General features: G+C 40.7%; 2 protein-coding genes across 7 annotated transcripts in view; one reads left to right on the top strand and one right to left on the bottom strand.

Annotated features, from left to right (window-relative positions):
* The window catches only part of suclg2 (succinate-CoA ligase GDP-forming subunit beta), a 111,452-nt gene extending 87,666 nt beyond the window's left edge, over window positions 1–23,786 (bottom strand). Inside the window, exons 1-2 of the mRNA XM_034212240.1 lie at window positions 23,664–23,786; window positions 1,178–1,319 (exon numbers count right to left, since the gene is read on the bottom strand). Of these exons, the coding sequence (XP_034068131.1) occupies window positions 1,178–1,319; window positions 23,664–23,747 (226 nt within the window). The 5' untranslated portion in view covers window positions 23,748–23,786. The remainder of the gene's footprint in view (window positions 1–1,177; window positions 1,320–23,663) is intronic.
* A 108,939-nt stretch (window positions 23,787–132,725) lies between these two features.
* LOC117543804 (chemokine-like protein TAFA-1) lies at window positions 132,726–258,251 on the top strand. Of its 6 annotated transcripts, XM_034212377.1 has the most exons (7): window positions 132,726–133,312; window positions 135,587–135,723; window positions 181,710–181,787; window positions 233,479–233,619; window positions 245,135–245,259; window positions 246,850–246,941; window positions 256,956–258,251. In XM_034212377.1, the coding sequence occupies exons 2-6, from the start codon at window positions 135,600–135,602 to the stop codon at window positions 246,874–246,876; spliced, it is 495 nt and encodes a 164-aa protein (XP_034068268.1). In that variant the 5' UTR covers window positions 132,726–133,312; window positions 135,587–135,599; the 3' UTR covers window positions 246,877–246,941; window positions 256,956–258,251. The 6 variants fall into 6 exon arrangements, with proteins under 6 accessions (XP_034068268.1, XP_034068271.1, XP_034068270.1 ...); XM_034212380.1 differs by lacking the exon at window positions 181,710–181,787; XM_034212379.1 differs by lacking the exon at window positions 246,850–246,941.
* Window positions 258,252–288,358: the final 30,107 nt, after the last annotated feature.

The following is a 288,358-nucleotide window of genomic DNA, read 5'->3' as shown; positions in this document are numbered from 1 at the left end:
AAGAATAACATTAAGAGTTTCAGTCACCTCCCTGCGTGGCTTTGTGTGAGCATGTGGGGGCAATAATCCAAAATGTAACTAAGGATTAAAAATAATACGTGAAAAAAATGAAATAAAACAAGAGAAAATGCAACATAACACGAGAGGTTGTGAAACAAATTAGTGCGGAGGAGTGTGTGATGAAAAGCCGAGCAGGCAAAGCCACTAAGCTCAGAAGACACCGCCTCCCGCACATAAGCAAACAGCATTAAGACGAGATTAAACTTGATCAAACTTCAACCCTGATTAACCACGGCCATTTGCACCTCATGTAGCAGGTCTGCAGAGCCAAGCAGCACAAATAGGACGGTTAAGGTTCCACAGTGTGCATTAGTACAATTACACAGTAATAGCAACCAGACCACAGTTTGGTAACCCTTAAACTAACTCATTATCAACACTTTAGGAATATCTTGTGTTAGAAACTATACCTAACATTGAAATACTTCAGGGAAGGCTTATTGTGTGCCTAAATCAAGTAGGACTTCCTTTTCAAAAAACGTTGTGTTGCTGGAACAAAGAGCACCAGAAAATAATGAGGATGTGTCTACACTTCTCCTTTGAGTCATCTTTTGGGCAGTTTTACAATATTTTGTATTTTCCTTACTGCTTGTCGACATCAAACACTGCTGTTACACAAAAAGCATTAAAAGAAAACAGGATATCCTCGAATATGCCTCAAAGTATATGTTCCCTAACTCCGATGTCACATAAATAACCTTTTCATACGAGATGTACAGCCTCGCGGTTGTATGCCTCCGCCAACTCGTCAAGTTGCAGTTTACATCGACGAGTGTCCAAGGTGTCAGCGCTTACTCATTTAAAGTAACATCTCCCTAATTAGGGTCTGAATTCTTGATTTATGGACAAGTATGTTTTTGATTTCACGCTGACTTTTTGACCTTTGTCAACCAAATTCAAATCAGATCATCCTTGAGCAGACGAAGAAGAAATTCCCTCCAGGCGATTCAAAGATATCACGTAATGAGAAGGGAACGGCATCCTGAAAACACCCTGGCAGGATGCTCTTTTCTCTGTGGTTGATGGACATTGGTGACATGCATGGTGTGTGTGTGTGTGTGTGTGTGTGTGTGTGTGTGTGTGTGTGTGTGCGTGCGTGCGTGTCCCCTCTACTCACTGAGTCTCTTTGCAGCCTCCAGGGCTTTGGAAGCTGTGTCGGCCACGTAGAAGCGCTGGACTGCCACGCCATTCTCTTGCATCAGCTTCTTGCTCTGGTACTCCTGAAGATTCAGCCATCTCCTGGGACTCAACCAGGTGCACTGGAGGGGAGGGAGAGGAGGGGGGGGCAGAATGAGGAAGTGTGACTTGGAAGTGAGAGAAAGGTAACATAGTTCTATAAAAGGTACACATCTCAAGTGTTCCATCATCTCTAATATGAACTATATGTCCCTTCGGCTCCACATGTCTCCAACAACGCCAACACATGTCTCGGAGTGCACATCCTTTCTCCTTCTTCTTCTTTCCAGCTCTTTTTCCTTTCCCCTGTAATAAGGCAAGCACCCGGGCCTAAGCTACGGGACAGCTCTGGAGCTGTTCGCCCCATCAGCAGACACAGGCCGTGTCAGCTCCAGCTGTTGTTGCTATTAAAAAAGGAAATTGGCTTTTTTTAATGTGACGGAGAGACACAGGCTGCATTAGAGTTGCAATCCTTCCACAGCAGCACACACTACAAAGTCTAGGAGTGTGAGAATAGAGTGCACGTGTGAGCTTGTGTGCGTGCATGCAAATGTTTTCACAGGGAAATCTTCGGGGAGTCGTTAAGGAGAGAAAGGCCATTAAAGTAAAGGGGAAACAAGGATTGCGAGGTAAATAATGGCTCGGCGTGTAAATGATTCTTCAGCGCGAGCATTTTCGCACCCAGCGCAGATTAACATGATAATAACATCAGCGCTGCACTACAGGATGTTGCTTAAGTCAATTTGAACTGACCTACTGTAAGTCTGTTTGAGCTACACATTAGTTATTTGAGGACACAGGCATGAGGAGAACATGTGGACATTATAATACAGACAATGATGATTGTAAAGCTGTTATTTAGTTTTATTACCCACTGTTTGACCATGCTACATCAATACAGGAAGATCCAATGTACCATCACACACTGTGCTTAAGTCTTCACGGTCGATATTCTGCTCTTAATAACAAGCATTAGTTATTTTTTAAAAGAAGTAGCCAACTGCCCCAGGTGGGTTTTGTGCTTAACAGTGGGAAAAATACATTTATGTGGAGACAAACACAAAACCTAAAATATGGCAATAGCATCAAGTGGCGCACCACACCTTGAAATTTATTCTGCTTCCTTTGAAACGGACTCAGGAAAATCATGGCAGTGAATGAGACTATTTTTGAAAGAGCAGACAAAGATGGACCACCTGTACCAACATAAATCCATTTTACAACTAATATAGTGCTACTGTGAATTATTAAATAACCTTAGATTTAGTCTCCAAGAGTATGGTGTTGCGAAAGTAGTTTGATCAAATAATCATATTTAAGGAACTTTCACACCGAAGCAAAATACTTTCTAAAGTCGGAAATTGGACAATGGTTGGACAAACAGACCCTTTGTGTTAAAAGCAGAATTGTCAACCATTTTGAAAAAGGAAACAAATAAAACTTCATACAAACACAATATGAAATATCTTTCAGATCTTCATCATACCAACTTTAAATGTAGGGTAGGTAATTCACTTCAGAAACACGAATGCTCATAACATCCCGATAGCAATGAATATATTAAATGCTTTGACAATAAATACATTACAAAATGTAATCTGTGTAAAAAGCACGACTAATCATCTGAGCCGGGCCGGCTAAAATAACTGGATGGTCTACCTGCCTGTCAGCCTTCCATCTGTGCACAAACTTATCTCGTGCCCTCATTGGTCATGTGCGCGTTCGTGTGTGTTGGAGGAGGGGCTCTGTGAGGAAGTCTGAAGGAAGAGGCAGATTTTTTCCGGCTACGTACTTTCAAATTCTAGCGCACTCGAGCTGGTTTCTCCATTCTTACCTACCCTACCTTTAAATGAGCACAAATTATTCTAAATAGTTTTTACAAAAGCCTCATTTGTATTGTTTGCTCCGACAGCTGCAGACTGAATCAGCGGCGCCACTTCAGCCCAGGCTTTGAAGTTAGAAAACATTTCTCCAAGGGAAGTGATCAGAAGTCGGCAAGAACAAGGACATTCACCGATACTTTAAAAAAAACTGCTACACCGGGAGAAAATCCTGCAGCATACACTAGACTACTGGGGTTTTCTATTTTTCCAAGTGAAAAGAAAGAAACGAAAATCAGGTCTTATGCAAATTAATGTATTCGAATTTAAGTGAGCAAACCCCAAGATTACCTTGCGTGTGTTTGCATTTGTGCACAACAAAGACATCTACGAACATGTATATAATCCACTGTATTTACAATGAAACAACAAAGAAGGATGTCAAGACTGGAGAAACAAATACAGAGGAGCTGATCAACAAATGTCATGTTTGTCTCTACATGCAGCAGGAATGAAAAGGAGAAACCAAGATGCTTTTATGGACGAGAGTCTGCATGTACATGTAATGAGTAGGGTTGGGAACCGAAACTCGGTTCCAGATGAGAACCGATAAGAAAATGCCGGGTACCGGCGGGTACCCATACAAAATACACAATTTCGGTTCTGCTTAACGGTTCCTAAACGCGGTAGACCCTGTATTCCAGCGGGTCCCGCTGCACCGCGGTGCTGCGGTGACCCGGTGGAATACAGGGCGGACCTGGAGAATCACAGAACGCCGGTCGTCAGCGGACCGTTGACGGCCGGCTCGGTACGCTGACGGCCGGCACCGCCCTTCATTTTTTTAAACGGCATCATATAAATTGCGCTGACAGGCGACAGAGGTCCACAGTTGCCCCGCAGCGATGCTCCCCCGCCCTCCCGTAGACATTTCACGAGCTCAGTCACTTCATAACACCAAAGATAGGTCGCGGTAAACACTCTGAAGTGAGGCTCCACTACACTAAAAAAGAAAAAGAAAAGGCAAAGTGTAATGCCTGTTAATAGCTTGCCACAGGCATAGCTCAGTTAAAATAAAGCACAGCTATTGTGCAATACATTTGTATTGCATGTATATTTTTTAGTAACAATTTCAGTTAAAGCTTTTAAGAATAAATATATTTTTGTTATCTAAACGTTTGACCTCTTTATTTTACAATTTTGGAATCGAAACGGGGAATCGATAAGAACCGGAATCGATAAGCAGAACCGGAATCGATAAATTTCAAACGATACCCATCCCTAGTAATGAGTGTGTGTTTTCCGCTGCGATTGGGATATAACAAGACTACTCTGTGCCTTTAAAAGTCGTCCATCACGCTATTATTCAGGAGTGGAAAATAATCGGAACAGAAGGTTAGAAGTAGAACGGGGGGTGTATTTGTCAACATCTCTCAACCATTTAGAGAAATGTAACCCTGACAAACCCTTAATGGTTATAAGTGATTAAAGGCTAAGAGTTTCACATGGCCACTGCCAAACCCTTTATCAATATAGAACTGAGCACAATGATCAACGAGGCTCCACGGTAAACCAAACCACATTACAGGTATTCACAATTCATGGCAGAACCAACGCGCTCAGTGCCACCGCAGCACACTGTATTAGCATGCTTTTTTTCCCATTTCTGCTCTCCGGGGGGGGGGGGGGGTCAGTAGACTTCATTAGAGTGAAAATGGGTTGTTTTCTAGGAGAACAGTGCATGTTGATCCATATTGGCCTCTTCTCTCGCATAACTGAATACAGAAATGAGGGGCATCCGCGGGTCACCTCTGCAGTCTCGTCTGCGTACTATTCATACGTTTCAGTTATAGCAGTCTATATGTATGCAGGGGAGACTATGCTTTAAAGTCTATTACTCGTAGCGCTCTATAGCAGCTGATACTGATGATGGGACTCTTGACGGAGTCTCGAGGGGTTCACAGGCAGGGCAAAAGGGATTGCATTAAGGTCTGCATGCATGGCGATAAGAAGAATAGAGGAATACAACAAAATACGAAGAAAATGTAAACTGAATTTGGGAAAACCAAAACAGATTTGGACATAGTGGATATGTATCGGCCTGGCTTCCTGATGTTCCGGAGTGTGTGTGTGTGTGTGTCTTTGAGAGAGACTTCAAGCCAATTGCTCCTACCTCTATGTCCACTTTAGCACAACATATCCCACAACCTTACCAAGCGAAGCTGCCAAACACGTTTTCTCTCATTTGACTGCTGTCAGGTACCTGCAAGGCCTTCCCTCTGAAAACACCCACTTCCCTTGCCATTCAACCTGCCTAGGGAGGATCAGCTCTGCTGCCTGGCTGCATGCTCCCACTGTCAGTGTATCTTTTGGTCTGTATTTGACAAAAGAACATGGCAGCTGACAGCCTGACACAGGACCAGGTAACACCTTCTTTCAACAGGAAGTATCATTAGAACATACGAAGACGTATTAACTACTGACACGGCTAACTATTAGGATTACATTTTCAATGTGTACAATATTACATAATCTACTATGCTAACATTATCCAATTGTTATTTATATAATATTATGATATTATTAAGAAAACGTGTTGCCATGTAATGTGCAGGAAGAAGAAAACCGTGTAATTGTCCCTATGCTTGGTTCATTTTGTAGTTAAATGCATCATTGTGGAATCTTAGGAGGGTAGATGAACCATGTACCATATAAGCTCAAGGAAACAATATAATAATGAACTAACTCTTTGCATAGATATGAATGGTGTTGACAGAAAAAAGTCACACCCATATAGCATGGTTAAAGAGACCCTGTATACCCCTCGCACTGAGGACACTCCCCTCTGAAGAGCAGGAGAGAGGGCGCAGTGAACTGAAGTAAACACGTAGAGAAGTGTAAGAAATATATACAGGCAGTATGAAATTGGCAGGCCAACCTATTTAAAGGTAAAAGAGACTCATTTGATAATCATAACAACTCCACTGCTAACAGAAGCAAGAAGAAGTGAAACCATGCGAGGTCAATACAGAAAAAGTAATAGTTAAAGAAGAATACAGAAAACATGACCTGCCGCTCAGATAAAGAGATCGATGTGTTATAAACAGCAGTACACAAACTACTGGTGGGTGACAACATGTGACCTGAAAGCCACTGCCATAGTCTAAATAGGTCAAGAAAGTCTTCCCTTTTTTTTCTAAATCCCAATTCCTACCTAGATTAGCACACATTGTAGATAAAGATGCAGGAATCACATTCCCAAACCTGTCAACTAGGACAAACCAATACACATCAGTTAAAATGGCTCCCCTATCTAACAGAACAATGAAAAAAGGGAGGTTGAAGACGAAAAGAGCTATGCAGAATTCCTAAAATAGCAGCTGCTGCTTACTGGAGAAGTCAAGTGGGGCTTGGGGTGTCCCTTCAGGCCCTGACAGTTACCTAGGGCCAAACACCAGCAAATGGAAAGGAACCTAGGGCACGTTTTAGTATGCACCATAGACAATTTGTTTCAAAGATGGCTCGCTAACAACAACATAGCATCATATGCAGCCTGCACGTAACCAGCCATCCTATGAGCTATTTTTACTTTACAGCTGTCTGCTCGTGACCTATAATGGTGCTGTAAAACATCATGATAATATATTGATAATCATAGGTTTTGATAGCTCTTTTTTAAATACAGTAACTGCTTTACACTAAAAGAAAGTTAGAGAGAGACTGTCAAGGTTGCCACAAAGAGCTAACATGAAGAACTCTGGCTTTATGTAACCTATGTGTCAGCTGATGTAGTCTTTGTAACCTAGTTATTTAGTTGCTATAAAACTGCTTTTGTTTCTTTTGTTGCCTTCATCTCCTATCTACCACTTCAAGTTTAACATGGGTAGACAAATACAGATATATGGATAAGCAACAAAGCAGCTGAGCAATAGCTGACTGTGTGCCAAAGTCAACTTGTAGTCTTATATTAATGGCAAAGAAATAAAGTGTAACTGTAGTCTTCTATGAGTGAACTGTTCACTTAGATTTGTCCACTAAAAGTCTGTATACAAGCACGTTCCATGCATTCTGACATATATTTCCAATTTGTTTGAAATGTTTATTGTGAGTAATGAACCCAAAGAAAGTGTTCCACAGTGTGGAGAACTGAGCTCTCAAACTAACAAACCAAAGCTAATTTGCCAACCTAGGCTAGCAGCTGCCATGAGAATGCTTTTGGGATTCAGCCGTAAAATCTAATCGGAAACAAATTGCAATGCTTTGATGCGCCATGATAACTCCTGAATCTAAATGTTTTTGTCAACATTTTTCAGGCATGTAATTGTTGTTTTTTTAACTATGTGCAAAGTGCATTAAATAGCAATAAGAAAAGTGAGGGTCATATCACAACATGAGGAGCAAGAACGAACATATGAAGTGATAATGGGAATGAAATAGTGTGTAAGTGTTGATATTAGAGATTGAAAATGATGTTGACTATTTTAATTGTTCTGCCATTTGTAATGATCTGACAGATGACAGAAATGTTTGTTATTGAACATTTCCAACTTCACCTGCGTAGAAATCACACCGTATTTTGTATTCGATTATGCTCCGATTGTGGCAAGATGCCAAACCACAGTTATTACTGAGCAGTGAATTGCAACAGTAAGTCTTTCTCTCTATTGTGTACTTCTCCTCGTGCTTTGACTTTTTGACATTGCAGGTATTACTTGAATTCATAATTAAAAAGATGGAGTGAGGCTTGGTATTACCGCAGCTGTTTGTGGAATCTGTCATTACAAAGTCAAGCAGTAGTGTAGTACAACCTGCATACAGGCACATCTGGCCCGACACCATTCACAGGTCAACTATAGGTGAGAAAACACAGAGTAAGGAAACAGTAGGCAATCTGTTGCTAACACGTTCTTTAGGAGACATTCTCGTTATTTATACAAATAGATCCTTATAGTAAAACAAAATGCTTATATCTTAGAATCAAATGACTTCAAATATAATTGAAAGAACAGAATGTTTTATAATAAGGTGTGAGGAGATATATAAGCGTCCAGTGAAAGACAGCATCTTACTCTTTAAATGTAAAGATCATTCGTCAGCCTCCCATTAAATAGGTGTTAGTAAAAGCATCACGAAGCATGCAAAGTAGGGCTGCTCGATGACAAAAATCATAATCTCGATTATTAAAAACGATTATCCATTTACTTTGAAAACATCAATTTATTGAAAAAGAAAGGTGTAGTATGTTTTTAACAGTTGATTACCCTGAACTTTAAGTATCATTTACGGAGCCCCCTAGGGGACAATGGAGAAGAAACATTTTGTTTTGAAAAAAAATAAAAATTAAATGTTTTGCGAGATATCGCAAAACCTTTGCGATATCTCGCAAAACCCCGTTGCAGTTTGTAGACGGTCCCTAAGCACTCCTCTCCCTCCTCAAGCTGCGGATTGTGACAAATTATTGATGTTTAGCTCGGATGACGGCGCGTATCGAACTGTTCTGATAAAAACGACTCTGTAGCTCGTTGTCTACCTTGCTATGATTGTAAAGTCATGTTGTTTGTATTTTTACAACGTTATGTTCATGAGTTATTGATCCGCGAAATTCGAATCTGTCAATAACTCAGCTCAGAGGAACGTGCATGTCCCCTCGCTCTGAGTGTTTTCTTGAGGTGTCTTCACTTATGTGAAACCCTTTATATATACAGTCTATGTGTGAAACCCGTGCCTATTGCCAAGCACTGATGTTATATCTTTATATTTAAGGCCAAGCTCAAAGTAAAATCGATGAACCACTCCATTGTTGTGGTTTCTGTGTTGCCGTAGCAGCCGAACTGACCAGGAAGTACTAAATGAAAAGTATTGCGAGATCTCGCAAAGTGGACTTTTTTGGGCAAAATCATGTATTATGTACATATTAAGGTTAGGTTTTATCTGCATGGTGTATGGTAAATGCAGCACTAGGAGGTGATCAGATCTTTCCATTTAATTTAAATGAGTTCCTGCTAATTCCCTTAAAATCATGATCATTTCCATGAAATGTTTCCACGTTGAGAAAGCCTTTCTTCAACCCTATTTTGCCTTTTTCCCAATCATCTCTAGAGCCCACTTTCAAATAAAACGCTTGAAAATCCCCCAAATTCGTACAAAAAAAGGAAAACTTCTCGTATTCATAAAAATATTAGGAGAAAAATCACAAGGATTTTTTTTTACAAGACAAAGAGTTCTAAAACAGACAATTATTCCACCTTGGAAAATTGATAAATCATCAATAGATCCCCTTACTCCCCATATAACTCACCTTTTCCAAATTCCATAAAGACTCAATCGTAACCAAAATGATATCCTCCACTCGCAGCAATGCTTAGTGTTAGCAGATATTAAACTGCTGAGGTCTCAACAGGAAAGGTATAATAATAGGGGAGTGTTGCCGTGGAAGAAAGCAGTTGAGTTAGCGGTGAATGGCAGCAAGGCTCCGTCCGCTGAGACCCTCTGTCTACAGTAATTATCATCAGCAGCACTCTAGAGACAATCTACCCTGTCCTTCCACCTATATACTGTTCTAATGTAAAGGTCCCATGACATGGCCATTTCTACTGATCATAATTCCATTGTTGGGTTATACTAAAATACATTTACATTCCAAACTCACATTGGTTCCTCATACAGCATCTCTGTATAGTATGTGTATTCACTCTCTGTCCTAAACGGCTTGTTGGAGCTCCTTCCCCCCCCTCCCTATGAGCCCAGTGTACATCGCGAATGGACGCGGGGAAGGGGGGGGGGGGGTGCTGAGGGGGCTGCGAGGCTCCACTCGCACCCCCCCCCCCCCGCGGCGCACCTACAGTGTAAGCGTGCCACAGTTTCGCCACGCTGCGAGGCTCCACTATCACGCGCCCCCCCCCCCCCCCAGCGCATCACATTTTCACCGCTAAAAGAGTGTGTGTGTGAGGAGCTCCACGGATTGGTCCATTTGCGTCGTCGTTACGTCACTTAGTACCAGGAAGAAAAAGAGAAATCTCCAACGAGGCGTTCTGGGGCAGCATAGGCAGGTCTTTTGTGTGTTAGAGATTTACTCGCTACAGGGTGTACTTTGAGGGTTTGTGACTTTGCAGACCATTTATATGCAGAAAAAGCTACATAACACACAAGGGGACGGGTAACAACCGGAAAAGCATGACATGGGACCTTTAATACACCCACACAGACGCACAAAGACAACAATAGACACACGGGATGTACTGTGCACACTGGTGAAGACGCACTATGGCACAAACAAATACGTAAACTCTGACATAGATGGCCCTGGATGTCATAAATATTATAAGCAAGCTCCCCTACACACAAAAGCACTCAAGAACTTTCTCCTGAGTTCATCCAAGTGACGAGAATTGGGGCATAGTAGCAAGAGCGAGTTGGAGCCAGGGCAATGATAAACAGCTGCATTATTGTTTGGAGATGATGAAAGCAAGGGAAACAAAGACTTTTAAGGAACAGGTTTGATTTATTGTGCAAATCTAAATTGACAGGATCTCTCTGGAGCACTAATGGCATAAAAAACTAATAGAAAAAAATAAGAGCGAGCTGGAACATGGAAATGAAAGCATTCACGTTATTAATGAATCAATAAGCAAAGCCCCTTTCACTTTCGTTCAAATCAGTCTTTCTGACAAAGTGTCAAAACACCAGAGGCAGGTTCCAGAAAGGTCCACAAAACACGTACCTGACTTTCCTTTTAGCTCGGGAACACATGCACTTTAAGTAGGTTAAAACATGCCATCACTGAAGAAATATAATGTGACACCACTCTAATAACAGTCCGTGATCATCTCCATTATGGTTTACTCCCTTGAAACTGCATTTCGCATTAGATTAAAAGCGATAAAGTACAATTAAGTAGATGAGAAGGAAGCTGAGGTCACATCAAGGAAACACTTCTTCCTTGAAAGAATGTTGCTGTCAGCGGGCTTGCAGCAAGAGTCTTGACATTCAGCGAGTGATTTCAAAATGTCACACACCGTAGATGAGGTGGACGCTAACCTTTTGTTTCTCTCTTTAAAAAAGTTCTCTTTTAAACATACATTAAATATTATAAATATATATATTGCAAATTAAAGTGCACCTATCATGCTATTTTTAGGCAATAGCATAGGTCTCAGATATATACAAAACATGTCCATTAAGTGTTTTGCTCAAAATACCAAACAGATCACCCATTCTAGCCATGCTACATATCCCTCTATTTCACTTCCTGTTTCAAAAGTGCTGATTTGGGGTATAAAGCTTTAAAAATAAAAATAATAATAAGAACATTTTTAAAAAGGAGGGGGCTGAGTTCATGCGGGACACGGCAGCTACTGTCTAAACTAAATACGGCGGTGATGAAACGCCGTATCATGGATTATCAAGGATTAAAACAGTTTGGAGCTCAAAGGCTTTCTCTCTTGCCGGTTATACCACAAGGTGAGTTCCTTTTTATTTCCTGCTTCTTCACACACATGCTCTCCAGTACAGGTTAGCTCTGAGTGTTAGCGATGCTAATGTAAACACCGACTAATTACGTCCAAAACAGTCGGGCATTGTTTCTGATAGCAACGTTTCTGATAGGCCCGTGGGTGTAAAGCCAGCCTACATTTCCGATATTACGTCATATCGGATGCAAATCTGGATCAGCTCCGTTGTAGCTCCGTTTTTAGAGATTTGGGTACGGAGGAAAAGAGAGAGGGTTTTATTTTCTGACGCTGCGTGAGTTCCCCGACGCACTGTGGACACATATTTATGTATAAAAGACATCAAAACATGCATTTTGCATGATAGGTCCCCTTTAAGATGTATGCAATTCGTGAGTTTTGCAGTTTGCTTAGGGGGAGAGAAATTGCACAAATAACTCTTAACTACTGCATTCACGTAAAATAAAAGTCGAGTTTGAGAAGATAATCATAGCAGAGGCGGTTTGCTTGAAAAATGTGAAGAAATAAGTCATAAGAAGGCATTTGTTGTCTGATTAAATATGTATACCTCTTGTGGTTATGTCTCCCATTTGGCAATACAATTATTTTAAGCCTCTGGTATGATAATTAAAAACAGTAGGATAAATAAATGTAATTAAAAGATGTGGTGATATGATCCTTGATACAATTAAACAATTAATATTTAGGTTTAAAATAATATTTTAGAAAAAACAAAATAATTGTGTCCCTTGTGCCAGATCCTTCTGAAGAAAAGGTTATATTTAAAACGATGCAAAGTGAGTAAACACATTTAAATACAAAATATGTGTTGGCCAATTGTTGAGGAAATATTAAAAAATGTGTTGACTTGATCCTTGATACAATAATATTCTGGACAAAAAGGAAAAACATTTGGGTTTCTTTGTGCAGCAGTTTTGTTTTTTACCAACCATAATTAAACAATTAAAACGAAGCAGTGAAGTAAACACAATTTAAATACCAACTGTGCTGGCAAAAAAAATGTAGAAAGAAAAAAGCAAAAACAACCTTGAGACAACAACTCGCAAAGACAAATTCTAAAACTAAAGTGTTGACATAAGTTAAAAAAAGTAAAAACAAAGGACTTGAAATGTGCTGAATAAACCATGTCACCATACGGCAGCTCTCTTACAGAGCACTGAGTGGGCTGTGCCCTCACAAAGTCAGAGAACGTCTGTGCAGCAGCTGCATCAGATTGCAGAGTCCTCGTCGCAGCTGTACTGATCCACCAGTGACTTTGAAGGACAAAATCATAGTTTAGTCATCGCCACTCCTCCAAAAACACTTCTTTGGCTGGCCCGTGTGGTAATCGGCACAGCATCACGCAACATCAGGACTTCTCCGGAGAGGCCCAGAATTGTGCAGTCTCATGTTTGCTGGAGAGCAGCATGCACAAAGTCAAATCGCACTTGTGGTGAGAAGTGTCATCGCAGAGAGGGGATGTCTAATCGTGGCACTTTCCAAAGTCATTTCAAGACATGCCACTACTCGGTCGTTTGCCCTTCTGTAACATGGAAGGAGTCAATATCCTAGGGCTCATTTAAAGCAGTTGTCTTTATCACTATGAGAGAGAGGGACAATGTCAAAAAGTCGCCATCTGACAGACTAGTTCTGGCTCCAATGGACATGTATTGCAGCCATAAACCCTAATTTACAGGGGAAGGTTACAAAGCAGGCGATCCCCTTTGATCAGGCCCATAAACAGCAGCCAGTCAATGCTGCGCCGCTCGCTAATCTGTCACTCAAAAATTCAAAGGGTTGACACGGCAGGTCAAAAAACGCATTTGTTTCATGATTGGATGAGAAGAGAGATAGGATATAGAGAGTGAAGATGTGATTTTGCTGTGGCAGGTGGTAACACTAAGGGAACATTATCTCTGAACACAGGCTATTTATCTACGGGTGTCAGCAATGTGGTTTCAACACGGCAGCCCATGCTATCTTTTAGTGAGTCCATAAATTCATACATGCTGATGCTAATTTCAATGATTCATTCGATTACTCAGCATGTGGTTATGCATATGGAAGGTGTTGTGTGATGTACATGCATTGACATGGAAATAAAGCCTTGAGGTAGTGTGAAAACAGAGGTTAGACACACCATCACAAAATCCTACATACAGAGCTAAAATGAAGGGGAAAAAAATTGTATTTTGCACTTTGTGTTTCCTTCTACGAAGTGAACAGAATATTGTCATGGCTTGGACTGTGGGTCTGATAAAACAATATCACAATTTGAATAGTCAGCATGGGCTCTTGACATTTTTCACTATTTTCTCTCATTTTGTATATGCACAAAAGTATATATATATATTGAAACATATGGGTTGGGTTTTGAATGTTGGTCTGATTACACTATCAAACATTTGATATCACCATGCGCTCCAGACATTTATTTTTTTTCTCACTTTATGTATATATATTTTATTAGAAAATAAGTTGTTCATAATTATTGAAAATAATCATTTGTTGCAGCTCAAACAACATGTATGCAAAAACAAAGACGTTTGTATTAATTATAATAAATAACAAAACGTTTGTTGTATAGCTTTGTAGTTAAATGCAGTGTACCAAATATTTTAAAATCCATATTTAAAGGTCCCATGTCATGCTTTTCTGGTTGTTACCCGTCCCCTTGTGTGTTATGAAGCTTTTTCTGCATGTAAACGGTAAACGAGTCACAAACCCTCAAAGTACACCCTTAGCGAGTAAAACTCTAACACAGAAAATACCTGTCTGTGCTGCCCCAGAACGCCTCCACACACACACACACACACACACACACACGCTATTGTAACATATAAACAACACACATCAGAGCACACTGGGCTCATAAGGGGGGGGGGGGGGCAGGAGCTCCAACAAGCCGTTTAGGACAGAGAGGGAATACACATACTATACAGAGATGCTGTATGAGGAAAAACAATGTGATTTTGGAACATTGAACAATGTAAATCTATTCTAGAAGACCTCAACAATGGAATTATGATCAGTAGACATGGCCATGATATGGGACCTTTAAATATGTTCATGACATTATGTTTTGTTTTTGTTGGAGAATGCATGTCCTACTTTGATTTTTCAGTCCGTGTTTTCCTTGTTCAAAGCAGTATGAAAACCTGCGGCACCCGGTGCTCTGTCATGAAGAACATCAGCGGACATATTGAAGAAAAGCTCTGATTGATGATGTGGAGGACACATGCAAAGTGGTTGCTGCTGCATGAGCCAATCAATATCTTATAGGACACCTGAAAAAGAGCCTTCATCACTCACCAGCCCTCAGAAGTCAATAAAAAAGTAACAAATTGCTTCATGGAGTTTTTTCCCCAAGTTTATAAATTATGAATATAGATAAAGCAGTATGAAGAGCCGCATTAAAGGCAGTAAAGACAAGTGGGGACTCAGAATAGGCCATGAGCCACTCACACAGAGGCTATCATCATTAACAAGTCTCGATGGCCAGACAAAGTGCAGCTCCATTAGGGGAAACTCTCAATATGTCAATCCACGATCGATTCCTCAGAGACTACATGCAAAACATAAAAAAAGACCATTGCTTTAATAGCTACTGAGGCTAAGGCATCATTTTAAGCAGACATATTCATGAGGCAATTGCAAATCTGTATTGATGTGGCCCCACATGACTCCACTTTAAGATCAGGAAGAGAAGCTTACAGACTCAAATCCTCAAGGGGTTCAAAGGGGCCTTTGAGATCATTCAAAGATTCAACATACTCCTAGTGATTGTCCTTAGAATTACCACAGGGTTAACCTATCCAATCAAAACCTGAGATGGCTTGCCAAAGTGGGTTTTTATTCAATTGCCAGGGAAACATTTGAGAACAAAATCAAAGAACAGCAAACAAAATTAAAAAAAACGAGACCAAACAGACCTTTAACTGAAAACATGATTTTCTTTAGGTCATTTTAACAGTAAAGACTCTCAATTATTGGATGGATTGCCATGCTCTTAAGTAAATGTTGGTACAAACATTCAGGTTTCCAAAGCATTGAATTATTTCATTTGGTGACTTTTTCATCCACCATGTGTGGTTGCCGAGTGACGAATTTCGGTGGAAATGATCATGTACTACTGAGGATTAATCTTAATACTTATTCACCTTCTGACTTTGCCATCAACATGTCGTTTTTTTATCCATCCAATACTTTGGTTTATGACATTATGGCTGCATCATAGCCTCAACTTTTCTTTGTGTTGTGATAGTGATAATTACCAACTGTTAGCATTCCTACAGGCTTAATAGCTTAAACAGCATTGGAGCATTTTCTCCTATAGTGTTTTGTTGTATGTTTTCATGTGTTGGGTTTGTTGTGCACTGTTGTGTAGCAGTAACGTATTGCTTCATCAGCACACATTAAACTCTTAAATGTATAACCTGTGGTTCATTTATGAAAAATAAGCAATAATGGAAGCACTTGTACTGAGTAGATAAGGCACAAAACAGCATTTTGTGTTTAACTGCTAACCACAGCGAGTGGACCACTGGAGCTTTTAAAAAAGGCACTGAACATTTCATATTATAGAGTAGTATCCCCGGATGTCTGCTGAGGTTAAATTCCTCATTACTTGTCATGGCCAGGCCATAACCCCTTTCAAATGACACTTATCCTTATTAGTGACGACAAATGACTGCAGAGCTAATTAACCAGAATCCTCAAGGGGCATTATCAAATGTTTAAGAAATTAACTGATTGCCAGTTCACCAATTCTATGCAATTGATTTGTTCCCATTCAGGTTATGAACTTGTCTCTTTTCCCCATCCATTTAGCTAACCATCCGGGAATATTTTAAAAGGGGGAACTTTATAGTGTCCACCTCAATGAGCACAGGCTGAATCAGGGAGAGCAGCTCTGTACTCAGAGCGACGATCAAAATCATTGCCGTACTGATGGCGGTGGAATGTTTTTCCGCTAATGAGGTGGCAGTTTGCTACTTAGCGGCAACTCATAAATACAGGCTGTCTTGCAATTAGACAAGCACTATGTAGAAAGCCATGGGAGAGGCAACACGCAAAGAAGCAGAGCTGAGCGGAGGCAAAGAAGCAGAGCTGATGTGGATTTTCTGCATAAACAGGCCAGTGTGAATCACAGGCAGATTTCCACTTAGAGCCAGCCATGTAACAAGAGCATGCCTCATGAAGCATTTGTGGGCTAATTCAGAAAGCCATCTAGCCTGGTCTCTTTAAATGACTAAAGTACTCGTGGCAGAAGTTCCTCTCCTTGTCCTCAGCTTGCGTTCCTCCTCCATAGATTTGAAAAAGGAGTAATGGCAAAGATAGCAGGGATGTTATAATTGTAAAAATGTAGGGCCACTGAGATTTGGCTTAACAAAAGCCCAATGACTCATCCTCAAACATATTAATCAGCAGCATTTACAATAATTAGCCTTTACTTTTCCTTCAAGCCGCTCTTGAGGTGAACCATAGCTTTTTCCTTTGATGATGTAAGGTCGCATGCATGGCACAAAAGAGGAAGGCCACTTTCTGCCGTCATTACTGCCATCACACAACTTGTAGCTTTCCATGTCCTTGCCTCTTTAGAGCTACGGTTGTGCTCAGACCATCAGAGTATGGAGAGAAAAATGACATCTGTCTGTTAGAGAGCAGGACTGTGGAGCAGAGACAGAGGTGAGAGCAGTAGAGCGTGGCTCCAGGATTTAGATCAGGGGGATTTCCATCATTGACAGGTCTTTAGACAGGGTAGGGTCTAATCTTTCACAGACAGGCTTAAGAAAGGAAAACCTGACTGTTGTGTCTCGACAGATAGGGATTTAAGTAATTAGCATCATTAATAAGAGGGTGTAAGTCGGAGTCATATTCAAGGGTGTTGAGTTGAAGGGAAGATAACGCTGTCATGAGGAGAAAGCAATACAAGGATGCGCAACTATGTCAAAGTTCATCTCCAACATACAAGTCAAAATGTTAACAGCAATGAAGTTAATAAACTGTGTTTATCCGACTTTTACACAGTTGTCAGGAAAATGGTATCTATGATGAACAAGCTTTGAGAATTTTGATTTTAAACCAAAGTGTCTGAGGCTGTGTCAGCAGAATATGATTGCCAGCGGTTTGGAAACAATGTATCACTTTTAGGGGTGTAAGGGTATCCGTATTCGTCCCGTACCGTCACGGTTCGGCACATGCAGTCACACGACGAATACGTCTTTTTTTTACGAGTGGGAAAAAAGTCTGTCATTCAGGGCAGTATCCATTACACTATTTATAATCCAGGGGGCGGTATTGCGCCTAAAAGCTGTTTGCCAGCCGCCCTTAAACAACAAATGAAGAACAAGAAGAAACACAACTGTCACTACCCGATCTGCAGCTCTGCCCGATCTGCAGTGCGCATGTGCGAGATGGTCCGCCATATTGGACAACTCCGTACGGCAACCCAATAAGGACACTTGACACAGTGGCTTTTGGCAAAGCTCTAAAAGAAAACTCGAGAGGGATGAGTTATTGTTATTACAACGTGACTTCAGTATTATTTAACAACTCCTTTTATTGGGTTCTTTTATTTGCGGTTAAGTACATTGTCAGAATAAGTGAGAAAAGAATTTAACTTCTGTTAAACAGCTATCATACTGAATACATATTTACTGTGAATGTATGCAAAAATGTATGGCATATAGCTGTCTAACAGAAGTTAAATCAATTTCTCACTTATTCTGACAATGTACTTAACCCCAAATAAAAGAACCCAATAAAAAGAGTTGTTAAATAATAGTGAAGTCACGTTGTAATAACAATAACTCATCTCTCTCTCGAGTTTTATTTTTGGGCTTTGCCAAAAGCCACTGTGTCAATTGTCCTACTTGAGTTGCCGTCCGGAGTTGTCCAATATGGCGGACCATCTCGCACATGCGCACTGCAGATCGGGCAGAGCTGCAGATCGGGTAGTGACAACAACAACAAAACCAACAAAATACAAGAAGAAGAAAAGTTAGTATGGCGATTTCAGATAACACACAGAAGCTAGAACCCACCTGCTTCTTTTAAATCAGCTGTGTGGGAACATTTCGGGTTCCCTGCGGACTAAATAACGATGAAGTGTGCGAGTGGTGGATCGGACGAGGACGGTGTGTCGGCGTTGTTCGATAGCAGTGCGGTATGCTAATGGTAACACACGCCAAACATGCTAAATCATATCAGGAGGCATCACCCAGATTTGCCAATCACCGAAACCGGCAAAAGACAACAGCAGTACAACAGCTGATCCCCGCTGTTTTTAAGAAGCCAATAGACGTGAGAGCCGAGAGACCAAAATAAATAACGGAAGCTTTTGGCATATGTTTTTCAACGACTTTGCGCTCTTGAAACACTTTCTTAATATTTATGATGTAATATTTTCAAGACATTCTTTTTAGTTTTACAGCTTGATGAAACCTTTTTGTTTGACATCAGCCATTATAGATAATATGGCCATCTGAGTGTGTGTGGTACTGTTTGTGGTTTGTTTAATACAGTTAATTATTCAAAATGTCAGAGTTCTTTATTTTTAAACTGAATTGCACTACTGTTCAAAAATAAATAACAACAAACCTGGAATTATGCATTTGGGACTTTGTTTTGCTTTTTCTTGTTGTACCGAACCCGTACCGAACCGTGACCCCGAAACCGAGGTACAAACCGAACCGTGACCTCTGTGAACCGTTACACCCCTAATCACTTTGGAAGCTTCTCTATTGGTTGTGGTATATTGGCAATAGTGTTGTGTTTACAGAGCCTTGTTGATCTGTAAACACAACACAATTATGCAGTCGGATTGACATGGTTGAAATGTTTTTACACTGATGAAGGCAACTCAGGTTTCCATGTCTTGAACAAAATATTCGTATGGAGCGGCCCCAGGCAAACTGAATTATGAAATCCAAATCATACTTACAATATGTTTGAAGGCCTCATTTCAGAGATGATGGATGAGCTTTGGCGGCTGAACGTTATCTTCAACATACTGCACTTTTAATGAATTACATCTGTCAGCAATCACTGACATTGTTTTCTCAACATCACTCCCACTTCTCCCTCGTTATCTACACTTGAAAAACAGCAGAAGTTTAGCTAATAGGAGTGCATTCCCTCATTGCATTCCCCATTTCCGTGGCTGCCAACATTTCCTAATGACTGCAGCCCTTCTAAATTATTGAAAAAGCCTAAGCACCTCACCAGCTACAGAAATGGCTATTAACTTTGGTGAAGCGATATTCAAATCCTGTTAGAGCTAGCTTCGTCCTCCGGTATTCCTTGCGGGGAGGAAATGTAAATGTGTTCTTGCTGAGACAGATGGGGAAGCCGCCCGTCGTTTGAAGTTCCAGCGAAAGAAGTCGTTGCAAGCAGAGGGCTCTCCAACCCCCTCCGTAAAATATTCAGGACCGAGTCTCATTGAGCCAACTCGCTTCCCAGTGCTCCCTTCAAACCATGCTGGGCTTCGACACTGTTGGGTTATTGCTAAGCAGGAACACCTTGCAAAAAATAAAAAACTTTAGCAAACGTTTACAAATTCACCACTGTGCAGAGACAGTGAAAAACAGAGGATTATCTCGCTGTACAGACAAGAATTCAGGAGATTTGATTTATGAGACAAAGACGGGAGGAGAGAGAGAAAGAGCATGAGAGGGAAACATCCCACTCCCCCCTTTAAGAGCATCCTGGGGCCTAACCATCTGAATATTGTGACGCTTCCTTTGGATTGACGAATTATCGCAAATTGAATTCCTGGGCTTAGCTGACGTACTGCCAAAGCTGATTTGATTCTATTGTAGAGATACCTGACTGTCAATCAGTGCAGACTCTGATACTGTGCTACAGACCAGAGAGAATCCCTGATCATTACTCTTATCACCTGGGCCGATAGAGAGACACAGAGAGAGGGGAATAAAGAGGAGAGAGAGAGACATGTGGAGGCAGTGGAAGAGAAGCGGGTTCAACGGCCAAAAGAGGTGAGATCAGAATTGTTGCAACAGAAATGTACTCTCTGAGGACATGACACTTCATACACCGCTGAGTAAAACAATATTTGTTGGGAATACTGGCAGCCTCACAGAGTGTTGCAGATTGAATTTACAAACAGTACAGAGTAGGTGAGAAAAGCCAGAAAAAACATTGTAGACGAAGAGTAACAATATTATAGTCAATATGAAGTATTTTCATTTATTTAGGTTATATTTATTATATACATAACATTGTATATTTTGTGATATACATGTTGTTTATTGTAGTACAATGTGGACATTTTTAAATACGTTACTGTACCTTTATATCAATGTTATATATAAAACTAAACATTGGGTTATTTAACTATTTTTATTTTATGTTTAATCTGACATTGTTACGCTATTGCCTATGTTCATATAATTATCTATATTATTTGTTTTATTCCAGTCTTTACTTCAACATAACCTCTAACCTGTTGACACTATGTAACATCTGCTGAAAACTGTTCATTTGAATTATAGCAAATATATAATATAATTGTATTAATCACATACCTAAATACCTCAATACATCAAATTCGGTCACCCGTTGCCTTCAGACAAGCTTTCGCTGTTATACATATTTTTGATCAATTAATTTGGGGATTTAGTATTGTGTCATTCTTAAGGGAATATTGCAAATAGAGCAAAAAGTGCTATAGCGCCCCCTACGAAGTTGCCAAAAGGCAGCCCCTTGCTCAGGTTTCACCCAAAAATGTGGTAGGTATATGTAACAAGGTGAGATGCACAACAAAAAGTCTTAAAACCAACAGGGAGTCGGACATTTTTGTTGTTTACCCATTCGATAAGCAAAGACAGTTTCTAAATATTTCAAACAAACTTAATTATGAAAAACAAGTAATAGTGGTCTTTGCATGCATCCTTAGGATATTGTCTTTGTTAGGGAATAATTTGCTTAGGTATTCAACCTTGGACACAGTTCATCATGTTCTCCTCTCACCGTCTCTTTTCTCATGGCATATTTCTACGGCCTTGGATATTGCTGCTCTCTCTCTTAAGGAGAGGCAGCTTGGGCGCATTGTTGTTTCCAGTCTATGACAGAGCACAAGCTGCCATGAGGTAATTACTGTTCAGGGACGTAGGTTCTCTGGCGCACATTCTTTCCTATGGACGAGAGCTCTAGTTAGATTCAGGGTCCATATTTGTTCAGTCTCACTGATGAAGAATGTTGATTATTACACTACGAACTAGTTAAAACCTAGAGCTACAGAAGAGTTCTTCATAATTGGTTTGGCAACCGCTGTGTCAACTCGTGACGCACCACCTGTCTTGTGAATTATCCGGCCGTAACTCCAAATAAACCGTCAGTGTTTGCCATCAAAGCTCCAGCTCTCCTCGTGTCTCTCTGAGTCCTGTTTCCAATTGCTTCAGAAGTTTCCCCCACAGTCTTCACAGGCATCTTAGGCTCATTACTTTAAATAAAAACAGTATTAGTGTTTCACCAGAGCAATGGATTATAAAGACAACATAAGCCTCCTTCACCATATGTTTAAATAACAGCAAGATTAACACTAGTCCCAGGTAAGATGGCTGCCATATGGTTGCATCGCGGAGCTGAAAGTCATTAAAGCATTACACATCCTTTGTCAAACACAGTGTGCCTACAGGACTGGACCAGTGTTTACACTATCAACTTGTTACATTACATGTTACTTGTTAGACGCGTTTATCCAAAGCGACTTACATGCTCAATACCGTGGGCAATCCCCACAGGAGCAATTTGGGGTGAAGAGTCTTGCCCAGGGACACAACGACATGCTGACTGCAGTGGGGGTTTGAACCTGTGCTCCCCTGATCCGAACACCAACGCACTAGTCCACTGCCCCACACGCCTCCCACTTACTGTTACTGCTCTCAACTTTCAGGCAGGACATTTGCACTACATGGACACAATTCTATAAGACAGATCCCTGATGCCGACTGAGAAGAAAAAAATCGAATTGGACTTGAAGCAGAGCAAACTGATATATCTATCCTGTTCTCCAAAAAAATGTAATGCTTTACAAAAAATCTACATTCTCAGAAAGTGTGCATTTATTTGTTAGTCAATACATGTCAGACAGGGGGTTGTATTTCTAAACCTTTCTTGGGGCTTTGGCAGCCTTTTGAAACATTCTGCTTGTAATCATAACGTCTAATGCTTTGTTTGCAAAACAGATGAAGATGTCACTGTAATAATTTGCCATTGTGAAAGTAGACAAACATAATCAGTGAAATCCTTCAAGCTGTTGTTCAAAGCTCGGAAAAAGACACTGGAGGATCAAAGTACACAAGTTGACCTTTTCACTGTGGGCTTATCTGAGATAGGGCTCAGGTTAGCTATGTCTCTAAGTTTGCTTCAACAGTGTGTGCTTAACCAAAGCTCACTGAAAATATACTAAACAAAAAATTATGTCGTCACGAAAATCTGACCTTCAAAATAAATGTGCTTATTCAATTGAAATTGCATATAAACACCCACAATTACACAGGGATATACATGCGGAGACTAATTTCAAGGGTAACGGATACATGCTGTTAGGGGGGAAATAAAGGTAAATATATGACTTAGCAACCAACCCTCTATTTTCTGCACCTCTTAGTGTTGTAAAAGCATGTAAGACATTTTTATAAAGCTTTAGCACTGTCTGAACCCTACTTTAAAATGTGTAAAAACTTTGAGAATCTGCAAGGAGAGATTGCACCATCTTCTTCACATCTACACCATATTGGGCCAGTTTGAGAATGAAAAAACACTATATAAGGACATTTACTCTTGCCAAATCTGGACTAGACTATCCCAGAAAAGACAGATACTATTTAAAACAGAGTTACAGATTTGTGAAAACTTTACTCTATTTCACCCACTGCAAATGCATTACATGTCCAGCATTTCTACAACTACTTTAGCGCTATTATAGGTTGCATTGAGGAGAGCGTGGTTACATCACCAGCTGACTGTCAGTTAAACTTTGATCTGGCAGACCTCTCTGTGCTCACACATGCTAACCTGCTAGCCACGTAGCTCCACTAACAGCCTCCCTGAGACGATGACAACCAACAAAACGACGGCAAAACAAACCCGTGTGAGGTGAAAAACACATTGTCAGTCATGTAAGCTGTGAGAGTACCTTGACTTTGTTCAGAAGAATGTGCTTTGAGGTAGTTGTCCTCAGTCCTCTTGATGCAGCCTGGGATGCCATGGAAGCCGCCATGTTGACATGGAAGACCAGAGGAAAAGTGATGACGTTGTGAGCATGTGCGAGTTTATCAGAGCCGTTCATAGGTCAACTGGCAGACAGGGGCGGGGCTTAAGAGGAGGCACACACAAGTCCCAATGTTCAATTTGCACAATGTACTCAAACTAAGGAGAGGACAAACGTAATACAATCAGAAATTAATATATCTGAAATCCAGGCTGCAGATTTGTATATGAATTTAAGATAATAATATGACTCAAATGAATAAACACAAAAAAGTAAACTTCTTAGGAAGAATAATTACTCATATGTATTCTTTATTGCATACGTTTTTATTTTTAGAATAAATAGTTTATTTGACTTTGAATTATGTGTTATTATCGTTCCTACTCTTATGATGATTATTAGTATTATAAGTATTACTATTATTAGTAATTATTAGTAATTAGTAGTAGTAGTAGTAGTAGTAGTAGTAGTAGTAGTAGTAGTAGTAGTAGTAGTAGTAGTAGTAGTAGTAGTAGTAGTAGTAGTAGTAGTAGTAGTAGTAGTAGTAGTAGTAGTAGTAGTAGTAGTAGTAGTAGTAGTAGTAGTAGTAGTGGGGGAAACTTCTGAAGCAATTGGATTAGGACTCAAAGAGAGACACGAGGAGAGCTGGAGCTTTGATGGCAAACACTGACGGTTTATTTGGAGCTTCGGCCGGAGAATTCACAAGACATGTCACGGGCCACGGGTTGACCACACGGTTGAGATGCCACAATCAATTCTGAAGAACAGTGGCGGTTCTAGACCAATTTGACTGGGGGGGCCAGGCTGGGGCCAGTTATTTTCTGAGGGGGGCACAATAAATGCAGGATGAAAAAGACAGTATGAAGTAATTTTGCGCATAAGAAAACAATGCAATACAGTTATTGGTATTTGTTTCATTACACATATTTATTTCAGATACTTATAGTTACAGTTTTTACGCTCTAATGGGTCCGACTAGAATGACAAATATCGTTAGTTCCGTCTATTCTGTCAGCCAAGAAATCGTTTAATCATAAACTTTTTTTTATGATTAAAACTAGAACCGCCCCTGCTGAAGAACCCTCCTGTAGTTACAGGTTTGAACTAGTTCAGAGTGTAATAATCAACATTCTTCAATAGATAGACTAAACAGCTGAGGACACTGAAACACATTTTTTGTCGCCTATGGCTCGGGGTCATCTACACCAGGAGGAGGATGTGTTCCAGGTGTTCCACATCAATAACCGAAGTTGCCCGGTCACAAACTGGTAACAACAAAATGCTAGGGCAGCCCCTCCTTAAGAGAGGTAGCAGCTGCCCAAGGTTGGGCATCTGCGTCAGAGGGCAAAAGGTAAACATGTATGCATAATTATTCCCTGACAGTAGTAGTAATAGTATATTTTTTATTTAAATTAAGGTGTATTCTTGTTTCTCCATTATGTATAGCACCTATCTGCGACGTTTATATATTTGAATGTTTTTTGTCCAATAATATTTAGAATATAAGTAAATAAACTCCATGGTCCAAAGCTGATAATTAAAATTAAAAAATGACAATATGTATGAAAAAAAGTTGACAGTGTAGCCTACTTACATTTGACAACCGAACACAAGTGTATTCTTCGAGAAACAATCTATTGGAGAGACAGGATTATATAATATATATTTTTAGACTACAGTAACTGCTTTGAAGCTTGGAATCCGGAGGATAAACTAAATTAGGACAAATAAACAACTTGTATTTAAATATGTTAGAACGTGATTTTGTGTGACATAAGTGATGCTTATATATCTGAGATTACCCAGTGAGCTTTGCTTTGTGTATGTTTCGGTTAGCTTTGTTGTGGATTCATGTCAGGATGTGTGTGTATTTATTCAAATACCAATGTTGGAAATCTAATGGGATATTATATAAATAGAAAATGTGCATATGTTTAAACATTCATGAGGCCAATATGTATTTATTTATAAGATATTTTGCTGTAAATTGTCAACGGGTATAGAATCATTGTTGGTGTTTTGCTGATTAAAGTGTCTAAATGCGTTTTTGCCCCTCATTGTGTTGTGGCTTTTCGAGCCAGTCGTAACAAATCCCATAAGTGATGGAGAACATTATGTGTGCCTCAAGCTCACGCACACATTTATTTGTTCATATTTAGGGCAGTATGCTGTAGTGGTTTAAAAACTAATGGAAATAAAAATGTATTTATAAATCTAAAATGAAGGCTGCACTGAGAGGGCATGAATTATGTGATGTTGTGTTATCAGTTTATTGTAACAAACCTAAACAAATGTATATACCAAACACAGCTGTTATAACTGTCTGCTACTTCATCACTTTAATACATTCACTTACATTTATAATGCTTTTACTTGTCTTTTCAATCTTGGATGTGCACTGATTTGATTCACATTTTATTAAGGTGTGCTTGCCTTTTTATTCAATATATTAGTGTACTCTTTTGTTTTGTCTTTTATCTGCCCTGTACCCTTTGCTGAAACACTACAGCAATACATACAAATGTGTAAATGTACATTTATAAACGAATAAAGGATTTCCTATTCCGATTCTGATTTCTGACCTGAAACAGAAAGGTCATTAATTACTTATTCATTAATTTGACAGTGAAGTCTGCACATTGTTTCTGATTGAAAACATATGTTTGTTTTTCATTGTGATTTATTGTAATTTAGGAAAACTGATACTTATTACTGTAACTAACTACTAATATTCCCAGTACAAAAAGTATTCTTACTTTGCTCCACACTGAAAATGTATAACAAAAGAAAACTCTTATATGTATGTCTAATTAATATAATTAGATTTTTGTATGTTTTTTCTACTATTTGCTGATTGTTTTGTTGACTTTTACTAGCAGTGTTTTTATAGTATTAGTTCTAACACTTTAAATAAAAAAGTTTTTTTGCACCACTTGAATAATCAAACTCCTCATTTTAATAACACAGTATAATGCAGATGAGTTTACACTAAAAGGCGCAGCATTGATTTTAAATGTCTGCACCGCTTCATCCATGGTGTGACCTTGTGAGCGGGACAAAAACAATCACTGTGCTCAGCTGAGAGCTATTGGTCGGGAGTGGAGTTAGAGAGCGTGGGATGTGTGAGCTGATCTTGTCTGAATAGCTAAATAGCCCACTCACACAACAAGCCTCCAGAGCCCTCATTACATGCCGCATCTTGAAAGGGCAGAGAGGGCAAACCGATCATAAAGAGCAGTGATTATGACAAGGGGGGAGAGAGAGGGATGAGATACTCACTTAGAAACCATGAGTGTCAGCAGGCTAGGGAGGACAAGACAGAGAGGAGACGATGATGAACTGCTACATCCAAGAGTTCTCTTCTTTCTTTTTTTAAGTGCGGTTATAGTCCAAAAATCTACATTGTAAAACCTTGAAAAACTTTTAAAATGTGTAAATGTAAACCACTTTAATGACAACTGGGAAGGAATCTCTCATGTTTATTTGATATTTTGGCTCTTAACCCTTCTTTTGGGTGAGGGCTTTTGATAGTCAGTGATCCATATTGCTCACAGGGAAATGTTCTTTGACGGTTAAGAGCACAAATGAGGTGAAAAGTGCTGCACTGGCATAATGTTTTTGGTATGTCAACAAATTATTCTGAATGTGTAAAAATGTGTCCCTTTGTGTCAGTGAAGTGTGGCGCTCAACTTAAGTCTAAGGCTTGACTTTGAATCAAAGAGAAGCAGAATGACTAAAAGATGATTCACGTGAACATTTCCAGGCTTATGTTTCTTTAGACTTTGTCTCACCAGGGACGTTTTCTCCTCTCAAGAGAATTGGTATTCAGACAGGGCCGTCAGAATATCAATGACCCTTACTAATGCAATTCAACTTTTCTCATTTTAGATGTTGTCCTGTCTCGTAGAACAAAAACTGCTTTTGTCCGCCGAGATGGAAATTGTCTCATTGTCCTCCTAAAATACAAAACATAACAATAGTGCTGCTATTTTCTTGTTTACAAACCGTCTTAAATTTAAGACACAATTTGAATTTCAATGGGCACTTGAAAACAGCACATTTCTCCCTCATTTGCACATTTTTAGAATATGCAAGTTGTGGAAAAAAAAGACATTATCAAGACCGTATCACTTAGTAAAACATGCCACTGCAAAAGTAGGGTATATAGCTTGTGGGCTGCCATTAAAGGTAGCATTAACATCAAATTAAAAGCTTACAGATAGAACAACAACATTGTAAGGATGTTGGCTAAAATATCAAGCCATTGCCAAACAATAGCTGTGATATTATAATATCATATACATGAGTTAAGTTGATGTGTAACCTGCATTTTTACTGAAAATGCATTATTCAAAGAACCATTTCCTTCAAAAACAATCATTCACCAACCAAGCCTTTTGTTATAACTATCATGAAATACTGAATTTGGTTAAAAAAATGCATGAAATACAAATACAGTATACAGTGTGATTTTTAAGATGTTTATAATTATACATTGTATTACAAGAGACTAAAATTGAAAGAATACTGCGGCATGTGTGGATGGTGTGGAAAATAACAGGATGTTTATTTTCCGCCACCAACACATTTAATAAGTTAGAATGCATTCAAAAAACCTAGTAACTCTTACTCCTATCTTTATTTTGTCTTCAGTGGCAAAGGTTACAATCTTTATTACAGTAATTTTGAAGGAGTCACTTGTACTCTAACTACAATCGGCAGCGATGGAAGCTGAAGGACAGAATGACGAGAAAATGCTAGGTGGCGTGCATTGAAGGAAATATCTTTTTATGAACTATTATAAAATAAAAGTACGAACCATCAAATTGTTATGTTTTGACAGAACTAGTCATTTTACCTTGCTGATCATCGAGAAAAAAACATCCCTTTCTTTCCATTACGTTTGTGACGTGACCATGACCAGCAGAAAAGAATTGAAAAGCATACTCGTCTACCAGCAATGTGGAAGGAGTCTATTTCCTAAGCAGAGTAAAAAGAAAACCTGCTAATTCAGATGGAAAAGGTTATTAGTGACCGTGTGGCAAATTACAATGTTGCATGTCACATTTTTTCTTCCATCTGCCTGTCTGCCCTGAGGAAATTGAGCGAATGTGCAGGAAGAGCAACTAATTTGAGGTTTTTCCCAATAATCTATTGTCTGCTTGCATCCAGTGAGCTGCGAGCTGTCAGAAAACCAGAAACGGCGAGCCACAGATCCCAACAGGAAGAGCCTTGTGGTCAGCTCTGACCCCTCCCTCACTTAAAAAGCCTTAATGCTTGGCTAACAACCCACAGGCCTCACAGCTAAGCTGACACCCTAAGATAGCCCAGAGTCTGGACCACACGCCTCTGTCGATCCCTGTTTGTCTGCCTACACCCTCCCTCTCTTTTTCCTTTCTGCCTCAAGCCTCTCTCTCTTTCTCTGTTTCCCCTCGCTGTGTTCCTTTCACTCTCTTCCTCTCTGCATGTCTTCTTCTCCCTGACCTGCCTGTTAACCAGAGTTCCCAGATGCAGGGTTCAAAAGCAAATTCTGCACCGTCTTCCTCCTGACTGCAGGGAATTCTTCAAAAGTCAATGAGACAATGACAGCAAGGCTCTGCCCATCTCATTAATGAGACTAGCCAGACAGCAGATCACCAGAGAGAGAAATAAGAATCCACAAGCATCTGAAAAGGTTTTTCTTCTCCATCTGTCTGTCGGTTTCACATGCAGAGTCTGGACAATTTAATGACCCTTTCTCTGACTGAATGCTGATAGCTCCAATTCATTTTATTCAACGTGCACTCACACTCTCTGTCTCTCAGCCGTTAAGGAAAGCGGACATGGCCGAGCACCAACTTACTCGGTCTGACCTCTGTGAATATATGTATATAATGCGCTGAGGCCAAAAGTACAAGCAGTGCATACAAGAATAAGTTCACATCAGTGCATAGAAGTTCTGAAAGTAGCTATTCAGCTTTGCAACAGTGTTGTTATTCTGTTAAAGCTAGAGGTTTAAACTCTTAAAGCTAGAGGTTTAAACTCTGACATGTTTACATATAGATTTGTGTGGCATTAGCTAGCCAGGAAACAGTTTTGTTTTCCATCCGACAGAATAACAAATCAGTGAGAGATAGATGGGGAATTAATGCACTTAACTGCTGAGTCAACAGGCAAGGAATCTAGCGGCTTAGTCACAAAGACAGTGAGCAGACTGCGGACAGGGAAATTAAAATAGACAAGAAAAGACGCTGCGGAGACCTGAGATCGGACGGAGAGAGAAAGTGAAAGAGATGAGCAGGGAAGGGGACGGTCATTGCCCCCTGCGCTCAACACATCTTTTGATATGACAGACGGCAAACATAATTAGTCATCATTTTCTCCGCTAACCCTTGGAGTTCACAATGTCACAGCTATGCATATGTATGAGCCTGAGCCTTTTCTTTCATCCTTCTATTTTTTTTTCAAAGAGTTTGGACGGATTATGACCTAGTAAACACTTTTTTCTCCAGAAGAAGAAAAACAGGGCATTTCTCCCAGTTTGTGGACTACCTTAGCTCACCCAAGATAACTTTCACTTTTCCTCCATAAAATGCCCAAGAGCATAAGATTTTCGGCACTTCACTTGCATCTGCTCTGAATGTCAGTGAATCAATACAGTGACAGGAGCTGCCACATCTTACCTAGCCTCCGCTTCGGATGTCTGTCAGCCACACTCAGCTGGACGCCCTCCATTAATGTGCTGTGCAATAACATAGTCGGTGGGTCCCCATGCTTGGAGACAGATGCATCAAACAGAGCTTGTGAAGTGTTGGGTCTATGGCTGTGTGATGTTCCTGCAGGTTTCTCTTCAGCAGATCCCTCGATGGAAATAACCAGCCTGGATCAAAGCAGGGGGGACACCATATCATAATATGACAGAGAGATACCCTGATGGAGGTGACTGATTTGTTAATCATGTGGGCATATGAGCCGATGCATTGAAGAACATTGGTGGGCTTCTCAGAACATTTACTCATAGATACAGATACTATTCATTAAAAGGGTTTGGCTGCGCACCAGAGGTAGGCGGTTTTGGGGACTTTCTTGTATTCCCAAAATGGAAAACGAATGCTGACAAACTCTCAAATTCAACAGCATAAACAGGTGACATCTAAAATACTGACTTCAAAAGATTGCCCTGTTTTATCCTAGGCTCCAGAATCACTCGCAGCATGGATCATTGCACTGGGGAGAATGGAAATCATAAACAAACCCTTAAACACTGCATCTGATAAACACACAAACACTCACGGACATGCGCATCCCCCTCACACACATACAGTGGGTATCAAGACCAGCAGAGTTTTTGGAAAGTGCTTAGATGTGCATATGAGAGAATAAGAGGAGCCAGATTCCTTCAGAAGCCTCTCAGCACAGCACTGCTCCTCTCCTGCTTTTCATTCCCCTCACAAACCTCCAACATATCAGCACTGTGACCCCAAAGAAGCAGCAGGTTGCCTCTCATCCTCTTCCCTGTGAAGGTGATATCTTCACATGGACAAGAAGATGTATAGAGAGAGACAGAACTCATGGAACATAAAGCAAACATGATTGTGCCACATAAATCTCCAGGCAGGCTCGGAGAGATAAGGTGTCTTTATTTGATCGTTTTCAAGACTATCATCTGTGGATGCATGGGAGGCGTTCCAGTTCGAGCATGAAAAATGCATGCAGGTGAGAATGGTCGGAAATGTCAATAGAGAAATCAAAGCAACCATGGTGGCGCCGAAGGGGATGTTGGTGTGATAAATCATCTTGTTGCTGACGGAGGTCGCGGAGGTGGAAAGAGGGGGAAGGTGTGGCAGCAGGGTGGGAAGAGGGTTGCGCTTGGCAAAGTCAAGTGTGCTCAACCATATGCCCCAGGGAACAGCTCGAAGACACACTTTATTCAGAGGTGCGATTCAGAGTGTGACTTTTGATGCAAAGTCATTTGTGACACAGTGACCTTTGCAGGGCTCCCGCTCTCGCTGTGAGTTATTTCTTTGATTTAAACCTTGTGTTACAGCCTCTCTCTCTGGGGAAATGATGACGGATTCACCCATGAGCTCGAGATTAGCTCAATGGGACATTATTGCCTACATCAGAAAAGCTGCTACACAGCAAGATCATTGATGGATGATAGTTCCTAAAAATGGTTTTCCGGGCGAAATGATATCCAAATGCATTTTTTAGTAGCGAAAATGTTTTTCTGTTATTGCTGTTTCTGCACACTGACACATGATGATCAAAGTTCTTTGTTTTCTTCACATAATATAGCTGGAAATGGCAATTGGTTGTTTACCATACTGCCATTTCCCATTGCCAACTGGAGCATTACTTAAATAATGCAATGACCGCGAGCAGATGTGAATGTCATCTCAATGGCTAATACCTACAGTTCAAACTCCCAAGGCAGCCAGCCCCCCTACCTTAAAGTCTGATGAATAACTAAGGCACAGTAACACTCTGTGTGTGGATGCATATGGACGAGGCACAGAGAAGGAGGGAGTTATCTGAGGCTCCATTAACCTTGTTTGTGTAGAGGCACCTCCACTATACTAAGCCCACATCGCGTGGGGGACCTCAGGGGACCCTCCACTAATTAACCTTGTGGAGACACCCTCAGTATAGAGGGAGGCTGGGGCCAGAATAATAAGGAGGCCTTGCAGGCCATTAGCAGGAAGATTAACACATCTACCTTTCAAGTAGCTTTTTGACACAAAACCAATATTAGTCTGCACAGGCTTGGTCCGGGCTGTGACACAGCTGAATTCAAAGTTCCACGTGTGTTTCAGCCTTGCGTCCTCACACAGTCTTTTCCTTTTCATCTCTGCTATGAAAAGGTATGGTGTTCACATGAACATCTGTAAATGGACAACCCTGTAGCATCCATTGTATACAGTTTAAATGCATTTTTTATTAGTTTAGAGTGAAATCTAAAAGTTGTTTGAATTGGTTTCATAACAGATCAAATATTGTCTTAAAATAAGTTTACTACGTTATTCCAGTAATACACATGAATTAAGAAAAGTTAATGTTGAGTTTCAGGTTTTAAACTGGATACATGCCAACCTCCTCGAAACGCAGACTTCTTCTGACTTGAACAAGAAACATATTTGTACATCAAAATTCTAATGTAATATGGGAATACATTTGCTTCCCCATTAAAAACAATATCTATTTTATAGGACACCGGGCTGAAATAGAACATGTATTATAAAGCTGAATTTGTATGGCATATTCATTCTGTAACAGTTCTTTTAGCGTGAAGAGGCTCCTTTGGTGTCAAATGTATGACAGCAATGTGGTGCACGTTTTATGTACCAAACCACAGGTGCAGAGTTCACTTTTGCACTCACAGAGAGAGGCAGAGAACATCCTTCATCGATTACAGACCAACACCGAGGGGGGAAAAACATCCCCACCTTCAGGCAATTTAGATTCATTAATTCTCCTGACCTGCATGTCTGCACTGTAGGAGGAAACCACTGGAAATCACACCGCAATGAGTGGACATGGTACCAAGCACGATAGGACACAGGGTTTCTTATCCATAATTAATGACTGCATCTTTTACTTGCACATATTCCAGTTTGCTGTTATGTATTTCTTAAGTAGGGTTTATTGGGAACATGACAATCATATTATTGTGATTCAGTGTCCTCTGAAGCCCTGAGTCCTGGTCTATGTTCATTAGGCGCTTTCACACCAAGTACTTTGCCGTACTTAGTTCATCAGAACTTAGCTCATCAGAACTCTTTAGTCCTGATGAACTAAAGGGAAGATCGCGTTCACACCGGAATAAGTCCCAGAGGGAGGATTAGTCAAATGAAGCCGCTGACGTCACTTCTTCTTCTTCTGCTTTGGGTTTACTGGCAGGCCGCAAACAACTTTACGGCGTATAAAGCCACCCGAAGTCCCCGGCCGGAAGTCCCCGGAGTTATGGACTGGCTTCAGTAGAAGCTGCTACTGAAGCCTTCTGAGTAAATCACCAGAACGCCGACATCTCCTCATCACTCCACTGCTCCCACGTTTTATTTTGTGTTGCCATAAGTTAGTCTCTCTGCGTTTGTGCGCTGGGATGCTAATGCTAATAATGCTAATGTGAGGATAATAAAATGGCGGCTTCACAAAACTTTTTGGGAGTTTTACGGGGCGTGGTTTGCAATCCGCCGCCCAGCCAATCAGAAATGGGAACCTTGTTCTCCCGTGAAAGTACCTGAACTGAAAAGGGCGTGGAAAGGTTCTCATGAACTAAATTCTAGTTCCGGATTTTTTTGGGGTGAACGCAAATGTTCGGAACTATATCGGAACTATACTGGGAAAAGTACTCCGGTGTGAAAGTGCCTAATTTGAAGCCCATCTGCTGTTCATTTGAAGCATGGTATATATTTAACTCCACAAGGACCACGTAGAAATATTTGGGGTGAGAATTTGAACTTTGGCAAATGATCATGTTCTCGAGTGGTAAGTTTGTAGTCTATATTATATACAATTAGGTTCTCCCCCTTTCTTAGTTACAAAGTTAAGCATTTAGAAAGATAATATTGATCAACAACAAATACCAGTGTCCAAAATCTTTGATCACCAACTAATTGTCGAAGTCATTTTTCATTCAAAGAGAAAGAAAATGCAGTTTCCAGCCTCCCAAAAATGAATATTTCCTAATTTTCCCTGTTTAATTTAATGTTTAACGGAATATCTTTGGTCAGATGGTCAGATGGACATTTTACCAACTTTTTAAGTTAATCATCCTTTTTTCTTTATAATTACTGAGTATATCTTTCCTGAATCATTTATTGAAGGAAAAACATTAAAGTATTTGTCATGAAGTGAATAAAATTTAAAAAAACATTATGTTATGTATACTCGCTTAGATGAATGCAGGAAAAAGAGACAAAATATATTCCTCGAAGATTTAAAAACTGTCAGCATAAACACGTATTCCTGCGAGCAGTAGAAGTTAAGATCTTTGACTGTTTTTTATCTCCGTCTGCTTGACATTCTGGGAATTGTGCCAGCAGTAGTGTTATAAAAAATGCATGCAAAAGTGAATGTGGCTCTTTCTCACCTGCCTTTTATCAGGACATGCCATTATATAGCTTGTTTTGTGCATGATCTGATTCAGCCTTTATCTGTTTCCTTTATTTCCCCTCCCTACAGTGTGTTTTACTCTGACTTTATCTGCAGAACACACCTGTCAATTGTTTGGGTGGTTGCCACATCCCTAACTTGCTTTCCTTTCCTAAACTTTACAGCCGAAGAAGAAAGTGTTGCAGTTCTACCCAAGAGAAAATCCACAGATATCAGAAAAATCCAAGACAGCACTTTGAGACTTCAAAAGAAAAGGACACAAGGCATTTGAATATATTTTAAAACTCTCCCTTGGCATTTTATATTCAACCTCCACCCACGAGGAAAAGAGATGTCTTATCTGAAAGATGACGGGATGTTAGTTAGACTTCAATAACAGAACAGAGGAGGTGGTCAAGGCAAAAAGTGTAAGAATTATCACCTCCTAACCCCTCATTGATTTGGACGTTTTTTATTGTGTCATGCAGCATTGTGAATTCTGAGAGCCTTGGTATCGGAGTGACTTTGTACACTGGAGCCGGGCGACAGCATGGAGTGCGCTCAGAGACCTTCTGGGCTTCATGCATAATGCTCTTTGTGTTTCCTGAGAAAGGATGGACGAGTGACAGCGAGGACTGAGTCCCTTCCAGAATCTCAAATGGATTACGCTCAGTCTCTCCCTCGTCTCTCCCAGCTCTCTCCATCTCCCTTTTATGCTATTTGCTATCATTGATGTGGCCTTTCCCTGTGTGTGGCATAAGAACAAAGGCATTGTGGTTCCTTAGCATGCTACTGCCGTCCCTATCTCCCACTCCTTCTCTGTTTATTCTCCTCTATCTCTCCAAGCTGTTCTCCTACCTTGCTTTTATCTCTCAGTTTTATCTTTGCAAGAATGTCTGACCCGTGCTCGAACATAGTCTAAAGTGTCACTTCAAAAGAGTTATTCATTTGGATTATTTCCATTTTAGACGTTGACAGCGATAAGAAAAGATTAGATAAGGATAGTTGAGTGTGGCTAATACAGTAAAGCCACTTATTTCCTTTCTAGCGGCCAGCTGGAAATACATTCTCCATAGGCTCAAATTGAAAATGGGTAACCTTGCATTAAATAACATTACCTTGAGATATATAGCCAGAACTTCCAAATTAATTAGGAAAACCTGGTTTCTATTACATGGGGTCATAAAAAAATTCTGTAAATGTCATTACGCCGTGGTTTATTACATAACAGCACATCGCCCATTAGCCTGTTGCACCCACATTTACAACACCATGAATTATGAATCAGTTTCCTTTCATCACAGCTGGAATGCTCTCCCTGATGTGCAAATTACGCTCTGGAAAACAACATCGGAGTTAGTCTGTAAAAACACAACCTCAAAGCCAGACTGTATGGACCCCAGGCAGGGTCACCACCTAGATAAAATAAAACTTTAAAATCACATGGTTGGTAAATGCAATGAGGCATGCCATGTGAGGTTAGATATGATTCATTGTCTATAACAGCATTACAATCACTCCATTGGAAACATTGATTAAACCCTCCCTCCTATATGTACGTAGAATGCAGCCAGGGTTGATTCATTTCATTTTTTGAAGTTACCCTAACTTCAAAAAATAAAATTAATCAATATTAAATGCAATGCAAATAAATAACAAGAGAAAATAAATATCCATATTTAGTTGTATCTATCTATCTGTCTATCTAACAGAAGAATGTACACTTTAGAAAGTATCAAAATTAAACTGTGTCCTCTGCTCAGCATACAGTAAGCCCCGAGCCTGTTTTTCCAGGTCTTAGGCTCGAAAATGACATTCCCAGAACAAATGACCATATCTTCGCTTCTAAAAGGGTTAAATTCCATCCATCCATCCATCCATCTTCTCCCGCTTATCCGTGGTCGGGTCGCGGGGGTAGCAGTTCCAGCAGAGAGCCCCAAACTTTCTTTTCCCTGGCGACATCAACCAGCTCTGACTGGGGGATCCCAAGGCGCTCCCAGGCCAGCGAAGAGATATAATCCCTCCACCTGGTCCTAGGTCTACCCCTTGGTCTCTTCCCAGCTGGACGTGCCTGGAACACCTCCCTAGGGAGGCGCCCAGGTGGCATCCTAACTAGGTGCCCGAACCACCTCAACTGGCTCCTTTCGACGCGAAGGAGGAGCGGCTCAACTCCGAGTCCCTCCCTGATGACCGAACTTCTCACCTTATCCCTAAGGGAGACACCAGCCACCCTGCGGAGAAAACCCATCTCGGCCGCTTGTATCCGCGATCTCGTTCTTTCGGTCATGACCCATCCTTCATGACCATAGGTGAGGGTAGGAACGAAAATGGCCCGGAAGACCGAGAGCTTTGCCTTAAATTAATAATCTTTTTTCTCAAAGCAAGGGTATACCTGTGAGTTGGATGTAGAAGTGTCAGAATCAATATAGATATTTTTATTTTAAAGTAAATTCAGATTGAACACAGTAAAAAAATGTAAATTATTGTGTCCGTCCAAAAAGAAAAATTACTTATAGTGAAAACCACCCTTGAGTGATGGGATGGTAGACTAAAAGCTTTAGGAATCCAAACTACAACATATAATAAGTACCCTGTATCAAGATTGATGCAAAACAAGTGAAATTTGACCTTTTTAGAGAGATTTAGCAACAAAAAAACCCACTTCTGGGGTCATTTGGGTGGATTTGACCTATCTCTGGCCCGCCTTGCTCGATTTTGCTGATTGACATCTCTTTCTAACAGTCAGAGCCAATGGAATCGAGGGGAACTCCCACATACTCCTTATTTGGGAATGTGTGTGCATGAGACTGACGCATAGCCAAAACCGGAAGCTGCGATAACTCTGGTGGCTACCATTAGCAGCTAACTTTTACTCTCCGATTTTTACATTAAAATGGAATTATGGATTATACATTTAAAAAAAATTATTCCACAGAAACATTATCAACCTATGGATTAACCGATGACGATCTCCCGTAAAAGCTACGTAAAGGTACGTGTTGTGATGCCTGTGTTTGCTTCCCCTGTCGCGAGTTCGGATCACTCAGTGATGATATATATACCTAAATAATCTGTGGAACCTCAGCTTTAATTGAATATCTTGTATGTGCAGCTACGATAAGTAATAAGGGTATTATATATTTTATCTTGAGTTCTGTGCCAAAGTGCGTTAGCATTTTTCGCTCAGGGGTCATTTAGATGCTTCTTATGAGACTTGTGTTTTGTTTTGGTAAAAATGGTTTATATCATCAGTTAGCTGAGATTCTTCCCGTTAATCTGGTATAACACATTAATAGGTTCTTAAATATTAAGATGCCCTGAGACACAGTGTCAGTGTTAAGCCCCCACAGATGGGGGCTTAACAGGTTAAAAATAAAATAAAACCTGCCTTTTATTAATCATATTCAAGCAGTAGTCAATAGACCAACATTAAAATTAGCCCATACTACAGTTTTAAAAAACTAGTTATCTTTAAAAAAAAAAAAAAACATCATCACCAGCCTCAACGACTACCGTCCGGTAGCACTCACACCGCTCATCATGAAGTGTTTCGAGAGGCTGGTCCTGCGGCACATCAAAACCATTCTCCCACCCACCTTCGACCCAAATCAGTTTGCGTATAGAGCAAATAGGTCTACAGAGGATGCCATTGCCACTGTTCTTCACAGTGCACTGTCCCACCTTGAACACCAGGGGAGCTATGTGAGGATGCTCTTTGTTGATTACAGTTCTGCCTTTAATATCCCGGGAAGATTGGTTTCCAAGCTATCTGACCTAGGATTTTCCCCAAACATCTGCCAATGGATTAAGGACTTCCTAACTAACCGCGCCCAGACAGTGAGAATAGGCCCTCACCTCTCCTCCACCCTCACATTCAGCACCGGTTCACCACAAGGCTGTGTGCTGAGCCCCATGCTCTACTCCCTGTACACCTATGACTGTGCCCCCACTCACCCCACCAACACCATCGTCAAGTTCGCGGATGACACAACCGTGGTTGGACTGATCACAAGAGGAGATGAGTCAGCCTACAGGGATGAAATCCAGAGACTGGCGGTGTGGTGTTCAGATAATAACCTTGTTCTGAACTCCATAAAAACAAAATAACTCATTATAGACTTCAGGAAAAACAGCACAGCACCAGATCCACTGTACATCAATGGCAACTGTGTGGAAAGGGTTCCCGCCTTCAGGTTCCTCGGCACACACATTGCTGAAGATCTATCCTGGTCTATCAACACCACAACATCTGTGAAAAAGGCCCAGCAGCGACTCCACTTCCTGAGGATCCTCAGAAAAAACAACCTGGAGGAGAAGCTTCTGGTGTCTTTCTACCGCTGCTCCATAGAGAGTGTGCTGGCATATTGCCTAACCACGTGGTGTGCCAGCTGCTCAGAAAAGGACAGGAAAGCCCTTCAGAGGGTCATCAACACAGCCCAGAAGGTCATCGGCTGCTCACTGCCTTCTCTGGAGGAACTCTTCAGCCAACGTTGCCTCAACAGAGCAGGCAAAATAATTGCAGACTCTTCACACCCTGGACACTTCCTGTTTGCTCTTCTGCCATCCGGTAGACGCTACAGGTCAATTCAATAAAGGACAAACCGACTGAAAAACAGTTTTTACCCCAGAGCCATACGAGAACTGAACACCGTCAAACGCTGAACTGAACAGTTACAACTTCCAACTACACTACTTTTTAATAGTTGTATTAACTTATTAACTGATCGACATCAGAGATGCAAAATATCATCCCTGTGTTTTTTATATTGTAAACTGTATTTAAATAATGTGCGGGCATGTATGCATGTTGGTATGGATGTGTGAGCATATGTTTAATGTGTATATGTTTATATAGATATATATTTATTCGTTTTATGTGGAAATGTACTGCGAGGATTGCTTTTTTAAATTTCGTTGTACCTGGTGCGATGACAATTAAGGAATTCTATTCTATTCTATCTTTAAAGCCAGCTCAAATAAATCAGAGCTAACAGAAAAGGCTTCATTTGAGTTAAATACATATAGTTCAGATCACCCACACTATTTCATGAACATATGCAACCCAGTCTCATGGCATTTCGTGTTCACCAACACAAATTTTAATCTATTGATTCGTGTTCACCAACACGATTTTCCCCTTTTTTTCGTGTTGCACAGCACGATTTTAAAAGCAATGTATTTCTACTGGTAATGTGTTTCGTGCCTGCAGCACGTCTTTTTCTCCGGTCGGGTCGTGGAAGACCGGAAGCTGTGTGGTTCATAAAAACATGTTCTTACATAATATCAAGCCACAATTATTATTGCTTTTATTTTAAATCGTATAATTTCGGACTTTTGTTGCCGTCTGTGAGGAAAATAAATGGGGCTCAGAGCCTCAGAATACTGAAATCTGTATTTTTTAAATCTTTTTTTCCTTCTAATTTGTTATTATTTTCAAAATAACACACTGTTATTTACTCACCAATAACACACAGTTATCCTTGCTTTTATTGATTGGTTTAATTCCATAATCTCGGGCTTTTTTGGCGTCCGTCAGGAACTGAATTTCAAAATAAAAATAACCGGAAACAGACGTAGGAGTTTAGGATGGCCAAAGACACTACACTACCCATAATCCCCAGCTATCGTTTAGGACTACAGTCCCGTGATTAATCTTCAAGGTCTGGGATTGGATGTTGGAGTGGCAGTGCGCCAAGGTTACGCCGAGCGTCAAACAGCTGTTTGAAATGGAACGAAACCACGCCAGACTATCCAAAACTGGAATGAACGCCCCCCCAGAACTACACATGCTGGCTATTGTGTTTCGCAAAATGTTCTATGGGACGTCTCTACTGAACTTCTCGTTTATCCCACAATTAGAAGTTGCAAGTATTAAACACATTGGTGTTATCAAATGTAAAACATATAATTAATAAATGGGTGAAAATCGCTTGTGTCCATAATGCACAGCATTAATATATAGGCTACCCACATGACAGCTCATTGTTACTTTGTAATTCTACTCCACTACAATTCAGAGGTTAACCTGGTATTTTTACTCCACTACACTTATTTGAGTTACTTTGCAGATTCTGATTAATGATGTGAAATATAAACAACCCTTAAATCAGACTTTAGTTACACCTGAGTAAAATTCAGGGAAGGTGATTATCAAGTGCCAACAATCAGGAGAGATATTTGTTAGTTGATGCTTGAGAAGACTAAACATGTATCTGCAATTGACATGAATGGAAACGAGTAATAAAGTATATTCATTACTGGTTATTCTCTACTAATAGTTCATTAAAGACTGTATTATGGCTATTTTGCACATGTATCCCTTTCAAGATTTGAAGATTTTCAAAGGTTTATTGACATATCATATACACAACTACGGTGTAGTTATGCAATGAATGAAAATCTTGGGTCACAGGTTCCTCAACAGCGCATTACAAGACATCTATCAATATGTGTGTACCTCCACCATTAAACTGTCATATTCTGCACATTTCTTATACTATCTACATACATCTTATAAGAGTATAATACATATGTATAATATCAGTTAAAATAAGTGCTTCAACATAGTTAACATTGCAGGAAAGCAATATATTAGACGTTAAGTACTTTGTCAGGCTTAATATTCATCTGTAGATAGATACCCCCAAAGTTTTTTTCTTATTTAAAAGAAGACCTTAATCTAAAGTATGATTTAATGTTTAAATATCTTCTTGATTTTTTATATTCTATATTTCTATCATTGACCTTCTACTTTCCCCCTATGAAAGTATGTACTCTTAATATTTTTTTAATCAAATATAACACATAAAAACAATAATTCAATAACGTGCTTTAACCACTAGGCGGTGCACACAAGATACACACAGCCATAATAACTTTGTATTATTAGTGTAGGACACTTATGTATGTACAACATCTGAAGATGTGTAGTTGTATTCATGCTTTCACATAATTTTACAGCATATTGCTATACTATTTCAGACTCAGTATTTACATTCTTATATTCAAAGAAAATCAGTAATATCTTTAAAAACTACAAGTCCTTTTATATCAGCTGTGCACCGTTATGGTGTAAATATAACCTATCTATGAATTAGATCAAATGTAAAAGTCAGCCGAATTAGTGTTGATACTGCAAGGAGACGTATTGTGTGAAGAGAAATTGAAGATATTGTTTAATTGTTGATATATTTATGATCCACGTCAAGTATTCTGTTTCGGCTGCATTTCTTCAGTTTTTCCAAAGGTCTTCTCATCAGGGCTCTATAAATAAAGAACTACGGCAGATCTGTAATATGTAATGCAGCCGAACCGTGTATTACAATGCCGTTATGTGATGACTTTCAAAGTTGAAAAGCAAGAACACTCGGAATTAAGTATTATTTTATTCTTTTAAAATGTTTTCCGGATTTCACATCATATAAACACCAAATCCCAGCATGCATTGCGGCTAAAACATCCAATCAGCGAGCTTAAACCATAGCTGAGGATCTTGGGTAATCGCTCGAAATGCCTACGTCTGTTTCCGGTTATTTTTATTTTGAAATTCAGTTCCTGACGGATGCCAAAAAAGCCCAAGATTATGGAATTAAACCAATAAATAAAAGCAAGGATAATTGTGTGTTATTGGTGAGTAAATAACAGTGTGTTATTTTGAAAAGAATAACAAATTAGAAGGAAAGAAAAGATTTACAAAATACAGATTTCAGTATCCTGAGGCTCTGAGCCCCATTTATTTTCCTCACAGACAGCAACAAAAGTCCAAAATTATACGATTTAAAATAAAAGCAATAATTGTGGCTTGATATTGAGTAAGAACATGTTTTTATGAACCACACAGCTTCCGGTCTTCCACGACCCGACCGGAGAAAAAGACGTGCTGCAGCCTGCAGGCACGAAACACATGACCAGTAGAAATACATTGCTTTTAAAATCGTGCTGTGCAACACGAAAAAAAGGGGGAAATCGTGTTGGTGAACACAAATCAATAGATTAAAAATCGTGTTGGTGAACATGAGACTGGGTTGACATATGGGTTCAGCTCGGTTCAGCTACTGAACAAAAAAAAAAAAGAACTAACAAACTAAAGAAATTCGCAAATTCAGGCAGAAGGCAGAAATGATCTTCGTTTTTTATGTAACTCGAAGGGAATACATTTTCTTGTTACCTGTTTCCGTAATCCTTTTACATGTTATCCGTTACTCCCCCCCAAGCCTGTATGCAGCAGATTGATAATTAAAGGTGTCTGATTTTAACATCTTGTGGTTTTTCACTTACAATACATGGGATCTAATAGATAAAGGCAGCCCCTAACGTGCCCCTGGAGGTGGCCCTCGGGGCGGAGGATGTATTAACAACAGACGTATACTCACAGCACTGCCCCGGCCACACGATTTCTCAAAGGCATGGACTCCCTGTAGTGCTTTATAATGCTCTCAGATATCCAGGTCAGCCACTAGCTACATCCAAACTCCATACAAGCCCACAAGCAGAGATAAGTGAAACATAAATCAGGGAGGCGAGAGAGGAATGAGCCCCTGGCGTAATGCAAAGGTGATTATGAACTCAAATGTGCACTCTTTTCAATAAAAACATGAAATATGATCGGGCTTCAGGAGAGTTGAAAGACACTTACAAGAACATTAACAAGAGCTGTTCTCTGAGGTGAGGGCAGGGTTGCTCTGATTTAACCCAGTGCTGTGTCAAGTTCAAATTAATAAGAGCAGCATGGAAGTGCTATGAAGAATACAGCAGCATCATATTTCTATGAACTTGTTGCAACAATACAAATATATGTGGAATATTTCTTTTAAAAAGCCCATTTTACAGCACTTAAGCAATATTTTGTATTGATTTTAGGCATTACAGAAGCACCATTCCTGCTCTCAGCTAATGGACCTTAGATTAATTACACCTTATGTGTGCAGGGAGCTGGCTTTTTTATTGATGGACTCTGGCCTAAGAATGAACCTATATGAGAATATTTATAGGGTTTTACTGTACTGTATATGTTCAACCTATAGCCACACGAACACGCAGCCCCTGAAGTTAAAACAAGATGGTACACACACAAAAATAGAAAGGCAGAAGAGAACATTCGGTCCTGAAAAGTACATTTGTGAAAGATGCACCTTAAGACACACATAATGGGTCTTCTTCAGAGCTAGACCCTTTTATCCACTGTACAGGTACAAAAGAGCTTGGATATGTCAAAGTACATCTTTCCAGCATTTCAGCATGAACTAAGGGTACAGTTACTATAGGCAGTAAGAAAGCACATTGATCAGAGAGCTTGGATGGCGCGGGGGAAGAAAGCACTCATCTATCATCAGAGAAAACTGAGGGTCAGCCCTAGGCAGCAGTGCTTATGGGTTGGCACAATAAACCCAAGCTGTTGGAGGGAAGTCATTGAGGGTTCATGACCTAGAAGTCACTGCAGAAGCAACTCCTGATTGCTGTTCACAATGTCGTCACCTTGCTCAGGCCAAGAGTTAATCGTCATTGGATGATTCTGCAAAGGGCTATGGATTCTAAAACTGGAAATGTTAAAAGCAATGTTTGATTCCAAACTATGTTGGGGACAATTTTCACCTCCTTTAGACAGATGACAGTGTTTAGGTTTTCATGAAAGAAAGAAGAGAAAGAGGGGAATGAAATGCAACAATCTCTCAAGGCTTGAATGGAACCTGGGATGTTATTGTTACATGGCATGCGCTGGTCCATTGGGCAACCATTGCATATTCATTATAGTTTTGTTATGAAGGAATCAAACTCAAAGTCACCATGAGACACATACAAAAACTATTTAGCCCTTCATAAGCACTCATGGTTTACTTTGACTTAAAATGGTTGTTGTTCAAGTTTCCAGAACTGAAGGGATATAGACAAAAATGGCTCACATATTTTTAGTTTTGCCTATTGTGTGTTCTGTTGGAACATATTTCCCCTGAAGTACATGATTTGTAGTTTTGAATGTACAAATAATAGAGTTACAAATTTGACTTGCATGAAGGACTACTCAAGGTGGCTCCAGCATCCAGCTTTTGTAATTCAAAAAGGTAACATTAGGCTGCACTTTCTCTAACACTGTATAAACCAATCCCTGATTCATATCAATGGACCCTTTTGTGTTAAATAACTATGTCAGATTTGCTCCCATTCAGAGATGTTCTCAGCCAAGCGTACAATCTTATCCATGACGCAGGGCGACATGGATAAGATGCTGATGTGTGCTCACAGAATCTCATCAGACACGCCGTTCCACCTCTGCTCGGCTACTCTCTCCTTCAGCTTTGCTCTGATTAGCCTCTAAATTGGATTGCAGTGGGGTTCTATCATTTTCGTGTTGTTTTGTGTGTGTGCTCCCTCCCCTGCCCCTAATGCCCCACATCTAACTCCATCCTCCTCCATTTTTCAGCTTTCTGTATTTGTGCCAACTCAGCTTTTGTTACACCGAAGGGCTGACACTTCAGTAGAATGTGTTTTTGTAATATTATGCCGTGCAGTTCAGAAGGTGAGACAACATAACACAATTTCTCCCACTGTGTTAGATATTGTAGAGAACATATTGTTCTTACTGTTGTAGTTGCAGTTTATCTGGGAGGTCCCAGTCCACAATTCTTACCCCACAATATGAAATCATCAAAGTTTGCCCCAAGTTACTTAACTATCTAATATTAAACAGCATCGCACCACTAATGTTATATTATATCTACTGTAATAAATACACAACATGAAATGAATCTAAGGCTATAGTATTAAAACCTTTTAGAGTATACAGAGCCTAGGGTAATATCAAATTAAAAGCAGCGCAGCTAAGTAGCTCTCTGTTTTTATTTCTATTTCTGCTTTCATAGGCCACTTGTCTCAGAGTGCAACTAATGTGTTCCTCAAATTCATGATTCATAAGTGTGTAGTTGTTTGATGATTCTATTAAGGGCAAGATTTAAAAATATTCTATAAAACACTGCCAACACCACCTCAAATATTAATGTAAATATTGTCCAAACTGCCATACACATATCTGTTCCTTGTAGTTGAGAGTATTATCTCATTGCTGTCTTTCAAAAAATGGTTAAAGGACTGGGAAAATGGCATAATCCCTTCAATATACAATTACCTACCTAAGTAACGATCCCCTTCCATGTTCAAACCCCCTCACCAATACAAAGCTCGTAATGTTACAAATCCTTTGATGATGCTAAATCCAGTCTTAATGTCTTGATTTTGTGCGCCAAGTCTCCCACGTACAGATACTTTATTAAACTTGGATATTTTTTGGGCAGCTGCCAGTCCACAGCCCACTGCTTGGAGAGGCAGAGATAAAGATTCTGCTGGGTTTTTTTCGAGGAGGAAGAGCCTGAAGGTAGGTGATGAGCGGGGTCACCAGCTGAACAAGCCAAGCGTGTTGTCTTGTTGCCCTCGCCTCACCACTCTGCTTTCAATGCACGTTTCTCCCTCTTCCAGTACAAACCGCACACACGCACATACAGAGGCACACATTCCTAAAAATATGAATCCACGTGCAGCACATACAAACTGTTATTGATAACTGTTAGGAAATAATTGTCCTAGACTCCTAGATATGACGTACATGACCAACCCTGACATCTGTTTATCTCCTTTAAGGACATAGGCTGCTTCAGCCATAATGTTATTGTTCCCATTCTGTGACCGGGCAACACTAGGTCACAGATGGTCTGTTGTTGTGGGTGCACTGGGACACTTCCTTCTTTGTTGTTTGTGGACTCCAAGGTATGACATCTTCGAGGCCATAAGTGACGGATGCAAGTGACTCAGTGTGCCCAACTGTCTAAGCTATCTTATCAAAATATGTTGATTACTCTCTGTGAAACCAGTTAAATGGGCTAACGAGAGAGAGGCGCTCCAGAATTGACGTGGCAACCCACCCGTGCAGTCTCACCGTGACTGCTGTGACTTGTGATGTGAATCCTCCGGCCGAAACTCCAAATAAATCATCAGTGTTTGACATCGAAGCTCCTGCTCTACCGTGTCTCTTTCCTGAGTCGGTGACTCCCACTGCATTGCTACACAGAAGTTTCCCTTACAATAACCACATCCAAGACATATGTAAGGCATTCACTCATATCTAACAGTAACAGTAAGAAGAGCTATCTAAAGATGTCTAAACCAAGTATCTTTAAATCGTTGTTCAAATACTTTGATACTGGTTTGGTTTCAATTTCCTCTATGTGAGGGCACTTGATTTAATATATAGCATTGCTGCTGTTTTTTTAAATGTGGGTGAAATTTATGAAGCTCTTATTATATGTTGTGGTAGTACAAATATGTCGACAGTGAATGGAAATATTAAAATGGATGAGAACAGTTTAAGAGATTCGCTCTGGCAGCACAAAATGAGGGAGAAGACTTCAGACAGTATCATTTTTAGCTGCTTGTTTTAAGGACCTCTTTCACCGTCTGGACCCGCAAGGTGTTTCCATAAATGTACTGATGTGAGGGAAAGATCTTCAGCCTGAAGATGTTATGGATAACAGCCACGATGCTGTGCTTCCTGTTTCCGACCACCTTGATCACAGATATTGTCTGGCTGTATCGTATCCTGCAGCAGTGTGGTAAATAGATAGATGAAATATGTGAATACAAATATATTCTCACGCAGCAGCATCAGTTGGCAGCAACATTACTCCACTGGTGTGCCTGTTAACAGGTATGTCCTACATCCTAGGAGAAAAACATGTTGTAGTTGAAAAGTGTTTGGTCCAACCTTTGGGAAGCTTCTTGTCTTAGACCGATACCTGTTTATGACATGGTTGAACATTTTGCAATCACCAGACTGTTTAAAAGAAGTGGCTGTACTCAGGGCCGTATCCAGGATTTCCTAAATACCGAGGTCCAAACATGCTAGGGGGGTTCGGGGGATACCCCCCGAGATTTGTTGGGATTTTCATGATCTAGTGAGGTGCTTTTTAAGTCCTGTGGGGGGTCACACATTGGATAATATATTATCAGTACCACAAGTCAGTGGCTGCAGCATAAATTATTTTTGAAAGTGTAATGCATAAGAATCAGTTGATTGTTACCATTAATGATCTGGACATGCAGAAGAGGCTAAAATGATCACACACAAGGTTTCTCTTTTTTTCTCTCTCTCTCGTCTCTCTCTCTCTCTCTCCTCTTCGTCGCTTTTCTCCCTCTCTCTCTCTCTCTCCCTCTCTCTCTATCTCTACTCTCTCTCTCTCTACCTCTCCCTCTCTCTCTATCTATCTCTCTCTCTCTCTCTCTCTCTCCTCTCTCTCTCTCTCTCTCTCTCTCTCTCTCTCTCTCTCTCTCTCTCTCACCAAAGCTGAGCTTCGACTGACGTAGTCTTTTCATTATTTCTGAGTCAGTGTAAAAAGACATGTCGTCTTCTTCTGTTTGCTTTAACAGAGGCTACGTAGTTATGCAGCGCCCCCATCAGAAGTAAATGGAAGTACTACAAAGAACCCCGTTTAGTGCAATTATTTCACAAGTTTTGTTATACACAGCTCGGAAAATATTACCGAGGTCCGGACCTCGGTGACCTCAATTGTGGATACGGCCATGGCTCACTCACTGTGACATCTTCCTTTGGTTTGTGGAGAACCATTTTGAAGCCTTGAGTTAAGTGTTATGGATGTAGACATCTTACAATTTAAGAATTATAATTATTTATCTCATCTTAAATACAGTTACAATGTGCTTTCCAAAAAGAATAAGCCAGAAACTAAAAGATGAATTTGGACCGAATAGCATTTTCTCAAATCCCACACAGAGGGAGATGTAAGCAAGAATTATCTGTCCGTCTACAGAAAAGTAATGTTCAACCATGTCATAAACAGGTATCGGTCTAAGACAAGAAGCTTCCCAAAGGTTGGACCAAACACTTTTCAACTACAAAATGTTTTTCTCCTAGGATGTAGGACATACCTGTTACAACAAGTCCTCCAACTCATACGACCAAATGGGCCGATTGTTCAGGCCCTTATTATGACCAAATATGTCGTTTGTTCAAGCGCTTAATACGTCCTATAATTACGTTTTAAAGTGTTCTCCCTCTAGTGCTCCCGTTGAATGCTAACGTTACAGATGGTCGTTTATTCACAAATAACCCTCTTTGTAAAATCCTAAATTGTAGGATAGTTTGGCCATTAAAACGCTTTGTGATTAGATTTCTAGCGAGAAGTGTATATTGTAGTTTTAGAATCCACATCCAGTCAATATGTATGATCTATAGTTTGATCGATATTACGAAGATGATTTGAGGTATGCGGCAGCCTCCATGTGAAGTTACGGGTTGAAAACAGTATTTCCGGTCTCGACGTTTTCATAATAAAACCAATGATCAAATGATTTAACAGTGATATCTGCAGTACTCATCAACTAAAAAACATCAGTTTGTCCTTGTTAATTATACGAAATGTATTGGTTTAAATTGTGTACAATGCTTTTGTGTTTTTCCCATAGGTTTTTCTCTTTCGATTCTGAGAGACACCTTTCTTTTTTCAGAGGTTTTGATAGGCTAAAACATCGATAGTTTTAGCCGCAATGCATTTCGGGATATGGTGTTTATATGATAGACTTTTTTTAAATAAAATAATACTTTATTCCGAGTGTTCTTGCTTTTCTCTTTGGAAGTCATCACATAACGGCATTGTAATACACGGTTTGGCTGCATTAAATATTACATATCTGCCGTAGATATTTATTTATAGAGCCCTGTTCAGAAGACCTTTTGACAAACTGTAAAAAATGCCGCCAAAACTGAATTGCAATTAAACAACATCTTCCATTTTGTTCACACAATACGTCTCCTTGCAGTATCAACACTAATTCGGCTGACTTTTATATTTGATCCAATTGGTAGATCGGCTATATTTACACCATAACGGTGCACAGCTGATAGAAAGGGATTTTTTTGTAGTTTTTAAAGATATTATTTACTACCTTTCCAACTCCTCATGCAGTTGACTGTTACAGGTTCATGGTACAATGCATAAGCTTCAAATCGAGAGACTGAAACTGTATTTTCCTTTACCGCTCTGTTTTAATTTCACAATAAAGTTAATAGTCATATTATGTTTGATATTATTATGTTTTATTAACTACACCACTGGTTTTTTAACCCGCACCGCCTAGTGGTTAAAGCACGTTATTGAATTTTGTTGTTGAATACGTTTTATTTGATGAAAACATTTAAATATTAAGAGTAGCCACATACAAAATTGGGGGAAAGTAATGATAGAAATATAGAATAGAAAATATCAAGAAGATACTTTAGTCATCTCTACAATAAAACAGCTTAGTGCAGGACGTCCAAAGATATTAACAGGAGGATGTGCAAAACAGACAAACTAATAAGGCTTTATTTAAACATTAAAGAATACTTTAAGTTAAGGTCTTCTTTTGAATAAGAAAAAAACGTTGGGGTTATCCACAGATAAATATTAAGTCTGACAAAGTACTTAACGTCCAATATATTGCATAGTTTATTTTGGCACTTGACAATCACCTTCCCTGAATTTGACTCAGGTGTAACTAAAGTCTGATTTAAGGGTTGTTTATATTTCACATCATTAATCAGAATCTGCAAAGCAACTAAAATAAATGTAGTGGAGTAAAAATACCAGGTTAACCTCTGAATTGTAGTGGAGTAGAACAAAGTAGTATGCTGCTGTAACAAAAACATTTCCCAACTTGGGATCAATAAAGTATATCTTATCTTATCTTATCTTAAGATTGATGGCTACTGCCATATTTGCAAAATGTGCCTTTGAACCTTGACAAGTGCATGTTTCAGGCTTATCAATGAACAACAGGCGGGGTCACATACATAAGACCAGCTGTTAAATAAAGCTCTTCTGACCTTAGGTGTCATATGGGTATATTAATTCACCCATTTATTAATTATATGTTTTACATTTGATAACACCACTGTGTTTCGTATCCCCTAAACCTCCAGGGTGTACACAGTTTAATACTGGCAACTTCTAATTGTGGGAAATACGAAAACGTGCCATAGAACATGTTGCGAAACACACAATAGCCAGCATGTGTAGTTCTGGGGGGGGGGGGGCTGGAACCAGGGGCTCGACCAATTCAATTGATCAATTGATCGTCCAATTGATCATCAAATCAAAGGGGCGTTGGGGAACACCAGTTCGAAACCCGCCGCCGCTGCGTCTGTAAAGCCGTTGTGTCCTTGGGCAAGACACTTCACCTGAATTTGCTTCTGTGGGTATTGACCACAGTGCATGACCGTTACATGTGTGTAATGTGTATTTGTAAAGCGCTTTGAGCATCTGGAAAGGCGCTATAATAAATGTAAGGAATTATTATTAATTCCAGTTTTAGAAAGTCTGCCGTGGTTCCATTCCATTTCATAGAGCTGTGACACTCAGCGTAACCTTGTCGCACTGCCACTCCAACATCCAATCACAGGGCTTGATGACTAATCACAGGGTTTGTAAACCAAGGCGGATGTTGTAGTCCCAAACGATAGCTGGGGATTCTGGGTAGTGTAGTGTCTTCGGAAACTATAGTGTCTTAACTCCGAAAAAACTATTTGTTTCTCTGAATTGAAGGTTAAAAAGACAAAAGCATTGTACACAATTTAAACCAATAAATATTGTGTAATTAACAAGGATAAACTGATGTTTTTTAGTGGATGAGTAATGCAGATATCACTGTGTAATCATTTGAAAAACTGTTTTCACCCACGCTAACTTTACATGGAAGCTGCATACACGTTATCCTGGCGAGACCTCAAATCATCTTCGTAATATCTATCAAACTATAGATCCTACACATCCACTGGACGTGGATTCTAAAAGTACAATAAACTTCTCGCTAGAAATCTAATCAAAAAGCATTTTAATGGCCAAACTATTCCACAATTTAAGATTTTCCAGAGAGGGTTATTTGTGAATAAACGTCCCTCCGGAGCGTTTGCAATGAACGGGCCGGGAGCATGTTGTTTCTTACACGACCACTAGAGCACCTCTAGTGGTCGTGGTTTTAGATTAAATAAAACGAATAATGTACATCTATAACTTTTTTTGAAGTGCTGTGTTCACCAAATAAATGGCAATCGTGTCACGTCACTGCCGTTAAGACGGCGGTTGTTGAGTGCGAGAAATGTCAATTATGCGTTGTCATTAAACTTTTTGACTGTGATGAGTGCACCAACAGGGACTCATAGTGCACTGAATGTACTGTTCATTTCACCGAGCTTTATAGTCTATTTTTCTGTAAATGGGACCATATTTTAATGATATAATTATGTTAAATGAGAGAATAATGGAGCACCAAAGGGGAAGTTAGCATGACTCATCTTTTGACAGGAAATCCCCCAAAATACCCAAGCCCTCTGGCCATCAGCATGCCTTCTCTTGATGTCTCCAGCCTTCTGAGGAGAAATCTTTACCAGAAGAAAAGGGGGCGACCTGAGAAGCATGGCCCCACCATGGCCTCATATTGTTCAAACACACTATTGAGTGTAAACCCTCAACAGGCTTTGAAGCCATTACTTTTTCACAGGAACTGCTAAAAAAACACTCCTTCCCCACCTGGAGGGTGTGAGTGAGTGACAACAGATCACAGCTATTTCTGTCCATGACCACATGCACCTGCTATGATGTCTCCAAGCAACAGCAACATAGTTTGCTATTGTTTGTAAGGTATACTGTTTCTCATCCTATATGCCACCATGTATTCATCTTCTGCTGCAAACACTTATGCTAGTTCTATTATCTGAGTTAAAGGGGCAGTCAACAGATGTTGTAATTGACGATACAGTATCTTTATAGTGCTTTCTAGCATTTAAAAGAAAATGTTTAATCAATTTCAGTTAAAGAGGGATCTTGCAAATGTTCAGGAGAACAACCCTGATGTGTTTTGGGGTTGACCTGCATGGGGCTTGAGAGTTTTTTTGAATATTTTTGCAGAAAAGTAAGCTCCCATTTAATATACATTGATTAGATATACGTTTATGATGTATTGATCCTAGTTTGGGAAATACTTTAAAGTTTGACCCATTATCATATCCTGCAGCAGTATCACATATAAATGTATTAATATGTGATATCTGGGAATATTTTGCATTGTCAGTGATCGATTACAGTAGACTGTCGTTAAAAATGTACTCTTGAGAAATAATTTCTATGCAAAATGTCATGCTTTTGACCTAACAAACATGTGGCCGTCAGCTATTCGTTGGACAACATAAATAATGTGACACGCAGAATATATAGGCCAAATATTATCTTAACCCTTATGTTGTGTTCAGGGTCTCCCGTGACCCGTTTCAAGTTAAAATGATATAATAACTACGCTCTAGTTTTTTTTTTTTATCGGAACAAGGTTTCATGATATCCTCCACAACAGCTATATAAACACTACAAAACAGATATTGACAATTGTTGCTAAGTCTGAAGGTCTCTAAAAAAAAAAGTGTATAATTTGGTGTTCGGGTCTGGGGAGACCCAGCAGAATTGTTTTGGGTGACTCGAGGTCAAATTTGGTCCAATCAAGATTCATCTTTGACTTTAGCCACCCCAACCCCACCCCCTTCATACACTGTAACAATAATTTTTCGCAACATGCACCTGGTCTCCCCTCCCTCTGCCCCCCTCCCTCACGGGAACTCAACCTTTCTCAAAGAATATGTACACTAACACTTGAACCAGAACACACATATGCACGTATGCAATATGTGGTGTAATGTGTTGTGGGCCATAACATTAAATTACAACAGGATTGTACGGTTATGGATGCATTATAAGTTAGTTATGATGTAGTTAAAACAATATTGGATGATAGTAATTTTTTGTGTATGTTTTGGACTGAGATAAATCATGGGTCAAAATTGACCCGGAACACCGAACGGTAACAGCTTTTGAACACAACACAAAAACAGAATCTGAAATGATGAGCTCATCAATTTATTCCCAAAATTGGAAATGTTACTTGGAACACTAAAAGATAGAAATACAACACATTGCACCACAGTACCCCTTCTGAAATTAGGATTCATGGGAGACCACCTCATATTTAATGTTTTTTAATCATGTTTACTGATTGCCGGAGCAGAATTCTCCAGGTGTGTAATTGTAATTCTGTGGCTCTTCCATGTCCTGATGGAGGGAGTGTTCAACTCTGAACAGAATGTATTTCATGTCTAATAAACACCTGCCGCGAGGTTTGATAAAAAGCTGAACTTTTCTTATTACGAGGCATTGCCTTTTGGCTTCTCTAATTCTCGCTCACATTCACTTCTTCTCAGTTATGTGTGTCCGCCGTTGGTCCTAAAGCTGAGCCCTCTTCCGCTCAGAGCACATTTCCTGCCTGTGACAGCTCCTCTCTGGGGAGTGACACTCATTCTAGTGTGGTGGAGTGAGAGGGGAGCCCACAATTCACTTCTCACACTGTAGTAAAACGGACTACACACCAGGGCCGAAGAGACTAGTGCCTCACATTTACTTGACCTTGTATGGACTAAGTTTTTCTCAGCAGGCAGAGGCCGGGTGCTGCTCTGAAATACTGAGTAAGAGCCGGAAGAACATCCCCTTAAGGCGACTGAATTATATTTCATGTTGGGTTCAGATACAGGTGGCGGTCTTTGAACAAATAACTAAATAACTATAATAAAAGGGCTGTTAAAACATAGAGCTGTGGAGAGAAATACCAAAGTCCTTTTTTCACATACTTATACCTTGTATATCTATCTTATGCTACTTAATTCTTCTACCTCACTGTATTTCAGAGGCAAATATCTTACATTTACTTCTCTTCATTTATCAAACACTCATAACTAGTTACTTTTTACATTTATTGTAAAAACACATGATATGCGTGTATGCTTTCATGTAGTACTGTACTAATCAACCCAGTATTTTAAAAAGTGTCTACTTCAACATCAAAATGCTCTTATATGATGTGTGTGTTGCTCATGAAAACAGGGTAATATAAAAGTAGTGTAGTAGTAAGGCAAGGCAAGGAAAGGCAAGTTTATTTATGTAGCACCTTTCAACAGGCAATTCAAAGTGCTTTACAAAAGTAACAAGAGTTGCAGCGGACCTGCAGGTTTCTGGGAGTTTGTTCCAGATATTTGGAGCATAATAACTGAACTCCATGTTTAATTCTGACTCTGTGGACAGAAAGCGTTAATGTTGGGCTTAAATGCTTTAGAAACCAGCAGCAGTATTTTAAAATGAGTTCTTTGACAAACAGCAAGCAAGTGTAAATATCTCAGAACTAGTATAATACTTTAAGATGATAATACCTTCACCTAAGTAAAGGAACATACATGTAATGTTGTAAGAGTATGTGAAGTCAAGGATACCAGATATCCCCAACATGAAACTGTAACCAGCACAATATATCCATCGATGATTTGCCCAAAGCTCAAAGGCTTTTATACTTGATTTTACAATAGAAATGTAATTCTGTTGAAGAGTTTCTGCACGCCACATGAATGCCCTTTTTGACTTTCAAAAGAGAGGGCTTCAGGCAAAGGTAATTCATGCCAGGCAAGAAAAGAAAGAAACCTTTGTGCAGCAGGCAGGAGAAAGTATTCCGTGACTCACAGCCTACTTCTCCCCTCTTGTCACACACAGAGGCTTTTACTGGGGCACAAATCACTCGTGAACAATTCTATATTCCGTAATTGCATCATAACACGCTTCGCATTCATTCAGTCTCAGCGCATTCACCTATTCAGGATAATCAGAGCCCTTTATCAGCGGGCTGTGTGCCAAAGGCAGATTGAGAGGTTGCCAGTCCATCTCAGTGCACAGATTCATAATGAAGTTCACACCTGTGGAGGAACAAGCGAACTTCAGAAGCCCGCAGCATTATGGCTGTGCTGCCCACTCAGCCTCTGCAAAACTTTAACTGCTCTCCGTTGTCAGAGACATACATTAATATTGGCAGCTCACGAAGATGCAGATTGTTGCTTGGTTACATCTGCAGATATGTCTCGGATTGTATACAGTGTTGACACTACCAGGCTTTGTCTGGAGAATTAACGTGGAATAGTATGTGACAACATTAGAAGCAATGTCACTGTGACAGAATGCAGATAGGATTGCCGTGTTTACATGAAACATTTATCATGTGTCTTTGTGCAGTGATGTGAGATTGTATGTTATACTTTGAGTGGTAGAGAGTTTCTCCAAAGCTTGGCCTTTTTAAAAGTTTAAATCTCCTCTTCTTGAGCCTCAGGGGCTGAACAGTGAATTTAAATGTTCAGCAAAAACGGAGGTGAAACTTTGCTCAAGGTTGTGGAAAAAGAGCTGGATCCTCCAGGCGCTTGGTAATGTTCTGACCCCGATGTAAATCCATCAGTGCCATTTTGCTAATGAACTGATCTATGATTTACACTGTCAGTGGAGCTCGTTTCCGCCTCCTCTCGCAAAGTGCTGACAGCACCGCTCTGTATTCGCAAGACCTTTTGTGTTATTGTGAGTAAGCTGATTTGTGATATTCATCTTAAATCCCTGATCCAGCCTGGTTGTCAGTTGATAACTATGGGTCACTGCATACACAAGGAGAAGAAAATACTTTAGGGGAAAAGTTTTATAACATAAAACCAATTACTGAGCTACGCTGGGTGCGTGGTGTTTGCATACAGATCTACGCTTATGTAATTCATGATGCATAATCCAGATGCAGCACATCTTTGCAACAATAACAAAAATGTGTTTGAAGCACTTTTTTCATCTTTTACATTAGTGATGATAAAGATGATTGAGTGGCCAAAAAATAAAAGATTGCATCTGTACAAAAAGTGTTTTTTCCACATCTAAGTGATCACAAGGTGCGCTGGGAAAAGGTATGAGCTGCGGGACATCTGCGACATTAAGGGAACATCCTGAGGTTTAATGAGGCTTAATGTTGCAGATGCGTGTCTCCTGCAGAGTGAACCCCACTTCACACAACCTGGCACTTTGCGTGAGAAGGGATTACAGTGTGAAAAAAGGGAAGCAGAAAGCGTTCACGATGTGTCTTTCTTTTTGCAAAACTCAGAGAAATTTCACAATGCTCAGCAACAACAGTCATTACATTAAATGAGTGCATCTCAGTCCATAAGATAATATAAGGCCTATATCATTTTAATATTGATTATATTACATTGATAGTCAATTTTCACCCAAGGTCATTCAAGCTAATTTGAACACTTGAGGTTATATAAAGTCAACTAACGTAAATAAAAACTCCTTTTTTAACAAGATGTGTTAAAGCTCTGGCATGAATAGTAAAAGAACATAAACTTGAACAAATTGGTAAACGTTTATGTAGTCTGTTGTGAATTGAGTAGAGATTGGCCTGGGATGACGTTAGATCCTGGTAAACCCTAAACAAGTTATTAAAAAGCAGAGATTACACGTATACATTTGTGAAATGACTTTAAAAGAACGTGTTATGGAATTGTATTAAAATGGACAAAACGAAATTATAATAACGTAACTTCTGCTTGGGATGAAGTTTCCTTAGTTTTTTAAGTCACAAAAGGTTTACATTTCTTCAAAGAATTCTGCACAAGTGAACTCCTGGAACACACTTCAGTTTTCTTAAAGAGAAGCTTAATGAGAAATTGCATTGAGTTGCAGAAGATAGTACAGAGACTATCCTGAACATAATGTCAAGATTTAAGCTCAGGAACAATTGACAAAACTATAAAAATAATAATAATCTGGAATAACCCTTTAAGTTTAAATACAAGAGGACATGTGTTTGCTAGCAGCCAACAAGCCTCTTGCATGTTTTTTTATATAACTATTTTGAAATATACAATATGCTTTATAAATTAACTTCAATATATGTTTGAATGGCAATTACAAGCTCAGGGCCAATATCAATAGTTACAATTCCTCTAGGCAGAGGCGGAGAGAGATGTGTGTGTTTCACATGTTATTGTCCTCAGGTCATGAGGCATATTTCATTTATTGTTTAGTGGTAATTCACAGAACCGCTGCGATGGTGATCTGCCTGGTGTCCCTAGAACGTTATTAATTATTTTTAGAGCGTGGGGGACGGGGTCATGGTGTGAAATGGCACTGCTCCAGTTTATATGAGTGATTTCCCTAATAGTCAGACAGGCAGCAATTTGATTTGTAATATATGTGTATTACTGTGTGGCCATGGTGTAACCTATAGAGATGAATCACTGAGGAACATAGGAATCCTAACTACATTTGCAGATAATAGCAGATGCTCTGCTTTCCGCGGAGCTTCTCTACAGAGACTTGTCTGGGTGAGTGCTGAGATATGGGCCCTATTCCAAACCGACTCCTACACCCTCCTTCTTCGTGAGTGAATTACATATGTAGTCACTTACAGCTGAACAGGACTCGTTTGATCAAGAGGCTCTATTATGTTTTGGGGGGATTTCCCTTTTACTGTAGTGTTGTATAGGTTTGTGTGCATGTACATGGTTTGTAAAAGGGTAAAACCCCAAATGTCACGCCAGAGGGAGAAAAAGAGCATAATATGTCCTCTTTAAGATGTAGGGTGAAAATATAGTGGCAAACTTCAGGATGAAATTCCCTCTCCGGCAGAAACAGGAGCTGTCATAACATTTAACTTCTTCTTAAATTTAAATGATGTTTATGAGCCTCTTGGTTTTTGCAACATTCTCTGTAAATATACAAAACATTACAATCAAATATACATGCAATGTTTTAGATAAAATAGTTGTTAACATCTGTATGACAATATCAAATGAAATCTCTCTCTTATTTTGCGCAGTATACACGTAAGTCTTTGCATAGAGCTCTCTCTACTCATTGGTGCCATAGCCTCAGGGTTAGAGTTAGGGTTAAAAGCATTGCACATGGTCAGGTAGCGCAGCTGGTTAAGTCAGGACAGATGCAGACTTGCTGTGGTTTAATAACTTCTACAGTTGGCTTGGAACGGCATTTAATCAAGGGGGCGGGGGCCGGATTGGAACTGAGCCATTGTGTCTTCTTCCTGTTGTGATAGAGATTCAGCTGGCTACTCTCACCTGTTCTGAGCCCTGCTGTCCTCACTCTTCCAGCCTCAGTGCACCTCCATGTGCAACCAGCCAGACGCAGTCAGACACGGCTCCACGCTGCTCGTCGAAGAGCCTCAGGGATAAACGATCCTGAGTGTTGACAATGGCTGTTATTTTATGAAGAGTGTGAGGGGCTGTGTCTCTTTATTCGGCTAACCTGATTACAGTCCTTCTCTTCCTGCGCGAGCACACAGTGTAATCTAAAAGCAACACCTGGGCCACTAGGCGATTCAAAATAGACGGCGTGCCAAAGTACTGGCACGTCCCCAAAATGAATTAAGGTGGGCTATTCAGGTCTGTCCTGACCTTGGGGAGGTGTGCATGCTGGTTTCTGATCTCAGAGAAACAAGTCTTTCATCACAGAGCCACTGTGAAATGTATGTTAATCCGTCTGGGGTTGGGAGGAGGAGAGAGGTTCTGAGGGGACACAATGATGAGAGAGAAGGAGATGAGGAAGAGAGGGCAGAGAAGGAGAGAAAATTGGTTCAAACGGGACGTTTAAGTGGACCAGACGGGGGAGAAAGAGACATTGAGAAAAATGATAGAGAGGTGACAGGCACAGGAAGCCAGCAGAGGGAACAGATAGAGGATCCAGGGTAGACAGATGGAAAGACAAGGGCACATTCACAGTGTAGCTGAACAGCTCCCTGATTCTGATTTTTGTCACACGTCAAGTAAAACACAGATTTGATATTTTCAATGCGATGCAAAGAGCAGCGTGACATCTATTTATTTCACTGGTCTGAACCTGTGGACCACAGACAATTGGGATCCGAAGAATGTGACAGGCATGCGACTTGACAGCGCTGCCATGGCGATAAGGAAAAGGATATTTCACCTGAGACAGCTGACATTGTGTTGTTGTCCATGCCTGCTTGGCTGAACTCTAAAGCAAGATATGCAACTTTGCAAAAATGAAATAACATATTCATTTAAATACAAACAATCTTTACTGATCAGCAACACCACACACTCTTACTGGATTCTGTACTCTGAGGGGTTTTACTTCATACCAGTGGAATAAATCAATCAGTGCTGCTGAACTTTGACATGCAAACCTGGCTGTTGTGTTGACCATTAGCAAGTTGTCTTGACAGTGCTGACCTTTGAGAAAACAGAGGGCCAGAGAGTTCAACATGACAGCTGCTGTTGTAGCACAATAGCTGTAGAGCAGCCATTTCTCATGTTTCAGAATATGAATTGCTTTAATAAAAAAACAATGTTTCTGAGACAGTTACACAAGCCGATGGGACAAATGAACGTATGATGCGTTTACGGTGGAGAGAGTCAGCAGCTTCAGGTTCCTCGGTGTCCACATCACTGAGGACCTGACATGGACTCTTCACTACCACCACCATCACCAAAAAAGCTCGACAGCGGCTCTTCTTCCTCCGCAGGCTGAGGAGGTTCAACATGGACTCCAGGATACTCTGCAACTTCAACAGGTGCACCATAGAGAGGATCCTGACTGGCTGCATCACGGCCTGGTACTGTAAGGCTTTACAGAGGGGGGTGAAAACTGCACAGCACATCACCAGGACGGAGTTGCCATCCATGGAGGACCTTTACTCCCAGCAGCTCAGGAAGAAATCTCTCCGGATTATAAAAGACCCCCATCACCCCAGCCACAAACTGTTCTGTCTGCTGGCGTCTGGCAGGCGTTACCGCAGTATCCGGACTAAAACCACCAGACTCAGGGACAGTTTCATCCCACAGGCAATAAGACTCTTAAACACCTGAACTGTTGAAACAACATCCACATTATTCATCTGGCTGCTACTTAGAAATTATTTATCTAATATATCATATTTCAATGACTTGCATATAGACTATTATTGCACTATTTCACTATTTCACTTTTTTAAACTATTTTCTTCTTGTATTTACTATTTACTTGTATTATATTTTTCTGTTTATCTGTGTTTTGTGTTGCAATGTTGGAGAAGCCTGTGACACAAGATTTTCATCGACATAACTATACTGTAGCTATGTTCGTATGACAAATAAAGAACCTTGAACCTTTAGCGTCCGAGCTAACTACCATGCTCCTGTTTGCCTATTGTGTTAGGATCTTATCAGATCTGAATCAATTTGAACAAAGTCATATTTAATCTAAATGCTTAGTATTCAAATACTGAAATTGACTAAAATTATGGATTGGTAAAACTCAAAAGAGCCAGTTAAAATCTCAAAGCTGTAGCAGCAATCTGGTAAATACATACAATTATTTAGTTCAATTCAAATTACATTCATAATCATGCATTAAATATGTGCACCGCACCGCACCGCACTTTGGGAATTAAGGTGAGATTTATTGAAGGGGATCACAAATTAACACTTTGACACAAGAGCTGTTTTGCAGAGAGCACCTGATATTAATACAGTTTCATTTTGTTTTGAGATGAAGATTTTATAGTGAATACATCTTGTTTAGTGACATATGACAGTATTTTTAATATTTACATGGTGAATGTGATGATCAGCCCTGCCAAAAAAAACAAGGTCCTATACTCGGCATGTTTGGTAAACTAAACATATCTAATGACTATGGATCGATTAAATTAAAAATGTGTATATGGCCTGGTTATTGTTATATTCAGTCATTACATAAGCGTAATACTTAAAGTTTAAACAGTGCCTCTGCTGTGGAGATATCCTACAGTATCCCTGGACATAAATCTAAATAAAAAATGTTCTGAACCTGTTTTGACATTAAAGATGAAGTGAAGTTCAAAATGAATAAAGAACATAACACTCAATATTATTCATCCTGTTCTGACACATTCGCTCTCACTGTAGATGCAATCTCAGGGCAAATGGCTTGAAAACATGTTATGTACACATAAAGAGCTATAGTTGTTTTATGGATGTTTTGATATGGATGTTTGTGTGTGTTTGTGTTCGTATGTGTGGAGGAGTTCAGCACAGCCCTCAGGCCAACACCAACACAGAGAGAGAAGAGAGGAGGCAGACAGAGGAGAGGATGCATGTGTGATCATAAATTACAACAAAAGCATAGTTTTCAATCCTCTAATCTCACTCACTGCTTCTCATACTACTGATAAAATGCCTCAGGTTTTTATTAATTTAGAACCGTATTTTGGAGGACATCCACCCGAACTCTCATTATTTTGCACCACTGTACCCACGTATGTTTTCTCATTGCACAATCTGGCACTGTAGAGCTGACATTTTGTCTGCTTTGATCACATCTGGTGTATAATTTAAGCAAGATAGAGAGCCGAAGTCCAAGAAAAATTATGTATTGAAGTCAATGGCGAGAGAAGAATTATCTTTCGATCCTTTTTTAATTGTGCCATGAATTACACATGTTTGTCAATTTAAAAGATAATTTTGCAAGTAAAAAAAACACTTTCTGGTCTCGCACAACACACGTCACCAACACCAAGCTGGCCGTCACGTTAGCACATTTCACCTCTTTCTTTCAGAATGAGGCGAAAAGTATTAAACGAGGAAAAAATCACTACAAGTCTAGGCATGAGAGCTGTATACACAAAAGGGCAGTTAGTCGGCTGCGTAAGAGCCGAGGTGAGTGTTAAACGAGTGTAATGTGTATTGTTAATGTCAGCTAGCTTACATTAGCTAACAAGGTACACTCCCGTGTTTTGTTTGAGTAACAAGTTTTCTCGTTAAGAACTGCGTGATCGCTGTGTACTGTATGCTGTGGATAACATTAGTGTTGGCAAGGACAAGGTACACAGAAAACTAGTTGCTAAAACAAAACACGAGAGTGTACCTTGTTAGCTAACTGACATTAACGTTACATATTACACTCGTTTAACACTCACAGAAACCTTGTAGGCCTACAGCCGATCCCGCATGTTGGCTCTTACGGAACCGACTAACTCCCCTTTTGTGTAATAGCAGCTCTCAACATGCCCAGACGTGTCATGATTTCAACCTCCTTTAATTGAATACCTTTCACCTCATTTTGGTGTTGGTGACGTGTAGTGTGCGAGACCAGAGATGTAGTTCATTGAGCGGTTTCACACACTAATAAGCGTTACGACAAACTGTGACTTTTTTTTTTTACTTGTAAATTATTTTTGAAGATTGACAAACATGTTTAATTCGTGGCAAAATTCAAACGGGATCGAAAGATAAATGTTCTCTCGCCATTGACTTCAATACATACTTTTTCCGAAATAAGGTCCCATGGAGTTCCACCAGAAAGGGCGCGACTTCGGCTCTCTATACAGCCTGATCACATAGCTTAATATTTAGCTCAAATCAAAACCTATCCTGCCGATGTAGTGGGGCTCTCTAAATCCTGCTTTTGTTCCACTTTGACCGGTAGAATATATGATGAGGCCGGAACTGGGGCCGGAACCACAGCGGCTGGAGCCAGAACTGGGGCCGGAACCATGGCTGCTGGGGCCAGCACTGGGGCCGGAAACATGGCTGCTGGGGCCAGCACTGGGGCCGGAACCATGGCTGCTGGGGCCAGCACTGGGGCCGGAACCATGGCTGCTGGGGCCAGAACTGGGTCTGGGACCATGGCTGCTGGGGCCAGAACTGGGTCTGGGACCATGGCTGCTGGGGCCAGAACTGGGTCTGGGACCATGGCTGCTGGGGCCAGAACAGGGGCCAGAACTGGGGCTGGAACCATGGCTGCTGGGGCCAGAACAGGGGCCGGAACCATGGCTGCTGGGGCCAGAACAGGGGCTGGAACCATGGCTGCTGGGGCCAGAACTGGGGCTGGAACCATGGCTGCTGGGGCCAGAACAGGGGCCGGAACCATGGGTGCTGGGGCTAGAACTGGGGCTGGAACCATGGCTGCTGGGGCCTGTACTGGAGCCCAAAGCATGGCCTCCGGGGCTAGAGCTGCTAGCCTGGACCTGCGACTCCTTCTCTTAAGAGCCTTTTGGAGGCTCCGTGGACCTCCAAAAGCCAGACGAGTTCCAGAGAATGACAGGAGCAGGAACTGGGGAAGAAGCAGAGGCCGACTCCAGACGGAACACACCGAGACGTATTGCGCCAGGTTGGGAGTTGGGAGGCAGGGTGCTAGCACCCTAGCAGGCCGGGAATCACACACCGAGAGGAAGTCCAAAAATCCAGCCAGGTAAGAACTTCACTACCCCTGGCTTCTCCATAGCCATCTGGTGTGCCTCAGCCATAGCAGCCTCTCGCTGCTGAACCCTGACCGCTCCTATCCATCGATGAGCGCAGACAGACAAAGAAAAGGTCAAATCCAATAGTTCCTGCTCAAACGGATCTGCTGGGCCCATATCTCAGGTCGGTTCGTAATGTTACGGTGTGTGCAGGAACCAGGACCCAAATGCAGATTTTAGTGTAAAAAATATCTCCTTTATTTCAAGGCTATACTATAAACAAAGACAGAACAGAACACTCACCGAAGACCAGGTCATAACACAAGACGAACCGACAAAGACAGACAGAAAAACCAGAACTTAAATACACACAAGACTAATTATACAAACAAGACACAGGTGAGGAGGGAGGAGAAAGCACAGGGACACCAGGTGCACACAATCGGGTAATAAGACACACCAGGGAAACTAACGACAGGGAACCACAGACAGATCTAAAGACAAAACACAACGCAGACAGAAAACCAAAGACAGATCTAGACAAGACACAACGCAGACAGAAAACCAAAAACAGATCTAGACAAGACAAAACACAACACAGACAGAAACAGGCAAGACAGGAGGTGAAGACCTTTCAAAATAAAACATGAAACAAAAGACAGAAAAATAAAATAAAGACAGATCTTGACAGACACAGGTAACATACATAACTGACTTGGGCTTTGACTGAAATCAAAAGTATTCATTTTACGTTGATATAGACTAGCTAAACGGACAGCTTTTGAAAGTGCCTTAAGTGCCAATTTCGACAAAAGTGACTGCTTTTGAGCAAGGACTACCAGTACTAAAAGGAATATGAGAACAAAATAAAGTTACATGCCTAACCCGAAAGCTAGTACTAAGCCTTTGTCAAATCAAATAGCAAAGACACATACGACAGATTGTGTATTGACTTTGAAGAGAAGTAGGATAAGTACAGCTGATGCTATGACTTTTGACAGTGAGGAGATTTTTGCAGAACAGACAGATGTGAGCAGCCTAGGTGTGAAAGTGGACACAAAGAGCTGCTGGTACACAGCGAAGACTCCAGTCAAATCACTCAGCTCATGGCAGCCTTTCCTGTCTCCATCTATTGAGTGGAGAGTGAGAGGCGCCTGGGCTGCCTCAGTAACTGTGGGATCAGGTGGCTGTTCCTCCCCGGGCCATTCGATCCTGTCCTGCCATCCTTCCTCCTTCTCCTAGAACTGATCAGCATGCACGCTGTCGCACGCTCTTCCCCTGCCAAGAAGAGTGAGGGCGAGGATACTCTGTAATCTATGGCTGCCATGATGACTTTGAGGAGTGCAGTTGTCACCTCCCATTCCCTCTCAGCTCTCACCTCACCCTCTTCCCCACTGCCGTAATCCTGGAGCTGTCACTGGGCAGAGAGTTATGCTCGGACTGGCGAGAGGGTATTTTGTCATAGAGATGAAAAGGGTGAGAAAAGAATGTGGGCAGCGGGAGGCCTATAAATTTGTTTTATTGCATAGCAGGGAGGCGCTTCTGTGCAGCACATGCTTTTAATTAATGATACCCCCACATGACCCAGCGCTACTCTGCGCTGTACGTCCAACAGCAGGAGTGCCCTCAGTGTCAGAGAGCCGCCCGCGCACTGCATGGTGCATCCATCCTTAAAGTGAGCACAATTTACAGCTGCAATATTAGCCCATAATTCTCAGTAGGATCATCCCTTTAGTTTTTACAAGTTTATACAAAAGCATCACCATGCTGAGAAAATTACTTTTGTTTCTAAGAGGCAAGTTCTGTAAAATTGGGGCTTTGACCGAGATTTCAGTCAGATTCGACTTGTTATAATAATAATTACCGGTACATTTCCTTGAATGTAATTATCGAAGACCCACGTGGCAATGTACGTCCAATATTTACTCTTTTTCTAACACTTGGGACAACACTTGGGAGTATTGAACCAAAGACTGACAACTTTCCCAAAATAGGGACAATCTAGGACGTCTGTTCAAGCAGTTTATTGCAAAACACATTTGTGTTAAGCTGCATCCTCTAGAAGCAGAGTAATATGATAGGACTGAACGCAGGACTTTCACCTAGGTGACCAGTATTCATTTCCAATGTGAAACCAGAAAGTCAATGTCATTTCTTTTAAATAATGCACTTAGGTTACCTTAATTAACTCACTTAACTTGCGTCAAAAAAGTAAAGGTCCCATGACATGGCCATTTCTACCGATCTTAATTCCATTGTTGAGGTCTACTAGAATAGATTTACATTGTTCAATGTTCCAAAATCACATTGGTTTCTCATACAGCATCTCTGTATGGTATGTGTATTCACTCTCTGTCCTAAACGGCTTGTTGGAGCTCCTGAACCCCCCCCCCCCCCCCTCCCTATGAGCCCACTGTGCTCTGATTGGTCAGCTCGCCCACTCTGTTCTGATGAGTCCACCACCGTTACAGCGGAACATCAGTGATTATGTGTTACAATGGCGTTAGCAACCAGGAAATGACACCAGTAATGACAAACAGATGAGAATGCTGCGTGGGGTCTGGGTGCTGTGTTGGCGGGACGTTGCGGGGCTCGCTGCTCCGCCCTTTGAGGCTTGAGGAGCGGACAGTGTGAGGTGGATTACTGGTGTCGTTTCCTGGTTGCAGCCAGGCTGAGTGAGTGAGTGTGTGTGTGTGTGTGTGTGTGTGTGTGTGTGTGTGTGTGTGTGTGTGTGTGTGTGTGTGTGTGTGTGTGTGTGTGTGTGTGTGTGTGTGTGTGTGTGTGTGTGTGTGTGTGTGTGAGGAGCTCCGCGGATTGGTCCAACGTCACGATGACCATTACGTCACTATGACCGTTACGTCACTATGACCGTTACGTCACTATGACCGTTACGTCACTATGACCAGGAAGAAAAAATGGAAAAAGAAAAATCTACAACGAGGCGTTCTGGGGCAGCATGGACAGGTATTTTCTGTGTTAGAGTTTTACTCGCTACAGGGTGTACTTTGAGGGTTTGTGACTTTGCAGACCGTTCACATGCAGAAAAAGCTACATAACACACAAGGAGACGGGTAACAACCGGAAAAGCATGACATGGGACCTTTAACATAAAATGTAAACAACGGTACTTATTTAGAACAAAATCGTCTTTTATTTCTTCTACTAAGTTATTTAGCCTCAACCAACAAAAACTTGGACATGTTGACACCGTGGGCCTTTCGTACACTCCTATGACTTTGAGAATAATTGGCAAACGCCCTGTTCTGTCGTTCAGCTACGTTGATGACATGTTGCTTTATCTTCAGAACTGTGTTATCATAAAACTATACTTTTGACCATACAATGTGGAATGCATTGTGAATTCATAGCTGCTTGTCAGAAAGGATATGAAAAATACATGGGACTCAGGTAGGAAAAGTGCAGGCTAACATCAAAGCCATCACACAAAAGACAGGAAGAGCGGCCGCATGAAACATTGATGAGGCACTTAAAACCAAGATTAAAAAGGTAGAGAGGAAAACAAAAAGGAATCTTTTATAACTCATCATAAACAATAGAGGGGCTCCGCTTTCACAAGAGAACTCCTGAAATATAGATAACTGGCTTTGCGACCTAGAATGACCGGCTAGCTGAACCAAGTCTGTCTTTGTCCGCTGTGATGGGCCTTGATAGTGGGTCATGTATTATGGATGCGATAGTTGGAAGTTGGAAGAGTTTCCTGCCCTTCACTGTTTTATTAATCCCTTAACATTTGATTTTAGATCTTTGAGCTGGGATCTTTTTGTGTTTTGGAGAGGTTGCATTGGTAAAAATGTGTGACAATTAAGGAGGATGTTTTTGCTGTGAATCGATGTCAGAAGAAGTATATCTGCGCCTTGCAGAGCAGCAAAAGCTTTTCAAACAATTACAAAAGTCGGCCATTGATTGATCTCGTTGGCATAAGACAGAGGCTATATTGCTGCAAGGGGCTTCTTTTAAAGTGTTCAGACAGTTTGGTGCCTGGAGTGTGAAATCTGTGATATCAATACTGAAATCGGAGTCTCTCTCTCTCTCTCCTCTCTCTCTCCTCTCTCCTCTCTCCTCTCTCTCTCCTCTCTCTCCTCTCTCTCTCTCTCTCTCTCTCTCTCTCTCTCTCTCTCTCTCTCTCTCTCTCTCTCTCTCTCCTCTCTCATGAAGGAGACAGCCCCAGATCTGTGCCTTGACTTCAATTGCTTGCTTATCAGTCTCACTATTCATAGTCTGTTTGAATTGCTTCAACAGTGAAACACAGAAGCAACTATTTCCCGATCAAAATGACGAGGTTATTGAGAGTTTTATCACGCTCCCAAATGTTTCTGGGATTGCAAAGTGGGTCCATCATTTAAATACAGACATACTGTCACGATCTGTCTGTGTTGTGTTTTGTCTTGTCTTTTTCTGTCTTTGGTTTCATGTTTTATTTTGAAAATTGTTCACCCCCTGTTTTGCCGGTTGCTTTCTGTCTGTTTTCCCTCCTACCTGATTACCCGATTGTGTTCACGTGGTGCCCCTGTGTTTTCTCCTCCCTCCTCACCTGTGTCTTGTTTGTGTGATTAGTCTTGTGTGTATTTCAGTTTTGGGTTTTCTGTCTGTCATTGTTGGTTCCTTGTTTGTCTTTGACTGTGTCACGGGGTAGTGTTCTGTTTTTTCCTGCTTCACTCAACCCTGACACATACAGAAATGTAGCAACAACAACAGGAACGTTTGAGATGAAATTTGGTACAGTTGGTCTTTTGGTTTAGTGCCAAAAACATGTTGATACTTTTTATAATGTTTAAATACAAGTAAGCTAATTGATGAAACTTGACCGTTCAAGTCAGCTTTTTTTAAAGGATTAGCTACACCTTCACATTACAGTGCATACATGTATATTTATTATAAGCATTTTTACAATAGTAATTACATTTTTTTAAATAATGTTTCTGTGTGTACTCTTATTTATAAATCTCACTTTCTCATACTTTGAGGATGTATCACACCAAGCCAAATCCTTATACTGCGAAATGGGAAATCCTTATTAGCAATAAACCTGCTTCTGATTCTGAATGATATGAAATTTGGTTCAGATATCTTCTGTGCTCAGAGAATGGACCACAATGATTCAGTGATCCTGTCACCTTTACTGTAATCTAGCACCAACAGCAGGTCAAACTCTTCACCAATACACCAAAATATCGTAACATCTATATGTATTCTTATAAAGATCTGTAAATACATTTTTGGTTACCAGACAACGAATTATCAAGATTTTGGTCATCCCCTGACGTTTACTCTTAAGTGCCAATTTATCTCAAAAGTACCGCTGTGCTAAATCACGGCTTGTTTATTTGTACCCCCAATGTATCCCTCACCGTCAGGTCCTTTCCATCTATTGCCACATAAAAGTATATTTATAAAAGAGTACTTTTGAATCCCCACTATTAACACAATTGCTTTATATTTTGTGTATTTAACTTTGTAAGCTCTCTTCCTTTTTATTTGAATGGTGCAAATGTATATTTAATTCCTCTGTGACGCACATTAAACACACTTTGGATGCTAAAAAGTGATTCATGAATAAATAAAATGAACTTGACTGTTCAAGTCAGCTTAAAAAAATATTAGCTGCAATGGATTCATGCTACTGTAAGAAGCAAAGACTCTCTCACATCACAGATCTATACTAGCTATTTATATGCATGGCATTGACGAAATTGTAATTCTTAATGTCCTGATTTAACTTCATGGTACATTTCACATGATATCACACTGCTGGAAACACATCACTGTACATTTATAAGCAGCGGCCACTGATAAGTGCGTCCTGACAAGTAAGTTGCCATCATACTGCGGGCGTGTAAATCCCCTTAAGGGTGGAATTAGTCATGTTAATAACAACTTTTTAATTACATTAGAGGAGAGGAGCCGATATAGAAAAGTGGTTATCCAACAGCCAAAGCTGGGATGCAGATCATGTATTTTTTATGAGCTCGTGGTAAGATCAGACATCGTAAAGGGCCAAACATCTGTGGGATATTTAGTTCCTCTAAAAGCCACAAATGAAACAAACACATTTTTTTGGATATGAAGTAAACAGCAGCGGCAGGGACATCGGCCCACAGTGGCGACTCTGGAGGGAGGGAGGCTTGGCTGGCGATGACCTTTTAGATGGTTTTCATACCGTCCAACAGGGGTTCTGCTCATACTGGGCCTATTTCCCAAGACTGTGTTTTACAGAGCAACAGAAAGTGTTTTAAAAGCATAGAAAACACAACACATATGTTTTTAATCTTGTTTTTCACACAGAATCAAATCACACCCTCCAGGCCCTGAGGGAATTAAAGGGGATTTCATTCAGTTTTCAGTATAGATTTTGTTTGTTTGAGAACCTTATAAAGAAAGGAAATCCATTGCTCTGTTGTGCTGTCGCTTGAAGGTTGTGAGTGGAGAGAAAGAAATACGCCCATGAATAATAAGGAATTCTGAATGGAACTGTACAGCAATTTCCTTTCACTCTTGTTCTTTTAAATGTCAACTGTGTGTGTGTGTGTGTGTGTGTGTGTGTGTGTGTGGTCATAAACAATGTCCTCAACAATAAATGTGAAATTGTATATGTTTAATATTGAAATGAATGAAAACTATGCCTCACAATTGTTTTTTTTTTCTTCTTTAATCATTTTCTTGTCTGATAGCTGTGAATATATTAATGCTGAAGCTATTAACATTAAGTAGGTGTAATTTCAATACCAAGATCTACCTATTGAAACGCTGAACTTCTGTAAGTTTGAAAGGTTATATAAAACGTAATTTTTTCAATATGCCTCTTCATAGAAAAACCGAGGTCAGCTTGAGGTCAAGTCAGTTAAGACAAAATGAATGAATTCCAACAGTGAACCATTTTAATTGCACAGAAAGCCAAACAACCCACATATATTCTAGTATCACCAGCGTCATCCTCCTCTCCTCTGCTCATCCAATCTGATGAAGGTATTCATTTAAGGAAATGTTTTAAATCATAACATGTAAAAACAAGGATTTTTTTGCTATAGTAAAACATAAATTTAACTGCAGTTCAAACCGGAGAGACGTGATGTAAGAATTACATATTTATTGTTTACACGTCATATGAATGAAATGATTGCCACGATAATACAACAGGAGAATGTAATGGTGTTTGGCGATTAGGCCCCGGTTTGCAGGATAATCATTCAGGAGGGAAAGAACCGCTCCGATGAAATCCCCGGGGTCTAGACACTGGTGGTGGTGATAAGTAGGTGAGACCGGTCTGAAGGAGGAAGGTTTAGCTTTGTCCTGAAGGAGACGGGAGGCGAGAGGAGTGGAGGCGGTTTGCGTGTGATCATCTGCAATGACAACTGACAGGGAGGAAGAGCAGGTATTTAAGGCATTTAGCATGTGCAGCGATTGGCTGCTGAGGGGTGACGCCCTCGTATTTGATGAGGGGGGAAGGGAGCCATAGAGTGACGTGTAAGTGACTCGTGTTAGGTCTTCCTTATTGAACTTGCGCTAAAGCTTTCATTTCAAACCGGAGAGACGTCATGTAAGAATTACATATTTATTGTTTACACGTCATATGAATGAAATGATTGCCACGATAATACAACAGGAGAATGTAATGGTGTTTGGCGATTAGGCCCCGGTTTGCAGGATAATCATTCAGGAGGGAAAGAACCGCTCCGATGAAATCCCCAAAACCAGTGAAGTATGAAATACTGAGATGAACTGAGTTGCTTACCTTGTGGTGTGACTGTGGTGATCTGGGAATGAAAGATAATAGATTAACATATGTAAGCGGCATTGGGCCGAAATCACTGCCGGAGCTTACGGGTCATGCTGAGACTCTGACTGCCGAAATCAGTGCCGGTCTTATCTGAAAACGACCTGCGGGTCGCCTGCCTGGCTAGCAGGGCTTGACTACGCCGCCCGAAGGTCGAACGGTTTTGTTTTGTAACTGACACCGAAGTGTACGGTGGCCCGAAGCCACGACACCGAAGTGTACGGTGGCCCGAAGCCACGACACCGAAGTGTACGGTGGCCCGAGTCCACGCCTGACTTCGCAGGATATATCTTTTTCTTTTCCTTCTTTAGTAACTGACACTGAAGTGTACGGTGGCCCGGAGCCACGACACCGAAGTGTACGGTGGCCCGAGTCCACGCCTGACTTCGCAGGATATACATTTTACACTGACACATTTGAGCAAGGGCCTGGGATTTGGATACCTGCGTGCAGGAGATGAAGCCCGTTACAGGTAAGTGTAGCGTGAGACGAGACATTGTTCCCTGTGGGCGGGGGCCCACGGACTAGGACAGGAATGCAGTTTGAAATCCGATACCATGATGAGACATGTATACGTGTAGACGTGTTATGAACCACCACCAGTTATATGCATAGATACCATAGTTAGGGTCTGAGAGATCTTTGGGAAGCCCGTACGGCGCTGATGTCTGGACGAATGAAGGTTGTGAAAGCGGAGGAGGACCACCGTCCTAGTTGTTGTAGGGATGAGGTAGAGAGACCTTGATTAGCAGCAGAGGTGGCTGCACCTATCCTGAAGGAATGTCCCGGGTATGATATGGGTGATAGGCCGGATTTAATGAGAACTTCCTTGAGGTAGAAATTGATGGGGCCATGACCCTGCGAACCACTCTCCCTGGAAGAAACCCCCAAAACCCATGGATGGGCGGCATCCGTGAAGAACCTCATTGAGTCAGAGGAACGCACAAGGCCATCGTAAAAGAAAGTTCCAGTGGGCGAGCAGGAGGGACCAGAACCGTAGGTCTGAGCGGCAGCCTTCGTCTAAGAAAACGCAGTCATGGAGGTTGTCGACCGCTGACGCTGCGTCCAGGAGGGGGGAGATGAACGAGCGCCCCTGGGGGATGACGTGCATGGCGAAGTTGAGGTGTCCGAGAAGGGAGAGCAACTGTTGTTTTGTGATAACTTGTTGCTCGCAGTATGACTTGGTGATGTCCCGGATGCGCTGCAATTTGTCGGAGGGGAGAGACGCCTTCATGTCTATGGAGTCGAGGATGATGCCTAAGAACTCTAAGCGTGTGTCGGGACCTAATGTTTTCTCTTTGGAGAGAGGGACACCTCACTCCTGAAGCAGTGTTTAAGCTTGGCCAGTGATATCCCTGAGCTGTCCTGTGGCGAGTCTATGGGGAGGAAGTCGTCCGGTAGGTGAAGGACGGAGGGGATTCTGACGATGTTCAGCAGGATCCAATAGAGCGCTTCCGAGAAGGAATTGAAGATGCGGGGGCTGCTTCTGCACCCGAAGGTCAGGCGAACGGCGAAAGTAGAGTTTGGACTCCCACTTAATACCAAACAAATTCCACTGAGACGGATGAATGGGGATGATTTGAAGGCATCGGTAATGTCCGCTTTGGAGAGCCGAGCTCCGTGCCCTGTGAACTTGATCATCTTTATTGCATTATCCACTGAGGCATGGTGAAGGGATAACTGATCTGGAGGGATGATGCTATTGACGCTGCAGAATGGGCCGGAGCAGGGAGCGGACAGATCGAAAATCAGCCTTTTATTTACGTGTGGCTATTCCGATGGGATTTGAACGGAACACTGAGAAGGGGGAGGAGCTAAAAGGACCGATTATATATCCTTTGAGAAGTTCTTTGTCGATGAGCTGGGAAACTATGTTGGGTTCTTTAGCGGCTGACTGTAAGTTTCTTGCTACGAAAGTCACTGTGGGAGATGGGAGGACCCCTACCCTGAAGCCTTGGGAGAGCCCTGACAGGAGATAGTCAACAAACACGGAATCTGGGTGAGTAGATAGCGCAGCTGCTAGCTGAGGAATGTTAATGGGAGTGGAGGGGTGATATTCCAGAATGTTTTTTTTTTAATGTTTCTGGCGCAGAGCCACTGTGACGGCCCGTCCACACGGTGGCGTGCGTTACAGCTTCCAAACGCTTCTGCCCATTCACTTTGAATGGGGTGACGTCACTTTTAGCAGAACTGTATTTTGGGAAGCGACGTGGAGCGTTTGCTGGCGTTGCTCGCTTCAAAAAGTTGAGCAATGTTCAACTTTTGGCGCCTCGGCAGAAGCGTCAGCCAATGAAATCCCGTTTATGCAAATCTGCCAGTACAAGCGCTAGCCAATCAGACCGCGTGTATGCTCGGAGAGACTACGCAGGTAATTCCTCATATTCCAAAAATTTGAGGGAAAATTCATTATGGCGGTAGTGAATCACCCGGTGCTGTATGATCAGTCTCTGTTCATCTACCGGGATACGAACCAGAGGAGCGAGGCATGGAGGGAGGTGGCAGAGACAGTGGATGAAACTGGTAGGTTTTCGCCTGTTGGGGATTTTTTTTTCTTTTTTTCTTCCAGTTTACTTCGTTTTAACATTGCTATTGCTTTGTGTGTCGGGGGCAAGAGATTCATGTGATTGGTTGTTGCTGCTGTGCGGACCAGTAGCGTAGGCAGAAATGTACTTTAGGGTGGGCCTGTAAAAATATAGGGTGGGCCAGATTTTTCTTCTGCACATCGGAAACTAACCACGATCCCGCCGGTACCGGTGGCAGATTACTTTTAGAATACTTCCTTTTCTTCTCTTTTTTTTTCTTCTTTCTTGCCTCTTCTTTTTTTAATCTTTTCTTCTTTTTCTTTAGAATACTTTCTTTTCCATAACAGATGGGTATGTTTTGGTGAACGGGAGACACGTATTTTACTGTTTTAATGGCTTATGAAGAGCACAAACACAACATTTTAGTGTCATTCTGGACAGCTCTCTCATCTGCACCGCACATAAAAAGAAAAACTCACCCAGACTGCATTCTTTGTCCTGTCTTAAAACCTTTCCTTGGAATAGTTTATGCATTGTAAGGTGTCCTTGGGTGCTTTGAAAGGCGCCCCTAAATAGAATGCATTATCATTATTATCTGAAACGATGTAATCACTTTTAACTTTTCCCAGTTACTTGCCCCATGCATTCGGCAGCAGCAGGCCATTCAGTTAGATTTGATCCCGTTATAAATGTCATCATTTCGACAATAAATAAATGCTACATAAACGTTATCTTCCACGTTTTATCTAAACATCTCCGTTTCTAAATTTCTACCTAATATATTTTTGAAAGATAACTCTGTCTCTCTCATCTGCGTGCGGGGCGGGGCCTCACGGACACGCTGCATCTCTCGCTCACAGATACGCTGCAGCGCTGTGCAGTGTGCACACGGTTCTGCCGGTAATGAATATTACATATTGTGAGGAAACTTTCCACCAATAATTCCAATAAGTATTCACTTCAGGTTTACGAAAGTAACTGCACTCAGATTACTCGTTTTTCAAATGTAACCCCAGCTGAATATACTGATTTTTTTCTGATTACGTAACACCGTTACATGTATTCCGTTACAACCCAACCCTGTGTAAGGGTGAGTGCAAACATTTCGTTAAAACTAGTACCTGAGTGCAACGGAAGTTGAAGCTCCTGTGGCGGAGTCTTCCAGAGCCTGGAGGCGAGCATCGATAGCTATCATGGAGCTAGCCAGGGATTGCAGGGAGCCGGCCGCGCTACTCTCCATAAGGGGTGTGACACTCCCTGCCTGGTAGTGATGGCGAGATGAAGCCTTATGAAGCTTTCCAGCCAATTGGTTCGCAAAAGGGTTCATCTCATGAGGCTTCATCATGGGCTTCATTTGAACACAAACCCCCCTGTTGGTCAAAGTGTGTAAAACAGGCAGACTGGACATCTCAACAGTGTGCTCTATCTCATACCGAGTTCCCATTGAGTAAAGCCTTAGAATAACTCTAAACAACGAACATTAAATCATATTTTCATGTTAACAATATTGTATTTATTCCAGTTGAATGATTGTGATTGAAAAGCCTAAGGAGGCTGGTAAACATTGCAAAGAGGGATTTGTATTTCTTAATAATATTCGTAAATGTAACCATGTTGTAGCCTGAGAAAGGCTAAACCATATCAAAGAATACATTTATTAACTACATTATCTCATTTAGCTGTAGCTTTTATAAACAACAAAAAATACGTGTTGTTCAGTCGTTGAACCAGGGACCCTGCGGTCATGAGTCGACTGCTTTCCAGCTGAGCCACAGCACACACACTGAATCTCCCTGAAAACACTGCAAGATATGTATTCCTGTATTTATTGATGTTTTTATTCCTACATTTATTTATGCTTGTATCTATTTATACTTATGACATGTTCCGACCTCTATAAGTGAGGGTCTGAGCTCTCTTGATTCCATCGTGTCACCGGGCCCGGGTACAGGAGGGGTAATATGGTTCTTATTATACATTGTGTGCCTCTACTGAAACATGTCTCCATGCTTTAATGTTCAAAAAGCTCTTTAGTTTCCTCATACTGCCTGGCTATGCTGCAGCACCTCTTTTCACCCTCTGTCTGAAATAGGGTGACCAGGTCCCAACAAACCAAATGTGGGACAAGGAGTAGCCTATGTTTGTGTGGGACACCAATAAACAATGACAGAAAGTGAGGTCAAAATGCAGTAATAATTTAGTAGCCTATCTTAATAAAGAATAGTAAACTAAGGCTAACCAAGGCAGCAGGCATTATTCACTTCAAGTGTTTAGAAATGCATCTTCCTAATTCAACTAGTGTATTACCTGTAAAAGTAGGCACAACATAAATTAATAGATAAAATAAAACCATAAGTACAAATGAAAACTGTCCAGGAGGGAACAAAAACATAATAATACATAAAATAAAATAGCTTTCAGTTTTGTCCATCACAGCAACAACAGGTGGGCCCCAAATGTTTACGTCGTATTCACCGCCATGTGAAATTGAAAAATTACTCTTGCAAAGATTGCAAAAAATTCTCTAAGAGTCGCCCTGCATGGCTTCACCCACGGGTAAGTGTATTCCCAGTCTTTGTTGTATGTGCATCTTCTTTTCTCCTTAGTTGTAGTTTCAGTTTCCTCCATTTTCCATAACCTGCTGCTTCGCCTGCGTTATTGACTGACTTTCGTTGTTGTTGTTGTTTGGCGGGGGGGTGTGTGTGAGTGAGTTACTCTCATTGGTTAACACTTGACCAGCACCCGTCGTGTGTTACAGTTTGATTGACAGCAAACACACCCCCGTGATGATAGCCTTCCCTGCTTTCTCAACAGCCATTGGATACATCTGATTTGAAAGAAAAGCGTTTTAGCCAATCAAAATGAAATATGCGGGACATCGTCTCGACGCACCAAAAGTCGGGAAAATGCTGTGCAGTCCCGCGCAAAGCGGGACATCTGGTCACCCTAGTCTGAAACCAGAGCCCAGTCTGCCCTGATTGGTTAGCTGGCCAGCTCTGTTTTGATTGGTCAACCGCTTAGAGATGTCCATTGTCCGCCTTTCAGTTTATCATGTAAAATGTATGGGAGTGCTAGCCAATAGAAGCACGAGTGTTATGTAATGATGTCACACAGTGAACAAAGTACTCCAATGGAGACGATTCAGGAAGAAAACCTATAGAACACACTAGAGGAAAAGGAAACTCCATACAGCATAATAGGGCCCCTCTTGTATGAATGTGTGCCTGCATGGCTATGTGTGTTTACAGTACTCTGCAGTTATTTTGCAATTGTGGTTACTCTTGTGAAACCTTCTTCAATTGATATAATGTTGTTGATAATTATTCTATATACGACAACAACAATGACCACCTCCTGACTGAAATGAACTGCTGTATTTGTCATATTCACATGCATTATGTAATCACTTTGTCTCGGATGAAACGCTTTCCAACATTGCTAAGCTGGGCCTGTAGATTCTCTATCAGCATGAGCACAATGGTATAACCTTTTAAACAAAGGCTCACTTGCTCTGCCTCAGGCCACACTTGCCAGTTTGCTTTCTTGTCAAGGCTGAAAGGAGACGTACATGAAAGAGAAGTGCACAAAGATGAAGGATGGAGAACATTGGTGACAAGTCAAAACTCTGACAGACAGACGCGGAGAAGCTGATAGCTCTCTATTTACATGTCTGGAATGCACATTTACACATCAAACACTTGCTCGGCTTATTTAAAAGCCATGTGCTTCCAGAAGATGAGCAGAAAGGGAAATCAAAACAGGGAAATTGTTTTGTAAGCATATATGCACACTGATGTGCACGCAAAAACACAATAAATCTATCTGAATAAACAGGAAACAAAATGCACCCAGGAATATGCATGGAAAGATATGCACACAAACACAATGAGCAAGACGTGACAACAACACACAAACAAACATTTAGCTTTGATATCAGATATTCACACCAATATCAAGCGTTCATATCCACCAGCTGCTGTTAGGGTAAAGAGCCAATTTCATTTCATTTCAAACCTTTATTTAGACAGATAAATCCCATTGAGATCATTGGTCTCTTTTTCAAGGGAGACCTGCTCAAGTAGTTCCACATGAAACATAAAAACATAAATAGAACAACAAAAGGACATCATACAGCATCATTTACATAATTATCCACATAAACAGGTACCTATAGCTTCCGATTGAGTAGCATCCAACCGAGCTTTAAAAACATTTAGTGGCACCAGATTGTTCAGTTTCCATTTAATTTGCAGACTATTCCAAGACAGAGGAGCTGCGCATCTAAAAGCTGTCTTCCCTAAGACAGTCCTAGCAGTTGGCACATTTAATAAAACCACAGCATTCGATCTCAGGCAGTAGCCACTTACAATTTTCCGTGAGATCAGGGAGCAGATATAAGATGGAAGTTTCCCTAACATGGCTTTGTATATAAAAATGTACCAGTGACTGAGCCTCCGTACAGTTAGTGAAAGTAAACCAGCCCTTGCATACAGGGTACAGTGATGGGTTAATGCTTTACAGTTTGTCACAAATCTTAGTGCACTGTGATACGCAGCATCTAACTTGACCAGGCAATTGGCAGGTGCATTCATATACATCAAATCACGATAGTCCAGCACAGGTAAAAAGGTCACAGTGACTAGCCTTTTCCTGGCCTCAAGCGAGAAACAGGACTTGTTCCTGTAGAAGAAACCTAGCCTAACCCTCAGCTTTTTAAGCAGGTTATTGACATGAAGTTTAAAAGTGAGACAATCATCAAGCCAGATCCCAAGGTATTTGTAAAAGGTAACCACTTCAAGTTTTATTCCTTGCGTAGTTACAATATCTAAAACAGGCTCTGGTGTCTTTTTAGCTTTAGAAAAGAGCATTACCTTGGTTTTCTCAACATTTAAAAGAAGCTTTAATTCAGAGAGCTGAGTCTGAATAATGTTAAAAACAGCCTGTAATTTAACACCAGCCTCCTTAATGGAGGGACCTGCACAGTACATCACGGTATCATCCGCATAAAAATGTAAAGTAGCTTCATCCACATTTTCACCTAAACTGTTGATGTAGATGGAGAATAAAAGTGGACCTAAAACAGAACCTTGGGGAACACCATTTGCAATGTTCAACCTCTCAGAAGACAGCCCATCAAAGTGAACACATTGGGACCTTTCAGAGAGGTAGTTTACAAACCACCCTACTGCATGGCTGGACATGCCTATACTGGCTAGCCTCTGCTTTAAAATGCAATGATCGACGGTGTCAAACGCTTTTGAAATGTCAATAAATAGAGCTGCACAACTCTGCTTATTATCTAAATACTCGCCACATCATTCACCACTTTCATTGTGGCAGTGATGGTGCTGTGTTGCTTTCTGAAACCTGACTGATGTTTAGACAGGATGTCATTCGTACATAAAAGCGTCCTTTACCTGTTCACTCACTAAGCGTTCAAGAACCTTAGCCAGAACTGACAACTTAGAGATTGGCCTATAGTTATTTAATCATCATCATCTTTTATTTAAAGAGACTCTTGGTCCATTATTACAAAAAACATACAACATTCAAATATAAATTAAAAAAGGCAGTTATACCAATGTTTCCACAGAGGTGACTGGTATCGTACAGCACTGAAACACGGATTTGAAAGCAGCATAATGACAGAGTTATGAGAAACATTCAATCGACAGATGAATTTGTACAGGTATAGTATAAGGTATTTGTATAAGGTGGCCTCCCCTCCTTTTAGCAAAGGCAGGACATACGCTGACTTCCACAATTTTGGAATTGTGTTAGTGCTGAGGGAGAGGTTAAAAAGAGTAGTGAGAGGTGGAGCAATAAAATCTGCAGCTATCTTTAAAAAGAAAGGTTCTACGTTGTCCGGGCCAGCCGGTTTCTTAGGATCTAACTTGGTTAAAGCTTCACGAACAACATCAACAGTAAAAGGGGTCAAACTAAAAGGGTTTTCCAACACACGTTTTTCAGAGTCACATACTGTAGTGTTCACAGAAGCAGAGTTAGTGACAGAATCAAATAGAGAGCCACAGGACACAAACTGCTCATTAAAGCAATTTAGCATTGTAGCCCTGTCCGATATAAGTGCCAGATGCTGTGGTAATGCACGGTGGTAGCTCATTACGGATATCGTCGGTGGATAACGATTGAATTGCTTTCCAACATTTTCCAGGATTATTCAGATTCTTTGTGGTTACTGACAGATAGTACTTTGATTTAGCACTTTTGATTTGCGATGTGAAGCTATTCCTTAGCTGCCTAAAACGCAGCCATTCTACCTCTGAGCCTGATTTCCTAGCCTTTGCCCAGGCCTTGTTTCTCTCATGAAGGAGACTGGACAGATTAGCAGAAAACCAAGGATTGTCTCGTCCCTTTACTCTAAATTTACACAGGGGTGCATGTCTATCAATGATCTCCATAAAACCAAGATAAAAATAAGACCATGCAGTTTCTACATCAGCACACAGATCGATTTTACCCCAATCAAAATCAAACAGATCATGCACAAAACCCTGCTCCACAAAATGTTTTTTGTCTCTCTTAATGATAATGCGAGGTTTAACCTTTTGGACATTAGTGTCCCTAATTGTGGCTACAACACAGTGATCACTCAGATCATTTGCAAATACTCCCACAGATGAATATTTATGGGGAACATTAGTTAAAATGAGATCAATTAGGGAGGATTTATTAGGGGACTTAATGTTAGGGCGAGTAGGACTGTCAACAATCTGAGTAACATTTAAAGAGATACTAAGGTTCCTCTGACACTGCAGTTAACCAGTCCCAGTTAAAATCTCCAAGTAGCACTATTTCCCTGTAGTCTAGTTGTGATAAAAGATTTGCTAGTGAAGACAAGGAGTCTTTGACAGCTGAGGGGGGTCTGTAACAACTCACTACCATGACCTGTTGACCCTTTGCCACTTCTATATTTATGGCTAAAAATTCAAATTGCTTACTGATCGATTTGGAAACTAATGTGGTTACACTGAACTTATTCTTAACATAAATGGCAACGCCACCATCTTTATTAGGCCGGTCGGTACGATACACATTAAAACCATTTAAGGCAATGTCAGAGGCCAAAATAGATTTGTTTAGCCATGTTTCTGATAAAACAATGACGTCAGCATCAGTTGAGCTCGCCCAGATACGGACAAAATCTAGTTTACCTAACAGACTGCGCACATTCAAGTGGATGAAACCCAACCCAGACCTAGCTTTAAAATCAGCAGGAGTAGCGATCTGACTACTACTACTGGGTTAGGTTGTACATTTCCTGACAGTAATAACAACAAAAAAACCAGGCATCTTTTCCTCTTAAGCGACACACATACATTGTCATCTAATTTAGAAACACCGGAAAAGTCTGCGAGAGTGTGATTTGAGCTTAAGAAGCAGTCCTGAAGAACCATCATCGCAGGAAAACAAAAAAGACAAACATATTTTGTCGAGCAGATTGTCTGTGACAAGGCAACCGGTAATTGTTTGAGCAACACATCCGAACCTTTGCAGGGGATGCCCACTGCGGGTGGCAGAACAGACCTGAATCCAGTAGGCTTCTCAGAATGACTAGAGATCTTCTCATAGTCCAAAACAGTTAACAGGCACAGCAGAATCCCGATATGGGCCATTTTCCCAGACCAGCACACAGTATCCGCGATGTTCCTGGAGCAAAATCAGCACAGCAGCAAAGGACAGGCGAAAACAGCAGCGTGGAAGCGCTCCGGTCCCTCCGTGGTATCCCCGGGGTGAAAGCAGGCCTCTGCAACAGCAGAACCAGGACAGGTGGAATGCAGGCCCCAGCGGTGGTAAAATCCTCCTCCGCTCAGCAGCACACGCCCGGTGAAAGCAGGCCAAGCCGAAGCGTGGATCCAATAGACTTAACATACTGCTGCATGACACACTTAGATCAGAGTTCACCTTTTTCTTTCAGTGTTGTGAATGAACACATCGTAAAGACAAGAGGTTATACTCACTCAAATGGATATAAACATGTCTGTTAAGCAGATTGAGCGTTTAAATTAAACTACAGATGACTAAATGTCAAGCAACAGATTCTTGGTTAACACAGATTTTCTAAAAAATATCTGTTGTGAGTCTTCTGTAATTGCAGCCTTCCTGAGTTCAGTATTAAATGATACAAATCATAAATTCCTGTACATGTCCAGTTTAAAGAGGACATATTATTCATATTTTTACGTTCAATCTTGTGATTTGGCTTTCACCTCGAATATATTTACATACATTACTGTTGAAATAACACATTTGCCATCACACTGTCTCTCTGAATGTACCTGTAATCAGCTTCTGTCTTAAACGCTACATTTTAGCGCCTGTCTCTTTAAGACCAATCCCTGAGGAAAAGTCATTCTGCTGTATGTCTTATTTCCCAGTTTGTGTTTTAGTAAGCACTCCAGTTACCCATACATTTATACCAATAAGCCTTGGAAAGTAGTTTTCATAATATGTCCACTATTTTCCAAGACATTTGATGTTTAAGCAAGCGCTTCACATTAAAACATTTGACCATCCACCTATCTGTCTTTGCCTTTTAAAACTGTCCCTGTCCAATATTTTCATTATGCAATGGTTAATGTTTAGGCACAAAATGACTTGGTAACAGTTAAAATAATTGGTTATGGTTGGAAAACTTCGTGTTTTGGATTAAACTGTTAACATGGTAAAGGTTTGGAGCCCTTTGTTTTCATTCTTATTCCTTCACACTTCCAACCCGAGAGTGTAGTAAAGACTGGATATTAGTAACTTTTGTAATGCATTGTTAAATACTGCAGTTTGCATGAGGACATTCATTCTTTTATTATTATATTACATGTCACTTGTTAGACGCTTTTATCCAAAGCGACTTACATACTCAATACTGTGGGCAATCCCCACAGGAGCAATTTGGGGTGAAGTGTCTTGCCCAGGGACACAACGACATGCTGACTGCAGTGGGGTTTGAACCTGTGACCTCCTGATCCGAATACCAACTCACAACCCACTGCACCGCACGCCTCCATTCTTGCCCCGTTTGTTCAATTAATGTGTTTTATGATGTTAATTAATACAAACATTCAAAGTGTTTCTAAAAGACCCCGCTATGAATTTAAGCAAATTTAAAATGAACTACACGGTGGGGTAGATTTTTACACATTATTTGGTGGATAAGTCTTGGTTCTTTTACAGCTATCTCTGGAGCTGGAGAACATTTAATGCTTCATTAACAATTACAAAAAAAAACTACGGTCTGGTCTGTTAAACAAAATGCTTATTCTATAACACTAAGGATTTGTAAAAACACATTCTTTACATTATGTTTAATCTGAGAATAAATTTCTGAGGCAACAGGTTTTGAAGGTTTGTGACTCTGCCCTCCTCTCTGATATTGATTTCACGCCTGAGGCCAAATTGTTTTCAGCCCTGGACCTGAGTGGAGATGTGTGAAAGCTTGTTTTGTAGCATGGAGTTTGTTTTTTATTTTAACCCTAGTTATGCTTGACAGTGTAATGTGGTCAGAATTTCCGGTATCCAGAAGAAACTAAAAACCTGTATAACGGATTTAGTCAGATCTATTGTGTGTGTGTGTGTGTGTGTGTGTGTGTGTGTGTGTGTGTGTGTGTGTGTGTGTGTGTGTGTGTGTGTGTGAGCTTTTATTTAATTTGTTATATATGGATCAATATTATTTTTTATGAAACTGAGCTGTGTATATCATTGCATTGGCTCCTATTGCAAAGAAAAACAATCTACTTTTATGCGCGTCTCATAACCGTAAGCAGCACAATAAAGCAAGATGAAGTTCTCCTCATGCATGGCTTGACTCAAATCATGGGAGAAAAATCTATGTGACGGTACGGATCCATCTTTTAATGTTATTCATGTATGTTAGTTACTGGAAAACATGACTGGCGGCCATCGATCCTGAGCCGTTGGGCCTGGAGGCAGAAATGTCTTTATTGTATTTCACCTAAACCGCCCTTTCATACTTACAGTATCGACAGCTCATAAGGAGAGAGGATGAGACACAGAACAGAGAGACAGAAGACCGCTTACTCTGGGCTAATTTGTTCCTGATCAGTCCATCCATTGTCTTCAGGCACATAAAGAGGCAACCCAGTCTCACGGCATTTCGTGTTCACCAACACGATTTTTAATCTATTGATTCGTGTTCACCAACACGATTTGCCCCTTTTTTTCGTGTTGCACAGCACGATTTTAAAAGCAATGTATTTCTACTGCCTGCAGCACGTCTTTTTCTCCGGTCGGGTCGAGGAAGACCGGAAGCTGTGTGGTTCATAAAAACATGTTCTTACTCAATATCAAGCCACAGTTATTGCTTTTATTTGAAATCGTATAATTTTGGACTTTTGTTGCCGTCTGTGAGGAAAATAAATGGGGCTCAGAGCCTCAGGATACTGAAATCTGTATTTTTTAAATCTTTTTTTCCTTCTAATTTGTTATTCTTTTCAAAATAACACACTGTTATTTACTCACCAATAACACACAATTATCCTTGCTTTTATTTATTGGTTTAATTCCATAATCTCGGGCTTTTTTGGCGTCCGTCAGGAACTGAATTTCAAAATAAAAATAACCGGAAACAGACGTAGGCCTATAAGGGACATTTCGAGCATCATTCGATTGTCAACATTTCTGAGTTTAGGATGGCCGAAGACCCTACACTACCCATAATCCCCAGCTATCGTTTAGGACTACAGTCCCTGTAAGGTTACGCAGAGCGTCAAACAGCTGTGTGAAATGGAACGAAACCACGCCAGACTATCCAAAACTGGAATCGAACGCCCCACCAGAACTACACATGCTGGTTTTATTGTGTTTCGCAAAATGTTCTTTGGGACGTCTCTACTGAACGTTTTCGTTTTTCCCACAATTAGAAGTTGCCAGTATTAAACACATTGGTGTTATCAAATGTAAAACATATAATTAATAAATGGGTGAAAATCGCTTGTGTCCATAATGCGCAGCATTAATACCCACATGACAGCTCATTGTTACTTTGTAATTCTACTCCACTACAATTCAGAGGTTAACCTGGTATTTTTACTCCACTGCATTTATTTGAGTTACTTTGCAGATTCTGATTAATTATGTGAAATAGAAACAACCCTTAAATCAGACTTTAGTTACACCTGAGTAAAATTCAGGTAAGGTGATTATCAAGTGCCAACAATCAGGAGAGATATTTGATAGTTGGTGCTTGAGAAGACTAAACATGTATCTGCAATTGACATGAATGGAAACGAGACATAAAGTATATTCATTACTCGTTATTCTCTACTAATAGTTAATTAAAGACTGTATATTATGGCTATTTTGCACATCCCTTTCAAGATTTTCAAAGGTGTATTGACATATCATATACACAACTACGGTGTAGTTATGCAATGAATGAAACACTTGGGTCACAGGTTCCTCAACAGTGTATTACAAGACATCTATCAATATGTGTGTACCTCCACCATTAAACTGTCATATTCTGCACATTTCTTATTCTATCTACATACATAAGAGTATAATTAATACGTATAATATCAGTTAAAATAAGTGCTTCAACATAGTTAACATTGCAGGAAAGCAATATATTAGACGTTAAGTACTTTGTCAGGCTTAATATTTATCTGTAGATAGATACCCCCAAAGTTTTTTTCTTATTTAAAAGAAGACCTTAATCTGTTATTTCATGTTTAAATAAAGGTTAATTCGTTTTTCTGTTTTGCACATCCTCCTATTAATATCTTTGTACATTCTGCACTAAACTGTTTTATTGTAGAGATCACTTATAGTATCTTCTTGAATTAAGTATTATTTTATTCTTTTAAAATGTTTTCCGGATTTCATATCATATATACACCAAATCCCAGCATGCATTGCGGCTAAAACATCCAATAAACGAGCTTAAAACCATAGCTGAGGATCTTGGGTAATCGCTCGAAATGCCTACGTCTGTTTCCCGTTATTTTTATTTTGAAATTCAGTTCCTGACGGACGCCAAAAAAGCCAGAGATTATGGAATTAAACCAATAAATAAAAGCAAGGATAATTGTGTGTTATTGGTGAGTAAATAACAGTGTGTTATTTTGAAAAGAATAACAAATTAGAAGGAAAAAAAGATTTAAAAAATACAGATTTCAGTATCCTGAGGCTCTGAGCCCCATTTATTTTCCTCACAGACGGTCCAACAAAAGTCCGAAATTATACGATTTCAAATAAAAGCAATAACTGTGGCTTGATATTGAGTAAGAACATGTTTTTATGAACCACACAGCTTCCGGTCTTCCTCGACCCGACCGGAGAAAAAGACGTGCTGCAGGCAGTAGAAATACATTGCTTTGCAACACGAAAAAAAGGGGCAAATCGTGTTGGTGAACACGAATCAATAGATTAAAAATCGTGTTGGTGAACACGAAATGCCGTGAGACTGGGTTGAAAGAGGACATTACATAAGAAGTCCTGCACGAGTGATGGAAATATCAAGAGGTGGTACAATTCATTTGCACAGAGATAAAACATTTGTATAACACACAGAGAGAAGGAGAGACAGTTTTTACTGCAACGCATCCAAATATATCTAGGCGATGTGTTACCAAATATGCAGGACCTATTTATGTCAGTGAGCATCAGTGCATCCCACTTACAGACACAGAGCACTGCTTCCACTCTTCAGTACAGCGGGGCATACAGTTTGTGTCACACACATGGAGACAGTCTTATTGTTTAGGGAGTCACCTTTGTTTTAACCCAGATTAAGTGGCTAGATTACACCCCTAAACAGGATGTGGACTCCCAAGGCCGGAAGACGCTAATGTTTAATAACCAACTCAAATAACCGTGACTAAGTGAGGAGGAAAAGAGCCTCAGAGGCAGACAAGAATCTATTGAACAGTCCTTATAGTTTTAATTATATTCTACTTAGTAAAGTGATGACTAAAGCAAAGTCTTCTAACTTCTATAGCCTGTTTTAAAAGTGTGTTATCACATTGAGCTTAAAGATAGTGAGGTGTTTGCAAAGAAAGAGAGGCGGGCGCACCGGAGCGATGGGGAGATGGAGGATTGGGAGGAGGGAGATGGCGAAGCATGCAAACTCTGAATAGTTTCTCACAGCAGAAGGAGCGCTGCGCCGAGACGTCAGGCTGCACAGCTCGATGCTAACCACACTTGGCAATGAGGGGGCTCGACTCCTCCCACCCATGCAGGCCCACCGCCTCCCAGGAGGCTTCCTGGTGATTGAAATGGAAATTCAGGAAGTAATGCTTCAGAGGGAGGAAGTGTCTCGCTCCCCCTGCCAGTCAGTCTGTCTGTTCATCCTGCGGTGCTTTATTACTGTCACTCTCTGTTCACATTAACCAATAATCATTCATGGCACATAATCACTTACAGTATGTCCAGCCTCCAAATCCACCTGCAGCCTCCAAAGTTTTAAAGTTTAGGAAAATTGTCCATAGATTTAGTTTTTTCTATCAAATGGAGACTTTGAAGGACTGACACTTTTGTATTGTTTTAAAGGGGCCATATTATGCTCATTTTCAGGTTTCATAACTGCATGTTGTGCCTCTATTGTGGACATGTTTTGTCACAGTACATGCTTTAATGATCAAAAAGGCAGCTGAAGAAATTCAACCTGCCAAAGACAATGATGGTGAACTTCTACACCTCCATCATCGAGTCCATCCTCACCTCCTCCATCACCATCTGGTACGCTGCAGCCACAGCCAAGGATAAGGGCAGGCTGCAGCGTGTCACCCGCTCTGCAGAGATGGTGATCGGCTGCAATCTGCCATCCCTCCACGACCTGCACGCCTCCAGAACCCTGAGGCGGGCAGGGAAGATAGTGGCCGACCCCTCCCACCCTGGACACAAACTGTTCACCCCCTTCCCCTCTCGCAGGAGGCTGCGCTCCGTCAGGAACAAAACCTCTCGCCACCTGAACAGTTCCTTCCCCTCCGCTACCGGCCTCTTAAACAAGGCCCGGCCCCCCCACTGACACTTACCTCAGCCACAACGTAGACTCGCATTACATTAATGCACACAATGTTCAAAATGTCTTATTTTATATTCTATAATTCACTGCATTCTATTTCGCTGTAAATTACTGCTTTATTTTATTGCTATTTAACTATATTTTATAACTGTCCTTAAAGATTTTTTTTTTATATATGGAGATGTTTTGTTTTATATTTGATGTATGCACCACGACATCAAGTCAAATCCTCGTATGTGTGAACCTACCTGGCAATAAACCCGTTTCTGATTCTCATTCTGAAAGTACTTAATTTTTCTCACACTGCCTGTGCTGCAGCACCTCTTTTCACCCTCTGTCTGAAAACAGAGTATACTCTGATTGGTCAGCTGGCCGGCTCTGTTGTGACTGCCAACATAAATGTAAAAAATCTGTTTCATTGAAGAGTAGAGTTTCCTGTTGATCCAAAGTGCATATGACTGTCTATTGGCCTCATAAGAAGCCTTTTAATCATTACAACAGCTATTAAGTCATTTATTGAGGTCTATAAACTTGTAAATATTTTGTAAATGGAATGAAGCTACAAATAAATAAGGACTCACTTGACAAGCTACTCAAGAACAATCTGTTTATATAATTATCTTTATGTCTGTTTATTGCTGCTGGCATATTACACTTGTTAAATATAACAAACGGAACAGCAGCTTGTCTCATTTCTGTTTTAGAAAAGAAGATATCAAAATCTTTAAATATTTGATTTATGCAGCGCTAACACTTTAGAGGAACAAAGCAGCCCTAGGCAAGCAAGAGATTTGACAGCAGCTGTAATGCAATGTATTCAGTCTGTGTGTTTGGAAAGGTCAATAATGACGGCCACGGACCCCTATAATCAAAAAGCCGATACCTCTTTATAGGGCAAACAGGTCGGAGCCGGTCCCCGCTGCGCCTCTCTGTCCAACCCCGGTGTGTGTTTCTCCGAACAATACCAAACAAAACCACACACGTCATTCCCCATCTATCATGTAATAAAAGATTGCACAATGGAAGAAGAAGAATTATATGCAAAGTGAGTACAGAGTGGTGGGTTCAGTAGGCTGCAACCTTGTTTCCATGGTGAAGAATATCTATCCCTGTTTGCAGCGAGGCTGTGGACAAAGAGAGGAGATGAAGTGAGGAGGCCAGGGTTCACGGAGAGCAGTTTTATTAATTTAGACTAGGGGTGTCAAACTCAAATACACAGTGGGCCAAAATAAAAAAATGGGTACTAGTCGAGCGCCGGACTGGTTCAATGTTTATTGCAAAACGTATTGAAATGAACTTATTGCACATATTAAACCTGGAACTAACAAAGCTTCAATTATTGCCTATAAAAACAACATTAAACATTAAATAATCAGTTGCATTCATTTCTTATGGCTCTATCTGCAGCTTTTCCAGAGTCATTTCTTATGATTACATTTTCCCACAGGCCAACAACAGCTTCAAAAAAACAATTCCCCTCAAAGAGAAAACCAAACATGCCCTGCTGTCGTGAGAGAAAAAGTGCAGAAGGAAACATCCATCAAACTCAGTATGCTGCTCTGTGATGCTAGTTCAAGCCAGATACTTGGCATCTCATCTTGGGTGCAAGTTCATCAATGTTTGGGCTCAGGCTCTGAGCCGAGGAAACCCTCAGGATGGAGTGAAGGTGTGCGTGCAATATACCGGCGGGCCAGATCTAATAGTAATTAGAATTTATCCTGCGCAGCGAAATTAAATCCACCACAGGCCTGATTTGGCCCCCGGGCCTTGAGTTTGACACATGTGCTTTAGAGGTTACAGCCATGACATGGGCTCTTTGTTGCTGAACTGCTTATTAATATGCCAACATCCTGACAGTAATACATTTTATTTATAGAGCAATTTTCCAAACAAAATAACAGAGCTTTACAATGTAGAAATGACAGGCAAGCAATTATACAACTATTTAAAATGTCAATCTGTTTTAATTAAGAACGTGAATGCTCACATATTGCTAAGCAGAATAACATGTTTACTCTGTTCATCGGCATGCTAACATATGCTAATTTGCTCAAAACCCAAAGTATAGCTAGGGTTAATGTTAATGTGGGTGTAAATGTGTAAATATGGATAGAAAACATATCTTAGAAAAAGTTAATAATCAAATTGCAACTTCTGGTAGATTAATATTATAATTCAAAGGTTACTACCTGCAACAAAAACCTTTTAGACCCATTATCCATCTACTGCAGCTAAATCTTCCCCAAACCCATGCTGCTGGGTTAAATGCAGAGAAGAAGCAACAGATTGAGAAAATAATTTTGGAAAGAGTGAACAAACATATGGAGGAACTCTAAAAAAGCAGATATGAGAGGAGAATAAAGAATGTGCTTTGTAGCCTATCAATGAATATGCTTTAATGTGAAGTCAGTGAAACTCTTTTTCAACTTGAAAAAGAGCGGGGGTTGTTTTCAGTGGCCTTCAGTAGCTCTATTGATATTAGCTCAGTCAACTAGCACTTTTTCAGGCGTGTGTTTTAAAGTCCCAAGCACTCAACTCGTGCTTTCACATTGGTCCTTTTAGACTGTCTGGATTTCCTCTTGAATGAAAAGTGACATTTCATTATAAAGAAAGCAGCTGTTAACATAAGCATCATGTCCTTCCTGTTGCCTCTGTGCATGCTGAAACTTTTACAGCTGTCAGTTATGGAGATGATAATGACAATGATGCTTTGTTAGCGATGGAGTTGCTAGCTGGATACTGATGATTGGGGTATCAGTGACACTTGATCGTACATGATCTAATAGGAAGACAAACAATCTGACATTTTCATACCGGTAAATGTCTTGTTGATCTGTTGTTGATTAATAAACACAAATGATGATCGGACATTAAACAGTGATAGATGGATAAAAACACTCCATTCACACTAAAGCTGGTTGAGTGATAGGAGGCTCTCTAGAGAGCTAAGCAAAGACACAAGATTAACATTTTAATTTAATATAGTAAAAGGAAAGTCAGACGACCAGCTTATATTTATTTTATGTCAGCAGCAGGGTGCAACGCAAGTTGTTTTATGAAGTGCACTGGCCGTTAAGGGCCGTTTTTCCCAAATGTGTACCTTATACTGTGAGTTTATTTGCACAAATTGCAACTAATGATAGTGTTCATTGGCATATACACTGTTGACTATTCGGACCATTAAAATGTGTTACTGTATTTGATCCATCAAATGGCAGAAAATGGTAAAAACTAAAATCCTCAAAAGCACATTTTGTCCACAAGTTAAATAACAAGATATTTTGTTTCCTGTCATTAAAGAAACCACATTTAGTCCCATTTTATGAAGCATTTATTTTTCTGAAAGACTCAATCCAATTAATGGTTAATCCAAAGGGTTGGCGATCAATTCAAAAGCTGGCAATTAATCATTGCTGTTTAGGAATCACTAGCACACAGTGTTCTTGTTGAAGCTCATCAAAAGGAATATGATACCCTCAAATAAAGTACTCAAACACTGGGTAATTTTCATAAGGGCTAACACTGCTGATTAAGTGTCAGTGTAAAACAACAATAATAATTAGCAGAAGAGGCTCAGAGAGGGGTGATGGTGAGATGAACCTGAAGAACAGAGGCTGAGATGGGGGGTGCGGTGCAGATAAAGCATCCAGCAGAGAAGAGACGAGGCAGTGGTGAGGGCAGAGCTGAGGGATAGGAAAATCAGCATTTCAATTACATGGAAGCAATTGTTTTTTATCTTGAGTGCAAGTTAATGAAACTAATTAGTCTTTGCAGCGTGAACCCTCTGGCACGTCAGATAAACGCCAGAGGCTCAGATAGTGCCAGTCAATTTTTAGCTTACTGCAGTGGAGGGGAAAACAAACGGGGCCTTATCTCTGCAGCAGGCATTACACCTGGGGTCTACATCGACTTCAAGGCCTCCTTTCACCTCTCCAGGTTACTTACTGGCCATTTACATGAGGCATCCAACAACACAAGACTTCTCTCAACTACACGCCTTAAGAACAACTTCATTAGCATTTGATGGAGAGCTCCACCTGGGAATTTAAATATTTATCTGGAATAGTATGTGGCAGCTCTTAAGAAGCCGAAGCCTTTTCTGCTTTACAAAGGGGTTCATTTGATGCATTGCTATGCACCACAGGTACAAAGACCTGCACATTGCCACAGTACGTGTATAAGGAATTCACTAAAAAGCATGAGCTACCCAGGATGAGGACACCTGCAGAGGGCTGTGTGTGACTCATGGTGTCTACGAGGGGAGACGGTGAATCAGAACCAGACAGAGTTGTAAGGCCGTGAAGGAGACATGCAGCATACACAAGGAAAGCTATATTTGTCATGCTTTTTGAATGCTCCTGAATATTTCAGGAGACGATGCATGACAACAATATTTAAAAAAAAAAAAAAAAAAAGTAATAATCATACTAATAACTTTTATTGTTATTTTGTATATATTGATTGTTGTGTTTTATCTTAATGAGTGCATATGTGTAAATGTGTCTGTTGATTGCATATATATAGGATATACATATTTTATACATATTTGTATTATTGTATTTTGTATGGGAGGCTGTGGTTCAGTGGATGGTGCACTGAACTTCGAATCAGGGGGTAGCAAGTTCGAGTCCCACTGCAGTCAGCATGTCGTTGTGTCCCTGAGACTCTTCACCCCAAATTGCGCCTCTGGGGATTGTCCACAGTATTGAGTATGTAAGTCGCTTTGGATAAAAGCGTCTAACAAGTGACATGTAATGTAATATAATCGGGATTGTTGGAAACGTTATTTCAATCTCTCTGTCTGTACAAACACACAGAAAAGTTGACTTTGAATTATTTATATAGGACCTTTCAAGACAAAGTTGCTTGCCAGTAAAAAAAAAAGTTAAAACAGATAAAATCATTTAAAATAAAACATTGAATAGCAGAAAAGGGATGTTTTTGGAAATCCACTACAATCATCTGTATGTCAAACAATTACAGCTTTGTAGTTTTCAATGATATATCAAAATTGATATTGACTATCTGAGGTGACATTTCTTTGTAATTCCTAATTATTCTAAAGCATGTCAGGTACAATATCAAACCATTGGCTGCCAGTATACCACCATTTCAAATGGTCCTCCAATAAATACCAGTCCAACTTTTCACATTTGAAAAAAACTAAATGTCCCTGTTTGACTATGGGGTGATTCAGCAATATACATGTTTTATTACTGATAATGTTAAAATATCAAGTATGATATTCTCACAGGAAGGTACTTCAAAGGTTGTAGATGATGGTACAATGATGGTTCATTATAAATAAAGGGTACATTTCCCTGAATCATGTGATCTAGACACTGACTAAGCTCGCAATTAAAACATAAAAACTATAAGGGGTTATGAAAAAGCCACAATATACTGTAAATGTGAGTTTTATGGATTGAGAGCGCAGTTCTAAATTTAACAAAGGCCACGTTGAGTTTTTGGGAGCCGTTAACGAAAGCAGCAATAAGTCTGATAGAGAGTTAGCGGATCATAGAAATAAGCCAGAGCCGGGTCATTCAAGCCTTTAAACCCATCAGCAAAATCTTCAAATCAATTTTGAAAAGACAGAGAGGGTTGTTGTGAGATGTAATGGTCATAAAGAGCAACACTGTCTTCTATCACACAGAATGAGCAGTGAGAGCTGGCGCTGAACTATCATGCATGGAAACCATCTCATTGGCAGCAAAAACACAGACGACTGACACAATCCGTGACATCGAACATGAACTTTAGTTTAAAGAATATTCATTAAAAGGCTCTAACAGCTACATGGAGGATTTATGAATAATACAACTCCTTTGTAGTAACATAAGTTCATCTCGTTTTTTATCCTGGAGTTTCAATGTGAATGTTTAAGCAAGTTGAATATGCTTCTGGCAAATATTTTATGTGTTTAGTTTAATTTTTAAATTGATGCTTGCAGAGAGCTTATTCAAAGCTCAGAATAGGACAAAAAGGCACTGAGTGATGGAGAATTTAACCGAAAAGGTCAGAACTTTGTGGAGTAACAGCGATAGATTGCCCCCACATTGATCCGACAAAGCATCACCTTGTGTTTCTTGTTTTAATACCAACTATTGATTGGCTGACCTTCATGTATATAAATGGACAAACCCCTCAATGTGGCCAGCATGGATTATTTCCACTTATATCTGCTTGTCAAAGCTCTTAGGAACCACGGCTTGTCAATCCATAGTCAGAACTTCATGGGGATATTTCGATCCACATCAGAAAGTAATGAAAAACAGTATTAGGTGTATTGGCCTCAGTCATATTGGAGTTCACGGGGGGGGTATTACAAACCCTGTAATAAATTAACAATTGAATGACTTACTCAAGAAACCATTGCAAGAAACCAGTATTTGACAGCAGTGCAATGGCTTAAAAATATCCTGCTTTGATCAGCTATATTTATTTTATATTAAACTGCAGCCAGTTATTAAAGATTACCGAATACAAAAACAGTAAAGTCAGTGGACATATTTAGTTCTTGTTGTAACCAATACACAGAAAACCCAGAATGTGGAGGGAGATAGAAGTTTGATGGGAAGTGCAGAAGCTTCAACTAGGACAGAATTGTTTTCTGGTCTCCCACCCGACTGCTAAAAGCTGCTCTATGTAGTGAGAGGAAAACATCAGCATGGCAGGATGCTCATCAGTCGGCACTATGGGTATTCAAACGTTGGCAGTGTCCAGCAGCTGGTCAGCCATCCAGATCTATAACACTGGGCCTGCCTCAAAAGCCAATCTCACCAAAAAAGAGAGATGTTCTCAGCATGAATATCTTTGAAAGTACTATTAAACTACAAGGTGCCAGCTGAGTCTGAGCGTATCTCAAGTCAATACCTAAGGGGGAAAAGTATCAGAAACATGTCCTAAAATCTCAGAAATCTAAAAGCGATGTTCTATCTCTTGACTCGATTCATGTTTAAATCTGACATTAACCTAAACCCCCTGCTGCTCTATCTCTCCTAGCCCTCAGCTTATAAACACACACAAAAACAGATTGGATAAACTGGTTCAGTACAATCTCAATCCAAGGGCCACAAGATGAGCAACAGATGGCTCATGCATTTGTATGTTCATGTACATGTTGCATCTGTGTAGGTACAACTCATACATTGTGGTTTTCTACAGTGTTATGTCTGAGGGCTGAAAAGCAATCACAGTATAAGAAGTACTGTATGAAAGAAAAGGAAAAGTTTGAATATTTTTGGAAATACGCTTATTCCCTTTCTTGCTGAGAGTTAAATTAAACACTCGTGTGACACAAAGTCGGAAGCGACCACCTGCAGTCAGCTCATTTAGCCCAGGATAAAAACTGGAAACAGAAAGACAGCCTGGACACAATGGTTACAAAATCGGCCCACAACCTGTTGCCCAGCAACCAGCAGTAACTCATAGGATACTTTTCCTGACCAGAAAATAGTTTGACATAAACGTATAAAATGTTGATGGGACCGCGGCCGTCTATTCAGCCTAAAGTTAACTGTTCTACTGATCAAAATGTGCCCTTTTACTCAAACTCCAATTAATCAAACGGGAAAAAACCCTCAGAGTCAATTAAAAACGATACAGTTGGCAGTCAACAAAAATGATCAATATAAGGATTTACTCCCAAGAGTATGATATATATTTATAAAAATCTGAACAATTTAATGAACAGCAAACTGACAAGAAAAGTGATGAGTTAAGAAACGTGCAAAAATGACTAAACACACACACACACACACACACACTTTAACACCGCTGAATCCCAACTCCCAAGACGGCCGTACACACGTCAGGGGTGCTGGATCCCTCGTAAAAACACAAAAACACAACAGTATTTCAGTTCATTGACTTCTTTATACAGATAATAATAACACTCATACTTTTGGGAGATTGGAAGCTTAGCCAAACAACAATGTAAACAAAAGTAACACAAACAAACCACAAAACTATAAAACAAAAATAATTTTAACAAAAACAACTTGTGGCGGACAATCTATAAAAGAACAGAAACATTAACTTTTGTAAAAACTGATCGCTCGTATCTCGGACAGCGCAGCCCCTCACACACCGCTGGTTTGGTCACAGTCACGGACAAGTAATGTATAAAAGTCAAACAACCAGAGCCTAACATGCCGCTACCTCGATAAAAAGTAGATTAATGACTTCTCGTCTCCGTCAAACGTGGGAAGAGCTATCAGGTATCAGCTGTTATATTGTTTACAAAGTGTATAATGCGGAAGTTGGCGGTATCACCATAGTGCAAGGGGCTGAAAGGTGGTTTGCTTTTATGGTTGGCTACATTCAACTTTCAATTTAGTTGCTGGTGCTGTGTGCAGAGCCAGGCTAACTGTTTCCAGACTAAGTGCTAAGCAAGCCTAGCCTAGCAGTTTTGACAGTGGTATTTTTTCATTGAACTCTCACCGAGGAAGTGAATAAGTGTTTTTTACTCTTATGACATTACATTTTAGGCTATTTTCCATTTAGCTGAGGTTAATATTTAAAGGGACAATAACTGCATTGCTACCGTGAAACTAATTTGGTACAATTGCTTAAAATGAGCCAAACGAGTGTATAAAAAAATGGGTGGTGCATCAGGCTAAACCCTTTTTTGTGATTTTATTCAACCCAGTCTTACGGCATTTCGTAATATAGTCACAAAATTAATTTAATCTATTGATTCGTGTTCACCAACACCATTTTTGTATTTTTTTCGTGTCACACAGAACGATTTTAAAATGCAATGTATTTTCTATTGGTCACTTATTTTTGTCCGGTCGGGTCTTGGAATACCAGAAGCTGTGTGGTTCATAAAAACATTTTCTTACTCAATATCTTACCCTAAGCCTAACTATTTTATTTTAAATTGTATAATGTCGGAGTTTTTTTGCCAGGAGGAAAATAAATGGGGCTCAGAGCCGCAGAATACTGAAATCTGTATTTTTTCCTTCAAATTTGTTATTATCTACAATGCTTTTAAAATCATTCTGTGTGACAAGAAAAAAATGCAAAAATAGTATTGGTGAACACGAATCAATAGGTTAATTTTGTGTCTATAACACGAAATGCCGTGAGACTGTGTTGTTTTATTGTGAGATACAGTACAGTTGTGAAACAGACGCGAGGACATTGTCTGAAAGTTTGGTGGGTTGGATTCAAAACTGTGTACAGGGCTGCCAGCTCAAACCACTGAGCTATCCGATAGCCCAACAAGCTAAACCTGGAAGGTACTACAATCTTTAGATGCAGTCAAAACAGGCTTTTTTAAAACCCTGCAATGAAACTGGTGTAGACTTTCAGCAGTCCTTAAATCAACTGGGAGATTGATCCGCCATTTTGGAGTGATACATTTAAGACTCATAGAGAATTGTGTGTCTCTCTGACATTATAAGTGACACAGCAGTAGATTATTATCAATGTCAATGTTACCTTTACCATAACATGCTGCCTTCAAAGAAACCTAAACATCCCTGTCATCCTTTTTGTTTTTTGTTTTCTCTATATCTCAGAGCTGTGTCCAGCATCTTTAATTAAGTGTACAGTGTCAGGAGGGGATGTCCATATTACTCCTCTGACATTTCAGCTTCACAGATATGGAAACCAGAAGTGCCCAGATTCCATTAAGTGTACAGGGTGCATGGCAGCTGAACACGGGGCCCCCGGGGGAATCCTAAAGTGGCAGTTCCTCGGCCTGTCGTACCCTCTCTGCGAGTAATGAAATCCGTTTGGCTCCTTCACTCCCAACTCAGCACTGTCCGAGGTTTAGTTTCACTGTTTTAGTGAAATAAATGAGTGGAAAAACGTGCTGCAGGTAGGTCAAAAAAGTCGAAATTTAGATTTTCATAGCTGTCTGTGAATAAAACAGCCTTCATTGCAATGGTAGAGAGACTGTAATTCGATGGGATATATTTTCTTAATGAATGCAGTGATTCCATTAAAGAAATGTGTCTCACACCTGAATGCGCTTTCCATCATCCACTTATTAAGTAAATGTCTCATTAATACTTTTCCTCACAGCTTCTTTTAAAGAATAATTTTGTCGATTTTAGCTCGATTTAGAAATCGTTAGATCCTCACTGCCAGGGTTTTAATGTTGCCAGAAGAAAATTATTATACAGTTCTAAATTGCCTAAAAGTAGGAAAAATGTGCTGCTGTATACAATGGGATCCCAGGACTTCATAAAGCCTTCGTAAGGAGCGTTGACTTTGTGTATAAAGTCCCGACCAATAAATGAACCCTAACAACACCATCCTGTGTGTCAGCCCAGCTGTCAGAGGAGCAGCTGGATTCCTTCTCAGCTGAATCTCTTGAAGACAATTGAACCCTTTGTGTGCTACCTCACCGGAATGAAGCTTGAAGTGGGATTATCTGGTTATCTTATGCCTCTTATGATATCTGCCGTGACTGACTCTGCAGCCGAAAAAGGAACAGTGAAAAAAAGTCAGAGCTGATGATATCACAGAAAAATACAGAAGAAAGATCTCTGGGATGCCACTGAGGCAAAGGCTAAAGAGAGGGAGCTTCAGGGCACATAAAGATGAATTCCTTTAAATCTTTCTCCTGGAAATAAAAGAAATCATCTGGTGTTACACCCACAGGCAGAAATAAATCCTGTAAAATTGTAGACAAGAGGATTTTATGGCTTTTATATGTCTATGCTATGTTTACATGTAAAGACCTCACACAGCAGGTCAATGAAGAAGATCAATCCCATGAACTCGCCTGAAATATTCTCTACAACCTGAATCCATCACTGCGTCTTTGTAAAAATGTGCTACCCGCTCAGCGTCCTAAATTTCACTGGGGCCCTGACAGGTTGATGCCATATTTACTGTGTGAAATATAATGCAATGAGATGTGGCTATTAGAATGGCTGTAGCTCTTTTTGATCAGAGCCCTCTGCTGCACAGAGCTGTCAGCGGGGCAGCCTGGCTTTTTTATAGGGTCGGAGATGCACAGCTCATCGGGGAGCGGGAGGAACGGAGAGATGGATCCTGGGGGGCTGCTGAACGAGAGTGCGAAACACAGACGAGCTCACTAGTTCTGGATGTTTCTGCAATGTTGCTTCACTTGTTGTGTAACAAGCCTTTTCAGCGTGAAGACGGTGACAAACTCACTCTAAACTTCCGACCCTCCCGGCAAATATTTCAGAGTGTGAGATTACAAGGTGTTATTTGTAAATATTTTTGGGAATTCTAACGTTTATCTGCATTCTCAGCAAGCAAAGCTGACACAGAAATATATCTTCTATCTATCTTTCAGCATAACAGGATCCTTGAAGGAACTTCAAATAGCAATTTTTTAAATCATTTTTGTTTATCAGTTATAACAAGTGTTTGGGGCTGCATAAATAAACTTGAATTTAATCAACTAATGCTGAGAGCTCATTTTCACTCAATACTACAGTATAAGGGAGGCAAGGAGGCACAAATAATTAAGGGTTTTTCTTGAAAATAATTGGTATAATCTTACTTTGTTTTAGTACACAGCTCAATGTAATGATTACTGAATGATATTATAAAACAAGAAGTTGGAACAGGCAGAAATGTAGCTGTTGTTGAATGTTTTGAATTTGACAAATATTATTCGAATAACTGACAAATCTTAACTGAATGTATTATTTATAAGTGAAGTTTTACTATTAAAAAACGATTATCTTTCTGTTTGCTGTTGTTTCTCTGCTCTCTGTATCTCTTTTCTCTTCCCACATTTGCCCTCAGCATCAGCTCAGTACTCACCAGCAGTTTATAATATCACCTTTACACAAAGAATCCAGTTAATGTAAGAGCATAATAGAGTTAGTTTCGACAGCTCGTAAAAAGAAAAAAGTTCATCTCATAATATCGTCGGCCATAAACATCTTTTATCACAGTAATTGACGATAACATTGCTCTTTCTAACAAACAGTAGCATGAGCAGTGTAATTAACTTTAGCAAGATATCTATCAAGCATGATAGCCAATGTTAAAAAGCAAGTTTTAAAATTCAAACAAGATTTAAAAAATGACTCAACTAAGTTGGCATCCGTTATACCGTTGTTTACAATGTCTGTGATTTAATCAGAAGAGGCTTAATTGAAAGAGGTTAAAGAGAGTATCATTTAATATATTGACAAAGTGTGCAATGAATAGGATGTCGGAAGATAAATGATGAGTCCTCTGTAATTAGACTCCAGAGTGATATTCAGGATTGTCTGAGGTGTGATTGTATGAGATAGTTATTAGTAATCAATGTATTAACTTCAGTACATAGTGGTTGGTAGCCTCCAGTCTGGAGAAGTACAGGAGTTATGGCAAAGCGATGCTATGGACAGGGTACCCTAAAAAAAATCAATATCAGTTTAGTGTGTAAACTGTAATTAGAGTATTTTTTACCGCTTTACCCTGCTCTCTGACAGCCCTTTCCAATGTAAACTGAAGCCATTATCAAAGCTACCAGACTCCACTGACAAAAACAGTAATTGTACCCCGCAGAACCCAGAAGACGCTGGTCTACTGCCTGAATCGGTTCGATTATTTGTTAAATTGTGTGACTTTGGTTAGTCGGATTCACCAAAGTGTTGCCTCAATGCTACACCAACACTCTTCTGTTCTGCTAAGTAAAATGATTACCTATTTTAATGGAGACTGGTGGTTTGGCCAGAGCATACTGAAAGTCGATACAGTGGCTTCAGTTCCCTGCCAAAAAGGGCTGTCTGAAGGCAGGGTAGAGCAGTACAAATGTTTTAAATATGGCATGATACAAGTGAACTAATATAGATTTTTTTTTTCGGTGGTCAAAATAGATTTTGATGCTGCCTCTGCACACAGCAGTATATTTCTTTGATCCTGTGTCGATATTCTGCCAACTGGGGTCGTGCCAACCGCCATCGACAGTATGTAACCCACTGACTGTAAAAACGACCTTGTATAAAAACCCAATTCTAAAGATCTCCAATAGAGACTAGACACTGCTGGAGGTGGCTGATGGATGAGATGTGGGGCGGGACTTCCGAAGAGCTCATTGGAAGAACCAACTGGGAAGACTGGTTGGTATGGAAACCAAGGAGAGGAGGGTTGCATTGACCTTAACACTGAAATGATGGCTTACACCAGCAGAAGAAGCAACAGTATCTGACTTAGACAGTGGCGAGATGATTGGCTCACAGAAGTCATTGCTCAATCCGATTGGTTTAATCATTGAAGGAGTGAACGCCCTCCTTCAAAGCACTTTGAATTGCCTTGTGTCGAAAAGTGCTATATAAATAAACTTGCCTTGCCTTGCCTTGCCCTCAATCCAGAAATCGAATTGGAGGTGGGAACAGACAGAGAGAGAAAGAGTAACAAATAGCATTAGCATGAAGAAATTACGCCTTTGTGATCTGTCAGCTTAATGAAATGTATCAGTAGTGAGGTTTCAAAATGTCAGAGTTCACACAATTGTATAGATCATTCATAAACATACAATGACCCCACGCGCCCATCGTCCAATCCTGACTGTTATTCGTTCTTCCTTCAGGCCCGGGTCCTCTACTACCAGAGGCCTGGGAGTAGTGAGACCGGTCTCAAGACCACTTTCTAAATGTCTTGGTCTCGGAATCGACTGCATTTGTACTTGGTCTTGTCTCGCTCGGTCTCTTATCTGTAGGACTCGAGGTTGTATGTCAAGACCGGTCAAGACCATGGCTGTGGCTGGGGATGCGATTAGATTTTAAACACCCTGTATCAAATGCAACCAATAACGCAACTTCACTGACCTACTATTAGGCACTCACAAGACTCAGAATCTTTGCGCTGATTGATTCGACCTTGCCCTGCCTTGGTCTTGGTCTTGACCTCTTAAAGTCTGTTTCTCGTCTTTGTCTTGGTACACTTCGGTCTTGGTCATGACTTGGTCTCGGGTTAAGGAGGTCTTGACTACAACGCTACCTGGGAGTCTGAGCGTTCTGCAAAGTCCTTTAAAAAAAAGCAGAAGTGTAAACACACCTATATAGGCACATCCTGTATTTCTTAGGAGGTCACCACACAACAGAAATGCTCGTGATACGTTCCATTTCTTGGGGGAAAACAGATCAGAACATAGGCTGAACCAAATAACAAAGAAATAATGGGCGAGTTCTACAGCCGGGCTCCGGCTCCATTGTGCCGGCTGACATTGACGGAAGCCCTGAGCCTTCCTATATGAGGAACGTCTAATATCTGGCGGGCTGCTGATGACTGTGCCCTTTCTTCCCCTTTTCCCCATTGTGTCCAATCCACAGATTCGATTTACAGGCCTTTAAAAATGATTCAAACTTGTATTGCCCTGCTCACTGAGCAGAACACCACCAAAATGAAATATAGGAGGAACAAGGCAGACATATTTTACTTTAAAGTTTTACTCACTTAGAATGTCACAGCTGGTACACAGTGTGGGGTCAGGCTTTCAATGTTTTAGCTTTTAAGCTCCATTTTGCTATAGCTGTTACAGATGATTTTACAATTGTCACAGTGGAAATGGACAGCCGTTTTAAAAAGACACCGATAGATATAGTAGATTGTGATGAAAAATGTTAAAGGAAAAAGGTGTTTTGATAATTTCCCCACATTATGCCCTTGTCTCATCCGTCTTCCTTCCCCGGATGAATTGGATAACAAAATCCAAGGCCTCAGCAGGATATAGAGTAACGCCATACATATATTAATATCAGACAAGATGCCAATAACCCAGAGTCATGATGCATTAACTTACTTTACTTAAGGTGATGGAAGTGGATGACAATTGTTTAAAAGCTACCTCTCATCGCATGCTACATTATGTATAAAATATAATTATGTATACCTCAAATTGCTTGAATATGGAGAAATTATTGTGAGCAGCACACGATCCAGCCTTGCCCAGGGGGCTTTACATTATACACAGTGCAGTAAGTCAGTATTGCATACATTTATGGGGAGTAATAGGTGTGAGTTGGTTGGTAAACTCCAGGTAGTGAGCGGTAAACCCATCTCATCGCCTCTTATGGCGACGTTTTCGTGAACTCATCGATCTGCAGTACTAGAGGAGGGGCAGCTAAATCACACAGGGGAAATCATCTTTGACCTAAAATGTCACCAGTGGATTTTTCTCCTTCGTAAAATGGGCAGGGGGAAATGAATGTTAAGGGAAGAGGACAGCCTTGAGATGATTGTCAACATGGATTTCCTGGATTAGTGTTTAGGGGTAGCGGTGCGGAGTGACTGGAGCTGCGTTCGTGGCTACGGGAAGGTAGCCTAATTAATAAAAAATGTTTGTAACGCACACTGCCCCGTCTGATCATGCCAGGGCTGATGTAGTGAGGGAGGTTATCTGAGCGGCCGTGCTCAGAAACTAATTTCATTAGGGCCCGCATTATCAATGCCTGCATCTTTTCTCCACATTTGTTATTATCTGCCTCTACTGAAAATGCAAGACCATGTTTCTTAACAATCTCCTCCACCACGTAAGTTTCATCTTATTAACGTCCAGAGCAGTCAATTTACCAGCATGCTTTAATAGATGAGTCGGACTTAGCGGGAGATTGGAGTTGATTGCGCCCTTGTTCTGTTCATTTGCACAGGCCGCGGTTAATTGACTCCTGAGCAGCGATCCATTGGACACACACTATCTGCTGCCAGCCTCTTCCTGACCCCGCTCACCGCAGGACACAAAAGAGCGGGGATTGTTTAAACTAATTGTTTGATTTTCTCCGTAGCATGTGTGCAGTTACTTGTTTGTTGGTGTGGAACAGCATGGAGAGAAAGACATATGTTTGTATCTGCTGCAGAGATAATGAACAGGAAGATGAGATTGGCAGTAGAAAAGTAAGAGGCAATATTGATGTGGATAGCAGAATGCTTTGTAAGTCAGCAAGTGATTCATAGCACTATAAAAGGAGAAAGTATGCAATGAATGTCTAATGTGAGTCTAATTCTGGAATGATGCATGGACAGAGCAGCTTCTTATCTCACCAGTTGTTGCACAAGAGGCATGGACATGCAGATAAAACGGAAAAATGATTGCATCTTACTTTTCAAAAAAGTTACCTAGACTATCAGCCCTGAAAGGATTTAACAAACAAACATAGATGAGCACACATAAAGTCATTTGGACTCTCAGGCAACTCGTGATGACAGTTTTGTTGACTGTGATCGTACATCAGTGTTGCTTGGACAACCCGGTATCACGGCAAGACGTGAACATGTGACGATTTACCATGCTGGGAGACGTGAAGATGTCACGATTTCGTCCCCTTCAAACGTGACAGCTACACGGTATTGTTAACCCATGTTAACCAGTGGAGAAATAACTGGAAATACCAAGCAAATGCTACCCCAACGTAATGATTTATTTTGTAATAGTCACACTCGATTACGGCGATTTTCTTGTTGCCCCAGCTGGTCGACACCTCTTTTAGCAGAAACAAAGGCTACATTAATGTATTAAATCGATGTTAATCCGTGCGTGTGGATGTGGAATTAACGGACGTGACGTAGTGCGATTGAGTTGCCAAGCAACAGCTTCGGTTCATGTTAATTTACAAACTATTCAACTACAACCGTAGTTATATTTAAAAACATGTTAGAAGGCCTCACGAAATACTTTAATGCACATTAAAATGTAAATGTGAAGGAATGTGTGTATAACAAAATACATCGGTCATTAAACGAAACCGGAAACAGACGTAGGCAAGATCCTCAGCTCGATGATTGGATGGTTATCCACAATGCATGCTGGGATTTGGTGTTTATGTGATGTGAAATCTGAAAACGTTTTTTAAAAATACAATAATACTTTATTCCGAGTGTGCTTGCTTTTCTCTTTGAAAGTCATCACATAACGGCATTGTAATACGCGGTTCGGCTGCATTAAATATTACATATCTGCCGTAATTCTCTATTTATAGAGCCCTGCTGAGAAGACTTCTATACAAACAGGAGAACTGCCGCCAAAACTGAAGATGTGACGTGGATCATAAATATATAAGCCATTAAACAACATCTTACATTTCTTTTCACACATTGCGTCTCCTTGCAGTATCAACACTGATTCGGCTGACTTTTATATTTGATCCAATTGGTAGATAGGCTGTATTTACACCATAACGGTGCAGAGCTGATAGAAAGGCACATCTGGTGGTTAAAGCACGTTATTGCATTTTATTATTTTATTATTAGATATTAATAGGATCCCTATAAAGTATATTCATTACTCATTATTCTCTACTAATAGTTCATTAAAGACTGTATATAATGACTAGTTTGCACATCCCTTTCAAGATTTTATAAGCTAAGGTTTATTGACATATCATATTATACACAACTACTGTGTAGTTATGCAATGAATGAAAAACTTGGGTCGCAGGTTCCTCAACAGTGACAAGACATCTATCAATATGTGTGTATACTCCACCATTAAACTGTCATTCTGCACATTTATTATACTATCTACATCTTATAAGAGTATAATACATATGTATAATATCAGTTTAATAATAAACAAATAATAAACAAATAAGTGCTTAAACATAGTTAACATTGCAGGAAAGCAATATATTAGACGTTAAGTAGGCTACTTTGTCAGGCTTAATATGTATCTGTAGATACAAATGTCACTGTGTGTGCTGTGTGCTCTGCATGTGTGACCATTAAAGAATCAGAATCAGAATACCTTTATTAGTTCCACAGAGGGGAAATGTGCAGCGTTACAGCAGGAAAGAGCCACAGACAGCTTAGTGTTGCATATTTTACATGCGTTAAAAAAAGTACTAAGTTAGAATAAAAATAAACAATATGCTAAAAAAGTACTAAGTTATAATATAATAAACAATATGCTAAAAAAAAGATAAAAAGTTACATAATTTTCAAAAATACAGATCAAAAACAAAACGGCATATATATTGATTTAGTGGCCAGGTATAAATTACACAGTTATTAATGGCATATATATATTGCACATATAGCACATATTGCACAAAGTTGGTTTGTATTTAGCAGCAAGGGGTGTTATAGTCTGTGTTGTGGTGTGTGTAGGAGGGTCTACTAGGGGCAGTGCTGGTTGTAAAGTCTGACCGCTGCAGGAAGGAAGGACCTGCGGTTTCAAGAGGGTTTCATCCCTCCATATTCTTCTTAAAGCTGTTTTCTTATTCAAAATAAGACCTTAACCTAAAGTACTCTTTAATGTTTAAAGTAAGCCTTATTAGTTTGTCTGTTTTGCACATCCTCCTATTAATATCTAATAATAAAATAATACAATTCAATAACGTGCTTTGACCACCAGGTGTCCCTTTCTATCAGCTCTGCACCGTTATGGTGTAAATACAGCCTATCTACCTATTGGATCAAATATATTTATGATCCACGTCACATCTTCAGTTTTGGCGGCAGTTCTCCTGTTTGTCCAGAAGTCTTCTCAGCATGGCTCTATAAATGGAGAATTACGGCAGATATGTAATATTTAATGCAGCCGAACCGTGTATTACAAAGCCGTTATGTGATGACTTTCAAAGAGAAAAGCAAGCACACTCGGAATAAAGTATTATTGTATTTTTAAAAAACGTTTTCAGATTTCACATCACATAAACACCAAATCCCAGCATGCATTGCGGATAACCATCCAATCATCGAGCTGAGGATCTTGACCAACGTCTGTTTCCGGTTTCGTTTAATGACCGATGTATTTTGTTATACACACATTCCTTCACATTTACATTTTAATGTGCATTAAAGTATTTCGTGAGGCCTTCTAACATGTTTTTAAATATAACTACGGTTGTAGTTGAATAGTTTGTAAAGGCGAGACACCCCAGGTGAATAGGGTAATTGTATTAACTTAAAGGTATCAGCTAGAAATTTCTCCAGTTAATTACTTACAATAAGGCAATTGTCTTTTGTATTACAAGTTTTCTGAAATAGCATGTTTAAATATGCAAATTATCCATTATCTCATTAAATATGCACATATTTTAACACATTTCAGGAATCGAAATCTGAACTTTGGATATAGCCAGATTCAAAATTCTTGTTTAATTTTGTAGTCATATTAGTATCTAAGGCTTTTACAGAAGGGATATTGGATATCTCTTTTTATCACTCCATAAATCAGAAAATACTGTCAACAGCCCTAAAATATCAATTTTCGCCATGTTTTTAGGTATACAATGTTGTATAATTCAGGCTATGAATTATATATGAACAAACCATTCTGTAAAAGCCTTCATAATATTGATAGGAATATAACTGGAAGGTTTGGTGTATGTACGTGCTACTGAAGTTGAAATTTCGAACTCAGAGTAGGAGAAAAAACTCATTTTGAGAAAACGACCTTTAAAGATTGCAGTGAGGCGCTAGCTAAACCCTCCTGTTCTTTGGATGACAGCTTGCGCACAGCTTGCGCACTCCGTGAAGTTATTTCATGTCCAGCGTCATTTTTTTTTTTATAACCTTGCTTCGTGCAAGTGACAATTGTTGTCGTCTTCTCTGTGAACGTTTTTTTCGCCGTTCTTTTGGCATTTTGAGATTTCAATTTCTAGCGGAAAGCTAACCAGGAAGTGTTTTAGCACACCACGTGACGCATCTGAACGAATCATGTTGTCATAAATTGACACCAGCCAATGAGATTTCGTTTCTTGGTTGAAGACCCCTTTGTGCTTTCACGATTGGTTGCTGATACAAAGGAAATGACCATATTTGGATCCGATGAGATTGTGCAGGAGAGACACAGCTTTCCAGCAATACCTCTGTTGACATGGTGCACACAGCGGTCGCGGTACTTTATGTTACGTTAGAATGCTAACTTTTGGTGAATTTAGGAGAAATCTACAGACGCAAATAGACAAACTATAATAAAATAAACACTTAAATGTGTATTTTGTACGTTTTCCTTCCAAAAGCCTGAAAGAAAACATGTTATGGAATCAAAATAGCACAAAATCTCAAAATTGACCAGTACTTGAAAAACGATGTTTTTGCCTGCCGTGTCTCGCCAACATGAACCGAACCTGTCGCTTGGCAACTCAATCACACAACGTCACGTCCGTTAATTCCACATCCACACCAAGCAGCAAACTGTGGGGTAGAGCCGGGAAGCCAATACGGAAGTGCCACACACTGCAGTTCATATATTGGCCGTTAGGCGATGGCTGCAGAAAGGAGCAATTTCCATTGACCCCCATGTTAAAATGCCCAATTTTACAGCAGAAAAAAACATGTTTCTACCCCTGGCTCCATACATTTTTATTATCGATATAGTTAGATTCCACCTTCATGATTATGGATCTGTGAGTGAATTGTTTTCTAACGCGACCCTTTTATTTATATTAGGTCTTAAAGTTTGTGCATAAATTAGGGCGTGGTCACATTGAGTGACGGCTCTGTCAAGTGCCTGCCGCTGTTAGCTTCTTGTCTCTCTGCTAGCTGCTCCGTGAAGCTAGCTACAGGGACTCTGCCTGCTCAGCTCATCCAGGAAACACAACTTGTAGCCGGCCGTGGTTGTTTGTTCTTCATGCTTATATATCGGACTATTGTGACTCGCTCTGCGGTTAAAACAGACGGTGCATGAATGCGGTAAGTGAAATTCGAGTGCTTTATTTATCTGTTTATGATTTTAATCAGCTACGTAATGAATCGTAAGGCTTGGGTTAGCATGTAAGCTAGTGGTAGCTACATCGGTGCTAACGATTGTAATCGTAGCCTCCAAGTTAAAATCATGTATATATAAAGGTTAAAACGAAATAGACAAGTGTTAAGTGGGATAATACTGTTGAACAAACGGCTTCTGTTTGAGGTTGATAAAATAAGGTTACATCCTTGTAACTTAGAGATATTTTATTATGTAGGTAGAACTGTATGCATCTAAGGTTCATTTAAATTGGCTATGCTCAAGTATGTAGACAAGCTAATGTCGAAGTAGTGTATGTGAAATCAACCTCACAATAAGATGTGTGTATATTACAATTATTAATGTCATATTTCAAGATGATTACTTAGATATTACAATATGGTTGGTTGAGCTGGAGTTCATTATTGAGCTTACACGTTAACGTCACAGTCATCTGAAGAACGAACCCAAACCTTGTTGTTTTTATTAATTGCATTACCAAATGGGTATCAAATAAACAGTAAGCATTGGTAACACAACTTCCAAAGTTACAGTAAAATAAAAAGGCCCCTGACTCGGACAATACACAATCCAACATGTTCAACAGAAGATAATCAGTTATATTGTTTGTACACATGGTTCTTTACATATATATCTGTTTGTTTAAGGTGTCCAGGTGATGCAGACAGGCTGGACCAGAGAGTGAGAGACAGAACTGGACTCCTCACAGCAGTGAACTTCAGCACAGGTACAAAGCCTCTTTTTTCATACTGTACAAAGAATCAAGAAAGATATTGGTTTAAATTAATGAAGTATTGACTTGAATACACTGATATACATTCCATTAAACAATACTAAATACTAGATCACCTACACATCAGTTAAGTTGAGGGTTTTTTCCATCCAAAAAGTTACATTTAGATGATAACAAGCAATATGACTGTCAGCTTTCTAATGTAATGTATTGAAGGCAAAGATATTTAACGCATAGTGAGAACTGCTACTATTTATCTCTCAATATTGTCTGTAAAAAACGTGGTAAAAGTTATTCTTTCAGTGAGACAACAGAGCAAGCTTCTACAGTTGCACTACGTTTTGATAACAGTTAAATATTATTTTGATAATAACATATATTTCAATGTTGATGAACTTCATACTGTTCATTCATAATCTGATTGTCTTTGTAGCTCATTGTTGAAATAAAAAAAAAACATTACAATTACAAAATAATTATATCTACAGCCCCTAAACACACAAACACACCGCTTTCATAAATAACACACTTGTTCTGCAATAATATGTTTTATGTTTTTTTGTCATTTTTGTTAGGAAAGGACATGCCTGAAAGACAGGACATGTTCTCCTTCTCTGAGGGTCAAGAAGAACATCCAAGAGGAACATTAAAAGCTGATGTTATGAGATTTTAAGACCAGTACAGGACATTCACTAAGAAACTACTTTTATTGTGAAAACACAGTCAGCTGATCGAATGCAGCTATTTCCACATCTACACTCCATCAGCTGATTATTTCTATTTACCTCACTTTATGAGCTTCACAACATGTACCTTGTTTTGCAACGTCACAAATAAATGGGGCCAATCTTCAGTCAGATGTGAATGTGTAATCTAACATTTTCAGTAAGAATAATGGACAAAAGGAGAGCAAATACAAATACAATTTATTGAAATGTGAACCAAAAGTTAATCAAATGTTTTAAAATAAAAAGCACATATGGACAGAAGGTGTAAACCTATTAAATGTATTAAACACATTTAGTCAAATAAAGTGACCGACTAGGTGCAGTTGGTATCAGCTTTGCCCAGCATGGGCTCCTCCATCAGGCCTGGTCCCCCTCGCAGAGGAAAGACCCTCAGTCCTCTCCAAACCAACAGACAGGACGTCCATCACATGGAGGTTTCTCCCTGAAGTCTCTGCAGCTCTCTGGACACCAGGCTGTCTCAATCCGTCCACACTGAATATGAGAGGGGGAAAATGAAAATAATAAATGCTTTAGACAATAAGAAACATAAAGTTGACTGTTGAGTTGCTCAGTTTTTTTAGATTGTCAATACTATTACTGTATAACTAATATCTCAGGTTAAGAGACACATTCAAATAAAGATTGGTCTTTAAATACATTTTGTCTTTTGAATTGTTTGTCTAAAGTCAAGGATCTATAACTGGTACTTAGTTTTAATGATACAGTCTGGTTATTATGCTGTTTGGAGGAGGCCTCACAGGTAAGAGCACTAACTAGCTACCATCACATGTACCTTAGCTTGACTTAAATGTATTAAACGTATAGTTAAGTGATATCAAAATATAAATAACTAATGTCATGCAAACATATTAATATTTGCTTGATTCCAGTGTTGAATTTAGCACAATTGCATACAAACGTTAAGGGGTTTTAAGATTCTGAAGTATTATGTTAAAACTCAATAACTTAGATTATTATTTATAGTTTTGCTGAATAGTTTCATGTCCGCTTACCTTAGAAACGTAAAATGCGACGGCAGCGTGCAGATGGGGAGCATGTTAGCTTAGCTTGGTAGCTTCAGCTAGCTCTGGAACTTCCAGCTCGGTGGCAGGAGGCTCCGCCTCTTTGCCCTTATTTGGAGAATGCGGGAGTTGAACTCTGACGTCACTGTCGAGCCGTTAGTGGCCGACTCCGCCTACTAAGGGCTTCACGGCAACTCTGCAGAATCCTATGGGTGACGTCACGGACCCTACGTCCATTTATATATACAGTCTATGATCCACACGCACAGATTAACATCGATTACATACATTCATGTAGCCTTTGTTTCTGCTAAAAGAGGTGTCGACCAGCTGGGGCAACAAGAAAATCGCAGTAATCGAGTGTGACTTTAAAAAATAAATCATTACGTCGGGGTAGCATTTGCTTGGTATTTCCGGTTATGTCTCCACTGGTTAACATGGGTTAACAATACCGTGTAGCTGTCACGTTTGAAGGGGACGAAATCGTGACATCTTCACGTCTCCCAGCATGGTAAATCGTCACATGTTCACGTCTTGCCGTGATACCGGGTTGTGCTTGGACCAAAGTGGGGAAATCAAAATAAAATAAAAAAAGGATATCATGCAGCACATTACTGTGCCTTATAATAAGTATATAGCTCCACAAAAGTGACTAATTATGATAATTATTTGCCAAGACTTGAACTGCAACAGTATATTATAAGAAATGACGAACAAACAAAAATAGGCTTTTGTACAGTAATATTACAGGGGGATGGTGTGGTTGCTACGTATCACTTGTTTTACTCACATTTGATTGGGCAACTGCTGAAAGATATCTAGGAGTCAGTTCCACACAATTAATTTAATTGCTACATACGTGTTGCCATGGTTACAAAATGACCCCATTTAAATATGCTTCACATTGCTATACAGAGACCAGTGATCACCATATCAAGGGGGTTCACATTCATTTTGAGTTAATGCTGGATTAACAAATGTACAATAATAAAATGATATGCTTTCTTTCAAGAAACAAACGAGAAGGAAGGAATTTGCACCAGATTCAGGTTGAAATTGGTTTAATACAGCTGTAGTTTTCACCAGAGTTTAACAGATGGTTTTTAACCAACCAAATGGAAATGAGAAAAAACGCGTTTCTGATGTTGAAGGGGAAAGATTGTAGTCAGTGACTGTAGGTTTTTTCCCAATTTAAGAGGCTGCATAACCCATTAAATCTACTGACACAGTGCTCTGTATAAGGCTGAGGAGTGACTTCAGCTCATTTCATTTTCTTGCTAGTTGCTGTAACATTCAGTTCAGTACAGGACTGTCTTGTACGAGCACTGTACATGAGGTTAATGGCTGAGCAGCCTATTATTTACATCTGAGTGGGCAGTTTATTATTTTTTCCCCTGTGGCTTTTATAGTCTTTTAATAAGACTTTAAATAGATAGCTTCTGTTACTGCATTACAGTCACCACGAGAAGAGGTCTACTGCTAAAAGATACACATTTGCATCATAACAATGGTTCAGTATAGTCACTTCAATTTAAAAATGTATTCGTTCGCACCTTTACAGCCCAAATGAACTGTACTAAAGACAGGCACCAGAGTTAGTTTTTGACAGAATCAAGGAGAGGTGTGAAAGCTCCTTTCCTTACATTTTACAAAAACTGTTCACTGCAACTCTGCCATGTACTGTAGGTTTCTCTCTTGCTTTAATAAAGCCATCATTTACAGCAATCAGAGATTCTGGGAACTCACAGATGGAGCTGTGCATACCCTTAACTAAAGGGGACATAATATGCTCAATTCAGGTTAATATATGTATTTAGTGCCTTTACTGTGACATTTTTACATGCTTTAAAGTGTTATTTTTCTCATACTACCTGTGCTGCAGCACTTCTTTTCACCCTCTGTCTGAAACCAGAGCCCAGTCTGCTCTGATTGGTTAGCTGGCCAGCTCTGTTGTGATTGCTGAACCTCTTAGAGATGTCCCGCCCCTTATCACGTATAATGTGATGGAGCGGTAACCAATAGAAGCGTGAGTGTTACATAGTGTTGTCACTATGTTACGGAAGTAAACAAAGGAGTCCAATGGATGTGTTTCAGGCAGTGAGTGTGTAGCTTTGAAGATCATTTACATGCACACAAACGTATATATAACACACTACAGGCAACAGAAAACTCAAAATGCAGGGGACAAAGTTGACAGATGAGCGGACAGGTGAAGCAGGCACTTGTGGGCAGCTGTGCCAAGGAAACAGAAGTAACCATGGCAATGCAGCACGAACACACAGCTCCAAAAGCCTGAAGACTCACATTTCCTCCTCCATCATTATTCTGCTGTGGATATGCCAGCTGGAGAAAGAGCCACGCAGTAGACTTCAAAACAGTAACACATCTCGTAGAGTAGAACTGAATGATGCTGGAATCGATGTATTTGTGCTGAGTCCAAACACTCCCCACTTATATTCGAACACAAAGCATATATCTGGATCCAACGCCGCTTAGTGACTCGCAATTTTGGAAGCACGGCATTGGATTTCACTCATAAATGTTTTAAAATCCAGCAATATTTATGATCATCCACTTTTATGGCTAATCTATAGCAGAACCATTAGGCATGCATTAGTGAGTGAAGTATATTTGACCTAATCCTGGTCCTCATTGTGAAGTCAATAGCCTGCATTAAGCCTGCCTAAATAAAAACTATGGCCTGGCAATGTTTTTGCGCCAGTCATTTAAGTACCTCTTTCAAGACCCTCTCCATCCACTCCCTGCTAATTGGGACATTTATAACTGGAACATGATCCCTCTGTGACTTTTGTATACCTCAGAATCCCAGAGGATGAGGCTGGAGATGGGGAAGGGTACAGTTGAAGAAAGAGAAATGCAGAAAGGCAAATTAGGAGCAGATGCTACGTTTACAGTAAAGGGACTAGTCCCAAGAGAATGAGTGTCCATCGAATTACCTCTCCTTCAAATGACCCTTATATTTATGAGTTTCAACATTATTTGAGCTGTAGTTGGATTTCAAAAATGCTCCGAATCGAATTTGTGATTTTTATAATTACATCAAAGCAAGAAGCAAAACTGGATTAGTGGCGCCATGGCAGCTTCTATGAACACAGCCTAATAGGCAATTTGGCATCCAACTGAGTGCACTTCTAAGGTACAGTCTCAAATGTGAATATTACTCTTTTCAAATGCCAGTGTTCCTTCTTTTTTGCTTGCTTCTGAGTCACGCTGCAGATAACAACAGGCCCAATCCAAGTATTCACGAAGAAAGGATGAGATTTCTAAGAACTCCTGGTTTTACTCTTGAGTAGAAGAAGTCTGCCGGCGTGGTTCCACCTTCTCCATTTTGACAGCTGGCTGGTACAAACCAAGACTTCTGCAGCACTCTAGCTTTGGGCGTACATGCTGTGTTTCTGAGATAAATGGGGATGTGTGGAAGAGTCTCCAGAACCCTCCACCCCCTTTGTCACCTAGTCAAACTCTCAGGCGCTGTTCTGGATCAACTGTCTGGCTGAAGTGAATGAAAACATGAGGGGTGGGACGGATGTCAGGGAAACTGTTCCCAGCAGCCTTGAGCCACTGCGGCTTCTCACATCATGTGTAGTACATCTCTGCTGCTCCCATCACACCTGGGAATTACTTAGAAGAACCAAGAAAACCTGGTGCAATTGCCTCAGTTCAACCAATATGTTTCACATGGCTGTCTCCTAAGAAAACACACCTTCTGTTAAAGCAACATTGTAAAGGCAGGCTAATGAAAGGAGACACATTTAACAGATTAAAATGCAAATCACATTTGCATTTTCCCAAGAGCTTTTAAATATATGTTTGCGAAGTGGTTTGAGATGTTACATGTCTACAATTTGCATCCAATTTATAGACATATTGACTCATGAAAATCACATGCAAATGGGATCAGTCGCGCCAAGGTTAAGTGAGCGATCTTGGCAGTGGGTAAGAACTTTACGGCTCACAAATAGCAAACGGATGGCTGGACGTGGCCCGCTTGAGTCCCTCTTTTTCTCTCTCTCTCACTCCTCTTCCTCAATAACTCAGCTTTGGCATGAATATAAATGGAGACCGGTGAAGAGCAGGGACCGGGTGCCGGTGAATAGCTTTCTGCTCGGCCTCCGACAGCAGCGCTCCCCTAATGGGTTCAGCCTGACTGGATTCAATCATGTCCCCTGATACCCTCTGAAGAGGATGCAAATTGTCAATCAGACCGCTCCCCCCTCCGCTCACGCTGCCTCCATCTTCTCCCGCTGTCTTCACCTCGTTCACTGTGATCATCTTACCATCATTCACCTTGCTCTTACTACATATTAGCCACACCCCCCGCTTTCCTGTCAGGCCTGTCTCCATCTGCCTTGAAGATATTGACATGAACTGCATCCAGAAATAATGAGTGTGGAGAAGGTCATGAACATGCAAAATTCATCAATTCACAGCGATTCCAGCTATAAAGAGAACGTCCCTTGTCTAGGATGCATTTTTCAGTGTTTGTGCTGCTCATAAAGGTCTCTGGCATTTTTAACTAATAAAAATATCCCTTTTTTCTGATAATGGGGAGATAAAAAGGAGATAACAGGTCCATTTACTCAACAAACACCAAATATGAAAGAGGATAATTGTGTTTTTGTTTAATCCAGCCAATTTTAGGCAAACAGCAACAGCTAAGAAGGGTTGACGTGTTTTGATTTGTAAAGGTTAATGTATTTATTGGATTGCTTCATAATGCAGTCATATTTCATTAGCCTCATGTAAAAGCAATCAGACTGTGAAAGCTCTTGCTCGGGGGCAGAAACAATGAGTAGAAAATTAAACATATTTCCACAGCGGATGACAACTTACTACACCCTGTGGGCTACAGGTGCACACAGCTTTCCTGGAAATAAAGGGACTTTTTCATGAGGCTCATTAGTTTCTGCCACACAATAGGAACACACATGTGGTGGTTACCTGTGGCCTAATGTCCGAGACAAATCCTTTTTCTATGTCTTTTGTGAGATAAAACGCTCTTTAAATGTGTGTATGATTTTCGTAATTTAAGCATGGGGCAGAGTGACATGCCAGTTTAGTGTGAGCGAAGAACTGATAACTCTTAAGCCGCATGAAGAGTGCCGGGTGTTGAAGTAAAGTTCTCATAGTGGCCAAACGCTGGCCCTACAACTTCTACGTCGGTCACATGTTACCGTGGGTCCCACCATTCTTTTTGCCAATGACTTACAATGGGAAAGACACGTCTGTAAATCACGTCAAATCCGGAGTTATTCTCCCTCTCCATTCATCTGACTAGTCCAAGACCAGACGTGCTGGAGCAGATATGAGGCGAGGCCTGTAGAGAACATAAGTGCACATGCTCTACAGATAAAGTTAGGTCTAGACCCAATACATCAGGAAGATCGCTGGAAGATCCTTGGAAGTTCTCGAGAGTCAGGCCATTTTGGCTTCATGTGCCACCCAGCAACTCTCACAGGAAAGCAGAAGGCCCCTCAATGCTCTTCATACATCCACGATAACTGCAGATAACATGCAGTCATTTTCTCTTGCTGTTTGCTATGAATGATAAACTTACCCTAACGGCCCGTCCACACTACAGCTTCGACAGCTTCAAAAACGGTTTCCAACGTGTCTGCCCATTCACTTTGAATGGGGTGACGTCACTTTTCGCCGAACTGCATTGTGGGAAGCAGAGCGGAGCTTTCCTGGCGTTTCAGGCTACAAAAGTTGAGCAATGTTCAACTTTTGAAGCTTCTGAAGCTTTCGGTGGAAGTGTCAGCCAATCAAATCATATGCCAGTACAAGCTCTAGCCAATCAAACCGCTGCTTGTGTGTCAGGGGCGGGAGATTCATGTGATTGGTTGTTGGTCGAGCTTCAGACACGCCCAGCTCCAAGCTTTTTTTGAAGCTGTAGTGTGGACGGGCCGTAAGTGATTTTGTTTCCATCATTTCACAGCTCACACTGTAAGTCACCACAGGTCTATTCACCGGTTTTCCTCCAATCCACACAACAAAGTTGAACTAGAACAAGATGGTGCCGCCATGATCGATTACAGGGGGTGATGCACTGCAATTAGCAGTGATGAATTGCAAGGCTCTTTAGATACTCTGTAAATAATTGATTTAAAAACGAAACATCAGATGTAGGCATTCCAAAACTACAAGCATCAGTGTCAGGAGGTGATATATGGAAACCCAGTTAAGAGCCCATTTCCCTCCCATCCACCGGGGAGTAGAGGCCGCAGTAAATAACAGCTACCTCGCCACAGGGAGAAAAGGAGTGAGTGAAGAAAATCCCCGGCCCTCCCACCACCTTTCTTCCTTTCTTTGCTTCATACTGTTTTACTACTTTTCTGCATTTTCGCCTGCTTCCCTCTCCCCATCTTTCCTCTGGACGTCTCAATCGCTTTTGCTTTCTTGCCCTCTCAATCCTGCTCCTTTCATTCCCGCGTGCCTGGCGGAAGATTGCTGAAAGGAAGGTGGAATTGGATGCCTCCTTCACAGAGCTTTCCTTTGAGACTTGTAGGAGATTTTGTTTTGGCTGGAGTGAGTTGTTACAGCTCACTGGCTCATCGTCATCCAAAACATCAACTGTCTGTCATGGTCAGCCGTGGTCCTTAAGAGTTCAAAGCATTCAGGACAACAAACATGCTTCTCTCACACAGCATACATTTTAGTTTAAACACACTTTATTCCTCTAACACAAAGGCTTTCTCTTGATGATTTTAATTTCCTGTTGCATGATCCTTTTGTCCTGTCCTGGATTCAATTGCAGTCGCTATTATCTAGATCTGGTGAGTCACTCTAGCAGATGTGTGTTCCATAATGCTGCTTTCAAGTATAGCTGAGTCATCCCTACCACTCAATGAAGAGCTCTGAGTCGCGATCCAACTCCAGTGAATCGTATTGGAAAAAGTAATCCTTCGTGGGTGGAACTCTGGGTCTTTGGCATTCTGCAGCGGCAACATTTTTTTCCCCTCAGGGCTTCACTGCCACTTTTAACATCATAATTGTCGGTAGAGGGAAAATGCTGAACACCATTGTCTCATTGGCTGACGTAAAAGGTTATTCCAGACCCTCTATTATACCGTGACCTGCTGATCCACTTGTACACATGGAGGCGGCGGCTGACAACTCCCCCGTTTCCTCCCAATCTCCCCACTCTAAAGCAACATAGGGTTTAATCCATTTCCAGAGTTTGAAGCCATCTCTTTTCTTATCTCCTTCTTTTTCTGCTTCTCTGTGAGTGTGAGTGATGGACAGGAGGCTTGAGCAGGTCAAAGGTGAGCGAGCAGAATAAGCCCTTTATGAAACCCTCCTCCCTCACTGAAGTAAAGCTGGCGTAAGGAAGGTCAGTGTGTAGGCCCTGTCCCTCCTCAGCATCAGCAACATATTGTACTGCTCTATTCACTCTCTTACCTTGAGAAGCACACAACCGGCTTATCGCCCTGGAATTGGCTGTGCAGCATGAATGCAGCGGAGGAAGGGAGCCAGACGAATGTTTGAATGGGGATCGAGTGTGAATGCCTTACCTGGTTCACTTTATCTGTTAGCCAGTTCTCTCTTTCCTCTATCTCTTGTGTCTCTCTTACTTTTATCAAAACGTTTTCTTCAGCACATTCTGTAACTGTATTATGAAGGGAATTGATTCTGTCTGTGTTTTTAAAGTGAAAACTGACTCTTACTGAAAGGGATCATGGCCTTTTGTATGGGTCAGCTTAGGATCAAACCTGTTCCACTGCACTGCTTCGAGGTCTATGCTGCAAAAATCCTCAGAGAAAAACATTTCAGTGACTCTCAACTTGCCCAAGGCTAGGTTCACATTGAAAGGCCTCAACACTCCGTTCAGTCTGTGATTATTCGCTTGCTCTGATGTGTGTTTTTTCCCCTTTTTTCCAGTTGAAATCCTCACGTGTAACCGAGTTGGAAAAACAACAAGAAAGGCTGCATTTGCAAGACAGGTATTTGGAAAAATAATGACAGCAGTGCAAGGCTTTCATCTTTCAATTTGGACAAAGTCAGCAGGCCCCAATGTGGAGGGTTTAACGGAGGAACAGTCCCACTAAACGTTAGGATGTCCATGTTCAATATCTCGGTCAGATGTTTTGCCTCTATTTTGTTGTACTGTAAAGCCTGAAATTAGTTATTTTGTTTCTTTGAGGTTATTTTGTATCTCTTTGTTTTCATTTTGTGTCTGTTCACTTTTTGGTCTATTTATACCTTGTGTGTTTGAGTGACATTTTGTAGGTGAATGCCTGACACATTGGGCCCCTGGGCCTGTGCCCAAGCATCCATGCTTGAAGGTAAAAACAAAAACTTTTGGTTCACTTTCATGGCTCTCATCAGCATCATCTCCACACAGCAGGCGAGTTAGTGCCTGGCTAGTGAACACAGGAGAGCTTTCAGAGGCTGATATTTCCCTCAGGAAATATAGGAGACATAAACAGAGCTCAACGGAGAGTCTTTAAATGAGAAGGAATGCTGGTCCATGTCGCCTGGATGCGTAAATAAGCAAACTGTTAGTGAAGAGACAGTGTCATCTTGTTATTATGTTGACGTCTTGTTTACAGCGTGTTGCAATCCAAAGGTGACCAAAAAAATCAATTAATGCAGGTTTAAAAATCAACACCAATTTGAAGAGAAAATAATGTAAATGCAGTTTTCGCTGGGTAGCTTACTATCGATGTTTTCAACGTAAATCAATTTCTACCAAAAAGGTTTAAAGACTGAGGATCTGCATGTAAGTCACATTTTTATTGTAAAGGTTTAAAATTAGATTCACATGGTAGCTGTAAACCAGTCTTATCATCAACAAATCCCAATATTCATAAATCAAGCAGTCAGATAAATCACTCACTCTGTCTAACTCTGACTCCTTGTGTACATTGTGATCAGTAGAAATCGTGTCGAGGAACATTGACAGCTGTCATTCTGTCGAAGCTTTGATCAATTACACATCTGCTCCTTTTCCAATTGAAAAGTGAAATGCAGTGGGTGCAGGGGGGTTTTGTCTCCTTGTTTTAATCATCATTATTCTCTTTATCACGCTTTTTCTTCTCTCAGTGAGTCCCCTGTCTCATCAGTTTAATAGTAGTGTATTGAGCAAAGCATTTCTACAGGTGGTCTCCTCGGGCAAGAACCCAACCCCACTGTCCCTGGTCCAATTACAGCAAAGAAGGAGAGGACATTTGTATTGGTCTGTGAGGGGACATTTCCATGGCTGCCATCATCTCCAAGAGTATAGTCGTCTAGTGCTCAATTACTCCTCCATCCTGAACTGGCAAGGGAAAGGAAACGTCCCCTGCCGAGACCTGGTGAGTCCCAGCGCATTACGAAGCACAGAATTTCTGACCTACTTCAAACACAAAAAACCCACAACTTATTTTCACTGCTACCTACAGTATATGATTGAATGTGTTGCAATATTCCCTTGGAGTTAGGGGGAGAAAGTCACCGGCACACAGATCTTTAATAATATGCTTTTTCCACACAACACAAAAAAAAGCATTGAAAGCTATTTCAATACGCTTGAGTGCAAATATGCCGTAAGTAATACATTATCTCAAAGGTGAGGTAGTGAAAGCCAATTTAATAACAATAATAACTATGATTTGTATAGCATTTTTCAAGAGGACAAAAAAAGCGTTTTATATTCAAACAACGAAAGTAAATGAATCTGCAAGACTGGAATTGTTTGTATGCAGATGATTTGATTTTCTCCCTGCAGTGCTGGTTTAGTGCACTATACAATCCATAGACACTCACATATACTCTGACTACAAATGCATCATTTCAGAAACAATATAAGATTATTTGAATAGTTACCATTTGATGTGAGAGCCTGGCTTCTGATGGATTATTAGATGTTGCTTGTTATGAAAGGGTAGCATGCAGAGAGTGACAGCGTCTTATTTGTTTGCCAAGATTTAAAATGTTTGTAGTATGTTCATCACCATAAATATGCCCACATCTCGGGCAGCATATGCAGATGATATTGATATTTAAGTAGTGGAAGGAAACTTGATTATAGATAATTTGTCCAAAAAAGTATGAAACAATCACAAAATGGACCTAAATCCGCACTCAGAGGAACGCCACAATTCGCAGAGTTAGTTAAGTTCTCTCAACATCAACAGTAAACCAACCACTTGAGAGAAGTATGAGACTCCTCAAAGTCCACTCAAGCACAAACATCAGTAGCAAGAAGGAGATTAATAACGAAATTGCCCAGAAACCAAACAAGGTCATGTTTAACTTCGACTTTCAGTTTTAACAGGGGAAACGTACTCTGATCAAATCCTGTGCCTGCTTGGCCCATCCATGCTTACTAACTCTCCCCCACCCTAAGTAAGTCATCAGACTTCCTCCTCTCTTCCAGTCTAAGGTTGATAAAGGTTACCCCTTGTTGTATTTGTATCAGTGAGCAACCATGTGAATAGATGATAATGGCATTCTCAACCTCCAGGCTTAGCAACAGCCTTCCAACTATTATTTAGGACGGTGATAATGGCCATTCAATAGGTCGATTCGAAGCGGGTCCACAGTAGAACCACAGTCCAGAGTGCAAAACAATATACTATTTCAAGCTACCTACTGGCTGCTGCATGTGGTCTTCAGCAGGCAGCTCAGGTTGCCTGACACCATTGCATCAATGTCACTGAGGCCTGACGCCATCTCACTGTTAGAAGTCTCCAAACACAGGTTTGTGTTTAAACTGACAGTACAACAGCTGATCACAAAGCTGGAAACAAAGAGCAAACTCCAGAGACAATGCAGCCACAGTGAAAACAGTCCTTACCTTGTGTAGAGGCATTCTTATGGTCGGCAGTGTGAAGGCAGGCAGGACAAGCAAACAAATTGAAAGGGCTATAACAAGCAAGCAGGTCATAACAACAGGCACAGGCAAAACACAATTTAAGGCTGCAATGCCAAGACAACATACACAATATGGCAGAGAAGGACCACAGGTTACTATCTACTCGCCCTGCACTAATAGGACTAAGGGGCAGCTGTACCAACAGATGACAGTTGAAGGCTAGGAAAAGGACAACAAAAGCAACTTACCACAGACACACATATAGTATGCCCAACCATCTAACCCAACCTCCTCCCTAAAGCTTTATACAGTGATATGCCACACTACTTCTGAACAAAATAAAATAATAAATACTAGTAAATTAAAAATGGCCCAATTATAGAAGAGTGTAGTGTGTAAGTGATGAACTGACTTGAATTTCCCTCTTGATGAAAATGAGAAAGACAATTAGGGACACAACAGCAAAAATCATTTATCTTTTTGGCTATAAAATAACAATTTGTTTTTGTGTTTTCCTCGTAGGGTTTGTACTGACTATCAGTGTTTGTTCTCCCAGGATCTGCTGATGGTAGAGAAAAGCTGAAGGTAAAGCCAGAGAGGTTTATGTGTGGAGAACTGTAAACCCACTAACCTTAGAGTACCTTATACACGTAAAAGTCCACTGTTAAACATCTACAATATCCTTGAAGCCCCTCAGTAGTGCACCTGTGAGCAATTCCTAAAAAAGGATATTCAGATAAATGTGAAATAAATTATTTCTACAGATCATGTTCCTCCATTGCATTAATCATCTTCTTCCCTTCACCATCCACCGATGAGCAAGAGTTGCCGCTGCATACTTCTTCGAAATGAATTTTCTCTATCTGCCTGCCTTAATCTTTCTTGGCAATTTCTTTCTTTCCCTCTATCTCCACCTTCCTGTGCCACTCTACCTTTCTCTCTGATAGAATGGCTTATGGAGCAAGTGTCTACGGAGAGTAGGTTTACTCAGTGCTTGAATTGGAATGAAAAAGGTGCCAGTACTCTAAAATCAGCAACTTTTTCAAGTCAATTTTATATATACAGCCCACAAACAAGAATTTGGCTACTATAATGCTGGTGGGTTTGTCTCTTTACTACTGTATATTTTAGAAAGGTTCACTGTACTTAACATTTTTTATGATAGGCAGCGGATATGGCTAAAGCTCAGTAAGGTCAATATTAACTGAAAATATAGCAATCAAAGTCTAGATCTTCTGCTGAAGACACATGAAGCAGAGACCTTTCAGGTGAGAGCCCCTCTGGTGGTGTTCAACATTAATGACAAGGAAACAAAGCTCTGGTCAGAAGCATTTTTTATAAAAAGCTTTAACAAAATTAAGTATTTCTGTACATTTTGAATGCAATCTAACTTTCCAACTCAGAAAACGAAAAACGAAAAAGTGCCAAAAGTCTTCTCACATGGCTGAGCTGCTTTGCAATATACTTCACCACTGAAGAATACAAATATGTATAAAGTAAACTATGATGCAATCTAACTTTCCAACTCAGAAAAATGATAAAGAGCATGAACAAAGAACATGTAAAAACAAATGCAAAATTTGCACAATCTAAAATGAGAAACTGTAACTGCAAGTAACAAAGTCTGAGCCATGGTAAAGAGTTACATTGAACACCAAGCTGATCAGATAACTCCCTGGTTGGTCTGAAGTCCTTCTATCTCCAGGATCTGTACAAATCGGCACATTATGCCAAAAGTCTTCTCACTGGGTGAGCTGCTTTGCAATATACTTCACATTGTTAGAAAAGGCTCCAGAAGGCCTTGGGGACATCAGTATCAGGGGCTGGAGCTGGACAGGCTCTTTCATCAGCACTTCTCCTTCCCTTTGCCAGCCAGGACCTCACATACTGTTCCGGATTGAACTGTCCTAGTGATGGTCCATTACATTTAATGAAAACCAGGCTGGACAGTCGGCTGACAGAGAGAGCATTCCTTTTTGCAGTAAGGATATCGTTCATGCAGCTGAATGCCCGCTCACACTCACTAGTGGAGACAGCGATGGTTCGGACTGCTTTCAGTAGAGGCTCCATGGCAGCAGGTGTACGGGATGCCCTGGTTTCCTTGTATTCGCGAAAGCCCTGAACAGTCTCTCTTCTGTCCACTTTCAGCACTTCGCACAAACGTAGCACCTCTACGTCCCCATACTGTACGTCTAACTCCTCTTCAGGCCAACTTCCAGGATGGATAACTTTCATGTCCTGGATTAGCTGATTGTCCCGGGTCTCCCGGCCATGTAATGGGATTTCTCTTGTGCTGACATGAGAGGAGGTTGTGGAAGTCATTCTGTGTCTCAGATTCTCTACCATACTGCGGAAAAACTGACCTGCATGAATCTGTACAAGCCTGCCATTCTCACGCAGGGCAACACCCTTGAAGGACTTCTCAGCTAGAGCTGTATGAACTGTAGTCATGTGTGGGCCAGGCATGGTGACCATGGATTCAAAAACTCGTATTTCTCGAGTTAAGAGCCTATCTGCTGTAGGCAGTGTCATCTCTCTTTTTTGGAGTTGCCGAGAGAGGTCGCTGAGCTCTGTGAGCGCATCGTACATCAGTCCCAGATTGCTGACAAACGTTGCAGATGTGAGCACATCATCCAGGCCCTTGTACTTTGCTCTGTCTCTGGAATCCCTGCTCGTGTCGTTTGCAGCATTTGTGAAGTGATCATGAAGCACTCGGTAGTTTTCCCAGACTGCTCTGACGCTCCTTTCACTTGAAGCCACCCAGCGGATGGACAAAACACGCCCTATCACCAGGAGACACTGTCCGACTGCTTGCGCACACTGCGCTAACTGCCTCAGATTTTTGGGGGAGGCATGGAACAAGGAATAGAGTTTGTCAAAAAAGATCTGGAAATGATTGAGCCCTGAGACCTCCTTGACCACATCCCCAACTGCCAGCTCTAGACGATGATTGGAGCAGTGCCACACAAACAGGCTTGGGAATTTACTACACAACTGGGTAGCAACGCCTGTTCTCTTCCCTAGCATGACTGAAGCCCCATCACATGCAAAAGAAACGAAACACTGACCTAAAAAGTCCTCGTTAAAATCTCTTCCAAGACACTCCATTAACGCCTTTGTGATGTCATCAGCCGTTGTTCCATCCAACTCGATCAGCTCCCAAAAAAACGTTTCGGGCTCAGCATCAGCTAATGCTGAGCGTAGACACACAACAAGCACCGTTTTACCACTAATAGTGGTAGATTCATCGACCAAAACACAGAGTTTTCTTTGGTTTTCTGTAATGTCTTTTGCCATTTTTTTCTTCAGCTCATGAGCTATGTGGTCGATGATTTCGCCACAGGTTTTATTGGAGTGCAAAACCCTGCCCACGTTCAGCCCATTCAGTTTCTGTACATTCAAATCAATTGGCATGTCTGTGAATGGCCGGCTATGTTTGCCAATTTTATATGCCGTTCGAAAAACTCTGATAGTGGTGTCTGTGAGGTAAAAACTTCTTTGCAGCAATGTTGAGCGCATCATCAAATGAGGGAAACTGGATTCGCCTGTCAATACACTGATATTTATTGAGAGACAGACAATTACATACGGCAGGGAGATCATCCTAGTTTCACACTGTCCTTGTGCTCCACCAAGGTAATCTCTGAACCAAAAGACACAAAACATCTAACCAACACGCGGGCTTTCTATTCCCAGAAAGCCCGCGTATAATCAATAGCCGATGCGAGACAATGGTCTGCTTGTCTCAAAGAGATGCTGCCAGGTCAACCCCCCACGGACATAGGAGAAGCGTTTGACCTGTGACCTCAACCCACAGAGGAGTCTCTGACTGACTACAAGCAGATGTTTGCAGTATCACAGATTCTATAAAACAATAAGAAACTCTATAAACAGATCAGATGAAAATATTCTCTTACAGTGTCTAATTCAGATTTATGCATAGACTGCACTTGATGTTGAATAGTTTCACGTGAAGCAGATGTAAGGATGTCAGCAGCTTTTACATGGGCTTGTGATTCTTTATGTTCTTTGATTTTTTTTCTCAGGCTAGCTTGTTGTTTGCCCTTGTCAACACCGAAATGAGACACTGCACACTCACCCCATTCAGTTGACAGTTTCAGTCCTTGTCCAGTGTGTATTCCCAAAGATTTGACATCTCTGCATATCCGACACCCTAGCTTCTTATCTTTAAGAAGGAGCCATGCATTGGTCTTGCAAAAATATTGCACCTGGTCCGTTGTCCAGCAGTCAGGTGCATCGCTTTGCCCGGTGTTGGTGGTGGCAGTTGCGCCAGCAGCAGCTAACGTTAGAGGTTCTGGAGGAGGCGGCGGAGCTAGTGCTAATGCTAATGCACTAGAACTTGGAGCAGGAGGATCAACCAAAGAAAGCTCCCCATCAGACACAATTTCCAACACAGGCACAGCATTCTCTGTATTTGAAGTTTCTTCCGGCGACAACCGCTGTCTTTTTGCACTTTTATTAATCCACGCTAACATTTTAGAAATGCTAATTTTTGACGTGACTTGCTTTCCTTCTCTCGGGGGCGTGCCTGCTCTGTTCTATCACTCTACATAGCCACCCACTGGGTGGGAGTTGCACTGCATAAACACAACACACGTGCATCTAGGTATGTACATTGTAAAGCATTAAAACATGGGTTTACTAACAGTTTTCAGTATGTTGTTACTTCGGCATTATTATTATTATTATTTTGAAACGTGTATTACTATTAAATCACGGTCAAATAGGTTAATTTTGACATAGTCGTTTCCACCACAGTATTTACATGGAGAAGATAAGCCCCGCCCCCTCTCCAGCACGTTCTGTTTGAATGACAGGAGTAAACAGCTGACAGCCGCTGTGAAACTCCAGCGGTTAGAGCAATGAGAATGTCCGTTCGGCACCTCATGACGCATCTACTGAGTACCGGGCGGCTGTATATATATATATGGATGTATAATAAGAACGGCGGGAGAGTGTTGAGTACTGGCACGGTGCATGAGTACCGGAGTACCGCCAGCATGCCGGTACTGAGCAAGAAGTGCCGGTACTCCATGGGTCAGAACCAGAAGTGCCGGTACTGCGTACCGGTGAGTACCGGCCCAATTCCAGCGCTGGAAATTGGGCCGGTAAACGGTTTACTAACTAAACGGTTAGTAAACCGTTTACTAACAAAACCAACCCGGTATCACGGTGAGACGTGAACATGTGACGCTTTACCATTGCTGGGAGACGTGAAGATGTCACGGTTTCGTCTTTTCAAAACGTGAAAAGCGTGACAGCTACACGGTATTGTTAACCCATGTTAACCAGTGGAGAAATAACCGGAAATACCAAGCAAATGCTACCCCTACGTAATGATTTATTTTGTAATAGTCACACTCGATTACAGCGATTTTCTTGTTGCCCCAGCAAAGGCTACATTAATGTATTAAATCGATGTTAATCCATGCGTGTGGATGTGGAATTAACGGACGTGACGTTGTGCGATTGAGTTGCCAAGCAACAGCTTCGGTTCATGTTAATTTACAAACTATTCAACTACAACCGTAGTTATATGTAAAAACATGTTAGAAGGCCTCACGAAATACTTTAATGCACATTAAAATGTAAATGTGAAGGAATGTGTGTATAACAAAATACATCGGTCATTAAACGAAACCGGAAACAGACGTAGGCAAGATCCTCAGCTCGATGATTGGATGGTTATCCGCAATGCATGCTGGGATTTGGTGTTTATGTGAATGTGAAATCTGAAAACGTTTTTAAAAAATACAATAATACTTTATTCCGAGTGTGCTTGCTTTTCTCTTTGAAAGTCATCACATAACGGCTTTGTAATACACGGTTTGGCTGCATTAAATATTACATATCTGCCGTAATTCTCCATTTATAGAGCCGTGCTGAGAAGACTTCTGGACAAACAGGAGAACTGCTGCCAAAACTGAAGATGTGACGTGGATCATAAATATATAAGCAATTAAACAGCATCTTACATTTCTGTTCACACAATACGTCTCCTTGCAGTATCAACACTAATTCGGATGACTTTTATATTTGATCCAATAGGCTGTATTTACACCATAACGGTGCAGAGCTGATAGAAAGGGACACCTGGTGGTCAAAGCACGTTATTGAATTGTATTATTTTATTATTAGATATTAATAGGAGGATGTTTAAAACAGACAAACTAATAAGGCTTACTTTAAACATTAAAGAGTACTTTAGGTTAAGGTCTTATTTTGAATAAGAAAACAGCTTTAAGAAGAATATGGAGGGATGAAACCCTCTTGAAACCGCAGGTCCTTCCTTCCTGCAGCGGTCAGACTTTACAACCAGCACTGCCCCTAGTAGACCCTCCTACACACACCACAACACAGACTATAACACCCCTTGCTGCTAAATACAAACCAACTTTGTGCAATATGTGCTATATGTGCAATATATATATGCCATTAATAACTGTGTAATTTATACCTGGCCACTAAATCAATATATATGCCGTTTTGTTTTTGATCTGTGTTTTTGAAAATTATGTAACTTTTTATCTTTTTTTAGCATATTGTTTATTATATTATAACTTAGTACTTTTTTAGCATATTGTTTATTTTTATTCTAACTTAGTACTTTTTTAACGCATGTAAGATATGCAACACTAAGCTGTCTGTGGCTCTTTCCTGCTGTAACGCTGCACATTTCCCCTCTGTGGAACTAATAAAGGTATTCTGATTCTGATTCTTTAATGGTCACACATGCAGAGCACACAGCACACACAGTGACATTTGTATCTACAGATACATATTAAGCCTGACAAAGTACTTAACGTCTAATATATTGCTTTCCTGCAATGTTAACTATGTTTAAGCACTTATTTGTTTATTATTAAACTGATATTATACATATGTATTATACTCTTATAAGATGTATGTAGATAGTATAAGAAATGTGCAGAATGACAGTTTAATGGTGGAGTATAAACACATATTGATAGATGTCTTGTAATGCACTGTTGAGGAACCTGCGACCCAAGTTTTTCATTCATTGCATAACTACACAGTAATTGTGTATAATATGATATGTCAATAAACCTTAGCTTATAAAATCTTGAAATCTTGAAAGGGATGTTCAAACTAGTCATTATATACAGTCTTTAATGAACTATTAGTAGAGAATAACGAGTAATGAATATACTTTATAGAGATCCTATTAATATCTAATAATAAAATACAATAACGTGCTTTGACCACCAGGTGTCCCTTTCTATCAGCTCTGCACGGTTATGGTTTAAATACAGCCTATCTACCAATTGGATCAAATATAAAAGTCAGCCGAATTAGTGTTGATACTGCAAGGAGACGCATTGTGTGAAAAGAAATGTAAGATGTTGTATAATTGCTTATATATTTATGATCAACGTCACGTATTCAGTTTTGGCAGCAGTACTCCTGTTTGTATATAAGTCTTCTCAGCAGGGCTCTATAAATAGAGAACTACGGCAGATATGTAATATTTAATGCAGCCGAACCGTGTATTACAATGCCGTTATGTGATGACTTTCAAAGAGTAAAGCAAGCACACTAGGAATAAAGTATTATTGTATTTTTAAAAAACGTTTTCAGATTTCACATCACATAAACACCAAATCCCAGCATGCATTACGGATAACCATCCAATCATCGAGCTGAGGATCTTGCCTACGTCTGTTTCCGGTTTCGTTTAATGACCGATGTATTTTGTTATACACACATTCCTTCACATTTACATTTTAATGTGCATTAAAGTATTTCGTGAGGCCTTCTAACATGTTTTTAAATATAACTACGGTTGTAGTTGAATAGTTTGTAAATTAACATGAACCGAAGCTGTTGCTTGGCAACTCAATCGCACAACGTCACGTCCGTTAATTCCACATCCACACGCATGGATTAACATCGATTTAATACATTAATGTAGCCTTTGTTTCTGGCTAAAAGAGGTGTCGACCAGCTGGGGGCAACAAGAAAATCGTTGTAATCGAGTGTGACTATTACAAATAAATCATTACGTCGGGGTAGCATTTGCTTGGTATTTCCGGTTATTTCTCCACTGGTTAACATGGGTTAACAATACCGTGTAGCTGTCACGCTTTTCACGTTTTGAAAAGACGAAACCGTGACATCTTCACGTCTCCCAGCAATGGTAAAGCGTCACATGTTCACGTCTCACCGTGATACCGGGTTGAACAAAACAGCTCCCCTCGACAAATGAAGAAATGCTTGGTTTGCTTCAGTGAGAGATGTTGAGGCGTAGAAATATTAGTGAACGAGGGCTCATATTTTTCAGGAGACCAGCGACGGCTGGGGTTTTGAAATGGTTTTGGTACAGCTACCGGGTGCATATTAAAGCTTGTTGGCTCCACTGGAAGGAAGAGTTTTATTAGCCCGAGGGAGAAATGGAAAATAAAGGGAATGACAGAATGGGAAAGAAAGATGGAGAACAAGCGAGCGATGTTGGCAAACCTCTCTGTTTAACAGGGCTGCCCAGATCCAAACACAGAGTTGGCCAGTGATTGGTCGGTTGTGGTTAGGACTTGGCACGGGCTGTAGCGACAGCTGTTTGGAAATGATGGAAGCCCCTGAGAAGGGAGACGCAGAGAGGGACCAGGACAACAATCCAGAATTACTGTGAAATGCTGTTGTCTCTGTCCATTCTCCCAACACAGCTCCGCCTGACGCAGAATGAAAAGTAACAGACCACAACAAATCAACAAACGGAAAAAGATTAAGATACAAATGGGAGACTTTTGTTGGTACAGCACATCGGAACTGAAAGGAACATGTAGTAATTGGATTCCTTCAATCTTAAATTCTCCTCTGAGGCTTGTTTGGGGCCCTGTTTCATTTCATGCTTTCATCTCAGTCCAATGGGACTGATCATAGAGACATTAAGACAAAATGAATTTCAACCGTGCATGCAATTAATGCTCCCAACAAAAGGGAACATCAACAAATGTGCACGAACACAAATAAGCCAATTTATTGGTAATCAAGCCATTGTGTGCTAATAAAGCTTGACAGTGTAGAAGCAGTCATCAATGTGTTAATTACTCTGCGGCTCCTGTTTAATGTGAAACTGGTCACTTAACATGTGGCGTGCTTTAACCCAACAGACATCCAGATGGCAGCTTCACTATTCATATCTGCATTCACATTAGATTATTGCAGATCTATTTGAACACAAAGGACGCAGTCTGAAAAAACACATCACATGGATTCAAACAGGAATAACTGCTGCAAAACTCGTATGATTCCCCCCAATGTATCACCACAAAAGGAGGTCTCGGTTTACAGCTACTACATTATCCACTCGGGTATTCACATTACACTTTGAATAACTAAACAGAAGTATGATAGGTGGTGATAGCAGCACCAGGCTCTTTTACTAAACCTAACCAAGACCAAGTTATGTTCTGTAAAGCTCAAAGTTAACTTTTGAAAGTATGAAGCAGAAGTTCATTTGTATTGTTGAACATACGAAATAATTAGCAATAACATTGGATATCATACACACCGAGTCACAAGGATATGTTGCACTGCAAGGCATACACAAACTGTATTGACACAACCATACAAATAAATCAGGACGCAGTTCCAGCTCCAGGACAAAGTGTTTCCAGATATTCATCATCAAGTTCATCTGTCTGCACTCCCCCACAATACCAGCACCATCCTCACTGTCTGCCAGCTTATTTAGCCCCTCAGCTGTGTATTGTTTTGAGTAGCATAGGGTTCATTTTCAGTGAAATGTCAGACTGTGAGTGAGTCAACTGTGGCAGGTGCGTGGGATTGTCATATACTGTACATCTCCGGTTAACAGTGCAATAAGTTGAAGTGGAGCTCCTCAACATGGAAGGAAATGTGTTGGAAAAAAGGATTAATCAACACAAACAACACTTGGTTCCTCTCACCCATGGCTCAGCGGAAACACACGCATGCAACCACCCACGCTAACACATACACAAAATACAGGCTGTCTTTCCTTCAGAGCCAACAGGTTCAGTTTGTGAGGAATTTGACAGAAAGATGCTCACAGGCTCTTTCAGGCTGCCGCTGCAGGTGCAAGTTGAGCGGTGGGAAAACCTCCAACAAGAACAGGCCGTAAAAAAAATCCAGGTTCCTCACCACAAAAAGCATGTAGAAGGAGTAATAGATAATATGGTGATTGCAGTGCCGTGATGAGGCACGCTGCCTTCTATTCAAAGTGCTGTGCTTGGAGCATATTTCACTCTCACCCCTTAAACGCTGCCGGGTAATGACTAAAGAAAAGGCACATTCAGTCATCTTCCCCCCACACCCTCTCAGACTCACACACATGTGCCGATGGAGAACACATTCAACGTCTCGGAGGCTGGGATCTAAAGATGGGTGGGTTAATAAAGCATTCCTCATTTGCTGATGAAGTCTTGATGCAGAAGTGGGCAGTCTTGCTTTAAGACATGTGATCTCTCTCATCGCTCTCTCTCTCTCTTTCCAGCTGGGCTACATTGTAAAACACACACACACTCACACGCACGCTCACACACACACACTCTCTCGCTCTGCCTCTCTGACACAGACTCTCTACTTAGTGCGTTGGAGAGAGGACTGAGGCTCACACTATCAGCACAGCTTCTCAATGGGGGGACGCAGCCAAGAGCAGACAGAGCAGTCATTCCACTGGAGCCTTCCGCCGCACGCGTGAGAAGGAGCCGACAAGTGAAGGGGGGGTAAATTAGCTCCCTGTCATCACAACGTTGGACTTCTACTGACGGGGGATAGACACAGACTGAAGGAAGAAGAGGACAGGAGATGTTGCACGCATGTGGCTGATACAGCAGTGACATGATCAGCCTGCCATCAACTCAGATGCTGGTCAGTTTGTGACACTGGGTGCTTTTGGTGATTGTGTTGCCCAAGGATTTCCAAAAGGAGCTGAACTGAGAATATTGCGGAGGTAAAAAAAAGAGAAAAAAAACTGCGTTATAGCTCCTTTTTCTGCCGTGTTTTGGCTTATCTGCTACTGGAATTTGGTGCGGGAATCACTGGCTTCAAACTATGGATGGATTTAAGACTGAGAAGTGAGACTGCTTGGCAGGGAGGCAGTGATTTCGACTGAGCTCCTTTCCCCCTGAACACACTGCTCAGGTAAGGGTGTGAGACTTTCAAGGAATACCTCTGGTGTTTGGGGACAGCGAGGGTTTTAGGAATGAAGAAAAATGTGTCTGATTAAATAACGACTTCTATGCATAGTGAAATATAAAAAAGAGCTTCCACTAAAAACACTCCAAATATCACAAACCAATATTGCATTTGAGCAGTTATACAAGTAGGCTATTACATGTAAAACAAACATTCTAATGATACTCCAAAATGCTTAAAGACGTTTTATAAATGCAGTTAATCTAAGGAAATGCAAACAAGTTAAAAGCATCGATAAAATGGCAGCCTAAATAATACTGTGGCACCTCGATCTCCCTGCTGTATGAGGATCAGTCACATGTGTTTTTAGGGAATCGTCACGAAAGTTGTTTCTGCAGTAGAAACAAAAAAATCAAGACTCTTTTTGTTAGATCCATGTTTAACGCAGGTGTTTTGTGCGCCTGCAGGTGTGTCTGCTGCTTTCACTCCTCGACTGCATTTACTATCCAGGCTGCGAGACTTACCAATTACGCATAAAGAAGCTTTACTTTATGACTTTACGCAACATTCCAAAACTGAGAGTAAACTGCTTTTACTGTGATTTTTATCCGAGTGGAAAACAAGATGGATATTTGTTTGAAAGCTCTTTCAAACGCTGTTAACACGAGGCTGCAGCGGGGACAGGAAGAGTTCTGTTTTCCTGAAAGCTGCTTCCCTTACCCGAAGTTCCTTTAAAATGATGGCAATGTTTGTTCGTGTTTATTTCAAGTCTGCCGTGCGTCTTCACCTCTGGTAAAAACGCCTCTGGTAAGAACTGCATTTTATTTTCGGCACGAATGCCTCCGATCACCGGGAGGAGATCAGTCATATCATGCAATATGCAGATATCCATGCAAGCGCAACGATGTTTATGAATATGAAGCCGGATTGCTGAACAGAAAATAGTGTGGATACAAAAATAAATGGAAAACATACCCACGAGACCCGCTCACATTTCCACAAAACCGCGGATTATGTTGGATTTAGCGCAGGGGTGGGGATTTACAATGTGCTGTTCATAATTGTATGTTTAATTTTCTCTGATTATTAAGCAGTCTCAATGTCACTGAGGGCACTGAACACATGGACCAACATTTAGCCTAATGGCTTTAATCTCATATTCAGATTAACACACAAAGTGGTCTAGTTGGAGGCACACGGCAAGCAGTGGCTTTAATGCTTTGTGGAAACAACACAGTGGATCAGGCCTGACTTCATTCTGCAGACATTTGAAACATTTCTGCTCCGAATAATTTTATTTAAATGTGAAATATCCATGGTTTGAAGCTTATATTGAAGAGAGTCCCTGAGGCTCATGTGTCTGCTTAATATTCTCCTGTGTTTTGAGATATGGTAGAATCAAACATTAAAGGGGTGAACGATTGAAACTGTCACATAAGAACAGCAGAGTCACTGAAGTGTTTGAAAACTGACAAAAGTAAAAACATTTAGACAGTCCCTGTGATATCTGATATAGTGAGTGATTTGGGTGGAATAGAATCTTCTTAAAATCAGACAGAGGATTATAAATGTGTCCAATCAGTAGTCAGTAGGGAGCCTACACACACCAAGCAGGAGTTTAGTTTAAAGGAGGTGGGTTGATGCTTTTACATTTCCCACTGCGGGACCTGAATAGAGAGAAGCGCTGATAACACCTGGAAAGGAGGAGAGCCTCATTATTCAATGAGGGCTAAGGCGTGTCTCCATATGATGGCCCTCAGCAGCCATCAGGCAGGCGCTAAACAAATCTGAAAAAGGCAATTCGTGCTTAGAAATTCAATATTTTACAAACATTTGGAATAGCGCTGCTGCTGTTGTCAATTAAACTGTAAATTCCATAACAGATGATTACAGAAATAATGCCGTCTGTAAAAGATTATTTCCTTTTTTTGTACTTTAATTTCATATTTGTCCTTTTCAGGCTAAAACAGGTTTGAAGCAGACATTGTCAAGATTGAGTGTTTGAGTCTGCAGGGGTTTTATTGAAGCCTCTTTATCTTATTTCTCTTTTCATTCCCACCGTTATCGTAAGAAAATACCTGCACAAACCTTTTAAATACATCTAGTAGAGATACTGTAGTGGACAAAACATTTATTGGTTATATCCGACAATGCAGCAGAATACTAATGTTTCTTTTGTTTGACACATTAAAGCATGTGTCTGCTGTAAATATGTATGAAGACACGCTGTAATACAAATGTCTCCCTGTGGTTTCCCCCCCTGCTGTGCGCCTCCTGCAGACTCGGCTTTACCATGTCCTGGTTGTTGGCCATGTGGATTAGCCTGGGCTTCCTGCTATTGTGCCAGGCCACTCTCTACCAGACCATCCAGCAGCACCATGTGGCCCGGCCCGGCCGCACCGACATCCTCACCCTGGGTACGTGAACCTTTTTGTACAGATTTCGGCTTTACTGCGCAGTGTTTAACTGCGAGATGTTGCCTTTGATGGGGAGAGCAGTTCTCATCGTTGGCTGTTGAAAAAAAGCAACAACATGGCTGCTGCATTATGTCAGAATGATTTGCCACAGTATGGTACTCTAACATGATGATTCACCGTGCGCACAGTTTAGCAAAAGCGAATGCTAATTGTGCTTCAAATTGCCAGTTATGTGCTCTTGTTTAGTCATAATTTATTTATTTAACCATAAACATGTGGCTCTATTTACATATGTGTACTTTCACAGTGATACACTTTGGTTCTGTGGCTGAGTTGCACACTTCTGTTGAAATTTGAACATGGAAATCCTCTGAGACAAAGAGTGTATTTAAACATTGCGTTTGCAGCAATGAAATCTTGACTACACCCTGAAATTAGCTGGAAGACTTGTTACGAGTAGGACGAGCTGTAGGCAAAACATTCTTATACTGTGCTGGTAGCCAAGGGAGCTTTGATCACTGTGGCTTAGAAGGAAATGACAATTATGTTTCCCCCTTTTTGCACTTTGAACGTTTGGCAATTAAGCCTGACGCCTCCTGCACCGTAGGGGCAAAAGTGGAGGGTAGACGGCGAGGCGGATCTAATTCTTTGATTATGGAAAAGCTTACCAGCTGTTTGTATGTGGGGTTGTTATAGGGAACTAAGGTTTTCTTGAGCAAAGCAAAGGCTTTCTTTAAGCTTCTAACAATGAGTGTGACTCCATGCCGAACACAGAGTGGCTCTCTCTCCAGAAGCCAAGCTAGCTGTTAAACATTGATGCTATCTTCAGCTTGGTTCCCCTTTGTGTGTGTCGCATTGCCGAGCAAAAAGACAAGTAATTGAAGCACAGCAAGAGGGGGGGGGGGAAGAAAAAGTCCAGCAACGAATTCCCCAATCTTGTGTTGAACATTGGTGACTTTAAGGCAGCATCTCTCAGAATTGACGTACTTTTGCTTTGTTGAGCTGACACAGGAAAATCCAAGCTATGATGGGGGGGGGGAAAGTTCTCAAAGTATCCGGTTCCGTTAATTGGTACAAGAGGTTGAGGGATGAGCGGCAGAGAGCTCCAATGAATTTTTAAAGGCTGGCTTGCAGTTTTTGTGTGTTTTTTTTCTCTTTCTGACTGGTTGGCAAGTGGAGCTTGGTGCCAAAGATGTACAAGGAAGTGCAAGGCTCAGTAAGTGTCTCTTGAATAATGCAGAAGTCCCAAAGGGAAAGAAAGGAACAAATAAAAGCCCCCTCCCTCCAATCACTACCCGGGGTGTAGCTCTAGAAGAGGCAAAGGGTAGTTATTGCTCAGAGTTCTTTGGAAGGTTTCCTGTCAGACAGATCACATTTTCTGCATTACATACAACACTGAGGCGGGTATGGACATGCACATGCTCACACATTTACACACCATTTTCTCACCGACGCCTTTATGGTGTGGCGTTTTCATCCACCCCATCTTGGAGTTGTGCTCAGGACACGTCAAGTCTAAGAGCATTCAAGTCTCCACTCTACAGATGGATGATAAACACACTCTGTTGATTTCGTCTTTTTAAGTCTCAGATTTCATTCATGGTGTTAGATTTGATTGAGGCTGAGCCAGTCGATTTTAAATGACGTCACCAAGAATTATTCAAACGAAAGAGGATTTACAGACTAGATGCAATCAACCTTGGATCGATTGTCTGTTAAAATGTTATTTGACACAATTACTCTCTAGAACACTTCTGAATCTGTGATGAATGACAGCCTTAATTGGAGCTGACAAAATTATATAACGTGAGGATGTGTCGTGATATTTTAACATCCTAATCTGCAGGCTTCCTGGGGATATTTGTCTATCACAACCGGGCACTCAAAGAGAACACAGTCCTTCTCTGCTGCTCGGCAAACTGTACAATTTAAAGTATATCATGTTTTTTTTTTAAGAGGATTAAGCTGACATCAATCTTACTCAGCCGTGGAGTGGCGTTAACCGATCTAACCAGAACTGCTCTCTCAGAATTGAAATGCTATGATGAATATTTGAATTAGAATTGATTTTATAATTTGAGAAGCTCTCTGGTTTCATTGAGGCCAAAACCCTCAGATATAAATAGATATGGCTATGTAGGACGTAGCAAAAAAAGGAAAAAATATGTCTTGCCTTGTGCAATCCATTGGCTTTCATGCTTTGCCGTTTCCCCGTAATCAAATTATTCTCGTGTTTCTAAAAGACGATGAAAATATGTATGATATACTCTCTACCATACAGAAATTAAGTTGTACAATTGTTTTCGCTAATGAAGCGTGAGAATTACACGATTTAAAGATGTCTGTGCTGATAAACAGATTAATGGACTCACACTTGACTTTCCATCTGCTAAGATTATTGATCTTTTTATTGCTTGCTGATAAAATAGGTGAAGCTGCTTTTTTAAATTTGATGTATTGTCTTCAGGACACAATATACAAGGTATGAAGTGAACTTGGGAGATGGTATTTAGTTAGACAACATCCTGAAATAAGTTTATTTGGATCTTGGCATGCAGCCTGGACTACTGTCTGAGAGATGTGGTACAAAAACTCACAAAGCATCCAACATAGGCTACACAGACAAGGGGCTGTGCGGGTATCTGAAGAGGAAGTGAAGGTCATGTGGAGCTCAGTATAGATGTCATCCCACGGCCTGTTGGAGCATCTGACAATATTTGAGAAATCGGCGCATCCGCCTTCTTCAACAGTGAGCTGACGGTGCATACTTAAAAAAAACGAGAATGTGACTGCTGAGATAAAGTTTCCGTATCCCATTTATTTATTTTTTTCAAATGTTTCCGCTGAGGCGGAGATTGAATAACGAGTTTCCTGACTGCTTCGTCACCTGCTCGGAAAGCGGCGCCGCTCCCTTTCCCATGAGCCTCCGCTTCTCACAGTTTCCCCCTGCGTCTTTCTGCTGTGGCGGAAGATTGATGGCGGCCTGATTCTGGGCAGCCAATTCTGGTCTCTCAAGAAATAATCCAGTACGTTGACAGATGAGCTGAATGTGACATGACACACACAAGCCCGGTTCGGCACTCTCCTCACCTGCCAACACAACGAGCAAAGGTACTCACTGCCAACACAACTGCTGCACAAACCAGGGCACTGTTGACAGTATGAGACTCCAACACAAGCCAGTGACGTGTTACCGATATACATTGACTGAAGTGTTTCTCCACGTGTTTCTGTATGTGTTCTTGTATGTTTTCTTTTAATGCTATCAACCTGTCAATATGGACAAATCTGGTCAAAGTCAAGTGCTTATTTGGATTAATGTGCAGTCCCTTCTTAAATACAAAAAGTGCATTAATGAAGTGTTAACATTTAAGTTGTCAGTTTTCTTTGAGGCAACGCTTAGCAGGTACTGTATTTGTATACCTTTGCTCAGCCGTAGTTTCCTTATAGCAGCCATGTTCATAATATATCAATACCCAGCGGGGCCATATCTGAATATAACAACACTTTAGCTGCTGCTTTGTTTTATTATGACTCTGACAGGGCAGTTTAAGAGAGTCTCAGATCTAATAGAACAACAGGATCCTGTTGCAGGTGCAGCTGTAAAACTAACTACTCTGCCTGTTACACTTTGATAGCAGCTTGTTGCCGACGTTTAGTTTGACCCTTTTTTATGGCAGCCATGCAGTGTATATCGGAGCGATCACATCTTATTAAACCCTTTATTCTGAAAATGATATGCTGATCGTATTTAAACGGTGAAATAAACTCTGAGTGGTAACCATAGGGATGCTGGTTTTAGATGTACATGAAAAATATGACCCTTTACACAAAATGGGTGATGGTAAATGGCTGATAGCTAATGCAGTGCTGCTGCTTCAGTGTTTTCATCCACTTATTTTGAAACGGCAGTATTATCGCAGATGATTGGAAGGCATTTTAATGAGCTCATTGTTCAATGTGCCATAATGCTTCCTTCTCCTTTGTGTAAAAAATAAACCTTTGATGTGAACGAAAACATGTAATTACTTTGATGAGGAGAGATGCATCATAAGAACAAACAAGCTAATCAGAGAGGAAGTGTTTGGTACATTAGGAAAATTATCTTTGGCTTTAAGAACACAAACTGTCAAAAATACTATAGAGCTCAGCTTTATTGCTATTGAAGTTCTTTACTTTACATCTAAGTGTCTGGGTTTTCTAGAGAGGAAAACATCTGACAAGATACAGGCTGTTGAAGTATACCTTGAACTTAATTTAGGATAGCTCTCTTGTAAATGAGGACGGGGTAGAATCTGGAAGCCATGAATTGATTATTTTTCGTTCCATGGCCGAACGGATGGCTGCTTCAAAAGATTGATGGTTTTCCTGCCAGTGTTTGGGAATGTGAAGAAATTAGCTGGCTCAAAAACTGAATGCACACCGTATTCAACTCAGAACTCATTTCCATAGTTCTCAGACTCCTCATTACGACAGTGTTAGCAACAGAAATTCAAGTGAGCTGCATATTTTTTAGGCAGTCGCCTTCAAAGTGGTTATCTTACTGCTTCGCTTCTTTTATGGAGGTGTAAGTGCTTTTATGAACGGCAAATCCATCCATACTACCCTCGGGAAAGGCTTTCTTTTACAAGCTCTCTGTGTTTTTTGTTTTGCCATTAAATCAGCTTTATTTACATCCCCATTAAACTCTGGAAACTAATTAGTGAGAATTAATGGTGAAAGAAAATTCAATTATATTTCAATGGATGACGCTTTAATGATATTTATTATTACAAATACAAGTCATTACTGTCCAAGATTGAAGAATAGCCTTTTAATTGTTTGAATCTCTGCTATTGAGTGTGGCTAAATATTGACTTGTGTGTGTAAAACAGAAATGTTATACCACACATTTAAATTAGAATTTTTTTAATTTTTTTAACATGGCATCTGCAAATCCGGCATTTTGCCGACAAGGGGTGCAAATCCTATAATCTACCTCCACATGGGATTATAATTGCTTTGAAAACTGTGAGTTTAGGTGGAGAGAGCTCATCTATGATCCCACTTTCTATCACACAGCATGCCCTTCGACTCGAGGTAATGAAAGCAACCTTTCTAAAAACTAGGCAATAACTGCCTGATCATTCAGGTGCCGAGCAGCTCTTTCTCCGTGTCCTCTTCCCCCAGCCCTCAATCGTCTTGCCCCCCCATCCATCTCTCCCCCTCCCTCCATCTCCTCGTCTCTATCGGCCCCTCAGACGATTTGTCATGGATCAGATGAGACAATTTGTCATGGATTAGTGCACTTAAATGTCTGTGTGATAGTGGAAGCAGTCACTGGAAAAGCTTAGGAATCCTATTACATTGCGTTTTATGGCCGGCGAGAGGGGAGGGAGGAGTGGAGGTTGAATTGGCACTTTCTAGCCTGTGTGCCATTTCTTGACTTTTTCCTCTACACATAATCAGATATTCACTTAGAAGTGAGCTCCACTGATGTGTCCAAACTGGGAAAGTAGACCCGAGGTTACATGTTCTCTCTTGGCTCACTACTTTCTCAATATGTTTCCGTTTTATTAAGTCTTTGCTACGCCCCGCTGTGCCGGTCAAGCTTGTCGTTTTGGTACAGCACATAAGCACTTAAAAATAACAGTAGTAGATATGACTCAAAATTCGTAGTTTTTTAAACTAAGGGCTCTTCCATTTGAACAGAAGTGGACAAAATCCAGCATAGTATATATAGATGGCTATGTAGCCTGAGTTGTTAAAAACGACAACAAAAACCCAGAAAAGGGGTTTATAAAAATGCTGTGTTTGCGCTAATCTTTTGCTCGTATTTTTGCTCCCATCCCGGGGGAAGTTCAACTCTTCAACAGGTATTGTTCTAACTGTACCTGTAACAACAGACTTAACTAACTTTGCTTAACTTTGCCTTTAAAAAAAAAATGCTAGGTTATTTTTGTAGGTCGCATACAGTAGATTGTATGAAGTGGACGTAGTCACCTTAATGTCACCTATTGGTTCGGCACTACAGTGTGTAAGCCTCTAGTTCAGCATTCTGGCTTTTGCCATCTTTAGCTCGATAGCTGTTGCCATCTTGTTCAAGGTTCTTTATTAGTCATGCGAACATAGCTACAGTGTAGTTATGCCGATGAAAATCTTGTGTCACAGGCAGGGGCGCCGCCAGGGATTTTGGGCCCCATGAAAAGATATCACATTGGTTACTTAAAAATGTTTTTCTTAATGTTCTAAAATTGTTTGGGCCCCTGTCAGTCACGGGCCCTTAGAATCGTCCTAACTTTTCACCCCCTTACGGCGCCCCTGGTCACAGGCTTCTCCAACAGTGCAACACAAACACAGATAACAGAAAAATATAGTGCAAGTAAATAGTAATAGAAAAAGAAAAAAAATGTGTACCTGAAATCGCACAAGAGGGTGACACAAAGTACAACTGATCAGGAACAAAAACCTTTTTAGGAGGCTATGTTACAGACCCAGTAACAAATGTTCCAGACCCAGAGGTAGGCAGTTGGCTTGTTAGCCACGAATGCTAGTATTTCCAGTTTACACGAGAGCTTGTTTTTTGTATAGGCTAAAAATACCTCATTGACCAAAAGCTTTAGGTAAAGCATAGAGATCTTATAAGGTAAGTGCACACCACTTGTCTTTATCTGTGTGGAAATATTCAATGCTAAACAGACCTGTCCGGCAGTGGCTCAGTCAGTAGGGGCTTGGACTGGGAGCTGTAGGGTCGCCGGTTCAAGTCCCCGACCAGACCTAAAATATGGAGTGTGGACTGCTACTTGGAGAGGTCCCAGTTTACCTCCTGCCCTGCCGTGGTGCTCTTGAGCAAGGCACTGGACACCCCCCTTCCCCCCTCACTCCCATTGCTCCCCGGGCGCTGTACAATAGCTGCCCAAGTGCTGCTCTTAGTACTAGACTCCTGGTACTAGGATGAGTTAAAAGCAGAGAACAAATGTCCCTGTGTGCTGTGTGCTCTGCATGTGTGACCATTAAAGAGGGTTTCATCCCTCCCAATTCTATTCTATTCTAGTCATGGTTGCTTATCTTTGGTTGAGGGTTTATTTTAGCAATCCTGAATGTTGTTGTATGCTTTTTTGAGATTGATACAGAACAACCCCCTGCCATACCTACCGATTTCACCATATTATGATACATATATCAATTGTTCCCTCAGCGTTTCATATTCTCTCTGAGCAAACAGATTCTGATTCAGCTGCGGTAATATTGTATCATTATAATCAGTATATATTTACTCAGTGTCCTCATTGCAAGCATTTAACTCTATGTACTCTATGGTTCATGTTCTCCCCCTTTGAGGTGGATTGGATTGAAGTAGATTAGATCCTATTTTTCTCTGATATCAGGTAATTGTATCAGACAGAGTGCACAGGTGCTATTTAACACAGGTGGCTAATTCCCCCAATTATTCCCAATAAATGGAAGAATATGAAAATAGACAAATCAGTCACACAGTGTTCAAGCAACCCATCTGTCTCATAATACCTGAGATGTGTGTCACAGTTAGATTATTTTTCAGCTGTCTGTTTTAAATGGTGTACTCTTCTCCTGCGTCATTGTGTTCATTCTATCCCCTTGAGGCACATCTCTTTTTATTTATACTAAACAGTGCAACAGAAAGTTCCTGTATCATACATCATTACCATCCAGTGTTTCCCACAGATATGAAATATACTTGGGCGGGTGGTGGCAGGGGGGGGGGTGCAACAACATTAACCTTTCTGTTGGTCGCTTGTTAGCAGACCCTTCACGCGATGGCAGAGCGAACAGGTACAGGCAGGGCCCATAATGATAGCCCTATAGTTTAAATCTACTACCCACACATGAACATATGGAAATGGGTTACTATTTAAAAAAATAAATGTATTTATTAATGTATTTAGGAACCTATCCATGTGATTTTTAGTGGGGGTCGACCTCAAATCCTCTAGGGGGGTCCAGGGGCATGCCCCCCCGGTAAGATTTTATTTTTTATTTTGGAGTTAAATGCATCAATCTGGTGCATTTTGAGGGGAAAATAAAGAGACTAGATCTATGGAAACACCTATATTAAACAGAACTGTATACATTTCAATAATCATAAAATCATAGCCATAACCAATAACATACCATTTCCAATATGAAAAAAACACTGAAACTTGTTTATTAATTTATTTTTGGTTCATTTATAGTTGTGAGTGTGTCTGTGCTCCTGAATCAGCCTCTCCTGTCTCCCCCCTCTCCATCCTCTCCCCCTGCTCCTCTTTGAGGCAGCAGCAAAGACTAGTTTTCTCTCAACAAGTTTTAAAAGTGTATCTTACCTTTTTTCACCTAGTTAACTTTTTATTTATTTATTCATGCATATTTTACTAATCACATTACATGTAATTTAGCTGACGCTTTTATCCAAAGCGACTTATAATGACCGATTACAGGGACATTCTCCCTGGAGTAACTAAGGGCTAAGTGCCTTACTCAAGGGCACACTAGTGGTGGTGTTCCTGGCGGGATTTGAACTCACAGCCTTCCGATCTTCAGCCCACCTCACTCTCCATTAGACCAATCACTACCCTCTCAAATGGAAATATGTGTTTACATAAATGGTGAACACACCGTTTGAGACCCACTGAGAACTTAGACTAAGTTAACTATCTAAACACTCAGAGAGTCCTTTACCTCACCTGAGCTGAGGTTATCCCGAGCTTGAATGACACACAGAGACCAATCAAGGGCTTTGATTTATGATCTGTATGACAGTGGCCATGTCGGCAGGCCACATCATCATGTAGACAGCCAGTCACCCTGTGTGAGGCAGGCCACTTAACAGGCCAGAAGGAGGCGAGATCAGAGCAAGGGAGCGAGGGATCATTGTCTACAAGTTAATCGATCGCAGATGGCGTCGTGGTCACGGACGAATAAAAAAAAAAAATATGAAAAACAAACTTTATAAAAAACTAAAAAAAAAACTAAATGGGTCGCGAAATATACTTGGGCGGCCGTTAATATACCTGGGCGGCCCGCCCAAGTATAGTCTATGTGTGGGAAACCCTGCCATCTTTATTCATACAATATTTTATGCAGCTTGTCTTTCACCTCTAGGCCCATCAAGCCCGTTAGCAGCGTCTCACTGAAGTGAAAAAGCTTGCTTATGTTAATGGGGCAAAGAGACACACTGCCAGGTAATTGTGATGCAGCAGTGGCATCACTTAAAACCACTGCGGGGGACAAATGTTACTCATTGAGTGTTTTGTTTGCAGAGGACTCGCTTTGCCCCAGAAACTCATTTACCCAGTGGCAGTCAAATTACGTTGTCTTAACCGTACTACTAATTTACTTTCTAAATCGCTTTTGGTTTGCTCAAACGATTTGCAACTATTTTAACACACTTCCTTATATGTTTATATACGATAAATACAATAGATTATTTTTAACATAAATGTTTATTCACCATTCAAAACCAAACCAATAGTTTAGCTATGTTCTTCCCATCTTGGGGATTGCCGATCAGCATGTTCCTATGAGAAAATGGTCTGCCCGGTCAAAGTGTGCACCTTGGTTGAATGACGAGATGAGAAGTGTAATGGTCCAACGAGATGATGCTAAACAAACGGCAGACAGAACAGGTTCTCTATGTGACAAACAACATTACTGTAAACTAAGAAATGCGGTAACCAAATTGAATAAATGTAGAAAGAGGGAATACTACATGCAAGAAATCAGTGATTCTACGAATGATGGAAAGAAATTATGGAAAATATTGAATAACATAATGGGGAGGAACTCAAACATGCATCCTTCTTTTATAGAAACCGAGGGTAAATTCATTACCAAGCCAGCAGATATTGCAAATCATTTTAATGATTATTTTACAAATAAAGTAGATAAGCTGAGGAATGCCATGGGTGCAGTCGAGGATACAGTGTCACATCACATCATTAAAGATTGTATCATGAGGGAAAAGCAGTGCATGTTTGAATTCCACAATGTTACAGAAGAATATGTTGAAAATATGCTTTTACATCTGTCCGATGATAAATCTCCTGGGATTGACAACTTGGATGGTAAACTGCTCAAAATGACGGCCAAATACATATCCAAGCCATTGAGTCACATTTTTAATAAAAGTTTAGAGCAAGGCGTGTGCCCCGAGATCTGGAAGGAAGCCAAGGTCATCCCATTACCCAAGGATAAAAGAAAAACCTTTGCTGGTTCCAATAGTCGACCTATAAGTCTCCTCCCAGTGTTAAGTAAATTAATAGAAAAAATAGTATACACCCAAATTCAATACTACTTTTCAAGTAACAATCTGACAACGAACTACCAACATGCCTATAGAGATGGTCACTCTACAAGTACATCACTTGCACAAATGACCGACGACTGGTTAAAGAGCATGGATGATAGGAGGCTTGTGGGAGCTGTGATGTTAGACTTTAGCGCAGCTTTCGATGTAATCGATCATAGTCTGCTGCTGAACAAACTCAAATGCTATGGCTTTGGTTCTGTTGCTATGTGTTGGATGGAGAGCTTCCTGACTAGGAGAAGGCAGCGAGTGTTTTTCAATGGGAGCTTTTCTGAAAGTAAGGTGTTGCAGTGTGGGGTCCCACAGGGGAGTTCGCTTGGGCCTTTGTTGTACTCTATATTCACAAATGACCTTCCTTACGTATTAAATAAGTCCAGTGTAATAATGTATGCTGATGATTCCACGATGTACAGTACAGCATCAACATGCAGTGAGTTAAACTATCTACTTAAAATAGAGATTAAAGCCATAGCAGACTGGGTCAACAATAACAAACTGGTACTCAACATTGCAAAAACAAAAGCAATGGTGTTCGGATCCAGACACATGTTAAGCAGCAATCCTCAATTAAGCCTGACACTGGCTGGTCAGCCAGTGGAACAGGTCAACGAGACTAAGTTGCTTGGCATTGTTCTTGATTCTGGTTTACGGTGGATAAAGCAAATTGACAGTATCGTAACTAAAATGGGAAGGAGCATAGCTGTGGCGAGAAAATGTACAAAGTATGTAACACCAACCACTTTGAAACAAGTCATTCAGTCTCTGGTTTTGTCATATCTTGAGTACTGTCCGGTCATATGGTCATCAGCAGCAAAAACACATTTACAGAAATTACAAATAGCTCAAAACAAGGCTGCCAGACTAGCTCTACACTGTTCGAAGCGCACTCATATTGGAGTTATGCATAGAAGCCTATCATGGCTTCCAGTTGAGAAACGTCTGCAATCTCGTGTTATCACTTTTTTTTTAAATGTCCAATTTAGCAAAAAACCACTGTATTTTTATGATCAAATAGTTTACACAAGAGACGAGCATGACCATAAGACTAGACAAGCTACATCAGGCCATCTACTGGCACCTAAACCCAGGACACATCTTCTGAAATCTTCTGTGTCTTATAGAGCTATAAAGGAATGGAACTCATTGCCAAACTACCTTGCTGAAATAGAGTCCAGAGCCTCTTTCAAGAAGAGACTGAAGGGCCATCTACTAATGACCATGTACCCTTGTGAGCTGTGAACCCTAATTTAATTTGATCGCATGTTGTTGATGATATTGGTGATGTTTTTAATGTTTTTAATGTTATTAATGATGTCAGGACTTATGTCCTAAATGTTGCTGTATTATTGTTGTATTATTGTTGTATTGTTTTAAGTGTCGGACCCCAGGAAGAGTAGCTTTTGTCGAGAGCAAAAGCTAATGGGGATCCTTAATAAACATAAACATAAACATCTCTGGCTTCACTTCTGACATGTTAGGATACAGATAGAATACATTATGACACATGTAAGCTTCTGTATCTGGATTGCCTTTTTCATTAATATATATTAGCCTCTGAATTATTCATAGTTAAATGTCGGTATATTTATTTCAAAATATTAAAATGTTACACTTCATGCTGGTTAAATGTTCTTTTTTTGCTACCATCATATTACCCCTCAACATACTTGGATACAATCACAAAACGCTTGAAGGAAACACTATATCTTTACACGTTCTGTGTTTCAGAAAAGTTTTACTATACCATGACATTTGAGCGGCATCTATTCAATTTGTTGCCAAGGTGACTTGCCTTCTCAGTCTGGCCCACTGAATCACTCATTCGAGCCCTGACAGGGGACAAAATGTATTATGAGGTTGGGAATTACAGAAACAGAAATCCTCTTGCTTGAATATTACCCTTCTTGTCAAATGAATGATTGAAAGTCCGTCTAAATTTTCCACCCGGGATGCTCTGTCAGCATTAGCCGAGGTCTATTTGTCTTGTCTGATGTGTCTGGATGAATCTAGACGGCAGCTGTGCCGAGGCAGCACCGTATTGTCTTATCGCAGCTATATCTGACAACTGACGCTCTAATAATGGAACTTAGGTTGAGATGTCACAGTCAACTGCTCGTCACTGCTGTTCTGAATACGACACATGAGATGGACACGGAGAAAAACCTGAATAAAATGGACAGGATGTCTTATTTAAGCTGCATTAGCCACCATGTTGTGGTGTTCACAGTATTGTGTATCCTGTATTGAATGTGCCAGTCACTTGTACTGTATACGGCCAGAACGCTGACAGAACATTGAAAAAGGAGGGGGGAATTAGTAGCCACTGTCTCTGCAATGTGTCTTCATTTGCCACAGTTTCTCCAGCACACGCCAGGTTCACTGAACATGGCTCAATGCCCTCATACCTTCCTGCGCGTTGGCGTTGGCGTTGGCGGGGAGAGCGAGAGAATGAAGGATGAGGTGGCACTTGCATGTGTCTGTCTGTAGCCTAATGACCCAGAGGAGTTTTCCTCGCACGCTTTCTCTCTCCTCACTTTTATACTCTTTGTCTTTGTCGACGCCCCTTCCGCCTGTTAGCTCCACGGCTCATCTTCTTCGGCTCTTATCCCAATCTTGTTCTTTTACTTACAATGTACACGTCACCTTTCCTCAGTGGACTTGCAAAATAAGACATGTTTAACTTTAATTATCATGGGAGATGGCAGAGTGTGTTTTCAAGGAAATATTATTTAAACTTCAGGCAGAGATGGATTTTCTCTTTCTCATCTCACGTCCCAGAGGTTTAAGTGGTATGAGCATCCGAGTTTTCCAGCAAAAAAGACCTTTTGACCTGCTTTCTGTAAGTTTCACTTTTTCCTGAAGGCATTATATGAGGATTGCATAAACGTGTGCTAAATAAGAGTGAATGGAACCGAGTGGATGGAACCGAATACCCTTTAAGCATGCCGTCTTTGATCTGAACATATTTCCATCTACCTTGTAGATTTCAGACCTCTCCAAGGCATAAACTGCATGACATACATGCATGCTAAATAAAGACTGCTGCTACTGTACTGATGTGTAACAGGATCCCTCACCTCATCTCTTATTATTATTGTGTGTCTTCTTCTCTGTCCTTGTGGAGTTGCGCCTGTAAGCTTAAGCTCCTTCACGAAAGACAAACAAAAACCGTCAGTTTTTATAATCTTGCTGCTGAGCTTTTATGTTTGTAGGACAGTCAGCAAAATAATTTAATCCCCCACATTCACAAAGGAAAAGCATGAGTGGATGCACATACATTTACAGTACACGCATGAGTCCAGCATTTGCACACTGTCTATAACAGCAAATGTCAGTAAATTTGTAGGTATTTTTCAACCTAGAATCCATATAAGTGGCTCATACAACTTCTTTGTAATTGGTTGAATATTGAGCGAGAGCGATGCTTTGAAATGGACAGAAAAGTAGTCCCCTCGTGTTTCGAATGTATCTCCAGCATCAAAATACTTCCATTTGGCCTGGACCCTGAGGAAAGACCCTTCATAAAATAAACAGATTTTCTTAATCGCTTATTCGAGAGAGTTAGGCCTCATCCCCATTAATATCAGCTAAATATTCAGCCATGACATGAGCAAACACTTCCCGGTACGCCTCTCTCCACCTCTCCCTCACATCTCCACCTTTGTGTCAAGCGAGATTTCAGAATGAGTCTTCTTTTTGAGCCTGACTTGGCTGGACATAATTACATGGGAAAGAGTCCAGATAGAAAAAGTAACCCTATCATGTTTTCAATTTCATGCATAATCTGCGGATCCTGATTTTGCCCATTCCATGCTGTAAAATGATTTCCTTCGACAAGTTAAGTGCTGCTTTGATTCTCTTTTTGCCCATTGATAGTATATGTTCCTGTGAGTGTTTGACTTTGGTGTAAGTGCGTCATGAAAAGTCTACTCGGAGCTGATCTAACGTGCTCTGCTCTCGTCAGGATCAAGGGTTTTAGTTTTGCTCTCAGCAGAGGCAAAGAAGCACAGTAACAGTGTGATGTTCTGCTGAAGAGAGAAGAAGTACCTCTGGCTCACTTACTGTACATTAGCTTTTAGTATTACATTCCACCTCTTCCCCTGTTTGTGATGAGTGCGTGCCTCGCGTAGCGCTCACATCTCGACACGACAATAGGTGCAATCAAAGCGCAAGCCTTTGATTTAACCATGAATAAGATACAGAAATGTTTTCGGATGCATTCAGTGCAGTGAGCAGCACCTCTCTCCAGCTTGAATGTTACACTTTCACTCTTTCCTTTGCAGAATGTTTGTCAGCCAAAAAGCTGGCAAAAAATGAAATCTGGTTCTCCCTCAGCACTTATGTTAGTCACAGTCATCAGTATTAGTCATTCACATATTAGCCACTTATTTCGCACTTCCACAACCTCACCATGCAACTGATGGCATGTTGGATAAGCTCACATGCTGATAGCGTGATAGTAATCCTGAGCATAAAAAGCATTTTGCCAGAGTTGCTCTCTCACACTTTTTTGGAATATAGAGGAGCTGTGTGACTTGTGTCAGGGCAGTGCCAGTGTCACACCACACCGGAGCTCTGAGCAGCGACAGCATGTTGGCTGTCGTGATGTTATTACAGTTTTGGATGATTCACATGAGAGGGCAGGGCAGGCATGCAGACACATATTTTTTTTTCTCGGCTCTTCAGCAAATGAGAAATGTCACCCACAGCTGCAGCTGGGGCCGGCTTTAGGGGCTACATATTGAAAGAGCTATGACTATTTGTAACACTGTTGTAATGTAGTAGAAGGTATACTGTACACTGGAGGGAAGTGGATACACACGTACTGAAGGGTGGTTGTAAATTCTATAGTGGAGAAGAAGATGGAAGCCCCAAAAAGGCTCATTAGGGGCTTGAAGTCGGAGTTTATTGCTGCTCTCTGATCTTACATAGTGACATCAACCCTACCAAAATGAATGTGTGTATTTCGTACGTGCATGCCTCTGTATGTGGGTGGAGATGTGCAAATAGAAAAGGATGAGGCTGACTCAAGCACCCACTGAAGTACAGTCATTTGCTCCTTCTCAACGTCGAGCCGTCTGTTATTATACTCTTGAGAACTTGGTGCTGGATGTGATTCTAGTTCACACAACACTGTCAGACATCCTTATTTGTGTTACTTTTCTCGCACAGTAGAGACACTTCTATTAGTGTCTGGTTAATATTACCTCCCACTGCCACATTCTTATCTAAAGCTGTGCCAACTTATTACCTCTCTTACTTTTACAGGATAAACATTGCAATGTCAAATATTGCAATTAACTCTAGTTCTGGCTCACAGAGACCCCTCAAATAAAGAAAAAGGGATTAGGGAGTAGAGTTTATGCCAGCATGTTTGAGCAGGGTTATTGCTTGTGGAGAGCACATCCTATGAGACACTGTAAGCACAGAGTTAGACACTGTTCTACAGATCTGTTTTCTATTTGACCTATTATAAGGTAACGTCTTTAAATAAGTAATATAAGTTAGTAATAACATTACGTCATTTTTCAATAAGTGCTGCCATGGTTAGGACTAAAACATGTATGCATTTATCATCTGATATGAAATAAGCCTCCCAAATCAAATTGGGGGTTATTCATGGTTGAAAAAAATCAAGAATTTGAAAATATATCCTTGGCAACTTATACACATGTTATTTTCACTATGCATCACTTTATAGACAAGAGATGTGAAGATTCTCAAACAAAACACTACATCAAACAAATGGCACACTGGTATACCGATCAAGAGATTGAATTGCCTAAATGCCGCAAACTCTTCTCTAAGTTTGACTAAGTCAGAAGCTCCTGGAATACATGTTCACCTTCCACCATCAGAATAGGATGAGAACACCAGGAATCACCTTACTGTAAGTACCACTGAATGAATGAGGAGAGATTTTCTGGGGCCTGTGGAGATGAAAGCTTTACAGTTGTGCCTGACAGATGTTATCCATCACAAGTGCTGGAGATGAGAGGACCCCTTTTTAGCTGTAAAAGTGGTGTGCTAATGTTCGTGGTATTTGTGATATTGGAAGGTGAATACGAGCCCCTCGTAAGGTCTTATAGGCTCTCATGAACACGCCATCTCATCCTGAGGTGAATTGGATGAGGAGCGAGTACAGATCTCGTAAGTCCCCTCTAGGAGTCAAGGCTCTCTCAGCAAGGGCACTTGTAATGGATGTTTTACACATGGGAGAGCAGCGGTAAAACAGCCTCATGTTCCTCTTCATGAGGAAGATGGATTGTGTAGTCTTTAATGAGGAGTTTGTCTCATGCTTCAACGTGAAGGACAAATCAACACTAGGCATACATTGCATTTTAGCACTAGTGAAATAGTGTTCACATCATGAGGTAATTACATGCCAATCTCTTATTGTCATTGTCCTTTGTGGCTGAATACGAGATTGAAGACAATTACCATTGATTGCTGCCATTTGGAGGAGGCGGCTTTCTGTTAGAACAGTCAGAGAATGTGGCCGATCAATCCCGCATCTCTTGCCCAACGACTATACCACCATCCATCATCGTTTGAACATAACATCTCATTCCCAGCTATTTGCTAGTTGCAGTGGCGAGCCGTCAGGGCCCTCTAGGCCCTGAGGGCCTAAGATATTCTAAAAAATAATATTTGAAAACATTAATAAAAAACATTTTTTTTTTTAATATTATTTTTTATATTTTGTTGTTGTTATATTTTTCATTAGTTTTACCAAAATAACTTGATTTAATTGTATTTAAAATTATATTTCCAAATAAATAAATCCTTAGAATCTGCCTGTTCAGTTTCTGTTGGAATGTGAAGGGTTAAATGCCGTCTCTGCGAATTATGTGAAGACGGGAGGGCTTGTTGGTCCCTCTCAGATTCACAGAGGGCCCGCTACAGTAACTCAATGAGAGTGGGCTTTATTTTCGCGGACTTTATGACAAGTTCCGCCCGCTGTGAGGTCTATGCAAGTGGTGCAGTGACGCGTCCTAAAACCCGGAAGTAAGCTTCGCTTGGATTCCCTCGACAGAAAGCAGTGGGATTTCTCCATAGGGTTTTGGAAAATAGCTCGAAATAAGGTCTGTGGAAAACGAACCTGTTAGATAAATGCACGTTGTGTTCAGCCGGATAATATCCACATGTCTATCCTACTTTTATTATTTTTGAATCATACATCTAATCGATAGATTTATGATCGATAGATTTATGATTAGCATAAGTTGGTTCATGATGGCTCATTTCAGTGATATTGATGACATCGTTGCGAAATTATTAACCGAGTCATTTTCAAGATTGAGTTACAATGATAAACTGGAGTGGCAAAGGATCAGCTGAATGACCCGCAAGTGCTTCATCCAAAAGGACAGGAGGATGGACTTTGTGTTTCAGTGATTTGATCATCAAAGGTAGGCCTAAGTCATTTTCAATGCGGGCCGCCGTGCCGACTAAATTCATTTGTAATTGTTACTTGGCTGTGGGTGCCCTGTCATGATAGGTGTTTATATAAATGGTGTTGTTTTGTGTGGTAGAGGGTCGCTGTCATTGATGCGTTTTGCACCCCGGGCCGCCGTTTTGATATTCGGCTGAAGTCTACGTTGAGACATATCTCTTCTTTTTTTTTCGAGGGAAGGGGGGTCAGAGGGCCTAGGTATAAAAGTCACGGCTCGCCACTGGCTAGTTGCCATCTTGTAACATTTTCCCTGGACATTTGTATGGTCTGGCTGGATTCACCTGTTTGTGTTGGGAGGAAAATAGAATGAGCTTATGTGAATGCTGAAGGACGAGATAGGATGTGTCTGTCGGAGCCAGCCAACCAGTTTGCTGCGGCGCTGATGCCCGGCCAGACAGATGGCTTCCATTTGATCAGGGAGAAGCTGTAATGGTGGGACAGGAGCGGCTGAGAGAGGCAGTTATCAGGCCTTCATGAGCAGAGTGTACTTCCAGTCTGGCAGGCACTGACAACTCTAACCTTTTTTTAAAGAGCTCACCTTCTTTCCCATACTGCTGCACTGATTTGTTGGCTGATGTGCCAGGTCGTTAACAGGATGGTCGGAGAGCTCACAGTGTGCATATTCATGACATTGATATATGATGTAAGAAGGCTCAATGCCATATTGTCCCCACTTTTAAATGTAACTTATTTCTGCGTTTACGTGCAAATTGTGTCACCATTCTCTTTATTTTGAATGTTATTTCTATTTCCTCTTGCACTATTTTTACCAGTTTATGTCTTGATTATACTGTATGTTGTATGATTGAGGAGCCTAACACTTTCATTGCCCAACAACTCTGTAGCTATTATGCAAATGAGATAATAACCTTTGAATCTTTTAACTTTCAGGATTCAACACGGCACGAAGGCTGTCAAAATTAAACTACTCGCAATTTTTAGTGCAGAGCCGCTTCTTTAACATTTCATAAACGCCTTAATCCACCACAGGGAACACGGCCAGTAGGGCTGCACGATCATACTTGCCAACCCTCCCGATTTCCGCAGGAGACTCCTGATTTCATAGCCCTCTCCCGGTTTCCTCCCGGGGTTATATTTCTCCCGATTTCTGACAAAATCAGATTTACTCACGACTGTTTCCACTCGGACTTTAATAAAGCTACACCATTGTCTGGTTTCCATGGTAGCGCGTCTCTTTAGTAGCACGCAACTGAAAGTCAGAGGGAAGATAGTCAGTCACACAGCAAACAGAACAAGAATCGACAACTCGACCCTCTACTCACTCCTTTCCTCCAGCCCACTCCTTTCCTCCAGCCCACACATATGCTCCATCAAGAGGATGGTGCTACAGGCCGCAAGGCATTGCACTAGAACTACAATAAGCATGTTAATGTTAATCTAACAGCTCCGGCGATCCACTATTCCCCCCCGCGGTGGTTTTGAAATGCTCCCGATTTCTGAGGTCTCAAGGTTGGCAAGTATGTGCACGATATTGGCAAAAACTGACATTGCGATATTTTTTCCCCCTGCGATATGAAAAAGTACAGGAATTGAAGAAAAGACAGTTTTTTTTCTGTCCGCAAACCATCCTTTCTTGAACTTTAATGCTATACAATTGGTATTTTTTTAACAATATTTAACCGGATGAAGGATTTTAGTCACGGACTTCTGGATCTTAAGTTATCAGAGCAACAAGCTGAGCTAGCTCGGTTATCCTGCTGTGATCTGATCAAAAATGGTTGTGATCGGTGGTTTGCTGTGCCTGCAGAGCCTGCATGTCACTCACTCAAGTACCCCTGACATGAGGGCCGCACAAGTTTTCCTTTTGTAGCAAGCAGCAAAATAATTGTAACATGTGTTTTAGTTAATTTGCCTATAATATCGCTCGTCCAAAAAAACAAACAAAAAACACTTATAGACAGTATGCAAATAAAAATAAATCGCACGTCCTGCGATGTCAATATCTGAAACAATTCTGTGACAGCTCATACAGCTAATACTGCAGAAAAGCATGAGCAGTTATCGTTGTAATGAGAAATATGTCTCCCACATTCAAAAATATTGATTTTTATAGTTTCTTCATAGTTTTTAATTCTAATGAGTTATATGGCATAGGTTATATCAGACTGGTTGGAAAACGAATCCATATTTGTGGTTTATTTTACTGTTAGTTTTGGTCTTTTCATGGAATTTGTTGACAGCTATAAATACATTTGTAATGGTGCCAGCCTTATCCTGTAAAAGCATCTGTATTTGATACATTATGGTTCATCCCAATCTGTTTATCTGATTGTTTTAAAAAATATATATTTACAACTATTTTCTCTGTTCCGTGTTTTTGTTTGGCTTGCTTCCGCTGTTTTCGAGCACCACAACTCGTACAGATGGTTTCTTTAAAAGGTGTTAGAGTTCAATGGGAATAGCTTCTTTTAGCTTTTTGTAATTGTATGTAGGCCAACACAGAACATATGCTTACCACAGTGACTATTCATTGTAGTCACAGTACAAAGGTGTTATATTAGAAGTTATATTAGATGAAAGACTTTAAGCACAGTGTGTTAATTGTACTTTGAACACTGGGATTGTCTCACCTTCTGTTTCTCCATGTTACTCGTCATGGGGAGAACACATTTCCAGGATAACATTCGGCACTTATCTAGTCACACTTGCAAATCAGTTTTTAAAGGTTAGACATGAATGGCAAGAATCCCCTCCTTCCTCCTCCTCTTCTCCCACCCACTTCTCAGATATGTGATTACACATTTCACCCTGAGCAACAGACAGAAACTAATCCCCGGTCCGTGTGCGATAGTAGGCCGATGTTAGCCATGAGGCTGACAGCTCTGCAGGGCTGAGTTTTGATATTGGGCATTTAACAGGCCGCTGTAAAAAAAATCCTGTTTCTGTTCGGCACTAAGCCACACACAGATGCTACAACATGCACACTCCCACTCACTTGCTTTTGCACCAACCATGTGCTCAAATGAAGATTGAAATATACAAAAATGTGGAAACACATGCTTGAACTGCCACACAAAGAGAACCAGAGCAGATGTTTTATCTGAGTGTTGATGAAAAACCATGAGGCGGGATTTCGAGTATAGCAAAATGTTAAATAGTGAGATAAGCATTGGGCCTATCTGAGTTAGTGTGATAAGTATCCATTAAGTGCCCTATGGCTTCCATTTTCTTTCTGAATCAGTGGAGCCTAAGTGGAGATATTAATATTTAATGCCTCTGGTACAGAGTGCTATAGACACTTCCTGGATGATTGCATCAAACTCACAATAGGGTTGACAGTATCAAACCAACCTTTTGACCCGCCTTTTGTAGCAGTTGGCTTATCTAAAACTAGCAATACGTTTCCGACTACCATTTCTATGAAGTATCCCTTTTTTACATATTCCAATAACTGTAAGTGGTGGACAATCTACTGTGATGTTACCCATACTGTAGGTCCGTAGACTACAGTTTTGAATCACAAATCATGTATTCCTTCCACAGCGGAGATATTTACATTGTTACAATAAAAAGGACATTGCTGATAAAAGGCAAAACTAAGGCTCAAGTTTATCATTGCCATTGGTGAAGTCTTGGGTGCTAGAGGCCTCGTCTATTAGACTCAATGTGGACAAACTGTACAAATGCAGAATCACGCTGTATTGACAAGACTTGAAACCAAGCATTGAGAATCTAAAATCATAAGGAAAATGTTTACTGAGGTATAAGCAAATACATTTAGAAATATGGTCATGTTCTCATATACTTGAGAGACTAACGCCCTTTGACATTTACTTTACTTACAGAATCGCCCCATGCATTTTTCACTTTTGTTCTAAGCTTACGGACACATGACGTATGCATATGTTCAGTACATTCAGTATGTATACTTGCTGCTGTTCTTCATGTATGTGTGAGGCATGTCTCTATCTGATTTGGACTGGTTTGGCTTGACGAATAATTAACACCCTGCCTGCTTTCACTATTGCTACAATCAGCAATATTAACTCACAGTTTGACATGCAATGAATAATAAAAGGGTAATGTATATTATTACACTTTTAAAAGTCATTTTAATATTCAACTGTTCTTTTTGAATGTTGTATTATACTGCTTTACAACACTTACTATGGCAGTAGTATCAAACTGCCCTTCATTATTAAAATGTGAGTAACTCATGTTCACTCTGTTAAAATAAAAAACTGACACGACTGCAGTTTTAAGAGCCAGGGGGAATTTACTCAGCATTCATCATGCATGTCCAATTCATTAGCAGCTAGTGCTAAATGTATCATACATTGCAGATTTGAATTGTAATCAAGTTCTTATTAACAAATTACCAACCATGTGATCCAGATAAGGTGTCTGTGGTTTGAAAGAGTCAATGCAGTGTGTGGAAACATAGCACGTGACACTACATTTCAGTTGTTTGTGGTGAACCACTGAACAGGGTCTGCCGTTTAATGATTTATTCATTTCTAAATTTTCAAATTATATTTTACGCTTGTCACAGAAGTAAACAAGTCTTGTTGACATGACCCAGGCTTCGAAACTGAAAGGGAAATGGAAACATGCACTGATTTTGTTGTTGTTGTCTTTTCACCTTATTACATGCTTTACTGAACATTTGAGCAGCATGTGAAAATCTCATTTCAAAAGCAGCAAAGACTCAATATATATATATATACTCCTTATACCTGATTTCAGATGAACAGCTGTGCGCTGGATGTACACGATCATATCAGCGACACGACTCGTGTTTTTCCTCTTCGGACTTCTTTCTTTGAGACCCGGCACACCACATTGATGAGATCAAAGCACTTTATGTCTCTTTAAAGTAAAGCACGCTCTTTTCGCAGCAAATAGTTCCCAGTTGATAGACAGCCAATGTTTCTATTGTGCTTCTGTTGTAAATACAGCTGTGAGCTCTGGACCAAGCTAATGAGTTACTGTGTGTGTGTTGAAATACGAGCCAACACCGGGCGCCAACACCATTCACCAAGTTTGCTAACTCGTGGGGGGGGGCTGTCAGTCAGATTGTGTGTTTGGACCCTCCATTCACACCAGTCTGCTGGTCTAAATCCAATTAATCAGCCCTTAATGGACTGCACAAATTGTCTCTCTAGGATCTTAACTCGAGGAGTGGACCAACTAAGCGGGAATAGAGTGGGAGCATATGGCCCATAGTGTTGAGCACAGCATCAAGACAAGGGCTGCAGAATTGGTCATTAACATGTGAAAAACATGTGAAGTGTTGTACCCATAACTCAGTTTGAATACAACTACCATGTAACTATGGCCAGAACACCTGCAGTTACAGAGCGGGCCGGCAATAGCTGGCAAGTAATAATAAACATTCTCTGTTATACACTGACCACTGACCGCTACACTACTTTTACACAAACGTGTGTGTGTGTGTGTGTGGTGTGTGTGTGTGTGTGTGTGTGTGTGTGTGTGTGTGGTGTTGTGTGTGTGTGTGTGTGTGTGTGTGTGTGTGTGTGTGTGTGTGTGTGTGTGTGTGTGTGTGTGTGTGTGGTGTGTGTGTGTGTGTGTGTGAGTGTGTGTGTGTGTGTGTGTGTGTGTGTGTGTGTGTGTGTGTGTGTGGTGTGTGTGTGTGTGGTGTGTGTGTGTGTGTGTGTGTTGTGTGTGTGTGTGTGTGTGTGTGTGTGTGTGTGTGTGTGTGTGTGTGTGTGTGTGTGTGTGTGTGTGTGTGTGTGTGTGTGTGTGTGTGTGTGTGTGTGTGTGTGTGTGTGTCCCTGCCGCCCGTCTTTCCTTCTCCCTGCGCCATCCCTCTAGCCCCCCCCCCCCGCCCTTGAGTCAATTTGTTAAATAAATAGAATTGACGTGACTCGACAATTAGAATAAATTACCCAGATTTTTCTCTAAACGTCTCAAGAAAGGTGCCCCTGGATTGTGATGAGTATTTGAGCCAATCAACTGTCACGCTCTCCATTGCAATCACAGTTTAGAAGAGCGGAACAAATGTCTGTGTAACTGCTGTTGTGTGGCTGAATGTCACTGCTCACATATCCTGCAAACACGCACCTGCAACTCAAATTACAGATGGCACGTTTCAATAGCAACGAGTCTGTCTGGGCGATGTTCAATGGGCTATGAGCGGTGTGGCTGGGATGCGAAAGCTATCTTTTTCTCCTAAAACCCATTTGCTCTCCACATTTCCCTGCATTTCAACATGATCACAGCTCAACAGCAGCAACAACACTGGTAAAGTGTCACTCATTTACTCCGTGGCAGCAACATTTACTGGGCACTCTGTTCAACTCCATCGGGCCTTTGATCCAATTTGTGAATGGTTTGTGTGAGCAAAAGACACACGGAAAAACACATTGTATTTCTCAAGGATTCTCCGGAAAAGGCAGATAATATCCAAGCCTTTAAACGGGAGCATTTGCTGCAGAGAAGTTTCACACCTTTTAACTCTTTCGCCCCCACAGTGCCGTATTTCTTTCTCAGCTTGGTTTGTCTGCCTTCTCTCAAATGTCAAATGTCCTCCTCTCTGACATGTTTCACTGCAATTGATTACTTCGTGCAATTTAGGAAGAAGAGCAACACAGGTGGTAGACTGTCTCACTTTATCTCTACTACTTGCCTCTCTGTGTTTAAGTGGGAGAGAATCAACCCATCTGCACGAAAATAACTTGTCAGTCCTTTTCCAAGGTTGATGACACCTCACGCAAACAGTCCCCGAGACAGCATCACATATTGTCAAAAAACATGCCGCAAAAGCCAGACTGCACCTGTCAACATACAAGCTCAGCAGGGGAGTTTATTTTAATCTCAGCTGATAAAAGATGTAAAATTCAGCTCTTGGAAAACAATATTTAATCTATTAATGTAAGGCCTGTGTCATGCCAAACATGTGTTGAGTGGGGTTACAGCAGAGCGACATTTTACATGAATCCTACTCTCTTGCATTTGAAAAATACAATTGAAAGCAAAATGTGTATCCCGAGTTACCTGTTAACATCAAAATATTAAATATCCACAGAATATCATTCTCACCTAGGATAATCTCCTTATGTATATTTTTTAAGTGAATAGCAACTTCAGTCTTTGTGCATCATCTGTATTTACAAAATCATTATTTTGAAGTTACTGAACACAGAATTGCATGGTTTAATGAAAAGCACAATATAAATGAAATGGAGCTCATTTTGAATTTCTTAGACAACAGATCTGCTTTTCTCACACGTCCAACAATCGGAGATACATTATCTCACATTGATCTTCATACAGCCTAATTTTCCATATCATATTCAATAATATTTTCCAAATCTGCCATTTCATTTGAGTCTGTATATCTAGCCAACATCCCCTTTGTCCTTGGCAAATACAGATACTCTCAACAAATCAACATTTATAAAAGCTTCACGAAATGCCTCGTAGCACAAAGGAATGAATATATCTTTACTTTGTTTATATTTTTGGGCCACCAGTGTCTTTCCTATAGACGAATGTAAATGGTCCCTTGTTCGAGTGGAGACTGAGCCCCCTTACTTGTATCCATGGAGAGTAGCCAATGTCCAGAACTGAGCTATAGATATCTCCCCACGGACCTCACATAATATTATTAGGCCTAATCATACTTCTGTATTGTTCTGAACTTGTTTTAGTTACTAGGTTGGTCAGATTGGTCTAGGATCAGTGCATTTCTCTCATAGAGCGGGGAAGCTTTCCCTTCTCTACCTCTCTTTGAACGGGGGCCTCTCCTCTACCCTGCATGCATCTCTCCTGACCTTACTTCACGCTCTGCTTGGCAGGAACACTTAAAGACTTCTCTCCATCCATCCTTACACTCTCTCTCCCCGTTCCCCACACCTCCGCTCTCCCCATCCCTGGCATAAACTGAAAGGGATCGACCCTTCATGATTTTTTTAATATCTCCCACATCTCGGGACTCTGTGGTCGAGGTGAGCAGTGTTTTGTGTGATCGGTGTTTCTCCTCTCTGGTTTTAATCAGGATATCATCTCCCCAGTGGAGTCTCCTGAGACGCACGTGCCTCGTCCTTCTCACTCGCCATCAGTCACCTTTTGTCTTGCACTTTTCACTCCACCCCTCTCTGAAGTGTGAGCATGTTATTCAAGTCTTCCCGGATAGAGAGAAGGTGTAAGGTGTGAACGTGGATGTCAGTTACGTCATGCACAGTAGAGGCCAAGTTTGTTCAAACCGAGTTGAGCAAATCCTTTACAGAAATACTGCCAAATCACAACATCTGTATTATTTTAACCCTGTGAATATATGTTCACTGGATTATAGACACTGAAGGAGAATCTGACACCTTTGAACAGTCGAGCACTTTAAGTTGTGGTGTAAAGTCACTAAGTAGATTTACTTAAAGAGTGCAATTTGGAGTTATGTTGTACTTCTTTTACAATTCAGAGGTAAATAGTGTACTTTTACTCCACTGCATTTGTTTCCCTTTAGTTACTCTGTAGATTTGGATTAATGATGTGAAATAATTAAGAACTTTAAGACTTAAGTTACACCTGGAGTAGGGCTGGGCGATTTTTTCGGTTTTAACGATTAATTTGCATTTTTACTTTCCTACGGTTTGTGAAATGGCTGAACCGAAAAATCGCGATTTAAAAACATTTCTAGACTCCGCAGATTTGTTTTGCTTTTAAGGGACTCCGTAGTAGCTTACTCTCTCACTTTCCAGAACGCGCACAAAACTCAGCCACATTGCCTGTGACGACCCGATCTGCAGCTCTGTGTACACATATATCACTTAAATTATTCAATACATCCTTTGTACTGAAGTATTCAAGAGTAAATAAAGTTTAATATAAATGATTTGCTGTGGCCAATTGTTTTCATTGCATTTACAGACCCGTGTAAATCTCTGATACCACCCAATGAATGCATTGACTTGCTTGTAGAACCACGCTACACAAAACAGATAGCAACACCTATACAAACTATTTTTTTAAAAAGGGGCTACTGTATCGACCTATATAAAGTATATACATATTTTTTTTTTCTCAAAATACCAAAAATATCTTGCATTTTAGCCATGCCTCATTTCGCTCCATTTGCTTTTTACAGCGCTGTTTTTGCAGAGGGCTGATTCTGTGAGCTGCAGCTGACCACGCCCCCCTGCAGGAGAGGGGAGCGTGCTCTGAGATCAGCTGCTGGGCTGTCTGTAGAGGGGGAGGAAAAGAGATCTCCGTCCTCCGTGTTTTATTCTTATAGAAGTAAGAAGAGAAGTAATGGGGCAGAAACCCTCCTTTTTACGCAGCGGTCCAGACATAGACATCAAACGGCGACACATATTCAGTTGGCAGTTACTTTGGCATTAGGGCAGGGATATCTAGATACTTCCCAAGGTCTGACATCATGAAGTGTGCTACTTTTAAAGCAAGCAACGATGTTTTCAAATCTGTAATCAAAAAGCTCCTCAAAAACACTATTGAAGCAGTTCCTGCCGTTGCTACGTTAGTTCAAACGGTAACAACGGACTACTTTTCTTAGCGGATGCATGTCAATTTAAATCAATACATAAAACTATTTTTTAAGTCAATAAAATCATTTTCTAAATCCATAAAAGCATTTCAATTAATATTGGGAGTCATGTCGTTACTTTGTTGAGAATGTGGCCATGTGTAATAAGCGGGATGATGTGCACATTGCATAATGTGCCTTCATACCGATCTAGATCCCTCCGCAAAAAAAACAAAAAAACGGCTCGTTCGCGGGCGAGAACCGGCTTCCGTCGTTCACTTAAAAGAGCCTTGGTCTGGTTTGTTTAGAAAAAAACAGAAAAAAATCGAGGTTTAAATCGAAAATTGTCCATTAGTTAGAAAAAAATCGCGATTTTATTTTTAGGCCAAATCGCCCAGCCCTTACCTGGAGTACATTCACAAGCTACCCTGCAGTATACAAAGTCATTCATTTTAGCTGCACCTTTACCAGCTTTGATAACACATAAATGCATACAAAATATATTATTCTGAAATGGGCCAATCTGCATAACAAGTACATTTACTTGTGGTACTTCTAATACTTTTGTACTTTTACTTGAGGAGGGTTTTAATAGCACAACTTTTACTTGTAACAGAGTATTTCTACACTCTGGTACTTCCACTTTTACTTAAGAACAATATCTGAGTACTTATTCCACCTCTGAATAAAATACATGTATGATATTTAGCTTATGCTAACACAATGCTGTTATAACGCCTCACAAAGGCAGTGATTTTGGCTCTGCAACTCTTTGGATACAATTCAAAGGCACAGACAACCAAACTACTTTTTAAGTCATAATTAAAGGCATGGTTACTCTGTTAGAAGTCGAAACTTCTTTATTGATTCCAGTTTTTTTTCTTTATCCTGTACTAAATGAGACTTTGTGGATTTACTCTGAGATAAATAATGTCATTTCAGGGATCAGAGAGGCAACTTGTGTACAGTAGAGTCTATCAGAAGCTTTTTACCTCTGAGTCTCTGAGCGCTCTGGTGTGGGTTGGATCAAAAGCGTTCATCAGATCAGAGGGAAGCCAGAGCGGGCCTGAACCCGCACTGCAAAGGTCACGGTTCACTCCATTATTCATCAGGCTCCCATGCAAAAGTCGGGGAGTGTTAAGAAAGAAAGGAGGAGAGAGATCGAGAGATTGATTTATAATAGACGTTCCTCTTTCTAAACCTGTCCTCCCTTCAGAGACCACATGCCAAACGTCTTCCAAAGTTATTCCAGAAGCCCGAGCTCTCCCGTGGAAATGGAACAAAGTGATTGAAGGAGCATCTTAAAGAGAGGTAGAAGAAGCCTCCCTCTTGTGTGGTCTGACCCACTATACCTCAAAAACCTCTGCTCTTGATTTAACCATCACGCTTGTCTCCCACCAATAACCCTCAGAGGAAGGAGACCAAAACAGAAAGCTACCCTTCATCTCCCCAAATATAACGCCTATAACACCACTTTAATGTCCGAGCTCCCAGATCCCTTGACCACTGGCCAAGATGAGTAGATTTTCCAGGAACAGAGAGAATATGTATTCAGTGGGCTTCCCTGAAATGCTGGAGCCTTCTCCCATCTCCACACCAGCAGAAGCAGCAGCGCCAAAACAATTCCCATTTCTCCAACTGTTAAAGGTTCTCCAACGAATACAAAGAGCTGAGAAACACAGAGCACAAGATGGGGTAAAAGAAAAACACATTCACACTTTCCCTGTGAAATCTTAATACGTCTGGGGCCCTTGTTGTACATTCTGTTCGGCTATTGTATTCCCGGCAGAGAATATTTGCTTCAGCTGTTCCGGGTTGTTTTATTTAGTTTTCTGGCATGGGCTTAGCATTGGCAGCAAAGCTCTCTCTCAACAGTAACCCGCGCTTTGCAGCCTTTCTAAAAAACCCAATGGGGAAGGTTTCAGGAGGAGAGCCTGAGAGGTGAGATCTATAACTGAACACACAACAGTTCCTTCGTCCCTGCTATCTCCCCTATCCTGTCGACACACACCCATACGCGCCTCCTCCGCAGAACAATGAGGATTCTGTGATCCCCTGTTGTGCAAAAAAAAAGAAGCTCACTCCCCCTCTCAACTTCTTCTTTTTTTTCCTAATAGCATCATACAGTATCAGCAGAATTACTGCGGCTCGACTCTGCAGCAGCCTCGCTAGAGTGTGTCGAGCCCAGAGGGGTTTATAGCTTTGATCTAACGCACAATACCCAGTGTGTGAGGTGGAAAAGTGCGCACAAACCCGTACGCAAATGAGCACGCAGCTCACCCGTACCAACACATACAGCTCCACAGGCGCACACACATCCCCTTTGATATAGTTCCTGGCTTTTAGCGGGTGATTAGGAGAGGCGACCCAGCTAAGGTCTGGAGTGATAGGAGGAAGCAGGAGCCTGCTGCTCTTTAGTTGGAGGAAACCAATACTCTGTCTGTAGATAGAGGAGTAATTATGCTCAAGGGTTGAGGGGAGAGAGGAGTGAGCATTTTGGAGTAGAAGCCAATGAGTGGAGGAGGATTAGGAAGAGGGAAACTGTGCTGGGGGTTGATTTCAGATTTCCCACTGTGTCACCCCCACAGACAGCAATTACAATTCCTCGAGAGGGATTTTAGTGTGTGTTTACGTCTGAGTGTGTGAGTGAGAGAGAGAGGCCAATCATGTGTGTTTTACATTATGGTGCAGGGTGCGGTTATGTATGTCTTTCCATCCAGTACTGCGTAAATGCAGTGGAGGCTGCGGTGCATGCACAGCTGTGTGTGAGAGCCTGTTTAGTGAATCCACTCCCAACACTTGTTGGTGGTCTGAGGGCTATGAAATATTAATGTGCCCTCTCTCTTAATGATTCATAAATTGTATTTCGATACTCGCCATTCTGCTTCTCCTCGCTACTTTCCACTCCCTATAATTGGACCGTTGGCTTGGTTAAAAAAAAAGAAAAGTTTGGAGCATGAGAAGAAAATCAAGTTTTCCTACCTCCACATATTTCAGGAAGCCGCATGCATCATATTGTCAGTAAATAGTATTCATGAACAAAAGCTCTCCCAGGGAATGTGTTTTTTTTAAGCATTTGCACCAACGCTGTTTATTTTGCTGGGAAAACTGCCGCAGACTGCGACACCTTACAAAATATCAATTTTAGCAGACAGGCAAACGAGGGAATGCTTTATTTACTGCAATAAACCATCCATTATCAGCAGAGAGTTCAAATATGTTCTCTTTCTCTCTTCTGACACTAAGACACGGTAAGGCCCCACTCTAATGTGTGCTAATCTGAAAGAAACAGATTCACATTATGTTTGTTTTATTTATTTATTACCCGGCATCGATCGGCACCGCGGAATCACCACTCAGGACTAAATGAAAAGAAAATAAGCTCCTCACTCTTATGGCTTCTTTATCTGCCGTTTCTCTCGATCCCCCAGCCTTCACCTTGCTCTATTTGCGATTCAATAACACTTTATAAGATGGCACCATTCATATTTGGACAGGTGGATATCTCCAGTGGGATGAAAATGGCTGCTTAAGATGCATTTTATCAACAGCATACTCTGTCTCACACACACACACACACACACGCGCACTCACTCACTCACTCACTCACTCACACACACACAAAGCCATACTTATTTGTACAGTGTAACACATTGAGCTGATTGTCTTTATACTGTATGGTTGCATGTCTACACTACAATGAGGCTATATACATAACATTTGGGATTTGAATGAGCTTTAATGTAATCGCCCCCATCACACACAGACACACAACATGTACTGAGGGATAAGCTATGATGGCTTTTGTAGCAGGTGGGATGCCATTCTTGTAGAAGAATAGAATAGAATTGGGAGGGATGAAACCCTCTTTAGTGGTCAGAGCACACACACAGTGAAATGTGCATTTAACCCATCCTAGTACCAGGAGTGTAGTACTAGGAGCAGTGGGCAGCTATTGCACAGCGCCCGGGGAGTGAGGGGGGAAGGGGGGTGTCCGGTGCCTTGCTCTAGGGCACCACGGCAGGGCAGGAGGTGAACTGGGACCTCTCCAAGTAGAAGTCCACACTGCAAATTTTAGGTCTGGTTGGGGACTTGAACCGGCGGCTCCCAGTCCAAGCCCCTACTGACTGAGCCACTGCCGAATCATACAAACATGAATTCAGCTTGAAAACATTGACTCTCCTTAAGAAGATGTAACATAAGGTCCTCCGTGTGTATGTTCAGTCACGCTCACATATCCATTCAAGGATTCATCGAGATTGATCAGTGCTGCTGTAATTCCCTCTTATATGGCCCGTATGAATAGAACATGTAGTGAATATTGGTGATCATCAATCATTTACACACAAGAATGATCTTATCATCCTTATCTCTTAAACATAGGAGACCCCTGGGAATCAGTGGTAAAAAAAGTAATAATATCGTTTCATTTATTTGAAGGAGCAATATCAGAATATACATTATTTTATATATTCTTATATATTCTAAATGTAGAAGTCCTGCATTGAAATGTTGAGTAGCGTAAAAGTACAAAAGCTGTAGAATCAGAAGTTACAGTAAAAGCATTATGCGAACAGACCGCATTAAAATAATATATATGATATAAATCAATCAATCATTGTTTGAATGATTGATGTATATAATATAATTGGAATGATAACTATTGATGCATTAATATACTTTTTTACCGTCAGGTAGCAATTAAGTCCTATATTCATCCAAAATGTATTTTTTTTTTCATTTTGGGATTATTGAACTAAATTGACAATTCAACTGAATAATTAAAGGTATCAAATAATTGGAAAAAATATAATTTTAACTCTGAGTGATTAGAAGTAGAAAGTACTTCACTATTATTCAAAATTGGACCCATGTGCAGTGCCTAAAGGTGGGGTAGGTCATTTCAGAGAAACCAGCTCGAGTGCGCTAGAATTTGAAAATACACAACTGGAGAAAATCTGCCACTTCCTTACAGAGCCCCTCCTCCAACACACAGGAACGCGCACATGACCAATGAGGGCACGAGGTAAGTTTGTGCACAGATGGAAGGCTGACAGGCAGGTAGGCCATCCAGTTACTTTAGCCGGGCCGGCTCAGATGATTGGTCGTGCTTTCTACAGCGCCACAGCTTCCACAGATTACATTTTTTTAATGGATTTTTTGTCAAAGCACTTCAGATATTCCTTGCTATCGGGATGTTAAGAGCATTCCATGGAATATAACAAAAAGTGTACCTCGAGCCGGTTTCTCAAACGTACCTACCCCACCTTTAAGTAAATGTTTACCTCTTATTGGGATGTATTCAGATTTAATTGTGATTTTTGAAGAAAAAAAACGCAAGCAAATCTTTGAACAATTAGTTCAAAGATTTAGCAAGAAGCACTCAATAAAGCATGGCGGCAGGGCTCCTCAATCACCCTGCCAACCTACGGTCTACGGCAAAGGTCGGTTCTTCTGAGCATCGCTGGAAACGACCGGCTCTAGATATCTTTGGTGACGGGAACGTTCATCTGAACCCAAGCTGACCGATGACCAACGAAGATTGATCTAGTTTATTATGGGCATAACAACTTCCAGGAGCTAATACATCCTGCCAGTGCTGTTGAACAGACAGAGACAAAATAAGAGACAGTTAAGGAACAAGTGCAGAAAAAAAAAACATATTGCTGATGCACCCTTTTTCCCTTTTTGTGCTGCAGACGGTTTCCTTGGGACAACATTGGGGCTACGTGCGTCAGAGGCCAGATCTGTGTTGATGTGTGATGCAAGACCATGGTAGCAATTGCTGCAGGGCTGGAATTCATGTTATTTTACAATCTCCCCCCCCCCCAAACAAATCACCAGAAAGAAATGGTTCTGGCATCCACACACATCGCTATAATGAGCATTATCACCAGTCTGTCACCACACCGCACATGTCGGTATACAGACTGAATATCCTCCCACTTACTCTGTGTTTTCATGATAATGTCACCCACGCACGAGCAAGACATGTTAACATTTCTGCCAAGGAACAACACCAGTGTCCACTGTTGGCAAGATTGTGTATTAAAAATACAATCACTCCCTCGGTGCATTTAACACATAGCCGAAGAAGGGACGCTACACTGTGGCCGGACACAGCATGAGCTCACAGAGACATCTTCATTTTCACAGCATTGTCTTCTTTCATTTATCTCATTATAATTGCTTTTAATGAGGCTAAGAGAACAGAGTCTGGCACAGAGAGAAAATAGAGAGGTAGCTGCAAAAGCTTTTCATCACTGGGACAAAAGTAAATGTTGGCCGACCACTAGAGTGATGCAACATGGTGACATCTTCGTCATCCTTCTTTATGTAAACTGTTCCTGAATACAGTAGGTACAGTGCCTTTTCTTTTTTAGAGACAACTCCGATTTTTCTTTGCAACTCTCATAGCTTTTATTTGTTGCACTGCCACTTTTTGTCTGTGCTCTCAAGCGTACAAAACACAAGTCATTAACTTCCCCCACATTTTCAAAATGAGACACAATTTGCTCCGAGACTTGCAATCATTTCCCTTCTTTTCCATCTTAGTGATGTATTCAAGCCAGCAGCAGCAACCACCCCCAGATCAACCTTCCACTCACTCTGGAGGCGGGGGGATTGTTGTGATGGGTAGAGACATGCTCTCCAGGCCCTGGGGCCCTTTCCACATCTGTAGCCTGCCACCACTGGTCTGTCGGAGCAGGCTGGTGAGCCGCAGTGACCACCAAAGGTCACCCATCATCCCTCAGTCTCCGTCACTGCCATCTTCCTCTGGGTGGGCGGCGGGGTACACCTCCGCCAGCTGACATGGATGCTGTCCATGTTGATGTTTGTGCGGCTTCTAATAATGTTCAGGTAATTTATGTGCCAGTCTAGATGGTGGCGGACCACCATTGTCCTGCACTCTGACCCGCCTGTCTGCTAAATTTCTGTTCTGCCAACAAGGGGCATTGACTGAGCATTGTGTGTTTATTCACTCGCCTCAGGGTGTTCTGGAACAAGCTGCTGCATAGACTGTAAATGCCTTCCCCGCCGTTCCTGTCGTTGCCTCTCTCCTCCTCCGCACATGTCAATATGTCATATTTATAGTATGCATTGCACTGCATAATAGCAAGTGCTAGCTTTTGATTAGGTTGATGTCTCACGGTAATGCAATTCAATGCTATGTATAGAGGGGTAATCGAAAAGGACCAGTCTGCCAAGACGTCCTTCACCGCCAAACACTTAGTCTGGAAGGATGTTTCGCTCCATGTTTGAGATAGCCGAAAAGGGGGGGGAGAAGAGAGTGGGAAGGAGAGGCCAGGAGCAGAGAGGAGTGGAAACCTAATACTGAGGGATTGCTCCGTGACGCAGCCCTACAGAGAGATAGCCCTCCATCTCACTTATCTCCTGTTTGCTCAATTTCCTCTGTGTACGACAGTGCACCTGGGGTCTGGCTGCAGCTTCCCAATTCTTCTCAGCGGCGGCCCCCGCGAGATAATAGCCAATCCCGCTCTCCACACTTCCAAATCAGACGGGGCCAAAAGACCTTGTGCTTTGTTTAAGATTTCCAATGAACAAACCCATGTCCCTGTGGCAGTAAGCCATTACAAAACCAGACAGACTTATATCAGACTCCTTTTTGCTCGGCTAATAGCACAAAGAGAAAAAATAGAAAAAGGCTCTTTGGTCTCAGACAGAAGGTGTGTCAACTGAAAGGGGCTATTGGACGATTGTGTGCTAAAAGATGATGACTCAAAGGATGATTTACAAAAAAAAAAAAAAAGTATGGTTAGCTTGAAGTCAATAATTCAGTCTCTTCAGTACAGAATATTACTTACTGTATGATTGGCTGTTAATGGGCGCGGATTGTGTGAGCATCACGAAGCGCAGATAACAGCGATAGCAAAGCACTCTGTACACAAAGTTACAGAGCTGCCACTAATGCTTTGATGCCCTACCATTATCCTCCCACTCAACACCCTGTCTTTTGTGTTTGTTGAAGGAGTCAGATGCAATTATTAGACCGCTCTTCCGCCTGCGTCAATCAGTCTCCCGTCTCCCAGGTACCTAACTCCTCTTTCAACTTTGACGTCATATCTGTCATTATTAAAAAAAACAACAGCTGCCTTTTATGAAAAGTAGTCCTACTTCTCAGTTTGAGTACCTCAAATGAAAGTGACCTCTATGTTGGCAAAAGGCTTAAGAGAATAACTGGTAACTGGATGGTTTTTGAAGGATTTATATCCAGAACCGTTGTGAACAACTGTAATGATTGCCAAGCATGAATTCTGATTCAGTTTTCCTTTTATAGATGTGTTCGACTGCCAGTTTCATCACATCTTATCTGTATTTGCAGCAAAATTGCCAGATGATGTAATGCCCATTGTGCTTGGTGGACTTCCTGGGGGGTGCAAGGCTGATGCATTGTGCAGATCTGTACTCCACGTTGTCCGGGAGTGTCTTGGTCTAACTGCAAACCGATATAGCGTACAGTTACATCCCAAGGGAACACTCTTTCTGGTCAAAGAGGAAAATAACCGCAGGTGAATCGTTAGGACATCCAAAACCTCAAAAACCCAAGCACAAATCAATGAGCAGAGCTGCCTGTAAGGAGTATGCAAACCAAACAGCCTTCGACTTCCCGATTGCCGCACTATCAACATTTCATGTTGATGTGAAGGGCTCCGAAGCACGCTGGGACAACCACTTGGGCCCTGTCCGTCATGGTAGAGACATACGAGCTGCTAAGGCCCCTTAGAGATGAAAACACAGATATCACCTACACATACACATGTACAGTCACGCTCTCTCACCCATATTATCAGCCACATAGCTATCAGAGCTTGTAAGCTGCAAATCCATTTAATATAAGAAATCCGAGCAGAACAACAGGATAATCAGCAACACTCTGATACGCAGCTCCTCTTTCACTTCTCTACCGTACTTCCACATTTTCTCCTTCGTAGTCTACAATAAGCCTCACTGCAAAGGAATCCAGTCTTAATATGTTGCATACCATTGAAGGCTTTTAATGTCTTCAGTTTCCGCACTTCAAAATGCCAAATCATTGCTAACCTACTTAACCCAGCACCTCCGGAAACAGTGAGGGATTACAGCAAGACTTTTATCCCTGTAGTAAAAGACCACACTTGCCAGGGAGAGGAATCGGGCGGGGTGGTTCTTTCTTAATAGGCCAGTCTCTAACTAATGCTCTTAAATGATAGATTAAACAGGGAGGCTCTTGGTGGTACAGAGGGTGGCGGGGAGATCCAAGAGATCCGTGAGCGAAATCTGAATTAGAGACACATGGTTAGAAAGAAGCAGGGAGAGGCCAGCAGGAGTAGGAAATGCAGACGGTTGGAGTTGAGTCTTAACACAGCAAGTCATTCAGCACAACAGTTCTAAATAATGCAGCTGCGGATGCACAAACCCCTCATAACTAAGATGCTTTACCACATGCTGTCCGCTCACTAATCAATTACCTCTTATGGGGTAAACCAACATGCCAGGTTGGGTATAATTGGAGGCAGTTTAAGTACTTTAAGGTATTTTATTGTATACAGTGGATGGTCTTTAAAAGTAAAACCTCAGAGTGGTGGCTGGAGAGCTGCTATTAGAAAGGAAGAGAGAAAAGGCTAGGCACCAAAGATCATATACAAACACACGGCTTCCTGTTTACTAGTCTTTACCGCTTGTACACTAAACACACCCACACTGGTATAGCCACTTGCATTTCCCAGAGTTGAATTGGGAAAAGTCAAGAATGCTTGTGAGTTAATGGAAAGTCTGGAGTCATTGTAAAATGCAGCAGTGTACAACGACGTTTTTTTTCTCCCTGCTATTGCTCAGACTCCGCTCATATGCTGTATTGGCTGTATAGTCTTTTTACCACAGTCAGGATATGTAAGTTAACTTTCTCCGTTAAAGACGGGCACTTCACATGAATGTGTTCACGCTGAGATATTTACTGGTTCATTAACTTGGGATGGGCCATGCTGTGCTTTCTTTCATGTGACGCTGCATATGCAACTGATCACAGATTCATGTTAAATATGCATTTTTACATTCTGATGCATTCGTCTGTTATAACGGCACAGTTTCAGTGCAGTTCTCACGCCCACCCTCCCTAAACTTGCCAAGCCATTTCTCTGTTTGTCTGCGCCTCCCAGCTCATTAAACGTGCCGGTATCTTTTGCGTCTAGTGCACCGCTATCTAAAACATGAGCAAACACACAAGTAATGACACATTCACGCGTAATTATATCGTAGATTATTATCACATTACAGCCTCTTCATCATATGTTATCAATGAAAACTCCCATAGCTGTCTGCCTGCTTTTACCCCTGGAAGGCCTGTGCTTTGACACAGTGTTGCATACAATTAAATGTAATAGCCGATGCTTCATAAAGACCTTCTCTTCTCAAGAGCAGCCTGATGATTACTTGTTGAGATATTATCTCTTATAACACCCGGCCACTGTGCATGAATGTCACCATTTATTAGTCAGAGCAGTAGTCACACTGACAATCCTTATACTCAGAATGACACAGATAACTATCCAGAGAGGATACTGTGAATCCTCTGATTCCATTATGCTAAGAGGAGTCCTGTCAGCGACAAGGAAGCTCTAGTGTCATTTGCTTTATGAAAGATTTGTCTATGTCGAATTATAGCAGTGAAATATCATGTTATATCATGGCGAAACAGGGATTTGCTGATGGAAAGAGAACATAAAGAGTGCATAGGGCAACTGTGGCTGCGAGGGAGTGCGGTCGTCTTTTAACCAGAAGGTTGTGGGTTCGATCCCAGCCCATGCAGTCAACATGTCGATGTATCCTTGGGCAAGATACTTAACCCTGAGTTGCTCCGAATGGCATGGCCAACAGTGTGTGAATGTTAGTTCCTAGATTAACATACACTGCTCTGTATGAATGGGTGAACGACATGTATGTAAAGCGCTTTGAGGGGTCTTAAAGACTGGATAAAGCACTACAGACCATTTACCATAGACTCGAGCGTGTAGTCTATAAATGTTTCAGGACAACTGATACTGATATTGATCATATGTTTCCTGTTTGATAAATGTCAGCACTAGATCTGAGTTTAAACACAAATCTTTGTGCGTGTGCAACATGCTTCTGACCCTGCACATATTCATCAACAACACTTCAAATAACCAACATCTACATTTAACGTGTATGTTGCGTCAGGAGGTACAACATGTCGCCTTTTAAACTTCAGAAAAAGGTATACAAATACACTGACTTTGCTCTGCTTGTGTAGTCATAAGCTCAGTTAAAAATAATACTTTGGTAAACAAAAGAGTTATTAATCCCTTCTACGATTTTCAAAAGGACGTGTGTGCCTCAGAGGGCAGACTGCAGCTTTTGTGATAGTGAAAGCTGAAGTCCATTAGACAGGCATGCAGGCCCTGGAAGTGTAATTAAGCAGCTACCTGGCACAAGTGTTCAAAGCCCACCTTGCATCAAAGTGAAATACCCCTGAAGAAAATAATTAAATCATTATTTATTATTTACTGACTATACACAGGATAAACAGAATATTTTTTAAGCACCTACTGTAATGCAACCTCTGAGCTCCGCGGAGAATAAACCATTTCTGCACCTAGTCTCTGCGCCTCCTTTCTATTGTGTTTGCAGCAGATAGAAATGTAAAAAAACACATGTGCTGCCTGCAATTACAGTGTATGACTTATGCAAAGGAAAGTGAGAGGAAGGATACGGGTGGAAAGCATAAAAGAGACAAGTGAGAACAAAATGAAGTGACTGAGACTTGGCACTATCGTGAGAAATGGCAGATCTGACTCACCTTTGGGTGAAGGCCCGGTGGACACTGAGTGATGCTGATGTTGAGTGACGCAGCAGCCCATTGGCTAGTAACTAAACAAAGCACACACTTGACACGCTTGGTGACAAGCCTGAAACAGAATATTATCTCTCACCAGTCGTTCTCTGTACCACAAATATGTATCATTTCATAAAGCTGGCTTTCTCATTTCACTGTGACATGCATTGTGGCACATCACAGCTAAGCCATAAATTCGTTTTCACTGTTTTAATATTTTTAAAACTACCCGGGCATGGATGTTATTGGAGCAAACTTTTCAATGTGTAAATAATGAGGTTGTTTAATGTGATTATGGAGGTGTCAACATGATGAATGTTTTGTTTGAATATAGAAACACATTAGATGTTCCACTGACTATATTTAATGTGTGGTAACGATACAAAGACCTTTTTGTTCTCACTCTGCAGCACAACGAAATGCAGTTGTAGTATACAATGTTGCAGTTTTTTGAATTTCCACGAAATGTAAACAGCATTTGCACATCAACACATTTTAACAATTCAAATTCACAACGTCTCTTAACTTTGTGGTAACTTTACTGATGCTCAGTGCTCAAAGGTCAGAGTCCACCTCCTCTCGTCCTCCGGAGTCCTACGCTCTGTCCTGCGGTCCACCTCTCAAGTTCAGTAGCTCAATCTGTAAGGTAGGCACAACTGTCTCTGATCTCCCATTGCTGGGTTATCTTGAAGTCTTATTTCATCAATATTTTTTTCCCTGCGACCGGACATCAACTAGGAGCAGACCGAGAAGCCCAAGGTCCTAGCCTGGTTAGCTTAGCTCCTGTATTTGCTTCTCTATCTTTCCTCTGTGGCAATCACTCCACAAATGGTCTTAATTGGTCTGACAAATCTGGCTTAATGGCTGGATTGAAAGAATATGCTGTGGGTGTTGATCACCTTAAGGTCTGCTGCCTTTTATCCAATCCCCACGCTTCGCTCCATGATGTTTTTGAGTGAAAATCATCATATGTCAGACAGGCTCCAGTCATAAAGGTAAAAATAGCTCAGTGGTGCAGCAGACGCAGGTTCAAATCCTGCGGTCTTGTAGCGTGACATCGCCTCAATCTTCCCATTCCAACACTGTCACTCCCTAATAAAGGCACAAACTGGCCCAAAAAGATCTGCATCTACATGGCCACCCTTAAAATGTCCACTACAAATTTGACTATAACAATTTTGGCAAATAACCATAGGAATGTAAACATCAAAATGAATCACTGAGCCAATGTTTCTCTTTTGAGGTGAAGCAGGGTTTTCCTTCAGACTTTGCACTAAGTCAAGTCAAGCAGATCTTTTAACTCAATCAGCCTCCTCTCAGCACACATTTAAAAGTCTGTTTGAAGATTCAGCTGAATTAAGTCACATGCAACAAGCGGACAGCAAAAGTGTGTAAGATTAAAGGCCCACACACCAAACTCAGACAAGATGAGGATACTCGAGATCTGCACATATGACTGTGCCTCTTGGTGGAGAACACACTGTAATTTAATGATTCACTGCACATTGAAATGGTATGAGTGCTATAAAGAGTATCAACACGCCTTCACTAATGTATGTTCTAAAGCCAGCAGGATTTGACATGATCACTATCGGCTCCCACTGCCGCAGCAGACACTGAGGAGTAAATCACTCTGCGGAGATGATTCACAGATGATAGATTACGTATTCAAAATCTCTGGGAGACTGCAGTTATTGTAAATAATGACCCTATCTACCAGCGGCATTATGCACACAACCCGTTCTTCAAACATTACAGCAAGACTGTTGTTGTTCTTCAACATCAGTAATGCTGTCACACGCAGTAACTCATGTAAAGCTTTCCTCTGACACAGTCGTGCCCTTGTTGCCTAACACTTGATTAGCTAGCAACCTTGTTTTCTGTCTGCAGCTATTCAGAAGTACACTGAATACAAAAGTGTTTAAATTGCCATTTTTACATCATTAGTTGTTAAGGAAGTGTGTTTTAATCGTTGCCCTTAGATTCCCAGATCCGTGCAATGCTATGCAGTGCTACAGATTCTATGCACAGGGGTTGAGGGGTTTCCATGGAGACGGATATCTGGACTAACTTATATATGATTTATGAAAAAAAACTCAGGTATCATAAACCTAAGGCTCTCGGAGGAAGAAGATCACAAAGCGTCTGGTCAGAGAATGGATTGTGAATCCATCACAAACATAATGACCGTTTTTGTGAGTCGACGTCTGAGACAGGTTTTTTATCAAAATACAGGCTTTTCAGATCGGAAACTTGCCGTGTTGTTGGTGGGAATATTCTGCTAACATGGCTGAGTTATGCAAACAGTGTGAAGTAATGGATAATAATGGGAACAAAATCCGTCATGACTTTTGAAGTTTTAGAGTCGGCTCAGGGATGTAACCCGAGTGAACTGGAATCATTTCAACCTCTTTGACCTGGCTCTGAAGAAATAAAGCTCCGAGCTCCGAGCTGAGGAATAGGAGGTCAGGGGCCAAATGGTGGCTGGGGAATGGGTCAGTGATTACAGTAAGAGGCCCAGTCGCTCATCGATCCCGCGGCTCGGGCTAAAGCGGGTGAAGGAGTGGAGCTCCTCTCACAGACACTCGGAGACACAAAATGGAGCTGATGCAAGGAAACAGGAAGAGATGGGGGCCAAGGAGAGGCCAGGGACACAGAGAAGCAGAGGCACGCACTATGAAGTCTTTCCGAATGCGAGTAGGAAGGGACGTGTCAGCGAGTGTCGAGGCAACAAGGAGTGTGTGAAGTGAACCTGAACCGAGAACCCCTGGAGAAATGTTTTGTATTCGTCCAGTGATAAACTAAAAATAATAAAAACACACACTTGGTGTATTCTGTTTTATTCTCGAAGCGTTCGTGTACACATGCACACTCTGTTATAAGCTCTACCTTGACAGCACCAAAACTTTAATTACTTTCAAACACGGTCGTGCTTATGTAGCTTGCAACCGTTTCTTACTGAGAATCACAGACCAATGTTGTCCAGTAATCACAGGGAGAAGGGCTTATTGAAAAAGCTAATTGCCTATTAGGCTCAACTTGTTGCCTTGGAGTTTCCTAGCACGGTTATGAGGCGGAGGACTAAAGGGGCTTGAGAAAAATACGAGGCGATGTTTTCAAACTTCAGAGAGAAGCTGTCAAGCTGTAATGGAAAATGCCAAGTTCTGCAATGAGGGTTTTACACAGCCAGAGAAACAGAAAATATTTATAAAGTTGGAGTCATTCAATCACACTGCCTGTGTGAAAGGGCAATAATGGAACACAAATACCTTCCCTAAGATGCTTACACTAAAATTCATCTCAACATTTACAAAGTGAAATGTGCTGGTGGTAAGAAAAATGTGATCTTTTGAAGTTATTCTTATATTTTGAGTGCCTTTTGTCTTCAAGGCTAATTTTGCAAGACTGTTTATATTATCCCTTTTTAACACGGCTTGGTTGGATTTGTTGTTCTGATTGGTCAATTTTGAAATGAAGAGGTCAGCTCTTTCTTGATGGCAGACCACTGCTAAGGACACTCTGGAATTAGGACAATATACTGTCATATCAATCCGCAGAAAAAGGTCTGATCAATTAAACGTCAGCTCCGACTGAAAAACAGATCAATCTTCGGTCTTGTACTTCTTAAGTATTATTGTTTGCGGTGCAGGAAAAACAGCGAAAGAAATGTAAAGACACGGAGAGCTGGACGAAAGAGAAATCAGCAGAAGAAGACGACGCCTACGGACAGGAAGTAAACACTAAAGGGAACATTGTATGGGCTCTTGCAGATTAATATCAAGAGTGATTCATGGAAATGTAAACGGACAGTTACAGAGCAGAACATGTTGATGAGAGTTGCCTCATTTCAAGAGAAGTTGTTAATGAATAACAGACTATTTATTTCTTAGCTGTAGCAATGCCATCATTGTATCCTGCTCACTCTTTCGTGGTTCTTTTCTCATTAATGACCGGCTCGCTGCATAGTATCCCTTGCACACACTAATAGAAAGAAAATAGTACAATTCAGACACAAATAAGACAATATCATCAAGTTGTCCGCCCCGTCCCCCAGCCAGCCCCACTTATCCTCTGCACTGTTATTTCTGTTCAGAGCCCTTTTCTTCCCAGTCCCCATGAAGCCTTCAGTCATTTCACCCCCAACTGAGTTAATCAGAGGTGGAAGCTACAGAAGAAGTCTACACTATAATCTGCCTAAACACATGCAGCCAAACACACCCTACACTCGTACTTGTATAGGTAACAATCGAGTTGCTTGGCTCTCTCCTGTGAGTAGAAGAGAGGGATGGATCAGGCAGCTGGGAGACTATATTGCTCTGATGATGGCTGTCATTAAGCTACTGAAGGGGCTCCACTCAGGCCTCGGCTCCTGGCCCCATACAAACTACTGCCGGACACATAGTATACCCCCCTATCACGTCTATCATAAAAATGCAAATCGATGTATTTTGTGAACCTAACGCTGCCTTTTTCTCATTCTACAACCTCGGATATCTCCGCTGTGATTTGGTGCCAAGTGAAAGACATAGATTCCTAAAATGTGCAGATTATCATGCCTGTCGACGGATGGTGTTAAAAAAACAGCAACTACCAATGTTTCATCCCAGTGCTCGCAGTAAGCAACACGAATTTGAGCCAAAGCCACCCCCGACAAAATGCTCGTGGGTATGCTAAATATGGCGCTGGCTAAATATAGACAGTTTTTTCATAATGCTTTTCATCAGCACCGGGGCCATTGCCCAGCATATTCTTTTCTGATCATTGGCAGAAGCCTGTACCGTATGCGTTGCTTATTTATTTGGCAGAGACAGACTGTTTACTAGAAGCAGCGTCACATAGCTGGAAGTTCCTGCTTGTTTATTTATTTGACTCCGGTGCATTGTGCCGTGGTGGAAACTGAAATATATCAAAAGGAAAGAAAGTGTTATTGGATCTGCTGATGAATATTTGTGAACTTAATAGTGCATGGGCATGTGAAGAGTGTAGGATACATGCTTCATGAGTTTAAATTAAAGTGGAAATGATTTGTCCTGCTGGGTATTTGTGATGAGAATATAAACAAATCTGCAATTATTATAATTCTGTAGCCACTAGATGTTTCTGATACTCTAACTTTTAAATGCGTAAATAATTCATGTTTCAGCTTCATTAAACCACAATACTTGAATATATTCATTTTAACGGAAATAAGACAAACCGTAGCCAAAATGCCAAAGGCAGTTAAAAGCATCGTCTGGATGCTGTCGGGAAAATATAAAGAAAGAAAGAAAAGCATATAAATAAAGAAGTAACTGATGAAAATAGTGTGATATGGATGAGAATACAAGAGATGTCTCAGTGCTATTGGCGGGATCTGGCAGGATGGAATACAAGTGTGTGGCCGTAGAGGAGCCCTCAGCTTTGTAATGGATCAGATCTACTGCCACTAACTGCACCTGTGTTGTTGCCATCACTTCTCTTCAATATTTGAGGAGGTAATATGCTGCCAAGAAATCTGTTGCTCAGACTCTAACCGAGAGTAAAAGCACTGCAGAATCTAAAATGTTCAGTGATAAGGCAACCGTATTGTTAAAAAAACAAACTGAAATCAATCCCTTGCAGCAGTACTTTATCAATGTATCGCGGCACGAAAAGGTTTCTTGCATTAATATGGTATATTAATAGTGGTCTATTGTTTTTATTATATGGCTGTTATTTATTTTTTAATTATTACATTTATTCTGGTTTGTTTTGTGTTTGTATCTTGTATTTTAAATGTATTTATATTATGTTGTGTGAGCTTATCTCTCTGTACAGCACTTTGGTCTGAAGGTTTTAAAGTGCTATATAAATAAAGTTGGATTGGATTAAGAAGTTCTGTATTTTATGGTTTGAGTTAAGGTGCTGCTCTATTTCGCATTTCATCCATTACATATGTTTTGACTGGCTCTTTTGTAGTCCTAAAGGGATAATTCAAGTGGCCGGTCAGCTTTTACCCTAAAAAGAACATAAGCCAAGTTGGATTTGTACACAAAATATGAAACACTCTAGTAAGTGATGTCAGTTATTCAAAATAAAGGTGCAAACGTTTCTAAAATGCCACTATTTTGAAGTGACTCGCTGCTACTTGCATACAAAGATGCATTTATGATGATCATCTCTGTCCTTGGTTTGATTCTGGACGGGTAAATATACTTTTATAAATGTGTATTTCAGGTGTAAATGAATCAAATTGGTTATAGATTTTTGTGTGGCAAAGCTATGCCTTTGAGCATTATGGGCTCATGTGAGATGTGTTGGATAATAAACCATAAGAACAGCACTTTTTAAAGTAGCAACTTTTCTCAGTGTCGTACCCTATGCAGCAGGTTTTTTAATATCCATAGATGTCAACAGCATACACGGTGGAAGCCCTATGACCAAGCGTCAAATGTTATTCAGCCTCGCGCCTTGGACTATATTGCTATTCCCCACTGCAGAACACACTTCTTTTCTTTTTATAAATGCCAGCATCTTGAAAATGTTGGATCAAAATCTTAAGTTACATTTAGTTCTTCCCAGCAATAGCTTTCTTTTGCACGGGAAAGGTTGCTACAAGACATTCAGTGCTAGAAATTCCAGGGTAGAAAATAACTGCGTGTGCTGATAGGGGGGCAAAAAAGTCTCCAAGCATGTTTTGTGAGATGAATGACAAAATGACACCCACAGGAAATGTTATTATATTTGAATAGTGAGCAGAAATAATGTTTAGATTCAACCAAAGCAGTATTGTTCTTCCTGTGTTGGTACTAGATCCCTGTCTAGCACTTAATCCACAGTGATGTCTGTCTTTGAACGCATTTCCTCTCCTGATCCCCTACTGCTAAAAGACTTGTTTCACTTTTAATTACTTGGAAGCATTCATCTAATTTCTAAAAGCATCTATTCACAGCTCTGCATCCTGACATACACAACAACAGAGATGATGTTCTTATTGCAGAGAGGGAGGAGGAGATGCTGCGTGTTTGTGGTATGTCAAGTCAAATTGTTTTTACATTTCATCTTGTTGGCTCCTTATCTATTCAACAGTTTATCTGCATCTCTGCTGGGATATGTGCAGGCTCCTGGCGTGTGTCTGTGTGCTAAAAACTGCCAAAGCAAGGAGGCGGGCAGCTTGCTGTGTCAAGGGCTGTAGGGGGAATGTTCAAACCTCAGTCAGCGGGGGATTGTGTGTGAAATACAGATGTTAGAAATGGCTCGTCTGTTTGCCTATTGTTATCACAGCTCTTTGGATAAGAGAAGAGCAGTCTTGGGTTTTAACTTGACAAGGGAGAAACAGAATGATAAATTACCAGCTTTCATCCTACCTACACCCCCCCCCATCCCAACTCTTCCCCCGCACCGCCGCCACACCCTGCTGTATGGCGTAGAATAACAACAGATTACAAAGTAATTCACAGGCAGTTACACAATAAGCAAAGCAGATAGGAGTCTCCACCCTCTTGTCTCACCAACTGCCCCACAGGAAAACACAGCATTGGTTAAAGGTTTAATCTGTAACACTTTACACATTAAAATGCCTTAAAACGGACAAACCTATGGAATATATAGTATTAAGTTATGTACTTACATTATCCCAAATGTAACCAACAATGTTCAAACCTAGAAAAATGTAATTTAATCAAGGTAACGGTGCATTTAAAGGCATCATTTAGGGGCGTTGGTGGCGAAGTCCATAGGGACCAGTTCAAGTCCCGGAAAGACCAAGTGCTACCGAGGTGTCCCTGAGCAAGGCACCGTTCCCTACACTGCTCCCCGGGCGCCGTACATAATGGCAGCTCCTAACACTATGGGTCAAATGCAGAGAAACCGTTTCGTTACATAGTACCTGTACGTAATGACGTTTATATAATAAGTTGAATCTTCTTCTTCTTCAATAATTTCACACCTATGTAGTTGCTTTAACTTTTACAGGGACAACGGTAAAAAATAAAGCATTCCCTTGTGTCGGCATAAAACATACAATGTGGCAGAATTATTCTCAGTAACCGTTTTACATTAATTGCGTGACATTTTGCAACACTTGCTGTGTGCTATTATAAAAAGGTATAATTCAGCTACCTTTTTCAGTCTTCGCGACTACCTTATTATCACCTTATCACCAGACGAGTCGACTATACACGGATAGTTGAGTCATCTGGTAATGATGAGTCAGCAAATTGACGTTAGCTGGTGTTCGTTTCATAAAAAGGGGCACCATAACATGGTGTGAAAACAACTATGTTGTTGAGTGGCCTATAGAGTAATTGTCTAAGTAAATGTAAGTTTGCTTTGGTAAGCAGTGACGTGTATTCTCCTAGGGCTTTTGTTGTGAAAGGTAAGAGAGGAAGAAGCTAAACTGAAATGCCTTTGCAAAAAAGAGTTTGCCTTCTTGGTTGGGACTATAGAGCTTCTGTGTTATTATTTTAGTGTTGAGTGTACTACTAAGTGTATGTGCAACTCATAACTGTCATCTTAAAACTTGAATTAATTCCCTCATGATTCCTGCCCAAATCACTTTATATACTATTTTTATATCAATATTTTAACTATTTATTCCCCCGTATGATTGTATGTTGTCTGTCCTATTGCCGTGTTTTTTAGTGTTATATATTTGTTTGTATTTTTTGCACACCGGGACAAAGTTGCACTCTGAATCTCGTTATACTCTGTGTATAATGACAATAAAAGGCTTTAACTTTAATACAATACAATAATTTTAATCTTAAACCGTGGTTGTGTACCAATTTAAGAATCCCATAATCCCACGCTATTTCAAAAAGTCAGCAAAGTAAGTCTACTATTACTGTTTTGATCTTATGGCAGAAATGATGATGTAATGTGTATCACTTTTTATAAAAACAAATTATCCTGGGATTTTTGCTCTCGATAATAATGAACTCATTTTCATTTTTTACTGGAACTCAATATTTACATGTTAATTAGCCAGAAGAGGAAATAAGCCCTTAACGCTGAATGCTGACGATGGCCAGTTTTCCTCCAGTGGTAATGAAGTCCAGCATGTAGGTTGCCGAACAAAGTAACTTATAATGTACCTCTGTTTAAAAAAAGAAGAAAGTGCTAGACACAACAAAGATTAAGGTTTCAGACACATCGCTAGCAGACACGCATGCACCGTTTGAACAAAAGGTGATGTAACAAAGATAAGTTTGCTTTAAGGTAAAAATAGCATAGAACAAAAGTTATCTTGGCTAATTAAAGACATGATAATTAACAAGAACAAAGTTAGGCGTTCGACTGAAGGTGGGGATCTCAATGCGTTAATTAATCACCAGAGACCGTTGGCGTGGTTGTGGCCATGAATGATGCATTTTTTAGGAAGAGACATATTAACATGTGGAAATGGGTGCCATATTTGAGTAAAAATAAAGTTATACCTGCACCTTTAACCCCACATGCCCATACCTCCTCAATCCTAACCACTATCCTCCCACTCATCTTAAAACACATATGTCAACCTGCACCATCCACCACCTCCGAGGAAAAGTAAAATATCTAAATTCCTCCACGCTGAGCTGCAGGAGCACTCTGGCTGATTTGTAACATTAATTTCTCATGATGTCAGTCAGCATCCATCAGCGTTAAACTTTAGCATATCCACAAGATGACTGTCTGGGACATACGTGGGAAGACACCGGAGGGCTGTGTGAGAGGATGACTGGGATGGCATCCCCCCACCCCACGCTGAACTTCTGTCGCAAAAAAGAAAAAGTATAAAAACAAAATAAAACAAAAGCCAGATGAAACTTATCTTCTGCCTCAATGCCTTCCCATAGCTCTGTGGTCATGTTTCCCAGAACACCTTCCCTGGCTTTTCCAATTACAGTGGAGAACAAAACAGGAGATGGGAACAGAAGTGTGTAATGGAAACACACACTGCTGGCTGGTGAAGTTGTGTGTGCGTGTCTGGGCTGTGTGTTAGAGCGGTTTCTTTAACTGGTTAACAACGTGTTTTTTTTTTTTTAAATATAAGACAGTGTAAATTCGTATGATCCAAAATATAGGTGATATGTTTTTTTTGTTTTTTTTAAGGAGCTTTCATTTTGTGTAGGTTTTGGCGGTCCCCGTGTACAGAAACTGTTATGGAAATCTAAAAACCCCAATACTGTAGAGTACAAGTCAGAGTGATCAAAACAAATAAATGGTGAATCAGACAGAGTTGTCTTTCTGATGATTTTATTTGAAGCTTCAAATATATATATAAATACAATACAATAAATATAGACACAGGTCCCACAGAGTATAGAATATTCTGCGCGAGTGTGCACAGTTCAATATGGTAGCAAGGCTTATATGCAAGAAATGGTGGGAAGGTAAGAAATCTGTCTTCACACGGTCACATTGTTATTAGACACATGTCCTTGAGCTGTAGATCTCAGGAAAGGCAAGTTCTCGTGTGACTACAGTATGTGTAAGTCCATTCATAATAGCAGCTGTGGCCTTGAAGTAGAGTAGATAGAGGCAAACAGCACATCTAACCAAATGAGAAGCATTTGGTTTAAACATATCAGGATATAATACAAATTTCCACTACAAAACGGTGATGTTTGCAGGCACAGGAGTGGCTTTAGAAAACCTCTAACATTACTTCTGAAGCAGGGTGGGAAGGTCTGCACTTCCCAGGCCTGGTTTGGCTTCTTCGGTGCCTCCATTTCCGACAGCCGGCCCACAGTATGGCCTGAGCGTCAATGCATCCTGATCTTCTTTCAACATGACATGTTCTTCTCTTTATGAGTCTATATCACTTATGTAATTGTTCTGTTTTTTTCATCATATTCGAACAGGCTTGGCTTCTCTGCTGAAACACTTTGGCCAAAATGCAATCTTAGAACCGTATAGCTTTTTATTTATTTATTTATCTGCATTCATATCTAGATATCTGTTCATAGAGATGGCGTTGTCTCTCAAATGTTATCTGCAGAATAGTTGTCAGACCAATAGCTGACACAGAGCTTGACCTCACGCACCAGGTAGCCGATAACTCCAATAGTGATTTGGTAGATTGAACTGAAGATGCTGTCAGCAGAGCTCACCAGCTTCCTCTCCTCACATAGTTCAGCCTTTGTGGGCAGAACAGTGTTTTCATCCATCATGCATTACCTTTCCATGATAGCATAACTTCCGCAGCCAGATCGTTTTACATGATGTAGTAAGCCATGAGGTTTTATGCAGGCTTACTGCCACTAAAGGAACAGCCAGTTCTTCTCTTATTGAAAGGATTGTTCCCCTCTGTCTCACTTGTTTGCATTTTTATGAAAAGGAAGAGGCTTTTAATGTAGCACATGCTAGCGATGCATAGAGAATGACCTTCACTTTTTTTTTACCAATGGTTGAACTAATCCAATTGGCCATGTCTAGAGATGAGCAGAAACATGTCTCTGCGTTATCTTATACCACTTTAAGCTCTGAACTTGATCCTCATCCTTTTTTCATTCTGGGTTGTAAGCAGGAATGCGTTTTATCTAGTCCAGTCATAGTATTATTTTATTAGAGACTTGAATAATCTTTAAAAAATCATTCCCTAATGCCCTGTCCCTGAAAAACAAAATGAGAGTGAACAGTTTTTCTACTTTTAGATGTTGGATCATGTGATCAGTTCAGTCGAGAAACCATAAATGAGCTTTTCATAGTGCTGGAGATAAAAATCTCAGTTTCAGGCTTCTGTCAAAGAACTCTTTGCTGTGGCACAGACAGAAAATAATCTCAGCTCACATTGTTTCAAAGAATGACTCAGTATAATGTGGTTTGCCACAGAGTGTATAAATATTCCCTCAACGTGCGCTCGCTAGGGATCTATGTGGACTATCAATATGATGGATTAATCTTTGCCTTCTAGAGGAAAGAATATAATTAATCAAAGCAATAATTACACCAACCTCATGCTGAATTGCACTACACTCAGCCGGTAGATCAAATGGTATCATCAAAGTGCTGAAGTGGATAACGTATACCTCGAAGGACGAGTAGAGAGCAACAAACTTCACAGGTTATCTTTTTATTTTGCCTCTTATATCTTGAAAATGGGACCGCTTAATCTTAAATTGTCGAGGTCAACTCCGGTTTCCTATAATCATTCACACGAGGGGCATGACGCATACATGTACATATTCCCCTGCAAATATATTTAATCAAAACTGTTCAAACAAGCTGTAAAGCGAATGTCTGGCAGTTGCAACACTTGTTAATTGAAAGGGTCTTTCTTGTCCTGCAGAAAATAATCTAGCAGTTTGTCCGAGGTTCATTGTGAAGATACTTTAAGCTATATTATTTAGTGAATTTCAGTTCCTTCTGTTTACCAGTACAATGTTTAGGTTATAGATATATAGGTGTTTTTTGTGAAAGGTAATAAACAAAAGGAGTGTATCTTCTGTAGCCTTTTATTGACGGGGCTAAATAATTACAAAAAGCAAACGTTGGATATCAGCTTTACAATGAGATGACGCTGTTTGGAAACTATCACAATCACAACTCTTCTCAGAGTTACTACATGTTAAGCTTCTGGTTAACCCAAATGTTTAAAACACAGATCCTTCATCCAGCCTTGAATGGCAGTCCCTTGTTTGGTCAAAGTTGTCAGCTGGCAGTTATGGCTGCCTGATAAATGAGCAGAAATCTTACTCTACATTGCTCCAGTGAACTGTTGGGCAGTCGTGCATATTAAAGGTCACATTACTTTTGTTTTCGTACAGTACACAAATGCACTCGGCGGATCAAAGTTATTAACTGTAGCACTCAGCAGTTAAATAAGCCTTTTAATTGGAGAGAAGGCAGTTTGATTATGGCTTTCTAGCTAGGGTTATGGTCCTTTAGACCTCTGTATGAGCCTCGGTGTTCACATATGCATGCATGTGAGTTCATCATATGGTGGAGATAAGCCCTTAGCTAGTGAAGAAACAAGCAGTGCTCCAGTAATTAATTTATCAATGAGTGACAGATAAGCTCCTGGGAAGACGCCGCCCGTCGATGATAAACAGATAAGAGATAATTTATGTAGAAGTTCAGGGCATGTGCTCTTTTCTTTGTGTTTCTCTGTGTGCTTGTTCCATTTGAGCAGACACGCATGTGAGCGTGCTTATACATAATGCAGTCACTACAGCTAATGCCCCAAGCTATGTTTTTATTTTGGTCTTGGGAGTCTTCCTAAAGTTGCTTCATAGTGAAGGGATCCATCAAGGAGGAACAACAACAGGGGAGCAGAGGTCAATTGAGAGCGCATTGCACATCAGAGAAAACAATGGCTGCTGAATTATTGAGTCCTTCCTGTCCCATCAGCCATTTGTCCTGGGGCTAATGGGTTTCTTCTCTAAAAGGCAGTGTGAGAGAAGGGAAGGAATTTACTTTAGGTTTTTTTTTTTTTTTAAACTGGGCTTTCCTCCTTAAGACAGGCTTCTGCCTGAGCTCGTGTAAGAGTGCTGAATTCAAAATGAACCCTTTCTCTTTGGGTTATCACATTGCTTGAAAGTAATAGATACATTTTGACTGCATTATTTATCCAGAGGATCTGTGCCTGACCTGCTCTGAAACACTGAGATTAGATGGGATGGTGCATGAGGATGAGGGAGTGGATGTTTGTTAAAACACGCCCGCATACACACAGATATGTATTGAAAAAGAGGCATTGACCGAGCAGCTGTCTGCAGCCGTGGAAGAATCTGTCTGCCTGCTTCTTCGATTAATCCACACTTCCCTGGGCTGCTTAGCTCGAACTCTCATCACACTGCTATCAATCAATATGAGCTCACTGCACACAAACATGCACACGATTGCACGCACACATCAGAAATGAGTCCAGTGACACGGACAGACAGTTGGTAGATACATTTTCACACACGCACATACACACACACAGCCTTCACACCTTTCGCAGCATGTGAGCTCCTGTGGGTTATTTTGGGTGGGCAGCCATCCAGCCGTGAGTTCAGGAATCCGGTCTGTCAGCTGGCAGTCAGGACTCGGCAGGTGTCTCCTCAGCACAAAAGCAAAGTCAAGGGCCAATAAACAACCACAGCAGGAGAACCCAGGGCCAAATCAATAGCCAGACCATGTAGTCTCTCTGCTCTAGCAGAAGGTCTTCTTAATCACGTTAAAAACTCGCCTGCTCCTCTTTTGAAGTGGCAATCTCACACACACCTCTGCCTCAGCGACGTAGAAGTGACACGCCGTGGGCTGCAAATGTCTTCTCTGGAAACGGCGGCATCAATCGGTATACGCTCACCCAAATCTACAGCTGTTGTCCCCCAGTGTCTGTTTGGGCGTGATTGCTGTCAGGTCATTCAAATCAACACTGATAAAAAGCAGCCGTTTTCTTCCCGCGCCTCTTCACCCAGTAGTTGCTGTTTATCTAATTCGCTGAACCGGTAATATTTTATCTGGTAGCATGCAACATTCTCAAATGGACAGTAAGTGTTTGTCTTGTGGGTTTAATGCTAACTTGCACGATGGGCAATTCTTTCATGAGTGGAAATGACGGAATAAATGCATCCAAATATGTGATGTGGAGTCGGTTGGCTGGATGAAGTTTTGCTGAGCTTTAAGCGATTCACAGTGAACTCGGATGCACTCAAACATGTGGTAACTATGCTGATGTTTTTGAAAGAATAACTATTTTGCTTCTCTGCAAGCTCTTGGGGAATATAAAGTGTGGTTAGTCTTGTAGGACAATGAACTGAGGACCTATGAGGACAAGATGGATCGTGCAGTAACAATGGCTCTAAATAAGGAATGGGAATGGTTATATAACCTTTTTCATAGTCACTCAGCAATTAGAGGACCAACTAAGGTTTTACTGCACAATATATTTAGAAATGTAAAATGAAAATCAATATCCAACATTTTCATCCCGCTTTTAAGGCTACTGATTGATTTCTAATCCGTTTTCAGTGGTTTAATTTAGCTCAAAGACATTGAAATGGCATAAACATTGCATGAAGTCATTAAACCCATTCTTAACGTAATAGCCAGGCTACACATTAACGGAACAAAACAATTTGCCTTTTCCTCAGGTCATTGTTGCACCATGGGAAAATAATTGTACAGCTTTCCTCCCTCTTCCTACAGCTTTTAAATCTCCCAGTTCAGTTGGTTTTACTGTGGCTGGGAATATACTTCCCTTGCCTTCCCGCCTTTACTCCCTCTCAAGAGGTACATATATTGGTTCTATATGTATGTACACATACCGCCTCAGACTTCAAACGCGCAGGCTGTCAGCAGTGATCAGTAGACCAGAATCTTAACCAGGTTTATATGGCTCGCCTATAGAGTCCAGTAAAAAGCTGCACAGTTGTATAACTGCCGAGCCTTGTTGCTTCTGCCGACTGGTTTTTCCTCAAACCTCAGCAGCTTTAACATCCACAAAGAGCCACTGTTACGGCAAGACAGTCAGACCAACAAAATTGACTCTTAACATATACAGATTTAACTAGAATGGCAAAAGGAGAGCGCTGACCCCCGCCAAGGCTTTTCCATCACTAAAAAGTACATATCTGCCCTTTTTAATCGGTTCACTCTATAATATGATGGTTTTTCCCTTGTCCCATGCTACACCATTCAACAATGTTTCATAAAAATCAGGCCAGAGTGTTTCTGTAATCTTACTAACAAACCCACAGACAAACTGACAATCTAAGTCATTCAACAAAAATCTTGCCCGAGTTATTGAATAATATAATGATAATACATTATTAGACATACAGTTTGAACATATTCTCAGCAAGAGGGATTGCTTTGTATTTTGATAGCTTTAATTGATTCGTGTACGTCGTCAATAGCATTGGCTTGAGAAAGAATAAAGATTTCCACAACAAGGACACAGAGCAGCGCCCCCATGTACAATGCAGACAAAGTAGTTATCTAGTTTGTCTCAAACAAGGTGCGCAGTTTGGATGTATTACATGACATATTATAACACATTTAGACTTGAAAAATAAATACATGTGTCATTTATTTTGCCAAATGATTATAAAGCTTCTGGGTTCTGAAATGTATTAATGAACAAAATAATCTGCTCTTGCAAATACTACTAAGAGTAACCATTTTTTAATTCAGAGGATTAAAAAATATACAGTAATCCCAGTCTTTTCTTTGTTTGTTTTCTGTTTGGTCATGAGGATAAATTAGCTTGTCAATTAAGTTTCATAACACAGATCAGCAAACTTAACAAATATGTTGTCGTTTTGCACACAGTGCACTTTAGTAAGCATACAATTAATCCTCCTCTTTCTATATATTCAAAATCAAATTGTGACTCCAAAAAAGAGAATCAAATTGTGATGTTTTTTAACTCCATTTATCTACTCATTTAGTTGAATCATTTGTTGGTGACTTAACCACGGACTGCAAAAAAGACTGCTGTCAATTTCAAGTATCTGGAACTGACCGCTTTGAATGATTTAAAGAAATCAAATTCAAGCTATTAGGAATTTAGTGTACTGCGTCATTATTTATTTTGAGCAGCTTGACATTCTCCACAGCTTGTTATATTTATTAATGAAAACCTTCACAACCCCCGTAGACAACAGCTTAGTTTTAAACGTGAAATCCCACAGTATTTGACACTATTTTAACCAGGAAAGATGAACTACTGACAACATTTGCCATCATGTTAATCTCTGTCAGTCTGACATGCTGTAACGCCTCTCTGATTAAATGTTCAACTTCAACTACTCCCTTTAAGATTAGCACTGCCTTTTTAAAGGGTTAGCAAGTCATGCACATAACATCACATAAAGCTTTAATTACGAGATTCAATGCTATGCAGAATATTTATTTTATATTTTATATACAGTATTAATGGTTGAGAAAATGCTTTGTGGATATGAGCCAAGAACCTCTTAGATGTCTCTTCTAAGGATAGAGAGGGGACATCCCCTGTGTGGGATCTGTTATACACACCCTTTCACTGAGAAATTGTGTTTCCTTTTAAACATATCTCTACAGCCATTAGCGAGGGGTTTGCCCCCGCTTGCGAGGCGTTTTGATACTCCGGTAATACGGCCACATGGCTAACAGCCTTTATCACGAACTCGGGATCCACCAGAGCCCGGACAATTACAAGGGCCCGTGTTCTTGTGAATATGTGTCACATTACATTTGCACTGACAGGAAGGAAGGAGGGAAGTGAGGACAGAAATGCTGTAGGGATTAATGTTGAGCTCGGAAGCCCATTTCTTCGAGGCATTAGCTGCCTGGTGAAGCGCTGAGGGCCTGACAGGGAACTATGACACAGCGCGTTGAGCCATCTGGGAATGCTACAACTGAACACACATACACACTCGTTTTCTTGAACCCTGAGTGTGTGTGTCAGTGTAAGCTACAGCGCACCTAACACTTGTACCTCAGAGAGAGCAAGTAACTCCAAAAGTATTCTGCTGCGCTTCGACACACAGTAGAATTAGCATCTAGTGCACACCTTGAAAAGTTGAATTTTCGATCTGAATAAACGGGTAGGACATTAATTATCATTATAGACTATGACATTTTATATAAATGGGAAAGCAGGACATATTTTCAACAGTAACCCGTGGCCCTAAACCTAGAGGAGAAATAAAGGTTGATTAATGATGCAGGAACGCGTATATCTACACACAGCCGTCTGTGTCGTATGTAAATATGTTAGGCCCACAGGTTCGGTCTATTTGAAGGGACGGAGCTCTGAAAGCAGGCCAGAGGATTTGAGATTGGTGTTTTAACGTTGTGACCTTTGAGTGAGGGAAATACATGCAGACAGCAGCGTGGAGCCTGATGAATAGCTTGGGTTTTTTTCCCAGCTGGGAGAGCAGATGCTGAAAGAAAAACAGAACATGTTTCCCTATCCTCCTGCACTCCCTTTTTCTCCCTGCTTCTAATCTTATATTAGATGTGTGGGGAGGGGGAAAGGGGGCTCAGGAGATGACACACTATTAACTCTCCTGGCGTTAATCTTAATGCCTCATGCTAGAGGACTATACACAATCCATTTTAATGCAATTAGCTCTTGCCAGGAAGGATGAGTTATTCAATGGGAGCATAATTACATCCTCAAGTTTTTACACTGGTTCATTCCAGGGATGTGATTACTTTCATACATGGTTTAACACGCAGCGCCACTGACACATACAGTACGTATAGATACTGAGGCACTCATGCAGACACATACAGTCATATAAAATTAAGTTGACATGTAATACATCACACAATTTTACCTGATTATTCAAAGTGGAAAAGTAGAATTGGCCGGCATCAGGTTTCATCAGTGTTGGCATTTACATAGAATTCCCGAGCAGCAGACCCAGACGCACCGGGGCTGGAGATTGATGTGCTGGCTTTGGATTTGTCACCCTGAGGGGGGGAAACTGTGTCTTCTTGCTGTCCTACAAAGCTAGCTGCTTTGTATTCAAATCAGAATGACAAAAAGCTCCAAACAGTACCCTTTGATATTTAAGGGAGGAGATAAACTAGGATGCTCAATACACATGCTGACATTTCTCTTCCTCAGTCTGTTTACCCCGTCCTCTCTGTTGCCATCATCATTCTTTTTGGCTTTAAAAGTCTGCTTTGTCTAAAGTATTTCCAAGAAACTTGGCAACGGTATCATCAACACAAACCCCCCTACCGCACCCGGCTCTTCTTCCCAGGAGTTCTCTGTCTATGTATTTCTGTTTTCAACTTTGTCAAAGTTACCTCTGCCAAGGAGGGTTATGTTTTTGGTTTGGATTGTTGGTTTGTTTGCTTGTAGGCAGCATAACGGAAGAAAACTACTGGCCCGATTCTCCTGAAACTTGGTGAAAGAATGGGCTGAGATCGAACCCATTACATTTTGGATTTGATCCGAATTGCAGGTTGGATACATACATTATTTTTCATTTATGGAATGTCTGGGCGGAGGCTGCACTCTCTTCCCTTCTTGTTCAATGATTATGATTTCCTTTATATATACACACACATTGAAGGTTAAAAATGCTTTTTTTTTGCTAGTTAATGTATTCTCTTCCCAAAGGATAATGGACTTTAAAAACATGAGGACATTGCAAGATGATGACATCCAGTAATAAGCTATTGCAGTGGATTCTCAAAACTTCATAAATTATCTTGCTGCTCACGCTGAATAGCTTAAACACTAAGTCCCCGTTTCCATATTGTAGTATATTAGAGAGAAGGCAAAGATGGTAGGCTTACAGCATTGTCCCTGCGAGGCCAGCTCTTAACGAGGGATGTCTGTGTAAATAAAGGTTCTTTGTAATAGTGGGGGGGGGGGAGCGGAGACATAAGCCCAATGAGCTGCCGCAAGGGAGATTGTTCCTCTGGTCTGAGTCTATAAATATTGGAGATGAAAGAGAACAAGGCCTTGAAATTATGAGCCCATGGGCTCCTGTCACAGCCAGAGGGAAGCAGGCCCTAAGTCCACCCACAACTCCTGTCCCAAATCTCCAGTTAAATTCGGCATGACAGCAATGCTCAGCCATTTACAATGAGGGGGTGATCAATTGTTATGCAACTGTTTCACTTTCACCATCTTGCTAAAAGAACAGAATAACTCACTGTGGTTTTAAAAGTTTGTCGCATTATGTTGCGGTCCAGGAGCCACAATTATCCTAAAATATTAATGCATTATATAATTAAATCTAGACTAGCCAATGATCTTAAAGTTACTCAGACAGCCTTGGAATGGTCCTTTTTCTCTGGGTCTTGAAATTGATGTTTGCACTCAAACCCCAATCCTCTGACATGGCTGTCTGAGGTCGGGCCCTCTGTGTTCCGGTGCTGAACCATGTGCCCTTCACGGTGGCTCCTTCTCGTGCCCCCATTATGTTCAGCAGAAGCAGCAGTGTGTCCAGAGGCACTGACCCCTGCTCTGTGAAGCAAATCGCTGACAAGTCGCTTTTTCAGGCAAACTCAACATTTTCGCGGCGTTGCCTGAGACCCTTAGAGGATTTTTGCCGATCCCCCAACCCCTGCAGCTAACATGACCTTGGCTGAAGAAACTGGAAGCCCTCTCGTATAGAGGCAGATATCGGCGCTGTCTCGGCAGAACTGCGGCCGGAGGTCACTGAGGAAAAAAGCATGTGTTGCGCAGCATGAGTGACACCTGCACACCTTGGATCTGTCATCCCACGCACAGACATGACCCCTTTCCTGCCGTGTACCACACACATTTCATCTGGGTGAGGTATTATGTCTTGGCACTGGAGCATCAGATGTCTGCTCTTGGGTTCAGACTAAAACCCACAATGGTCCACATATATACAGTATCCAAATGCATTGACAGCTGAGCCTCTCCAATCTTGACAGTGCCTCATTGCCTTAATCCCAGACTCCAGTAAACCACTGAAGTCATTTTACTGACCTGCTTTCACATCCATTTGTCTCTTCTCCAGTAACTACCAGAAATATTTAGATATGTTTCACCTCTTAGCTGGATGGTTGTTATGGAATTACATGCTCATTTAGCAAGTATGTGCTAATACGTGTCTCAGCACACAGAAACACCTTTCCTCCCTATTTTTTCTTCGACTGCCATTGCATTTCACACGAGGAAACATTTACATAGCTGATTCTACATAATAACCCTCACTGTATCAGAGTTCCCTGGAGATAGCTTGTGTCTATTATTGAGCTCTCGCCCTGCTCAGGCACGTCTCACGATGCAGACATCCCGCCAACTCATTTATAAATGATCTGAGAGTATAATACAGCCCTAGGAAAAAAATATTTAAAACGTGTAACTGTCGAAGTGAATTTCACTGACATGATGCTTTATATAGAGCAGTCTGGACTTTAAAGTGTACAGAGCGAGAGAGTGAATTCCGTTTGGTGTTTAACTCCACTGTTGTAACTTCAGGCTACAGACATGGACCCACAAGTCCCACTGTGACATTTTTTCACTGACTCAGTGACGCAGCATTTACCTGCACAATGTGAAAAACACCTTCTTTTTTTTTTGTCTACCTCGCCAACCCAGCGAAGTATAACACGTTTTCTGAAGATGACAAAGAAGCATTGCTGGGAGTTAACTTCTATCATTTCCCTATACATCTTTCATTCTAGTAGCTGTGTGAATTTACAGCAGCACATGTCTGCATAATGATAATGCTGTTAGCAGCAGCCATCTCTGGAGGAACTTTGTGAAAGTGGAACACTCTAATTGTGTTTATCTCTGCCTGTCCCAGGGAGGCGTGTGGGGAATGTGACGGAGGCATCACTTGTAAAACTATGAACCCATAGCTCCAGATTTTTGCAACAATATAAATAAACAAGCTGATACACACATTAGCAGATTGACATTACCAGTAATACACAGAGACAAAATTATGGCGATGGAATTAGAAACAAGGCACACTCCAAATCGTTGATGTCATTTGGTAACGTAAGTATCATCAAGCTCCTTATAATGCTGGAGCCAAATAATTCTCCATAATTAATAAATAGCATTGATATTTTCCTTTTCAGTTCAACCTCTTATAACCTATACATCTTGCCAGTTCTTAATTATTTCACAATTTAGTAACTACTCCTGATCTCCATGTGAGAAGCTCTCTTGAGACAATCTCTGGTGAATGCTCTCAATATGTCAATGGCACAATTAAGTGTTAACTGATAACTGGTCTCTTACCTAAAACCTGCAAGCACACAGTTGTAAAGTCCCTCATTAAACAAGGGTCCACAGTGAACCCAATAAAGAAGCAGAAACAACGACCAGACACTTCTATCTGTTGTCTGAACTGCACTGACAGATGAGATACAAGGCGTTGCAGTTGCAATACTTTTGGCCATCAATCAGGAGCATCAGTTTAGAGCAAGGGTGTCAAACTCAATTTCATTGCGGACGACATTAGCATTATGGTTGCTTTCAAACAACTATATATATATATGGTAACTATATAAATATACATATATAAATATATAATATATATAAAATAATGTATGAAATGACATTATTGCCTCTGAATTGGATTATTATCGGATAGGGTAATAACTTAGTAATTAACTACGTCTGAAAGCAGAAGTCCAGGGCAAATTATTGCAAGTTTCTTCAGTGCGCATGTCACAAAACGAGATGCATTGTGGGACATGTAGTTTATGGGCAACCTGCTTCTGTAAAGTGTCATGTAACCGTATAATAAACGTATTATATTCTTTACAATCTCTTGCGGGCCACATCAAATGAAGTCGCGGGCCGGATTTGGCCCCCGGGCCTTGAGTTTGACACCCCTGGTTTAGAGCTACAGTATGAACTAGATAATCTTTCTTATAATAACAGAAATAAATTTCACTCCAATGTTTTGTACGTGAAAAAAGTTTGGTTGTCATGTAGTTGACTTCTGACATCTGGAATGGCTTTCCCATAGTAGAGCTGAAATGACGTGGATAACAGCTGTATTTATTTAGCAGTTTTATAATTGATGTTTAGTATTTTAATCTGAATCATGCATGAGCATTTACATTTTACAACAACAAGAAACAACAAGAAAGACCAGTCTCGGTTTATCGTCTTCTACCAACTTTCAGCATTGGTTTAATTTGACCAGTACAAGATTCATGCCCATGAGCATCTGCTGCAGGGTACCCTCCATCAAGGCTGCCCTTCCACCAGAGGTCTGACAGGCCTCTGTCACACCTCTGCCTTACATCTCAGTGCTGGAGATGGATGGATGTGAGTCCCAGTGCCCAGGTGAACTACCTGGGTCCCCTTTCTGCCACGGTGCTTTTAGCTGCCAGCTGACCGGGCTGGAGCTGACAGATACCTGGCCCAGGAACAGAGCTGGATTAGGCAGAGAGCGGCCAGCAGTCTTTTTGGTAAAATTACCATAAGCCTTACAGCAATTACTCAGAAGATTATGAGTATAATTAGGACAAACCACATCTTCTTCTTAAGATCCAGACTTTGGACAAACCCTCAGATCTTTACGTAAGACTGTTCACAATGTTGATTGCCATTGATTAGAACAGTTATGTGTGTACATACATCATCAACCTATTTGCACAGGTTGCTGGTATAATGAGTAAGGAGTCAGCAACTATGCTAGTGATGAACTTTTCAGCAAAAACATGAGAAATGGAGGTCTATCTTTGAACCCCCTCAACAATCACATGTCAACTCATGCTGCATGTGCAAGGAATTTGCTTTGTCTTTAGACTCTGCTAGTAGCAGCATGCATTCTGGTCATCCTTTCATACTACTTTCAAACGTCATCATTTGGATTCAGTTTGCAAAAATATTTTCTTTTTTTTTGCAGTCAAGGCTTAACAGTGAATCTGCATCAGTCGAAAAATTGATTTTAGGTGGCGGTCTAAACAAGGCCAGAGTGTAAACAGTTGCTTTGAATACCCAAGGTGAATCCAAGGTGGTACCCCACAGTCTACGGTTGTCTGCAGGGTAATGAGCTAGCATGATTGATCAGAGGCTGTCCAGGGACATCGGCTGGAGTCTGGACAGTAATGCTCAGCGCCCAGCATGGGACCACCATCAGAGGGCAGCCGTACTCGGACACAAGCTGCAGGGATGTCCTGCACCACACTGCTCCCTACATCAGCATTTAAGAGCAAGATGATAGAATAAATCCCACATACTGTTTTTCTTTGTTTTGAGTTTGTTTTGAAGGTTTAGCCTATTATGCTGTCTAACATACTGTAATGTGCTCACCTAAGTGTTAGTGGCTATGATGTGGCGGTGTATTGTGCTGTAATGTTTTTCATTTTCCAGAATAACGTGGTAATTGCATGGAGCCACAGCTAATAACAGCTGTGGAGAATGTTAGAGGAAAAACATATTTTCTTTGTTTACTTTGTCAGCTTTCTTCTGGCCCTTTTTTTTTCTTCACCATTTTGGGTTTGTTCCCCCGCTGTTGTTTTCACACTTGTATTGTGTTGGTCTCTGGAGTCTGTATACATGGCACAGTAAGATTGCCTCTAAACGGACTGCTGGTCTCTCCTGCTAGAAGATGGAGCTTGCCTGGTCACACATCCCCAGCTGAGTGACAATAAAGCTGGGCAGCCAGGGAGGACAATATGACAGGAAGCAGGAGGCTGTGAATATGGATGGAGGTGCCACTTGGAAGGTGTTGTTGGTTTGGTCGGAGAGGAAGAGGAAGAGAGCCGGGGAGCATTGCTGGCCTGTCAGTGAGGTGGCAGAGCGGACAGCCTGCCTCTGTGTCGGGCTCCCATCGCTCAAGAGCCCAGTAACGCCAAACCAGCATGGAACATCCAAAAACGTTACCGCTTAGTGACTGCTCAGCACAGGACTAGACATCTGATAGGCGACATGGCCAAGCAGAATGGAGTGTAACTAATAGAGTAGATGATACATAAAGATAGCCACCATATATATATAAAACCTCAAGATAATGATTAAATGTCTCTGATACAAATGTCAGCTCAAATACAAATCTAAGTTGTTGGGAAAATTCTGAATGTACTCTTCCAATATCAGAGTAGCACATGATGACATGATGAAATGCCCAACTGTAAATGTGTACATGACGATGTATGATTACCCAGAAGAGCGTCAGGAGTCAGGACACTGTTTTAGGGATATGATAGCTATGTCACAATGATTAACATGATGATTCAGCCTTTAACCCTTCTCTTGCATTTCGGGTCAAAAGTGACCGAATGACTTGTTTTAATCATAAATATTGTGTTTTTCATCCAATTGCCTCAATACCTTATGTTATCCTCCACACTAGGCAACAGTGAAACACCCATGATGTTTTCGGTCAGAATTGACCGCCATAGAAAATGAATGGGTATGAGTGTATTATGTTCATCCTGCAGATGGAAAACATCTATACACACACGTTACGGGAACCTCTCCCTTTCTCGCGCTGTATGATACAATGTATCATACCTTCTCACAGATGAGAGCTCTGTGCCCCTCGAGAAACACAAACCTCCCACTTTCTCGCGCCAAATGCGCCTCCCTTACTGGCTCTCAAGCAGTTATATTTGTGCCTTGCTCACATTTGACTCATTGACACAATGAGCAGACGACCGATTAGGCGATTTTCTGTACGAGAGGCTCTGGACACATTGTTTGAACCAGATGAAGAGGAGATTGAACCAGATGAAGAGTAGATAGAGGAAGATGCCTCAGAAATGGAAGACAACAGCGATCCAGACTATGAGCCTACAACAGACCAGGAAGAGGCACCTGAGGGAGAGGTCCCTGAGATAGAAGCCCGAGGTGACATTCCACAATTTTGCATTGCCAACTATGTGCGTGAACACACGTGAGCACGCACGCACACACACACACACACGCACACGCACACGCACACGCACACACACGCACGTTCTCTTATGGTATATTTCTCTTTCAATAAATGGTCGTTGAGGAAAACAGTATCAGTGTCTTATTTTATATTCATCACAGTGAATACTGAACTTGATGGGCCCACCGGTGGGTCCGGACCATGACATGAAACACTGGCTTGCTTGTATCAAATCAATACATCCCGTACATCATTGGAACGGGAAGAATCTCAGCTACAACACTAACTAAAGCATTTCAATCTCCAGTAAATACAGCCTACATGGCAAACATTTTTATAATATACAGTAATGTAAAATAAGCACTATCTTTGAACTTACTGAAGAAATAATATGAAATTCACCCCTGGTGTCATTCTGTCTGTCACCCCTTGATTCTACTTGCTTTGACTGTTCAAATGAGATGTCAACCATCAAAATTGGATAAGGGGTTCCAGAGATATCACTGTGCAAAACACACCGGTCAATTTTGACTGAAAATAGCATGGGAAGGGGGGTATGACCTAACGCAAGAGAAGGGCTATGGAGATAGACATATGACAAGCAAGATCATTTCTGACGTGGGTCTTAGCTAATCCAAACAAAACATTGTATACTGCTTTGAACCGGGATTCCTGCATCTTGTGACTGAATAACACCCTCTCTTGTATATCAGCATCTGAAGGACACTGTTTTAGTTTAGTTTATTTATTTAAAGGACAGTGCACATTAATCCACATTGCTGTAAATGAGCCAGTATTAGCCAGCAGGCTAATTGTCAACTGTTGTCCTTGGCAAGATGTTAAATGACCACAACAAGACTAGAAAAATAAAAACATAATGTTCAGGAACTAGTTGTACCAAATGCTCTGTATGTGATGACTACTTCCATTCTTGCAAGGATTAATAAATACATGTATCCTGATATTGAAGCTCAAGCCGGTGACGAGTGATATTCTTCTAACATAAGTCTACACTGGAAAGGTTGATTTTCTCATAAAAATCACTGATCTGTGGGTTATTGCTGCAACCCACAGATCAGTGCCTCAGTGACAACATGTTTATAAGTGGTTTTTACTGTTGATGATACACTGCCGTGCCTTGAATCCAGTTATATTTCTGAAAAAGATTAATTGCCAATGATGTAGGTTTTAACAATGACAGAAAGGTTACAATATAATGTCTTGGCTCACTGCCCCGGCTTTGGTTGAAATCTTTGTGGATATTGTGTTATTGAAGATATATCTGGGATCTGTTGATCTAAGCTTCCTAGAATCCATCAGCAAACCCTGAAATTATTGCCACAAGTGATGTCCACCCATGTGACTCGAGAAGAAAAGAGGGTTGGGGGGAAGGGCGGGAGACGCTGTTACCAGGCGCAATTCAGATGGAGACAATACTGCATTCTGTGTGTGAGTGCATCCATGGGTTCACCGAAGGGTTCCTTTTCTTCTTTTTTTCTATATGATGCTTTTCTTCTTGAAGGTTAATTGAATCTTTTGACCCCAGAAACTATTTTTCATTCAGGAGAAAAAACATATTAGTTTCACTTCCAGCAAAGAGCAAAAATAGAGGAATTTAAAGCAATGTACCAACATTTGTAAGACATACTATTGAGTGGCATTTTAGCGTTGCATGGTTACAAACATAGTTTTATAATCCTACTTTGTGGCACAGAAGTATAACTTTCGCATACAACCCTAGCAGGTAGAAACACTTCCATATGAACATTGGGTTTCTCTGAATTATGCCCCGCTTCGCTACCATCGATCAGCACTTTTGTGTGACGGCAGGAAATCACATCATATTACTAGGCCTTCGCTAATGTTGTTAGCGGATATTGTTCTGAGGCGAAGTGTGGACTTGCCCAATGTGATTAAGCCCTATGATGAATTTGCCCTGTTGTTTGGAGACCGTTAACTGACTAGAATGATTGACTTGAACCCAGAGCCTTCTGGGCATTTATTGATGTTCGCCGAGTGTTATTCCTTTAATGACTGCACTCTGATAGCCAGCTTTATGGCTTGAGGGAAGCCAACTTGAGTGAGCAAAGTTAGACTAAATGGAGTTTTAGAGGTTCATGGTCACCATCACTGTTGCTGTGCCCACATGTGGTTTGGCAGAGTGTTTAACCCCCTGACTGCTGTTTTCTTTTTATGTTTATAATGACTGTAAGGGCTTTCATATTGGCAAAAGAAAGCCAAATACCTGGAGGGCTCAGTATGTATACAGCTGAGGATGTTAGGTCTCTCCTGGGGAGAGGCCTGGCAGTTTTAGCTAAGACAGAGTGGTCATGAGTCCTCTAGGTTTATTTTTCGCAGCCCCAAGAGGTAAAGGAAAAGAGAGGTCAGTGGGCTGAGAATTACCCATAATTCCAGAGAGCAGCCAGAGAAAAGGATCCAGTACACTTTGGTGTGTGTTTGTGTGTACAAGCTCTTAGGTTTAAGTATAGTCTGTCAATCAGTGGGTTATCTCTGCACTCAAGCAGTCCCAAGAGTCCAACCCTTACCTCTTAAATTGACTCCCCCCGGTCATTTTGACACAGGGCAGAGGAATATAAAGAAACAGAACCATAACAATCCTCCCGAGCAGAAGATGGGTAGCAAGTGTATTATGCTCCCATCTGCTCACCTGAGTACAGTGTGTACAGCCAAGGTAACAGCTGGTGTGCATGGATAAAAGGAACACAGGTTGTTGTTGGGGGGGTAAAAAGATACCATTCATGTGTTATAATTTCCCAGAAAATCAACAATTTGCTCTGGTTGCCTGTTTGTGGTTGTGTGTTTTTTGATCAATGCCGATCTTCCTCTTTTCTATTTCCTGTTCTTTTGCCGCGGTTGTCTCCCTAACAAAAGCATTAAGTGCCTTTTTTTTAAAACAGTTATTTATTCAGCTCATTTTAAGCAATGGAACTGTTTCAGTAGCCAGTTTTGTCAAGCATTGAAGGTGGACACAGAGAAATATTTGGGGCTATTGTTGTGATTTTAGAATTGACTACTGCAGTCCACTTTTAATTAAGAGCCCTGTTAAAGAGCCATCTGTGCACTTAAAGTGTTATACAGCAAGTTCAGTTTGTATAACACTGTGAAAAGAAAATATGTCTTGTAAAATAAATGTGTGGATGAATGACTCACATCTTTCATTTTCATTCCATAATATGTTTTTGTTCATTTTTAATAGAATTTATTTTAATTTAATTTTCTCATTTTGACTCTTCAGCTCTGCAATTTGACACCGCAGACTAAAATACCAAGAACAGAATTGTTGCCTGTTACTGCATCTCTAATCTAAAATATACAAAATCTTTCTTCTATCTATCTATACTTTCTTGTATCTTTGTAAGGCAAGGCAAGGCAAGTTTATTTATATAGCACTTTTCAACACAAGGCAATTCAAAGTGCTTTACAAAAAATGAAAGAGATTAAGAAAATGGCATTTAAAATCAGTCATTAAAAAGAAAAGCTAATAAAATAAACATTAAAAGAAAAAATACATGGATAAAAGTTACAGTGCTGTCAATTAAACATTAAAAGAAAAAAGTACATGGATAAAAGTTACAGTGCAGTCTAAGATATGAATAGTTCAATTAAAAGCAGCGACAAAAAGAAAAGTCTTCAGCCTGGATTTAAAAGTAGTCAGAGTTGTAGGTGACTTAAACTCCATAAACAGTGTGTGTTGCCAGCTTTTAAAATCTATATGCTGGTTAATTTCTCACACAACCACATTTTTGTTTAAGAACACTGCCCACATGCTTATGAGCATATGTCTGGCCATTAGTTGCCTGTTCGCCTTCCTGTGGTATACATGTGGTGGAATTGTGGTGATCTCCATCCCACCGCCCACACCCCACACACACATCCACTGAACATCACCACGTCCCAGATGTGTAGTCGCTCACCTGCAGAGGAGAGAGGGTTCGTCGTGCTGCATGTTGATTTTAAACAGCACTCGCCATACGCTGACTGCCCACACAGAACAATAAGCTCCTGCCCACAGGTATACTAATATTTAATACGGCACTCCAGGCCTCATGCAGCTATATTGTCTTTATTTACATTATATATTTTCCCTCACTTTTCTCCAGATGCACGTAACATTTCCAACCATCCAAATCTGCTCTTACCCAGGTGGGCTGAACACCTGCTTCATTATAAATTGGAGCCATATGGCCAAGTTTTAGATATGATATACTATATGTGGCTGCGAGGGAGTGCGGTCGTCATTCAACCAGAAGGTTGTGGGTTCGATCCCAGCCCGTGCAGCCAACATGTCGATGTATCCTTGGGCAAGATACTTAACCCTGAGTTGCTCCCGATGGCGTGGCCAACGGTATGTGAATGTGTGTGAATGTTAGGTCCTAGAGCAAGTGGTACTGCTCTGTATGAATGGGTGTGAATGGGTGAATGACATGTAGTATGTAAAGCGCTTTGAGGGGTCGTAAAGACAGGATAAAGCACTATATAAGTACAGTCCATTTACCATTTATATTTACACACAAATAATGAGGTGTATTATACAAATACAAAAAAGAGGCACTGTTAAATAAACTTAAACAAGTTTATGTGATTTTCCTGAGCACTGGCCGTTGCAGTAAAATCAAAGAACATTTCTAACAGCATGTAAGCCATTCAAAAGCCAAACGCACATTACATTATACTCCAAGGGTGCTTTTAGTAATGGACCAACAGTATTTCTTAAGCCCACCAATGTAACCATCAAAATATTATAATGTTTTTAAACATATAATAATTCAACTGCCGGATATTCATGTGTTTGCGTATATTCCTCACATTTTAAATGTGTGTTTCCTAGCACTGGAAAAAAGAAATGTTCAGACTGTGAAAACCAAATATATATAAATGTGTCTTTGCCATCTTTGTCGAAGTGCTCTCCAACACTCATTATACTTTCTCTTGCCTAAAAGACGAGCAAAAGTCGTAAACATTGGTGAATCCTAGAGATCAATGGGTGCTAAAAAAAATAAATAATAATAACCTAACAAACTAACGTCTTATTCATATCGCTTCCTGCATGAGGCCCCTTGTAACTGCACAAAGGTAAAAGTAACTGTACATTCATGCTTTAACCTGTATTGTTGTTATATACTATATGCACCATACAGTATGGTATTGTGTACGATGAATACTATGTGATTAATAGCAGTGAATAACCAACTGCTTGGTGAACTGTGTTGATAGGCATCAGGCTTTAACCCTCCTGTTGTCTTCGTTCCCCCCCCCCCCCCCCCCCTTACTTTGTTGTTCACGGTCAAATTTGACCGGTCCTGTTTTAACTGCTATTACATTAACACAAAAACCATTAATCATCACCAAATGTCATTTAACACCCTTTCAAACTGTACATATTGTGTCAGCCTACTGGTGTACATGAAAAACTGCAGTAAATATACAAAGAATAGACACTGAACATGTATTGCGTGTGCCAGGTGTGATCCACGTGTGATGGGCACATAAGAGCGGGAAATGTGTCATTGTTCTGTGTGTGTTTGTGTTTGTGGGTGCCAGGTGTGATTCACATGGGGGGGATTGGGCACATAAGGGGGGGAACACATCCAGAGTATGTGTGTGTGGGTGTTTGTGTGTGTGTTTTATCTGATCCGGATGGTTGCTAATTCCTTTTCTTTATGGTGGTCATTTTTGACCGGGAACACCATGGGTTTTACAAAGTTGACTAAATCATCCAAAATTCAATGAAAGTGGTGATCGGCAATTGTATATGTTCAAATGTCTACTGTGAAGGATATCATAAAGCCTTAATGCAATCGAATGTAAAACAAAAAAAGTTATGATTGATGATCGTAGTAAATCGGTCAGATTTGACCCGAAGACAACAGGAGGTTGAAAGCAAGACTGTCAGTTAACAGGAGGGCACATTGAGATTAAATACAAGCCATGTGACTGGGAGAAATTATTATTATTTATCACTTGTATTATCAGTGTTTAAACGTGCATTTGTAAACACAGTCTGACCCAATACACAGGCCATTGTTGCAATAAGTCATCGAATGTGACTTTTATTATATATTCCTGAATATTTTACCCAAATGATGAATGCATGTATGCCTAATGATGCACTTGATTAGAATGTATCATAGATGCAGTCATTTGCTTACTTCCCCTTATCCATAACATATAAATATTGTGTGTGCTTTTGCGTTTTGCACTGTCGCTTTCAATTGTTGCACACACAGCAGGAAGAGTATGGCTACTTTAACAATGTAGGGATTGGAGATCCATGAATACTTAATAAGTGTCTGGTAAAAAAAGTGATGTAATGGTGATGTAAGCCACTGAAAGCCATTAATCAGAACAGTTAAACCTGAGCCTTGTTTTCCGCTCCAATTCACCTTTAGGGAGTATCCTTATGAGCCTTCTGAGCTACAATGGCGTCTGTATACAACATGGTGAGAGTATGGTTTAATGTGTGCTTGTTTGTGTCAGTAGTATTTAAGCAAATGAATGCAGACTGCTGATGTAATAAATGGCGTTCCAGGACACAGGGTTTTTGGTATTCACTTTGAATGTCTACTCAACACTGATGTCAGCCTTTCAACTGTTTGAATAAAACATGGTAGATCCCTCGCTCAGTAGTCCTGAGCTCCGCCATACGTTTGCATACAAGGATCTGAGCCTTAGTGGGGCTGACAATATCACTTCATGACTCTCTGTACGTGCACAGCATAGGCGGATTTTGCGGGGGGCAGGGGGGGCATTGAAATATGTTACAGCATTACTACGTCTAAAGCTGTTCCAATACAAATATTTCGTATGTCAATATTTTAATAGATGTAATATAATGATTGTTACAATACAAATCTGAATAATATCATGTTTTGTTTGAAATAATTTCATTATTGAGTAGTCGCGTGTGTGTTTGTGTGACGTATGAGGTTAAGGACACAAGTTCCCTCGCTTTTTTTTGCATACAAGTGATTCAGCTATTGTATTACAATAATTAGCAGTAATGGATATACGGCGATTTATAAAACGTTTAAGGCGTCTACTTCTGCACTAAGTAGGACACTGGTTCATAATATTGTAGCGTGTTCAAATAACCAAGGGATATAGTAGTTATCAAATAAGTAAAATATGTGCACAGTTATATGTTTTACAGATGTAATGCACTGTTGTTGGGGGGAGAGACCGCCCCTTCCATATGAGTGTGTGTGTACGGCGTGCATGACGGGACGAATTGTGTTCGTATGTGGAAAAGTCATACTCAGTGCGGTGAACGCTGGCTTTATTGCTACTGTATCCGTAGCACCCCACGCAATAGTTGGGACTGTGTACTGACGTCAGTAAAAAAGGTTTGCCCCCCCAAGCGCAAATGTCAAACTCCGCCTATGGCGCACAGTGGCAATCCTTTGATCCCTATCACTTTGAGAGTTGGATGTGAGCCACACACAATGGGAGGCGTTTGGCCTCAACCACAGGGGATGCTGATCCATCCCAAAACAGTGGTGGAAGAATCCTTAGTATTTATTTTCCTGCTACTTTATACTTCTATACTCCAGTTGTAACTGTGCAGACTCTGGAGCCAAGGCGGAATAAGATAAGTCCGATATTTAAATGAAGAATACTCCACCAGGCACCAACACAACAAACACGTCCTAGTTCAAGTTGTTCCCCGGATCAGCCTCGCAGCTAAGCCCCTGTAGCATCCTGGAGCTAACAGAGCTAACGGAGCTAGCAGAAGGACAGAAAGCTAGAAGCAGCTGTCACCGCAGAGACCTGTCACTCAAGGTGACCACGCCCTAATTTATGCAAAAGCGTTAAGACCTAATATAACTAAAAGGGATGCATTATAAAAAAAATGCACTCCCCAATCCATTGTCATGAAGGTGGAATCTAACTATATCCAGAATAATTTGTATTGCATCCAGGGGTAGAAACATGTTTATTCCTGCTGTAAAGTTGGGCATTTTAACATGGGGGTCTATGGAAATTGCTCCTTTCTGCAGCCTGCCCTTATCGGCCAATAGATGAACTGCAGTTTGTGGCACACCTTATGGGCTTCCCGGCTCTGCCCCAGAGTTTGCCGCTTGGGTAAAACATGAGAGTAATAGATCACCATGGAATTTCCCTAATTACATACATTAGGTGGGGTAGGTAATTTTGGAGAAACCAGCTCGAGTGCGCTAGAATTTGAAAATACACAGCCGGAAGAAATCTGCCGCTTCCTTACAGAGCCCCTCCTCCAACACACACGAACGCGCACATGACCAATGAGGGCATGAGATAAGTTTGTGCCCAGATGGAAGGCTGACAGGCAGGTAGGCCATCCAGTTACTTTTTACAGTACTACGGCTTCCACAGATTTTTTGTCAAAGCACTTAAGATATTCATTGCTATCGGGATGTTAAGAGCATTCCATGGAGTATAACAAAAAGTGTATCTCGAGCCGGTTTCTCAAACGTACCTACCCCATCTATAATACAATTGTAATTTGTATCACAAGTTTTATGAAATAAAATGTTATCTTTTTAGCTAATGATAACTGTTGACTTTAGAAGAAATCTACAGAAACAAAAAAGTTAGAAAAAAACAGTATCTGGGTTTATAGTTTCTCACCCAAGTCAAGTTTTAATGTTCGGGATGTTAATTGTAACAGATTATCTGTAAACTATTGTATTGCTACTTTTACATTACCACCATATTTTAGTATATTTTTCCACCACTCCTCAATTAAGCCAATTACAGCTGAAAGTGTTTAGTGATTAATGCAACATTCGAGACATTCCAGTTCATCTCTCCTTTCCATCCTTTCTCCCTCTCCCCCTGCTCCCTTTCTTTCCATCAGTCTCTGTGTCCGCCCATGTTCTGTACTGGCAGACGAGAATGAGACTCCTCCATCCTGTTCGACTCCATTAGGCAGCTAGTGTGCCTCGGTTCACCACAAATCATAATCTGCTCGTGGTGAGAGGACCTATTCAGCGTGGATGGGACTTGACGCCACAGAGTCACATTGAGTTTAGGTGAAGGTGTGTTTTGTTGGTAGAGTGAAACTGAATTATTGGCATGTCACCGCTAACACATATCCTACCTACACTCATGTCAGCCCGTGTACCAAACATGTATCACTTTCTCGCTGTGGATTTGTTAGCACATGGATGACTGCTCTTTTAATCTCTTCTCCTCCTGACACTGATGTCCCCGGGCTGCCTTCTCACCTCAGCATGGGATGGCCGGGGGGGGGGGGGGTCAGATCTCCCATTGTGCAGACCTTACAGTGGGACACAGGAGGTGTTGTCGGCCACCACTGCAGCACATGTTGTATTGATACATCTCGCCTAAATTCAGATACGACAGGCCAGCGTGTCCTTGCCGCAAAACACTATTCCCCACGTCTCCCGAGTTAGCAAGACGGATATATTGCTGTGCTGCTTTTGTCGAAACTGTTTTATGTGATTTCTCTGTTTTTTTTTTAAGCTTGTCGTGCATTTTCTCCTTGCTGCTAACAAGAATTGCAAGTGATTGACAGAGAGTGCAGAAGGAAGATATTCCAAAGCCAATGAATTGATGATGTGTTTCCTGCCTGTTTTGTCTTTCTTGCTATTAAGCTCTTTCTGTCTTCCAACCTCTTGAACGCCATTATTTGCATGCATGAGTCTTCCGTTCCTCAGTGCTCTTGAGAGGCTCTCACCCGGCCGGTTCATATTTAGGCTCCTGAATGAAACATTCATAACTCAGGTATGCGGTCTAAAAAACAATGAGAGCTGCTGCTTCGGAAAGGCTTGCATCAATCACAAAGCTGGAGAAGCCAAGCATATAAAGAGATAAAAACAAGCGCACTTGTCAGAGCCATTTGGGCTCACCTCAGTACGGATGGAGGGTTGTGAGTTCCTGAGTGGGTTCCACAGGAACTAACAACATCATTTGAATTTTCTAGGACCACCCATGTCTCAGTGGGATTATTATTTTTGCCTCTCTGCTGGTTTATCTCTTAAATACACAAAGCCACTATAGTCGGGCAGCCTCATGTTCGCTCTGCCTGGTTTATTTTCAGCCTTCAGCTTCTCTCTGTTGTGTAACCTACCTCTCAGCCCCCGCTATTTTTCTAAACACATTAGTGCTGAATTATGGGTATGCATCATGTAATTATTGAAGAAATGCCCAGAGAAAGGGCTTTCCCGAGAGACTCAACCGTTGTTATTGTTGTTATTATTATCATCATTACTGCCATCAGCTTGTCTGGAGAATAAATATTCCCGCTCTCAACTGTAGGACAATTGCTGATTAATCCGGAACAAACAAGGCCTTGCCATTTCTGCCTCGAAAACAAGCACAAAGAGTTCCTGTGCTCAGCATCTCCCTCTATCTCACACCACATCGACCCTTCTCTGCCCGTCATCCAAAGTACGGTTTGATCTCTAATTAAACCACAAAGTGATAAACCTCCATGGGAAACGTCTCCTTCATCCTTGCTGCTTCTCTCATTTGTACTCAAACTATTTGCTTTGATTTAAAGTAATAGTGCTTTTCAATTTGTGGTCCAATTGGCCTTGTCAATAATAATAATACATTTTATTTATATAGCGCTTTTCACAACTCAAAGATGCTTTACAGTATGAGGGAGGGTAGACAAACAAGGACAGGCAAACAAGTAAGTATAGTAAAATAAAAAAAATAAAAAAAAAGGCAAGTTGATTGACAGGGGGGGGGCTTATGGGTAGACAGAGTTGAAAAGATGTGTTTTGAGGCGGGACTGAAAGACTGTGAGGGACTCAGAGTCACGGAGATCTTGGGGGAGGGAATTCCAGAGCCTAGGAGCTGCCACTGAGAAGGCTCTGTCCCCAAAGCTGCAGAGTGTGGATGTGGGAATGGATAGGAGTCCGGCTGCGGTGGATCTGAGGGACCGTGGGGGTTGATAAGGAGTGAGCAGGTTTGTGAGATAAGGGGGGGCCAGATGGTGGAGTGCTTTGTAGGTGAGGACCAGAATTTTGTAGTTGATGCGATGGGAGAGAGGAAGCCAGTGGTCAGTTGCCAGACCCCCTACCTCTGTAAATTACACACCCCTGTGGTCTACACACAGAAAAAAGGCAGTTTTGAAGTCTAGTGTAAATGGGTATCTCATAGGTGTATGCAAATCATGACACTTTCAGTAAGTGGTGAATTTTAGCCTACAGCTCGATGCATGCCTTTTCTCTTTTCCTTGCTCCACTTTCTTTCCGTTTTGAAATATCAGAGACAGCTGCCACATCCAGGTGCGGTTAGGTCGTCTAAAGGCGCTACAGAGAAAGCACAGCCTCAAGGTCTCCTCTGCCAATAAAGAAAGGGAACTGGTGAGAACAGGAAAAAGAAAATTAGTAACAGTCTGCTCAGTCACACACACACATTTGGCAATTCCCGGCTCCCAGAAGAATACACACATTCTCCAAATTGTTTGGCTTAAAAATGCAATTTTGAGCAAAGTGAAGCAAAACAGGTTATATTGTACATACTGGAAATGTTTGGTAAGGTGCCAGCTGGTGTATTCAGTAGAGCTCTTCTTCAGAGGAAAATGTGTTCCAAATGAGAGCTGGCGTACAGCTTCAATCAGAAACTGAGAGTAAAGATGGTGTAAAAATAAAGTCAGCAAAAGTCACTGCAATGAGATTTGGATTTTTGTTTTCAAGCTTGTCTTAATACACCACTGGCATGCCAAATGTACAGTTATGGGAAAGCATTATTCCTCTTTATTCTGGCCACGCAGGGATCCCTTCCCAATGCAACCAGTGAGTAGCACATACTTACTTCTTACTGACATACTTGTAGCTTAAACTGAGGTCATGTTTTGTGTATATTTTCTGAATATTGAGAGGGTTTAAACCATTTTTGGCCACTTTGGAGCAGCCAGTGTATTTCTTAAATCCTTGCTTCAGGCATATTTACAGCATATTGCACAAGAAAGGGATCACTCCATGGCTAATATGGAGGAGGAATGATCACAGCGATTTATTTTCTAACGTACTACACCAGAGAATGGTCTTAAGATAGACCTGCGTATATCTCAACCTACCTAACCCTAACGGCTGATAAATAACAAAAGAACAGCCATGGACTATTATTACTTAAACAATCATTAATATGCATGTTTTAATATATATACTGCATATGTCATGAATAAATACACCCACCCTGTGTTGGCTTCTATTTTGAAAGCCTGAACACCTTAGTCAGCTTCATTGACCGCTGCTATGTTCCTGTTTCCGTGCAGGTTGCCTTGATGATGCAGGCGGATGTCACCTTAGAAACCACTGTGGGTGTTTGAGTGTAGGTGGTTTTTTTTAAAGAGAAGAGAGAGTTTTGCAGACTGGAAATGGGGTTGGTTGCTGCCTTCCTCCCTTCCCTTCCTCCTCGTCTCTGTAACTCTGTGGGGATTTTCTCATTGTGTACTTTGTCTCCTGTTTGGCAGGTAGTTTTGCCTGATAAATGAGCTGCATTTGAATCGAACAAAAAGGTGTAAAGGAAATTGCATTCAATGGTAAAAAAGTTTCTATACCCTCCTGTTCTTTCAACCCTCACTGCTTTTTGTTCTACTTCTTTGTCGGAAACATCTGAGCGGGATTGGTGAAACGGTCTGGTGGTGCTTTTAGAGTTGGGAAAAATATTTTTTTTGGGAGGGGGATCTTTGCGTCTGGGAAAATGGAAATGTGAAAATAAAGTTAGCACTCGAATACTGTACCTGCTCTCAGAAGAAAGATGCTAGCAATGCCAGAAACAGGCTCATCTTCTAACTGAGACGAAGAAAATGTCTTTCAACCTGCAGCCGCTCTTCTATTCCGAGAACAAAGGAAGCTTTCAGTTGAAGTAGAGTGTTCAGGCGAAAGAGCGAGTGAGAGAAACAGACAGGGAGGAAGAGGAAAGTGAACAAGGCTGTGAGCCCTGCCATTTCATCTCTCATTGTGTTGTGAGACTGTCCCACAGCTCGGTCTCAGCGATGCCAACTGCTGGGAGGAAAGCCTCCTGCCAAGTGCTGTCTATTGGCTGCCACTCTGAAACAAGATTTCAGGCAACATAAAATGGGCCATTTTGCATAATTCTTTTCTGCAGGAGATTTTTTTTTATAAACGTCTTGGATCAGTATTGAAATCAAACCCTCATTAAAAGCTACGACTTTCGGCCTTTGGACATTAGTGCCTCTGTTATTGTGGCAGTGCCTCTGGATTCAGATGCTAGAACATTGTCAAACTTGCCACTTAGTGTTTGAATTCCAGTCGCTTTATTTCACTTCAATTTAAACATGGGATATTATACTTTTGTCACCACTGCAGGTAACCTCCCATAGGGAAAATGATGTTGTGAATAATGACTCAACCGACTGTCGGGACCTTTTATACTGCGGCAGCATTTCTTGCATTACTTTCGGTTATCTTTTAGTTATTTTAGTTCACTCCTTACCTGCAGAAAATGAGTCACATGTGAGTTAGTCGTGCCAAAAAAACGGAATAGTAGGAAGAAGTATGTTTTCTAGGGAGCATTTTTGTGTTTATATTTGTGTGTGCTAATTGCCGCAGTGAAAGGGCAGATTCCTTTGCAGCCAGGAGCTTATCCCTGCAACATGATCACTAAATCAGAACTAAAAAGGGTCACCAACATGAGACCTTCATAAGACCACAGCCCCATGCAAATGAACCACACTGGCAAACTCAAGTGTTATAAAAAAAAAAAGGAAAAGGTTAGAAGGGGCCCCCGTCCACCTGTCTTTGAGACGTCCTTTTCCAAGGTGAGCTCCCCAGCGCCGTCATAATTGAAAATTAAGTATTTTCCGCGGTATAATTAAATGGTGACTTTTGAACTCAAATGAGACCTCAGTTGCATATTAAGAGATGAGAGGTCTCGGATTTACTCTCACACACATGCTCACACACACAGAAATGAACAGTGAAGTGCGCACAAATACTGATGACAAGGTAACAAACGGTGACATCTTCTTAATTATCACCCTCCATAAGTCGTTAAATAACAGCCTCCTGCATCACCTTTCGATTTCTACAGCACATAAGTTCAACGAATATCTCGTTTATTTTTAATGAATTATCAGATAGCACCATAAAGGTGGTGGTAAGAGGCTCTGCTGCACTTCAGGGACTTGTTCTTTGAGTTCTGTTTGAGAACATTTAAAAAAAGTTGTTCCTCAGTGTGACTTTAATGAAAGCCATATCTATTTAAAACACCCTATTTCTGTAGGACAAACAGTTAAGGCTTCACCATGGATATTTTCACAAGCATTCATTTTCTGGAGAGGCACACAAAGGGTCCCCGCTCTGCAGCTTAATTGAAACAGATTAGTCGGGGAAAAGGCTTCCGGACCAACTTTTAAAAGTGCTCACAAAGTCATATTATTTTCATTTGCTGACCACTTGCCACCTAATGTCTCCGTTCCAATTATCTCACTCTGCAGAAAAGTGTGAAATACTTTTATTACTTTCACTCTTATAGATTGTTAATGAATTAAAGTGGGGGATAGTTTGATATGTGGAACAGAGAGAGAAAAATGCCGCGAGCACTTTCCCATTCCAACAAATGGAATCACCAATGGGGTTTGTTTAGTATAAATCTTTTAGCAATGTTAATATAAATATGATTAATGATTATGGATGCAGCCCTTTTTATTCATACATAATTACCCATTACGATAATTACTCATTTCCGATTGATTGTCTTATATTGCTTTTCAAATCTTTTGTGGGACGGGTGGCGCAGTGGTCTGTGCATCTGATCATCAGATCAAGGGGGGTGCTGGGGAACTCCAGTTCGAAACCCGCTCCTGCCGCCACTGCGTCAGGCCGTTGTGTCCTTGGGCAAGACACTTCACCCGGATTTGCTCCTGTGGGTATTGTCCACAGTACATGTATGATACTAGCAGTGCGCTGTGCAATGATCATCAGATCAAGGGGGGAAACCCGCCGCTGCTGCGTCTGTAAAGCCGTTGTGTCCTTGGGCAAGACACTTCACCTGAACTTGCTCCTGTGGGTATTGTCCACAGTACATGACCATTGCATGTATGATACGTGTAATGTGTATTTGTAAAGCGCTTTGAGCATCTGGAAAAGCGCTATAATAAATGTAAGGAATTATTATTATTATTTATTGGCCAAGTTAAAATCTCTTATTGTACACAAAATAACTCATCCGGTTTACAAAGTGGTGATCAAAATACCTCTAAAGTCATACTTGTACTCACTGGAATATTGAATTTGCCCTGCGTTTAGTTATGTGTGGCTATAATGGTGGATGGACTGCAGTTTAGCAATAGCAACATTTAACCTCACAGAATCCCAACGCTCACAATAATCCCTTTACACAAACTGGGAGGGGATTGTTATGCAGGATGCTTTGAGCTCAGCAGTGGTTTAAATTGATTAGCACGCAGTGTCTCCAACAACCAGAGAGGAGGTCTGCATTTAAAAAAAATCACAACAGCTCTTAATCTTGGCCCTGAAAGAGGGCAGAGCCGAGGCAATCAATAGCATTAGAATGTAGTTCTTAGCCCCACTTATCTTTGTCTCTTTCTGTAATATAAGGAGTGGTGAGAACACGAGTCTTAAATAGGCTCAGTGCATGATTCAGACCAGATGTCAGAGAGCTATATGGTGATGTCAGGAAATATGGTCCGGCCCGCAGCGGCTCGGGGAGCGCTTCGCAAAACAGCGGCCATTCAACCGAGTATCCCAACTGGCTGCTTCGGAGATTGAGTGAAATCTTTTGAAATCGACTGAATTTTGGACCAAAGTGTTTTTCCTGCAGCTCAACCTTATTCACAGACTGCATGGGAAATATTTCAATGACATATTACACTTCATTTTGTATCTCTCGCCTCTGTCCACTGCTGTATATAGCCGCCTGCGCACCAAGGATAAATCACTTCCCAGCCAGCTTATTACATGAAATGAAGGAATTCATCATGGTGACAGTCCGCCGTTGCGAGGCGTTGGCTGTGATTTATCTGGGATAAATTGATTGATTCATTAACACTGAGTGAACAGTGCTTTGCAGCAGGGGCAGCGCAGCTTACCTTGCCGCATGCCGCTGTACGTGTTGTAGGAACACATCTGTGGTTTGGGGGTCTTAGCTGGGGCGTCCACTTTATCAGCATACACAAGTTCCTAAGTGGCCAGCTCAGCTCATTACCTAGCCCATCTAGTCAGTGGTCCAGAGCTGGGAGAAGAACGGAGCACTCTTGAATTAGTTCTTCTTTGTCTTCCAGCGTAATGGAGAATACCTTTATAAAATGACAAGGTGTTATTATTTAACAGAGCTTTCCTCAGAGACATGGCAACGTAAAGAGCACAGTACAAGGCTGAATTACTTCTGCTCGCATGGCTGGCGCCAGGCTAACACTGAGTTATATATGACAGTTATGAATGACCTTTACAGTACTGTATATGCAACGATCAATAGTTAAAGCTATGCTTGAGTGAGTTGAGAAATGTGTTCACTTTCTATGTGCATGCACACTAATGAGGAAACTGTGTCATTCCAAAGATTGCGGTTTTCTTAAATGCAGGACAGGAACAATGGGTGCTTAAGGAGAGATTTGACGGATTATGTTAAATGGGTAAAGTAGAGTTTTTTTCTCTCTACTCCTTTAGTAGCACAAAGTCCTTCCATTTAATCGCATTAGTGATTAAGTGTTGATCTTAATTCCTGGCAGCCAGATTGAGTATCAATAGTTTTGCGATTTAAATTATTCAGGTATTCCTAAGAGAATGACCCATATTCATGTTTGTTTTTATCTCTTAAATCAAGAGCACAAAGATACAGCGGGAAAGTTCTTCCGCATCCTCTTAGAAAAGTTTTAGCAGCATGTTGTGACGGGGTCAGCAAGAGACCTAGTCTTGATGAAGAAAGGAGAGAAAGGGATGTGCCTCTTTTAAAGAGTTATATAAAGAGACACAACAGTATGGCGGGCTTGCTGGCTGGCAACCTGCTCCATCTGTCTGTTTATCTCGCTTCGTTTTCCTCCGTCTTTTTCCATCTTTTTCATCTGCCGCTCACATTGGGCTCAGCTGAAGATTATATTATAGATCCGTTGATAGATTTTAGGATAAATGAATTCACCATTAAATTGATTAGATGTTCAGTTGGAACACTAGCAGAAACATTAGGAGTGATGTTGATGCCAGATTGCTAAATGGTATTCCTAAATTTCATATTTGTATAAACCTTTTTACACTAGGGACAAGAGGAAACCAGCCTTTCCCTGTTGAGATTGTTCCAACCAGAAAATGTTTGGTGTGTTTTGCTCCTGGCATTAGTCAACCAGCTGGCCCACTACTTTGGTCCAGCCTGAAATATGTGGTAGACAGATTTCCATGAACTCTTTGTTTTTATGCAAAACGAATGACTTTTCCTTCAACCTCAGCTCCACTTTGTTTGTAGTGCTAATTAGCATGGATTGTGTAGGCGTCTCAAAAGTGCGGCTGCTCTTTTGGTTTACGTATGTGCGCCAGTGCAAAGTGCAAAAGGGCTGGGGAATCGGAGTGTGTGATGATTAATACATACACTCTCAGCCAGACACATCTCTGGGCTCATCGCTCTGAAACAGCTGCGCCAATCATAGGGAAGCATCACAACAATACCTGAACAAAGGAACACACAAATCATATGGTGTCTGTATGGTGCAGAGCGACACCGTGTGAACACACAGGACCACAAACTGCAACCAGAAGCAGATGGGGTCCTTTTTTCATTTAATTTGGACAATGATGATGAAAATAAGTAACACAAATCTTAATATGATTGAATGTATACAAAAATGTGTTTTAGTTCTCCTCTGTCACATAATAAATGGTCCCATCGCATTGTCAATAGTGATATAACAACATTTGCACCCCTAAGTATTTAAAAAATGAAACCTTAAATGCTGCTTTTTGCTAAATCAAGTTGGAAAGGAGGCACAGACAAATAAGATTCATGAGCTGTCATAATCCAACCTGTACTTTATAAACACGATCAAGATAAAACGGATGCGTCATATACCTGCGTAAGTGTGTGTGATTATTTTATAACAGCTCTGGGTCATTTGCATGTGATTTTAATCAAGATAAACACAGTTCTCGTGTGTAGTCGCACACTTTTATTGGCCATGACATAAGTGTATTAACTAGAGTAATTGCCAAGATCTAATAACTGTGACATCATAGCAACAAGGTAAGACAAGGAAAGAAACACATTTACCGTTACAAATACACATCATGGCCAAAACTACGACTGAAAAGACCAAGGTTATATAAAACCTTAATTTCCTTTTTAATGTTTCACTTGGTTCAGAGTAAAAGAGGCATTTCTGCTGCGATACATTGATAATAGGAACATTTAATTCTGTACATTTTGAGTAAGAGCTTTTATTGCTCTCACGTTACAAACCCTCTGCTTACAAAGGTTTAGGCATCAAAACAACTAGGAAAGATTAAGGCAACAAATGTGTTTAGGTTCAAAATAACTGCTAAAGGGGACAATTAAGTCATAATTATGGTTGGAATAAATAAATAAGTGGATAATGACATACAAATACTTCAAGATTTGGGTTAAAAGGAAATAAATGGTGCTTCGAAAGTTGCAGGACAAATAAGTTCTGGTTTCACAATCGTCCCCGAAAGTGGTCTTAAATCCGATGTTTTCGATCACATTCATCCACTCCTGTGGCAGCTTCCAACTCCATGGTTCAACATTTCTTGGAGAATACAAGTTGATTTGATCAGATAGTGCTCTCTTAATGATTAGAGAGCACTGCCTTTCTTCGGTATACTAACAGTGAATGAGAACAGCATGATTTCCCCTCCTTATCTGAGCTCACAGAGGCGTTTTGACCGGAGAGGACATGCTCAGCTCTCATTGTGACGTCAACAAAAATCTGCACTATTCAGAAGGCCATATGCCACAATTTGAAGGTGATTAATTAAATTCAGAATAGAACAGGCGGGTCTGAAGACATTTCTATCTTGAATAGAGTTGGCATCTGCCACAGCAACTCTGAAAAAGAAAGATAGGAGACCTTTTAAATGCATTTCAGCAAGCATGCTTTTGTACGCAGCTGAATGAGTCTGTCTGGTTCAAAACACACACACAACAGTTTTCTGCTGCAAAATGCCATCGGTTGTGAAAATGGATAAATAATGGCGCTCTTCCAGAAAGGTCTGTGAACATAGAAGTGTCACAGTACAGTAACAACTGGGGATTTACTCTGGTTGTTGTGATCAACCATCTGTTGCTGCGTCTTGAGAGCTGCACTCTAATTTGATTTGTTTGCAAGAAGCAGCTGGTAAATATTGTTATTGCATTTTCCTCTGTTTAGAGTCCATAGGTGTTGACAGTTCACAACAATAATGTGAACTAATGTACAAATTACCCCCATGATGAGATTAATCAAAAATGTACTTCTTTGCAGCAGTGTCGAGCAAAACACATTGAATACAATTCCATTACTTGCCAAGTGTTATTTGCACCATGCTAAATGCCTCATTTGTAAAACAGACTTACCTGCTATGTAGAGGAAACTTCTGTGTAGCAATGCAGTGGGAGTCACCGACTCAGGAAGGAGACACGGTAGGAGCAGTAGCTTTGATGTCAAACACTGATGGTTTATTTGGAGTTTCTGGCCAGAGTATTCACATCACAAGTCACGGCAGTCACGGTGAGACTGCACGGGTGGGTTGCCACGTCAATTCTCAAGAACTCTACCTCAGACCCATGTATTTAACTAGTTCTGAGAGCATCATCAAACTGCTGCATAACACCTCTATCAGCTGACGCCAACAGGCAGGAACACAGAATCATAACACCTCTATCAGCTGACGCCAACAGGCAGGAACAGGGAGACAGAACACTGAGAGCACAGCAGCCAAGGTTACGAGGTGCGTGTGCTCAGTCAGGACAGTTTGAACTGATAAACTGGGTCAAAGTTATGGGCCTTGTAAAATATTTCCACAACATGCTATAATTGGATGTAATGTGCGTGTGTGTGTGCACATCCTTAACACACTGAATAGTTTCCTAACTGTACTCCTTACGTTTGCTCTCCATGTTCAGCCTAGTCATAAAATGCAGTGCATTCATGCTTTGAAACTACATTGTTTTATATGTTTCGAGAAAAAACAAAACTTTTGCTGGACTACATTTGATTTGGAAACATCACAAATACATTTCTAACAGAGGTCTGGAATAGGGGGGAGGATATTGTCGGGACTTTCACGCAGGAGACAGTGTTCATGTCCCATGTCAAACAAAAACCAATGTTGACTTATTTTAAATAACAAAGATTTCTATGGAAGATGAAGTACCTATTTCTACATAATGTAAGAAATACATTTAAGCCGAACCATGATTGATTTTTTTACTGTATATTTAATATTCCATTCCTTACACACTTAATAATATCCTGCTTTATATATGTTTTACAGTAAATGTATGGTTTCTACTTTTTTAATGCTATGTTATTTCTATTTGTGATGTTTACATTTTGAATTGTTTATTTCTAGTCTTTTAATTTCTCTAATGTACAATGCCTTGTCTTTTTATGCTGCTGCAACGCAAACATTTCCCAAATTGGGATTAATAAAGTGCATCTTATCTTATTATCTTAAACTTATTTTGAAGCCTTACCACAGCCACGTAGCTTTGTTGAGTTTTATTTCAATATTAATGTACAACAATAACCGTGCTTTAAGTGTGGGACCGTCATCCAGGAGAAGATACATCCCTTGAAACGTAATTGAGAATGCAGTTCAGCTGTATGGGAACACATTCCTGTAAGAGACACAGTTTCCATATTGTCATGCATTCCTCCCAACGCTATGCATGTTTCTTTGTTTGTTGGACAAAGGTGCATTTTTACAGCAACAGCTACCAGCAGCTGACGCCCAATGACCTCTGGTCAGTAAGCTGGGGTAATGAGCGCCCTTGCATGGTGAGATCTGACCTCTCTGAACATGTCACAGTGCAGTTCAGAGGCTGTACCTCCCTCCTTCACTCCACTGCTGGAGAAGTCTTTAATGAGGGAGAAACCTGAGACATGAGAAAGGGAAGGCAGGCAGCGAGAAAAGTGAAATGGAGACATTCGAAGACAAGTATTAGAGTGAAAGATACCGCTGCAGCTTCTGTGTGTCCGTGTGCATGTGTGTGTGAGACACAGAGGAGTTGATGAGTCTCTAACAAGCGGCTTCATCAGAGTGAGGAATTAACTGCCAAGCCGGATCTTTCTTTTGACCTACCTTGGAGAGCGATGGATGGACAGATGGGGGGGATGGATGGAGGGAGACGTAACGGAGAGAAATAGGGAGAGCATCTACTGAAGTGCTGTGCAGAGGCTCCTTTCTTCATCGCCTGTCAAGGCAGCTCTTCAGTCTGCCAGGAGACAATCACTTATCTTCCAGCTCAGATCCCACAGTCACGACTTAGAGCACCACCAGTACACAGGCAATGACCAGGGAAATGATGCAGCAGATATGATGGATAAAGAGCATACACACGGCGACTGCTGCTTTTGGCACTGTACTAGAAATATCTCTTCCCCAGTCGATGTGTTAGGAGGAGGGGAGTTGTTTAAAGTACAATATATGGATGAAAGGTAGACACCAGCATGGAAAAGTAGTTGAGGTGGACTTTTTATGTTCCTGAAAATTGTGTTTAACCTTATTTTCTTCCTGTATAAAATATTCTCTAAATGTCAACACTATTCAGTTTTGCCAATATATTTATTTTTCTTTGAAGGGAGATGTTCTGGTTCTTTCTCTCTCTCTCTCTCTCTCTCTCTCTCTCTCTCTCTCTCTCTCTCTCTCTCTCTCTCTCCTCTCTCTCTCTCTCTCTCTCTCTCTCTCTCTCTCTCTCTCTCTCTCTCTCTCTCTCTCTCTCTCTCTATCACAGAGCTCTGTGTATGCATAGCTGTGGCATTAGTATGCACACGGAGTTCCTTCACACTTTGATGTGCAGCCACATGATTTCACAGTCCACCCTGGTGGCGCAGATCACATTTACAGGTATGTCGAGGCAAGGCTGATGACGAGATTCAGGTTTCCATTTCATCTAAGGGTTTCACAGCTACCAGACAATTTAATGCCAAAAGGTACATGAACTGTTTGTGAATACATGACTTATTTTGGTTGTTTTTTCACTGTAAATGTGCATTAGAGTATCATGAGGCAGTTGGTAAATGCAAGGGAAACTATTTTGAAACGTTTCATTCACTGTCTGTATTTCTTTGCAAAGAGTCCTCGAGGAGGGAGAATGACCTTGAGAATCAGTGTGGGCACGAGTTCAAAACAAAGTCATGATTCTAATCTTTGTAATTAATGGGTATGAGCCTGTGTCATTCATTACGGCTGGTATTTAATCTGGAAGATGGGGGGATAGTTTCTGTGACTGAATCGTGGCATATTTCAATGCATGATTGATTCCTCTCTGCAGAGGATTGCTATGGAAGATGAAGTAATCACTCTCAGTCAGAAAAAAGAAAAGAGTGAAAAAGTTAAGGCTTTTTCTTTTCTCCGGAGCTCCAGCATTCAGCACGTCAATTGAGCGTGTTCCCAATGTTGCGTTTGATAGGAAACCACAGGAAGCTTTGAAAAGGTTTGATTGCCGTTTTATCTCTGCACAGAGAAAACAAGTGAAACATATAAAGACTCTTAATAAACACTGCAATATATAAAAGTGCTCGATCAAAGAGATGTCAAGGGTGAGGAAAGTTTGTTGCCGTCTTTATCTCTGCGGGAATGTGGGATAGAGGCTCGCTAACGATAAACTCGTCAATCATTTTTGTAACTAATCATCTCGCACTGCTCTGGTACAGTACGTGGTTCATTTTTCTCTGTTGTGGTCTCGACAATAGGAACAGATGAGACTCTTCTCCCACTTGTGTCACCACATCAAGATGTTATCTACAGCTTAAAAGCTTATCAAGCCGACAGTAATGACATTGAGTGACTGAATTGTGTGTTTTGATGGATATCGCTGTGAGTAATCTGATGGCAAATTGTGTTCCAGTTCTCATATTGTTCCGATTTTAGAGTCTGCAAATAACTGCGCTCCCCTTCTCTTCTCATTCCCCTCCACCACCACCCACCCCCCGCCCATGTCTCGTCTCGCTTATAGTCATTTGTCATAGCTATGATTCTTTCCCACAGGTGAAGAAATGGACCGAAAACCCATTTTAGTGCTCTGTCACACAGAAATAGATTATCATTGTCCGATGTCTATTTTGCCACTAGTTAATCTGTTGTGCATTGTGTACTGTGCTGCATTTCCAAAGGTCTCCATTCTGCTCTCTGATAGGATTGAAAGCCGTTTCTAAAGGTATCTGCAGCGCTTTATGAGGGGGATAATTAGCTTCTACGGTAAAGAAACACCACTGAGGATGGTTAGAAGACACCTCATCGAATTACTTTTCACAAGGTCTCTCGGTACATTTACAGGTTCTGGGAAGTATAAAAAGGCTCTCACTTTTTTAATGTGCTGTAAAATAAAAGTTTGTACGACGTGTGGTCCGACCCAGTTGAAAGGCAAGTGCTTATATAGGTTGTTTGTATGTTCAAATGGCTGTAAAACGTGATCACTTTAAACCGATGTGCATGTATCCATTTCTGCAGGGCATTGGTAGAGTTGCACTTTGTACCGCAGGATTAGGGAACATTTACACCCAGTACATTTTGAAAGCAGATCCGATGTGTGTATTATTGTGTTGTTGGAATAATCGGAATAATGTTCCTGACTCGTTAAATTCCCTTGAGTCCAGTCAAGTCAGAACAACAACACAGAAACAGACTCTCAAGCTCAAAGCAAAGAACACAACCTTTGTAGCATCCATGTTGCATTCCAATTAACAACCTAAAACACGTGACCATAATGTTACAGCTCTGCTCCATTCGTTTTTGGTTAATCCAGCATTAGGAATACCTGACATGACATTTGGATTGATGCTACGACATATAAAAAACGTTGGTGACTACATTGTTGGAAACACTTAGCCAACAAATCTAATTGTTGACAAATAAAGATAATTTGTATTTAAAAAAAATACCCCTTGTGTAAACTAAATACTGTGAAAAAACAAAACTGCACATTTCCAATTGAGAACATGTTCACCAATATCTCAGGGAAATAACCCTCATGTCCTTTATCTGACTCACGGATTAATCTAATGATGAAAAAAATGTGATTTAAGTGATTTCTTTAGGGTGACCTATCATATAATAGACAGGTATTAAAATATATGGCTGTTGAAAGATCATGTGGACTAAAATGACTTCAGTCAGGATGAATTATAGCTCTTTTTGACAGCTTTACGCTCCTGTCCTGTCCACAACAAAACACTTGTCCTTGTCGCTATCTAGACCAAGGTCAACCGCTTAATGCCTCTGACATCTGACATCGTTATTCTGCATTGTGTTCAGCACATCGATTTGTCTCCCTTTTACTCTTGCTCACATTGATCATCATGCGGAAGTCAGTCTTTGGAAAAGTGATCAATGCTCTGCCATATAATTACCATCTCAGGAATGCGTCATTTAAAAGCCAATATAGGTTTTAATGCGGTGCTTAGTCGAAAACTCTGTCAGGCACATGACACTGGACCTAGAGAGAGAATCAGTGTATCGTAGGACATGTGCAAGAGCTGTACGCTTTTGTCAATATATTCTCACTGTTTGACAGGACACACTTGCTCGAGACCAGACTGCTTTGGGACCACAATGGGCCTCAAGCAGTTGCTTTGCAAGGCAGAGTTATTTGTTTGTACAGACAATGTCTTTTAGGATGCTGATTGTTCTTGCATCCAATACATAAATAAATAAATAAACAGGAGAGAACATTGAAAGACAAACATGAGCGCTTCATGCCTTAATGCGCACAGGCAGCATTAAACACACCAACATGCCAGTGGGACCAGGGATTTAAGCTTATTAACATGTATTGCTTATGGGGCCCAGTTATGCAAAATCATGCAACTCCCTGATTGCTGGGCTTTAAAGAGAGCGGACAGATTATTTGCGCAGTAAAGTGTCCTCTCTCTCCATACACTGGCCTACTCTGGCTATTTTTGCATGCATCCATAATTTGATGTTAAGTGCCTGCTGATGCATTATGGATATTAGATAATGCATTGTGTGTAATTCAGACAGTCCTCGCCTGAACCTCAAGCGGCATCGTTCCAGACCCCAGGCCATATTTGTATGGCGTGATCGCAGGAGGAAACCGTGTTCTCTGCGTCACACCACATCCACCGTGATCTTCTGTTCCACACAATTTTCTAAATAGACCTTCGACCAGACATAATCTCTGATGGATTGTACTCGATAACACTATATGGCATTGTATAACTTTATTATAAGCCCTTTTCAGAACTTTTTCCCATTCATTTTAAGAAGAGGTGAACTGAAACTCACGGTCTCTATTCAAGCCATTATCCAGGGCTCACAGCACAGCTCCAATTGTTTCCGACCCGGGAATGTCACTTTTTGAAGGCTGCTCTATGCCGCCGTTCAAAAACTCAGTTTTGTGATTTTGAATGGACAATTTAGTTTCTCATTTCACCATCCGACTCTCATTGAGAGTGAGCAGTGACCTGTGTCATATGGACATTGGATAGAGGTCAGGCTCTGCCAACTGTGCTGCAGGGTGCAGTAAAACACAAAGACGTGCGGTCACACCTGCGCGCCTGGATCCAGTGTTCGGGCACACACCAGAAGAGAGGAATAAAATACAAAAGAAAAAAGTGATAAATAGGAATTTGTTGACTCTTTATACGAGTGTGACAGCACATGATACATTTGTGCAATAGTGTTTCTGGCACGGCACTACACTATTCCTGGCTTTACCCTCCTGTCGTGAAAATAAGATAAGCAGGATGTAAGTGAAGGGACACGAGCCATCTCTCCCCTCTACTGCAGCTTTTAATTTTGATACCACATTTAAAATGCAGCTGGGCTTGTCTCCATACAAGATCAAACTGTCATGCATATAAAAGAGCGCCAAACAAAGTTATCCTTACACCTGAAAGACCACAGAAGTAGGTTACTTCCTGCATATATTTATCATAATCACCCTCTTTTCCCATTCATCTCGAGGGTAACTTCTCAGAACTTTTAATGTGTTTTCTCCAAAGCTGTGTTTTTTTGTTTTTTGCTACCTGCCAGATATTACATTTCATTGCTCTTCTGAACAACCGTGAGGGTAATAAAAGCTTGAATTGACATTTATGCTTTAATGGTTGTCAACTGCCCCTCTATTCACCAGCTTCAGCTTGGCAGTGGGTCTTCTTGCTGCGAGTCCATGACACGGCGAGTTATATGCCAAGGCATTACAGAGCCCTTCTTAATCCGGTTTGTCGCGCTGCTCCCTCTGGACGGGGGTAATTTCATGGTTCTGAACTGGTATTGATGGAGCCTTGGTATCAGAGGCACGCGGCAATCATTAACTTTAATAACCATAAAGATGTGAGCATTGGAGTCATACAGGCCCACAAGAGGAAACCCATACAAGTGATTAAGAATCGACCAGGGCCGCCGGCCAGCAGCACCTCGCATTTAGTATTCCTACTAATGGAATCACCTGTTAAAGTTGTCAAGACTATTACCACCAATGGTGCAATTGCTGCACTTTACTTTTCCTTTTCAGTAAACTAGAGCCAATATCCACGTCTCCATGCATGAATAATACATGTTAAAAGTAAAGATTTTCCTCTTGGCTCTTTTATGTATTTGTTTGCCTCATTTATGAACCCCATTCAGATTATAGACTATGCAGATTTGTTCTTGGTTGTCCTTTTCGTACACATCACTGCACAATGTATAACCAACTTAAATGGCCTTCATTAAATGTAAGAAGACACACGCATTGGCTTCAGCTGATATTTAAATGCATTTATCTTAACTATCCCCCTTATTTAAAGCAGTTAGACATTCTGTCCAGATTTATTTCTCTGTCCCCTCTGCAAACAAATCGATTGGCAGAAGAGCGTTCATGTTCAAAGCCCCAACAGACTTTACCTGCTGCTATTAGATATCTTGCATCATTGGGTATGTTTAAACATGCATTATCATCTCACTTTCAACTGGTCTGCACTTGTTATTGATGAAACTGATTTGCTCGACTGTCTCTCAAATTGTTATGATTGACTTTAACAGACTGTACGTGGTTTGTCTCGTGTGTCATGTTTTGCTTTTTGTCTTTTTGTTTATGTATGTCTGTAAGTTGCTATTGTCGGGACCCCCTTGAAAACGAGATGGTGCATCTCAAGGGGTTTATCCAAATAAATAAAACGTCTATATATATATATATATATTATGATTCTGTAAGTTAGAGCCACTGTAGTGGAGCATATTTAGTATTCTGTAGGACTAGCTAGATTGAGAGGTGAGCCATACCAGCAGAGGGGAAAAAACAACATTGATTTGTCTGACTCCAGTATAGCTACGTCAGTAGTTCCTGTCAGTCAGCGTGAGCTCTGGAGTGTCTTTCCCCCCCTCTCCCCCTTTCTTCCTTAGGTTTGAGGTAGCTCTAGGCGCTACTATAGCTGCTACGTATGTCCACTTGTTTGTCTACTCCCATTACTGTGGGTGATGCTGCCTAGGGAGGAAAGTGAAATCCAGACCAGAGAAGGGTCAGTGAGGAACCAGCCGTCACACTGGCTGAGGTCAGAGAAACCATACGGGTCACTGCAACAGGGTGCTGATGGGCACTTGATAAATGGAGGATCCACCACTGATGTATCAGCGGCACGTGGGTCAAAAGGTTTCTCAGATTGGATAAACAATGGTTAACCAGGCCTGAGATGAATGTGTTTGTTATTCTTGGAGACAGTCTGCTCTGTTCCACTTCAGATGTGTTTGAGTGGTGGATTGTGCAAACTCCTCTGGTAGCCTTGCTCCTCGAGGCTAGCTTTTATTATTCATTGGTGGAAGTCAGTCCTCTGGGAGAAGGCTTCAGAGTGAGAACAAGTGAGCCTTAGTGGACGATTTACTCTCAAAGGCGAGGAGAACTTCAGCGCAGCAAAAAAAAAGTACTCTGTGTCCAGACCATAACAGGAATGTTGTCTCTTCATGTTTTTTTTACCCATAGAGAAATATTTCTTATGTGGAATACACAAAGTTAGTGCCCATGTTAACACCTCCAGAAGGCGCGATGTATAACAGTGTAGCACATACATAGATAAATGCACTATGCATGCGTTCTCTCTCTGCCTGTCCTTATTGTTTGCCACTTCACACATCTCCTCCATTCTCTGTGGTGTGAGGCAAAGAGCATTAGTGCCACACTCGTGATATACTCCATCATGGAAATAAAGGGTCTAATTCTGCTCCTCCCAGGGATTTCTCTTCACATACTCTTCTTTTTGTTAGCTGGTCACATTGCAGAAGAACATGGAGTAAATGAGAGTTGTGTCATTTCTGATGAAATATATAAACAGTATCAGTTGCCAGGAGGAAGGATGTTAAAAAGTTATTCCCTGGCACTGCTTTGAATCCACTCAACGGTGCTTTGTAGCATGTTTAAACATTATCCGAAGTAATCAGGGGAGTGTTCATGAGGTTTAACTTAATGTTTAATTAATGAAAAGCTCAATTCTGATGAGCTTCATTAAACATATATGCATTGGGACAGCTGCCCCAGAGCCACTTTGATGCTTTTTGCTTCTTGAATCTGATCATAAATAATCAAAAAAACTAATCGGGACAAACAGAATAAGCTTTTTTTTCATTTTGGAGTTATCTAACAACTTTTGAATCCGATACATTTCATTATATTTAAAACTGTGTTTACAAAAAAGGGTCATTTTCAATAACGCAGCATTTCAAACAGAGAAAAGTTGATAAAATATTCAATTCAACAAACAATCTGCTGCTTAATGAAACTGGAACAGGGGATTGAATTGAGTTTTCTGGCGCACAGCACAAAGTCACTTTGTTCACTTATAAAACGGCGTTTGGCAGCTGCGAGAGTCTCAATTTGTCTTTCAGATGTGCATCATTTTCAGCGATGATTTGAAATGAGGAACTGTCGAATTTACATTTCTCAGCTCAACACATGTCTGCATTTATTTACTGACAATGGAGGCTATAATTCTTGTTGCTACGTGAGATGTAAATTGACAATTAGAAGTGTAACGCAAAAGCACCGGGGAACAGCAACAAGGAATTTGGAAGAAAGATGGACCGTGGTTGATGCAGCAGCTGCCTGTCTGACAAAACAAAACAGGCACTTCAGCATGCTCTCCAGCACTCATTTTCACCTGAGTGTGCACTGATTAAGTTGTTATGACGATTCCTTGAGAGGCTTAAGTTTTCCCGGCTGCTGTGTGTTACTTCCCTCGGCCATATGTCATTACTTAATAACTGCAGCAGCGTGAGCGAGAGCGCTAAAGAGTGTTTGAGGAGGTGACAGAAATGCTTGTTGATGGCAAGCCAGTGATTACTGCTCTTGGCCACTCTGCATAGATTATAGTTGTTGACGCTGAAGCTGAGCCAAGACGGAAAAAGTTGTTTGTCTTTTTGCAGTGATATTGTCATGAGCACCTGCATTTATCTCTGTGTCTAAATGTGCCAGCTGCACTGAGATCAAAAGGTAGTTATAGTTTGTTTGTCACTCGGAGGATGAAAAGAAACCGTCACTGTCATACCTGCGAGTGTGAAGTCTACGGGCGGATACACTTTTAATGGGTTTATTGCTGTGACCTTGACTTGTGTGGGATGCAGCTCATCATGGGTTGTAGCTCTTGATGGTGATCTGCATTTACAGATCATTTGCTCCATGGTCAGTAGGCTTTAAACACTGGTTTCCACGCTTCATGTAATAATTCCCTCTTTTGCAGCAAAACAAAGCCTTCAGATACTTTTCTGGGTTAAACTGGGCTAATGAAACACTGACTTGCGCTAAAACTCCCACTATTAACTGAGTTAAAAGTGATGGGCTTGCAAAATTGATTTTCCATTAGACTACAACTCATAATATAACACTCTCTGTGGGAGTCCGTGTTACAATGGTACATTCAAAAGGAATAGTTAATGATAAGACAACCAGCCCTATTTTAAGAATGTTACATTCTAGCCAATATTATACATTTATATAAGTGTAAAACGACAGGAACTTTGCCTTTCTACTGTCTTAACCTCTTCCTCGTCTTTAATATCTCATTGCTCTGCAGAAAATATTCTAATATGAAGTATTGCTTTTTATTCTGAGCTCATTCTCCCTCATCTTTCTCCACATTTTACAACCATAGCTCATTAACAGCTCCTAATTGGCCGTTGGGCTAAGCTGAGAACAATGAAGCATTGATTTCCTTAAACATAATCATCTCATCTAGTCGTTTAATGGCTGCTGTCACTGTGGGCCGCCAAGAGAAAAATGAGCAGCCAGTGGTCTCATCGGTGCCCTTCACCTCCCCTCACCAAAGGCTAAAGTGCACATCTACCCACTCCATCTTAGCAGGTTGGTTTAACCCCTTTCACTGCCTGACAGGCTCTGAGCACTACATCCATCACGTCTCCAGTTGTTTGGATCCTGTGTTGCACCGCTATGCACACACAGTTACTGATGCGCACTTTAGCGGTTCAGCATATATTATGCGGTGCCTCGGTATCGTGTGAGTAAATACACACAGTAACAAACTCATATGGACACACACTCAGACACAGATAATGGATGGTCATTTACCGAGCTCCTAGCCACCTGAATTAAATTACCTCTTGACCAAGTGGCCATTTGTCATCTAAGTGGCTCTCGCGACTGGCCCAGTAGAGTCATCACGGAGCCATTTGCCCTGCCCCCTCCTCCAAATACCAGATGGTTGATAGTGATCGCCCATAATGTCCACCTGGCCGATGGCTGGACCTCTCCCCATCACTGATACACTCACAAGCGTGGCCTCTGTGTGTGTTGGGGATCATCCAGAATTCTGATGGCGATGAATAAATGAATCATCATAATAATAAAAAATATATAATCAGTCTAAATTGCTTAATACTTAGTAATAATAATAATAATAATTCATTTATTTTATATAGGCGCCTTTCAAGGCTCTCAAGGTCGCCGTACAAACACATAAAAAAACAAGATACACAATACCTAACACCAGCATAAGAAACATAAACAAGACAATGCAACAAATCAAATAAATAAAACAGAGGATGTGTGATGGATAATGATCAGGGTGGATATGCGAGTGTGAAGAGATATGTTTTGAGGCGTGATTTGAAAATGGGGAGAGAGTCAATGAGTATTGAGTCAATGTCCAAAAGTAAAAAAACAAGGCATACCTTTCACAATGAGAACCCCAGACCTATACCCTATGTAACTTTTGACAAGAGAAAAATCCAGTTCAATCAAAAGAAAGGCTGTCTTTTTCCCCCAATCTATTCAAACCTGTTATTGAATGTTTAAAAATAATTTAACATTGTGTAAAACTTTGCTTAAAAACCTTGTGTATCTGAAACATTGGTATTGTTGACTTTTATGAATGTATGTCAACAGCTGTCCCTAGTAATTAACTATTATATGTTACAGGGATTAGTTCTCAGAGCAGAAGCTTTTCATTATTTGTTTCTGTAAAATTTGTAGCAATAAATTGTTATCCAAAACTTTCCTAAGTCCCACAGAAGAAACACAGTCACAGATCAGGAGACATTACATTGCAGCGATTTACAGTATGTTAGCTGGTGTGCTTACTTACTAAGCAAGTGTTGAATCTAGCTGAGGGAATTAAAACCAATTTCGTATTCTGTGATGCAATGTAAAGTCCTCACTTATTCAGTGATCTGCTTTGACTTGAAAGCAAGTCTGCAGGTCAGGAAGCTGTCAGTAAAATATTCAACAAGCCAACACATTGTGGAGTTTGGGGTTTTAGCACACAAGGGTTTTCTCCCCTCTCTTTTATAGTCTGTGTTCAGCCTCCTCCGGCTTAGACATATCTAACAACAAGTGCTGAGAGAGTGACATTAATACTGCACGACAGCACGGTCCAGCAGGACTGCAAATGTTTGCCTTTTAATCCTGGATTCGGAGCCCTTTGGTCTGGCAACGGCAGACAGTGATGGGAATGGGAGAAGAAAACTGTTGCCAAACTTGTCTGGGTTGCTTCAAGCTCACTTCCGTAATTCATGATCCGAGCCATTTCAAAAATTTGCACAATCAACCTGGCTCGAGAAAACACGCACCGGTGGTTTTCATGCCATTGGAGGCAAATGCATAACCACAGAAGGATGTCACCATTAAACCTTTGTACGGCTGAGCTGAGTAAGGCACAAACCAGATGGAAGGTGGCATTTGGCTGTCTCCCCTTTTTTTGCTCTATCTCTTCTGTGGATCGGAGAGGATTGATTAAAATCCTCCTCTCGTCTACTCCCGTCTTCTCCTCTCCTCTACTTTATCTTTACTTCTCCCTTCACTTTCCTTTATTTTCCTTTCCTTTCCTTCCTTTTATTTCATCTCCTTTCCTTTCTTATATTTTATTTCCTTTCCTCTCCTCTCCTCTCCAACTCCAGTTGAATTGTTGGACGCTGGTGTCTGTTGCGGTGGCTGTCAAGGGAAGATAAAGAGTTTTTCCTGGGGCATAAGGAAAGGGGAGAGCGGTGATGGAAGGCCTCTCTGCCGCAGCTCCGCTGGCTGCATTAGCCTCACACTTTATAATTGTGTGAAGGGGGCACTTCCAGGCGCCCCCTCATTACTCACTCGTATGGCCGGTCCCTGGCAGCTAGACACACCTTGTCCTCTAGCTCTCTCTCACCCTGCCGGTCTCACTCATTTCTGGATGTCCCTCCTCTCCATCACCCCCTCGCCCTCCCGTGGGCTATCCTCCCTATTGTTATTTTTGACCCAATACCGCCATTGGCGCACATCGCCTTCTCTTTTCACAGAATCCTTTTGACATCCTCTTTTGTCACAGCGGGACCTTTTGTACAGCATTTGCTCCGACTGATGTCACCTATGCTTTGGAGCTAATGCTTCAGTGTGGTATGGCCTAAGAATGCATTGGCTTATTGAGTTAGACATCTTAGAATATGACTGAGGCCTATGACTGCCAGGTCTTTCTTGAAGAAGTGTTAGTGCATCACTTTTTAATCATATTAACAACATATGGCGAATATTAAGGGTGCAAAGCCCGGCACATGGTGTGATCTTCACCATAGGCTGATTGGTATGGAATGAGGACAGCCAACACTGAATGAGAGGCAATTAGGTGACATAATTGAGATGCCTCGAGGGCCAATTTGTTACACACACTTACAGTGTAAGTGCTCAATGATTGTACTGCAGTGTGCCGCTAATGATATGATGAGGTGGGGTAGTGGAGGTTCCCTAAACCTCTCTTTCACTCACATAATTGTTGTTTATTTGAATTTTTGATGTATGAAAAGTTACAGGAGCGTTGTGTTTGCTATATGTAATTTTCAGTGACATGTTTCCTCTCACATGTAATAACCGTGTTTGTCTTTGTCTGTTTATCCGCAGAGGGAGGGACGTGTGAGGTGATTGCCGCCCATCGATGCTGTAACAAGAATCGCATTGAGGAGCGTTCTCAGACAGTCAAGTGCTCCTGTTTACCGGGAAAAGTGGCCGGGACGACACGCAACAAACCTTCCTGTGTGGATGGTGAGGAACGCTTATATGTTTTTAATATTGTCCTGCAGCTAACTATTTGTTACTGTGGCTCCTGTGTGGAAACCCGTTGTACCCAGCCCAGCTTAAGTTGGAATTATGTAAAAATTACATTAAACATGTCCTATAACATTCAGGATTACTGGATTTAGTATTTTAAAAGGGATAAAGTAACAGTATTTGAGGTGGTTTTAGGATGTGTTACCCACGTTTCATGCAGGAGACTGGTATGACTCTTTACACAGACTTGCAATAAATATTCATCTTTTTAGTTACTTTAATATATAATATAATATAATGTAAAGTATGGAATGGAAGGATACAGTATGTTCCTAGCTCTTAAGAATTGTAGTTTAACGTAATCCAGGGTACAGTTTTATCCTCCATAGTTTTCTACGGTGGTTATGTTGTTTTAAAAAAAGAAAAACACATAGTTCTGGTATTAAAAAAAATTGTAATCATGTAAAATTAATCAAATAAACCAAAGAAGAACACCAATCAATAGCAGTCTTTTATGATACTAAATAGGAAAATGTCTTATCTAGTACTCAAATGTATACTACAATAAACAACTAAATATCAGTCCTTTAATTTATAATTAAATTATAATAAATCAGGTTTACATTTTAGGAATATTCCAAGAACTCTTCAACATTTATATGAGACAAAAAAAGCCGGAGAGGTTTTCCATGTAAGCACACTGGAGGTTACTAAATATTTCTGCTGAATTGAATTAATTATAGTATTGCTTTGATAATGAATGCATTATTGAACTATTACATAATTGGTTCCTTAGTGGCTCATTCAGACTGCAGCTGTTTCAATGGCATGTGCTCCGTAAACATGACATTTTAAAAACAGAATATGGTTGCAAGGGTAGATTTGCATAAGGCTTAAATGAATAATTTTCAAAAATACTTATTCTGAACATGCTTTAATAAACACCTTGAAAACACCCTAAGCATAACACTTCCTTTGCTGCTAGATTTTTTAAATAAAAATACATTCAACCATTACGAGCCCACAAGTGCCGTGCTGCTGGGCATCATGGGAGATAAGGGATGATCCAGTGGGGGGGTTTAGCACCTGAGCAGGGAGCACGTTGCAGATCACATCGCCTAAGGCAGCTCAGGCTGATGGAAATGAATAACTAATAAACACAAGTCAGGCAAGCTCCAGGCTAGTGCACCTGAATTACCTCAGCTGAGAAAAACAATCAGGCAGAGGCAGCTCCATGGGAAGAAAAAAAAAAAAAGTCGACAGAAAGTCACAAGTCTGCTGAGACAGAACTGTGATGCCCCCTTCACTCCGGGAAGCTAATGTAGTGCTCTTCAATCTCAATCTTTACACCCACACCTTCAGCAGAGATCAAAGTCATCTCTCCAGCTGCCCTCTCGCCAAGATATGACACAAAAATATCTTCATTACGAGGGGTGTTACATGAAGGGCCAGACAGGCCTGCTCAGTGGGCTTCTCAGGGTTGGTTAGCCACAGCTGACACTCAAGAAAACCCTAGAATATAAATTAGATATGAGTCAAGGATGACACAAAAACTTTCTCTCTGTCTGAAACTGTATAAAACCTCTGGGTGAGCAGCTACATTTTTAGTCCTTGTGACTTTTTGTCAAGGTTTGAATGTGTGTTTCCCTGTGGTTTGACACGTCTGCTGAATGAAACATTTACAGAGCTCTGACCTTGAGACTTGTAGACTGTGGTGTCCTTGTTCAGAAAAGCAGGCAACCAGACTGTCTATTTCACAGAGAAAATACTTTGCACTCTTTTATATTTACTCAGATCGTGTCTTTTTTACTAGACATGGCATTAAAGGTCACCTATCATGCAAAATCCACTTGTTCAGTAAAGAGATTCTGAAAGTTTCAGGAAAAAAGATTCTCTCTTTTTGTCCTGATCCATTTCTATAAAAACCTGTCTGAAAATGAGCTGATCAGATTTTGGCCACTTTGTGATGTCATAACGATGTTTTGGCTTGTGTAACCATTAGCCAATCACCAACCAAGGTAACCCCCCCTCCACCTTATCACCTGAATCTCCTCCTAGAGCACCATTGTGTTCTTTGTAACCAAATATCTCAGAGGGGCGTGGGGAGGGGCTCCTTATTTTCATCTAAAGTAACAGACAGAGAATCAGCACTTTGGAAACAGGGCTGAAACAGAGGGGATTATGGGTAATGCTACAATGATCTGTTTGGTGTTTGGAGCCAAACCCTTCAGAGACATGTTTTGTATATATCTGAGACCTATAATATATTGATGAAAAACAGTATAATAACAGACCTTTAAGACAAAACTGATAAGATGATAAAACAGCAAACTGAGAGATTTCTCTTGAGCTAACCACAGATGAAATTCACGTGATAGAAAAAGTTAACAGTAAAAGTGGGACAAACATATACAAATAGAAATTACATGGACGGAGGCCTGTAGGTGGAGAAGTAGGAGATGTTGTTAACACTTCATGCCTCCATGCTTCGGGCTCCTGCAGCGAGAGAGAGTCCTTGCTGTTTGTGTATCGATTAACTGGCACTTATAGATGGAGTGGTGATAAGAATGGAAACGACAAGCCACTGAACAGCACGCTACAGTATTGAGCAGCGTTGCGCCACACTGAAATAGTAAAAAGAGCCTGACCTCTTGAAAATGTGACTCCTTTAGTTAAGGCCCTTTGCCTCTTCTCCTGGATAATTTCCATCTGCTTGAAAATGAATCAGGCTGTTATTTATTTAACACCGAAACCACTACGGGATAGGGGCTGAAGGGCAGACGAAATGATTGCGTGATTATTCATAAGAACTCATCTGTAGTCGGAAGTGTCGCACTTTACAAACACGGCATTTGATTAAAGGATATTTTTTCATGAGTGCGGAAAAAAATGGACATATGTGGGGGGGGTTTAGCTAGCTGCGCTCTGTGAGGGATTATAGACTTGTGGAGTCAGTGGTCTCTTCCCCTCAGGAGCGCACCGGTCTGGCCCAGGTGGAGCTCTCTCCCCAGGTTATTAATGTTCCGTCCAGATGAGGAACGATGCCGCAGCCCAGCTCATCTCTCCGCCCCCCTGGGGGACACCTGCTGCCCCATAACAAACACAGGTTATGTTCCCACAAAAGAGAAAGGAATATAAAGAGTTGCCTGTGCTCTGATAGAAGAAATCAAAAGTGTATCTTCAGAGGTCATTTGGTTTGACACGGCCTGGAGGAATGAGCACTCTATCTTTGACCAAATCAGCCTCAATCTCGCGCTGTATTATCGGTCATTAGCATCAAACGCTAACATCAAAGCCCACATTGAGGATCAGTCCCATTGCCAAGTGTTTACCTCGTGAATGAGGGCCTTGTTGGGTCAATGCAGCTGCTATTGGCAACTGTTTGGGTTGTTATTCATATATGGGGATGTGACGACAGCTTCGAGGTGTCATGCTCAGCAGGGGTCCGCTGTCAGATTATCCCTATAGTTGGAATTGATTATTAGCTTTGACAAGGGGAACTATGTCCCAGTTATGTCAGGGCCAACAAGGCTCTTAGTGAAGAACATCCCTTTTAACAAGTCAAACGCTCCCATCTCTCCAGCCTCGCCGGGCTGATCACATGTACTCGGATTAGGCGCTCATCACTGCACTACTGCCTTTATCCCAGTGTACGAGACATGTAAGCCCTCAGCCACAGTATGCTCAAACACACACACACACACAAACATGAACTCATTTACTCAACACATGCATGCCGATGCCCTAATATCCGCACATGCTACCACTTTGTGTTGACATGTAGCTGCAAACTCTTTCAACAAGAGATGCACGCGGTTGCACGCGGTTGCACGCGGTTGCACGTGGATGCACGCTCGCTGTTGATCGGTGATGGGGAATGAACCCTTCTGTTTAGCTGCAGGCGCGTAAAGCCAAACATGACAGGTTGTCATGCTACATTTGAGATACATCCAGGGGGAGACACACATTAACGCTACTTGAGGGGAGGGACAAGGCGCTCTGTAGTTCTTCTGCATACGTTACTGGTCAAACAGATGCAATCAGAAAATCATACGCATGTTAGAGCACAGGTCCCCAATCTTTTTTCTCTAAAGTACCCCCAAAGTTGATGAACTCGAATGCACCTTCATTAACAATACATGGTCATTTCAATTGGTTTTGAACTAGATTTTATGTTATTAAATATATAAAGCAATATTTGTCATAAATTAAACATATTCAGGTGTACTAACACACCACTTTAAATAGAAGAAAGTTGTAATTGCAACTGTTTATGATATGTAATGCTAACTGTTAAAACTGTTTTTTTGCTTCTAAATAACCATTTTAACTTTGCATCTATTACCTGATGTTTCCATATCCACCATGTATCTGATATGCTTAATGTTAGCTCTTTCAACAGTTCCATTTGACAACATTTACCATTTAAACTCTTTTTCAGCTGCTTCAAACTTTAGCTTTTTTATCCGATGCATTAAATGCTATGAATTTTAAGAATGTAAAGGTTATATTTAGCAAGCTTTTCCAACAGTCTATTAATTACTTTAAGCTAACTGTTTAGATTGCTCTGCTAGCTTGCTAACTACATTTCACACACTATACATCGTAGCTGTTGTTCATTTGTATTTCTCTTTTTCCACATTCCCCATGGAGTACAAGTATCCCTAGTTGGGACTCACTTTGCAAAAGTAATATGCTCAGGTTAAAAAATGTTCTATAAATATTGTTTCATATCAAGGAATTTTGTTTAAACTATTATTAAAACATACAAATACATACAGTATCTGACCGGCAGAGTTTATGTATTACCAGTAATGGACAGCAAAGTTTCACAAACGTATGACAACCGTGAATGAAACATCTCGTCCTCCCATTATAAAATCCCTCCCCCCCCCACCAGTTTGCCTCTCTATTGTTCTCCAGCCCCCCTGATACTGTATGTGTTTGGCAAGACATGAACCTGCTGCAGATACTGCCTGAAGGGATGGACAGACGGAGCATATTATACTTTACAATACAGAACAGTAACTCTGTTTCCTTACTGACAAAAACACACACAGGTAGACATAGTGAGAGGTTGACAGTGAAACCCTCCAGGATTCAGATGTTTGTGTATTTGGAGGAGATGGAGATAATGATTGTATTGCAGGTTTGTCTCCAACATTTTGTCACATCCCACTGAGCTCTCACAGCATTGACGATGTGATTAGACTTTCACCTGCCAGGAGAAGAGCTGACCTTCAGCTGCAGGTCTCCTTTGTTTAGTTTTGCTCTTTCCTTCTCTCTGTCTCAATCTTTAAGCAACATCATATCTCCTTTCTGCTCTCACTGTACTGGAGTAACAAGTCTACAGTTGAGAGAAGTGGAGAAACAAAAGGCAGATCTATGTCAGCTCTGTGGGAGATGCGTTTTCATAAATGGCTTTTGTAACCACATAAAGGAAAGGAAATAAGCACACAACAAAAGGAGTCATTGTTCAACCATTAATAGGCACACTCCTACACACACACCAGCTCCACAGGCACAAAGTAGCACTCACAGATGCTAGAAATGCACACACTGGAAAAGGAATCATAACATCGAATAATTTTGACACTGTACAGCTTTCAATGTAATAGCAAATACCACATTTACATTTTAGCTGTAGGAATTTTCTACATGCTGTGTTTGCCTCATGAATCCATTATAGTTTTATTTATAATAATACATTGCAAATGTACCTGATTTAATCTCAGATAATACACAGTTCAAGAGCTCTTTCTGTGGCACTTCTGTGAATTAGCATTCTTAAAATCCGGAAAATAATCAAATGAAAAGAATATTTTTCCTGCAGGTTCTTGGGTGTCAATTAGAAATTCAAAAATTCAGAAAAACAGTGTGATTAAAAAGATAAATTGTATTTTCTGAATAGCTAATCAAACCTTGGCTCTCACTTTCCGGAGAGGGGACAGGGAGTAATGATTAATGCAATAATGACTCTGTGAGGCTGATCTCGGGTCAGAGGTCTGAGCCTTGATCCCGCTGTAATTACACACTTGCTTCATTTGCTCCGTGCTCCAATGACCCTTTCACTACTGCTGTTACATAATGCCTGCACTCTTACCTGTCTCATTAGGAAGGAAATGTGTGGGGTTTTTATTTAAATCAAGAAGTCTACTTGAGCACCTCTTGTTTACTTGCAGGTTGATAACTGGGTGATCGGGCACTTGCGGAGCTGCTCAGGTATATGCGAGAGACAAAGGACTTTCTGTAAGCAGACATACAGAAGAGGGCTTGTATGTATGCCAGTGAAAGAAAATAAGTGAAGCTGGTTGTTTACTGGTATGTTGTGGGAAGCATCGATTCTCTACCCCTTTACTGTAAATTAACCCAAACACAATGGCATGAAAAAGCCTAATTGCTTTCTGTTTCATATCTTGGCTAAAGGTGACCGATTTTAAGCGACTCACTACGCTATGACATCATTGGAAAGCTTTTGCCATGTGCAAGCCGCTCCAAGTTAAGAAACATTAACTATTCATTCGGGCCAACACACACGTATTCACATTTTGAAACGGACAGAAATCAATTCACTTCCTCATCCGTCAAGGTGTTCAACCATCCTGCTACCTGGCAGGGACGTGTCAGCCGGTTCAATTCATCACAGTGCGTGCTCACCAGTGATCTGACGGATGCACTTGTAAAAGCTCCATCGCTTCATGTTTTTCAATCAATTTAAGTCCCACTCTCGGTTGTTTGTCTATCAAAGTTAAAGACTCCAGCCTGCTACATGGCGAACATCTTGAATCAAACACTCTTTGCTGATTATTCAAAGCCCATCTGTCATCTTTGACAGTACACCGCGGCTACTTTATGGCAATGTGTGAGGATCTTGTTAATTGGTGTTGGTAAATCAAATGAAAGGCTCGCAGCTTGTAAACAGATGGATCTGAAAAATGAATAGTTGGCGCAAAAGGGTTAGTTGGAACAGTGGTCAATTGTCAGTCACCCTTTCTTTCTCCTCCGGAAGACACAGAGGGCGGGTAAAGTTTCTGTTGTCAGAACAAAGGTTAAAGCGGCTATGCTGACGATTGCACTGGGAGCAGTTAAAATAAAATGACTGTTGGAGGTCAGTGGTCACCAGAGAGTGATGCATGGACCCTGGCCCAGAGATGGATCTTATCCAGTGGTCAAGGTCAGAGCCAAATGTCCTGGCCTGGGTTCAGACGCGGACATGAAGAGTGTTTTAACATTTATCTCGACTCCTTTCCTGCTTTTTCATCCTCTGGGCTATCAGAGCAGAGATGTCATTAACAATGCGTTGTTCTCTTTGATGGGCCTGCTGTATTCCACATAGACTGACTGTAACGATATTTAAGGCAAAGATCAAATTTGGACATGAATATAAGATGGATTTCATAGCTAGTGCTCGTTAAAATATTACTATCCTTTTAGTACAAGCTGTCATGGTATGAATAAGGGGTCGAGCAAAAGTGCATTTTTTAAATATGGTCCATTATCTATCCACATCATCATGTCTGTGCTGTGGAATAACATTAACTGTAAGGCTTTATTTTTTAAAACAGCCCTGCTTTAGTTAAAATGGCTGGGCTCACTCTGGTTATTCATTTTTGATCTTGTGGGAATAATATGAAGACACCAAGAAGGCAGCGATCTCTGGAAAACTTTCAATATCTCATATCTTATTTAAGGTTTGAATTGGGCAACTTAAATAATGATGAATGCTGCTGTTTTAATTGTTAGCATTCAACTATCCCTCCAGATGTATTTTAAGACATGTAAACATTATTCTAGTTATACATATTTAATCTGTTTTATTCACAGAGAAGTGAAATTACCAAGTTAAAAATCTTAAAAGTCCACATCATCATGATTTGATTCAACAACACGGTTTTAGACACTAACGGCTGAGCAACCATCTTAAGATATTGGTTTGAATAACATTCATAGACATTATAACCCTGCTAACTACATGAAAGATAGATGGGGCATATGGCAAAACCAACAGAACCATATTGGCAGTCAAAACAAACAAAGATCAATAATCCTGACCTATATGTGACTCTTTGATCTAAAAACATACTCGAAATTAACATGTATTATTATAAAAAGAAAATAAGAAGGAAAGAAAAAATACTGTGAAAAACCTCACTGGCTTTTTTCTCTTGTATAAATGATCTACTTTCAACTTCACACATTTCAGGGCAGGGAGGCTGAGGTGAATCCAGTTCAGTAAATATCATCCAACTTTCATGCAAAGCGCCACTCGTGTGAGGCGGCCCCCGTCTTTTCTGCTTCCTCCTGCTCTCTCTTTTCCTGCTTTCTCCCTGGCTCCATTTGAAGAAAATCAATGTTTGCAGGTATAACTTCACCATTTTCCATTTCAAGAGTATTCTGCATTCACATTGTTGAATCCTCTTTGATGTGAGGTATGATGACAAAAATGTTCTCCATTAGGCGCATTCACACTGCGGTACTTTTCCCACAAAGGTTAATGTGAACTTAGTTCATGTGAACTCTTTTATCGCGTTCACACCAAAAAGAGCTGGTACTAAAATTAGTTCATGTGAACCTTTTTACCCCCTCGAAAGTCCCTGCTAGAGAGCAGGGACTTTCGAGCGGCTCTCTTGTGAGAAAAGAGCTATATTTCTGATTGGCTGGGCGGATTGCAAACCACGCCCCGCAAAACTCCCAAAAAGTTTTGTGTAGCCGCCATTTTATTATCCTCGCATTAGCATTATTAGCATTAGCATTAGCCCAGCGCAGAAACGCAGAGAGACTAACTTATGGCAACACAAAATAAAACATGGGAGTGGTGGAGATGAGGAGGTGTCGGCGTTCTGGCGATTTACTCGGAAGGCTTCAGTAGAAGCTGCTGGGAGTCCCAGCAGCTTCTACTGAAGCCAGTCCCCAACTCCGGGGACTTCCGGCCGGGGACTTTGGGCGGCAGTATACGCCGTGAAGTGGTTTGCGGCCTGCCAGTAAACCCAAAGCAGAAGAAGAACAAGTGACGTCAGCGGCTTCATTTGCCTAATCCACCCCCAGGGACTTTTTCCAGTGTGAACGCGATCTGTACTTAGTTCATGCGAACTAAAGAGTTCACATGAACTAAGTTCACATGAACCTTTGTGGGAAAAGTACCGCAGTGTGAATGCGCCTATTGTCCCCCCTTTACTATAAAAGAAGGGGGCCAAACAGAGTGGCGGTGTCAAGGCACATCACCCTCACCCGGTGGAAGTGGTTAAACACATCTCCTCGAGCCCGTTCGCCACTTAACAAGGACTTCCTGCGTAGTTGTGGTGTTGCAGATAAACCACAGCTGAATGCAAACACCATTAATGATGTGAAATGCATATTTAGCGCATGCATGAAAGCCCAGGGACAAAAATCAGGAGAACGGGGAGCGCATTGTGGATGATGGACCAACATGTGGTAATTAGTGGGTAAGGTAAACAGCCATGGGGGGAGCCAGAGGGCGGGTTCACAGCCTGTTAGTGGATGCTCTCTTTCTGCTGCTGAGTATCCTCGGGGCTCATGGAGGGAAAAGTGAAGGAGGTAGACAGGAAATGCTGCAAGTTCACTGCGCAGCAGCGGGGTGTTGCTCTGTGTCCAGTCTAGTGTGTGTGTGTGTGTGTGTGTGTGTGTGTGTGTGTGTGTGTGTGTGTGTGTGTGTGTGTGTGTGTGTGTGTGTGTGTGTGTGTGTGTGTGTGTGTGTGTGTGTGTGTGACACACACTCTGCGCTGCGTCACACACACTCTGCGCTGCCAGGGACTGCACTTTAACCATCTTCTTTCATCAGTTGGAGACGGCATGGTGTTCATACTCACAATTGATTGGTGGTTGGCCTGTAACCTTGGCAACACAGGCTGGAGGGGAAAATGTTTTTTTGTTCAAATGGATCAAGAAATTGGTTTGGAAAATAAAAATGATACTGGTTTAACTTATTGTATCCAGCAAGACATTTATCCTTATATCCTCCTTTATGTCAACATGATCAAAGGAAGTATTAAAAAGCATATACATGCTGAGAGTTTAGTTTTGGTTTGACTTATCGTTTTAGAAGCGGCTTTGAACTTCTCACGTTTGCTGCCAGAGACGTATGGCTGTTGGGAAAACAAAACAGTTCCTCACACATCGTGGTTGATAAATAAAACAAAACTTGACTTTCAAAAAAAGAGTTTGTGCTATGATTCAATTCAAAGAAAGTTCCCACAGCGAGAAATCTGGATTTAACATCTTCATAAAACTTTTCTTTTTAGCTTTGTTGATAGCGATTCTGTCAATTGCATCACATTGGATGTCAAAGAACAAGAAATCATGTTACTTAATCATCATGATTAATATACAGTGCTAATTAATTTGTATGACATATGGTTGCATGACGTTTTTATTTTTACTTTAATCTACACCATGTACAGAACCTTTCCTATCATCAAACACCTGTAACATATTTCATTTTTACACACAGCCTCGCGCACACACTGTGTTCACCCAGAGACATGCATATAGTGCAAGAGGAAAGGAGGGAGGGATACTTGATGAGAAAATGAGAACATATTTGTTTTTGTCAGATGGCTCGAGGAAGAATTCAGTGGATGTTAATGAGAAGCAATTAGTTTTGATTCAAAATTAGATTGCTCCCCTACATGCAATGTAGCCATATCAAAACAAAATAATGATTAATTTCTGTTTGTATAAGACATTATTGTCAACAGGAAAAGTACGATACAATTGCTCTGAGGCCGAAGAGGAGGAAAAACATCCATTTAGAGCTGGAGCTGCTCATAAATACAGTGTGTGGGTGCTGGTGCCTGAGAATATCTAGTGTGTTTGCGTAGGGCGCTTTCGTTCAATTCGTTCAACTTTTTGTGTTGATTCTGCCAGCATTCTAAACTCCACTTACTCTTAACATTTTAAATTGTGCACAATGATTACTATTATGTTTGCTTTAAATGCTCATTTAAGCTTCTCTAGCACCCAATAGTGTAATAATGTCCCTACAATTTGCTGTAATTTGCTCTTATACTGATAGAGAATGTAATCAAACCCAATAGCTTAACTTATAATTCACTAATACTAACACTGGAATAGCATTTTTGATATGGATAATGCAGTACTCTAACAATATAAGGCCTATATATCTTCTTTACTTGCACAGTTAGCATTTCTGAGGATAAAAAACATACTTTTGAGAGGGTCATTTCTTTCATCCAATTTGATTAAATTATCAGTTTTTAAAGAAAAAAGAAGACACCTGAATTATTATTGCTTTTAAACTAATATATAAACATTTTGTATTCCAATACCAATCAGGACATTGTATTACACTATTGTTGTAAGTTAATACATGTTATAGTTGTATTACATTTTCAATCTGCTTAAGTTGTATTTTTATTTAAAATTTTAAAACATTTTCAGTCAATTATGACTTTTTTGCTTCAAGTTGTTTCTTTTTTTATCTACTGTATGATAAACTGACCTGATGTGTGTTTGTGCTCCTCTTCCCCAGCATCCATTGTGATTGGGAAGTGGTGGTGCGAGATGGAGCCGTGTCTGGAGGGAGAAGAGTGTAAGACTCTGCCCGACAACTCTGGATGGATGTGCTCCTCTGGGAACAAAATCAAGACCACAAGAGTGAGACCTCACACACACTTGAGCACAAATGCATCTACCTGCACGCACAGATGCACACGTACAACACAAGTTAATGCCTATTTCGTATGTACTATATATGCACAATTAATGCAGGCACACATACACTTAAAACACTTTAAATCCACAGCACTCATTTTCACACAGTGCCAGACAGATTTCACTTTACTTATCTACCTTCATTCATGGCCCTGAAACGAGGAAATCACTAGAAATACCACGCTGTGTTTGAATACTTTGTGTAATGCTTTAACAAAGCTTTTCTGCCGACTGCCTGCTTGATTCTTAATGAATCGTCTGCCATTCAAAATTCAAACATGCACAGTGTCAAAGCTGTGGGAGGTGTCACACTTCTCAGAAAGCATCCTTTGCACTCTGTGTAATAAGGTGGACTCTTTTCAGTGTCTCCAACCTATCTAATGGGCCCATAGTAGTAAAGAACAAACATAAAGCATGCAGTAAACAAACAGGTGGGCTCTGCCTCGGGCCACACTCCTCTTGGAGATAAAGTTAACTGCCACTCTGCCTCTCACTGCCTTTCGGCTCTGTAAACTGACTCTGAATGCGACATGCAAAAGTAATGAAGGGAGTTAAGTCCTCGAAGCCAGCAGTCCAGCACTCTGTGACAGGTTGATCACCCGATTTGTATTCATTTAATTAACTCCCCACCCCACAAACCCCAGTGGACCCCTGTCTTCTCTTAGTGCGTGGTGACTTTGAATAGAAGCAGAGACTTATGAGATTGTAGGGAAAGAGGGGACAGCCAGTGAAGGTTAGACCAGACGGGGCTTCCCAAGGTTGATCTGCAGATTTATACGTCAGCAAATAAACATAAAGCTTTCACTGGACCCGTTCAGCCACCAAAATGTTCAGATCGTTGATCTAATGCCATCCCGTCGAGGTAAGACGTAGTGCTTGGTTCGCTTTAAAGAATGCATCTCTAATTCTCAATTCAGTCCTTTGCACAATCTGACTTAAAGGTGGGGTCGGTAATTTTGGAGAAACCAGCTCGAGTGCGCTAGAATTTGAAAATACACAGCCGGAAGAAATCTGCCACTTCCTTACAGAGCCCCTCCTCCAACACACACGAACGCGCACATGACCAATGAGGGCACGAGATAAGTTTTTGCACAGATGGAAGGCTGACTGACAGGCAGGTAGGCCATCCAGTTACTTTAGCCGGGCCGGCTCAAATGATTGGTCGTGCTTTTTACAGCGCTACGGCTTCCACAGATGACATTTTTGTATGGATTTTTTGTCAAAGCACTTCAGATATTCATTGCTATCGGGATGTTAAGAGCATTCCATGGAATATAACACAAAGTGTATCTCGAGCCGGTTTCTCAAACTTACCTACCCCACCTTTAAGTCAAATATGGTTGTCTTTATTTAACAGAGTTTTTTTGACATACATCAATCAACCCTGTACATTTCTGGAGGAGGAGGAATATTTATGAGTTTATGGCTTTGGTCTAACATTATTAAAACCTTAAAGAGAAGAGGGCCTAAAGGTCAGTTGCTTTTTCTACCCAATACACACGTGTCCTTCTTTTCTTGACCCTCTCTTTGCAGAATACCCAGCCATACTCCCCTTTTTAGCTTCCGGAAGCAAAATGCAGAGGATGGGTCAACAGAAATTGAGCTGCATTCTTGCTTCTGTAAAGGTTAGTCTTTCTCTCAAGCTGTTCTATGTTTTTTTTTTTCCGCCTCTCTCACACATCACTGTAATGCAAGGGGAGTGGGACCAACTCATGTTCAATGACTTCTCATTAACCCAAATACTCAGTGCGAAATAATCAAGTGTGTGTTTACATGCTGTGCATGATTAGGCAGGCGTGACACAAATACTGAACGCACCGCCACCCACTGTAAATATTTATCACCCAGCGCCGGCAGTGCACGCATAAATAAAAAGTAAGTTGCTGCATTTTCACATAAACGGTGCACTATATCAGTCAGTAAGCGTGCATGTACGGTGGCAGCACACTCCTGGAAAACTGTAGAAACACACACAGAGCCAAGTCCGCCCCTCAGCAGAACCCTGCTGTTTGTGAATATTGTAATGGCAGGATCAGTCGCACATCCTTTCATCGCCTCCTTTGTTCCATGTCCTGTTTTTGCTATCGGCCACTGTGTGGGCTTGATTACAGTTACACCTCTCTGCCAATCCCATTAGTCGCTAATCTGTGCTACTTGCTCCTCTCTGTGTGTGCTCGTAGTTGTGTATGAACGCACGTGTTTTGATGTGTTTGATATGTCTGTGTTTGTGTGCGCTCCAAATGTGTGTGAGACCCCCGGGCAAGGCCTCTTCCCTTTTCGGTTGTGTTTCTTCATATCAGAGTCCACTTTATATCCTGATTCCCCTCTGAGGGTCTTGTTGAAGCAGCTATCAGCACACAGCATAGCCCACAGGCTACATGAAAGGCCTTTTATCCTGCACTCTGCGCTCTTTTTAATCAACATTCCCCATTCACCTGCGTCAGAACAAATCACCTCACTTGTATTTGTTCCGTCATAAGCCAGCAAACCCACAACACAGCATTTTTTAAAACTCTCAGCCATTTTATTTCATCTGCAAGTTTCCATTTTGCTCCGAAAAATGTCAGTCAGGCAAAATAAGGCAGGCACATACACAAGTTAACCAGAAAACAGATTTCATCGCCATCTTGCGTTAAAGAAAATTGGCAGAAAAGGAAGAAGCCGAAACAAAGCCAGATGCTCACACCCGCGTTTCTTCATTTTCTTTTTCCTCATGTCCTTCAGAGAGAGCCCTTCAATGCCTGTTCTGTCGCAGCATACAAGGCAGGCCCTTTTTGTTTGTGGAAGTCCCAGTGAGAGCGAGACATAGGGAGCACCTTCCAGAAACACCCAATCCACTCGCTACATAGATCAATCCATTTCTGCTGCTTTCAAAACAATTATACACCTTCAGAAAGACAGGCAGAATGAATGGGGCAGTAATGAAAAGGCTTTTTTCCCCATTCATTCCGCTTTTGATGAGTGAGAGAAATCACGCTCATTTGAGGTGTTAAATAGAAAATGTATTCAGTATCAAGGCAGGAATATCATACATACTTAATACAGCCTTCATCAGGTACTCAATTAATTGTAATGGGTTATTTTAAGTTATCTTACACTGATATATATAACCCATGTAACCCACAGCCTTTCTATGCACCGTCATTTTTCACGCTTTGCACTGTGCTACCTATTCAACTGGTCCAATATGATTTACCTGCTGTTCAGACACCCACATGTCTCTTATTGAAAAGAGCGGAGGGCACTTTTTCAAGCTAAATAGCACACTGTGACAGAATGTAGCCCATCTGTGACACAGTTTCAGAGCAAAGAGAGCTGCCAGCAGACGCATCACCATCTCATTTGTCAGATCGGGAGACCGCACTTGATCAAAATGAACTCCGAGCGGCCATGCCACACACAGTTCAACGTCACAGAGAAATCATCTGTTCCATCAGTGTGCTTGACAACACCTCTCCAGCTTCAGCCCTGTATTAAGTTATGAGCTGACAAAGGCAGTCCGAACTGAGGAATGGCCAGATTGTCATCCTTTTTACATTTTATACAGATTTAGGGAAGGGGGGGTGATACTGATTATTTCATACACTTTTTCTTTTTCCATTGTCAATGTCACATTAAATGGATCGTGATGTGTTTTGTTGTCTTCTGTTTGTACACGGTGTGTTTTAGTGCAGTTTGAAGAGGTTTCTCAGCTTGCATGATTGATTTGTTCAGCACTAAACAAGAAAGGGGAAAAGGGTAGGCTGTGTTTGCACTAAATTCTTTTGCTAAGGCAATTGTCCTTGGCTCCTTTTACTAACTGAAGTCTGAGTAAATTGCAATTTAATGCGGCCTGCAAATTAGAATGCAGACGGCTTAGTTGCCAGCAAAGATGGGATAGGCAGGAAATCCTTAAGCAATCCGCTGCTACCTGCTGCCCGGTTCATTTGAAGCGGCAGAGGACAAAAAAGAACAGAGGACACTTTTAGTCACACACACAAACACACACACACACACACACACACACACACACACACACACACACACACACACACACACACACACACACACACACACACACACACACACATGCATCTGGGCTGAAATGACAGAATTTGCATACAACCCCTTTTCTCCCACTAACAAACCTCTGGTGGATAGTGTCTGAAAAAGAGAGCGGGTAATGTGTAACCTGTTACTGCTCTTGTTCTGACAGAGGTCACACACTGCTACATCAGTAGATGAGACAGAAGCAAATGCTGGACAGATGAGCCTGTGAGATTACTGTGTTTAAGGATCATAGGGGGAAAGAAAGACCGAATCTGTACAGAGAAAGACACTGTGAAAAGACCTGAGGTGAAATCAGCATGTTAAATCTGAAGCTGTGAAGCTGTTTAGAGCCCACAGAGGAACAGCTGCTGTGCAACTTCCTAAATAGGAATGATGTTGTCAGTGTTTCCATCAGAGGAGGCTGTGAGAGAGAGCTTATTTTTACATCTGTCTTAACAAGTTATCTAGTCTTCAAAAAAGAATCTGCCAATGGTGTTGCACTCTAGCATTGGTAACCCTCAGACAAAGTACCGTGAGTCTCGCAGGAGAAATGGAACCCAAGAAAAGTGCAAACCTCCCTGACGAGGTGGAGGAGATTAAGAAATCTCTCGACTTCTTGTCAGCCGAAATCAAAACAGTCGTGGCCCAGCAAAATAAAATCATGGAGCTAATGGGAGAAATACAATCTCTGAAATTACAAAACATTGAAAAGGACAAAAAGATCACTTTTCTTTGGAATCGAGTGGCCGACCTCGAACAATACACCAGGATGAACGATCTGATTATCAGCGGCCTGAAGACCAAACACCGGAGCTATGCCAGGGCGGCAGCGGCCTCAGAGGACACCGCTGCCGGGAGAGGGGGAGCCGACGCTCCGGAGGTGGACCGTGAGTCGCTGGAGCAACAGGTGCTTTGCTTTTTGGACAGCAAGGGCATATCTGTTGACAGCGGAGATATTGAGGCCTGTCATGCCCTGCGGAGCAAGAACACAACAGCCACACCAGCAATAATAATCCGGTTCATCAACATGAAAAAGAAATATGCACTCCTCAGACAAGGAAGGAAACTAAAAGGGACCAATGTTTACATTAACGAACACCTTACGAAGAAGAACGCCGACATCGCAAGGAGAGCACGTATACTAAGGAAACAAAACAAGATTCAAACAACATGGTCGACAAATTGTAAAAATGTTATCAAACTAAATGGATCAACAGCAGAGATGGCGAAAGTGCTCATTATCCGGGAAATCACCGAGCTGGATCAGTTTGAGGAATGAATCATCAAAATCAACATACGGTAACTGAATAGCTACACACTGAAATGAACACACTAAGAACACCCATGATAAGCTTGGACAAAAATCACTCTCCTGCTGAATATGAAAAACTGGACTTGAAATGTTTCAAATACACGGAACATAGATCACAAGACATTGAAAAGGATATTGACCCTGAAAATTATTTCTACAATAACATCCATAACCAATGTGAATACTACAGAAGATCAACTCAAAAGACATGGAATGATGGATGGATCAATATCAATATTACATTTTAATAGCAGAAGCCTCATTTCAAATGTATCAAAGATCAAACACTGTTTAAGGCAACTGGAGAAACAAGTTACAGCCCTAGCAATATCAGAGACCTGGCTTAGTGAGGAGCAAGCTGACATGGTTGAAATCGAGGGATACAACATGTTTTTTACTAATAGGACACATTCTAAAGGTGGGGGGACTGCACTTTATATTAACAAAAGTTACAAAAGTAGATCTGTCAGTAATAGGTATTTCGCTGTAGACAACATTATGGAATGCATAACAGTAGAAATTGAAATGAAAACATCTAAAAACCTTCTGATAAGCTGCGTGTATAGAAAACCAGGATCATGTATTGACACATTTGAGAAAAAGCTAGCTGAACTTTATAACTACACAAGCAGTAAGAAAATGCTCTTTGTATGTGGAGATTTTAACATTGATTTGCTGAACCCACAAGAATACAATGCAACTACAGAATTTATTAATTCTATGTATAGCAACAGTTTATATCCTACAATCACACGACCAACCAGAATAACATCACACAGTGCTACACTCATTGACAACATATTCACAAATGTTATGGATAGGAAAGTAATAAGTGGAATATTAATCAATGACGCAAGTGATCACCTGCCAGTCTTTGCAACAATACAGAACTGTACTAGGATCAAAAAAGACACCAGAAAAGTCACAATTACAAGACACAAAACACCAGTCTGTTCATTCTTTTAAAGAAGAATTATCTAAACAAGACTGGAACAAAGTGTATGTACCAGATACAAATTAAGCCTATGAATCATTTCTACATATTCTATCAGGGCTGTATGAAATACATTGTCCTCGTGTAAAGAAAATAGTGAAACAAAAATATGCTGAAAAACCATGGATCTATAAGGGAATATTAAATGCATGTAAAACGAAAAATGAATTATATAAAGACTTCTTAAAGAATGGATCAGTTGAGGCTGAACAAAAATACAAAAACAAACTAACAAAGATAATACGATGTAGCAAAATGGATCATTACAACTAATTATTGGAGGATAACAAAAATAACGTTAAAAATACATGGAATGTATTAAATACCATTATTAAAACAGGAAATGGAAAGGCACAATACCCAAACAGTTTTCTGTCAAAAAACGATACAGTAATTTGTGACATGACCTCAGTTGCCGAAGATTTCAATAAGTACTTTGTCAATGTTGGTCCTTGTCTAGCTGGGGAAATTCCAAATACTGGTTGTAGTGATGGTGTTGAAAGTAAAGATATATATGTGAAGGAAACTATATTCTTAAGAGGGACTGATGAAAATGAAATTATTGACAGTTAAACAACTTAAGAGTAAAAGGTCTACAGACTGTCATGATATTGACATGTATACAGTTAAAAACATTATTGAATGTATAGCCAAACCACTAACTCACATCTGTAATCAGTCAATACAAACCGGTGTATTTCCAAATAAAATGAAAACTGCTAAAGTCATACCAATACATAAATCTGGAGATAAACATGTACTGTCAAACTATAGACCAATTACATTGCTCTCACAGTTTTCTAAAATACTGGAAAAAATCTACTATACAAGACTAAATGACTTCATCACCAAACATAACATACTCTATGAACAACAATATGGTTTCAGAGCAAACAGAACTACATCATTTGCAGTTATAGAATGTATGGAACACATTACTAAGGCAATAGAAAAGAAAGAATATGCAATAGGGATATTTCTGGACCTTAAAAAAGCATTTGACGCTGCTTGTAATTGAACTATTCATATCTTAGACTGCGCTGTAACTTTTATCCATGTATTTTTTCTTTTAATGTTTATTTTATTAGCTTTTCTTTTTAATGACTGATTTTAAATGCCATTTTCTTAATGTCTTTCATTTTTTGTAAAGCACTTTGAATTGCCTTGTGTTGAAAAGTGCTATATAAATAAACTTGCCTTGCCTTGACACGGTTGACCATGAATTATTAATTAAAAAACTACAGAGATATGGCATTAGAGGTATTGCATTATCATGGCTATCCAGCTACCTACATAACAGGGAACAGTATGTTGAACTACAAAGCCATAAATCACAACTACTGCAGGTTACATATGGGGTGCCTCAGGGCTCAGTCTTGGGGCCATTACTATTTATTCTGTATATTAACAATATATGTGAAGTATCAAAAATTATTAAAACCATTCTTTTTGCAGACGACACAAGTCTACTCTGCTGTGGGGACGATCTAGAACAGCTATTGGTCACAATGGAGAAGGAACTGAGCAGGATGAAGATCTGGTTTGACCAAAATAAATTAACATTGAACGCAAGCAAAACCAAACTCATAATATTTGGGAATCGATCGACCAATACAGAGAAGAAACTCACTATAAATTGCGTCCAATTAGAAAGAGTATCGGAAATAAAATTCCTTGGAGTAATCATAGACAATAAATTAAGTTGGAAACGACATATAAGCTATATCAAAGCCAACATTTCCAAATCAATAGCAATTCTGAATAAAGCCAAATACCTAATTAATCAAGCTTCTTTGTTTATGCTGTGCTGCTCCTTCATACTTCCATACATGATGTATTGTGTGGAAGTTTGGGGGAACACATATAAAACAAATACACATCCTATCTTCATCCTGCAAAAAAGAGCCATACGAGTTATACATAAAACTACCTACAGAGAACCTACAAATAAATTGTTCATCAAACTACAAACACTAAAACTACAAGACCTGGTTGACTATAAAACTATTCAAATTATGTTCAAAGCCGCAAATCAACAATTATCTCATAATATCCAGGGACTTTTCACACGGAGAGAAAGCATGCACATGTTGAGAGGAAACTGCATTTTCAAAAAACCACCCGTACGAACAAATGCCAAACTTCATTGCATCTCATCAAAAGGTGTTAGTCTGTGGAATACCTGTAACGATGCACTGAAATATTGTACAAGTCTATCTAAACTGAAAGTATTATTTAGGAGCCAAATCATTAATGGTTATGAACAGGACCTGTAAAATCCCATTTGTTGTTATTTCTTGTAATTGTAAAAGTAATTTCTTTCTGATTGTTTTGTAAAAAAACAAATTAACAAGACAAACATGTCGCTGATGACGATGACCTAATGTTTTATTTATAAGAAAAATATATGTTAGAGGGGGTAGGACCAGAAAAGTTTTTTTAAGCTTCTTCTTGCCCCTGTTGAACATGACGGAGACTATCTGAGAATTATTTTTTATTTTTTTGTTGTTATTATTTATTGTTTTTGTACTTTGTTATAATTATTCATTTGAGTGAGAAAAGGAAAAAAGAGAATATATATATATATTATTGTTGTATGTTTTTGTTTCTGACATGTTCAATAAACTGACTAAAAAAAAAAAACTTTGAAGGGGGTGCAACCCTGTGAATGTGTTATTTAAGTAAGAGAAAATCTTAAAGGACATATTTCAAAATCCAAAAATTGCAAAAGTCCATGTGAAAAGAAACTAGTCAAACCTGTGGGAAAATGTCTGAATCTGTACCAAAACAATAACACAAGTGCTTATATCCTAGACCGAACTTAAACCTTTACAAAGACGTCCAATGTCTTTACATTGTTTGGCTAACACATGGGACTGATCACATATTCCTCTATTCTTGGTGTAAGTGGATTTTCTTTAAACAATTAGTGAGAGAAGTGAAAACCAAAGTGTATCAAATGATTCTGTCAAATCAAACTCCCATAAATCCAAATCATGATGTTTTGAGACATACATGACCTCACATGTTATTTAGCTAAAGCCTTCATACAAAGTGACTAACCCACAATACCGCAGACTTGCCTATAGTAGCAGTTTGAGGCTGGGTATCTTGCCCAAGGATACTCCAGCATATTGACTGCAGGGGCTCAAACCACTGACACGCTGATTGGTAGATCGGTGAAATGTCATAGCCACCTCATACTTGACATTCCCTACATTTCTTCTAAATAAACCCTAAATTATAAAGTCTAATGCTTCTCTGATAGTTCTATGAAGCAGCTTCTTAAAATAACACACACACTGTTGTTAAATACATGTGCACATAAATCCATGTACAGAAAATGATCAATGAAATCATTGTAGCTCTCTTGCCAGCATGTTCAACATATTGTCGCCCTGAGATGCTCCGTGTGCTACAGCCAAGCAGCACCATTCAAAATCAAATCCACACACCTGGCGACCACCTGCCAAGCCTGCTGGAAATATCATGGCTGTATTTCTTATTTAAACAGGATTATGGGATTTCTAATTACCACCACAGTGTGCAGGGAACTTCAGATGTATTTACTGATCATTTTCAAAGCAGTAATATAACTCAAAAATATGATGTAAGTGAGGAATAGAAATATACATGCTTTAGCTGAATACATGTTCATGAAAGGGCAGGGACCTCGACTGTTGTAGACATCATGCACATGGTTTATAGATGACAGCTTAAGGTTGAGCAGGATGCAGAAAAAGCAGTACATTCAATGGCAGTCTCAAGGTTGCACAATGTACCATTGAAATGTGCCCGGGTCTGCAACTGAGGCTCAATAAGAGTCCCTGAACCAGAAGCACAGAGAAAACTCAGACTCCACAGCAGGAGCCATGATCCCATTTAGTTAAGCCAAAGTCATTGTCAAATCGGAGGAAAGGTCTTGTTTTGAAGCTGCTAACCAAGGAGGGTGGGGGATATTGGGGATGTTGCTAAAATGGTCCGAGATACAGTCAAAAATCTAATTGTGTGCAAAGCAGACATATTGGTTGATTAAGGGAGAGGGGTAGCGAGAAAGCCGGCCCATTTTCTAAAGATTGCAAAAGTGCCCTCTTGGATGCCCTAAAAACATTATTAAGTGCCCTCTAGGATGCCCTTCAAGTTGAGAAAGCATGACAAACTGCTCTTTGACGCACCTTTCTAGCAGAGAAAAAGTGATAAATTACCCGCAATATTGACCTAACAGGAGAGAAACTTTGATGAAGTGTCCTTGAGAGTGCCCTTCCAGTACAAAACACATGTTAAAGTCCCCTTTTTAAGTTGCCACTTCAGTGAAGTAAATGTAATGAAGTGTGCTTTACAGTAGGTTGACTTCCGGTAGAAAACAAGTCATAAGTCTCCCTTTAGGGTACCTTTCCAGTCGAACGGAAAACATGAAGTGCCCCTCAATTAGAGATAGAATCCCCTTTTTAAGGTGCCTTTTTATAGTAGAGAAAATTACATTACATTGCATTTAGCTGACGCTTTTATCCAAAGCGACGTACAATAATAGCGTTCGACCAACAAAATACAAACTTGAAGAAAACAGAATCATATAAGTACATCAGGTTTCATAGAGCAAAAACATTTCATGTGCTACTCAACTGGCTTTAGATAAGCCAGTCCTTTATTAGTATATAAGTGCTTTGTTAGTAATTCTATTGCTCGAAGTGGAGTCGAAAGAGATGAGTTTTCAGTCTGCGCCGGAAGGTGTGTAAGCTATCTGCTGTCCTGATGTCAATGGGGAGCTCATTCCACCATTTTGGAGCCAGGACAGCAAACCCACGTGTTTTTGCTGATGGGATAAATGTAATGAAGATTCTATTGAGTAGAGAAAGTTTGATGAAGTGCCATGTAGGATAGCCCAGAAATATAGAAAACATGATGCAGTTCCATGTCGGCTTCTCTACCTTCTAGGAAAGTACTCTGGTGCTCCGCCACCTGCAGCTGGTGCCCATTTTATGTTTTTTGCCTCTTGGAAAGCCCGAGTCCGCCACTGCACAGCATGGATACACACTGAGGTTGTTTTGTACCAAGTGCTTTGATGATATTTCCCGTTATACCTAAATGCCAAGCACACTTCTATTTCAGCACTGTTTTTAGCAGGAACCGGGAGGTGAGACGGGGCTTTTAAAGCCTCCACAGTTCAAAAGACTCCCCCTTGTTTTTGAAAAAACGTGAACGGAGCAATTCCCCAGGGTCTAATCCTCGTACACTTGTATTCCTTTGTTCTATCTAAGTGTATGTGTGTTTTCTCTCCTCTCCTCTTCCTCCTCTGTGTTGCAGATACATCCCAGGACCTAACAGAGCGCTCCTACTGCAGGGCTGCGTGCCAGGCTCTTTCCTTCATCTACCCTTTCTCTTCCCACCAAACGGACTAAAACTATTACATCCACGGCTACTGACTGGATTACCTGGGACCACAGAAAGGATATCCACCCAGATAAAACAGCTTTGCTTGCGTGGTGCCAAGGATTTGAAACCAGACTAATCCCTTGTTTGATCAATGAGCCCCATGTTGGTGACTCTCCTCTTCCTCACAGCTGTGGCCAGTTTTTGACCTACTCTCTTTCTGTTTCCCTCACCCGTTTCCCCCTCAAAAACTGAAAGAGCTTAGCAGGGGTTATTTAGAGGTTGTTAGAACATTATTTGAAGATATTTGCCCCTCGTGAAGGTAAATCTGTTTGTGAGTACATGGACCTGAACATGGGCTCCACAGAACTGAGAGCAAGCGGATGAAAATACCTTGGCATCCTTTTCCTTCTGTGTGGGAGGCGTTCGTATTCGACCCACTCTTCGAGCAGGACGTGGTTGAAAAACACTGGACTATCAGTGAAGGAGACCAGCAGTGTATTATGAGTTAATGAAGAATCTCTGAGAGGCTTAAAGCCCCACATGGACATTTTGACTTTAAATGGTGGGCATGTCCGTTGTAAATTCATGAGCACCTCTTTTCTTTGTATGTAAGATAATTTGTGTATATATACATATATAAATACATCACATATAAGATACCAGATCCAAGAAGCTGAAAAATATATTTAAGACTCTATTAGGAGCCCCTTGGTGGAATATTGATCAGAATATAAGTATTGTTCATCCAGAGGCTGTTGTGTAAAGGACTGCTTTGCAGTTAACGCTCGCTTTGGAAAAAAGCCTCAACAGAGTCATAAAAGTAAGCTTTCGTCATACAGCAATGTCCTTGGTTAAGCCAGTTAATGCTTGTAGTTTCTGTAAAGATGAGGAAAACACTGTATAGAACTGCCTCACAAAAGAAAGCTGCACTAACAACAACCCCTGAGCCCTCAGATCCAGAAGGGACGTAGAACAGCAGCAGAAAAACTCGGACCATAATCAGACGGTTAGTGTATTTTTCAGCTATGGAAGGTTGTCATGGGCAAATGCTTGACTAAATGTGTTGTGTGGATCTCCCTCTCACACACCAGAGAGAGATGATTTATTCAAAATGACATTGAGGAAGTATAAGCCACAATGGAGAAACATACAGATAACCCCCAGTAGATATACAAGTACATTACAGGACAGCCTTATGAGAAATAAAAATGGTTTTCTATACTGATATGCTGTCTCCCTTTCCTTCATAAAACTAATATTTTGAAAAATGTGCCTCGTATGACAATTTGATATGTGGTAATATGCGGGTGGAAGATCTTGTCAGAGTTTCATTTATACGATATTTTAACATTGTGGTGAGTTTTTGCTTGACTAAACAGGCAATCATCAACAGCACAAGGCGAGTGTGAGAATGACTTACGGGCAGACAAACACTCACATGCCGTAAACACACAAACAAATCTGCGATGCTTCATTTATACAAGTCCCTTTGTGGCACAGAGGATTTATCGGAACAGCATATTCAATTCATCCATGCAATTAGAATAAAGATTTCCAATATTGTCGCAGGCGAAATTCCTGATGATATTCAATATCAAACTCTTCTCTCGGCTGATATGAAATGTGTTTCTTCTCCCAGTGGATGCACCAGTGTACATTCATCATTCAGGAATTTGGCTATTCTCGTGGAGCCCGGCGCCTCGCTGAGCAGTCACAGAAGGTATGAAAAAGACAGACACATCAATCTCCCAGCGGTCTTGCCAGAATCGTGAAGGAATATGCAAAGGGTGGGAGCGAGAGCGTGTTTTTTCCTCCTCAATGAGCCGTTCCCATTCTTCGTTTTCTCATATCTAATAGGATTCACTGTCTTGCAGTCTTATTGAGCTTGTGTGTGTGTGTGTGTGTGTGTGTGTGTGTGTGTGTGTGTGTGTGTGTGTGTGTGTGTGTGTGTGTGTGGTGTGTGTGTGTGTGTGTGTGTGTGTGTGTGTGTGTGTGTGTGTGTGTGTGTGTGTGTGTGTGTGTGTGTGTGTGTGTGTGTGTGTGTGTGTGTGTGTGTGTGTGTGTGTGTGTGTGTGTGTGTGTGTGTGTGTGTGTGTGTGTGTGTGTGTGTGTGTGTGTGTGTGTGTGTGTGTGTGTGTGTGTGTGTGTGTGTGTGTGTGTGTGTGTGTGTGTGTGTGTGTGTGTGTGTGTCACTGGGTGCTTTTTTGTTGCTGTAAATGAAGTGTGTGTGTGTGTGTGTCTGCTTCTGTATGTATTTTTAGAGAGGGTACAGAGAGACTTGCAAATGTTGCACTGCGAAGATTATCCTCAAATTCAGTGCTTGTGTGGAAAATCAAGGGATTTCTGCCTTTCTAGTTATGCAAGTACTAAGTGGATTTTTGCTTAAAAGGCGCTCGGGGATCAAGAATGGAAGAGGTGCCTTTTTTATTTTTCTCTTTTATGCACTCCTTAGCTCTATCCAGAAATGATGGGAGTCGTGCTGTGGAGGGAGGTCCTGCTCCATTTTAGGCAGAGTAGAAAGGAACACAGCATGAATAGATAACAGGGGCAGGGTCCTCCTCCCTCTCAGCGGGGCTCTGCAATCTCAAAAGAGACATCCATCAAGTCCTGCCGACCTCCCACCGAGGACACAGAGGCAGCCATGTCCACATCACGCCGGACGGCTAATCAACGCCTGACAGCAAGGACAACCTGTTTCATACCGCAGAAGGCGTCAGAATGTGTTGTTTATAAAACTTACATAAGTAACTTCCAAGGGTATCTGAAGTATAACACAAACTCTCCCCCTTTTTAGAAGTTAAATGCTTGGTTGCCTTTTAGCTTTTAGTAGGAGCCTCCACTCCTCTTTGACACCACTTCCTGTCTTTGCACTTTATCCTTTAATTCATTTTGTAGCAAACTATAATTTGTGGAAAGGTCACCCTGCTTACCTGTGGTGGCTTTTACGTTCTATAATTATAGTCGTTATTAATATGAGTCACTGTAAATATCGCCTTTACAATTAACTTCCACTGGAGCTGGACAACTAGGAGCATCATCATGACGCTCAAGCTTCTTCTCAATGAAAGCTGTTCAATGGCCTGAAAATGAATGAGTCACTGATTTTAGGGGATATTTGGGATTCATTATTTTGTATATTGGGCATAAAAAATTGCGAAATGACATGTCATTATACTCAATTACAGCTAAAAAGCTAACTTGCTAGTTCAGAATGATCATGTGATACTCATAAAGAAAAACTAATACAAAGCAGCCTGCAGCTACTCTTTCTCAACAGACTGTAACTTAACACAGTGAAACACACCAGTGCCCTGCTGAAACGGCATTGTTTGTGACAAATTGTCACACACACTGATGGGTACACAATACATCATTGCCATGGTCCCATGACACTGCGGCATGACCGGCAACCACCAACACACTTGTCAGCGAAATGACTTGGCAGTCCATGATTGTCAGCAGCCGCCATAATGACAATTTATTTCCCTCCTGCTTTCCTCACCTTATTTACCCTCATGTGTCAACCAAAAGTGTAGCAACCAGACCCCACCAGGGACTCCAGTGACGCCACAGACTCCCTTAAAGGGGACATGGAATGAAAATGTCCATTTTCAGTGCTTGTGAAGATACATTTGGGAAGGGCATGCTGACCAACAGACTGGGAAATAAAAGTCCAGTGTGTTTATATTTAACATTTGGGATTCAACAAGGCATTAAGATTGGGCTTCTCTTCCTCTGTCACATTATCAGATACCGCACACAACTATAAAAGGCAAGAGCATATGTGCAAAACTGTGCTATATTTTTCTTGCAAGCCAAGTATAGCAACTGTGCTTTTTCATAAACATAGAGGCTAAAACAGAGCAGGAAGTATGGAAAAATAGAGCTTTTTTAACATTAAAGCATCTAAACATATTCAAGTGGAAATTCCAAAGTATAAACATGAAAAAGACCCTAATATGTCCCCTTTAAACTTGCTTTTTTTTATAGCATTGTCTCCACACAACCAGATGGACGTCATCACACGGACTCTGTATTGTGTTCCACTTTTGGTTTGAATGACAGAGCTGGATTTTTAAATGAATCATCTAGAGAGAGAAGCTAATGGTACATTGCTTCGAGCCTGAGGGGAGTGTACAAGCAGCATATTTTAATCAGATAGATGAATTTAGTCTTGTTCCAGCTTCCAACTGTACAACATTCATTTGTTTTCATGACCTTTCCATGGAGGCACACAGGGGATGTGAAGCCTCTGTGGTCACCACAGACGGTGTGCGCAGTCTGCTGTTATTAGAATTGGGCCAACACAACGCAGGCTTAAAAAGCACTTACGTAAAATGTCTTATTACATATGAAAACACAGAAGTGCATGTGTTTTTTTAACATGTACTGACCCCAGTGCAATGTATGCCTACAAAACTAAAGAAAATACCCCTTTATGTCTTACTATTGCCTTGGCTTACAGTAGGTCATGTTTAGTCATCAAGGTTTTTACATACACAAGTGAAACTGTATTTAAAATATCACCTTGTTGAAAAATATATTTTCTACTATTTGTACTTTAGTCCTTTTTCTCGGGTACATGTGTGAGTTTACCAGTGCAGAATGTTTTTACACTTTTTCATTTTTTTCTTTTTCATGGAGGTCAGATGATAATGTTGTCTGTCCAAGTTTGTATGGAGAGTTCACAACAGCAGCCTGGCCTTCAGGCTTCCTGCCAGAGACAAAGCACTGTGCTGTCAGTCCAAACCTGCCCACACACACAGTATGATGCCGTGAACTTATCTAAAGTTTGAACTATGGAAAGGAAAGATAGAGCATTTGTCCTGCCTACACACTGGCTGAAAAGTTTGGCCATGCCAGTGAGTGAGTTCATGCAGTATCTCGCTTTCACTCTCTAAGATACCTGCACTTAATAGTCCATTTATTCTGAAATACATTTTCAACCAAAAGTGTTCCTTAATAACCCCCTGAAATGGTATCACAAGCTTAAAAATATAACACATTTGGTCGCACTAGTTACCATCCGATCCACTATGAAACTACTACATGATTTCCAGTTTAAGTTGTTGAGACTTAATGACCTACTTTGGCATACGAACCCACGGATGCAGTAGAGTTAGAAACAGCTTTAGTCCGGGGTAATGGTAAAGGTGATTGCCTAATGGGTGCAGGATGGAGCTGCTTTTCCAAATTCCACCCTCAGCCAATGAGCTGCTCCCTTCTCTGCTATGCAAATGACAGGCACAAGGGCAAGCAGGGATGTGAAGGACAGCGTCTTTGGACCAGGAGGAGACAGAGCTACCCTGGAGGGCCGAGCATGCCTCATTTAGATTCAACACTATCATTTCACTTAGGTAGGTGAAATCTAAGTGCCGTGCTTGCACTCCATACAGTGCCAAGAACAGGCAGGCGTTTCCTTGCATAAGCTACAGAGACAATCGTGTGTGACCTGTAATTGTTTTGCAAGCCGAGTAGAGGCTATGAAACCAGAGTTTGGTGTGAAATACCCTTTCCAGTCCCTAAATGTATTTAACTCAAAGCAACCTACACTGTTTAGAGAATCGCCATAACCTAGCAACAAGCAAAGAGACACACAAACACGCCAAGAGAGCAGAACACCTTTTTTCAATCTAAGTAGCCAGTATAGCAAACCCTGATGCAGGAATGAAATGTTAACATGAGCATGGTGCGGGTATCAATTTAGATGTTATTCCCATGACAGCGCCTGCCTGGGTTTCTATTTTGTATTACCTTCCCCACCTTGTTTTTCCCCAAGCTATCATCCCAAATAGAATGGTGTCTGTGTCTCAAGGCGATGGTCATTGATCCACATTGAAAGCTAGACACTACTTCCTGAGCCATCAGCACAATGCATTATTTTCTCCAGGCCACATGGATGACTGCAACCAGACACAGGGACCATACATAAAGTTAGCTTTGTAAATAAAATGCTATGAATCACAATGATGTCCACAGGACTGCAAATTACACACGTCATAAAAGGGTTAGTTGGGATGTTTTGAAATGGGGTTGTATGAGGTACTTATCCAAAATCAGTGTATTGCAATTATTTCCCCAGTTTAGAGAAGCAGACATGAGCTACCAGACTGAAGCACAGCAATGTACTGCTGTGGATTTGGGCATAAGCAAAACAAATACAAAATAAGTCCCACCACAAAAAAAGTCAATATCAGCTGAAGTGTCTGCTAGTTTGAAACATTTTCACTGCTATGTTAGACAACTTTACAGTTAATGTTTCTTACTGATCTGTAGCTCCTGCCAAGGACATCAGAAAAGTCTGCATTAGTTAATTTTGATATTATGTGAGTTTTGTGAATGCAAAGTAACACAATAACACAAACCAACGAACTAATCAAGGCAGCAGTAGACCAGCAGCTTATCTGTTCTGTGAGGTAACATTAAAAAAGGTGTTCAATGAAGTGTGATGACTTTGGTGAGAGTATAGATGGATATAACAGCAGAAAAAGCTGTCCAAGGCAAGTTAAGATTGTACAAATATTCTAAATATACCTTACATTTTAGGCTGATATTCATTATCATTGGTGGGCTTGTCTTTTGGGTGGCTGAAATACAGACGACCCAGTCCAGAACAGTACATTGCTTTGCTTCCCTGGCCATTGCTACTTCTTCAAACTGTGGGCATTCAAATTGTAATCTACTGTAGGTATTGCAATGACTTTGGATAAGAATCACACAAAACCCCACTTCGAAACATCTGAACTATCCTGTTGAATTATATTGCAGCAGCTCTATAGAAAGACTATTCTTTTTTGCTATGTTTATGTTGGGAAAATACTGAATGTACTCTTCCAATATCAGAGTAGCACATGATAACAAAGGCCCTACGTAGCTGTGTACGTAACAGGATGTATGATTACCTGGAAGAGCGTCAGGACACACTGTTTTAGGCATACAGTATGACAACGATTAACATGATGATTCAGCCTCTATGGAGATAGACATATGACTGTCATGTGTATTGCTTACGTGGGCCTTAGCTAAGCTGAACTAAACATAGAATACTGCTTTGAACCGGTATACATGCATCGTGTTGACTGTAACAACCTCTCTTGTATAAAAAGCATGTGAAGGACACTGTTCAGGGAACTAGTTATCCCTTAAGCTCTGTATGTGATGACTACTTCCATTCTTGCACGGATAATAAATACGTGTATCCTGATATTGAAGCTCAAGCCGGTGACGAGTGATATTTGTCTAACAGTTTACATGTATAAAATGAACCATATAGAAGTATTGAATGTGATATTCTGTCCACAGTTTTGATGATTGTACCATAATATGCAGTATGGACATACTGCATGCGTCCTGCTAAAACCAATTAAAATGGCAATGATGCAAAAAATAGGGTATCCAGCCACATGGATGCATAAGAGTCAATGTAAAGCATCCAGAATGCTGAGCAGAGAGTGCCCTGTTGACTCTGTGTCCCTCATGGATCTATTAGGCAGGAATAGTTGACAGCCCTCTTCATAGATGCAGCCTGCTTGGACATCTCATTATTATCTCATACAGTTTCATATTCCAAGTGTACTTGTACTTTCACAGTCACCACTAGTTACACTCACCCACACACAAGAGAATATCCATTGTGCCTACTCTACATCAGACATGCCAAGAAACAGCTTTTTCAAATAAGTAGTTCTGCGAAGCTAGAATTAGAGGTTAGAAAATAGCGACTTTGGCAACCTGGTGACTTATGAAACGTGAGTATTGTGTTTTCCTTTGTCTGCCATAATGTTAACGATCCTACCTTCCTCAGAAGACAGCTGGTTGAAGACAAATCTACCTGTTTGTGTATACATTATACCTGGATGTCACATAACGCTGTCATAATGCAAACTGACAAACTCAATAGAGGCACTGAAATATAAAGGAGAGTTATATTTTCCCACAGCACTGTCTACACTCTTCACACTTTAAGGGAAGCTCACTTCACCATGGTTACATTAATCATTGGAAAACGCTAAGACTAATGTACTGTAAGTGAGTGTGATATAAGAAATTGTGTTTTGTCGCAAAAGGTTTCTAACCCTAACCCTAAACCCTATCTCAACGTTCATTAAAGGTCCCATGACATGGCCATTTCTACTGATCTTAATGCCATTGTTGAGGTCTACTAGAATAGATTTACATTGTGTAATTTTCCAAACTCACATTGGTTTCTCATACAGCATCTCTGTATAGTATGTCTGTATTCACACTGTCCTAAACGACTTGTTGGAGCTCCTCCCCCTACCACCGTTACAGCGGAACATCAGTGTTACAATGGCGTTAGCAACCAGAAAATGACACCAGTAATGACAAACAGATGAGAATGCTGCGTGGGGTCTGGGTGCCGTGTTGGCGGTACGTTGAGCGGCTCGCTGCTGCGAGGAGCGGACAGTGTGAGCTGGGTTCATTTCCTACTTGCTGCGTGGGGTCTCGAGACAGCGAGACATCGCGAATGGACACGGGAAGGGAGGTTGCTGAGGGGGCTGCAGCACCCCCATCTGCGAGGCTCCACTAGCACCCGCACTCCCAAACGCGGCGCAAGCGCCACAGTTTCGCCACTGCGAGGCTCCACTCGCTACAGGGTGTACTTTGAGGGTTTGTGACTCTGCAGACCGTTTACATGCATAAAAAGCTACATAACACACAAGGGGACGGGTAATAACCGGAAAAGCATGTCATGGGACCTTTAAGGAATGATATATCAAAAGCCGAAGTGCATGCTCACTGTGTTCAGTCTTGTATTTAACATGATGCTCCTTTTGTAAAGTTAATTTCATTTGTTAAGTCACCAAAGCCTTACTTCTATGATGAATGTTCCCATAAAAGAAAACACTATTTTTGATTGCATTCAAAATACATGTCCCAGATTATATTGAACAATTGATAAACATTTTTTAAACAAAGCTACAGTACAGGGTTAGGTTAAGTAAAATAGTTTTTTTAAAAAGCCACCATTGACTTTTTTCATGGGGAAACAAACAGTGAGTTCCTGGGTGAAAATCCCATGTTTAACCCATACACCTGCATAAAGATATAAAATGCACTTAAAGCAGCAACAACTTTGCTTCACTGAAGCCATATCGCACATGTGAATGCAGTTCTGTGTGACATTATGGAGTATTTCCAGTATAGCAAAGCTTTAAGGTGAAGGGATCAACCGGAGTGAAACTGTGATACCCTGGTACGAGGACCTCCCCTGCCACTGCTCTCATTTCATATTACACTTGGCGGTGCATTTACCCCGAACTGCTCTGAGCGAAACTATTTAAACTGGCTCCCCAAATGAACAACTTAGTAAATGAATGCCTGGACTGTGTCATCGATTAAACCGCACAGTCCTTCTCCTATGATTCATAGGCAGGGAGAGTGCACTCAGCCACATAATCTCTCGTTCTCATTTCAGCACCTCCAGAATTGCCTTCTAAACACAAATAATGACAGTGGCAGCAAAGCTCTGCGAGCCTATCTACGAGCTAATATGAAATGTGTTGATCATTTGGCTGATTCATAATTTGTCACTACCCGGAAGCACAGTTCTGTGCTGCAGCAGCCAGTTATGTGTTGTGCTGCATGCTAAATGAAATTATTCTATTGTATTATATCATGTTACTTTTACTATAATATATTACCCTTTAAAGGATGGTGTAGTATTTAAAAGAACATGATTTTTTGTACATAAAGCTCATATTTTCCTTTTTTTAAACACCCTGTAAAGTATTATATTCTTCAAATAAAGTTCAAAGATCGTTCACTGTTATTAACACAGTTCATTTACTTTAATTTAGCAGCAGTGAAGGATTAAAGTTACTTGCAAACTTTATAAAATTATAGTTAGCCAATTTCAGCCATGGCATGTCATTTGTCGAGCCTCTCCCTGACTCTTAGTTTTGGAGCAAATGAAACCTGAAAACCTTCCCCTGAACCGACCCCTTCTTTATCACATTAATCACTCTCACCTATGAATGAAATCCATTTAAATACATCTAGTTACACAAATAATTTGTGTAGCCAAGTTGAAAGAGTATAGGGAGTCAAAGGCGGCATAATTAGACGGTACGATTCTGAAAGCTAATACAAGATGTAATTAAGGAAATTAATAAGGTGCCAGCCCCCTTTCACTGGGTGCTCCGCCTGATGATTAATCACAGCCTGGGCTAATTTGATTTGTGACAAGGAAAGGGATGACTTGGTAAGTCAGTTAGGAGAGCCCAGTTCGACAGCATATGACATTAATAAAACATGAGTAGCGGGGGCTCAGGGAGGCACGAAAATCCACTTGTGATCCACATGAAGCGATCAGATTAGAGAGGACTTTGGATAGATAGCCTTGCCACAAAGTCACTGACAGGGGAGTGACTGGAAGCTAATCAATATCTCTAATGTTACATTATTGTCATTGCTGAATAATTGGACCCATGACCTTTGTGAATAAACAAGTGTTGACCTGTTATAGAGGCGAAGATGAGGTTAAACCAAACTAAATTCCAGACATAATGTGAACTTTTGCCAAGACGAGGACACTTTGTGACAGATCCGAGCAGTAAAAGGGTAAAAGATGAAGACAGGGCATTAATCACGGTGCCCCCGGATTGGACGATGGGGGGATGTAATCACCTTTAGGGACACAAGGAGCCTGCCTTATGTCTCCAAAAAGGTCAAAAATCATCCAGCATGGAGGATTGGGTTTATATAAAGAAGGCTTGGGCCTGTCTATTGCCATGCTGTCAGTGTAATATGACACAGTTCACCCCCTGTCTCTCCAGGTGAAGGGAAAGCTGGGTGTAGGCAGGCAAACTACCTATTTTATTTCTCCAGTGAATTCAAATTGATTTGTCATATATTTGGCAAGGTGAGTATGGGAAGCGTACGTCATTTGTTATTGTGTTTCCCCTTCCAGAGGGTACACATAAGAGGAACACCTGTATAATATGGTGCGATCACACAGGTTCATATTCAATCTTTAAGAAGCGCATGGTGTTATGCTTTTGATCTTCAACCCCTCTGCTTTACAGATGTTAAAATGATTTTCCTCTATCAAAAAGGCACTGAGGCATTGAACCCATATTAATATGTGAGTGCAATATGTGATAGTGGTGCTGTACAGATGTATGTGGACGCAGTTAGGAAGGCAACTACATTCACATGTATTGCATTACGAAACGTAATGTGGTATACATGCAATAACATACCGGAGCACACAAACACACGGCCAGGATGCAACTGCACTGACAACAATGATCCATTTGCAGACATATTCATATACAAATACACACTGATCTACATTTAAGCACTGTTCTTAAGTACACATTTGAGCTATTTGTACAAGTGCTTTCTAATTTGTATTTCACAAAACACATTGTATTGCTATAGTTACTTTGATTTTGCAACAAAACAATCAGTTTATTAAATATGAGGCATTGTCATAGATCAAAGACATTTTAGTTCAGGACTTTTACTTGAATACTTTTAAACTGTTGAATGTTATTATCTGAGTACTGCTTCCACCATTGCACACACACAGACCTACTTATAAACATGATTACACTTTCTCCCAGGAGCCAGAGTATTCCCTTTCTTGCAAACCCACTCTGATTACTCTGCTAGGTGGGTAGACTTGACAGGGTACCAACCCTCAGAGGACTGCAGTGGGACCAGCCGCAGAATGAGAAAAAGACAACAGCCATTAGAACCAGGTCCCTGCAGATTGAGGTGTCTTGGGGAGTTTGTCGTGCTCACGTAGAACAGTAATCCAGTGCAGATGCTGCTAATTAAGATGTCATAAGCGGAGAGCATTATGCACTGCAACACCAGCTCTTTATCCGCTCCACATATAGGACGTCATGTATGTGCAGAGACTAATTGCATATTCATGAGTATTTATAAAGGGGCATTTATCAAGGTTGAATCAAAGCTTTCTGTGTTCAGCAGAGGAAGTGTCTGCATAGGATTTTAGAAGGAGAACTCTTACACAAAAACTGAAATAATCTAAGAAATGATTTCAATGAAAATGACAGAATCATGTAACTAGAGTTGGTGAAGCTTAGTCAAACGTTTCCTTCATCATTCAACTGTTGGAAGTGTTTCGATAGTGACGTACCTCAGTGCCCTTTAGAGCTTTAAACCTGAATGAACATTTATTGAAAGTTTGATAGATATCAAAATGAAACATGATTCTGCAACAACATAGCCAATTTCCTGTCTCATTTTATACGAAAGGAGTAATTTGACATTGATGCCAAGGAACCAAACCACGTAAGTAGTTATATTCATACTGTTTCAATCACATTAGTATGCATAAAAAAGCGACAGGTCACACCTCTCCTACTTATGCTAATGAGCTAAGTCCCGCCCCCCATTTGGTCGAGGTGTGATATCCCAAGTCGGTGTGATATCCCAAGTAGGTGTGAGATCCGTCGATAGGAGGGGGTGATGTACTAATCACATTAGTATGCATAAAAAGTGACAGGTGGGCCCGCCCCCAATTGTGTGTGTGTGTGTGTGTGTGTGTGTGTGTGTGTGTGTGTGTGTGTGTGTGTGTGTGTGTGTGTGTGTGTGTGTGTGGGCCCTGCCCCCTCCTCCCCCTCCTTCCTGCCATGGTATGCAAAACCTTAAAACTAGAAAATGAAGTACATTGTCTGATTAGATTATTCCTTAAAGACTGTTTCTCTAAAAGGCAAGTTTGTGATTTTAACACTGTTTTGATGAAACAATGCAGTCTTGATAACTTGACTTGACTAACATTACTTTTTTAAATATATGTTTTTTAGATGCTTTACTTTGATTTATTTCATGTTATTTGCAAGTTAGCGTCCAAATGGTTGGAATTAGGGGTGTAACGGTTCACAGAGGTCACGGTTCGGTACGGGTTCGGTACAACAAGTCCCAAATGCATAATTCCAGGTTTGTTGTTATTTATTTTTGAACAGTAGTGCAAGTTTCAGTTTAAAAATAAGAAACTCTGACATTTTGAATAATTAACTGTATTAAACAGTTACAAACAAACCACAAACAGTACCACACACACTCAGATGGCCATATTATCTATAATGGCTGATGTCAAACACAAAGGTTTCATCAAGCTGTAAAACTAAAAAGAATGTCTTGAAAATATTACATCATAAATAATAAGAAAGTGTTTCAAGAGCGCAGAGTCGTTGAAAAACATATGTCAAAAGCTTCCGTTATTTACTTTGGTCTCTCGGCTTTCATGTCTATTGGCTTCTTAAAAACAGCGGGGATAATCTGTTGAACTGCTGTTGTCTTTTGCCGGGCTCCAGTGATTGGCAAATCTGGGAGATGCCTTCTGACATGATTTAGCATGTTTGGCGTGTGTTACCATTAGCATACCGCACTGCTATCGAACAACGCCGACACACCGTCCTCGTCCGATCCACCACTCGCACACTCCATCGTTATTGTAGTCCACAGGGAACCCGAAATGTTCCCACACAGCTGATTAAAAGAAGCAGGTGGGTTCTAGTTTCTGTGTGTTATCTGAAATCGCCATACTAACTTTTCTTCTTCTTGTATTTTGTTCATTTTGTTGTTGTGTTTCTACTTGTTCTTCATTTGTTGTTTAAGGGCGGCTGGCAAACAGGTGTATTCGTCGTGTGACTGCGCGTGCCGAACCGTGACGTCTGAACCGTGACGGTACGGGACGAATACGGATACCGTTACACCCCTAGTTGGAAGATAAGGAGGAAGGACAATCAATACTGTATATAGTACAGTGTGTCGCCTATGTAACTGGTTAGAACTCAAAGTGGCGATGAGGTCTTAAAATGTATGGAAAGGGTCTTAACAAAGGTCTTAAAAGGTATTACATTTGCCCCATCTTGGGGCCTCTTCTCTTTAACATCTACATGCTACCACTGGCTCAGATAATGAAGAACAACAAAATAAGTTACCATAGCTATGCAGATGACACACACATTTACGTAACAATTTCACCAGGAGACTATGCTCCAATTCAAACACTGAGTAAGTGCATTGAACAAATCAATGACTGGATGTGTCAGAACTTTCTCCAATTAAACAAAGATAAAACTGAGGTAATGGTTTTTGGAGCCAAGTCAGAACGTATAAAAGTTAGCGCTGAGCTTCAGTGTGCAATGTTCAAAACAACAGATAAAGCCAGAAATCTAGGTGTAGTCATGGACTCTGACCTGAGTTTCAACAGTCACATTAAAACTGTTACTAAATCAGCCTACTATCACCTAAAGAATATATCTAGGATTAAAAGACTAATGTCACAGCAGGATTTGGAAAAACTTGTCCATGCTTTTATCTTCAGTAGACTTGACTACTGCAATGGTGTCTTCACAGGTCTCACTAAAAAATCTATTAGGAAGCTGCAGCTGATTCAGAACGCCGCTGCTCGAGTCCTCACTGACACTAAGAAAGTGGATCACATCACTCCAGTTCTGAAGTCTTTACACTGGCTTCCTGTGTGTCAAAGAATAGATTTCAAAATACTGCTGCTGGTTTATAAAGCACTGAATGGTTTAGGCCCAAAATACATTTCTGACCTCCTGCTAAATTATGAACCATCCAGATCTCTCAGGTCTTCAGGGACTGGTCAGCTTTCTGTCCCCAGAGTCAGAACTAAACATGGAGAAGCAGCGTTCAGTTATTATGCTCCAAATATCTGGAACAAACTCCCAGAAACCTGCAGGTCCGCTGCAATTCTTACTACTTTTAAATCCAGGCTGAAGACTTTTCTTTTTGTCGCTGCTTTTAATTGACTATTCATATCTTAGACTGCACTGTAACTTTTATCCATGTACTTTTTTCTTTTAATGTTTATTTTATTAGCTTTTCTTTTTAATGACTGATTTTAAATGCCATTTTCTTAATCTCTTTCATTTTTTGTAAAGCACTTTGAATTGCCTTGTGTTGAAAAGTGCTATATAAATAAACTTGCCTTGCCTTGCCTTCAAGATTCCTGCATATACCCTGAATTAGCATGAATTAACATTATAGTATATGTAACAATAGTTAAGAACACAGTTTTGGCTGATTTGGACAATCTTGGAGTGGTTTGGGGAGTTATTGAAGAAGTCAAGGATCAATTTCAGAACCAATGTATGTAGTTGCTTTGCTTGACATAATCACAGTGCTTCACCTGCAGATGCCCTGCTGGCACCTTTTATCCAGCTCTGCAAAGTTGCAGTCCTTTTAGCTGCCTCCTTCAGATTTCTCTCTCTCTGCTTCAGTCTCCTCTTGAAGGCATTCTTAAGCACAGAAATGTAACATTAGGCTATGCATAAAATAACCAAACGATTATTACATTAACTAATTTGAACAGTAATTCACATCATCATCTCATAACGAAATAAGCTAAGGCAACGACTTGCATTCAGTGACTTGATGTTTTTAATGAAAACCAGGGATATCTTTTGTTTTGAGGTCCATATCTTATTAGACATATCTAATGTTAGAAACTATTAAAGAAAGAATGGGGGCAATTCTGTTTTAATGTAGTTTGACCATTGTAACTGCTGTGCAGACGTACTGATAAAATAGGGCTTCTAACTAATTACCTTAAATAAACTCACTAATTAATGAAACCAGTTCAATACGCATTATTCTTATCATTCTTTATGAGCGCAGTAACGGTAAGGTATCTAATTACTTATTTATCTAGTATTCCATCACATAATAACAGAGATGGTCAAACTGAAGTAGAGACATGGCAGAAATCCTACAGTGAAGGGTTATCCGTGAGAGGGCGATCAAGAAAAGAGAGCGAGCGGTTCTTAAAGACTGTTCCTCTAAAAGGCAAGTTTGCCTTCATTTTAGCAAGGGGAGCGTGTCTGATACATGTTTTCACACTCGCCTGTAGAAGCAGATGGTAATTTTTCCTTGCATGTTTTAAATGTTTTCACCACACACTTGTGTGTTTTATCTGCACCAGTCTTGGGGGTGTAGTAAGAACGTCGACAATCTCCACACTTTTTGTGTAAATCGCAGTTACTGGCAAGATACTTTTAGACACACGTTGAGGTATGCAAAACCTTAAAACTAGAAAATGATGTACATTGTCTGATTAGATTTTTTTCTTAAAGACTGTTTCTCTAAAAGGCAAGTTTGTGATTTTAACACTGTTTTGATGAAACAATGCAGTCTTGATAACTTGACTTGACTAACATTGCTTTTTAAAATATATGTTTTTTAGATGCTTTACTTTGATTTCTTTCATGTTATTTTAACACAACATTACTTTTTAGATTTGTGAGTGTAATTCTCTCACAAAGGAACTGTAGGATACACTTTTATGCATGCAAAACCTTAAACATTTTTGAAAATAAAATGCATATTGAACTGGTTTCATTAATTAGTGAGTTTATTTAAGGTAATTAGTTAGAAGCCCTATTTTATCAGTACGTCTGCACAGTAGTTACAATGGTCAAACTACATTAAAACAGAATTGCCCCCATTCTTTCTTTAATAGTTACTAACATTAGATATGTCTAATAAGATATGGACCTCAAAACAAAAGATATCCCTGGTTTTCATTTAAAAAATCAAGTCACTGAATTCAAATAGTTGCCTTAGCTTATTTTGTTATGAGATGATGATGTGAATTACTGTTCAAATTAGTTAATGTAATAATCGTTTGGTTATTTTATGCATAGCCTAATGTTACATTTCTGTGCTTAAGAATGCCTTCAAGACAGAGGAGACTGAAGCAGAGAGAGAGACATCTGAAGGAGGCAGCTAAAAGGACTGCAACTTTGCAGAGCTGGATAAAAGGTGCCAGCAGGGCATCTGCAGGTGAAGCACTGTGATTATGTCAAGCAAAGTAACTACATACATTGGTTCTGAAATTGATCCTTGACTTCCTCAATAACTCCCCAAACCACTCCAAGATTGTCCAAATCAGCCAAAACTGTGTTCTTAACTATTGTTACATATACTATAATGTTAATTCATGCTAAATCAGGGTATATGCAGGAATCTTGAAGTTAAATGTAATACCTTTTTAAGACCTTTGTTAAGACCCTTTCCGTACATTTTAAGACCTCATCGCCACTTTGAGTTCTAACCAGTTACATAGGCGACACACTTTACTACAGTATTGATCGTCCTTCCTCCTTATCTTACAACCATTTGGACGCTAACTTGCAAATAACATGAAAGAAATCAAAGTAAAGCATCTAAAAAACATATATTTGAAAAAGTAATGTTAGTCAAGTCAAGTTATCAAGACTGCATTGTTTCATCGAAACAGTGTTAAAATCACAAACTTGCCTTTTAGAGAAACAGTCTTTAAGGAATAATCTAATCAGACAATGTACTTCATTTTCTAGTTTTAAGGTTTTGCATACCATGGCAGGAAGGAGGGGGCAGGGCCAGGCTCACACAGTCACACACACACACACACACACACACACACACACACACACATACACACACACACATACACATACATACACACACCTAGACAGCAAAAGGCCTGACAGCCATAGGAAGAGGTAAGTGTGACAGGGAGTGTATGCAGACTAACTTAATCAACACTATTGGCTAGGAAGGCAAAAGGTGCTTTCTTTGAATCCGCATACTTTTGTCTGAATACATCGAGAGTTACTTTTTTAATCTAACTGTGTTCCATTGGGAGTCAGAGCTTTCTGACCTTATTTCTTAGCAGCACTGGGCATTTTGTGTTGTATTGTGTACAGTTGAAAGTGCACAGATAAACAGTCAGGCAGGGGCTGTAAAATGTGTCTCCTCAGGCTCTCTAATACAGAGTCACCTCTCAACCCCCCTGTCTGCTTTTCTGTACTTTTACAGCATCAGGCCGACTGCATAACAATGGGCGCTTAAGAGCCTGATAGGAACCTGTAGCTCCATGTGAGGACAACAGTGAAGGTCCCCACACACACACACACACACACACACACACACACACACACACACACACACACACACACACACACACACACACACACACACACACACACACACACACACACACACACACAATTAGGGGCGGGCCCACCTGTCACTTTGTATGCATACTAATGTGATTAAAACAGCATTTTTCTGATTACGCACCATAAGGCAGTGGGGCCATTTCACACCTGTGAATACACATCCTATCGACGGATCTCACACCTACTTGGGATATCACACCTACTTGGGATATCACACCTCGACCAAATGGGGGGCGGGACTTAGCTCATTAGCATAAATAGGAGAGGTGTGACCTGTCACTTTTGTATGCATACTAATGTGATTGAAACAGTATGAATATAACGACATATTTCTAGTTAAAAAATGGGATTGCAATGACTAATGAAAGCCTTTTTCACCTGAACGCAAAGTAGTGATTATTAATGTTGATGTCTGGGTGAAAGTAGAAAATATTATTCACCTGTTATACAATTCGAATGACATCTGTCTGGAGATTTAGCCATGGCCTTGTGGGCTTCCTTTGACCAACTATAAAATGATGGCAGCGAACAAACTGACAAGAAAAATATTGGACACAATTAACTGCATTTACCAGACATGATGATACAAGTCTGTCCACATATTTTCCCCAATAAATGCATGAAGCTGGAGGTGGAACAGGTCGAGCTGACAGCAGTACAGCATGTAGGATGTGAGTAGGTATAAATAGCACTCAGGTTATATGGCTGAATTGTGTCAGTTGTAATTCAGATGAGAATGTTGCACTGACAGCCAGCTAGCGACCTGGCCATAAGGGGAATATTTACTTCCATTTGAGGGATATATACAGCATAAATCAAGCATAGTCATACCCCTCACTTACCCTGCACACGGATAGATATGTCCTATGAATAAAAGTCAATATATCTGACATCAGACAGACAGACAGTCGGATCTATCCGTGGCTCAGTTCGATGCCTCCGACAGCTTCCTGCAGCGATGCACAGGATGTGTTGGCCGACACTAAAAGGTCAATACAAGTAATGACTTCTACTCTTTTCAGTGGTGCGAAGTGGAAAATAAACGTAACTTTGGGCTACTTCACCTTAGACTCCCTGGGCAGCAGAGAAGCCTTGTGATTACAAGGGGCCATAATTCAAAAAGACAGCCTCCAGTTTGATCCCTGTTGACAGCAGGCATCTTCCCTGCTGAGGTATTTCTGCATTGACTCACTGTCTGCAGGCTTAATGGGCTGATGAGTCCGCCTGTTTAGTGTTCCCTCTCTCCCAGATGTCGGACACCAGGGCTGTCTCTTGGCAGTGGATGCAGATGCTGTCATTGACTCTCTGATCCCCGCCTCCAGAAGAAGCCCTTCACCGACACGCTGCTCTTCCTCGCAGCAGTTTCAAGTGCTGCCCTTACTGCCACATACTCGAGTGAATGTTGTGCCATGACCTCGCGAGAAACTCTAACATTTCATCTTCTGTGTTTTCTGAACTGCTAATAGTCATGTTATATCTTTCTTTTGCTATTTTGTTATATATCATCACCGATGTTTCCTATAATGTAGAATAAGTTCCCTTTTTTTCTTACCCTATTGCAAGGGTTGTGTAGCTGCCCTCGGCAATAATCACAGCAGAGTCTCGACGGATGCAGTTTCTTTAATGGTCTTTCAATCATCGTAAAAACTAAAATATATACAGACATAGAACAAGTACAAATCATTGATTAAATCACAAATATTCACGGATCAAACAAACACTTGTAATACAGTCCCTGTAACGTACCTCGCTCCGCTCACCGAGGGTGCAATATGTGCGACGTCAGGCATGGCTGTCCTTATCTTAATATATCACTTGGCACTATGAACAGTTGAGCCAAGGAACAACACACACAGTTTCAATTAAAACCTATATAAACCGATTATATAACACAATGTTCGTGGCAATTCAGTAACTTACATGTATGTTTGAGAGGTCCGTAGCACAGGCTAGACCTCGTTGCCTGGGAACAGTTTAAATCAGTTATGATTCCGGGGTTCGCAGCGTCACACCCATACCTACGCCCGCCCCTAACCATGCATATTAAAATAACGTAGCGGTCAGTTACAGGTTGTTATGTTGTTTCCTTGTCCAATGCCAGCCTTTCAAACCATTAGAGACAATAACTTTATTGAAATATTAAATTCAACAATATACAGACAAAATGAATGGAATAGGCCACTTTGAAAAGACTCTGCTAGAAAGAAAAGCTTATTGTACAATATGTTTCAAGAACCTCTGTGTTAACCTGCTATATTCACTCACTTTTTTCTTATGTTTTTCCGACTGTCAGGTTTCATCTCTAAGCATCTTAAACCAACCTACACAGAATTTTTGCACGTTTGGTTCCTATATATTTAATTGCTTCTTGTCCTCACTAGCTGTGGCAGAAATCTATTGAGAATACAGAAGAAAATGAAACGTCTGGCAGTTATTTAACGAAATGGAAAGCGCAATGAGTTTAACATTACATGTCTAATTAAAAATGTTTTCAGAGATGTTCTAAGGATCGATAGGATGAAGAAAAAATACATTGAGTGTTTATACAGAACGTTTTTCTACTCATAACCATGATGCTGTAAACTTACAGTCAATGCAGTGAAAACATTGTCCTTCAATATACTGCTATACCAACCCAGTCTCACAAAAAAACTACGTTGGTCCACAACTTGGGACGTAGTATTTCTTCAAAAACGCCTCTGAAATGGTAAGATCCCTACGTTTTTGTTCATCATTCATTTCCAATGGCTATGTCACGTGATCTTCAAATTTCTCCCTGCAGAAAAAAAAACATGGCCGACATTCGTTTTATTCTCGGTGGAAATGCCTATTTTAAGGTTAGTTTGGTATGGGCATAGATATGTCTCATAATTATTTGTGTGAACATAAAAATAATTTGTGTGTAAATATGTGATTTGTAAATGTAAAACACCATCCACAAATGTGTTTAAAAGATTTGCAAACTCACAAATAAATGTGCAAGTGTAAAACGGATCTGCAAATACGCTAAAGATTTTCACAAATAAAAAAAAGATCTGTGAATATCTCTTTAACATTTACAACTTTCGATCAGGCATTTGTGAATCCATTTTGTATTTGTCGACCAAAAATGCGCTTGCGGATCTCAAATCTCTGCTCGTGGATCTCATATTTCTGCTTGTGGATCGTCTTTTTACACACACTGAATTTTGAGACATATTTTCCGCCGGTCTCTTCTAAAATCTACTCGTGTCACTCGGTTATTTTTCGGAAACCACGTGATGGCCCGCTGATGACGAAATTTCTGCATGTTTTCAAAGTAAGAGCATGATGGTTTGTTTAATGCTCTGTTTTTTATTATAATGAACAGCGGAACGTTAGATGCATTCTTTATCACCATCATCATCATCATCATCATCATCATCATCATGTTTGTGTATACCTCCAGCAATGTTAACTATGTTGAAGCACTTATTTTAACTGATATTATACATATGTATTATACTCTTATAAGATGTATGTAGATAGTATAAGAAATGTGCAGAATATGACAGTTTAATGGTGGAGGAGGTACACACATATTGATAGATGTCTTGTATTGCACTGTTGAGGAACCTGCGACCCAAGTTTTTCATCTCCGACCTTGTCAGGTATTGAACAATCAATAAATAAAGAACACAGAATTATTAAATATAAAACACAGAATTTGTGTGATTATACTAAATGATTTACAAATAAACACCACTGCATATTTACAACTGTTACACATGTTGATGTAACGCAAATGTTTCCAACTTGGGATCAATAAAGTATATCTTATCTTAAGCTGATCGATGGCTACTGCCATATTTGCAAAATGTGCCTTGACAACCTTGACAAGTGCATGTTTCAGGCTTATCAATTAACAACAGGCGGGGTCACAGACATAAGGCCAGCTGTTAAATAAAGCTCTTCTGACCTTAGCTGGCATGTGGGTATATATTAATGCTGCCCATTATGGGCACAAGCAATTTTCACCCTTTTAAATGTGAGTGTTCCTATCCCCTAAACCTCCAGGGATGTACACAGTTTAATACTGGGAACTTCTTATTATGGGAAATATGAAAACGTCTTTTAAAACTACAACTCCCAGTAGAGACGTGCCATAGATAGAGAACATGTTGCGAAACACAATAGCCAGCATGTGTAGTTCTGGGGACGGGGTGGGGGAGGGGGGGGACGGGGTGGACCCGTTCAAATCCAGTTTTGGACAGTCTGCCGTGGTTCCATCCCATTTCAAGTGCTGTTCGACGCTCGGCGTAACCCTCGGAGCACACTCAAACATCCAATCACAGAGCTTGAGGACTATCACAGGGTTTGTCAAGCGAAGCGGAGAGAATACTTACTTCCGGGTGTAATATTCTCTAAAGCAAATGAGCTGCTCCGACCTTCGGTTCTGACGGACTCCAACTCGTGTTTATTAATCAAATAAATAAACACAAGGATAATTATGTGTTATTGTTGAGTAAATGGAGAATGGCACAGGGGAAAATAACGTATGCCACAATTTTAGATGTGGATTTTGTTAAACTAATACGTTTGCGCTGTGGACCAACCAGGGACCAACGTAGTTATTACACGTTTTTTTGTGAGACTGGGTTGACTATACTCCAATACTCCTATAAGTGCAAACGCAAATTAGGAATTGGAAAATCTTTGTAGTTGAGTCCAAAAGGCACATAATAATATTGACTTAATCACTATGAATCTAAATGTTATTGTATCGAATGTTAAGGTTATTCTTATGTCGTCACTTTTGGGGTGTTTTCATTATTTTGAGCTGCTGGTTCGTTGTTGTCTTTTTAAGCATTTGCCTCTTGAAAGTACAGAACCTCAGCAACATTGTTGATCTCAAGCAAACATGACAGGTTTTTCGAATAAAACCTCAAACAGTCTCAAGGACTCTTCATTTCCTTCGGCTTTCATCATATACTGCCACATCTCCTAACCCACTAGAGGTTTACCCAAGGACAATCGTTCACATGTTGACATCTGTCAAGGCGGCGCAGAACCGCGAAGACAGTCTGATCTTGTGGGCTTTTCATACATTTACACTGACTTTTCACACGAGCAAAGGTATATAGACGTAATAATGGATGATTTATGACTTTCCCTGAGGACATAATATACAATTACATAATGAGCATGTATAGTACCCTTGATCATGGTCCAGGGTTTCCTGTGCATTACCTGCAATGCTTACAACAATCAATTAAAAGGGACTCTCCTCTCATGGGTTTACATTACCAGCGTGATGGAGTGTTATATTTTATAGGATTAATTTGTGCCACTTCAAATAGAGACTTCAAGAAGGCTTCCTGTCAGGCTGTTATGTGGGCTTTAAAATCTTGTCAAGGATATTTGGCTAATTAGATTGTGATCGCTGTGGAGCATCGGGAAGAGAGGACGTGGTTCTAAATGTTCCTGTACATGTGTGTGTATCGCATGTGTGTGTGTAATTATGGTTCGTAGATGAAAATAATTTTTAAAAAAAGAGAAAATAAAGGTCCTGCATTTGACAAGTTGCTGTCACTCTTGCATTTCTACACCTTTAAAACTTAAATGAGGCTAAACGGGGTGCAGCAGATATACTGTATATATAATAAAGCAACAATTATTATTTGCTCACATTTGCACACACGCAATTAGCCTAAAGAAATCCCTAAATAAAAAAAGCACACAACTTAAATTAAAAGGGGACTCTTTTATATAAAAATATATACAAATATGAAGTCATGGGCCTACTATGTCTGTAAAGATCAGATGCGTAATACAATATTGAATGTGGTTTTAAAAAGATATGCTGTATATTTTTAGAAAATGACCAATTCAGACTCTGGTATGTATTTTATTACCTCTGCCAACCCAATTGGGTTCAGAATTACAGAAAAATACTGGGAATATTTTCCTAAAACTTGGTTGTAGCATGGATGCCCTTCTAGTTTTATCTTATTTTAATACATACAAATATTTGAGAATTTAAATATTTTAAAGGCACAACCTATAATACAATGTAAACATAGCCCCACCTCCCACCAAGTCAAAATAAAGTGGAGTGGAACCAACTCACTCCCATGCTGATTGACAGCTCGGTTAACATATAAACTCAGATTACAAAACATGTTTAAAGTTATTAGTGACCATATATTTGCTTTAGTCTTACACTTCTTCTTCTACAAGGGCACCAAGTCTTTACTGTGCTGCAGTACACAGAAATGTGCATGCATTGGTTTGGCCAATCAAAACAAACCCATCAAAGATGCCCAACCTAGAACCAGATGTGTAAACATCTGTTGCACATACAGATGGGATCATCATCTTTTTCAAATGAAATAGCAACAGTAGCTGCTAGGATGACTTACCTGCAGTCAGGGATGACCTTGTCTCCTGAAGTCTTGCATGACATCCTGTCGGCACTGAGGCACCTCTGAGGTTTTGCACTGATGAGCGCTTCAATCAGTTTGGCTAGGACCAATCTGACACATTTCTGAGATTCATTTCAGACTCTGCCACCACCTCTGTCTCAATTTAGTCTCTGTCTATCGTTAGAGGACAGAAGGTACAGAAAAGTCTTTTTATTCCCTTTCACTGTATACAAATATTCCAAACCTCAAAAATATTACAGGTGGATTTGATCCATCAAAGGTAATCCGTGCCTGACCAACAACTTTTTTTAAACAACCAGACTAGCGTATAAACTAAGGCCTGTGATCTAAATATAACCTGAAAGTGGTGGTTATACAACTAAGCATTTAGGTCATCTGCTCTCAGAGGGCCTGAACCTCGTATAATATCTAAAGAAGAGCTTTAACATTTCAGAGACACGGCAAGTGGATTGATCTGCTTTCAGGAGTAAAACCTAGAAGAGAACAGACTCTACAAGATAATATATTCAAGAGATCTGATCATTAAAGGTAGAGGAAGCCTGCTATGGCTCAACTTGAACATGAAAGATTGAGGTCATGACTGGAAAAACGGTTTTCAATTCATTAAACTACATAATAGCCAACTCTGACTCACTATGCTTAGAAGAAAAAAAGAGGCTAAAGCGGACTTTTCTCAAACACCATTGGCAGTGCAAGAGATAATGCTGAATTAATATACCAGCATGTTTACAGAAGAACATCATTACGTTGGGAATGGAAGTAATGAATGGAAACCTTTTCAGGAACCCAGTGCAATAGCTGAGGCTCAATGTTAACTGAGTCTGCTAGTTCATTGACGACCATGTGTTTCTTTGCCAACATTCATACTCGTGGAAATACACTCTGATGTGACACATCTGTAACCCCAGACCCTTCCCCACACTTGGCCGAAGCTTTCCAGCTCTGTCATCTCTCATTACAGAACTGCTGATTGTATCAACTCTGTAATAAGCTATTAGCTGATGATTGTGTTCTCAACGATCCTTTTGTTACAATACAGTAACTGTATTCATTATTGCAGACGTAATTATCAGCCCATTGTTCCTCTGTAATTAGGCTGTCACTAATTAATTTTAAGAACCTCACCCCATCAAAAGCTAATTGATTCCTCCTACTCTCACTAACCTCTTTAACTGGAAACGAAAACGTTGCCATTGCGATGGACGTAAACACTCTCTGCACCCCATCTGTTCTGAGGCTCCACAGTGACAACAGCCTCCATTTCGCTATGAGCTCAGCTCTCACTTTCGGTGACCCAGAAATGTTTCTAGGCAGCTCAGCAGCCTGATAGGCGGCTTTGTTTAAGCTGGCCTTGCAACTCACCATCATCACCATCGAGGTTAATGAAGGATGTCCGTACGCATTGAAAGCAGACGTCAGCGGCCATGTCTGAAACATCAGTCCCTTTGATTTTATGAAGTGTTTCTTCAAGTTGATGTCATTGGTTGTCACTTATCTGCTGCCACAGTGTGCTTTCCCCAGTACTCGAGTTGAGGGGGTATGAGGGGGGATGGCATCCCCCCTGAAATAAAAACGGTCAAAATCATCCCCCTTCTAAAACTGCCATTCCCCCTTTCCATCACTTATGTAATTTTATCAATGAACGTGGCACTGGTATTACTGCTATTTCAACATTAATTTTGCGCATTTTGAGTAAAATATTGTGGGCGAGGGAGCACGCACACACGCAATGAAATTTGTACCAAGCCAGAGCGCCGTGATGTGCCTGTTTGATCGATGCCAGAAGCGCAGGTAACGGTCATCACAATGGCCAAGCGACCGGGAGGACAATGCGATCTGAGGGACTTCATATTTAAAAATACTAAAAATAACATTTCAGGTAAGTCAATAATCAGTAATCTTAGTCATTACTCATTACTTTAGTCACCAAAGGTGGAATCCATGGACATAAGCAGCAATAACAACTTAGTTTGGAGTTTAGCTACGTTTTTCTCTCGTGTTAGCTAGCTGGTCAGACTCAAAACTGTTGATGAAATGATACCACCAGCACCAGAAGAGCTGAAACCCCTCCTTCAAGCAGTGAACACTCTGGTCATCTCCACAGCTGAGTGTGAACGTGGGTTTAGTCAGATGAACATTTTAACCACAACTAGAAGCTCCCTAGAGGTAAAAAGCATGTCAGCCTTGCTTTTCATCAAGTGTGTTGGCCCTCCACTGAACAAGTTCAGACCAGAGGTATATGTCAAGACTTGGCTTCAAAGCCATTGCTTAGCTAACAATCCGAAAGCAAGAGCCAGAAAAGTTGAGACCAAAAAGCATGATTATGAAAATCTTTGAAAACTTCTATGAGATGGGGGAGAGTGGAGTAGGCAGCCATTGACAACATTGGTCCTATTTTGTATTATCTGTATAATCTTTTAATATATTTTCCTATTTTGTAAACAATTTCAATTTGCACTTAATGCCCTGTTAAAAAAAGTAACATTGGGAATGTTAACATAAAATATTTGTATTTGAACTGCAATAAAATGATGACGGATCAATATTTTTCTAATTTTTTTCCTCACATTTTTTCAGCCTGTCCTCCTACAAAAAACGACCATATAGGTCGATTGTTCAGCAGCTAAATACGACCCAGAGTCTCGTTTTAAAGTGTAGCACCTCTAGTGGTCGTGTAAGAAACAACATGCTCCTGTCGATTGCAAACGCTCCGGAGGGTCGTTTATTCACAAATTACCCTCTGGAAAATCCTAAATTGTGGAATAGTTTGGCCATTAAAATGCTTTTTTATTAGATTTCTAGCGAGAAGTGTATATTGTACTTTTATAATCTACGTCCAGTGGATGTGTAGGATCTACAGTTTGATAGATATACGAAGATGATTTGAGGTCTCGCCAGGAGAACGTGTATATGGGGCAGCTTCCATGTAAAGTTAGCATGGGTGAAAACAGTATTTCCGGTCTCGAAGTTTTCATAATAAAACCGGAAGTATTCCCCACACTGTCAAATGATTACACAGTGATATCTCCATTACTCATCCACTAAAAAACATCAGTTTATCCTTGTTAATTACACAATATGATTGGTTTAAATTGTGTACAATGCTTTTGTGTTTTTAACCTTCGATTCGGAGAAACAAATAGTTTTTTCGGAGTTTAGACACTACAGAGTTTCCGAAGACACTACACTACCCAGAATCCCCAGCTATCGTTTGGGACTACAACATCCACCTTGCTTTACAAACCCCGTGATTAGCCCTCAAGCTCTGTGATTGGATGTTGGAGTGGCAGTGCGACAAGGTTACGCCGAATGTCAAACAGCTCTTTGAAATGGAATGGAACCACGCCAGACTGTCCAAAACTGGACTTGGACGGGTCCAGCCCAGCCCTCCCCCCCAGAATTACACATGCTGGCTATTGTGTGTTTCGCAATATGTTCTATGGCACGTCTCTACTGGGAATTGTAGTTTTATAAGACGTTTTCGTATTTCCCACAATTAGAAGTTGCCAGTATTAAACTGTATACATCCCTGGAGGTTTAGGGGATACGAAACACATTGGTGTTATCAAATTTAAAACATATAATTAATACATGGGTGAAAATTGCTTGTGCCCATAATGGGCAGCATTAATATACCCACATGACAGCTAAGGTCAGAAGAGCTTTATTTAACAGCTGGTCTTATGTCTGTGACCCCTCCTGTTGTTAATTGATAAGCCTGAAACATGCACTTGTCAAGGTTCAGATGCACATTTTGCAAATATGGCAGTAGCCATCGATCATCTTAAGATAAGATATACTTTATTGATCCCAAGTTGGGAAATGTTTTTGTTACAGCAGCATGTACTACTTTGTTCTACTCCACTACAATTCAGAGGTCAACCTGGTATTTTTACTCTACTACATTTATTTTTGTTACTTTGCAGATTCTGATTAATGATGTGAAATATAAACAACCCTTAAATCAGACTTTCGTTACACCTGAGTAAAATTCAGCCTTATCAGTTTGTCTGTTTTGCACATCCTCCTGTTAATATCTTTGGACGTCCTGCACTAAACTGTTTTATTGTAGAGATCACAGTATCTTCTTGATATTTTATATTCTATATTTCTATCATTGACCCCTATTTTGTATGTAGGCTACTCTTAATATTTAAATGTTTTCATAAAAATTAAACTTATTCAACAACTAAATTCAATAACGTGCTTTAACCACTAGGAGGTACGGTTTAAACCAGTGGTCTAGTTAATAAAACATAATAATATCAAACATAATATGACTATTCACTTTATTGTGAAATTAAAACAGAACGGTAAAGGAAAATACAGTTTCAGTCTCTCAATGTGAAGCGTATGCATTGTACCATAAACTTTCATAGACCTGTAACAGTCAACTGCATGAGGAGTTGGAAAGGTAGTTCAGAAAATCAGTAATATCTTTAAAAACTACAAAAAAATCCCTTTCTATCAGCTGTGCACCGTTATGGTGTAAATACAGACTATCTACTTATTGGATCAAATATAAAAGTCAGCCGAATTAGTGTTGATACTGCAAGGTGACGTATTGTGTGAAAATAAATGGAAGATGTTGTTTAATTGTTGATATTTTATGGTCCACGTCACATATTCAGTTTTGGCAGCATCTCTTCCAGTTTGTCAAAAGGTCTTCTGATCAGGGCTCTATAAATACATATCTACGGCAGATATGTAATATTTAATGCAGCCGAACCGTGTATTACAATGCCGTTATGTGATGACTTTCAAAGAGAAAAGCAAGAACACTCGGAATAAAGTATTATTTTAATTTTTTTAAATGTTTTCCGATTTCATATCACATAAACACCATATCCCGACGTGCATTGCGGCGTGATTTTAGCCTATCAAAACCTCTGAAAAAATAAATGTGTCTCTCAGAATCGAAAGAGAAAACCCTATGGGAAAAACACAAAAGCATTGTACACAATTTAAACCAATTAATGTCGTATAATTAACTAGGATAAACTGATGTTTTTTAGTGGATGAGTACTGCAGATATCACTGTTAAATCATTTGATCATTGGTTTTATTATGAAAACGTCGAGACCGGAAATACTGTTTTCAACCCGTAACTTTACATGGAAGCTTGCCGCATATACACGTTCTCCTGACGAAACCTCAAATCATCTTCGTAATATCTATCAAACTATAGATCCTACATAACGACTGGACGTGGATTCTAAAAGTACAATATATACTTCTTGCTAGAAATCTAATCATAAAGCGTTTTAATGGCCAAACTATCCTACAATTTAGGATTTTACAGAGAGGGTTATTTGTGAATAAACGACCATCTGTAACGTTTGCATTCAACGGGAGCACTAGAGGCCGAAAACTTTCAAACGTAATTATAGGTCGTATTAAGCGCTTGAACAAACGACATATTTGGTCGTAATAAGGGCTTACACAATCGACCCATTTGGTCGTATGAGTTGGAGGACTTGTTGCATTTTTTATGAAGTGTTTAATTTACATAATGATTTAATTAATTACGATACAAATGTAACCCTTTAGATACCAGTTTTGATCGTATACCAGTAACTGCTTTTTTGAAAAAATACACTAATTTAATATTCTAAAAACTATTTTGACTTTATTATTAGTATAATCAGTTGATCCATCTGAATAATAAATAAGGGACTGTTAACCTACAAGATTTGTACCATAGACTTCCATTATAACCACATTTTCGTATCCCCTCCCCCCCTTTAAATTAAAGTGAAAAAAAGATTTTGCACTAATTGTCCTCTGCATTTGACCCTACATGTTAGTGGTGCTATGGCAGCCCGGGGACCGACTCTAATTCTGAGGTGCCTTGGTCAAGAGCAATTAAAGGAGTATCTGAACATCCATAACATGCATGTTGTTTTAGGAGTATAATAATTATCTTTATGCTGGTTGGTCTCCCACCCTCGGCGGATTATCAGCACAAATGATGTCCCCATATGATAAAATCCACCATCCCCCCTGATTTTTTTTTACAACTTCCCTATGACATTCTCATTCTGATTGGGTGTGCTGTGATGCAGACTTTATAGTCTGCTTCGTGCTTAACTGACTATGTGCATGTTTCTATGAGGACCTCGGCTTTGATGGAGCCTCTCTGTATGAGCATAGTTCTTGTTAATCAGTCTGGCTACGGCCAGTTAGGGAAATGAAGCAGATGCTTAATTTTCTCTTTCTCCTCTCCTCGGTGGATTGGCTGACTTTGGGATATTACACCCAAATTAGCGCTGTGAAGTGACAGTTTTTTCTCTCATTAGCACAGTGTCAAGTGTGAATCAAAGCCTCTACAAAATCCTCTCTGAGGTTATATTCCTTAACACCATCCGTACACATACATTGACTCCTGAATCTTTTGGACCTGTGCATGAGATGTGATTCATGCCACTGTTTGCACATATTTACTACCAAGCTAACCTCTGTGCATACTGAAGGGGCATGGCTCAGATATCCTTGCCATGTAACACCTAAAGACAGTCAAAGGTCAGGTAGTGAAGGAACAGAAGGGCCACAGATGGAGCTGCACCAACTGGCCCTGCTCTGCCCCAGCGCTGTCACATCACCACGCACCTCGCCCCGGCCGTCCCACCATCTCACCCCCTGGGGGGCCAGACCGGCACCTTCACACGCACACAAGGACAAGCTTACATGCACTGCTGGCTACGCACTACCACAAGTAGGAAAGTGCACACAAACACATGCTGAGTGGATTAATGAGGTTGAGTCAGTCAGATTGAGAGGAGTTTAAGTGGAGGTCTGCTGAGTGTGTCCACTGTGACCCCCAGGCAGGATGGCGAGCAAGGAATGAGAGCAGGTGGTCAGGGGTCTGCGTAGCATGGCATCTCTCTCTATATCCCTCTTTCATACTGTCAAGTTAATGGCTTTCTGCCAGTGAAATGCACAGTTTATACTTGTCTCA

The sequence above is a fragment of the Gymnodraco acuticeps genome, unplaced genomic scaffold (genome assembly GCF_902827175.1).
Source record: "Gymnodraco acuticeps unplaced genomic scaffold, fGymAcu1.1, whole genome shotgun sequence".
Classification (NCBI taxonomy): Eukaryota; Metazoa; Chordata; class Actinopteri; order Perciformes; family Bathydraconidae; genus Gymnodraco; species Gymnodraco acuticeps.
Note: the sequence above shows the minus strand (reverse complement) of the source record. Positions and strands in the feature narration are given on the sequence as shown.

Excerpts from the sequence above, each read along its gene's own strand:
- LOC117543804 (XM_034212374.1), top strand. The coding sequence starts at position 135,600 with ATGTCCTGGTTGTTGGCCATGTGGATTAGCCTGGGCTTCCTGCTATTG. Across the intron at positions 135,724-181,709 it reads CACCGACATCCTCACCCTGG|CTCTGCATCCTGACATACAC; the intron begins GTACGTGAACCT and ends ATCTATTCACAG. Across the intron at positions 233,620-245,134 it reads CAAACCTTCCTGTGTGGATG|CATCCATTGTGATTGGGAAG; the intron begins GTGAGGAACGCT and ends CCTCTTCCCCAG.